At 47.2% G+C, this 240990-nt stretch overlaps 2 protein-coding genes across 3 annotated transcripts; one reads left to right on the forward strand and one right to left on the reverse strand.

Moving 5' to 3' along the window:
- The first annotated feature begins 36580 nt into the window (after positions 1 to 36580).
- RALY (RALY heterogeneous nuclear ribonucleoprotein) lies at positions 36581 to 196298 on the forward strand. Of its 2 annotated transcripts, XM_067307498.1 has the most exons (10): positions 36581 to 36622; positions 94587 to 94677; positions 171873 to 172137; positions 178576 to 178648; positions 187114 to 187161; positions 187310 to 187470; positions 187948 to 188061; positions 189027 to 189172; positions 194122 to 194170; positions 194413 to 196298. In XM_067307498.1, exons 3-9 carry the CDS (start codon positions 171873 to 171875, stop codon positions 194164 to 194166), a joined length of 852 nt encoding a protein of 283 aa, XP_067163599.1. In that variant the 5' UTR covers positions 36581 to 36622; positions 94587 to 94677; the 3' UTR covers positions 194167 to 194170; positions 194413 to 196298. The 2 variants fall into 2 exon arrangements, with proteins under 2 accessions (XP_067163599.1, XP_067163600.1); XM_067307499.1 differs by lacking the exons at positions 36581 to 36622; positions 94587 to 94677 and adding an exon at positions 151095 to 151173.
- A 10171-nt stretch (positions 196299 to 206469) lies between these two features.
- Positions 206470 to 219295, reverse strand: EIF2S2 (eukaryotic translation initiation factor 2 subunit beta). Its single transcript, XM_067308009.1, has 9 exons — positions 219131 to 219295; positions 214411 to 214591; positions 213323 to 213426; positions 212010 to 212145; positions 211588 to 211688; positions 211010 to 211158; positions 210005 to 210061; positions 208892 to 208977; positions 206470 to 208124 (listed from the first exon to the last, which is right to left on the reverse strand). Exons 1-9 carry the CDS (start codon positions 219143 to 219145, stop codon positions 207949 to 207951), a joined length of 1005 nt encoding a protein of 334 aa, XP_067164110.1. The 5' UTR covers positions 219146 to 219295; the 3' UTR covers positions 206470 to 207948.
- Positions 219296 to 240990: the final 21695 nt, after the last annotated feature.

The following is a 240990-nucleotide window of genomic DNA, read 5'->3' on the forward strand; positions in this document are numbered from 1 at the left end:
AACACAGCTCACCACAACACGGCTCACCACAGCACGGCTCACCACGGCACGGCTCACCATGGCACAGCTCACCACGGCACGGCTCACCACGGCACGGCTCACCACGGCACAGCTCACCACGGCACAGCTCACCACAGCACAGCTCACCACGGCACGGCTCACCACGGCACGGCTCACCACAGCACAGCTCACCACAGCACTGCTCACCATGGCACAGCTCACCACGGCACAGCTAACCACAGCACGGGTCACCATGGCACAGCTCACCACGGCACAGCTAACCACAGCACTGCTCACCACAGCACATCTCACCACGGCACAGCTCACCAAAGCACAGCTCACCACAGCACAGCTCACCACGGCACGGCTCACCACGGCACAGCTCACCACAGCACAGCTCACCACAACACAGCTCACCACAACACGGCTCACCACAGCACGGCTCACCACGGCACAGCTCACCACAGCACGGCTCACCACGGCACGGCTCACCACGGCACAGCTCACCACAACACGGCTCACCACGGCACGGCTCACCACGGCACAGCTCACCGTGGCTGCTCCCACCACGATGGCAGCGGCCTGAGCAGCCTCCCCCACCTCGCGCCCTGTCGCGGAGAGGACCGGGAACCATGGGCACCCCCGAGCGGGGCCGGGGTGGGGATAGCGACGGGGTTGGTCCCAGGCATGGCAGGGACACGGGGCAGGGCCGGGACAGTGGGGACAGGGACAGGGAGGCCGCTTGGTGGGCCAGGACAGCAGGGACAGGAACAGGGTGGCCGCTTAGCAGGCCGGAACAGCGGGGACAGGGTCGGGGACACAGAGTCCGGTCAGCAGGTCAGGACAGGCCTGGGGGCAGCACAGGCCTGAGGTCCATGGAGGACAGCTGGGGACAGGGACAGGACTGCATCTCTCAGGGAACAGTCGGGAACAGGGACAGGCTGAGTCTCTCAGGGGACAGTCGGGGACGGGGCTGGCACAGGGGCACCACAGCCCAGGCCAGGCCTGGTGCTGGGGCTGAACTGACATGGGGCCCCGGGCAGAGGGGCCCTGCGGAGGCCGCCCAGGGCCGCTAAGGCCTGCGGGTGCCCTCGGGCTGCTCTGCAAAACCTAACTGGTCACTGTTACTGACTGCAGACCGTCCGTGAACAAGAGAAATTCCCCTCCCTTGCTCCCAGCTGGTCTGAAAAGGAAAATAAAAGGCACCACCTGCCTGCCCCCCCAGGACTGCAGTCGGACACGGCAACATGTGTGTATTCAGGACACTTTTGCTTTGGCTAACCCTTGTTGCAAACAAAAAATCTCATCTTCCACATATGATTGGAAAGTAAGTGGAAAAGCTGTGAAGGGCAGCTCTAAGAATATGCAGGTTTTGTTGAAAAGAATATTCGTGAGTATTTCATTTTCTTTGTACCTCAGACATCCAGCTCTAGAACTTAAAGTGAAATTCAGCCGAGTATAGTTCTGTTTGGCGAGGAGAAGAAGCAAAAGCTTTTGTGCTTCCTGACCTCAGGTGGACTGGTGGGGGGTCACAAATTCTGAAACACTGAAAATTAAATTCTAAAACCCATCAAGCTAAAATAAAATTCCTTGCAGGGGTGTTGGAAAGCTTATAACAAGCAAAGATCAGAACAGTGTAGTTTGCCATTTCCCCTACAACTGCACTAACAATAGATCAGGCAAGAAGGAAATAACTTTTGGCTCCTATTCCATAATATTTGGATTTGTCACTCTGAATATCCTCAGGCTTCTGATCTTGAACTCAACTTGGGAACTTCTCAGGGCTGCTCAGGCTTGTTTTTAGCTGCACCAGCAAGTGCCGAGGCAGAGAGCTCAAACCTCCCTTCAGAAGAGACTTCCCCACACATAGCCAAGAGAAAGAGGACAAAGCAGCCACTGAGTGGGACAGAGCTGTACCTGTCATGTGCTCTGGAAGAAGACTGAAAAGATTAAAGTTCTTGTGCCTAATCTCCACTGAGCAAGTGGTAGTTCTTTATTTACTAGGAAATATGCTGATTGCATTGAAGTTTCTCAATATATGCAAAAGGTTTGTTCAGCTGTGACTCTGCTAAAGGCAAGTATGTAAGAACAAAACATACGTATCAGAGATACTTTCCATACATACTTGCCCAAATAAAACTGTGCCTCTCGGCCCATTCTTTACTGCCATTCAAGGAATGTTAGAGTATGAAGGGGTCAGGTGGTATGATGCAGGGATAAGGGCATGGCTATGGAGAGGAACTCTGCCAAGGAAGCAGAGATACCAAAACTGGTACCATGCAAAATCTGCATGGATCTGAAAGGACTTGGTAGGTCAAGTGTCATGCTGTACATTGACAATAATATTAATTCAGGCCACATAACAGTGCATTTTCACAGGCTGCGTCTAATCTAACAAGCCCTTTTGGACTTCAACTTATTCTGAGTAGATTCACATGGGAAGCCCACCATTTCTTGGCTTGTTTTCCTTGGTGCAGGGCTGGACTCTGTGAGCTGCACATGTCTATCCTGCAACTATGAAAAGAGACAGATTCACTGCTCTGAGCTGTCTGCCTTCCAGCATACCTAGTTGCAGAAAGCACAATCCCCTGGGACTCTCCCTCAGCCCAGAGAAGCCACTTCACCATCATCTTGCCCCATCTGTGCTGTAAGGGACCTGATTTATGTGCTTTCAGTCCCCAAGTTCCGGGAATTTCCTCACCTGACCTACTGTTAGCGCAGACTGGCTGCCCCCAATCCTCGCCAGCACCTCCCTGCTCTGATCGGATCAGATGTGGCCTTAAACACAGAAGCCTGCAGCGAGGCAGCCAGGCTACTCAGGGCAGAAATGGACAGAGGCAAGGGCAGGACATGACTGTCTCAGGTTCACCCTCCAAATGGTGGCTTTGCCACCCAGAAGCCTCATATAGATTAAAAATCTAGCAAGGGAGCAGAACCAAACTTTACAGCTTGCTTTCAGAGGAGCATGTGTGCAAAGGGAAAGAAGTGACAAATTTCTGCAGAAGACAGAGACACATTCCTCCGGCAGTCTGTTCTTAAAAAATGGAGGTGACTCAAACCAGGTGAAAGGAGATAAATTGATGGTCAGAGTCCAGAGGAGACTGCCAAAGGAGCTTGATAAATATAACTCATCATAACATCAGGGGCATATGAGTGAAGGACATAAAAGCATGTGTCTAAAATTCAGCCATCTCGAACACAGCAGGAGCACTGGCTGCAGCTCTTGCACTCTGTTTTCCACCTTCTCTGTTTCCTAGGTTGCCCAGTCCTGAAGCCCATGTAACTGGAGGAAGGAAAGCAGTTTTCTCCTCAGATATTTCACACGTCCCTGTAAGTCCCTTTTCAGGCATCATCTGTTCTCCAGCTCTTTCTAAGGAGTGAGATGGGTTAGTTTTATTCTCTGTGTTTCTGGTTTCCTGATAGGGACCTTCACTGAGAAAGGCCCTCTGTGTCCAAAAGGATCCTCAATAATTTGCCAGCCTCCTTCTGGGCTAAGGATTGTCACTAATGTCATCTGATGCCAATAACTAACAGTGCCCTGTGTCAGAAAGCCCTCTAGCTGGCACCTCTACATAACCTGAGATAGTCCCAGTAAGAAGAGAGGGCCTGTGTGCATCTCTGCAGGGGACAGATGTTAGAACTATTTGCTCATAGTCCCTGGACAGAGACATCCTGCCAAAATGGTGCTGTGGCTGGACAGGAAGGCAAAGGCTATCTGATTACTTTGTCCTTGCTACTCATGCATGGGGTGGAGACTGCTCATCCTCTGAGAGCACATTTGGCTTGGAGTTTCTGCTGAAAGCCAGAGAGCAGGTGAAGGACACAAAAAGTCTTCAGCATGGCTAGGAGATGCTTGGGGAAGTTCCTGGCCTGCAGCAGGGAGCAACTCACAGCCCAGATGCAGAGGTGATAGACAGAGGAAGACTCACAAAGAACTTGTTTCAACCCAGAACGTTGGGTTTAACCTGAAAGGAAGCAGACTTGGTTTTGCGACTGTAGTTAATCTATCTTTTCTAGTTTATTATTTTTGTGTTCTAATAAAATGCAGCCTCAGCAGTCAGGAGCCATCAGTATTTCTTGTTACATTCATTTCAAAAAAACCAAACAGGAACACAAAGGTTCCAGTCCAAGGCTTCGGTATGGTTGCAGCTTGTTTTGTCAGATGACCACTGTCAGGCTGCTACTTGGTAACTAGCATTGAGTGTGAGATCAGAGTCAGGCTAGTGGTTAATTTATCCCAGTACTCCAACCTGTAAATGCTTTATGTTAGCCCAATCTGTGCAAACTTTAAGCTGCATGTATTCGAGCAGCCCCCAGCTTCTTTTCTTCTGAGGAAAGACTTTAACATCTAGCTTGTTGAAATGTACTCCTCAGTAAAGAAAAGAGATGACTTTCTGTCCCAGGGGAGCATTAGCTGTAGCACTCCTGACTATATTTTCCCTAGATCTGATGGGCTTACCTGCTCAATGCACATTCCACACAGGAGATCTTGGCATTGCAGAAAGTGGTATTAACACTGCAACGTGAGGTGCTCTCTTTGTGAATTAGCACTGATATAACACCTGCTCAGTGCAAGGACCAGAACAGTTTTGAGGAAGCTGTTTTTCAAAGGAGTTCTCATGCAATGGCCAGTGTTCAAAATGTTAGCAAGAGGCTGCTGTCCACCTCCTGCCGGCCCTGCATACACACTTGTCGCTGGTCAGCGTTCCCTTGTTCACTTCTAAGCTCCTGATAGACAGGTTCTCTGGGTGCTCCTACAGAAATGACTTCATTAGTGAACAATGTCTCTTTTTGCCTGGGAATAGGAGATGCTATAGGTGTGCATAGCATTACACAAACTCTTATAACCCCAACTGCATTTTCAGCCCCCTCTGTACACACCTACCTCAGATTGTGTATCTGAAGTCTTCTGTATGGGTTGGATAGGAGAACTTGCTCAAAACCATTGACTTAATTGGAGCTCAATAAGCTGAAAATGGAACTATCAGTTTCTGCAAAGTGTGACATACAGTGACATTTAAGGTAGAGCTAAGTAGAGTGGCTTCAGTTGCATTGTACAGAATATTAACAGGAATTGATTTCACCCTGCAAAGGCCAGAGTTTGTTTATTTGATGGTTTTGAGGTGGTTTGGGTGGTTGCTTCTGATTTTGAATGCTTTGCCTTACTCCACTCACATCTTACTCCACTCACACTCACAGAAGTCTAGAGTTACTCCAACAGTTAGACTAATTCCAGCCTTCCCAAAGTCAGAAGGGGAACCAGGCACTGAGTGGCCTGGGTAGCATAGCTCTGCTATCAACAGTCAGGAAGAAAGGAAATATTCCACTCCATTGATTACATCCCTAAAAAGATGCATGGCAATATTTTGCAATAATTACAGTTCTTGCTCAAAGTATTTTCCACAGACATTTACTCTAGAATGAGCTGCTCTGCTGACTCAGTTGCTGTCAAAAATTTCCCTAGCTCATCTCCACAAAAGAAGAGAGACATTAATGTCAATGTTGAAAAATTCATAAAGATTCACTGCTTTAGCTTATTGAGGTTTTTAAGACCAAAATGGACCATTGTGATTATCTAGCCTGATCTTTCTTATAACCCAGGCAAGCAAAGTTCACACCATGATGTCTACATCAAAGCCAATGACTGGCAGTAGAACGAGGTGTTTGAAAAGAGCATTGGACCTCAGCTCAGAGACTTCATATCCATCCCTCAGTAGCCTGACTCATTGGTTTAACTACCGTCCCTGACCAAATGTGAACCTTATTTCTATTTGAATATATCTAACCAAATTCCTATTATTTACAGATTTTATGGGGTGTCTTCTATTAAACTACATTATCTTCTGCAATAATAAATGAACCTACTGTTTAGCAGTTATGGATCACACCTGCTTGTCAAAAAATAAGCTCAAAGGAAATCAAAAGGCACCAGACAAAACCTGACAAAAGATAAGCTCAGAAATGTCATGTCTCCAGTGACAAGTACAAGGACATTGACACTTAAAGCAGTGTGGAAAGTGTAAGAACAATGCTTTTGTGGTTGTTGTGAAGATCATGATTAATACAGGTGTAATCCAGTGAACAAAGAAATGATTGATATGTTTATTATTTGAAGTTCAGTTTCAAGCCATTTTGACCGAGCCTTAAACGCATTAGGCTTAAGAAAGATGCTGCTTAGCTAATTGTGCCTGGGGACCACAGACTCTGACTCTGAATTCAGAGATGTCTGGCTCTGAGAAGCGTTGAGTACTTCCCACTAAGAAATGAGAGTCAGGCTTTACAGCATCACAATTCCTTTTGTAATGAATAATGTCAAGGAACATACAGCAGCAGTTTACTTCTAAATGGGATAGTGTTTCAAGGAAAATTGAAATCGAAAAATGAAATCTCTTTTTCTACATTTGTAAGGGCTTTTATGCAAGCAATCCACCACAATCAATATGAAACATTTTGTCAGACCAAATCTGAGTTTTTCATGTCTGCAAAAAGTGTTTGGGGTAAAAAAAATTGCCTAGCAAGGGTTAAATACCCTTTTAATTTCTCACTGATGCGCTCTCTAGGCCACTAATAATGCACAGTTACCAGTTGACCTTCCCAGTTTTTTAAGGCAGTCATTTAGGAATTCAAGATTAATGCATAATCTTCTTCATGAAGAAGTTCCTGCTGCAACTCCAACATACTCACAAAGGTTAGTCAACTAATGGGACTTCATCACAAAGCCTGTGAATGAAAGGGCGAGAGATGATTTATTTAGGTGGGTAAATGGCTGTAAACAAAAGAAGGCATCTTCAGCAATTCCTTAATTTACTTACTTTCTGAAGAAAAAAAATGTTCATTCCTCTTTAAGGATGACATATCTATGACAGCATTTCTTTTTAAATGCCATTTTGTTTAATAAATCATGTAAATTCCTGCATGTAAACTAGAGCATTACAGACAGGCTGGTAAATAATTAACTGCTCATTTGCATGAAGGGGGAGAAAATACCCAATTCAGCAAATCAGGCAGGAAGCTGATTGTTTAACCTCGTAAGAAATAAAAGGTTGGATCCTAAAATGACTGTGGGTTTGCTGGAGTGAGGGAAGAGGTGGCTTTGTGTTCGGGATGCCCATCTGAGAAGGGGAGCCTGGGGTGTTTTGAGCTGCTGCAGACTTAGCAGTGGAGCTAGTAAATTAGTAAGTCCTCCTTTGTGTCTCAGCTCTACAAGAGGGGGGTGCAAGTAAAACTTCTTCCATACTCAGGGGTTTTTAAGTTGTTTCCTGGCACCCTTTAACATAACTTTCTCCTTTGAGAAAGATGGGGTATGACAGACAAGCAGCAGGATGATGGGGGAAGATGTCAAGCTCAGCGCTTTGCTCTGCTGCAGCCTGGGAGGATTTGGCTATGGCCTTGGAAGGATCTTGTATAGAGGGGAATAACACCCCATTTCTCCATCTGTAATTAAAGCTGCTTCTCTGCATCCCCTGCTGTGCTTTGTGCTGTTGGTAAATAGTCATGTCTGCTGGCTCAGCCCTCTGCTAAGAGAGAGGGGCAGAGCCCTAGTTTGAGGCCTCTGGGATGGGTCACAGAGTGATAGTTCTGGGGTGCGTGGTAAACACACCTGGGGGTTACACTGTGAAACTAAAGATGCTTTCAGACCCTGAGTGTGGTTCAGGAATCAGGATCTTCTACTTAGGCTTAGATAGCCCAGTCTTCTGTAGAAGCTTCTGTACTTCTGAGGAATTTGTAAGCCAAGCTCTTCATCCTCTTTTAAAAACAGACTTGATAGCATAATTTTTGTTTTGTTGTTAGTTTCTTCTAATAAAACGTATACAATTCTCTTCAATCCCAAGAGGAGCTGGGTACAGAAAGGAAAAGGTCATGTAAGCTTTTGGCAGAGCCAAAAGCAAAGCCAGCTCTCCTGAGTCTCACACAAGTATTCTGCTCTGGTTAATCTTCAGAATTACTCCATCGCATGTTGTAGCATCGCTCTTAAGGAACTAAAAATGCAGTACTTGGTAGAATAATCCTGAATACTTTGGGAAGGCTCTCAGAGATCCTCTCACTCATGCTCTAGTGCTTTTGGACAATCCTCACTGCTCAATGTAGGCCTATGGTGGCCTATATAAGGTGAAGCTTAAGTCCTTTCTGCAAGCACCTGGCAATGCCAGAGGAAGGCAGTCTGATCAGACACCACTGACATCAGCAAGCTTTCATGCTATGGACTCTTCCCTCAGCGGGAACATAGAAAATCTGTATGTCCTAGTGGGCTTGCCCATAGGTTAGGAAAATAAGCATTTGAACTCAGTATCCTGTGTCTCCAGGTGCATTAGCTGTGCCCAGCTGCTGTTCATAGCATGTTTTCATGCACAGTGCAGCCATGTTCTTGCTGGAGCTTCCTCTAGGTATGCTTCTGCTGATGCTTCTCGTAAGTGGACACTGGTGGTAGCAAGAACAAGACTGAGTATATCCAGGACTCCTTAAACAAATAAACAAGCTAGCTTGGGCATCCCTATTCAAATCATAGAACTTGTACATGCCCATCCTGAGCATCCTTTACCTGCTTTAGTAGAGAAATGGAAACAGCAATAATTCTCACAAATGTTGCCATTAGAAATAAAAGTGTGCAGCTCTTTAGGGCAATCTGTGGAGGAAAAGCTCTTCCACGCATTTGTCAGTATCTCAGAAACCACTGAGACCATTATTAAACTTGAATTTTAGGGAAGGTAGCTTTCGGGTGTTCTTGAATCAAGTCAGCTTACAACAAAAGCTTAAGATACTGAAATTTTCTCTGATGCTGGCTATTGTTCTCTCTTCCCCTGAATCTTCTAGTCTTTGAAACCATTATAACAATAGCCTCTTATCTGGACCATAAAAACAACTAAACAGGCTGCTGCATGAACTGGAGGAAATGGTCTGCCTTCTGAAAGCATCTGCTTTGCCTGTGAAGGCCTTCCTGCGTGAATGCCTCTAGACGCATTAAAATGAAATATGCCAGTCAAAGGTGCTACCTTTGCAGTTAAATTGCAGTGATGTGATTTAACAGTCAGAATCACAAGGTCCTAGCAAGCCACTTACTGTAACAGCTCAGTGAAAATATTAAAATTATCAGGAAGCAAAACACATTATAAAGAAACTCACGATTTCCTAAAAACTCATTGGCTGCCCCAGGCTATTCTGACCAAGCACAGTTATTGCCCTGATGAAGCAGTTGTTGGCTATGTAATGCATGTGCATATTACTTTTACTGATGGGAAACTGGATGTGGGAATGAATCGTATTGTGCGAGGCTGCTTGTAAAATGGGTTGTTCTTAGGAAAAACAGCATCTGCAGGCCCAGGAATGGATCTAGCACAGTTGTATCTATCAGCACGACAAAGTATTGCATTTCTGCAGTGCCAGGTAACTAGGGATTTAAAGACAAAAATCTAAGCATTGATTAGTCTGTGGCTAATTATGGAATTGCCTTGTAGGTCAGTGTTACTAGCCACTGCCTTTGGAGGAGGGAAATAGGATAGCAAGGTGATTTGGGGACTGAGCAAATCTCTGGCAAGGCCATGAAGATCTTACACTTTAGCACACCTCTAACTGGAGGGATGGAATACCCAAAAGTGCTTCTCAACCTGCGAGGTACCTGTAAGAGGAAAACCCTTTATACAGGAAAGGTGTCATAGCAAAGGAGGGCAGTGTCAGGATTCCTGTGCTGTGCCTGGGCAAATCAAGGTAAGGAGATGTGACGTACGCAGAATCTGTCTCCTCAATCCCAGTCTGATGCACTAGCATCATCCTCTGCACGGTTTTTCACGCTGAATCCCCTTTTATTGGGAGCTTTGACAAACAGAAGCCTGGTAAGGATATTTACGTACGCAGAGTACCTGCTTCTCTATAGCATTTTGTGTGGCGTTATGCTTACTGTATTCCCTCCTTCCACCTGCTCTTCCAAGGGGACCACAGTCCTGCTAGCGAGATCAGTCTGTTGCTATGGAAATCTTTGTCACAAATGAAGACTTCACAGCAAGGCGATGGTATTAAAACCAGACATTTACATATGCCTCTGGCTCTGGGGGGATTTGGGTCTAGTCACTGAGTGCAGTGAAAGATGCAGCTGCTTTTCTATTTCTTCTAGGGTTGTATTGGCAAGGGAGACACTGGGCGGTGGAGGGACCCTGCAGAGGCTGCCGGGGGAACCTCCCCCCGCTGCACTACGGTTGCTTTTGCATCTGTCTGCTGGAATGTGGGTCAACAACCAGTCCTGCAGCATTACTGCCTCTTCCTCAAAATACACTTGAGCTTTTCCTCTGAAGTGCTGTATTGTGGAGCGATAACGTCAGCAGCTGGCAGAGCGAAGTCAGGGAAGAGCATTTGAAACAGATATGTGGGGAGGGCTGTTGCTGAACCCACACAGGCTGTGGTGGCATGCTGCCTCCTGCGTCAGTGTGTGGAGTTGAAACTGGCCTGGGGAAAGGGTTTAGGGGTAGCAGGAGTAATCCAAATATGCCATCTTCATGTTACTGCCCCCTAAGCATTGCTAAGTTTAGCTGTATCACTTCCAACAAGAACTGCTCATCTAAATCCCAGGACCTGGCTTTGAAAATTTCAGCCCATCTCCTGTACTGCAGAATCAAAGCTTCTTCCCTGCTGAATATACCTTTGATCAGAACTGTGAGAATATTTGCAACCATGTGAAACTTGAATGATTTGGGGTTTCATTACACGCTTGAAACTCAGGCCATTTTCATCAAAGGCATTGCTAAAGTTCACCAACCTTCTAACAGAGCCTTTGATGGTTTACGGCTTTGCATTTTGTGTGAAACTCACAGGTTTGCTAGACTTTTTTTTATACATGAAACTAGCTGGAAGTGGCTTTGACTGCATTTTGAGAACTTAGAATCATAGGAAACTCAGTCAGCCAGATTTTGTTGCATTTATGGCTTCTGTATGCTGTAATTTGGACATAAAGGATAACTCTGCTGGGAACAAGGTTTCTAGGTTTGCAGTCATATCTGGGTGAAAGGGTGGCAAAGAATACTGGTATGGCTGTCCTCTGCTCTTGTCCCCTCTGTGTTGGAGACCCCATGCAAGCAACAGAGTTTGAGATTTCCGTGTTGCAGGGCTGAGAAGCAACTTGTCCTATTTCAACCCGGGGAGCTGTACCTAACCCTCCCATCGGAGCATATGCTGACATCTCAGTTTCTGGTAACATGGGACTTGCTGGAGTCCAGCCTATCCTTGTCCTGGTTTTTCATCCCTAGCAGAATCATTCTCAGCTCTTATTGTTTCAACCCCTACAGATAGCATCCAGTCTCCAGCCCCTTTCCTCGCTGTTCGTTGGGCCCCCTCTCACGGTCTGCTGCAGCCACATTCCCATGGCCTGTGAGTAGTCACCTGCTGTTGCTTGTACTGGACTGTGCTCTCGCTCTGGCAGTGAGATTCCTTCCCAGGTCTGGAGCCAGGACTATTCTTCATCCTGTCTATCCCATAAACACTCGGGTTTAGGCAGAGCAGGTTTTCCATGCTGCTTTTGATCACTGGGGAGAAAAGGGGGGTCTAACACTAAACAGAAATGTGCTTTGCTGTCATCTTTGCTAACTTTCTGTCACTAGCAGTGAGGATTATAACAGTATCTGGCTCGTAATAAAGGACTGGAGTAGATGGATGTATGTTAAATTGACCATTTGCACGGGTATTTACCATGTGTGTATAATACTTGCAAGTGTGCGTTCTCTTCTAAAAATCAAGGCATTGCATGCTCAAAGCAGTGTTTTCTATCTGAGACTATTTGTAAAACCTTTGGAAGTCAGAGCAGCCAGAGACTCTGCTACATGTTTCTGTTTCAGCTTTTGTATTTATGGATCTAACTTTCATCCGGAAGGGTGGGAGCTGGTTTTAGATTTACTCTTTGCCCAAAGAGATGTTGCTCCTCTCTTCTGGGTTGGAATAGAGCAGGGAGAGTTGCATATCTCTCCCAGAGAAGCCTTTGCATGTTTGGATGAAAACTTGTTTTGATTTGACTGAAATGTAAGCCTTTGAAAATCATGCATGTAACTGCCATACAGCAATGCTGGTACCTTGCTGCCTGGGGCTAGCGCTGCTGCGAGTGCCCCAAGGGATGCCAGATATGTCCAGCCCATTGTGCTTTCTGCAATATGGAGTTCTTATGCCATGAAACTTGACCCTTGCCAAGATTTCCTTATCTTCTACAAGGGAAGCACCAGTGTTTTATTTAATTGGAGGTGGGCTTAGGTTGAATCAAAGCAACTGGGTCTGAACTGCAGCATTTGGTTTCAAGTCTGACCTGAAATGGCACCTTCTCTGGTTATGACCGTTCTGTGGGGACACTGTTTGCCTGTTGCTCTACCTTGTTCTCTAAATCTTTGGCCACCCCATCTCCCCAAAACAGCTGCCTCCTGTCTCAGTGAAAGCCACAATGCATTATGGCAGAGTCCAGAGCAATTGTCTGTGGCGAAGAGCAAATCTATAAATAGAAACCATGGTAAACATGAGAGCAGACTGGATCACAAAAGAGAGGATCCTTTGGCTTTGATGGGCTCCCCAGGATGCTCTCCTTTCCTAGGGGGAAAAGGGAGAAAAGGCAGCTGTGCAATGAACACCATGCAGTGCACCTCTGACACAGAGCGGATCACCGCTGAGCTATCACCCCAGCATCGCCCCAACATGCAGGCTCCAGCAGAAAAGGGAACTATTGTGTTTCAGCCTGCTTGCTTCTTGCTGTGGGTAGGATGAGCTGAAAAACTTGCACTTGCTCATGGCTTTCATATGCCCCACTGTTTAGGAGTGATCAGAGCCTGTTGCTAAACCTGTCTTCCTTAGACATGTCCGAGTGCAGTGAAGCAGGTAATCAGATCGCGCAGGGCTGGTGGCACTCCCTTTAATGCAGGTGTTAGGGATGTGACCTCCCTGTTGCTGCTGTTTATGTACAACGCAGACAGGAGCAAACCTTATTTGCATCAGCTGAACTGAAGTGACATGAGAGCGAAGCAAAGTCACATGTTCTCATTAGGAAGCTCAACAGATAGAGATGAAAGTCACAAAGGACAGTAAACTCTGCAGGGCTTGTTTAGTTAACATGGTTACAGACAGCCTTTACATATCCTTTGTGAATGTCCTTTTCTCCCATTACAAGAATGTTTTTCTGCTTTATACCTCTTCCTTGTTTGATACATCAGAAGGAAAGCTACACTGGTTTACTCCATCTAATCCTCTTAGACTGTCTGCTGTCAGCACTGTATGTGTGCTGTGAGTGGCCATTGCATTGCATAATAGCCAAATATAATGAGTAAATAACAGGTCAGTGGCTGGGGATAATCCAGGTCTTGTAATAAAGTAAATTCAAGGCTGAATTTGTCGAGTCTGCGTTAGAGCAGGCAGTTAGGAATTGCCATTTGTATCTCCATCCAGCCAGGGCATTGCTTGCCTGGTGGACCCAGAGCTTTCTCCACCTCCACAGAAGCCAGACGCAGATGGTGCCTGGCAGCAGGGAAGCCAGGTCAATACTATGCAATATAGACATGGCCAAAAATTACCTCTCTGGCATCCCAATGAGATAAAAACAGGCAAAATCAAGTTGTGATTCTTTGACTGTGTCTGAATAAACCCTGTTGCTCACTTCCAGCTAACATCTTGAAGAACTCTGAAGTGAGGTTTTCAGGTGTTGCCTGTCCCCAGCAGGTCTGCAAAGTTGCACGTACCCAAAGCTAGAAGACTGTGGAGGTTCAGCAGCTTGTGAGGGCTCTCAAATCTGTGTGCACAACACCTTGTCTTCACACATGATGCTTGTCAAGTGCAGGCTTTGAGAGGTGCAGCCTTTGCAACTGAGGGCTGGCTGCATGAATGTGCTCCTGGCTCACTACAGTAGCACTTTACTACCTTATAGATGTCCCTTCGAGAATGAGGATTTGTAGCAAGCGTCTACACACACACACACACACACACACACACAAGCAGTGCACAAATATTGTTGTGGAGATGCCTTTTTATGTGCAGAAGTAGGAGTCACACTGGGATAAATTGTTCTGCAAATGTAAGAGCACAGTCAAGTACTCAGATACAACTGCCTGACACAGTTGCTGCCTAAAGACAAAACTCAGCAGAGCAAGGGCTGAGGGAGTAAGGAAGGAGAGGAGAGCTGGGGAGCTGCAGAGGAAGGAGGTCAGGCAAGCGGGAAGTAGCTGGTGATACCAAAGATGATACCTAGACAGCTGGAGTGCTAGGAAGGGTGTTAAGATCAATGAGAATCATGACCTGAAAATCAGGGTTAGGGGAGAATTTGTGAGGAAAAATAACTAGAAAAAACTAATATCATTCACTACTAAGGCTGTGTCCTAGAATAACAATGTATATCTTTATAAGCAACAGCAAAAGTCAGTGAAAGCATACCACACAGTATTGCATACATGTGAGCTGGAAAAGTGGAAGAGGATGGTGAAGCATCTTTCATCTGCTGCTCAGACAGTGCAGTGTAATCCCATATGCGACAGTTCAGGGAAAGGCCACCCTGCCTGAAGAGCGGAGCTTATAGCTGCACCAGCTTTTGTGGGGGTGTGTACACATGACGTGCGTCCAGATTAGCCACAATGCGTATGTATGGTTACTAACTATTGCATGCAAACCATATGGCATGTGAGAGTAAGTCAGCACATACACTGTGGAGAGGACAGTCAGAGAAAGCAATCCTCCCCTCCCAGTGTGAAGAATTTGTCTCCTACCTCATGTCAGAGGAGAGAAATTCAGAAGGATTTAAGAGCAAAGAAGCGGCTTCATTGGGAAATGAGAGCCTGTCAGACTTAGAGATTAAATGGAAGCACAACAAATCTGGATTGTTTGTGCCAAAACCAACTTTGATTACTTTGTAATTCAACATGTGTTACCAGCTCCTATTATTAGAAATCCAAACTTCCTCCACTGTGGGAAGAGACTGAGGTGGAGCTTTCTAGCCTTGTGTAAGTTAATTACAGTACACATGTTAAAAGCTGCATCTGTCTTAGTCAATCTAGTTGATTATTGCCGCACTTTATTTTTAGTTCTCATCAAGGTGAAGGATGACACTAATATAAACGGAGAGCTTTCCGCAGATCTTGCTCAACTAAGTACTCCCCAGAAGCAGCCATGCCAGATCTGGTGAGACTTTCTCTCCATGAGCTGCATGGCCTGGAAGCTGCTCCGCGTGAAGCCCTTGATGGATTTGTAGGAAAAAAATCTTTGTAGCATGCTTTGACTAAAGAGTTGCAACAAAGTGAGACCTGGGCTATAAAATTAGGCAGTGGCAACACTAGGGCTGTTAGATTTTATGGTACTCCAGTGGTCAAAATTTCTGATGCTCCACATCTATTCTGAACTTCTGATTCAAAATTTTCAGGCCTCATGACTGAAGGCTTTCATTTATCACGATATCACTGGACTCTTCTTTTGCTTGTACCTAATTCTGCTGCCTAGTGTTATTTCAGTTTCTGAACCAGATCTACCATGTGTGAGCATCAGTGTGACTGATAAAGCTGACAAAGTTCTGCCAGGTGAGGTTTCCTCACAAATCAGGAAGCTGTTCCTGAACAAGCAAGAGGTCTCAGAATCTGGCCTTTGCTAAAAGAGAAGGGACTATAGCTCAAAACACGGCAACAACCTGTCCCTCCAGCTTTGGGGTTGGTGGGCTGGTTTGATGCTGGTCCCATGCAGGAGGTATGGAGCTGACATTCATTGTACATTAGAGCACTCTTCATTGCCACAGCTGCCCAAGGAGCTGGGAGGCCAGCACTAATGCAGCTCCCCATGAGCCCCAGACCTGGGGGAACCTCATTCTGGTTTCTAGTCAGAGCACAAATCAAAAGGATCTGTCTCCTTCCCAAATTAAAATGAACAGGTAAACAAGCAACAAAAAATCTTGAGCAGAAAAAGAGCCTTCCTTTTGGCTTTAAAATAGCAGCCAGGGAGACTAGCAGCCCTCTGAAAGCACAGTTAATGAACAGCCTGGACAAACGGCAATTTGATGGCAAAGACTGTCTCTGGGGATGTTCCTCCTGGACCAGCTGTTCTTGCTGTGCGATTTTGTGATGGGGAAACTTAATCAGGTGGTGATGGAGAATGGCAAGAGCATTATTAGATCCTCATCTGATCTAAACCATCAATACTCTGTGAACTTGTGTTTGTTCTCATAAGAACATATCTCAGATGTTTTGGCTTTCTGAGCTTGTATGTTTATGCACCTAACTGCTTGCAACGTACTATCTGTGCATGTTCAGCTGTGATATCACAGGTGCCAGCCATGCTTTTTGTGACAGAAATGCGTGTGACACCTTGTGCAGCTATCTGGTATCTGTTTGATGGATGAAACATCTGAACATGAGGAAAAACTTTTTCACTGTGAGGGTGACAGAGCACTGGAACAGGTTGCCCAGAGAGGTGGTGGAGTCTCCTTCTCTGGAGATATTCAAAACGCGCCTGGATGCAATCCTGTGCAATGTGCTCTAGGTGACCCTGCTTGAGCAGGGGGGTTGGACTAGATGATCTCCAGAGGTCCCTTCCAACCTCAGTGATTCTGTGATTCTGTGATTCTGTGAAAGGGAAATCCCAAGAGGCTGCTGACTGATGTTGTGCCCTGTAGCAGCACGGTAGGATGATGCTATCTGATAACAGAGATTGAACTGCCCTGGTTCTTGTGCAAGGACTATTTGCAGTGTGAGTTTGCCATTCTTCTGATTCCTGTCTCTTCTTTGCTGCTTGTTTTGTTCTGTCAGCTCTGGAAAGATGGAGCTAGAAAAGTGATGCCTATGATTCTTACAATCCAGCCTAATCCATTATGGTACAATGTCCAGCAAGGGTGATGAGAAGGTAGCTGTGATTCACGATGGTTCATCCCTACCTCATCAGAAGAAAAATCCCACCTTCACCACTTCTCTGGATCAGGAGACTGAAACAGGCAGACCTGGGTTCAATGGCCAAGGGCTTCTTGCTTCTCCAGGCTCCCGGATGGGGGCTGAAGTGAGGACAGTGCCATGCTGCAGTATAGTTTTGGTATACACTGGGATGCAGCAACTCTCTGCTCACTTTCTTCTAGTTATGAATCCAATATCGGCTTGTGGTTGTGCCTGTGATAGGAGATAGTTTGCATTTACTAAAAAGTGACACCACTGACTATACCATAACTGAGCATGGTCTCCAGGTTCTTCTGCAAAGATGAGAAGTGTGAACACACCCAAAGAGCTGCTCTTAATACCTGAGTTGTATTTCTGATCCAGACAGAGCATGAGCTCTTGAAATATTTCGAGAAGTATTTTCAGCCTTCTGTTTAAAGTGGGCCTTGGTGATGGCTGGCCTCCTGCTGGGCCCTACGCAGAGGGTGTCTCTGGGATCAGTACCACAGGAACAGCTGGAGCAGAGCAATCTTTATAAGCAGTGGAGCCACTGTGTCCAACTCCCACTGACGACTGCAGGAATGTGTTTATTGTGAAACAATTAATGGTTGTGTGATTAGAGAGAACTATTACTCAGTGGAAGATGAGCTTCAAAAGGTCACAGTTGCTGTATGTTTACTCCCAGGAGGTCTGCGAAGCCACTCTGGTATGAGGGATGGAGAACACCACGTCCTCGCTCGCTGGGGGGGGACAGCTCATGTCATGTGTCTGTGCAAGGCTTGTCTTACCGCATCTCCTCACCCAGCTCTGCCTATCACTCCAGCCAGGGGGGTGTTGGAGCCTTGTGTGGGGATGACCTGAGCACAAGGTAAATTTTGTTCTCCCAGGCCCCGCGGCTCAGCCCTTCTGCTGTGAGTGGCCACGGTGGCCAGGGCTCCCACTGCTGCTAGGAACGCCAGCCATCCCAGGAAGCCAGGCACACAGCTGCTGTTGGCACCGTGCGTGTGTGCGCGCCCGCGCACAGCGGGGATGTTATACTTGACTTTGCTGTTCCTGTAAGCCGGGAGGAGTGACTGACATGGTGAAAATGCCTCTGCTCAGCGTGAGTCTTTGTACTGCTGCAGCTCAGGGATAAAGTGTTCAAATGCGCACCCTGAGGGAGCCTTCTCCCATCTGACACAAGCTGGAGTCATTTGCAGAAACTCCTCACCTGTGAACGATGCCTCCCCTCCGCCTCCGCTCTCCACTGCAGTGTAGCGGAGCCAGGTGAAAGCAGATGAAAGATTGCTTCTCATTTGGTAACAAATAACTTCCAAGCCCATCCAAGAGACTTTCAGCTTAACTGCTCTCTTTGCTCCTTTCATGTCTTCTCTTTGTTTGGGGAGCACACTAATGCAGGCTCCGAATAAGCATCTGTACTCATAGGGCACGAACAAATAGGGAAAGGATAATAATATCGAAGGGTTTTACAGGAGAGGTTAAAAAGTGAGCCAGACTACAGACAGACTGCTGGATAGTGGTTTGCTTGACTGATATTACAAAGACAAAAGACAGAAAAATCCTTGGAAAATGCCTCTAAGCAATGATTACTTTCTCAGAAAGCCTTGCAATTACACATGAAAGGAGTCCTTCCAAGCTTCTAAGATGCATTAAAAATGTCATTATAAAATAATTAAGGAACATGGAATAACTTGAGACCACTCCTTCCCCTACGCCCTCCATTTGTTGAGATCATTATACAGAAGGCCATGTAACAGTTCTCAGCAACCTTTGGACCATTCTGGTAGTCCTGGCTTCTTGCAGACCTGTGCTATACCAGCTGTCAGCAGTACATGCTACCTTACAGTGGACAGGAAAGGTGAAATGAGCTTTGTGTGTTAACAGTGTCATCCTATGGTATGTCCTGCACAGCCAGAGCCCTCATAGCAGCTATACTTGCAAGTATCTCTGACTCCAGGACACACCAGAGCTGCTTTCCCTTGCACAACAAGTTAGTCTCATTGTGTGTGTAGAAGTGCGCACCTGATGACAGGTGATGGCCAGGATCTCCTTGCTTCTGCGGGGAGTCTTTTGTGTAAACTGAGCATTGCTGAACTCAGAAATGAGAAGAATGGATTAACTAATTCTAAAATCCTTTTAGTAGCTGATTGGTATCCTCTCTTCATGTTTTCCATGTTTACTCTGCTGCTGAGAGCTAGAAGCCAATGCTTTTTCAAGAAAAAGCTATATAAGATCATGCATTTCTGGGATCTCGTTAGCTAAAAAAGATTCAGTAGCTTGAAAACTCACAATGCTGTCAGTGCTGAATTTGAAGTATTTATCAGAATAGGTCTCTTTCCTTTTTTCCCCCCCCTTTACTCCACACTCTGTGGAGACTTACTGTCCATGCCTCCCAGTGAGGCACAAGCGGGTTTGGAGTAGCTCTGCACGCCCACAAGATGCGAGCCAGTTGCAGGTGGCGATGCAGTAGCTGTGTCCCTGTTGGAAGGCTGTCCTGAGAGTCAGGACTTCTAAGCATGGACATAGCTGCCTGTATAGCAATATATGGGATTGTTCCTGCTTCCGCCGGCCACCTGACCTGTCCCCCATTATGTGTCCCCTCACACCAAGGGGACGTGATGGGGTCAGGCAGTATGTGGCCCATTGGCAGGCCAGCCTGGGCTCCCGGCCGGCCATGGGTGTGCATGTGGCTCAGGGGTGGCCTCTAGCCTGGACTGGTGGGTGCTCTTTCAGAGGCTGCCCACTGACCCGACAGTTCATTTCTCTCTGGATCTCTTTAGGACTGAGCAAGGGGCTGTGCTCCCCATGGCTCCGTTATGAGTGCTAGGTGATGAAACCGTGCCAGAGAACTTACCTACAGATGTAGGACAAGGAATACCCTGTCACTGGTTTATGGAGCCTACGTAATCTTTCTCATTGTCCTGAAATCCAGTCAACTTTTAAACCCTGCACAGCCAAGCCAGGAACTCTATAAATGGACTGATTTGCTAACAGAAAGAATGAGCAATATAATCACACAATACAGCTTTAAACTGAATTATTTAACCTACAGAAGCACCAGAAAAATGAATAAAATAGCAATTAATAATATTTGTCTCCTAATCTCACCCAGGAACAGAAGTACACAGGACACAGTCCTGCTTACTGCAAAAGGCAAAGGGCAGTGCTGTTCATCCCAGAGTCCAGGCTCCAAGACTGCACTTGTGACTGCTGCCATTTCTTAAGTCTTCTACCTATTACATCCACTCTTTCCTCTTTCTCCTCCAAGCAAAGTGCTGAGATGTTGTTATGCTCAGCCCAGTCTATTACAAATCACCAGAGCTCAACAGAGCTTTCCATCCATTTCTAGAGATGCCTGTCTAGTGGAAGACTTAGTGAAGATCATCAGTATTTACAATGAGTGTTAGTTAGTGGGCACAGCTCCCATGATCGTGCTATTAGAGTAGCTGTAGCACCTACTGTAACAAGCTAGATTAAAACAAGCGGAGGCCCTTAGTTTCATCTCACACTGTAGCCTCCCTGCACCTTCCTTTGCTGTGAATCTGCTTTTTCTTGGAGGCTGGGGTAGTAATGGAGCCAGTTCCATAAGACCTATTTTCTGTTTGGAAGCTGTCCTGTTTGGTGACCGGAAGGTCTCTCCAGCCCATCCATTCCCCCAGCTGTGCTAGAGTTCCTCCCAAGGACAAGGGACTCTGCCCTGCACAGAGTCCTGTGCTATTGCCACAAAAAGTATGAGATGCCAGCGTCAACACCCAAGCTAAAGATCTGGAACTCGGTCTACCAGCCCTCAGCGCTACGTCTCCACCATGCACTGGCTGCAGGTGGACCCGCCTTATGCTTGTGCCAGCCAGGTATCTGAACACATCTGCTCTGTGTTTGAGGAAGCACTTCTTCATTTCCTCACTCTGCACTCAAATATACTGCATCCCTGCCAAGAACTGCACTGGGAGCAAGGCCTTTTCCAACCAAATTCCTACTAAAGGTAATGGTCTAGAACCTGGAGTTCTTACACAGGATTTTCACTCTCACAGGTTCAGTGGTCTGAGTAAAAAAGCAGGGTATGGTCCAGGGGACTTTATTTGAGGAAAAAAATGAAGTTTCTTTCTGGGATTTGCTTTTAAGGAGAAGTGTTATGGACCAAAGGAGATGTGTAGGTTTCTATTTCTGATATTTTCTTTCACATCATGAACTCAGCTGAACTGTGTGTATTGCCAAGCATTTCTTGTGTAAATGCATGAATTAATTAGTTTCAGGACATAATATATGTCCTGAGAAAAGCACTTTACTCTTTCTGATGCTCCCTTTAATGTAAAGTGTCTTTGACAGGTTTTCAGGAATGTTCTTCCAGTGACTCATCTAAAGCACAGGGGAGAGTCTGAATCTCCAGCATGACTACCTCGATGGAAAATGACACTCCCACGTCAGTGTGCGAGTAGTATTTGATGGATCCATTTCTTTGCATGGGAAATTCACCATTCTAGATGATTCTGGATATTTAGGGAGAACTTAGTATTCTGTGCTGGGTCAAGCCCTGTTGGCTGAAAGGAATTGCAGGTAGGACCTCATGCATTTGTGAAGCAGCAGGGTAGTATCAGTACCATTACTCGCATGCTTGGCACGCTACATCCTGCACTGAGCCACTCAGCACTGCTGTACCACCAGCAGGACTCCCCAGGCCTTGTTGAAACAGCTGCCCCATACAAACCATCCTCTAGGACAGTTCTGCACAGTCTCAAGGGACCTCCTTCTGCAGCCTGTAGGAGCAAAAGTCCTGTCCTGCTCTGTGACTAGGCTGCTTGGGATGGAGATAGTGATGGAGGTGCTCTGCATCCCCTTCCTCCTCACTCCAGAACATAAAGAGCTGAAAGCTAATGCTGCAGAGCTCCTTGGCTATTCTGCTTTGGGCTGGGAAATGTCATGAGGCACTGGGAGCACTGGCAGGCTCTCTCTGGTGAGATCAGCAGGGAGGGCTGGTGTCCAGCCTCAGCAGCTTGTTATTCCAAGGTCCCAGCATCACCAAGACGAGAAAGTCCATTTCAGCACGAATGGCTCAGGGTGGCTTGGTATCAGTTTAGCTGCAGAAAGTTAGTATCAAGATCAGAAGGGCAAGAAACTTTTCTTTTTTAAAATGTAAGCCTCAAGTCTGAAGCAAAGAATAAAATCCATGGGGATACCCTAAATCCCCTGAATTTGTGGATTTCTCCATGCTTGAACATTTTGTTTGCCTCTGCCTGTGTGAAATGAATTAGAGGTTTCAGTCCAGCTCCTGGTGGAAAAGTGCTCACATCACAGCTGGCACTAATTGGCTCCCTTGTTAGCAGCCTCAGAGAGAGGCAAGGAGCAACTCTGCCACGTAACCTGAATCTCCTGCAAAAACCAGCAGGGCCCATCCTGCCCCAACAACTCCTAAGGCAGGCCACAAAATAGGGGACGCATGTCCTGACGTTTGACCCCTTCCAAGGAACAGAATGTTAGACTTCACTTTCCAGGCCTGCCAATCTAGCCTTAAATTCTCTTAAAAGATTTTGTTTGTGATGGAAATGTCACCCTGACAGATTAATTGAGCTATAACATATGCAAAGTAATGTGAAAAAAGAATGCAGTTGCATTATCCGGTGTTAATGCCACGAATAGGCGCTGCTACCTGCAGTGATGACTGTCTTGAATGCTAAAGGATCACAATCCTGGGTGCACCAAACGAGGTATTTTTGTCAGGAAAAGCATCATTTCAGACTCACTCATAGTTGAAGGAAAGGGAAACATATCTGCGAAGTGGTACTGGGGTGAGTAAAGTGGTTCATCTATCAATATTAATAATAACACATAAAACTGTGGCTTGCGTATTATCTCCCAATGAACAGAAGACAGAGACCGAGTTCCATGTAATTTAATTTCAATTAGTGCATTGGAGCTTTTTGAAGAATGGACTATATATTTTTCTACAGTTACTCACAGACTATTAAACACAATGCAGAAAAATTATTATGTAAATGAGAATTATCTTACTAGCTTTAGTATCTTTCTCCCTCTTCCTTTCCCAGGTAATTGGGTAGGTAGACTTTGGGAAAAAACAGATGATGGGAAGTGTGAATAATGAAATCTCTGCATCACTCTCTCCCCTTAGATGGAGAAGCCCAAAGTATATGTGTGTGTCAGTTTAATTTAATTTGCTGTTAATTAGCTTAAATAGTAGTCTTTCCTTCCTTTGCTTTCACTGCATTTCTGTCCGGGCTTTCATTAGGCACTGTGATAAAGCAGGTGCTTATTAAAAATACCATAAGTGTCTATTTACATTACAAAGCTATTCCTACCGCTCGTGGCAAAGGAAATTGAAGTCTTGGCCCCAGATGCAGCCTGGGCGAGAAGGGAAGCAGCACCCTGTTTCCATGTGTTAAAACCCCAGAGCACTAAATCACAATACTAATAGAACTTGGATTTAAAACACACAGTGCGGAAGATTCCAACAAATAAGTTGTTGATGGGCTTTCTGCAGAGCAAGGTGAACAGTAGGTCCTCTGAGGTCTGTCTGGAGGACCTGGATGTTCAATTGCCATCATTTTCTAATATTTGTAAAGGACTAGTACCTATACAGTGATATGAAGATCTCCTTTTTCATGAACATCATTCAGAAAGGAAGATCCCAATTATTTTATTCAGACCAACAAAGGAAAAATAAGATCTAGGGTTGATTTTATGTGTAGATGGCACTCAGTGCTGATAGACCTGGGGGAAGGGGGTTTGTGAACAGACAGGGAAAAGAAAGGAGAGATGGAAAAGGGGCAGGAAGGAGGGAGGGAAAAGGGAATAGAGAAAGAATTCTGTGTAGTGCAGTGTGCTCTCAAATATTGATATGAAAAAGGTATAAATAGAAACAAGCACATGCTTGTGGAGCTAATAAGGGCCTTGTTTACAAGTGAACAGAGTGATTCATTAGGAAAGGGAACAAGTGACTGCTCTGAAAATATGCGAAATACTAGTGAAAGAGCTGAGAGAATAAAAAAATTGGTAAGGTATAAGTATGCTTAAGAGAGAGAGAAGCTGAACATCTCTCATTGGTCATCTCCAGTGTGTGTCTTCAGCATATCCCGCAGTGTGCAGAGGCTCATAGGAAAGCAGGGTCTGGCACATACCAGTGTAGGAAGATACTAGTAACTCAGGAATGAGGATGTCTGGTTCTCGGTTCTTTTACTCCAACCACTATAAAATCCAAGCAAAAAAATCTCGGCTCCTTTCTCATTTTCAATTCAGTAGCCTCTTCAGTTCCTTCTTTTCATTTTACTTATCTCCACCTAGAAAAAAATACAGGCATGGAACAATGGCTGAACTGTTAAATATCCTGGTTCTGCTTGCGTGCCAGACATATCCAGCTCCAGCTCTGTGGGTGTGGGGGGTTAGTTTGTGGTGCTGTCGGATTAAATGGTTCCCTCCCTTCATCCTCAGTCCTCAGGTGGGCCCAGCTCATTGGATGTGCCCATGACCCGGCTTTTAGGGGGGCAGGTAGCGCAGTGTTTGATAAGGCTGTGAGACCTCAACATTGGCTAAAAAGGAAAGAAGATGATCAAATAACTTCAGAAGTAAAGTGTAGTGGTGAATATGGAGGGTAGTAAGAGAGAATGGTTGACTCTTTCCTGACCACTCTCAGGAAGAGCTCTCTGGAGCTGCGGCAGCAGGCAGCTGCATTTACCCCTCAGAGCTCTGACATAACCTGGATACCTGGGCCTGGCTGAGTGGCAGCGCAATGTACGGGCTCTTGACCAACTCACCCATGACGTAACATTTGGGGTGATGTTAATCATGCCCCATACCTCAAAGTAACTGCTGCTGTGCTCACGAAATGTGGCCAGGTCAACAGTGATGGCACAGGAAGAGAAAGGACCAAAGAGGTGGCTGGGCACATATGCGCTCTTGGGCTTGACCCTTCCCTAGTGCAAATATCCCCAACCAGACAAGCACACAGCAGCAGTGCAACCAGCTCCTTCCCCACTCATTTTTTCCTGAGTTTGCCAGGACCATTATGAGGGCTACTGCCTGCTTACATTTGGCACTGGGTATCCATGCGTAGGGCCAAGAGGGTCTCGTGCAAAAGCTCTGTCCAGCATCTAGCACAAAGCATCCCTGGTGTCCATGACAAGCAATCACTCCGTGTCTGCTCAGCAAAGGGACCATGTTGTCACAGTCCACTAGGAGGCAAAGGAATTGGTTTTGTTACACACTACCTTCACAGGTGGGTTTGTAGGGCAGATGGAGACCAAGCTGCCCTGGTCTCTCCTAACAGCCTGGTTGTGAGGATAATGTGTAATGAGTCCATTTGTTGGGTCTGCTGATGTGATCTGATTTCATACTGTGTGTTTAGCAGAGAAGCTCTTTCCCCTTGAGCAGCAGTATGCACTTTGCTGTTACTTCTTTAAAATGAGTTAGTTATACACTTGCTACATGTTATTTTGAATTCTCTTGAAGATCAAGGACGCTACAAAGCCAGCAAGATAAAATTAGCATCTGAGCTGTAGCCTCTGCCTGGTATAAGAAATGCAGATCAGCTTCACTTGCAGTGAATGCTGGAAGGTGAATTTCATTTAAGTCTTCCTTTCAGCAGACCTAGTTCTGCCATCCTTATTTGTTTTGAATGGAGCCATAGCCCGTAAGCTGTCCCAACAGTTTCTATATGGCTGCTTCCAGAGACAATAGCATGGGTGTTGAATTGGACCTCAAACTGATAAGAAATCAGTTTGTTCAAAATCAGTTCTTATTATCTACTCTCAACGTGATCACTGGATTTTTCAACAGGGAAAAAGGGGAAACAGTCAGGTTATTTTACATTTGTATACAGCTCTCAGAAAACCAGCACAAAGTACAACACCAAGTTTCAGCATCTGAGATTTTAAAAGGCTGTTAAAAATGAGAATACAGACAGAGAAGAGCCACTGAAATAACTTAAATATTGGGAAAGTGCCTTTAGGTGGGAGACTGTAAGGCCCATCTGTTCAGGTTATGTCAGAGGAAGAAAATGATGGGTATTGAAGGCCACTTCAGTACAGCAGAGGTAAGCCTGACAATCACTTGAAGAAACAAGTCACAAGTAGTGAGATTAACCATCAGAAGGGATGACCCATCAGAAGGGGTGACCAGCATGGTGGCCTAAAGACTGTCTCTCAATACCTTTTCCTCCTGGCAAGTTTCTTGGTCAGGTGCTTTTCAAGGAGATAAGATTAACCCTATATGAGTTCTCAGCATTGCAATGCCTGAGAAAAAACCTGTGTCCTGTACCAGAGATCAGATTAGACAACCTATGGCCCCTTCTACCTTCAAGATGTCAGAGGCACTGGCTTTCAGACTCAATAAATGAGTTTACACTGTGAGGGCAGGTTCTCCATGGAGTCAAGGGCAGGGGCAAAGTCAAATGCTCCTTCTTGCTTCTCTCACCCGATTCAGTTCTACTGCTTGCATCTGCTAGCACACCTCACCATACCACAAGCACAGGCGTGGGGCCAAACTCAAGTCCTACCTTGTTTCATGCCACGTGACTGCAAACCACCCATGGACAAACTTCAGGAGGAAAGGCCAGGTGTGCATCCCTGACCCCAGCACTTCTCTGGCACAAACCGAGCCCTTCCTTGCATACAAGTGCAGGACTAGAGCAGACTGGGCCAAGAAATGCTGGGCAGAAACTTCAAAGCTTAGATCCTTAAACTTTTCTTTAACCATCATTTGAGTCATCACATAATTCATCCTCCTATGTATTTGATGGTGAAGTACCTCTTGTCTGCTTGAGGTCAGGCCTAAAACCGACTGTCTTGATAGCCTTGCCTAGGCCCCATCAGGGCTCAGAGATGCAGCATTGTCTGTTTGACCTGGTCCAGGAGGCAGCTTCAGGCACACCTACGTGACAGAGACCTGAACAGAACCCTTTGGGCTGCTGCAGCCCTTCTACCCAATGTTTCAGGAGCTGGAGTGTTCATCCCAGAAGCAAAGGCTGTGACTGAATCTTAGACACGCATGTCCCACCACCAAGGTCTGAGGAACTCTTGCAATCCCTCCTGCCAGAGTTGTTCCACTTTGCATGGAGTAATTAAATATTCTTTGGGCACAAAGCTAGAGTGAGTGTGACTGTAACCTGGAGGTAAAGGCACTTACCTGGAAAACCTAGAGTCTGGCCCATGCTCCAATGAGTATTGAAGTATTCCAGATTTACTGTGCATAAGAGTAGAGTCCAGCACTTGGACTCCCCTCTTCCTGCAGAGGACCTAAGCAAGTAAGCTATACATCCACATATGCACTCTACACTGCTGCTGCTCTGCTCCTGTGAACAGGCAGAGAGGGAGCAATACTGAGCAACTAAGATACTGATGATAAAAAAAAGTAGATACTCCTACATCTGCTATATCTTAATCTTTCTTTTGAGATGGGTCATCATGTGACAAACAGTCAAAGGGGGAGAAGGAAGGTTGGAAGAACAGCAGCAGAGCTGCCTGGAGGTGTAGATGGGTTGCCTTCTGAGAGGGGAAAGTCAGGATTAAACAACCTCATTTCAAAACTGGTAAACAGTTGCAGATGCTTTACATTTACAAAGGGCCCTTATTTTCAGCTGCTGGTGAGCTATCACCTTCTGAACTCTCTTTTTACACTCTCTCAGACTGGGCATCCAGAAGCTAAGGAACCGCGTATTTCCAGTGAATCAATTCCCACTAAAATAAGGGGCATATTTGCCATCTCTTTCTTTGGACTTCTTTCAGAACAGTTCTGAGTATCTCCACAATGTCTGAGCTGATTTACTGAGTAAGATCTAAGTTAGGTTGTCAACTAGCATAAATGGGTGTCAGTCCCTTGATCCCAGTGGATTTATATCCATTTATGCCAACGAAGGATTATTCTTGCAAGAAGTTGGCTACGAGTATCCAAGCTTTAAAGCCTAAGCTGTTTTAATTGGACTCAGAGGTAAAGGGTTTCATGTTTCCAAAGCAAATACTCAGTAGGATGAATTCAAAGACACTTTCACAAAGTTATTGATACGCACTTAAAAGTAGGTGTTTCTGGGAAAATTACTGTAATTTATGCTCATGTATTTACAGCAAGCCAACAAGAAATAGTGCAGATGCAGTCCGTCTGGAACCACTGGCACTAACATCCATTCAATAACAACAACCAGCCAGGTCTGGATTATTAAAAGTAATAGTATTTTATGCAACTGCTTTCTGCTCTAATAAAGGTAATGTTGGGCATTGAAGTAAAATGCCACAAACTTCATACCTGACCCAGACTTCAGGATCTGAGTCTTCAGACCCAGATTTTATTTGTGCCCTTAAAGAAATAAGATTGCCAGTGAATTTTAGATCCGGAGCCAACTTGCACAAAGTCTGAAGGAGGTGGGATGCTGGATTCAGGCTGTCTGTCTGCTTTGCTGAGTACCCCGAAACCTTTGCCCTCATCCAGGAATCCCCAGAGGGATTCTCTCAAAGGAGATGCTCTGCTTGGGAAACAGTCCTGCGTTGCCTCGGGCCACGGGACAGTAAAACATTAAAATGAGGGCCCAAAGGAGCAGCAAAGCAGGATGCTGCTCATGGCCCACCAGCTGTCACAGCGAGAACTCACTATCCCAGCACAGCAGGGACTGGGAAAGCTGACTGACTGCTAATATTTTAATGATTTATTTTAGTATATTCAAGTATTTCTTTCCTAGGGAAAAGGAGAAAGTCCTTAAGGACAACGGATGACTGGGGTTCCCAATAGAGTGGAAAATACTAAGCAAGGTTTATGTCTTACTGTTTTATGACAAAGCTAACATACACAAATAAAAGACAACCATGGGAGAGGCAGGTCCTCTCAGCTTCCGTTGCTCAGGATCTTCATTTGTGAAATGCATAGAAAAATAAGGAGCTACCAGTTCTGGCAGGTAACTAGTTTGCTGGCTTGCTTGCTTGCTCTCTCCCCCTCCCTTAAAATCTATTGGATTAGCAAAAATAATTTACTCCTACTGTTTATTCTTGCTACTCTGGTTTCATCAAAAGACAGTCACTGTTGTGCTAAGCACTGAAATGCATATGAAATAGATAGGTCCTGTCCCCAGAAGATGAGTAAATACAGGAGATTACAGAAACAACTGGAAGAGCATAAGGGAACAGGGAAATGACCATGATTAGAAATTTTTAAAAAGAAAGACTGTGAAGAGAGGGATTGTATTTCACCTCCCCGACATCTGTCTAAAACATCACTGAAATTCTTTGCTTGATCCCCAAGCCACCATCGTTTGAAGCTTCACACTTTTCTTTCCGCTGTTATTTTACATTTCATTATCTCAGTGTTTTCAGGTGAAAATATTTCTATTCCAGTAAATTACTGGAAGTGTCTTTTTTTCCTCTGTTGCAAACAGATTGTTTCCCCGCTCTTCCTCAACACGCAGAGCGCAGCAGCAGCAGCAACGCGCCTTCATTAGGGGACTAGGAGCACCCCGCACGCTCCGTTGCGGTTTCCTCCTCAGGCGTCGGGACTGATGGGATGGCGATTTCTGTGAGTTTTCTTACCTGTCCTGACACAAAATGCATACATGTGTGGATACACCCACACACTGTTTTTTACTCCCTGCTTCCAAGCTGCTGTGGAAGCTGTAGGGAAAAGGAGATGAGTGTTATTTGACAGTTAGGTCAGCTAATTACAGGACGTGGGTTTTTCTTTACAAAAAAATATTGTTTTCACTTACAGTCTTTCCAATCTGCTTTGAATTAGGAGAGACTCAGGATTAGAAAGTGTTTTCTCATTAGAACAAATGTCACAGATTTAAAAACCTCCTCATTTAAACTCCTCCTAATGTTCTTTGGCTTGAACAAGTGAGCTCTTAATGTCCATTTTAATTAAAGCGTTTCAATGGGATTTCAGCTGGGCACCTAATGACAGCAGGTCCTGGAGAAGTGGACACAGTCCAGCTAAGGAGGAGAATGCCGGGGTGGGAACTTCAGCAGAAGTTGCCCTTTCGTTGTTTTTTAGGGAGAAGTACTAAGGGAAACACACATTAAGATCTGTCTAGAAAAAGGATCCCCCACTCAGAGCATGCACAACTGCATGTTTGCGAGACGCTGGTTAGGAGGGCTGCGTTTTGCAGAGGGGCTGACACACATTTCCTGGAGCCGCTGTGATCTTCCCTCTTCTTGCTGCCGTACCAGTGGATCGGCCACCAGCACAGTCTCTGGCAGCTAAGCAGTGCTGCTGGCCGCAGGCTTTCGGCACCCTTCCTCCACTGTCAGATTCCCCCTCTCTTCCATCCACTGCCCCAAAATTTCTCACTTCTCTTCAGGCAAAAGTTTGGTCCTTCCCCCACCTCCCCAGGCAGCTCCCGCGATGCTGGGCGCATTCACCAGCGCACACCCCTAGGAGCCACGGGGAACAGGACGGCGCGTTGGCTTTCCCAGGATATCCCAGGAACTCCTTTGAGACACCGGGCGGTTCGGACAAGGGCTGCTGTGCGTCTGGCACGTTGCAGGAGGACAGTTACTGCTGTGCTGGAAAATAAAGCGTCCTCCAAGCACACTCACATCCTAGAGCATGGAAAAGGCAGAGGGAAGCACGCTGATGGAAAATTGGGCTGTCCTGCCCCCTCAATGCCATTTTTTTCCAGCTGTTGCCTCGGCAGCACCAGTGCCTCCGCTTCTCTCCTGTCCTCAGGAGCAGGCCCCTGCCTCCTCCTCGCCACGTGGTGCCGTCCCAGGTGGAGCCAGTGCAGGAGAGGGCCCAGAAAGCCCGGTGCTGGCGGGCAGCGAGAGCAGCGCGCAGGCAGCATTTCTCCGCAGGCAGCGTACGTGCTGAAAGAGAAACAAATTGCAGGGTCAGATGCTCGCCAGTGGAAATCAGACAGCTCCAGTACAGGCAGAAACTGCTCCTGGGTTCACACCAACACAGCGTCTGGCTCACCCTCTCCTTCCCTGAGTGATGAATAAATCCGGAGGCACTTAGTAATGACAGACTATTAAGATAAGATTTAGTCTTTATTGTTCTTGTGATTCCGTGCCCTGTCGTTTGTCAGGCGCTGGAGCCAGCGGAGGAGCTGTCCGTCTCCCAAACGCTCCCGATGCCTGTGCCGGTGGCCGACTTCTCGGCGTCGGCGCCCGGGCACCGTCAGAGGGAGGCGGCGCGCTCCCCGGGCAGGTGCGTTTCCCAGGTGCGATCAGCATTTCCGCTCTCTTCCCCTCCCGACAGCCGTTCAAAGCAGTCGTCTTCGCTTTATAGCTCTTGAGTAGCAGCACTGTCAGAGCTGGGCAGCATTTCTGGGCCAGAAAGCATTTTGACAGACAACGTGGTATGTTTTCGGGAAGAAAATGTCAGCTTGAGTGTCCAGCCTGAAAAATCCCAGCAAAGTGGTTCATTCTGAATGATCCTTCAAAGCGGTATTCTTCTTTATTTGCCTCCCTCCCCCTCTCCCTGCCATTTTTGTTGTTTTTCTTTCTATTTTTTTAGAGAGCATCCTTCTTCTGCCCGCTCAAATTCTCAGCTTATGAGTTGCTGTGTATCTTGGGTGAGGTGGAGCGAGTGTTTAAGAGCATATCTTTGCTTTCCTCACTTCGACAACAGGAAGAAAACATGTGAAAACAAGCGCAGGTTTTGTTTTCAGGTCGTCTTCAGCAGCATGTAGTGTGCAGATCCCGGAAGGAAAGGCACCTGTACATATACAGGATATATACAGGCACAAAAAAATAATGCCAGTATTAATTTTCACACTCATCGCAGCAGCCGTATGCAGGAGCCCGACGCGCAACATGCACCCCCTGCCCCAGGAGGGCAGTAGTATGTATGGAGCAGGGTCTTGTAAGCGGCACCTGCTTTTTGAGATTGTGTTCACTGAGTTTTCTCTTTGAATGTAAAGTTGCATGAGCCCCAGATACCCCCTTCCATCGTCCTTTTAGTGCTTTTAGAGTGACTTGGAGATGGGGAGGAAAAAGAAAGCTGGCAAAGATAAATTCTGAGGTCAGTGCGGTTCACCTTTCTCTGTCATCCCACTGAGCTCATAAATTGGTGTTATCACCTCCCGGAAAAATAAAAAATAAAATAAAATAAAAAGAAAACCTTGTTTGTACTTGGAAACCGCTAAGGCAGATGCTGTGGCGCCTGAGTCCAGCAGGACTGCAAGTGTGGACAAGGTCCGAGGCACGCTCAGCACTGCGCTCTCCAGCTCTGGTCCCCGGCCACCGCAAGCGTCCTGCTGTTTCCTAGAGCAGCAGGGAAGAGCTGCTTTTTCAGGCAACCTTTTTTCCTTAAGCATCATAAAGCACCTATATATTTTTGATCCCTTTTTATTAAAAATCCCTTTTTGCAGAGGATCATTTTTGCCCGTTCTTTAAATAGCTGCTTATGACAGGTGAGGAGGGCACAAATAACTTCGGAGCCTTTGAGATGAACCCCACACGCACGCACACACTAACAGTTCTCTTTAGCAGGATTCATAAAATCTATTATTGTTGCTGCGGTTTTGCCACGGTGTGACTTTGGAGAAAATGCCTTCAGTGTTGACACTGTTGCTTCGTTGTTATTCTTTCTGTACCCATGGAGCAAAATGAAAAATTCATTAAAAAGTGAGACGAAAGGGAAAGCAAGCAAGCCACCAGCATTTCTCTATCTCCCAGCACAGAAGCATCAAACGTAGAAAATTGAAACCAGAGCTATGGGGAGAGAGGGGTGAGAGGGTTAAATGTTTGAAGGGTTCGTAGCTGCACGTTTGACGTCCGGCAAAACGACCCTGCTGATAACAGGCAACTGTCCTCTCCTTAACAGGGCCCCGCTACCAAGTGAGGAGTCCAGCAGGGTGCTACAGGGGATCTCGCCTTCTCCAGGCCGTTCCAGCAGCCTGAAGGTGGGCAGAACCCACCTCTCCAGTGTCCCGTCTCGGTTCCCCAGGAGTTGCCCCTGTTTTCCAAGGAGGCAGCCGAAGGCAGGGAGCGGCAGGAAGAAGAGGGACCCGGGGGCCTGCCGAGGAGGCCGTGCTCGGGCGCGGGAAGCCCGAGGCACGGAGATGCTCTGCTTCCTCGTGGGTGCAGCCTGCGATCAGACCGCACACCAGCTCTCCCGGCACACCGAAGCTGCTCGCCTGCCCCCGGCACCTCCTTTTCTGGCCTTCGGTGGCGGTAATCAGGACACTGCAGACACCCGTGTGCGGCCCCATGCGGACATCCTCCAGGGCCCAGCTGCATTTCACCAGCTGCGCTCCCAAGGACACTTCTTAGGGCAGCGGGGACAGACCACACCCCAAGGCAGACCCTGAGGAGCTGTGCCATGCCTGCAGGCCTCCCCCATCAGTGTGACAACAGCAGAAGTACTCTACGCTAGTCCTTCAGAGGATTTTGCCATGGTCTCCCCCAGCATCCTGGCATCCAGACTGGGGCATTGCAGTCCGGATGGGTGGCCTCGAGCAGTGCAAAAGCGGCTGGCTGGCTGGATCATTGCTGGTTGGTTGGATGGTTGGGCTTGAGGCCAGAGACAGCAGACCAGGTGGTACGAGCAGTAGCGAGGCTGGGGATGGAGGACAGTTCCCCCCTCCTCAGCGTGCACCAGCAGCATCTGAAGCAGCGTGGGCAGCTGTGGCTCCCCCAGGACAAGAGACGTGGTGCTAAACCACAGCAAGGTGGCTGGCACGGGGCTCAGAGACACTGTGGGGCCTCGCGCTGGGTGGTTTTCAAGACCTGCCTGCAGCAAGCCCTGAGCAGCTTGGTCTGAACTCGGTGTCAGCCTTGCTCGGAGGAGGAGGCTGGATGAGACCACCAGGGTCCCTTCCCACCTGAACTCGCTGGGTTTTCTGTGGGTCTTCGACCCTCTACCCAAACCTGCTGCAGGTTTGCTCTGCTGCTGTAGACACGTAGCTTTTTATTCTTATGACAGGTCCCGATTTCCATGACGACCTCAATGTTACTTCTCTATCCCACAGGGGGGACACCCCCAAAAGCAAGCACCTACATCTTTTTAAAAAATAAAAATGAAAAAAAACCACCCCAGACATTTTCCAGGATCTCTGCTTGGGCGTGTCATAGGGGAAGGATAACGCTTTTTGTGATCAAGAGACTTAACTTCAAAAGCATCCAAACTGCATCTCTCAGCAGGGCACCTTTCTGTAGGGTTATTAATAAGGAATAACTGTTTTAGGTGCAGAAAAGTATGTGTACTTTCTATTCCCTTCCAAAACTCCTGCATTATTTGTCCTTAATGAATAATGAAAGATCCTTTTGTGCTTCCCACCCATAGACTTTAAAGTGATTGTTAAGCAGTAATAAATAGGACTTTAAAGAAAATCAGGTAAAGCTGTTTTTGATGAAAACTTAATTCTGGAGTAATGTGAAAATCATCTGTTTTTTGCAGAACTTTACAGATGTTACTGGCTTTTTTCTAGTGGGGTGTAGAATTTTGGTCAAAAAGTGGAATGCCCCAACCTTGGAAAATTATTGCTAAATTATTCTGAAATGCCACTGCACAGCTCCATGGAAACTGTCGTGCGGTGCCCCATGGTCCTCCTTCTGGCAGGAAATTAGCTTTCCCAAGATAAGCACTTTGATTCTCTGAGTATAGGACCGTTGGGATTCGCTTTCTCCCCTCACCCAGAGGGCATGATTTATCACGGGCGTTGCAACCCAAGAAGGAGACTCCGTTTACTGAGGATAGAGGGAACACAACGTCCCGTGACAGACTGGGGTATTTTGATTTCAGTTGAAAGTTAATGTATTCCACTGGGACGCTGATGTGGTTTTTTTTCAAGCCTTTTTTGGGAAGCCAACTCTGCAGATGAAAAATGGAAGCTTGAAGAGATAGGAGAGTTGGCCAAGAAAAATGAAGCTGAAAGCACAGTTAATTTGTCATGTTTGGGCTGGTAGGGACCTGGAGATTTTGTCTCCAGCCTGCCAAGTCTTGATGTTGGCAAGGGAGTTCTCTTCAAGGGGTCTACTGTTGAACAACCCTACCACTTACCCACCTGTACCTTGGAGGTATCCCAGAAATGTTTGTTCTGGAACACCCCAAAGGATTGCAGTAAACACGAACGTGAGGCATCATTACTGCAGATGTGCTCTTGCACTTAAATAACACGCTGCAGACAGCTGTTGCCTGAAATCATTTGTGCTAAATACCCCAGTGACCTGAACGAGCTTCTCACAGGAGTCAGGACCACACCGTGCACGAGTCCGCGGAAGGTGGGTACAGCTTGTGAATTGAGACCGCGCGCGGGGCTGCTTATATTGCTATTATACTTCTCTCGATGTGTATGTTCCTCCGCCGTCAAGGCACCCAGTGCGGACCTCCCACACTTATATTCAGTGATCAAACGCCTGACATTAGTTGTGCTAAGAAAACTTCTGAATCCTACGAGAAATAATTTTTCGTCCTTGTTGTGAGCGTCAGAAGTAATCAAAGGCAGAATAAAGAAGCCAAGCTGAGAGCAGGTCATTCAGGGCAGCGCTTCAGGAAGAGCCGCAGAGCTGGCGTTTCAGCTCTGGATCGCGGCATGCTAATCCGCCAGCTGGATTACCTCCTTTGGGTCCTGGCTCACCAGGGGACTCTCCCGTTCGGTACAGACAGGCAAATGCGATCTGGGGATGTAAATTTTGGCTACAATCAAATGAATCTGGTTCAAATGAAGAGCAAGTGGCACTTTCAGAGAGTTGGTGAATTTTATGTGCGCTTGGGCATTTGTTTGCAGCTCCTGCGTGCACCCGAGCTGGAAGGGAGCAGATCTCCGCAGGGGGGTCCGGAGAAGGAGGCCACGGTGGCACCGTGCAGGGACAGCAGTGCCCCAGCCCCGGCCAGGCCATGGGCTCCAGCCCACCAAGGGGACGTGACACGAGTTTTCTGCCTCTCAGAGTGTGCCCGGGCCCTGCCGAGCCCTTAAGCATCAAACACCGGTTGCTGCCGGTTGGAACATCTCTCCCTTCTCCTTCTTCCCAGCCCGCTGGGAACCGATCGGCATCATAGATTACCCCCCGAAATGGGGAACGCCGTGCCTGGCTTACGGCCCGGCAGGGATCGAGAAGAGACGTCCCACCCGGGACACGGCCCGTCAGGGATCAGACCCCCCACCCAGGACACGATCGTGCAGGGCTCAGACCCCACTCGGGACATGGTCCGGCAGGGATCAGATCTCCCTAACACGGGACACGGCCCGGCAGGATCAGACCCCCCCACCCAGGACACGGTCGTGCAGGGCTCAGACCCCCACCCAAGACACGGCCCGGCAGGATCAGACCCCCACCTGGGACACGGCCCAGCAGGGATCAGACCCCCCCACCCGGGACACGGTCCGGCAGGGATCAGATCTCCCTAACACGGGACACGGCCCGGCAGGATCAGACCACCCCACCCGGGACACGGTCGTGCAGGATCAGACCCCACCCGGGACACGGCCGCCCGCTCCCGGACACACGACACCTCCCCGCGCTCCGCTCCCCCCCCCCCCCCCGCTGGACCTTCCCATCGCGGCGGCCGCGGAGCAGCGGGGGGAGGAAGGGGCCGGCGGCGGCGGCGCCCCGCGGCCCCTCGGCGGCCCCCCGGCGCGGCCCCCGGCGCGGGGGGCGGCGGGCGCGGCGGCGGCGCCGTCCCCGTCCCCGTCCCCGTCCCCGTCCCCCCCCGCCGCGCGGCGCCGCCGTGGTACGGTCGGCGGGAAGGCGTCGGGGCGGCGGCGCGGCGCGCGCCACTGCGCCCGCGGCTCCCGAGAGGCGAGGGCGGGCCGGGCTGGCGGGCGGCCCGCTGCTCCGCGCCTCCTCCCTGCCTCCCTGCCGCCCTGCCGCCCGCGCCCGGCGCTCGCCCCTCCGGCGCTCCCCGGCTCGGTGAGTACCGCCGCCCCGCCGCCGCCCCCGCGAGCCGAGCGCCCCGTCCGGGCGCCGCCGTGGGCGGCCGCGCACGGGCTCGCTGCGGCTTCTCGTCAGGCTGCTTTCCCCGCCGTTCGCGGGGTTTGTTTCAGTTCGTTTTTTCCACGTGAGCTTTTCTCCGCTCGGGTGTCTTCCACTTGCTCGGCGCTGTGAGGAGGCGGGAAGGGGGGAGAAACTTTCCTGGTTGGAAGCAGCTCCTGGGGGGCGTCCTGGCCCCCCCGAGGCGCCGCGCGCGGGCGGCCCGCGTTCGGCCCCGGTGACCCGCAGCCCGGCGGGCGGCGCGGCGGCTCCGCGCCCGGCTCCGGCGGCGCCTCGGCGGGGGCTGCGCAGGGGGCTCGGCCGGGGGGGAGGCGTCCGCGAAGCCTCAAGATGCCCGCGAGCGGCTTATTCCTCTCGCAGAGCGCGACCCCCGCGGCCGTTAGGAGACGGTCGCTGTTGCGCGTGTTGGGAGCTGCTGAAAAGGCTTCGCGCTGATAAAAGAGGCCGGAGAAAGAGGCTGCGAGAATCCCGCGTCGCCCCAACCGCGCCTGCACGGCAGCACTTGCTTTGTACCGAAGGGGCTGCAAAGTGCACTCTGCTGCATGTTCCTGTCGAGCCCCCTGGTCTTTTAAAAGGTCATCTTCTAACATTTAGGGGCGTTGTCTGCCCCTAATGTGTTTGGGCTAGTGATTTCTCTAAGTGTTTGAGATGAGGTATGAAACTCCAGTTCTTTTGCTCCAGATTGCTGTGCAAATAGCTTTAGTTATCCTTACAACAACCGGTAAGCCTCAGCTGGGGTTCAGTGCTTAGAAAGGTGGTCCTATGGCTAATCTCTTTTATGCTGAGAGAGCCAAAAAGATTTAGGACATAATTCACCTGTATGGCGAACAGTATGAACGTGCATCTTTATCTTCCTGACTGTGCCTCTAATTCTCTGCTTTTTGTTATGGGGAAAATGTTAGCTGGCTCAGTCGTACAGCTCAGAAGGTTGCGCTGGGCTGCAGGCTCCCGGGGCTTTCCCACGGTCCCGGAGCTGCTCCGTTGCTGGTAGCTCTCCTGCTCGGGCTTCAACTGAGATAGAAGTCAACAGCTTCAGGATTGAATTTAGCTCCCTTCTGAGGAAGGGAGTTATTGTTGTCTCCCCCCTGCAGATAGACACCATAAGCTAATAAATAGCTGATGCCAGTGTTTCCCCGGGTGGGGAGGAAGCTGGTGTGGGTAGCATATGTCTGTCATTAGTGGCAGCTTCTCCTGAACTGGCAAGGACAGCGCAAGCATTTGGGCTGGTATTTGCTGTGGGCTTCAGCCTCCAGGCTGAGCCTGTTTTCTTTGGCCTTGTGTGCCGCTGGCTGTGTCTCTCGGAGGGACAGTCCTGGGGTGGAGGGTTTAGGTGGTGTTGCAGGACCTCCGGATGATGCTCTGCTGCAAAGAGGAAGCCTCCCCTCTTCTCCAAGTGCTTTGGCTGTTGGTCTCCCCCTCCCAGTGGGCAGAGGGAGGAGGTGGTACTTTCGCTTGCATTTTGTCCAGTCCTTTATTCTGCGATTTATTCCGATTCAGGCTCCTCTCTCTATTTTCCCCTAAGGGGAAGGGGAGGGAAGGAGGGAGGGAGGGAAGAAGTTTTGTATCTTCTAACCGAAGTCGGCTGAGCTTCTGGGCGACACGGAGCCCACGTTTGCCGTGTGTAAAGCGAAGGACCGCGTTGCTCTCGTTTTCATAGATGATCAGGGTGGGGAGGCAGGTAAGGAGCTGGTGTCGTGAGTAAAACCTCGGGTCGAACCACAGCAATACGGCTCTGTCGCATCTTTTATAGCCTACGTACTCTCAGTGACAACTTGTCACAGGGTTTATTGCTTGCATTCCTGGAAGGTTTTTTTATGGCTCCTGTTTTCAGCAAGCAGTGTTAAGCTTGGCTGCGTGCGATACCTTTCTTCATGAGGTGCATATGTTAAGACGGATACTCATTTAGTTCCCCATGCTGTGCCGGTGAAGGATTGCCTGTATTTTAGTTCTGCCAAGATAATGTTGTAGATGGATTTCAGGGGAATGCCAAAGCAAAGAAGGTGGGTCTCTTAAGAACCACTTTCCTTAGAAAAAGCAGATAATAGGCAGTGAGGTTTTGGAGAATGCTTTATTTAGGGACTGTAAAGAGAGGATTAGAGCTCTTGACAGAGAGCAGTTTATCTGGAGTAAGTGATGGGCCTCGGTCCTTCTGAAAAATAAGAATCTCACTCATTCCCAGCACCAAGAGAGCTTTCAGCTGCCCTCATGCCAAATTGGTCAATAAAAGTGACAGAACTTCTTTTGATTTGTGTTCTTTATTGATGGCTGCATCTGGAGTTTTCAGACCTGGAAGTAAATTTGCATCTACTCAAAGAAAATGGCCTCTGGATATAAAAATTTTTGATATACTAAAGGTACTGTAGAATTATCCAAGATGTTAGTTATATGTATTAGGAATAGCTGTGTTTTTTTGGAGAATAGTAGCTTTTCCTTCCTTCCCCTCTTTCCATTAAGCTACTCTCTTGTGTGGCACACAGTTACGTTCCTGGAGTTGAAGAAACACAAAGGAATTTATTTCCGAACTATAAAAGTGAAGAGTGTCTGTGGAGGGGGAGAAGAAGCAAGGAATCAAATCTTGGGCTCAAGTTTTGATTTTAATACAACTTGCTTATTCTTTTCCTGGTTCTAGATTTTGTGATGGAAGAGTTGGAAACGTCTAGTAAGAAATACATGCTAGAAGAAAACATGAAATAATGAGCCGAACAGAACTAACTTCAGGATAAACCGTCATCAGAGATTGTTTATAAATTCACAGACCTACTGGAGAAAAGGGAGGGAGGAATTGTTCAGATCAATAACAAGCTCTTCTTGTATAACTGTAAAGCTTTAATCATGTCACTTAAAAATATATAAAATGTAATCCTAAGTGTATACTTTTTCTACCTGTATTCACAGTGGAAGCTGAATTTGTAGCATTCATGGTGATTTGGGTAATCTGAATGAAGCTGAATAGCAAAGAGGCTCTTAGGAGAATCTGAAACCCGGTAGGCATTTTTCAGACCTGAGTTATGTCACTTTTTTTAGAAGTGCCTCAGGCAATTGCATTTTAAGAAGAAAAAGCTTTTGTTTTCAAGCTGGCCTAGAAAAATGCCAAGGATATATCCAAAGTAAAGGCTTTCAGAAATTGTCATTTGTGATTAAGTTGATTTTGCTGTTGTGCACAAGAATGCTGCTGCATTCCTTGGAGTAGTGTGAACTGTGTCTTTTTTTTCTTCCACCACCAGCACTAGTTTAAGAGTAATAGCATCTAGTGCTTCTCACTTGGAAGTGTATACTTAATTAGAAGGTCAGATTTCTGCTAGCTGCATCTCTGATGTAAACTGAATTATATATACTTTACAAAAGGCAGGATTGAGGTGACACCAGTGCAGAGACTGACTCCAAAGTGCTGTTCTGGAGAACTAACACCTGCGTATGAGGATCTAGTTTTGCAGTGAAGATACTGATATTTTCAAGGCAAAAGCTGGTAGGAATTGGCAAAGACTGCTCTCCTGTGCATGTTCTGGGAGATCCTTAATTTATATGGAAACAGTAAGTCTGTGTGCTAGTAGCAAATCTTAAGCCTTTTTTTGTGACTTCTAGTGTTTCTTGCAGCTTGAAACAATGAAAATTAGGATCCTGTTGTTGCCAGGCTGTGAGCAAACAACAGAAGCTACTTCTGTGAATCCCAGAGCCTGAGCCGGTGGGGAATGTGGAGGATGTAGCAGACCCTGCTCAAGCACAAATGTGGAAAAGTACATCTCCTGCAATCCATAGTTTTGCAAGCTCTTAATGAGGTCCTTTGTTTAAGAAAGGTGAAGTACTGGGAGTATTGGCAATGCCTTTTTATTCTTTAAAAAAACCCAAACAACTGTTCTTGACTTAAGAAAATTACCCGGTATGTTCACTTTGCTAACAGTGTTAAAGTGTTATTAACAGCTTCCAAAACTGTATCGCTCGGGAAGGAGGTAGCTCGGAAATTAACCTTGTGCTCTGAGAAAACTGCTTTTCTGTTGCTGGATTGGGCTTTGTTCTGGATATCCAGGGAAAGGCTAAAGGGCCGCGTGAGTCATCTCTTTGGCTCTTGTATAACGTTGTTTAACACAAACAACCCTGTTTGCTCTACTTATTGAGGCCGCTTGCACCTTCCAACACGAAAAGGCTTGGGAGTGGATGCATCCTCCCCAGTGGAAAAGCTAATGAGCTGCTTCTGCTGTTTTCACGGACGAGGGTGGGTCCCGCATCTGTCACTCTGAGCACATAACAATCAGGTTTTTTTTCTTTTTTTCTTTTTTCCAAAACAAACCTGTGGTATATGTTGAAACCGAGTACTGACTTGAAACAGGTCTGCCAAGGAGAAGCTCCTGAAGCAAGACTTGGGCTCGCCTTTGCAGGGAGAGTTCCCGCTGGCGTAAGGAGCTGCGAGGCTCTGCTCTTACCCTGATGCTGGAGATGAGAGCTGCGATGCCAGACTCCTGTTCTGAAAGCCTTGCGGTGCTGGCAACAGAGTGTTTCCTGCGCCTAATGTATCCATCTCAAGACTTCACCAGCAGTGTTGTGCAGCTGTCCTTTGTTCCAATAAGTCTGTTTTTGAAATGGAAAACAGTGCCAGCTTGTTTTTCAGAAACAGCAATGAGGTAAATGGCATGGGCACCTCTGGGCTGCGTCTGCCAAGAATTCAGCAGTTCCCTGGTGAAGTCTGCTGCATCGTCTGCACATGGTGTGTGATGGTACTGAAGAGCAGAGGCTAAAGAGTGGCACAGCTTTGTTATCTGATGCTTTTGCAAGCAGCTTATGTTGCAACAAACATAGTCGCAGTAGAAATGAATACGAACTCTTTTTCCGATTGCTACTACAAGCAGAAAAAAGAATGCACAGGTTAAATGCACAGGCAAGAGCAGTGACTGAGCCAGTTCAGCTCCATCTCCTATAGTGTCAAGATCTAAGTGGCTCTTTTGCTGTGTCCTGCCATCTTTAAAAGGAGAACATCCTTCCATGTGGGGGTCTACCTTCTAGTGAAAGTATTTAAATGTGGAAATAAGGGTGGCAATTTCTGCCAGAGAAGATACTTGAGCTTATATGAAAATGATGGCAATGGCCACCTGTTTTGGAAACTGGGAATAGATCAACACTACTGTCTGTTTTAGTTCCTGAATTCAGGCCTATACTGTCAAAGGACGCAAGGTGGAGGGGGGAAGTGGTTGCTGATGATCCTCACCTGGGCTCTTGATGTCTTTGTCAGACAGTCTAAATTTCATGCTTTCTATCTGTCTTTAGCAAAACCTTCTGGAAAGTTATCTTGGGAACATTTGTCAGAAGAATGCTTCCTTTATGAAGACGCAGGAAATGCCAGTTCTGTCAGCTGTTTCCTCCAGAAGGAGCAGATACTTTGGCTTGGAGATGAGAGGTCTGGTAGAACTTAACTTGTGGATGAAGCCTAATGACATTGTAAAGTAAAGATAATCTTGTGCTCCAGCAAAGAGGTTTGGACCTCGACCGTATGGGGCTATGTTATAGCAATTGATTCCATGGATATCGTATGACAGTCGACTGGCAGCTAGTGCTGTCAGTGTTCGTGTTACCATCTGTTCCCCCTCGTTCACCTGGCCTCCACTTGCTCATCTCAGTTGCATCCTAGACTTGCCAGAACTTCAAGGTGACTCCTAGTTTGAGATATGGCCCCCACATAAGAGATTGCAGATGATGGGAGCTTGGCTTATGGATAGTTTCACCAAGGAGCAATGCTCCCTTTAGTCTCCAACATAACTATATATATATAGTTATATATATTAAAAAATACATATATATAAATATATATATTTTTTTAACTTCACAAATTTGAGAAACACTGTGGGTCCTTTTGAATGTGATGTTGCAGAGCTCATGGTGCTGCGCACCTGAATGAGCATTGCTGGAAGGACAGTGTTGCAGTGGTTTTGGATTCAATAGTTGCTGCTTTCTGTCCCTGGAGCTGCATCTGCTTGTATAGGAGTATTTGCTTGTGACTGTTGTTTCTGCGGCAGCGTACACATTGCAGAAGAAATACTGTTTCTGCGCCTCTTTCAGAAGTTTGAGTGCTATGATCACTGCAAAAATCCTCTTGATTCATCTTCAAGAGCTTCATCGTTAGCTCTTGCTGCTAATACTTAGATCTCGTGTGCCACTCTTAACAGCCTGTTGGAATGAGTAAGGGTGATTAAAACTTTGCCTCGTACACGTACTGCCCACGTCTGTGATGGGCTTGAAAGGTCCAGGTCATTCTTTCCCCCTCGCTCCTGGTACCCCTCTCCAAGGACAGACCTATCCATATTGCTGTAGGCAGTGCATTTCTGTGCAGGCACAGGAACAAGAAGGGGGATGTAGATCATGGAACTGGTCCTGAAAACTACTGAAAAAGCTTCTGGTAGAGCTAATCTCATAGAGCTGGTATCCTTTATCTCCAGAAACTCTCTCTGCACCCCCAAGGTGCAGGAGATAGTGAAGAGAAGCATGAGATGGTAGACTCCACTGTGAGAGTGCCCGGTGAATCTAATGCTGTTGAAGAGCTTCATAAGCACATGGGGAATGATCGCTGCCACTGACAAACATCAAAAGTGGGCTTTGTTTTTTCCTCTTAATTAGGAATGGAGTGCTTTCCTGCAGATGGACTCCCCAGCCATTTTACTGCGATATAAACAGCATTTTCAGGGAGGGCACATTAATAAGCCAGAGTTGGCTAATACCTCCTGCGAGCAGCACCATGCCTCGTGGCAGGAGAGGGACAGGAAGGGCTTAGGTGGTTTTAATTAAAGTTGTTGTGAAGAAGAAATTAAATTTGGTCTCTTGCCCTGCTTGTATTACGAGGGGAGAGGACTCTACCTCTCTGAACTGAGCTATTAGCAGCTTTCTGTTTGCTTAGGAAAAAAAGCAATTTCTCTGTCAGCTTTTACGCTGGCTCCTGGGCCATGATTGCTTGTTTATTTTCAGCAGCTCTGCAAATCACTTTGAAGATGGGCTAAACATTGATCATCTCTTATAGTCCTTCATCTTTGTTCTGTCGGCAAACATTGCAAAATGTATCTTAAATTACCTCTTTTTCCCCAAATGAACGGGCTCAAAGAGAATGGAGCTCTTCCAGCCAGGGTTTAAATCAGTCTGTCTTTGCTTATAGGTTTTGCTCCAGACCCTCCTGGATTACCCTTCCAGTGCAGCCAGGCCCCTTTGACCCTGTAAATCTGAAAAGCAGCAGGGGTCAAAGGGGAAAAGAGGGGGAGGAAAAAAAAAAAGAGGCCAACATGCTACTTAATTTCAAAGCCAAAGCTAAAAGTGCTGCATTCAGTGAGCTGGATCCATTTACAAACCACCTGCTGTCTTCTTATTGCAACAGTGGGACTTTTCCTTTCCTTGCTGCTGGTGTCTGACAAGCAGGCGAAGGGCTCCGCTGTGCAGTGCTGCGTAGCCTGTGGGATGCAGCAACGAGCTGATGCCCAGCGCTGGTAGTTGCTGGCAGTACAGCTTAATTTCATAATAAAGTGAAGGAGCTTCTATCTCTGCCTTCCTTTGCCTTTTGAGTGCTGAGACTTGCAGGGTGGGCTCGGGCCGGGAGACGATACCCCACGGTGGCAAGACATTGCTTCTATATAAAATAGGTAGGAGACAACGGTCGTGGCTATTTCAGTGTGGAAAAGTGTGGAAGCTGCAGTTAAACTGAAAGCACGACTTAATAAATCGTTATGTAGCATGCTTCTGATGGCTAGCTTACGTATGCAGGTATTTTTTTCATAGCACATAAATGATATCAGTTCATACCTGACCTCTTGCTGAGTTCAGCTGGAAGGGAATGCATTACAGACGTCATTATTTAGATGCCTGCTTGTATTTGTTCCCATAGCATGTGTTTCAAAATCCTGGATCCTGCACGTGTGAGAGGAGCTCCTGGACCTCTTAGACTGCAGTGGTGGTTATCCCACTGAAGGACGCTGAGTGCATGGGTGGATTCAGCACCTGTACGGTGAAGGAAGGCTGCTTTAAGACTGCTTGTGTGCTTGTGAGACAGGCTTTCCTTTGCATTCGTTGATTCTGTTATCGTTTCCTTCTGCAGATGGAGATGATTCCTTCTATCAACTTGCAAATGTTGTATTGACATCCCATTTCGTGTGCTTCTAGTACATGATGTGCGTCTGTTCAAATACTGATTTGTAAAAGGGAAAAACACAGTGCTCGTAGCCTCATAATTAATAGCTTTATGTAGCATAAACAGATATCTGTGTTTTGTGGTTTGTTGGGGAGGGTACGTCTTAGGAAGTTATAGACTCCTGCCTTCTGAGTCATGCGCATGACTTTTAGCTAACCCAGGTCTCCTGCCTGCCTGCACACCTGGGTTGCTCATCTTCTGCACGTGTGGGGAATAAATATTGTGTGTTCACATACAGCCTTTTCTGCAAAAGTTCCAAAAAGAGGAATGAACTCTGTGCCCCAGCTTGCTGTTCAGGTTGGAAAGTCACTATGTCTTGGGGTGAAATGCAGGTGGGCGTACAGCCCACGACTATGTAATGAAAATGTAGAGACTCTTTTACTCCTTCCTTCGTTGCAACAGACGAGGAGCATTAGCAGGTGTCTGTAGCCTGCAGTGATGGGACAGTGATGTGAATAGGAAAACGTTTGTGTGATGATAGAAAGCAGTGTTTAGATCTACCAAGTTACTCTTTTTGAAAAGAAAATACTTTTGGAAGTTCAGGGCCTTGACTGTGCTGGACTGCAGTCCTTTCCCATAAGCAACAGACTGATGCTGAAGAGATGCTTGTCCCCTTTTGCAGTGAGCAAGAGCTTCTTGCTTCTGGTGGCTGGTTTTCACATTTCTAGCTAAATGTACACAATAAGGCAAGAGTTTGGGTTCTTCTCTTAAAGTTGGTATCTTTTTATTTCAACCCAGGGTGTCACTGCTGTGGATGGGGGGAGTGTCTAGCAAGCAGACTGAAGACCATCTGATAAGATAGGTGCAAACTGATTAGGCTGCTTGTTTTTATTTATTCCTTGAACTTTATTTCTGTTTGAGGTTTTTCAAGCAGGCAGTAATGGATAAGGCTTTCCATCCTCTAGACTCGCTGCTGTCCTGGTTCTTTTCCCCTCCCTGGAGAAAATGATTTTTAAACACATACAGAAAATCTGGAGGTTTTACTAGCCGATCCTTGGTATCCTTCCCTTGAGTACAGTAGTATCAGATCTGTGCGTGTACCTAGTGAAGTAGCCATGGCTCCAGAGAGTTTATGCTCTAAATAGATAAAAGGTAGGAGGGCATGTGACTTGGCCTGACCTTGGGTGGCAGCAGAGCTGGGAATAAAGCCAGTTCTCCTTGCTCCCAGTTCACTGTCTTAGTCATTAGTTATAGTGCTCTGTCATGTCATTCCTGCCTCAACCCTGCCTGCAAAAACCTGACTTACAACCAAAGCAGTAGTCGCAGAGTCTTTTGGGACCCTCATGCCAGCCTTCCACATCGCACGCAGGCCCCTTTGATTCCTCTCCCCGGTGGCTTCACTCTGTCACCATTCATTTCTTCGTGGAGAGGGTGGGAGTCTCGGAAACGTGGGGCATGTGAGATGTTGCTTGATGCGTGAGCAGAGCAACCGTTTTTGCAAGGCGCGGGGAGGTTGCCCGCTGCCCCAAAGTGGGCACGCTGCGGGACTCCCGTGCTGGGAGCGTGGCAGGTGCAGCTGGGTCTGGCTGGCGGGCAGGGGAATATGTTTTGTTTCCTATGACTGCATCCGCTTATTTCTTCCACTCTTTGTCTCTTTAGATTAAGCTCTGTGGGGTTCTCTTGCAGACTAGCCGTGTAAAACTAGCACCTAATGAAATGAGGCTTCAGGTGGGACTTCTAGATGCTGCAGCAGTCTGCAGCGCGGGCAGGGGAGAGGCTGTTTGCAGTGGAGTGCTGGGGGTGGCTTGGGTCTCCTGCGAGGCGGCAGATACTGCTCGCTCTTGTGCTTCTCATGTTACCTAGTCATGCAAAACCGTAACAGCTTCTGTTTGACGGATGTTGATCCTTCAAATTACTTCCCAAAGTCTCGAGTTTTGGAGCACTTCAAAGCCGCGTGCAGCCGTGACCAGCTGGTCGCGCAATGCTGCACCCTCGCCAGCTGGGTGGCTTTGCTCCTCCCGGATTAAATGGCTTGAACAGAGACTCGGGGCTGGACAGACCTGGAAGACCTTGGACAACTGAAATGTGCACTTTCTTATGTAAAAGTGATAAGGGGGGTGGGGGGCATTACAACAAAAATGTCTGGGTTCGTGCCTGGCTAGAGGGGGGGAAAGGGAAGGTGTGCCAGGCTTTTCAGCTGTCCTGGGAATGCCTCGGCGCGTAGCCTAATGTATATGCAGCGTTCCACATGGCTGATTTGCTTACTGATGCGTTCAGTCTTGGTAACAAGTTACATGTTAAATATTTTTGTAGATCAGGGAAAACAGCCATTGAAAAGTGGGTTTAAAAAAAAAAAAAGAGGGATCTGATGATACTATGTTTCAGTCTAAAACCTGGTGAAGCAATCCTGTACACAGCTGGTTTTTGTTCATGCACATTTTCAGGCAAAGCCAGGTGGTGTTTAATTTTTTGCATAGAAATCTATGTGGTGCTATGTCAGGCTACTCACATCTGTGCACTCTGTGTAGGTCAGATGTGTCTTCATGTCTTTATGAAGACTAAACTTGACAGCGTTTCCTGTTTGCAACCAGGGAAAGAAAATCACAAAATTAGCATGCTGACTCCATAAGGAGTGTTCCTAAGGGGAGAGCCCTAAAGGGGGAAGTGCACGCAGGTGAAGTACGTTAGCTTTACCATGAACTTCAGGTTTGTGACAATGAGCTTTATTGATGAAAGATTTATCTAAGCTGTGTGTCTGGGATTGATGGAGTGTCATATCAGATTAGCCTTACAGTTCAAAATATTAAATGCTTCTATGCCATGCTTCTAGCAGATGCCTCTTGCTTTGCTTGGAATAAAAAGCCTGTTCTCTAATCTTTGAAGCTTGTTTCTACTGCTGTATTTTTTTAAAATGCAAATCACTTGCCCCCTTCTCCCCCTTTTCTCCCCCTTTCACTCCCTGCCTGACTTCTCATTCTGGCAGTGTTGGTAGAGGATAAAATGAGTTGAAAACAGCCACTGTCTTCATCAGAAGCGTGTTGGGAACCTGATCTAGCACCCTTTAAAATGGTTGAAAGTCTCCCATATCCTTTGTCAGAAACGCATCAGATCTAGATATGTTGGTCTTGTAGCAGATATTATTACAAGGTAAAATTAGTGGGGTTGAAAGATATGTTTACTACTGATGTCCCCAGTTGATCTTCATCTTGTGATCTCTGTAGTTTGACACCAGTCCATCCAGTAGTGGACATAAACCAATCTAGCTGATTTCAACAGTTCTACAATTTTTGCTTCATCTTGAGTCCTGAAGTCATGTGATGCTGCAAGGATTTTGTTTCTCACAGAAGGAAATTTATAGCTTTGTGGAAGGAAAACCTTGAAAGTGTGACCCAATGGAACCCTAAACATCCAGAAAAACAGGAGAAAAAATAAACCCAGAGTTCTTTATTTAAAGCTGAAGAGGGAGCTGAAGATGTCAGAACTGGCTCTGCTACCTGAATTTGTTTCCCTCAGCTGAGATGACTTTGTGAGCAACCATGACTGAAACAGTGGCAGACAAGGGTCAGAGTAGATGAACAGGGATAGATGAATGTCTTCACAAAATACAATGCAGTGTGGAAGACATATCAAGTGTTAAAGCTGACCTGCTCTACCAGACTATCAAGAAACATTTGAAGTGAAAGGACTGCACCCGTCATCTCTTCCTTCAGCAAACCACTAGCATCTACAAGCACTAGCAGCCTCCTGACATCCTCAGAATTAGAAGTGAGGTTCAGTATTCTGAAGCAGCTGGATTTTGGGAGCTCTCAGCAATGAGCAGATGCTAGTGATTTCAGCAGTAAATTCAGCGTAGTCAACACTAAGCTGACTTGGCTCTCAGTGGTTTATGGATTTAGGAGCACTGGTCTTGGAAACTGGCTAGGGATTGCAACAGGCCCCCAGTGGGGAAATGAACTCTGGGCTTTGTAGAGTTGCTCAAAGTTCCTTGGAAAAAAAGGAGCGATAGGAACATTTTAGTGGAAGCTGGAGTAAGAACCTTCTGTACCTCCTGTTCTCCTCCATGACAACCAGGGTTCCAGCTAGAAGCCTGTGTGTAAATGTGACTTGAACATGTGGTGAAGTCTCAGGACAGATGCTTCTGCTGGAGAGACCACCTTGCTAATTGCTCTTTTGCTGTACCCTGTAGAAAATCAAGAGACTGGATGTTTGCTAGGACCGTTCTTTTCCTTTCCCTAAATAAGATGAAAGATGTATTGTTAGGGAAAGTCTTGAGAGCAACCAATCTTTATCTGTTAAGTCCCTGCTGACCAAGTGAAACTAAGAGGAAACTAATGAAATCCCTATTGTCACTACATATTTTTTGACCTTTAAAAGGAAAATGTGCTGGTGAGTCAGGAGACCCACTGGGAAATCTGTTCAATTTGTTTTGGGCAGAAGGTGAACCAAGATGCAGCAGTGATGGTGGCAGCTTAAAATGAAGGCAGAGAGATCAGAGCAGTGTACAAATCTCGCCATGCTGTTGTCTCTCTGGTTTATGCATAAACACAGAACTTGAGTCCCTAGAGCTGTCAGGCATCTTTCAGCTATTCTGGTTACAAAGCAAATAGAGAAGCTGAAGTGTTTTGCAATTTTCTCCTAGCTTGATGCTAAACACAGAGTGTGAAAATCCTTACTTTCTGAGAATAAAAAAAGGGAGGGAGGGAGGAAGAATGCTGTTCCCTACTCTGCATTTACATAAGAAAACTGAAATGACTGTTTTCATCAAAACAAGTTAGCCTGAACATTTTTATGGTGATAAGTGCCCTTTGAGAATGATTTGGATGATGTTAACACTTAAGGGGAGTGAGCCCGGCTGAGCCTTCCAGCAGCTCAGCAAAGCCTTTATTACTTTTATGTGAATTCAGAGTTGGGCTGGAGATGATGTGTTAAGACTGAATTCAGGTACTGCTAATAGCCTCAAAGTTTGGAGAGGAAAATGGATTTTTGCACAGTCTGATTCTTTTACCAGGACTTCTAATCATGAATAACAGTGACTCATTGTTCTATCTGGTTTGGAGAGCAAGTTGATTCTTCCCAAACGCTGGGGGTTAGATTTCTCTAACAAAGACCTTTGGCTTGAAGGCCTTAATTGCCAAAAGTACTAAAGCTCAGGTGTCTGAAAGAACCTGATTCTTTTTGTACTGACATTTTCAAGAAATCTAGCCCTTGCTGTCATAGTGCTCATGGTTGCCTCTGGCACTTTTGAAACTCTGGTTCCAGCTAAGTGGTTGAAACCCAGCTTTCTACTGTTTTCAGTACTGTTGTGGCGCACACACAAGCCACAGCTGTCCTTTGGGTGGTGGATGCTAACTCAGTCAGAGGAACTCAGTAATTGGAGAATCTCTTCCAGCCTAAAAATTGGGCACTGCTGCTCTAAGCAACCAGCTCAGCAACATCAGGAAGGTGGTACCGCTGAAGCAGGACCTGTGTGACAAAAAGGTGGCATCACCCTTGGCAGGCAGCTCTGTACCAAACATACTTGTAATTACCGAGTGGGTTGGACTTCAGGGCCAGGCTGCTTGAGAAGCAGCCTGTTTGCTCTCGCTCTGACGCCTTATAATTGAAAAGAAATAGCAGTCCTGTGCCTGAGCTGTCAGAATAATTTCCCCAACAACTGAGCGTGATGTCTCGGAGCAGCAAGGGCCCTCGAAGTCCTAGGGCTGTGAAACATCTGCCAAAACTCTGCCCCTGTGCTCTCTTGGGTCATGCCAGTCCCACCATCCATGCTACATGCCTCCAGCCCTCCTTTTTGAGAGAAATCTATTAACCTTTACAGTTATTTTTCTGCCGGCCACTCCTTGTCCAAAATAGCTGAGCTGGTGCAAGGCCCTCGGTTGGTTGTACAGGAATCTGGGAGAAATTACAGCCCCTGCCCTTGAGGCTTTCTTTGGGACTGAGTGTGTTCTACCCTGCCTACCAACAGAGCCTTTCCACGTGTGGCTTCTCGACTGGAGTCGAGAGTAAGTAAACATTGCCTAATCCCAGAGAAAGCTGTGAGAGCTGGTTACCCTGTATTGCATATGTGCCTTTGGAGAGACTTAGTGGCCAGATTTCTGCTGTGGAGGTGCATGGTGTTTTCTTCAAAATGCAGAGCTGGACCTTGGTGTAGCACTGGGGCAAGAAGTTTGTTTGTTTGTTTTCTTTAAGGGAGGGGGAGCTGCATTCTGTTTTGGGGCTCAAAAGCCAACTCTGGGGGACCTGCTCCAAATCCTTGAAGTTCCCTACAGCTCCTCCATTCTGAGCGCATCTTAATTTTTATTTTGGTGATGTGTGCATGATCATTTGCTGTTGTACCAGCTGTAAAGCAGTAACAGCTATGATCTTGGGAAAGCAGTGTAAGAAAATGATTATGACAGATGCTACTTCAAAAGGTTCATAACCATAGTCTGGGGAGCTTTGCTGGGGTGTCAGGGGAAGAAGTATATTCAGCCTTGTTCTTTGTAGGGACAACATGTATCCGTGCTTCAGTATGAAGTGTCCCTTCACACTTTATGGGTACTCCTTATATCCCTGCTTCCCATTCAATTTAGTTGCATACTGTCTGGGAGAGAATTGATGACTTCGCTGGTACTCTAATATGTTGTTGTGCAGATGGAATTGGAGTCTAACAGTTGAATTTCCCAGCTGAGCTGGTGAACAAGCCCCTCTGGCACTGGGTGTGCAAGGTGCCTGCTCTGACTCTAGTGCTCTGTTCTGATTCCTGCCATTGCTTGTGTGGATGTAATAAATGACTTGAATTGACAGAAGCAAGCCCATTTGCAAAGAGAGCGAATCGAGTGCTGTAGGCCTGATGTAAAGCTTTCTCCTCTCTCTTTGCATGGGGCTTTGCCTGGCAGTGCAGGAGCAGCATACCAGAAAATGAGGCCATAGCTTGATGTTAGGAAAACCGTTCTCACTTCAGGACGGCATTTGGACAGAAGCTGCATGGAGTAGGGTGGATAGCTGGAGAGCATGATGACTTTGATCCAGCCTGAACCACTGCTCATTGTATGGTCTCTGGCAGCACAGCTGACCTTGTTCCACTGCTGCTAATAAGGCAGATGAGCTGGTAAAAAGCCTGGGTGACTCTATGTGATGGCTTTATAGCTTTGACTCTCTCCTCTTTCAGAAAACATGTCAATGAACCTCTTGTCTAATGCTCATCCTAGTTCATGCTGTAGCCAAAGGGCTTGAATGATTTTGGGATTTTTGTACAGGTGTGGTTGCTTGGATGTTAGGCACCTAGACTCTCCTCCTGAACCACACCATGCATCGGCTGGGTTAGGATCCTGCCTCGTGGGGGCCAGCACAGAAATGGCCTTTTTGTGAAGGATAGCCAGAGTAGTTGCCTTTATCTCTCTTAACTGCCCAGTCTGCCTTCAAAGTTTCCCAAATTCTTGGTCTTCATGGCAGCTCTGACTGTACTTCTTCAGAAGAGTGGTCTCTAGGCCAAATTTGTCACTTGTCTGCATTATTTATGTGCTGGAGTACATAACTGGTGTGGGCAAACCTGTTAGTATTCCAAGGGAAGTCTTAGCAGTCCCCAGCTGCCTGTCTGCCTCTGGGACAGCCTGTGATCAGCTGCACTGCTGGGCCATGCCCATCTTTTTCATTTGCCCTGGGTTTGCATTAGGTGTTGGGCAGCTTTGGTGGCCCAGGGCTCTTCCTCAAAGGGCTGTGACCACCTGCTGCAGAGGAGGCTCACTGGCTGGCCAAAACCCAGCTGATCTCTGGCTGCCTGCAGAGGCAGTGTTGACATGTGGAGCTAGGTACGTTATACAAAAAGCAGTATTTCATTTTATCAGGAATATTTTATTCACTGTATAGCTTTTTCATCCCAAAACACTGTTACAGATGATGAGCCAAATCTAGCTCTCCGGCATGAATTGGGAGTAATTCTTCTGATTGCACTAGAACTGCTTTGATTTACATAGCATAACAGAAGAATGGAGCCCTACAGTAAATAGGGCTCCAGTGGGGGAAGAAGAGCAACAGCCAACAGATCTGTATCACACTGCACAAAAAACCTTCTGACCTCATGAAGTAGCCTTAGCATTTTATTATCCTTAAAAAACAAACAAACAAAAAAACCCACTTTTTTCCTTCCTCTAGAGGCCTGCTCAAAAGTATCACCCCCTCTTTGCTTTATGCAAGTTGGACCTCATTTCTGGAGGGTAGCATTCTGCACTTCTGGGGTGATCTGTGTGCCCTGTGTCTTTGGGGAATCAGCTTTGTCGCTTCACTGAACTGCGAGAGGTTGATGCCAGTTGAGTAACAGTGTAAATGAGCTCAAAGAGAGGATTGGGCAAGGTGGGCATCCAAGCCCTGCAACCAGGGCTGCAGATAGGCTCTTCCACAGGGCTGATCCAGCACAGCCCTAGCTGGCTTGCATGCATGTACCATTGCAAGAGCTGTTTGTTATTACACTGCCTCTTGGTCTGCGCTCAGACGGGCTCATCGCATTTGGTGTAGAGGCAAAAGCACTTCCCAGGCCTTTATTTCGGAGTAATCTATGAATTGCTTAATTCATTGTTTTGAATGCATTGGAAATATATGGATCTATCTGATCCAAAGCTATTGAAATCTTTGGAAAGTCCCTCACTAGTTTACTAGATTTGTATGTGACTGTAGCTGTATATGGAAAATTTGAGTGTGGTCTGCTAAGGCAATGCAGATTGGCCCAGTGTCCAGTAAGTGTTCTCAGTTCCCCTTAAGCTTCTCCCACCATCATCGATGAAAAAGGCAGGAAGAACCAGTGGGGTTGGAAATGTGCTGTGTTTTCCAGGTGCTTCCTCTTGGCATCTTGGACTCTTTCCATAGTAAAGAGGGTCTACCCTTAGAGACAGCAGCTCTTTGAGCAGAATCTCTGCCATGTGAAATTTGGGAATTAAATCCATGCACGTTCACAGAAGCTCCTGTGTTCCATCCGGAAGGTCAGCTTTGGTCGCAGCAGTGTCACTTCTGTTCTTCTTAATGTATAATGCAGAAAATTCTGAGCTATTTGTGCTGCTACAATTAATCAAGGCAGATGACTTGATTATTTTTTAATACAATATTCACCAGTGTCTTTAGGGAGGAAAGAGGTTAGTGAAACTTCATTTCCCTGTGTGTCTTTGTTCTGTGGTTGATAATTATTTTTAAACTGCCCGTGATATTGTGAGTTCAGGTTGTTGTGCTTTTTTTCATAGTTGTCAAAATGTCAATTCTAATGAAAGTCTCTACAGACATGCTGTACCTAAATGATTTAAGCCTTTAGGCTAAGCAGGCTGCTATAGCATTTTCAGATGAGTCAGAAAGGCTTGTGTTTCTCTTTCTCTCTTTTTTTCTTTTTTAATATTTTTGTTTGGTTGGAATGTCTTCATCAAAATTAGTTATTGAAGGGCTTCCCCCCCCCCCGCCCCGCTAAGCTGTTGCTTGTCAGCTCACCACAGCTGTTTGGAATTCAGCTTCTTACATTGTGGTCACATTGGGGAAAAAGGAAGTTTCTGTGTAATAACAATAATTGAAAATTAATAGTAGATTAAATTAATACATAATTAGAAAACACTAATGCTCCTTGCGAACAAAGGCTGATCCCTATAGGAGCTTTATGAATTGAAGAGGAAAAGTATATGACGCTTTCCATGAGCCCTGTCTTTATTCCAGCCCGCAGATCATTAAAGCAATTATAATTTCACAGAGGTTTGATCTGGAATTGATTTCTTTGTGATAATTCAATTTAGAAGCTTGCTTCCTCCAGGGTGGAAAATGACAGATGATGAAGTATATAAATCCCTGGTACTGTCCGCAGGCACACATGAAAGCTGGCACCTAGCCAGCGAGGATTCACTCCAAAGAATAGTCTTCCTTTGACCTTATGGCTGGAGTGTGAGGTATTTTAGTGCTTAATCAGAAAATGATCAATATCAGCTTTCTGCCAGACTGTGTTGGAACAGAACATGGGCAGGGCGCAGCGCTGTGGATCGGATGCTGCTCTCTCATGAGCAAGGGGTGTTGGCAGTATGAATTTTGCAGAGAATTGCATTAGCGTGAAGGCTCTCTGGGTGCTGCTCTTGACAAAGCCATCCTTTCTGCAGGTCAAGTTTTCCACCTTGGTGGAGGGTGGCCTGTTGGGAAGGGCCGGCAGCTGGAAGGGAGAGGGATGCTAGTGGAGATGCCCCAGGTGGAGCAGGACGGCGGTAGTGTGGAGTTTCTCATCGGGGAGCTGTCTGAAGATGTGAATGGAAGAGGGACCACCTTTGAGTCACCCTCCTGTCCTGTGGGTGGACCTGTGGGTGCTCATTGCTCCTCCTCGGTTAGCAGTATGCCCAGTGTTGCTCTGAAGCTTTCCTTGGGAAAATCAAAATAGCTCCAGAGTGAGGCTTAGTAAAAACCCATGCAATCAGGCAGTTCCTGGGGAAGGACCTGAGCTCTCCTCAGATGAGCGTTCACCCTGCTCCAAGCTGTCAATTCAGAAACCTCTCTGGGGAGGGCTGCGTGGTGTGATGTGCTGTGTAAGCGATGCTCAGGATGGTTCTTGTCTACCCTTTTCTAATCCCTTTTCCCCAGCAGCACCCTCCTCTACCCACCTCTCGTGTCCCCTTGTGATCCTACACAGGTCACAGATTCCTCATTCCTACTGTGTGTCTGTCCTGTTCAAGGTGAGAATAGCCAGTGGGCATATTTGATGGCTGACTGCAGCCATGGGCAGGGTAGGTGAGTACAGGGGATGTAACGGGATGTATAGGGGAAATAGCACTGTGCTCAGGTGCCTTTTTTACCTCCTTGCTAGGCAAGTGTATCAGAAGAATCTTTGGCTCTCTGTTCCACAGCCCGTGGTAAAAACTTAGAAGCAAATTCATGAGGGTGTTTTACTGCATGAGCCAAACTTAGAGTTTTCCAGCCTGCCAACTGCCGTGGGCTCAATCCTGATCAGTAAAACACAGTAAAAGCCAATATAACCCTGTAATCTGTAGCAAGGAAAAGCAAGACACTCAGCACTGAGGATGCAGGGACATCTTTGCCCATACACGAGGGTGATCTCATGCTTTGGACTACTCCAGAATCAGGGCCACCACTTCAGCCTGGTTCCCCTTGCTTGTCAGGGCTGAACAGGTTTGTGTCCACTGGGTCTAGCAGGAACTTTCTTCTGCTGGGTGTCTTCAGAGCAGCCATTGGCTTGGGTGGGATGGGCATGCTGCACTGTCCTTTCCTGGAGCAGTGAATCATGGTGGTGCCACCATGCTCCCTGCATCCTCACAGGAGGCTCTGTAGCCAAGGCCATTTTAGTCCTGCTCTTTGTGGGCTCTGCAGAGAGACTCCCCGTCTGCTGCTTCCAGGTGTCTTCTTATGGGATTGCCAAAGTGAAGATGCCTGGTGTTTTTATCCACAGGAGGAGGGATTCCTTGACTGAGTCTGCTCTGGGGCTGGCAGATTGTCCTGGGCAGTTCAATGCCAGATTGTTCCCATGAGATGTGTGTGATGGAACAAGAGAAGCCATACCAGAAATTAAACGTTGTGTGTTATGTTAACTGTGTGTTGGAGTGCCATTTCCCCGTGTATATGAGCTCTCTGACTGCCTTGCCACCCACCGCACCCTCCTACCATCGTATGTCTGTGCCTATGCTTGGGGTATGCATTGATGCAGATATAGTCTAGTCAGATGAATAATGCAAATATTTTATGGCTTAAGCTTTTGCTTGACTCTTACCTCCACCATCTTTAGATCATCTGCTCTTGCCATAAAACAAAGGCATGTGTAGGATGTGTCTCTCCACGTAGGTGAAGCTGACTGCTCTGCGATCACCAGTACGTGCTTGGTAGAGTAGAGGGATTATGGAGGAGAGAGAAAAGGGGCTGCCTGAGACTGATGGGTACAGCCGTCATTTACGACTGATGGAGCATAACTGGCCTAGGAGGCAGCGTAGCAGCACTATATTTGAAAAGCACTTGGCGGTTGCTGCCGCCGTCCTCTGGCAGCGTCCCAGGTAATGGGCAGGGAAATAAAACCCCATAGACGGATTCCCGTGTGTGGCGGAGCAGCCGTGCTGGGATGCCACGATATATGCCTTGCTGCTTTACCTGGGGCAGGGCAATCGACTTTTTACTGCCCAGTCGTAATGTGCTTTTAAAGGCCTTTCTGGTAGGCAGACCCGTAAGTCGTAATAAAATATGAGTAGAGATGAGGAAGGGAGGAAGGGAAATACAGCAGGGGGAAAATAAAGCAGGATGCAATGAATCCAGTGCAGCAGGGAAAATTGGGACCTCATGAAAAGTAATGATAAAGTTTGCTAGGCAACTGCTCTGCTACATGCCTCCCCTCCCAATTAGACTGCATTAGTGGCTTGCAGGAAGTAACACAGCCGGCTGAAACTGGTACCTGCAGAAAGAAATATCCTCTTGTTAATTTGCTTTCTTCTTGGCCCCACACAACATTTAATTTTTATTTTGTAGCTGTGTGCACGAAGACCCTCCCTTTCCCTGATCTCCGAGGCTGTGTGTTTGGGAATCCTGCTGGAACAGGCTGGGTTTTGTTCCTCCATATCAAAATCTATTTGTTAAAGTTTTGACTTCAGTCACTGCTGCATTTCAGGGCTTTTTAAAAAAAGAAAAAAATACAATGGAACCTCTTCAAAAGAAGGGAAAGAAATTGAGAGACTTTTAGCTTTAATTGCATTCATTAGGCTTGGCAGTTATAAGAAGAGAATGTCAGGGAAAGATAAATTAAAAAATAAAAGGGATGCATGATTTCAATCAGAGGGAGGCAGGACGGGTTCACGGCTGGGTTATGCAACACTTCTTCCCCGCAGCGAGCCCTTGTTCAACGAGGGCATTTGTTTAGCTCTGACGCTGCTCGGGTGAGGCAAAGCGCCGTCTTGGCGCAGACCGCCCAGCTCCGACTCGGCCCTTCAGCCTTCTCCTGCCTTTTTTATGGACGTGTTGCAATGTGGAGAGGGGAGGGGGATCTCCATCAGGTCCCGCGTGGTAGGTGCCCTCGTGCGAGGGGGGTCCCATGGCGGGGCGAGGGGCTTTGGTCGGCCGGCGGTGAGCGGAGGCGCGAGGAGGGACCCGTGGCATCCCACGGGGAGGCCGTGGTGGCGTCCCGCGGCCCTGGGGAGCGATGCTGCTCCTGGTCGGTGTTCAGCTGTGCCGGGGAGCGGGCCAGGGCTGGTCCCGGCTCCGTCCTTGGCGGTCGGCACCTCGGGGACGCCCTGGGCGCCACGGCCTCCCCTGCCCTCGCTGCTCCATGGGGATGGGATTTCTGCCCCTGGGACAGCGGGGGGTAACGCTCGATGGGCACGTGTCTGCGCAGTGGGCTGCTAATCCCACGCGTGGCCATCTCGGAGGACATCCTCCACAGACATGGGACGTGCCATGGCTGAACGTAGCTGGCCCTGCCCGAGGTGGGGTTGGAGATCGCCGGCTGTCCCTCCCAACCCCATCTAAGGCCACGTGACGTCCTGTGGCGCAAGGGGCCCTGCAGGTGGTGATCTTCTCCTGGGGCGCACAGCTCGAATCTGCAGCTTGTGCTTGGTGGGTCAGAGAAGTGCCGTGTGTCCTAGCCATCGAGAAACCAAACGGTGGCTGGAGCTGCACCAGGAAGCTTGGGGACTCAGCTGAGTCTCTTCTAACACAGAGGTGGAGCTGTATTTCTCATCTTTTTTGGATGCATTTGAAGGAATCTCCCCTCCCTCCCTCCGTGTCACCCACTGGGTGTAGCTGCCCAGCACCCAGAGCTGCTGCTGCTGGACCATCTGATGAGCTGCCCACTGCCATCATCTCCAGAGCTGCTTTGGAAATAGGAGTTTGTCTGCAAGGTATTCTAGCACTTCAACATATGACATTTTGACAAGAGCATCTGAAATATTGAACATAGTCACAGAAGAAAAACAAATGCAGAGAACATGTTTTCTATGTCAGTGTTTTATTTTGAAGTAATGTTTTGGAATGAGTTGCTGAGATTCAGTGAAACAACACAACCAAATGGGGATTATTGTGATATTTGGAAATACTGGTTCCAAACCCCTTTTTCTTTGCTTTCATATTTCCCACTGAAACAGAATTCACATTTTCTCAGGAAAATGGAAATTGTTTTGTTGAGGATTTTTTTCATTTTTGTCAAAAAAGGAGGAAAAAAAAAACCTCCATTGCTGGGAGCCTTGGTGATGTGAATTGGTCTCTTTACAGCTGAACTGACTCAGATCACAGTTGTGACTTCTTATTTGACAGAATTGGCATCAACATTTAGTGCTCTGTGCTTGTTGCTCTTTCACGAGAAATATCTTCGCTGTTCTTTGTTTGCTCCCTGCCCATTAATCTTCCTTTACTTCTGGGATATGCTTAATCTTTTAAGAGCTGCTTTTTTTAAAGAGAAGAGTTTCAGATGTTAGCTGCATCGTGTTAAACTTAAGCAACTGAATGTTTTTCTTATTGGTGACTCATATTAGAGTTGTTGGGCTCTGAAAGAGTATGTTCAGGTCTACTGTTCCAGCTGTAGACACTGTCGCCCTATCTAACCAGTTATCCCTTGATATTGGAAAAACTATTTCATCTTTACTGGCATTTTCTTACGCTCCTTTGCAATAGCTTTCCCTGTTTCTCCTTCCTTCCACTCTTTCACCATAAATGAAGAGAGCAGACGTTATTTCTTTGTGCAGTTGAAGTGTGTCTGGAAAAGGAACTGTTTGCAAATCCCAGTACATTGCTGGGTTGAAGTTTGGTATCTGGGTAATGGTAGCTCTGTGGCTGCCTCTGCTAAAGTTAGGGTCCCAGTGTGCAACGGGCACCTTTAAACTCAGGTTACGTCCTGAACAAGTTACATTGGAAATGAGCAGGATAGAAAGAAGTGCTCAGCATCCATACATTTTTGATCAGCAAGCAGTGGAGATCCTGAGGTTTTTAGTTGCCAGAGGATCTACTGAGTCTGAGGCCTGTGCTCTAAACACAAGACGTTTTTTTCTCCTCCTTAGGTGTTCACATCTGTGCACATAGTCACCCATATAAAGGATGAAGATGCCTCCCGAAGGGTCAAAGAGGCACTCCTGGAGAAGCTGCTCTGAGACAGATAATTTTTTTTACATGGTGCCAAGATGAACTTGTAGGATAATGAGCTCCAATATATTAGAAAAATGTTGCTTAAAGCATCTGGGTCAAATCGAGCTAATTGGATCTAACCTCACTGATTCAATACCCCAATTAATTCATCATGCTCTGAGAAATCTGCAGGAGGGCTGTACTTTGCCATTCTCTGGTGTGATGCGCAGCCCAGCATCTGATTGCGGAAAGCAGCCACACATTTGTCTGGCAAGGAATTTGGGACCAAAATGAGTGATGGCCTTATACATGTAGCTTACTAGGACTGTGAAGTACTTTCATCAAAATACGCTCTTGTGAAAATCAAAATGTTTGGCCATCTTTTATATCTAATTTAGGGAGCCTGTTTGTGTAGAAAATGCTTGAGAGCTTGGTGCTCTCATCAGATGTTAACCAAGAGAGATTGGAACCTCCCCCGTCTGGGGAGGAGATAAGCTCAATACTGTCCCAAATACTGCCTTGAGCTATTCCAAATTTTGCACTTTGGAAAGTTGGTACAGAAAGAAACTGTCGTCATATGGAGGAATACTTCTAACTCTGTGGGGGTGGGGAGGTGTTACATTTGCTAGGATCAGTGCCCCAAAGTAGAATTTCCCAGACTTTTCTTGGAAATTCAGGTGTTTGGGTGCAGTCTCTTGCTTTTGAGGCTCAAGAGTCTCAACTTCCTTCCTTCCTTCCTTCTTTCCTTCCTTCCTTCCTTCCATGCGTTAGCCATAAACAGAAAGTCTGAAACAACATGAAGATGAGTGGCATGAAATAAAAGGGGCGAGGCTTGTTGGGCTTATAGCAAAGGCATTGTATGGGGGCCAAAGAGCTGAGTTCTCTTCCTTCTCCCATAGATCTTGGGCAAAGTAATTTATCTGTCATCCGCCTATATTTTTCATATCTAAACCATAAGTAATGTCCTCCTCAAGGCACCACAGTGTTGGCACAAAGAGTTTGTGAGTTCACATCAGATTGAAGGTACCTACATCACCATTGAGTTTGAAGGACAAAGTAACCCAAGAGCTTAATTTCTCCACATACAACTCAATAGCTGCTGCTTTCCTAGGTAGTTCTCCAAGGGCTTTACACAGAAGGCCAGTTTCCTTATTCTGGTGTCACAGATAAGAAAGCTGAGGCACTACAGATGGGTCTGGCCTACAGTTGCCAGAGTATGAATCTCTGAGCTGAGCAGTAATATGAAAGGACTCAGAGCCAGATTAGTTCTGCAAACACAATATTAACAGCATTAATACAAGAATATTGCAGCTGAAACTAGCAGCCTAGCCATGTGCACACAGACTGTCTTTCTGATGCCTCCTTAAGCCCTGTGAGTCTCGTGCCTCTCTTTCCTCCTATGGCTGCTTGCATGCGCATTGCTATATCGACCAAAGATTAAGTTGGTAGGGATATGCTCTGTACTATTTTATTCCCAAGCTTTGCTTGTTACCTGCTCTGTCTGTGCTGGGGTCATAGCAAGATACTCTGCCAGAGACGAGGTTTAAACTTAATTTCTTTACCGTATAGTAAAATTAGAGCAGTGTGTTTGGTGAGAGATCACCATGGGAATGTCCCATACCCAGCATTCTTGGGGGAGTAGATGTGACATCTACAGTCTTACAGACATACTTGTCTTGCTTTGACCCCTTGGTATGGCTATGTGTGATTAGATTTGTGATCTGAAGTGCCGAGCTACTTTCTAAAATAGACTTTAACAAGGAGAATTGAAAGACTGTAGGTTTAATATGTGAATCCTGTCTCCTCTGGCTGGTTTGAAGGCAGCTGAGCTCAGAGTTTGGGATGGGATTAAAGGCAGCAACCCCCAGGATCTCACAAGCATAGTCAGGTCTCTGCTTGTCACAAGCACTGAGTTGGTGGAGGGAGAGCTCATGGTAGAGCCCATGGATCCTGGGAGCAGAAATCTCAGCTGCCACCTGTGCCCCAATAAGGGGAGATGAAAGTCTTGGCCACTTCCCTTCTCTGTGCAGATCTGTCCTCCTGGACTAGTTTGGCTCACTTTAACAAAACCCCTCCTCCCAGTTTGCTATGATCTTGTATTAAAGCATTTTCTTTAGAAAGATGCTCATTGTAAGAGAAGCAGCCCCATGGGATACTGTACATGCCCTGCCTCTGCAATGCAAGGAACTTAGATGCATGTGTGGAGCAGGTGAGCACTTGCATTTGCTCCGTCTTCTCTGTTCATCTTCTCTCCAACTTTCTGTTGCCTTCTATGTACAGTTTGCCTCTACCTCTCTCTGCCAGGCTTTTCTGCCCAACAAGAGCTTCTGTTTCTTGGTGAATCAGTGCTGTCTTCTTGCTTTATAGTGGGCACTTTTATTTTGCTGTCTTGCTCTCAGGGGTGAAATATTGCTGTGTCACACTGCAGCCTACCATTGACAGGCAGAGCTATTAAACAGAGGGGGAATGCTTGGATTTGTGATCAGCTGGGTGTTGCTGTGGCTGTGCTCCCCCTTGGGGTGGATGTGGTTGAATGTTTGCTGCCCTCTTTGCCTTCAGTGCTGCCCACGACGCCCTGTTGGAGTTGGTGAGGTCGCCTTCTGCCCAGAGAAGAACATGTGCCCTCCAAACCTAGGAGCCAAAGGCAGGGAGCTGTTTCTCTAATTGCAATGCATTCCACTTCATTTCCACTAGTATCTCCCTGGATCATGGGACAGATATATTGGAAATGCCACAGGCGAGAAAGGGGGGTTCACCTTGAGGTTGTGGTGAATGTAGCAGTGATACCTCTTTCTGTGCTGTCCAGCTCTCCTTTTATCACTGATTTGTACGTAATCCGGAGGAAGAGAGAGACTCATTTAGTCTGGATTGTCTAAGAAAAAACAGCCAGAGAGATGGCTTTGCCAGTCACAGGGGTTTCTGGCTTAAATTTTGGGTACAAATTCATCTGCTGCTCAGCAAGACATTGCCTCATTATCTGCCAGTGATCCGTATGAGCCCCAAAGCCTTTTACTGGTGTCACAGAAGATTTTCTGACTCCTGGTTTAAGGGAAATGTCTTGTTATTGCTCATCTGCGCAACTTGCTTTCTGGTATGGTGGGAAAATACACATTTGAGACTGCTGAGCTAATAGACTGGAGTGACAATGATACAGATATGTCTGGCATCTCTGTAGTGTTTCTGCGTCAGTGATGAGACAGAGACAAAAGATCACAGGAAGATATAAACTAGCCTGGCACAAAATTTCCTAAGAAGCAACTGCTCTGTCGTTGCAGTTTTTAAGGAGGCATCCTGTCCAGAGTTTGGGTGAAAAGGAAGCTTAATATGGAGGAACTCTAAGGTCCAGGGCAAGTTTATCAACATCTTCCCTGTTGCAAAGGGGTAAGGTGAAAAGCATCTTTCCTATGATTGGGAAGAAATAAGAAAGGAAAATAATTTCCAGGTGTTAGGAAGCTAATAGAGTTGCTACGGACATCTCTGGGTCCCAAAGAAGACATGGGGGACCTCAAGTCTATGTCTGATCTTTCCAGCTCCTTCAAGCCCAGGACTCCATGGCTGGGCTTCCAGTGCTTGTCCACGCAGCATGGTCCCAATCAATTAATGATCTCTTCTACACATCACTCTTCAATCTTTGCAGCAAACCAGCACAGAATTTTTAATAAATTTTGATTATGGCTAATTTTGAAACTGGCATCACAGTTTATAAAGAGAATAAGGTGTTTTTTGTTGTTTTTTGGTTTTTTAGTGTGAGAGAAAGGAAGACAGATGAAAATCTTTCAGATCCTTATGCCAGGATGGATACCAATGCCAAAGAACCTCCATGTTTTATATCATATTGCTTGAATCCAGCCAGTAATCTGATATTTTAAACATAAAAGATGAATGTGGCACTAGTAATATTAAATACTTTCCTATCCCAGTTCCGCTTCTTTAAATGGCTAAGTGATACTTATACCAACGTGTACTAGAAACACCTTAGGTTTCAGATTTTCTTTTGTTTGTTTGTGTTTATTCACAGTAGGATATAGCTAAATGTCCATAGTTGTTAGTCCCCCTGTCCATGTGCCCCAGGAAGGAAGCCAGCCTTGAACTTCTCTGGGTGGCCTCTGCAGAGCTGAAGTGCATGGTGGTTGCGAGTTGGAGAAGAGACTTTGGCCTAGTAAGCAGATGGGTGGAGAAATTTGGCTGAGCATAATTTTTTATGGAAACCTTTCTTTCACTGAAAGATGACACTTTTTTTTGCAAGAGGTGAGGAGAAGCCTGGCAGACAGGGTAGGGGGAGACTGAGATGTGCTGTCATGTGGGCACCTTTTTGGTGGCTCTGGAGGAAGGTCCATTCTGAGGTTCTATGGGGATGTTGAACAACAGCCACTGTCCAGTCCAGATATGTCTCAGCAGGTGAAGAGAAGACAACATGCATCATGCTTGCAAAGTATTTTGGGCTCCCTTGATATGCAAGGCATAGTATGAAGGCAGGCCCGTATTAAATATACCGTGTTTAATGGCATGGCTTTCAAAGGAGCCCAAGTAGTCACATCTAACAGACTTCCAAGGGTATTTGTTTCCTACCTTCCCTAGGTACTTTTGAAAAGCCAAGCTTAACTGCAGAAGGAGGGAAGGCAGAAAGTTAAGCCATGTGTAATGCCAGCAATAAAGATAGGTGCTAAACCTTGTATATAGATATTTATCATATAAAGATAGATGGCTCTGTCTCTCTCATAATGTATTCTGCAGTAAATCTCAAATGATCAAGCTTTAGTACCAATAAAGTTTGCTTTAAATTGGATGCTGGGAGTATGGGCAGAAGGGCAAACACAGCTAGAGTCTGCCTTTGCTAACTAGCGATGTCCTGTCCTGACTGGGAGGAGACAGGTCAGTAACTCTAGCCCGTGGTTAAAACAAGCCTGTGGTCCTGCCTTCTTCCTGAAAGCATGTGAACATTGGAGAAAACTGAACTGTATCCTCCCCATACACAGAAGGAGAAATCCCAGGTTGATATTCCTGCTTCATATCTCTGAAACAAAACAAGACCTTTACCTTTTCTAAACTGTCTGGATCAGAAATACTCCTTCAATCTATTTTCCTCTTCCTTTAAGCTAGTGGGAATGGGAAATCAATTTTGAACAAATCAGGCCAAATCCAGGAGTTGGAGTACCTGTCTCTGAAATCAAACCAGGGGCGATGCTCTTTGAAGTCAGGGAAGTGCGTATTTGAACCAGGCTGCTGAGGGCTCCCATCAAATTGACGCGGCTGGTGCGTGCTGGGGGGCGGCTGTGGGACGTGAGTGGTTTGGGGACGTTACTTTGCAAGAGGATGTTCAGGAGCAAGGTGTTGCCTGTGCTACCAGCACTTCCCTCCTCCCTTCCCTGGCATACAGCCCTCTGCCTTCACAGCCTGCGAGCAGGGTAACAAATATCCATTACTGCTTGTGTAGGCATCGGTAGCAGTACTAGGTGGGATCAGCTGCGTTTCTCCTTAGATATGGCCACGCTCCAGGCCAGACACAAGCTAGTACAGTCGGTCTGCAGGGCACTGAGCCTCAGCTGGTGAGCCCTTGTGACAGACAGAATATGTTAGTGCGAGGCCAGCACCTCCCTCCACTTCCTCGGCCTCTGCTCCGGCATCTGTTTGCAAAGGGCTGTGAGAAATCCTAGTGTATCTGACAATGCGGCTGTGGTCTCCATGGAGGTTTTGTGATGGGGATGCTGCTGTGGGTGAGGGGGGAAAAAGGTGCCGTGAAGAATTGGGTGCACTCACTGATGACTTCCCTGTGCTGTTGGCCAAGGAGTTGGGGGCTCTGGTTTCTCTGGCTCCCACATGTCCAGAGCAAGCAAAAGAAGTGTGGCTCCAAATTGAGGAGAGAATAGTTAAACATCTGCTGTAAATCACTGCCCCCTGCTACTGCTTTTTGCCAGTAGTTGGTTTAACATCTGCTTTGCTTGCAGTAGAGAGCCCTTAAAGACCGCTTCTGAGCAGCGTGGGGTCGTTTCCCACACGATGAGTAAATTCAGTGCAAAACATGTATCCTGTCCTCTTTTGCCAGTCTGCCCATCTGCTTAGAAGCGTTGGGAGATGGATGCTTGGGCGTTAGTGGCGTTACAATGCTGCTGAAGCCTGAGCTGCACAGAGCAGAATAGCCCTGTGGGTAAAGCTTCATGCGAAGGTGGAGGAGACCTGGATTCTTCTCGCTTTATCACTGATGTTTGGCAGCTTAATCCCCAGTGCGTGGCTGGGGTTTTCCTCCCTGAAGCTGGATCAGAAGAGCACTGGGTTGTGTCCTGTTCTGTGCAGGTGAGGTAGGAAATGTGGTGCATGCCAAGAGGGTCCCCAGCATGGACTTTTGGGGGACCTGGTGTGGGCAGCATCCCAGAAGACACCTTTGCCATCATGCAGGTGAAGCCTGTTGGAGGTTTGACTGTTTCTTGGCAGCAAATCCTGGCATCCTTTGAAAAACACCTCAAGTTCTGTTGGTGACCAGCCTGCATTGCTGATGTGTTTGCACAGCACAACAGTAAAAACACTCAGCCCCTGAAGACCTCATGATGTAAATATGGGAGGCAACAGGAGAACGCAAGTCTGGCACAGGACTGTGGACAGAGAGCCACTAACTGCGTGCTGGGATGCAGAGCCTGCTCTTGCTCTGCCTTCCACTTTTTGTAGCCATTAGTTGTCTTCCCGAAGGGGAGGGAGGTGTGGGGAGGGCTTGCCTGCACCGAGTGGGGAACGTAAGTGTGCGTCCCTGGCTGCCGGGCAGCAGACCCGCAGCATTGTCAGCTACTGGGTCAGATGGGCACGTGTGCTCGCTCTCTCTCCTTTTTATTTTTATTTATTTATTCCTCCTAAGGTGAATAAGTGGTAGCTGGTATGAGAATGCACATTTCTGCGCTAGAGGAAGACAGGTCTTCAACTGCTCTGTACTACCTGCTGTGCCGAAGGAGGAAAAGGCTTTCTGGAGTTGACAGGTTTTCTAAGCTGTCCTTTATTTGTCAAATATAACAACTGGGAGTTAAGAAAGCAGCAAAGATTGGGCAGCTGCGTGTCTTCAACTGTATGGCAAGAGAAGCAGTGTAAGCAGGGCTGGTTCCTGGGGGTAGGTCCTGCTGAAGGAGCAGAGTTATGGGTCCTGCTCGGAGTTGCACTCAACTCCTCTGCCAAGTGGAAGACACATCTGTGGATCTCTGTGTGGTTAAGGAGTCCTGAACTTCCTTTTAGACTCTTGGTGAGACAGAGAGATGCAGTGCTAGTCAGAATGGCCTTTCCTCTTGCCCAGCCCCAACAGTCTTCCATCCATGACCATCTGGAGAAAGATTTAGAGTAAATGGTGCTGCAAGCTTACAAGTCCCTTTTCCTGCCCCTTTGCTCAGCTGAGAGTCTCAGTCTCTTTCAGCAGATCCCTGAAGCCTGTACTGGCTTATTTTTCTTAGCTGTTTTTCCACTTATGTTGCCTCAGAGACCCTCATTCAAGAAACGCTCTCCGTGGGCAAAGTGTTTCTGGTATGTGTATTGATCTGGCAAGTAAACAGAAATGACTGGGAATGAATGAAAGTCCCTGTGTTATGGTGGTTTGAATTTTTTATTATTTTTATTTTCTTCTTGGAAGATAAAACCCACTATTCTTTCACACAGATGCACTTTCCATCTAACAGGGCACCCTGCCTCATGCAAATGCTTCTCCTCTTCTACTTGTTGTCTTTTGTTCCAAGATCATAACTAAGATTTTTGTCAAAGGATCAAATGTCCTACAGCTGCTTTTATGGGCCTCACACAGCACGTATCTGGGAGCCTGCTCTGTGGTGTGTTTAGAATATAAGTGATTAGGACAGCTGCTTTTCCCACAGAGGGTCTTGAGGAGCCTATGGAGGGTTCACAGAAACAGTCTTCATCCTTGGGAATGTCTGTGTTCACCTCTCAGGTTTGCAGTGGCTCCTTCTGGGATATTTCTAGGCTATTGGCTGCATGCTATGCAACACAATTTGGGGAACAGGCTCATCTTATAATCAAATTGTTGTGGAGAGCAGCAAGGAGAAGAAAACAGTTTTAGTGACTGCACCAATTTGGAGGTCCAGAATTTTTTGCGAAGGTGGCTTGATTTCCAAGGCTTCTTACTGTCTTAAGAAACAAGCAAGGGACAGATATCCTTGTCAGAGGATGAGTTTTTATTCTTGCATGTGCTTTAGAGAGTTAAATCCTCCTTGTGTTAGTTTCTAATATTCAGTGTTGGAGAAGACAGAAGCATGAAGAGGATGCCGCAAATCCCACTGAAGTCAAGGAGCTGAAGGCACTTCAAGCTTCTCTCTGAAGATGTACGCAATCCCTGGTAGCAAATAGCACATTTTCTCTCGTGAGACAGGACTCTAGGGAAAATGGAGTTAATGGGAGGCACAGTTTTGTTGCCATAGCCTAGCGGGCACAGGTAAGCCCGGAGTGGATTTCAGCTGGCACTGTTGTGCTTTAGCTAACCATGGGTGCACCACACGCTTCCTTCAGTAAGCAAATGACCATACTGTCATGCTTTCTCCTCTTGCCATGACTCTTACGTCTGGCTGTGGAGATCCGTACTTGGCGTCCTTTCCATTTCCTGAAGACAAAACAGTGGCAGAGTCACTCTCCTTGGGAGTACGTGGGGAACGGGAGGCAAATGTCGGGACCCCTATGGAGCAGGCCTTTCACATCTGCTGCGTGCAGAAACAGAGATCAGCAGGTGGTGACATGTTCCCATTAATCCTTAGCACCTCCACCTTCACTTAAGGACGCAGCAAGAGTGCCGTTGCAAAGATGACAGCGGGGGTGCCTCTGCCTGCCCACTCTCCGAGACAGTATTTCCTGGATCCAAGCGGTTATCTGAGCCTGGGGTTGCATAGCCTTGTGCGAAGTGCCACAGTGTGCCGGCACACTCGCTGAGAGCGGTGTGGGCGGGCATGGAGACGCCCATCGCTCACCCCTCTCAGGAGTCGGGAGAGCAGGTGTGTCAAAAGCAGGGGATTTTTAGGGAACTGGAGTGTTGGCAAAGCGAGCTAGGCTGGGATCAAGAGCTGCTTTGGCAAAGGAGAGAGCTCGGGACCTGAACTAGATCTTTCTAAGTCTTGGTGGATGTTTGGTAGAGGAGAGATGCTTGCTGGGGTGCTGCCCCTGCAGGATCCTCCCCAAAATGTTGGGATATGTGCTTCGGGTGTCCCCCTGTGGGCACACAGCTGCCTCCATCTATCTTGGCAAGGCTGGAAGGTTTGTGTGTGTCAGTAAAGTGAGCCAGCCCAACCCAGGAGAAGCCAGCTGCGAATGCTGAGCAAGCAGGGGACGGTTTTAGTGGCCTTACTACTTTCCTGACCTCAGTTGAACTGTTCCCTCTCCTCATACACCGTTTTCTCGCAGGGGAGAGCATTTCACTGGTGGGACAGCCCTGGTGCAGGGCTGAGTTCAGAGCAACTAGCAAGAGTTCTCTTTGACTGTGACTGTAAGATGGAGAATTCGCACCAGGTCCTTGAATTTTAACCATCTGCAAAATCTGCCATTAGTTAATCAGCTTTATAAGCAATTTGTGTTTTGGATTTTGTGAACGTTTTGAGTTGCTTCTTAGGCCGTGCACCATGCAGAAACCATGGTGGGGGGGGGAAGGGAGGGTGTAATCTCTATAGTAGGGATTGTATTACAGATAACACATATAGTATGCTGAACGGGGGGCTGACATTTCCTTAAGGGGTCTATTATTCCCCATTTGCATTCATCAGAAGGATATTCTGGTGGCAGGGGGCCTTTTGTAGCCCTTCTGGAAAAGTCATTCACATTCATCTACGAACAGTTAAAAAGTCACTGCTCATTTGCCTGATGTTGTATAGGCTAGGAAATGTCTTTGTCCAGGCAGCTCATGGCTGAGTGGAAAGTCCTGCCATCCTAATACAGTTTTGACCTGGAATCACAGAGTAATTTAGGTAGAAATGGACTTCTGGAGGTTCCTAGTCCAACCGCTTCTCAAAGCAGGGCCAGACCTTGTCTAATCAAGATCTGAAAATGTCCTACGATAGAAAACCCACCACCTCTGTGGGCCCCTGCTCCAACAGTTGACCACCCTCATGGTAAAAATATTTTTCCTTATGCCTCACTGCAATTTCCACTGTTCCAGCCTGAGCTCGTTGCCTCCTGCTCTGTCCCTGTGCACCTCTGAGAAGAGTCTAGCTCCATCTTCTCTGCACGCTCCCACTAGGCAGTTAAAGACAGCAGTAAGCTCCCCCCCCCCCCTTTGCCTTCCCCAGACTGAGCTAAAGCAGCTCTCTCCAAGCAACCAGCATGATTTCTTGTAGGTAATTATGCAGGTTGTGGTGACCCTTAAGGCCTGGATTTAGATTCAGGGCCAGGGTAGTGCAGGGTGCTGAGCAGACACGAAAATCAGCCTCTGCCAATATGGACTTCATATCTCATTTGAAGGAGATTTAAAAGTTTTGGGTTTTTTTCCCTCTAATAGACCCATCAGGAGTGTGTGACACCATTTGCGTGTGTATATACCTTGTGTGTATATCACTAGCAGATCAGTAAGTCAGGCCTTGCCTTGCTGTCCCAAATATCTCTACTTTCCAGGAGTCAGTTCTTTTGAGTTTATTTCTCCTTCTTCCAAATTCTGTTTAGAATAGAAAAATCTTCCACATTCAAACTTGTGTGTGCCCCCCAAGCCCCACAGTCTAGGAGGCTTTAAAATGCATGTGTTGTGGAGGGGAGATATCTCTTTACTAATCCTGATTTACGGTCTAAAACAGGGGTGGAAGTTTTTAGCTTCCCTCTGCTGAACGCTTCGTTGCTATCCCAGGGTCGTAGCCTTGCACTTGGTTACATCTGCTTAAGAGTGTACAGACCTCCAAATTGCCAGGGCAGTCACCTTATTTGACCCCCTGCTGGTGCCAGGGTGCCTTAGCAGCACATTTCTGTCCTTCTTGGCAGGAACAGGCAAATAGGGAGCCCAAGGCTGAAACGAGACGGCACAGACAGGTGGTGCCAGGCAGCAGCGGTGCTTTTGTGGGGATGGTGGGGCTGGGGTCCGTGGGACTGCGGTCGATTCTCAGTGGGAGGCATAGCAAGGCCCTAAGTGAGACGTTCAGCTGCGCAGATGGATAGGTGAGGCCAACCTGAGAGGTGCTGAGCAGAGACGAAATGGAAGACTGAAACTCAGGAGGGAGGCAGCGCTCAGAGGAGCGAGCCAAGCCAGGGACTGTGTCATGGGGATGCTGTGTGCAGTGCTGGAGAAAAGAGAGAAGACTGATCTAGCTATGTTGAACCTGAGGTGGTGATGGAGCGTTCACAGAAATGTTGGAGAGAGAGGCCAAAACAGAAGGAGACGTGTCTGGAATTGGGAGGGATCTGGGAATGGTGGTGTAGGTCAGTCTTCCTAGCTTGGACAGTTGTTTTTTTCTGCAAACTAGCCGAGGGTTGACTCATGCTTGACCCAAGTGGTTCCCATTAGTCAGGCTTCCCCACATCTGTCCCAGAGGGTGGCTAACCAGCTCCAGCCTGGTGGTCCTCCTCTAAGGGTCTGTCCCAAAGCCTCCTGCTGGGCTCTTCTCCCCTTGCCTCATCACCCTTCTCCTGTGCGTTTCAAGTGCTCTTCCCATGCTCTAGGGGAACCAGATGGTTTGGAGATGCCCTTGGCTTCCTCTGGCTGCAGGCGCCCCTGAAGGACTCTTCCTTGTTAGGTCCCTGCTCTGACACAGTATTACCGCAGCTGCAAGGCAGCCTGGACAAGTGCTTTCTGCTCCCTGTTCCCACCCCTTCTGGTAGCTCTGCGCAGAGGGGTGGCACAGACATGCGGGAGTAATAACACCCCAAAGCATCCCCGCAGGCTGGCACAGCTCATCTGAGAGCTCTGAGACTCTTCGTCATCCACAACTGCAGCATTTCTCTCCGTGTAACGTCGGAAAACGACACTGAATTTGCTCATCCTGCTTGGATGATGTTCAGCAGCTCCATTATTCGGAAGCTACTGCTAGCATGCTCTGCTTGTGCGCCTGAATGGAGCGGGGAGGGAGCAGGCCACTTTTGACTAAGTGCACAGATGAGGCTTTCACACCATTTAGGTCCTGTAATTGGAAAAAGACAGAGGCAAATCCGAGAAACACAAGGCTGTTTTGTGTCACCTTAGAGTGGTGAACGTTCCCCCAAAGGCCACAGGAATCGCCGATGATAGTCTGTTTCCACTGCTTTTAGCAATGAAAAAAAGAAAAAAACACAAAAACAAACAAAAAAAACAGAAAAAAAATGACTTTCTAAGTGCACTAAAGTAGTAAGTAAAAGATTACCTTACCAGGCAAAGATTTTTGGCAGACCTATTCTGGTGCCCCTGTGGAGCTGTCGAAGTGTACCTTGTGGGATGTGGTGTTCGGAGCACGTATTTCTTTGAGTTGAGTGCCCCGTTCCAATCACCGCTCATTCCTTACCGTCAGGTGAATCAAACCTAGTCATCACTGTACCCAGTCAGTCAAAAAGCGATCCTGAATGAGAAGATCTTTTTGATAAATGCTTTTGTCATCAATTTGAAATGTTTGGAAAAATATAGATTATTTCACTGCCAGTTTCCTGCCAGAAAAACACTGAACAGGAAAGAAAAAGAAAAAAAAGTTCTGCTGAAAGTCTGTTTTGTAAATTCAGCTTCTTTGTTTCAAATTGCCGCTTGTACTGAAGTTTTTTTGTTTTTCTGTTTCTATCGTTATGACAGCATGGTGAATCTAAGCAATTTTGGATGTCCTCGGGTAAAAGTTTGGAGTTCTTAAATAGTTTCCCCAAATCATGACTTCTTAATATTTTCAGTTTGCAGGAAATTCGGAAAATGCTTTTCATTTGATTTTTCATATGCCTTAAATTCCAATCAGGCAGAAAGCATAGTATGTTGAAACGTGAAGAGTTTTTGCAAACTAGAAATTCTCTTCCCGGGCTGGAGTAGAGAGGGACTCGACGAGGAATCCTTGGCTTCATGTCCCAAGGCCTAAAGCGCCCTGCGCAGGTAGGGAGGCTCCAGGAGATGCAATGTAAGAGCCACAAGTGGATTCAAATTGGGGCGCAGCAACTGAAATGGCGAAGTTCAGCTTCCTTTGTGTAGTGACATTGGTTCCAGAGACCTAACTGTTGCGGGCAGTCTGTCCAAAATTCGGAGAAGATTAGGTAATGCAATGATAGAAAGCCAGTCTTTTATGAAAATGACCCTTTTTTTTTTTTTTCCAATCCTTCTGATCAGATGAAAACTGTAGTTTATACTGGAGCAAAAGTAGGAGATAGGCTAAACACCAGAGAGACACAGACTGCCTGAGTTTTGGGAGTTCGAACAGCTGAATCTTCAATATTCATTTTTAGATGTGAAACAAAAGTTCAAGGTCTCTCTCAGGTGCGTGGATCAGATTTCTGTGGGGACTGACTGATTACTCAGTGATGATTTTTCACAAACCAATTTGCACCTTCCTCATTTCAAAACCAGTCACCTCACTCATATTTTGTAAAGACTGTTTTGGTGAGTAGTTTTGTACTACCAGGACAATATTTCTGCTTTTAAGTAAAGTGCAAACGAACTTCTGTCCTAAATTGCAGTTTGCTATCCAAATACCTTTCATACCTGTACTTTCTTTATTATAAGAGTATCTTCCTCACATTATTTGTCTGTATGAGGTGTCATATCATCCGGGGTTCAGGGCAAATGAGGCAGCTGCTCTCCCCATCAGAAAATATAAGCTCCTCAGGACATCATCTCCCACTCACCTCCCTCATATCCTTCACTCAAGCTGCTGTGACTCATCCATGTAGCTCTGAAGGTCAGCAGTCCCATCGCGTCGTGCCCAAACAGGGAGATGGGGTCCCCTCCAAGGAGCTGGTACCTGGGAGGAGCTGTCAGGGTTTAGACTGCGGTGTTTGCTAGTGTCTGCTAGGGCACTGGGCAGGAGGTTCAGAAACCCGAGTTTGTTACTGCCTGTTGGGTGATGCTAGATGTCTCCAGTCCCCATCTCTGAGCGGGGATAAAGAAAAAAGAGGGAGCAGCTGTCATTCTTGCTTTGTGGAATGCACTGCACAAGAGGCGAGCGTTATTATTATTATTTGAAAGAAGGCAGATGGACTTGGAAACAATCACTCGTCTCATTAATTGCTTCCGAAAATATTTGATATTGCCCTAAAGCTCAGCAAAGAGCACTATGTTTTTTTCATTCCCACTGTGCTTTATTTGTTATTCGTTACCCCTTTTGGGGAGGGAGACAGGGTATACTGTATGTAATGCTGGGAGAAGCAACTATGCTCCATGCTCAGGACCTGTAGCTCCAATGGATGTTGCTGCACTGGCCACATCTTCAGAGGTGAGGTTTCTCCCAAGCTTGTTGCTGAAGTGGTTTTGATGAAGAGCTCTCAGAGTTGTTCAGTTTCAGAAAATGTTTGAAATTCAAGCTGTGCTGCTTGTTTGTGATTGGCCTGGTAAGTTAGAGGGTCTGAGAGTCGCTCTCTCCTTTGTGATTGCAATGAGCAAATGAGCACTTCCAGCTTGAAAGCTTGCAGGTGGGAGGGAAAAGTTGGATTCCCACAAACAGGGACTGCAGAAGTTTGAGTAGCAAGGACTGTGTCCCTAAGGGAAAGTTTTAGAAGAGGAAGAAAACAAGACTTTGCTTCATAATTTGACTCTCACCTGGTTGTCCAAATAAACATTTTGTTTAAATTAGTTCCAGATATGACTCCAAACATATATTGCAGTTCCTTCAAATCTTTGTTAAGGAATTTCTTTAAAGTGCTCCTTAACCGAATGCTCTTATCCATGTGTCATTAGTGAGCTGTTTGTGTAATTGGCTCCCCCTTTCGCTGCCTCCCCAGCACTGCTGTTTGAGAGGCAATTTAATGGGAAAACTAAAGGGGAATGCTACAATTTCTGGGGCTTTATCTTCTCCACAGGTTAGAGTTGCAGTTTTCCATCTCTTCCAGCTTCTTTCATATCCTGTCATACCTCAGCACAGCTGGAGCCAAACCAGAGTTTAGATTTTTGTCTTCTCTGAAGCTCAGGGCGATTTGGTTTGGAGATATCCATGGAGGCCCATGGGTAGCCCCACTGGGAGAAGGTGTGGGACATCTCCTCTGGCTGGCCATCCCATCGCTTAGCAAAGCCCACCACTGTTGCTGTGCTGCACTGTTCCTACTTATGTGGGAGAAGTTATTGAAGGTGCAAATGTTGCACAGTAGTTGCACAGGGTTGTAAGGCAGCCAGGTATAAATCCAATAGCAAGTCTGGCCGTCCTCTTGCCAGTTGCTGACTCTGTGGCTGTTGGTCGTTCCTCTCTTGTCTCTGCTTCATTTCCCCAGCTGTAAAAATAGTCTCATGGGAAAACCTCAGACTGAAAACTCACAGGAGAGCATTTTTCTGTTGCTTTTTTTAGGCTGTGAAATCTTCATGCTTTTCATGTTTTCTTCTAGTGTGTAGAGAGCACTCAGCCCATTACAGGTGCCTGGGTACAGAAGTATGCCAACAGCTACGGTGGGAGAAAGCTCAGGGGCCTTTTGTAGTTGTGATGCTAGCAGGAAGGTCCAGATCCCTGTGGCTCTGCCACGAGCTTTTTTCTTACCTCGCGTCAATTAAAACAGCTTTGGATTTCATTGTCCCTGTCTGTTCCTGTCTGGAGGGCTACAAGCATCTGTGTTACAGAGCTTATGAAGATGCCTAGGAGGATCATGTGCTTGCATTGAAAAATGAACTCATGGCACCTTGTGAACTGGAGCGGTGGTGCCAAGCACATAATAGCAGTGACAGGTTTGCATGGACAGGTCTGTCACCAGAGGTATAATTGGTATATCCCAATTGCTACTACTCTTTATGGGTGATGCAAACAGTCCTGAGGCAGGAGAGCGTTGGTGTTTTTCTCCTAGACTGTCAGCACTGTCTGTAGTTTTCTCTGGGAAAAAGACACAGAGAGAGCTCCTGACACGATGGTGGGTCCACGAAGGGTATGTGAAGCTGCTTCTTGCTGCTGTTATATACAGCAACGTGGCTGCAGCCTTTTGCATGTGCTACACCGTGGACGGTGTTGTTGGCCTCAGTTGTTTCCCTCCTTGGCATGGCTATGTGTCCTTCTGCTTTTCTCACCAGGTAGCAGCTGTCCGGTCAGAAAAAGTTGAAAATATTCTCCCATGTACTTGAAATTGGGATACTCCCTCCTCTGCCTGGAAGGGAGCAGTTGGGCTTAGGCAGTTGTCAAACCTGTGGTGGATTCGGTAGGAGAGAGTGAGCACCTGGGGTGTGACTGCGCCTTGGGCTTGGAGGTGTCACTTGTTTCAAGGGCGCAGGGTGCCCAGGTAGGGATATTAGGCTGTCCTGAGACTCCGAGCCAGCTGAAGTATCAATGATCACTTTAAGAGTATTTAAGCAAATACTGGGTCCAGTCCTTTATAAGCATATCTGTGGGGAAGTATGAGGTTGGTGTTGCTCACGACAGCACTGTTAGAAGATAAACACTGAAGTGGGGAAAGAAGTGTTTAATTTATGGTTTCTCATGTCCTCTAGCTGATTGCTTTTCCTGGTACTCCATCGCAAGGTCCCTTGGCATGTATACTACACCAGTTGTGAGCCAGTTAAGCCCCTTTTGAGGACCAGCAGGGCATTTTTAGTGTGGGTGGGTGAGACTGCAAAAGATGTGTTTGCCAGAGGGTCTCCATGTCTGCTTATGGAACAGATTGACAGGGCACAAACCCAACAGCAGGTGACACCAGCTTGGGCTTCCCGCCGTGTTTTGGCCAAGCACGGTGGCTGATGACAATGAGATACCATTTCTCTAGCGGTGGTCGACTGAGGCTCTCTTGGTTGAAATTCAGAAGGTGACTTGTAGTACCAACACGGGCTTTTCTCCTGCAAGTGAAACTCTGTCTACATCTTTACATCAGAAGATGTGGGGGCAAATAATATGGCAAGTGAGTTATGCAGCATTTCTGTTGCTACAAGGCTAGATGAAATCGATTTCAAATTTAGAAATACTCCTTCAAGAAAGAGTGGATTTAGGGAATAGCTCTATATTCAGATATGTGCAAAGAAGAATAATCAAATAATTTTTTTTGTATTATCATTGTTTTATGTTACAGGGCTTTTTCTTCCCCCAAGGTTTATCTTGGAATTAATAAACTCATCTCCTACAAAGCCTGTGGTACCTGGGGATCCATGAGAAAGAGGGAGGCTATTGCTGTAAAGAGAAGTGCTTGTTTCAGAAAGGACAGTGCTGAGATGAAGTGTAATAAGATGTTTTTGACAGGAGGTCATGAGGGAACTCTGTTTCTCTCGCATGTACACGTACACACAGGCTCCAAGATGTTTATTTTTATATATATATATAGCTATTCACTCTTTATCTGGACCGTCAGCAAATACCAAGTCTGTTGGGGGGGAAAAAAGAAGAAAAAAAAAGTCCTCTCTCCTCTGTCTTGCTGATAGTATTTGATGGAAGGATGAAGGTACTTTTCTGGAAATGACCTTGGCGTAAGAAATGTTTTTCTGAAGCTTTTTCTGTTTACTAATGCCAGAAGACAGTAAGAAACAAAACAAATCTATTTTTTCCATCTTTTTGAAACCTCTGGCTGGCAGGGTTAACTTACTTGTATATCAGTAGGAATGCCAGTGGCTACTTCTTTTAAGCCTGATCCTTTCCAGGACACCTGCATATTTCTCTCCTAAGGTCAAACCTAAAGAAATAAGTGAAAGCATTTCTGCTCCTCCGGCAGCTTAGTGCCTGAGGCAGCTGTTCTGCTGCATCTCCTGGTCAGGACAAGTGTGCTGGCACTTAAACCCCAAACGGTTTTCCTCCTCATAGGTGTTCGTGGTGGCAGGAGGAGTTAGACATAAGGTCTGAGCACTGAAGCCACTAATGAAGAAGAGTGTGCCTGGATCTGCCCTTGCACCGGCGCGTGTTGGGCGCTGGCTCGACAGATTGCAAGGGAGCACCCGACTCAGGGAGTTGGGTCCCTGTCTTTCACAGCCGCCCATGGACAACCCCAAACAGCAGCTTTCAGGCCTTTTCCTGCAAGCGGTTTTGTCCCATTATTTGGGAGGAGGAAGGGGGAACCAATCCAGCCCTCCTGCTCTGGTAGTTAACTTTCTCTCATGAGTCTGGCCATAAGCAGGCTATGACCATTTCTCCCTGTGTCAATTTGTCCTTTAACTCAAATAGTTTTCCTTCTGCCCTGATGCTTACCGCTGTGGAGAGCAGCCGTATCACCTCTCAGCCTGTATTTGTTAGGCTGGGCAAGCCAAAACCAGGCAACCACTTTCTGGATGAAATTGGCTTTTTGGTTCTGGAATATGGAGCTGCTACTTGTCCCTTCCCAGCTGGTGCAGCACTGCTGCTCTCCAGGGCAGCTGGGTCAGAATCGCTGTAGTCTGCACACTCATCTGCTGCTTGGCTCTTTTGTGAAAGCCTCCTAATCCATTAAGCTTGACCCAAATGATTTTCACTGCATTTTCAGAGAAACAGCAAAGTGGTATGTCGATGCCCCCTTCATGTGTCCAAACCAGATGCAAGGTTGAACCAGCCTAATTTAAAACCCAGCCTAAATCTTGAGGAGACAATTCCCCAGGGCATCGCCCTGGAACAGTTCTCTGGGGAGGGAGATATTAGCTGTGCTTGTCTCTTTATGCCGAGGAGGTATCTCAGCCCAGTCGGTAACTTGTGGTCATTTGTGTTCAGCCAAGGAAGACGTGCTCAAGCAGCGACTGCAAACTGCTGCTGGCACCGTCCCACCGCAGCGAGCCTGCCTGGGGCCAAGGCCGCCGGGGCTGGGGCCTCCTGTACGGCATGTGAAGTCACTAGATCAAATTCCCTGGTTGCCCAAGTTGGCCAAAGTGGGTATCTTAGTAGCAGAAGAAAATACCAATAGGAACAGATGTGATATTTTCCACCTGATCCTCATGATTTCTGCCTCTTAGCCATGCAAAAATCATGCAAAAGTTAAGAATTATGCACACCATGTAAAGGTCTCAAAATCCGAGATGCCTTTTGTTTTAGATTATCAGTCAGTTCTGGAAGCGACAGAGAAACCTGTCACAACATGATATAACCCCAGCCAAGCAATATTATTTTCTACTGTGTGAAATAATTCAACAAATTTCTAATTACAGAAATCTAATTAAAGGCTGAATGTAACGACTATGCCTAATCATAATGATACACCCATTTCATTAAAAAAAGAAATTGCTTGTGTACAACAAGCCATCCAATTTAGTACCGAATTAATATACGCCTCTCTGGCTGGAACTGTGCAAGCACCAGCTCATGCGCCCCTCCCCAGGAGGTCTGCGTGCCCCAGCTGATGCAAGCAGCAGTGCACGCCTGGTCTTATGCATCCGCGTTTCAATATCTGGCTCTTCTACAAGTAAGTTTTCAAGAGGTATCTGTGTAAGGTGGCAGGTGAGAAGAGGTCCTCCCAAGTGGCCAAAGGTCAGTCAGCTTTGAGGGACTGTGAGGTATGGTGCTGCAAACAGCATGCCCAAGCATCGGGCTGCCACTGGGCTGGGGTCTAGCAGAGTATTTTCTTTCTGAAGTCCATGAGTGGAAGAGCAGCAGATGTGCCTTTGCTTAATTGTCATTTCAATTCAACTTGATGTTTTGGTTGGCTCTCACAGACAGAAGTAGCACAAAAAAGTATTTCCCCCAACTCCAGGGTCTGGTCTTCCAAGTTGTGGTTTTCAGCAAGCTGCAACAAAACCTAGAATGGACAGCATCTGTCTGATTAAAGTGTGTTTTGTAAAACTCCTCCGATCAGCTTTTCCATAGAGGTGTGTCTGACATCAGCAGCAAGATAAAAGTGAATAACCACAGCATCAGGCAACATGCAGTAAACTAATACCAATCATGCTGTCCATGTGCCAGATAGCTTGTCAGGGCTCTGCTAACTGATGCAATGGTCTATTGATTCTTGCTATCAGCCCTGATACAGTACCCACTTTTATAAGAGCCCTAGGAGCATTCATCTCAGGAGGAGACAGTTTCTTACAGCAAGACATGATCCTTAATCCATGCAGTAGAGTATAAGTTGTAGAGGGAATGGATGTGCTTGTAGGCCTGAGTGGAGTTTTCTGTTAATATTTTTGCAGTAGTTTATTGCTGAAATCACTCTTGCAAAAGCAACTTCGGCTTTATCTTTCCCGTAACTTTGCTCATGCATCTGAAAGTTTATCCTACAGCATGGAGACTGAGCCCAAATTTCTGGCAGGCCTACAGTCCTTAGCTGGCACGAATTCAAATGTCAGATGGGGAGCCAAATATGGGACAGAGGGAATAATATCAGGGCAATGAGGTTAAATAGATATATAATTGATTTTTTCAGCATGGGTCTCGTGTGTAAATCCATTAAGGTTAATGAAGGAAGGCAAATTAAATTGCGCAGCCCTTTATGGCAAGCTTAGCCTGGCATACAGCCTGCCTCACAGCCTCCTCTTGGTGCTCCCCCAGTGTTTGTGATGGCTACATCTTGTTGTCAGCTTTTTGCTTGTTTACTCCGGCTAAAAGGAGCTGATCTCTGTTTGCCACAACCGTTTTAACTTAAAAGAAAGCTACAAGTTATAAGCAAACCTCCCATCTTGTTTCTTTACTTAACGTACTTGGAAACGTAGGCTCATCTGGGCTTGTTTCTGATCTACCTGTAGCTGCTTCATGGACCTGTGAAACATCTGCTCTGGTTATCTTGCAAAGCCCCAGAGACTAGAAGTTGGACAGCCCTGAGCTAGATGACTTTTTCACCCCTGCATTTCTCCGATTCCTTAAGAAGCCCTGCAGGGCGTTGCTATAAGTAGTGTCTTTTGGGTGAGGTGTCAAATCCTTGTCACAGAAGTACTCGTGGCATTTTGGCAAGTGTCGGCTCTGGTGCCTGAATTAAATTCTGATGTGGATAATTATATCCTGCCTACCTTCCCCTGATTTCAACTGGTAACGTTTGATTTGACTCCTTGTTTTGAGCAGGTGGGAAGCAGATGGGTGCTGATAGCAGCTGTGTTTCTCAGGTGGCATGGGAGACTTATCCACTGGGTTTATTAAAATGCTGTGGAACACATGGTAATATTTTGGTGGGGATCGTTCTCCATGCACTGGAACGTGCTTGGGTAATGCAGCCCACTCTGAGTCCTTAAGTATTAATGTAACGCAATAATATGCCAGGGAGCTCGGAGAAGTGCCCACACAGTAACGAGCAATTCTTGCCTTGAAGTTCATCACGCAGCTGCAAGAGAGAAGGGGCTCAGCTCCGAGCTGTGGGGTCTTTTGTCCTTGTGGCTGTGGCTAAAGGCGGGGAGAAGGGAGGCTTACGGGGCGCTGGACACCGGAGCAGAGGAACCCAACAGGGTTTGCGTGGGAGGCTGGACTTGATATTAAGGTGTACAAGGTGGGTTTGCTAGAGATGGAGAGCGCCCGGGACAGGCTGTGCCCTTCTCCCCCAGCACAAGCCAGCGCAGCCTGCTCTGCCCGCACAGTGGGCTCATGTCCAGCCCAAGATCAAACTGCCTCAGGGTCCCTCGGAGGAAGAGGAAACACGTTCCCTGCTGGGACACATGGTGTCCGTGCTCGCGGGCACCTGCGTCATGCTCTCATCTCCTGCCTCTCCTCTTGCTCAAAGCCCAGCCCCGGCGCTGGCACGCGGGTAGAGGTGAGCTGTGATCTCTCGTGCCAGAGATGCATTTCCAAGCCCCACGCTCACCCGTCACCTTATGTCCAGACTGTATGTCATCCCGGCACAGCCTGACTCGCTGCATGCCAAAACACTAACGGCATCCTGCAGAGGACACCTCCCTGCTCGGCCAGCATGGGTCTGGTGCAGAGATGGCCAGGAGAAAGCCTTGACATCTTCTCAAGTGGTAGGGATGCTTCACTGGTTTCTCTCCTGCTGGCCTCAAAGCTTGTGGGAAGGACACGTGTCTCATTACACAAACGGGTCCAAAGGTTCAGTCACCAACAGAAAGTCATTTGTCCTTTGAATCAGTTATGCCTAGCGCTGTTAAATCATAGATGTCTGTCATGGATAATAGATCATATCCTGTCCGTCCCCTGGCTGCTGATATATTGCTCCATACAGCTAATTCAGCAGTCCCGTTTGCTGCTCATTTTCATGCCTTCAAGTGACCAGACTTCCAGGAGCTTCCTGAGTTCACTTATTTCAGTGTTTGCTTTTATAAATGGGCAGACAGCGAACCGGGATGCCTCGTGTTCCCTGCCATGCCACAGCTGCTGCTTCCTGACACCTGCAGGCATCTGGCCTGTGGCATGGCGCTATTTAACCTTGTTAAATAAAACTTAGCAGATGTTACTGGAGGGAAGTGCTCAGCCAAAAGCCGCTCCCCTGGGTCTCATCTGAGCTTCTGTGCTCAGGCTTTCCTTGTGCTTGCTCAGGCTCCCTCTAAGAGCAAGACAGGAACAAAATTAGGCTGGGAAAGCTGTAACTTATTGCGGCCTTTTGCAATACCTTCTCTCAGACTGGGGGACCTTTGGGAAAAACACACACAGCTCTGCGACCCACAACTTTCAACCCAGTTTGACTTCAGTGTGGCCAGCCCAGCTACCCCTGAATTGTACTGGCGTACGCTGGTATGCGTGTAGCAGCTACTGCAGTCAGGTGGGGGAGACCAAATTAAACCGGAGAAGTCCGGAAAAGGTTTTTGAAATGTGAGATGCCTAAAGGGTCAGAGCAGCAGGGAGAAAGAGCCCCGAGGAGCTGGTGGGAGTGAAGTGGCCCAGAGGGGGAACAGCCCCAGGGAAGCAGCAGAGCCCTGAGGAGAGCAGAGCCTCAGAGGAATGGAGGTTTCAGCTCAGCGCTGGGCACAGGATGTGACCAGAGGGCCGAAGGATCAGTCAGAGACCCGTCACTGAAAGCTGCTGTCCCGCACAGGCTCTCCAGACAAGTTGCTTTCCGCTCTGTGCCAAACGCAGCAAAATATTGCTTCGGGCATCTTTGAGTCTTCCTGCTCTTTTGCAGCAAGGAGAGAGCTCAGTGAAGACAGCTCCCAGGGGCACGGAAAGGCATAGGGCAAGGTGCAAGGCTAATGTCCGAGCGGCCTGGGTGGTCCCTGGCTGCTATCTTGGGGGACTTTTCCTGTATTGTTGAAGCTTGCTTCTGCCCCACCGTGGTCATCCAGAAGCAGGTTAAGCTACCTGGGACACGGCCATTTCAGAGCTGGCTCAAGTACCATCCCCTTCCCTTAGCGCTGACACCTGCCATCCCTGCTCGTTTTAGCTTGGATTCTGGTGCTATATTGCTTTTGGGCCGTGGATTATCTTTCTTCTGGACATCTGGCCTCTTGGGCTGGTGAATAACCGAAAAACAAGTGCAGCAGATGCACAGTGCCAGTCTTGCACATGGGAGGCATACGGCATGTGTATGGCACACGGGGCAGTGACTGAGCCTCCAGGATAGATTTTCCGCTTGGATGCCGCAAACTCCCTGCAGATCTGTGAACAGACCCTGAGCTCAGTTACAGCGGAGGCAATTGGGAAAGGCTTTTCCACCAGCCGGGCTGACCAGCGGCTCATGGGGTTAATGCACCCAGTGAGAACTGTGCCTTGTAATGAAGTCCCTGGTGTCAAATCAGTGCAACCCCCAACCAGAAGCGGCGATTTTCATGCCTTGCCATTTCACTGTGTTCCTGCACGTTATCATGCTTCGTGCAACAGCTAAAAATAATTAAAAGAAGGGCTTTGAGCCTGCACCCAGGGAAGGGGAAAGGGAACCCTGTGCCTGGACGAGAGAAATTGGACTCCTACAGCTGGCAGGAGCCTGTCAGTCACGCAAGCAGCATGTGTGAGAAGGTTTCAGTCTCTTGCTGGACAGTCACTGGCTCAGTAAACAAACAGGCTCTGTTTTTGTCTTCAGTCACCCTACCAATGCCTCTTGCTAGCCTTGACTTTTTGCTTGTCTCTGTATTTTTAGCTGCAGGACACCCTGTCCCCGACCTTGGAGAGGACCTGACTTTTCTCATACCTTTCTAAACGTGTAAAGCCACCTCTCACCCTTTACCGTGTCCACGTTAAAAGAAAGGGAGGGTGTCAATACAGTTTTTTCCACCTTTGCGCCATTGTAACTAAACCGAGGCCCCAAAGCATGAATCTCTGTTTGCCTGAGAGTTTATTTTACTTAGTTGTGTTGAATAAAAGTATCTGAGGAAGGATGGGGGAAGATTTTGTCCTCTCTGCGAGATACGACTAAGTAATGGTGGAGGAGCCCTTGTGTGCAACCAGCTTAGTGGTTAAAAGGCAGGACCTTGAGGATGCTGAAGGTCAGGTATAGACTGATGCTACTGAATTAATTATTGTGCCTAAACCTGAGAGGTTCGGGGTGGAGCAGAGCCTTCACGTCCATGCCCCGTGACAGAGCGCTCTTCCCTGCTATCTCTCATGAACCAGCCCTGGTTCTGATCTCACGTTTTGCTCCTTGTCACTGATTTTAGTGGTGTCACTTTGGATATACAGTGGCTCTGTTGAAGGCAACGTCTGCCTGCTGCCTGCCTTGGAAGTCTGCAGCCCTAGATGTCCCGTGTATTTGTGCCGTTTGCTCTCCGCATGTTCAGGAACTGTGGAGAAACCTCTGTTTGCTTTGTTGTTTTGGGAATGGGGAACTCGGCTGAACAACAACGTGATTTGGTTTAAAGCATCCAGGCTTTTTTTTGCATCCTCCTAGTCTTCAAGTCCCTGCCTTTGAACTGCTTTTCATGCACTCGGGCTCTCTTTTCTTCTTCAATGCTAGGCAAACATCTCTGCGGAGAGCTGAGAGGTGCAAAATGTTTTACCCTTCTATCTTCTACCTCATTCATATACAGAGCAGAGGAGAAAAAAAATTGAATACATTCAGTAAAATGCAGTATTTCCTTGTATTTTCCTGAGAGAGGGAGGGAGTTTGGGAGTTTGTTGTCTTTATTTTGAGGTATAAAGCAATTTAGCCCAGTGCAAAATTAAATGTCATTTTGAGTAAATGATTCAGTGTTTTTCATTTTGCCAGTGCTGAAACGAGCATGTGTTATATTGCGCTGTGGTTTCCGTCGGGACGCTTCACTGTTGCGGGCAGGGCTCGGAAGGGGAATGGGCATTTTTTGCAAGTTAAATCCTTGCGTTTACGCAGCCTCGCAAGTGCTCCCCGTCCGAGCGCGGCCACGCTCTCGCTCCCCGATCCTTGTCACCAGCCTCCGGGGGCCGTAGAGCTCCCGACCATCCTTCTCACTCGCTCTTTTTGCACGAAGTCCTGATTCAGACCCTCGCTGAGGCGTGGACTTCCATTTAAGTGTCTGAACAGTTTCCATCGGCCGTTGCCCGTCCCGTGGTCCATGCTCGTGCTGCGCTGGCGCGCGTCCCTGTGGGACCGCACGATGCCTCGTCCCCCGGGAGAGCGGCTCGAGGTCGCGGCTCGAGGTGTCGCGCGGCAGCCACGGCTCCCTCCGCCTCCCCGGGCCACCACCGCGGCCACCACCGCGGCGAGCGACCCACGGGCACGGCGGGGTGTAGGGGCCGGAGCAGCGGTGCGATGGGGCAGACGCGGGCCTGTTCTGCGCAGCGCGAGCAGGAGGCCTCCGTCCCCGCGCAGACGGATCAGCGCTGCCGCGTGCGGCCGCTCGGGCGCGTTTGGTGGCGACGGCGTGACTCTGCCCTCCCTGTCCTCTGCCAAGGGAAAGGGGCTCTGCCGCTGCTGCTATCCCACTGCGGATCGTCCTGGGAGAAGGCCCTGGGCGCCAGCCGAGTGACGAAGCTTAGCCATCATCATGCCAGACGTAGCCGACTTTCAATTATAGGAGAAAAACGTATGTATTTGGGGGGCAGCCATACAGTTCCTTAATGAGAAACTGCTGCTAGATTTGCTCGGGCCATGTTATCTGACCTTCCTGTGCAACTGGTGCTACCCAAGCCGATAATTCCCTATCCAAGCGCCAATCTGAGCAGCCGAGGTATTTTGTGTTTTCCAGTGTCTATCTGCTGTGCCTGAATTAATGGAAAAACGGAGTGAAACTAAGACGAGGGTACTGAAGGCAGGGAGCGACAAATCGGCTTGAGCGCGCGGCAGCAGCAAGCGCTGTCGTGGGTTCGCACGTTGACCTTTGTCTGAACAGAACTGTATGTAACAGATAAGAATATTTAACAATAATTAATGTCACATCAGCACAGAGAACAAAATGACTCCATCAAACCGGCAAGATTTCCCCTGCAAATTATTCAAAGGAGAAATGTCAGCTTCTTCGTATCTGCAACCTGCCTCGTGCTGGCGGTGCTGGAATTAGAAGGGAGGGCGTGTGAGTAAAGATGCTATTAAAATTGATATAGGGACGGGGTAATATATATAGATGAGCGAGAGAGACAGAATCAAGCCGGGGCTAATTGGAAGCATAAATATGCATAAAACTATTATCTCCACCGTTGAAGTTTTGATAGGCGGCTCAGGGTGTTTTCCCTTTCGCCTCTGTGCCGTCCCGGCATGCTGTGTTTCAGCAGACAGCTCTTGCCCTGGCAGGTTAGTCCGTGCTTGGATTTTATAGACGGGGAGAATCATTGCTGGCAGCGGGGGATGAAATGGTTCTCGTTCTGGCTCCGAACCGGGGTCGTCTCCCTGCTTCCGCGGGCTGCTGCGCCCGGCTGCCGCGGAGGAACGTGCGGAGCCCGGTGCGGAGTCACGCTAAGCTGATGGGGATCTGCTGGGCTTGGTTGCCAGCCACCACTGCAGCAGGCAGCATTGGTGTCGGGCGAGTGCTTTAAAGCGCGTGGTGCAAGCTCCGCGGGATGTTTTTGTTCCTAGCGCAGACCGGGGAGAGCCTGCAGTCCCTAATTTAATTTAAAGAACAATTCCGTTCCATGGCAGCCATTCCCTGGCAGTGGATTTCGTCAGTCCGAATGACAAAACGAACTGCCTGAAAAGGACTTAACCCCGTCCTGCCCTGCCTCCTCTACCGGGATGCACCCCCAGCCCCGGAGCATGAGGTCCAGGACTGCCCAGAGTGCCCTGGGAGCCAGCGCCCTGTGCCCGGAGCGATCCCTGCCGGAGGCACGGCACGGAGCGCCCTGGGGCTCTCTGCGTGCCTGGGAGCCGTGTGTGCTTCACACTGTTATCGTCCCGCCAGGAGATGCTGCACCGCAGCCTGAGGACTTTGAATTAAGCGATTTGGTGAAGTCCCAGGGGAGAGGGGTGGTGCCCAGCAGCCCCTGAGTGCCATCCCATGCTGTGGGTCCAGCCTGTCCACCTGGGAATGTCTCGCCGTGTGCAGTGTGTTGGAGATGCACTGAGTGCACTCTGCTTGCCAGGACCGCGCAGGGGCATGGATGTTGTTTGCCAGGCGATGATGCCTCTGGCTCTGTTTCCTGTAAGACGGACGAGGTGCCGCGGTTGCACGGAGCAGCCCACTGCCTCATCTGTCGTGCTTCCCTTCCCTGCGCTCGCACCAGGAAGCCCCTGGCTACAGTCCTGAGGGACCGGCTGCTCCTGGGTTTCAAAGAAAGACAAAAAGTGCAGTAATGAAGCTTTGTGGGTGGGGGGTGCAAGAGCTTATGAAGGCCAGTGGAGCAACTGGGGGCAGCAGGCCTCGTCTCTCCATGCTGGTGAGACTGCTCTCCTCCTGCTCTCCTCCTGCCCTGCCGTCCCCATCACTTCCCCTCCTGGGGCGTCGTCCCCCCATCCCACGGTGCCACGATCAAGGGCATAAAGCCAGCTCCCGGATAACAGAGCATGTCCTGAGCTGCTCCAGCAAGTCTTCGACCCATGGTGCTGAGGAAGGTTTGAAGTTGTACTGCTTTAAAAAAAAGTAAAACAATCAGAGGATGGTGTATTGTTTTCCTGAGGACCAGGTCCTGCATTTCAATCTCAGATCATGTTCCACTGATGCCGCTGAGGGTGGTGAGGCATTTAACTTACGTTAGGAAGCCTAGGCATGAGTGTCTGGCCCAGATGTGGACTCCTCTGCAGCATGAGACAGGCAGAGGAGGCGTTTTCAAGCTGGGGTTTAGCATGTAGCCCTATGCAGATTTCATAACTGGATTTTGGTTTCTTTCAAAGAAAAAAAAGAAAGGGTGTTTTGGTGTTAGACTTTGGTTTGCTGGTTTGATGTTTGGGGCAAGTGCTGTCCCCTGATGTACAGCATCTAGCATGGTCAAGTCCTGAAGCATTTCATATTGGAGTTATTTCTGCAGCATGTTGCTGCACTTTGTTATCAAAAGGATGACAGAAGAAATCTGAACTCGTCAGGTATGGTCCATCCTCCTTGACTGAAACTGGCTCTGCTGCCACCTGCTAGCCAAGACAGAGATGAGTGCCTCTCCGAGCCGGTTAGCTCAGAGCCTTCTGTTAAACTCCAACACAAACAATCGGTATAATTCATTTAGCCTGGACTGTGGGAAATTACTCAGAAAATTCACAAATTGATAAAAAGCTCAGCCCTGCACATAATGGGTTTCAGTCATCCTTGGCTTATTCCCCTAAAGCCAGTGGTGATGCAAGGAAGCAAATATCTAGTTTTTTTTTCTAATTGGGCCCTTGTGTCCATCATAATAGATATTTCTTAAACATAAATTAATTTATCCACATGACTAACTGTGGGAAGCGTTATTAGCCTCAGTTAGTAGGGATGAGAGTGAGGCACAGAGCTGGAGCCCAAGATCATGAAGGGAGTCTGGGAAAGAGCTAGGAACTGATCTGGCTTCTCTTGAATTTCTGACTGGTACCTTAAAGGCCAGTGCTCTTTGCAATCCCTTAACCCAACCTGCTGACCTGCTGGTCACCAATTAGTGAAGTGCAGCTCCACTGATGCAATAAGTAAGTGTCTGATATGCTCAGCCCCTAAACAAACCTAGCCCAAGGTTGGGTGAGCAACTGGAGTATCTGAATGTTGATTCACTGAAGAGAAAATCTGACATTAAAAGGTCCCTGGAAGACTAAAGCCAAAGTGAAGTGTTGCTTTAAAATAACAAATTATGTTCTGAGATGGTGACTTTGCATCAGAATATAGAGGCAGGACTTTGACAACAAAATGCGCAGCTACTGATTAAAGTGTGTCAGTTAACACATAGTTCCTCTGTGTTTTATCTGCCATGGCTTGAGGTGTAGAAATGTCCACTTGTTAGAAAACTAAGCAGTATTTAAATCCAGGGTGTTACTGATAGCATCGAGAGAAGCACAAAGACTAGAGTTCTCTGCTCTGACTCAAGTTTCAGTCCTCTCTTTTTCAGGAGAAATATAGAGTCATGTAAGACCGACCAAGCAAAAAAACCTGACAGCCTGGAAATGCTCACCCTCTACATTTCATCTCTGAGCTGACCCAATCTAAGTTTATTTTGAAGTCAAATTGTTTAGCTTATTCACATTTTTTGTCCATCTCTCTTAGCATGTGAGTGTGACATTTTCACCCACAGACCTCAAAGTGCCCTGGAAAGTAGCTGAGTGCCATCACCGCCATTGGGCAGAGGAGACCTGAGCCCCTGGCACTCATGGACAGCCCATGCCCAAGGAAATCCCAGTGCAGAGGGGAACCTGTGATGGGTCTGGCATTGGGCTTCCCCACATTGAAAGCCTCAGTGATGGAAACCAGTTTATAAAGATTTGAGCCAACTGACCTGCCCTAAATCCCATGGAGAATCTCTAACAGCACAAAAGATGGATCCCAGGTCCTGGTTCCCTTATAACTACCCTATGTTAGCAAACAACTCCAAATAAGCAGCTTAAACCATCTGCAGAGTTCCCCTTGCTCTTCCTTGGTCCTGCTCTCTGCAGAGGATGCATTTAGGTTGACTTGGATTCTCAACATTAACCTGACAGAAGTATTTCATCATTTTGTTCCATTCCCTGGGCTCTGGATCACGGAGAAAGGAGCTGGGTGACCTGAGGGAAAGCATAAACCTTTTCCCACCCAACTGGTTTCCCAGTGCAAACTCTCAGCGCCTTGAGGTCACTTCCATAGTTGCTCACTCCCATCTCCCCTGTGAGCACAAGGGGATGCATCAAATGGAGCCAGACGTTTTATCCAGGAGGGCAAGAGGAAGTGAAGTGATAAGCAGAGAGGAAGAAGCAGGAGCAGCAGTTTTAGCACTACCATCTTGGTGTCATGAAGGCAAGTGGCTGGGCTGATGTACTCCCACTTGCATGTCCTCACCACCATCAGCACTGTGAGAAAAGCAAAATACTCATGCAAGGACTGTTGCTGCCTCAGCATATGATGCTGAAATTACCTTCTCTTCTTTTCAAACCACTTGGTTTCCCCAGAATGCCATTTCTTCTATCCCAGCTCAAAAGGAAATTTTTCTGAGAAGTTTGAGGGCACAAAACAAGGAGACCAAATAGAAGATGAATTTTCAAGCTGCACTTTCAGATTTTTGCTGAGACATATTGCTGGTGTCAACCTTTTATATGTGCATCCTGAGCTGGTGCTATTTCACGCCAGCTCCACACTTGTTTTTAAATGGCAAGTAATCAAGATAGGCAGTGTAAAGATGAAGCTTCTTCCCCAGTTAAATTGCATTTTCTGCCCCAGCTGGGGAGGAAACCACTGGAGAGCAAGATCTTTAGGTTTAATGAAGTAGGAGGTTCCTGCAAAATTAAAGGTGATCTTGTTTGTCAGAAAAATTCAAAGCTGGTGTGTTTTTTCCAGAATATTGTGCTTCTCTGTAATGCCCCAAGGACTGTTTCAGGTTGTCAGAAATCCAAAATAGAAAGATCTCAAGTCAGCTCAGGTGAGAGAGTATCCAATTCACGATAGGTGCTCTTTGGAAATGCATATTTCCCTGCTGCAGCACTGGACTTTTCCCTCTCTACTTTTTCTGGAGTCCTTGATTCATCTCGCTACCAGTGTCAGTGCGGTGGGTTGCATTTGGCACATGGGTCACGGGGAGAAGGTGGGGCAGCACACGATGCTGCAGACACATCAGGTGCAGGCCTCTTCATGCAAGTGAGAAGAGCACGTCTCATGTTCTGCATATGACACAGGGCAGGTCCAGGTTTACCTCATCTCGTGCACAAATGGTGCCAAAATGTGTCAAACCTCCCAAAACGGACACAGACCTTCTGTTTGCAGACCTTCTAACTTTGGCGAATAGTAACAGGGATAGATTTGTTGTTTTGGGGAAATTAAAAGATGGCATTTTTTCAAAATGCTTGAGTCAATGTTAGTTCTGGCTGTGATTTCTGACTGGCCGGAAACGCTTGCTGACTTTGGCCACCTAAGCAAGGGACAGACCTTTAAAAGAATAGCATGCCCGGCACAGTGAAGCGTGCATTAGAGAAGTATCCATTAGACCAGCGGTGCACTGGCAGCCCTGGGGTACAGCCAGGATATCTGAAGTCTGCTGGGATGGAAGGACTTTCTGGAAAACTCTGGCATTCGCAAGTAAGTGTGTTTCCACAACAGTTTTCTGTGCATGATCTTGGACTTGCTGTGTGCAGAGCCTCGTCTTCCCTGCACGAGGTGGGAGGGTGAGCATGGTGCTGTGGTGGGACTCCCTAGTCTCTGAGCCCTTCAGTGCTGAGAGCACGAGGTACCAACCTCACCAGTTCCCTTGGCTTCTTTATCAAAATTCAGCCCTTAGTGGCTAGTCCCCTGCCCTGAGGACGAGTTGTTGGGTTGTTAAGGGCCTATGATATATCTTAGTCAGTATCTACACTGTTTCATCCTTTATTCCTTCCCCCAACTTCCTCTGAATGCCGTCCACTCCCAGTGATTTATTACCCTTCAGTGCGTTTTGCTTTTTGTTGGAGAATTTATATTTAATTTTTATACCCGTTATCATTCAGGGAGAGGAGGGAAATGCTTTGGGGGCCCAGAGTGAAAATAAAACAGCACACTTTAGTGCATTTCCTTTGTCTGAGAGATTTTGTTGAGTTTTATCTGTAGTTTGGCAGGATATTTACCTCCCTCCTCCTTAATTTTTGAATTGCTCAGAATTGGTTGAAGTGATTCTAGAAAAATCGCAGGGTGGTAAACTACACCGATTAACTCCAGCCTTGCAAGGGCTGGAACCTGCTGCTCCTGCTGCCTCGCTGGCTCATGCAGTAAAGAGCTCAGCAGAAGAGCAGGGCAATTGGCCTTTAGTGCAGCTGTACCTTTGGGAAATGGGGAATTATGGAGCAGCAGAGGTGGACTTGCTTTTCTTATCCCCCTTGGTCTTGCTAGTGGTGAGTTCTGTCTATGCCACCACCTCTTGTACACCTTCCATGTGAGGTTATGAGTCCATTTTATAGACCCCATCTGCATCTAACTTCACATCCTAAGGGGCACAAAGAGATGCAGTAATTTGGCCCTTGGTCTCAAAGAGGCATTAGCGCGTGGTGGAGCCGAGAACAGAACTCAGAGCTTTTGATGCTCTTTTCTGCTGTGTGCATCTTTTCCTCTCATACATCCCCTCCTCTCTCACACTTTTGGGTTGTTTTTATCAACAAGGAAAGGAAGGCTTTAGGAGCAAGGTAAGCCCTTTTGCCTCTGTCAAGGGGGCTAGGTGAGAGTGCTGTAGTGCAGGGACCGAGGGCAGGGGAAGGCATTCAGAAGCCCATCCAAAACTCAAGCAAAGCCTCTGCCCCTCCTTCCTTGGTGGGACCTCCTGTAATTCTCCATTTGCCCCTGTTCTGTCCAAGTAACAGCAAAGAAGGGACCCTCAGGGCTCTGGCAGGTGTGGTCACAGCAGACCCGATACCCAGGCCACAAGCCATTTGTTTTCCAGGTCCCCAGTGTAACTAAGGGGTGCCAAGTTCAGTGCTCTGTTCAGACACGATTTGGCCTCAAGCTTCTCTTACTCCCCTCTTCTTCCACTTCTCTTCTGCATGAAAGCCTGTTCTCACGGCATTTCTGCACTCATGTTGTCGATTCCAGCCCTTTACATATTTAGTTGAACTTCTAGCAGATCTACCAGATCTCTGGAGGACTGTTAACCTGGAATGATGGGTCTGTTGAAATGGAAGGGAACAGGAAACAGCATTGGGAAGTTCATCTCCTCTGAACTCCTTCCTGGGTTCTTGGGTGACAGCAAATGTGGCCACATGGCAGAGTCACGTGTTTTAGCCGTTGTCACTGTGGTGGTTTTATTGTGCAGAGCTTTGAACCCCTGTGCAGGAAGGATTGTTCCCTCAGCACACTGCCAAATGTGCAGAGACTTCTGCTGTGACGGCCAGTATGTGACCTCTGATCAGCTCATTAGATATGTTTGTCTTCTCTGTTGGTTAAGGCTCAGTGGTTCATTTCTCTGTCTCTTTGATCCTTTCTCTGTTTTAATTAAAGCTTCATTTCAGTCTGACCTTCTGCAGTGCAATGCTGTGGTATAATTTAGGCTGAACTGAGCCTCTAATTATGGAGGGTCTATCCTGGCAGGATGGACAGATGGACTAACCCTTCACCTTAACATTTATTATGACCGACAGAGCCCTGACTGCTCCTCGTGTTCTGTCCGTTGAATCAGGCAACCTGGGTATCCAAGTGTCTCACAAAGCAGGGTGAAAACGTGTTGCTCTTTCAATAAAAAAAGCCTTGGTTACTCAGGAAACATTAGTTGGAAGGCAAAAGGTGGTAATAATTTACCGATTGAAGAGGATGGAAAAGGAATAGCAGGAATCTTGCACTGATTTATTGTCTGTTTTGTACATCTTCTCTAGTCCAAGAGAGTTGATTTGAGGGAATGGCAGATGGGTTTAAATCTCTGGATCTTGTTAATGGTTTAGGCACTGGGTTGGGAGTGTGGAGACTGGATCTAGTTCCTGTAAACTCTGGTCTGTTTAGACTCTGCACTCTTAGAGACAGTCCTTATCGCAGACCCTGGGGCTGGAGAGCACAGAGCACACAGGAGGTCTCAGCTACATCCTGTCTGCTTGAGCACCAGCTCCTTGCCCCAGAGTTCTTGGCCTGAGGGAGGATTTGGTGTGAATTTGGTTGTAGAGGAGTGAGGATTTGATGAGATGTAGATCCCACTTTTAAAGAAGCAGTTAGCCCAGTTCTTAGGAGGTGTGCATATGTGCTCTACTCTGTCTCAGTCAAAGACTTCCTTGGAAGGAGGACAGCTTGCAATCCTGGTTGTGCAGCTGCTGCTGCACAGGAGCTTGCTCAGTAGGCACTTGCATGTTGCCCAACATAAAAATTGCCATCGAAAGTCCTTTAGCTGCCGTTTCTGAACTGGAACTCCCTGGTTTAGTTCCTACCTGGCAGGCCTCTCAAAATGGTAAATCAGTGCGTTGTGTGTAGTGCAACCAGGAATCTCAGCCCATAGGAGGGAAGGGGAAGCACCTTAATGTAAAGTCCCAGGAGGAATCCTGACAGTTCAGAGGGGACCCAGATGAACACTGAACTGACTTAAAGAAAAACATGGCAATTCAGTCAACAAAATGTTTCAATTCAAGTCGGCCTGACCCAAAGCAAAATTTTCATTTTCAACTTTTCACCATGAAAACTGAAAACCATAGCAAAGCTTCTGTTTTACTATGGAATATTTCAGTTTTCCCTCAACAAATCCCAGCCATTGTGACCAAAAATTGCTGTCCACCTCTGTCTATCAGTAACCTTGTCTTCTCTGCAAGCGTGAGTAGTATTTTTCATGGGATTTCCTTAGTCTGAGCCAATCTGACCCAACACCCCAGCAGCTATTCCAAGTATTCAGTCCTGCTAACAGAGCTGACTGTGTCTTCTGGTTTGAGCTACTCGCTAAGCAGCTCAGAGTCTTAGATCTGAAAGTCCTAGGTCTGATCCTTGCAGAGAACCAGCCAGAGGCTCTTATTTCCAATACAGCATACCCGTCTCTGCTGAGGATTAGAAAGTACTGGATTATCTGCTTGTCACAACTGGTGGAAAACTCTGTGTCCTGATTCTTGTAGGGTGAAGCTGAGATCGTAGAGGGGTGCTACATCTGCTCCCCGACTGGTGACGGGAAGGACTCACAAACGCCAAGTGCCCACACCATTGCAGGTAAGTAACTGATTTTATCTTGTTTTACATTTAGAAATGATAAATGGTAGTGAGAGGTCTCTGTATTTCCCTGCTGTTGTGGCTCTGCTGTGCATGGAAAGACTAGACAGTGAGATTTGGGACAAGAAGGACACCTTGCTTGAGATGCGGAAGGGTATGAGTGAGTTTCATTTTGGATTCAGGCTGCAGGCTTTCCCACTGAGCCTGCTGCAAGTGGTCTACACTGGCCTGGGGTGAGCGTTGGCAGAGCCAAAGGTTGATGGATAGGCTGCAAATCTACCATTCCCTTACGAGCTGTGGGCTATAGAAGTTGGTGTACCTTAATCACGCCCTGATGGGCAGATCTGTGGTCTTTTTGGATGTGGCAGGATTCAGCACATTTTAATTTCTGATTCATTGTTTATGCTTATTGTACCCTGTATGTTTGCAACGTGTAGTAAGTGCATGTGAATATGCTCATGGCTTCTGGGTAGTTTAGGGGGCAGATTCTGGTTTTGACTTTCATGGTGCGCACCCCAGATAACCAACTCAGCAATACCCGCCAGAAAGGGTGCTTCCAGGGCACCAGCTGTGGGGGCAATGGTTTATGCGGTGTCCACTGCAGAGCTGGCTGGGGAATGATGGCCCGGCGCAGCACTCAGGCAGTTCAGCTCGTGTTCCCCTGGCAAACTGGGAAGGGCACTTGTCCAAGGGCAGTCAGACCATGCGCTTTACCTTCCCCCTTCCCCAGCTTGGCCAGATAGGCTGAGCCAAAAGCACCTCTTTGAAGAAGAGCTTTCTGTGGAGGGTAGAAGAGGTTTTGGGGGTCAGTTTGAGTGACACTGTGGCCCGCGTATTAGGAAATGCTGGTCCAGGGATCCTTGTTGCTATTAGAAACTTGCCGTGCTTCCTGAGCAATGAAGGGGATGAAGTCATGAGCTGGAGCTCAAGTTGAATAAAACCTGGAGTCTGCGTCAATGGAGAAGAAGATTTCAGGACTTGATAGAAGTTGCTGGACTACGCACAATGCATGATATGAATGTGGAGCAGTGTAATGTTTTCAGCAGTGGTCTTTCCCCTCCAGTTTCCCAGACAGATGAATAAAAGCAGGTCCTGACTGACAGTTCTGCTGGGTTTATGGTCATGGTGTAACATGTTTGTTTTAATTGGTATTGTGGTTGAGCTTTTCCCTTGGGACTTAAGTAGGAGAGAGAAAAAATAGATGTGACGAGGTGAAACTGCTTATTGTATGGATAGGAGCTGTGCTGTTGGTTGGTGCACCTCAGCAGATGCCGTGTTCGGTAAATAAAGATTGGAGAGATTTATACTTTTCATCTTATTCGGAACCCTTATCCATGAAACTCCAACATAACAGAGGGGTGAAGATTCATCTGAACTTTTTCAAAGCCGGATTAGGAAATTGAAGGAGAATAGGAATTTGGGTTTGTTTATGATTTATCTAAAAACATTTCCCCCCTCTTGTTTGTGTACCATCCCTTAGTAGCAATGAAAATATCTTTATGTGAAGTAGGACTAAAAAATTCTGACACAGTTTAAGCAAATGTGCTGGCTAAAACCCTTCTTCTTCATGAATAAGAGAAATAGTGTACCCTAATTCCATAGATCAGGATTTAAGTCACCCAGTGAAATTATAGGATTCAGCAGCATAGAAGAAATATTTTATTTTTTGAATGTTCAAGATATTTTCCAAAAGAACACTGCCAGCAGTTTTTTAAAGTTTTGTTTCGGCCACTGCATGTTAAACACGGCTGTAAACTATGGAGCCTTCTTTTCATGTAGGGCATTTATTGTACCTAGGTACCGCTGCGCTGTCCCCTAACAGGAGGAAAGTGTCTTGTATCCTGTGTGCCAGGACTGTAGGGCTTGAACTAGCTATTCCTTCGATTGGTGAGTTCTTTCCTTTCATGGGACTTTTGAACTCTTGAACTCTGCTGGTTGATTCTTACTTTTTCATTTTTCACTCTTCCCCTCAAATTACTGGGAGCTCACAGAGCGGGAGCTGATTCCAGAGGGGGCTGTGGAACTACCAATTTCTTGCGGGATACTGAAAAAGCTGTGAAAATATCTATTATTCAGGCAATTCAAGAAGGACATTGAAGGTAACTTTGGAGAACTAGGAAGGCTGATGGAAATGCCCATTATTCCAGCAATGCAGGAAAGGTGACAGAAATACCTGTTATTGGGTTGACCCATACAAGGCTGGAAGTGTTCCATAGTGGGAGAACATAGAGCATACTGCAAGGATTTAGGTAGCTCAGTAAAAACTGGATGGATGAGATCTTGTGTCTGTCTTCTTAGAAGCAGCCAGTGTCGCTGACTGCCATCACTGTGTCTAATCACATATAAATCCAGACTTTAATCACTTGTTCAGGTCATTTATCAGCCGTGGCCATTCCTGTCCTTCCAGGATTAGGACAGTACTCGGTAGCACAGTAAGCTGCGGTCTGGTAGTGACCTTCTTAGCATCTCCATGGGCCAAGGAAGGAAGCGATGTAACAGGTTTCTTAATTTAGAAAAGACTGTGCAGGTCAAAAGGAAGTTGCAGGTGTCAGTGCTGAGAACAGCCACGGGAGAGGCACCGTGCACTCCCCCGTGCCGGCGTGGAGGTGTTCGAAGTTGATGACAGCGGTATCCGGTACAGTGGAGGTAGCAAGATATAAGCATTTCCTTGATAGAGTTGCGTGGTCAAATCTAAAAAAGAACTTAACTGTAGGACCGAATTATGCTCCTTGCCTATGATACTTTTGTCAAGGAAATGAATGTGCAGTAGGGTAACAGATGCATCTGGAGTGACTACAAAGCTGTAATTCTTTCCAGGGCTCTACAGGTGTCATAAACCATGAGAAAACAACTTCAGCACTTTAGGAACAGAAATACTGTGCAAAGCCTTGAGAGTGAATTTAACCTTCAGTTGGCTCCTGGGGCTGTTATTTATAACATGCGTGTTGCAACTCTAATGCTTCGACAAGACTGGGCAAGTGCATCGTACGTTGTCCATCTGGCTGTCTCTAGGCAGAGACTGACCTCAGCTTTTGTGGGTTGTTTGCTTTCATTTTATTTTTATTTCTCTGGAGGCAATTATAATCAGATTAGGTGATTTCTGCAGTGTGGATACTGATGTGTGCATGCACAAGTTCTTTTTATAATTTAAGGAAATTATTGAATGTGATTACCTCATCAGCAACGTCACTTCCCAGTGTAGGGATTTAGATGGAGGAGCTGTGCAGGTGAAGATGAATTGTCGAGTAGTTCAGAGCAGGGTGCGGGGTGCTTGGCGTACTGAGCTCCATGAGTTCCTGACCATGGACAAAGAGTCTTCTCTGTGAGATGCAGGTGTTTGCAGTGAACCTCAGTTGTCCCCAGTGGTTTGTGTGTTGTTGAAAACCTCAAAGGAAGGGAGAAGAAATCCAAATAATTAAAACTACCCTTAGAAAATTCCCAGTAGATAAAACCAAGTGTGCGGTTTTGTTTAGCAAGGAAAGAGAAAAAAGGCTTCACACCTATCGTTGCTATCTCTTGCATGGACCTAGCAGCAAGACTGATTGCCAGCGATTGAAATGGAGGTGCAGAATTTATGGTATGGCACTGATTCATACCATCCCCTCTGCAGATGGCTGTGCTGGGACATGCATGCTGTCATCTGCTTAAGATGCAAACTGTTTAGTCAAAATAGATCTGTGTAAAATACAGAAAAAAGAGACCCCATCTAGGCAAACATAAGAAGCGGAGGAAGGGTTAACTGGTTAAAAAGCTGCTGGGGAGCTGAACTTAGGGTCTGTCACACATGTATTGTCTCCTCATGGACCTAACAACCCCAGTCTGCCCCGCAAAATGAGAGGGGACTATGAGGATAACTAGATTCAAGCGTACACACTCCCGGTGTGCTACACCACTCGCAGCCTCGAGACCGCCCAAGCAGGGAAAATCTCAACGCTTCTTCCCGATGCCCTGGGAATCTTGGCTAATCTACAAAGTTTTTCTTTTGCTAGGCTGTAGGCTCGGTGCAGTGAGGTACCCTGTGAAATAAGAACACGATTAACATTTTAGCGCTGAAAAAAATTCTGTTTAAGCTTATGTTTTCTCTCCTCTCCCATTATTTATATTACCCAAGTCCAGATTTCCTGCTGGCTTGTGGGAGATGTCATTCTAAGTATGTATGATTCTGATGAGACAGTATGGGGAATTTAAACATGGATAATCTGAATGACAAGAAAAGGAGGGTGGGAGGTGATTTGTGAGATTCATGCTGGCTCATTCCCATACCACATATTCCACTCACCAAATTCATAAGAAACAGGAGTTTTCAGAAGGGGCCTGCTGCTATCCGTGCCCTGCTGCCTGGGAAGCTGGAGGTGAGGAATGCTTTGGGAAATCCCCCTCCAGGTGCATCATTGCAGGTTGCAGTCCTTGTATCACCTCATTTACATCTCCCGAGTTTGAAGTTCCCCAGAACAATTCCTTGCCTCCAAATTTTTTGGGTTGTTCATAGGAATGAGAGAGCAACATCTGTGCAGACTCCTGCCGGCGCTCCTGGGTCTCAGCGCGGTGATGAGGCTGACGGCAAGCTGGCCAGAGGAGGCTGAAATGAGGTCAATCCGTGTGCTTCCACCTCTGATAAAAAGCATGAGCAGTGCTCCTCAGGCCCAGCTAGTACAAGGAACTCAGTCCCATTCCAAAGGCTTTCCAAAGCGGGCCTCAAATTAAGTGGCTTTGGCCTTTTTCCCTTTTTCTTCCTTCTTTTCTAGTTTCTGCAGGATGTAAACATGCATATTTCATTTCAGCACTCAAGACCCCCAAAACTGTCAGGTAGGTGTTGAGAGACCCACTCATGCTCTGCAGAGTGGCTTGGGTTTACTCTTCAATGCCTCAAAATGCAGTCTTGGTGTTCAGCCAGTTACTCCTCTAGGACTCCCAGAAATGAGCCCAGATTGACTTTTCTGCACGTTTCTGCCTCTTTCTGCCCTGCAAGCCGTGAGCAGGCAGTGTGTGGGCTGGGGCAGGCTGAGCGGCTGTGAGACGTGCGTCGAGGGGGCGCAGGGAGGCAGTCAGGGCTGTGGAGAACGGGAATAAATTCCCTGGAAAGCTAAAGCCCCCTAATCTTTATCTATAATAAATAAATGCGAAGGCCCAGGTAAAATCCTTTCTAAGTAGACACTCTGGAGTGATTGCCCGCATATCTGTGCTGGAAATAATCTAATGAAAAGAGCAATATTTCTCAGCAATTGGCTGGAGGATGTTCCCAGGCAGCTAGTTCGTTTGGAACATGTTTTCACCTTGAGTAGATTCGCGCTCATGTGGTGAAACTGGGCTGTGGAGCCTGCCTGGTGAACGCAAAAGCGAGAGGAGCGCTCTCGTAGCTCAGGGGCTCTGGTCCGTGACCGCTCTCTGTGCCGAAACACACAAGTTGTAAGCTAGAAAAGGCATGTTCTTGGCACCGAACCTGTCTTTAATTTGTTTCTTTGTCGTGAAAGCAGAGCATATTGGAGGTTGTTTTGCAGAAAGATGATTAGGAGTCGCTTAGCACATTGCAAGCACAAGGAGCGCTGCCTGCAAAGCTCAGACCCCGGTCTCAGTGAGCTTGGAAATGCTCCAAGGCGAAGCTGGTCCCTCCTTTTGCCCCCACAGGTATTCTACCTATGCAGAGCTGAGCTCAGCTGGCTTTGGGTGGGAACCTAAGCAGTTCCGTTAAAGAATCAAGTTTTCCAATGAGAGCCAAATCCTGACATGTTAAGCCGCCATTCTTCATGCCAGAGCCTTGCAGAGGTGGACGAGCGCTCACCCATGCCAGCAGAGCTATGGACACAGGGCACTGACCTTAACTGAGAAGCTGCTTCCTTGCTTCTGTCAGAGCCAAGCTTGCAGGGCTCTGCTCAGGGTGCGTTGGTGGAAGATGAGTGGAGGAAGATGCCAATTAACCCTTCGTAAATGGCCTCACTGCTCTGTCTAGGTTGTTACCTGCCCAGCCGGAGTTAAAAATATCACAAGGAATCCAGCACCTAACCTGCCACTTGCAAAAGGATCTGCAGAAAGGCATTTGCACTCTGAATCTATTTAGCATAGATAAATAATTGTCAGTTTTAGCTGTGCTTTTAAATAAACACAGTAGCTTGAGGTTCTCCTCTGCTCTAGACACCAGGAAAGCATTGTTTCCAGATGTATATGAAAAAAGCAGGTCATTTGATGTTATCTAAGGAAAGTAAGGTTGAACAGAAAATGGGAAATGTCTTCATGTAGCATACATGATCCAGGGGATTGCACTGTACATACTTTGAGCTTTAAAACCCTGACAAACCAAAGCACTTAAGCATATGTCTATTTTAAACTTATAAATTCAGTCAAAACACTTGTGCTCACAGTAAGCCATGGGTTAAAATAGCTTCCTGAGTCAACAATAAAATTCTGAACTTCTTTCCTATGATCAAACAAAATGTTTAAATCTTTTGAGAGCTTAGTAAGTGATTCATAATGAATACTGTATCTGAGAATTAAGTTTTCTGCAAATCTTGATCTTATCAAAATAACATGTCAATTTAAATTATCTGATTTGGGGGGTTTGTTTTTTAATTCCTGGATTTGTGTTTTGAAATTATCTGTGTTTCTCAGAGCTTCTCAACACCTGAAGGTTAATTCAGATTACAGTAGTGCATGAATTGAAAATGTAAAATCTTTTTCCAAATAACTCCACGTGTAAGCACCAGCTGACAGATGATCACACAAGTCACTTCTACTCATAGGGGCGTAGAAGACACCCACGCTCAAGCTTCAGGTGCAGATGTTTGCAGAATGAAACCTAAAAAACATTCCTAAATTTTTCCAGAGGGAATTTAAAAATTCCTGCTGGCAGGATGCATTCCTAGTGCCTACCAGTTGTGTATATGCATTCATTGAGTGGGAACTCAGCTGGAGTGAAGTTGTGAAGAACCTCAATGAGCGCTCTCAGACTTAAGTGGGTTGTGTTTATTGACAGCTTAGCTCCTTCTTAAAGAAAAAAGCTGATGGCCAGAAGGACTGGGGACAGGTTCTTGTCACCGCTCTCTGAACCACCAGGTCCTCGCCACTGTTGGCTTGTTTCCCCCTCACCGACAAGGCATTTTCTGCCTTCGCAGTCCAGAACCAGTTGCTGACCACTCAAATTTGCACGGTATTGGAGAGAAAGGCAAGGGGGCAGGATTTAGTGCTAGATGAAGACAGGCTCAAATGTGTGTCACAAGGTTCAAGTTCTCTACCGTATTTTTCCCAGATTCCCTGTCAAGTCAGCTGGGCTTCAGCCATCAAATGTGTCCAGGCAGCTTTGAGGATCCGGGCCTGAGTTTGTCAGTCCTCAGTCTTCAGAAGGGAACAGTGTTGCTGCCATCTTTAACTGATGTTATGACTATGAAAACATTAGCCCATGAGGTGCCCAGACACTTGGGACAGGAGACAAGTGAGTACCTCAGCACTGCTCACTCACTATGTCCTCTCCTAACCAGAGAACCAGCTTTCTGCTGCTGCTGTGAGTCCCAGGGCGGGAAAGCTCATCAGAACGCAGAAGTCAAGGGGATGCCTTAAAATAAAAACCTGAAAATAAATCTCACTTTGCACATTTTTTCTTGGCTTCCCTTTGCAAGGCTGCATTGGCATGTGCTTGATGGGATATGATGGATCTGACCTTGTCAGATGCATCAAATATGACATGTGAGCATGGATTTTTTTAAGGAGAGAAATAAGAGTTAGCAAAAAGTGCAGAAAGGACAAGCAAGCAGATGGCCACATTGCTTCATCAATAGAAATCCAGGTCTGAGATTTGCTTCCAGCTAGGTTTGAACTGGGGGTTTTAGGGAATTAGCCAAGAAGTTGCTTATTTTACCTTCCTGCTTCTCTAGCATTTCACTATTATGTATGATTCCTCTGTCAGGCACTGACCTTTCAGACGCTCTGGTGTGACATAAGGAAGTGGTACGTGTGTAAGGAACCTGGTGCTGCCTGGAGGTTTTGGGCTGGATTCCTTTCCCCTGTGTATTGGAATGCCCAGAGGATGTTAGATGCCACACACCTCCTGGTTTACGATGAGCCGTGTGGGGCAGGATATTTTTTTGTCTTCTAAAATGCTGTCTTTTTGTTTTCATCCTGAGGGTGAACTCTGTGTGAAAAACGAGGGTCAGAGAATCAGTAAGGGTGACCTGAGGACATCTCTTGTAACCTTGGAGGGCTGATCTGGGTCTCCAGCTTTCCTCCGGCAGGGGGGCTCAGCAGGGACAAGTTCTCCATCACAGGCTCTTCTTACCCCCTTCAAAGGAGAGGGACGAACAGGGAACAAGCAACAGGGACTGTGGCAGCCTTGGTATTCTGCTTGCCCAGTGCTTTTTTGCATGCTCAGGGAAAGTCTTATAATCAAACTGCCTTTTGTTCTTTTCCATCGCTCCCTAAAAATTTGTCTTTGCTGTGCTGTCTGCGAGCCAAAATGTGTCAAACCAGGCAGCAGCGGGAACTTGTACCTCCGTCCTGTTGACCTCCTGCAGGTTATCTCATCCTCCAAATCCCCCTTGTCTCATTTGCCTTGTTATGCCCTATCTCACCTGCATGCTGGGACGAAGCTTTAACACGTGCCGGTGCTCGCATCTAGCACAAAGAGAGTCTGGTTCCTCTTTGGGATTCCCCAAACAGTGGCAGAATAGTTTGTAGCAATTGCGTTGGGAAGGGCTTAGCTGAAAGAAGTTGTTGGTACCCCAGGTGAAGTTTATCTTCTCCGCAGTGCATACATTTATCCCCCATGAATACTGCAGACTGCTTATGTCCTCCCCTCTGCCCTTAGCGTGGTGCTCGCTGTTAATCGCCTCTGAATCATTGCAGGGCATGAACAAAGCGTGACTTGCTCCTTCTTCTTCCAGTGTGGGCAGAGCGACTGCAGGTGCGGGCAGTGCCAGATGGGGCTCCAGCTCCATGCTGTGGGGGCGGTGGCAGTGGGCTCCACGTTGCCCACCTTAGTACGTGTGGCCACAGGGTGGATGTATGCATTATACTCAAATTTCTTCCAGTGGAGCAGGAAACAGGAGATACCAAAGATCTCACATGAATCATCTTGAATAAAAGATTTCTCCTTCGAAGGGGCTGCAGGTGAGCAGCAGGTCAGGAAGGCAATCTCATGGCTTTCTGAAGTCGGATTAACACCCGTGCAACAAAGTCTGAATTGGAGGTGTCATTAATGCCGGACTGTTGAACTCTTTGTGAGTGACTCCTTGTAGTTAAAAGGGTTGGTAATTAAAGGAATTACTATATTACATGGCAAAGTTTCAGAAGTAGTTCTAGTCAGAGAAGTAACTTCAAGAGGGAATATTGTCTTCCTCAACAGATCTGCCTCCCTTGTGACTGCAGGGGAATGCAGCTTATTGTAAGGGGAGGGAGAAACATTCGTAGCAGTGTCCGTGTGCACAGGGGAGAAAGCCCATCTCATCGCAGCTTCACAAGCTACCACTTAGCAGGTGAACTGCAGTGACGGACGCTGCGTGACACCTAGCCGGCACCAGCTGTGGACTCTGTTGTGTTCGTGTGCACCACCCTGGAGTCAGTTGCCAGCTGCTGGGCTGTAAAAGGTGACCTGGGGGGTGGTAAACCATCACCCCACAGTACGGCAAGGGCTTTCAATCATCTACCCATGTCCCAGCATAACAGAATATGATGGCTTTTGTCCCTGTTGTGCACCAAAAGTCCCACTGAACCTCAGTAGCAGCATCTAGGGGGAGCGATACAAGAGGTGGGGAATGACTCCGGGGCTGTGTTCGCAGGCTGAATTTGTGAGTTTTAAAAAATGCACACAAAATGAGGAAAGGCAGTCTCTCAGAGGAGACAGAGAGGAGTCTGGAGAGTGCTGTGCTCAGATCTGGGTCCATCGCCAGCTCCCTTCGTGATCGCGCTCAGCACAACACTGGCATGTGCTTACACTTGAATTGGTATTTCATTAGCTTGAGCCCTAATTCCTTTGCGGCTCTGCTCTGATACATTAAAAAAGGGGTGGAAATACACCCTTTGCCTTGTCTATTTAGGTTATAACATCCCTGAGACATTACCTGCTTCCTATTACATGTAAGGTAAAATAAACCGCCACTTAGAGAGCTATTTATAATCTGGTTTGAACAGAAGTCAAAGAGAAGTTTGTTAGGGCAGGGAAAGGTTAGGGAGCCCATTCAGCTCTCTTTGATGGTATTAATTATCCTTTTGTTGAAGTGCCGGATGGAGTCCCCTGAGGCTCATGGAAGTCCTTGTACTGTCTTCTGCGCTGTGCAGGTCAGAGCCGTGGTGCTGCTCTGAACCTGCTCCTTGCTGGGCTCTGGCTGCTGCTGTCAGCGTATTCATCTGGCATGTGCCCCTCTTGGTGTTTGAAAAACTTCTACTTTATTTTTATTTTTTTTCCTGACATAGTTTTGAATGCCTTTACTATTTCTTCTTCTCTCCTCTGGCATATGTATCTTTTGCTTACCATATTCTTAGCCTTGTTTTCTTGGAGCACTGAGACAGGCTGTTCATTTCAAAGGATGCTGATTTAAAGGCAGATGAGGTCCAAATTTGTCCAATCCTTCCTTTTCATCTATGACTTGAAGGGCCTGCAAATATTAATGTAAATATTCCCCCCACACACATGCCCTAAAACCCTCTAGGGCTCTTCTTCTAAAAATTGCATCCCTGTTCCTCATGAGAAATCCTACAGTAGCAAAGCAACACATGGACTGCAGCATCAGTTAACAGCCCTCAAGTAAAATATCGATTTAGGGAGCTCTGCAGTGATGAGCAGTAACAGTTCTCAAGGTTTGTTGTTCTCAGTAACATGAGAAACTAAGAAGACTCCTATGGTCTTGGCAGCCCTGTAAATGCACTAGTGTCTGGGGCCAAAGAGACTGAGAGTTTGGAGGAAGGAGCAGGGCTGCCTTTCCCTAGTCAGCAGTGTGTCCCATCCAGCCTGCCTGAGTCCTGGTTCCTGCAGAGCTGAGACAGATCCCAAACTGCAAGCAGAAAATTTGTCAGGGCAAAAATGCTGGCTTTGGGAAACTCTCATCCTGCTCTCTGCAAAGCTAATGAGCTGCTTCTTATCTGGCAAACAGTGAGAAGTCCTGTGAAAGCCACCACCGTACCTGCATGGCCCCTCCATGCCTGCCGCTGCAGGCAGTGCCTGTGTGGTCTCCATCGAGGGCAGAGCAGTACGTGGAAGGAGACCATTTGCAGGCGGATGAGGGGAGTTAATCCCATGATGAACTTGGCTGCAAAAGCTAAGGGCTGTAGCTTTGTACAACCGTGCCATTGCTTCTCTCCCAACAACGCCCCGTCTTTTGGTGAGGGGCTTACTTGCTTCTACAGTGGTCTCATGCTTCTCATATTCTTGCAAACACATCGGCCTTGTTTATCTGACCCTCACATGTGGTCACAGGCTTTTCCAGCCTCTACCTTGGCCCCCTATTACACTTTTCAAAGCTTCTTCATTCCCTGGGTTCTCTAATCTTTCCGCCAGCACCCATAGTTTATGCCTTGGTTATGCCTCCCTTCCTTTTAATTAATTTTTCACGCTACCTTGCTTGTCCCTGTTGCCCTCTTTTATTTAATTTATTGCTCACTAGCCATCATAACCCTTGGGCAAGCCTTTAATTTATCTCTTCCCGCTTCCCGTCGACCCCCTCTGTCCTTTCCCTTTATTGATTTCTCCAGTTTGATTTCACCCTGTGCTTGCCAGCATCGTCTCCTTCTCTTCCCTCCCCCTTAAAATTGCTCTGCTGAGTTTATCCCCCCGCATTAGTGACCTTGCTTCCTTGTAATTACTGGCCCAGGTGGTCTGAGCTTGCTGTCGGTTGGGTCCCCACATCGCTCTCACTCACTTTCCATCTCAAAATTAACGACAGTCGTTCCCATCCAAGCTGCCGTAAGGAGGAAACGGGCCTTTTCCCATGAGCTTCTTGCACACTGAGGAAGGTTGGTGGCTGTAATCCTACACAGGAGCTCCATAGGGTCTCTGCTGAGCTGCCCACAGTTGGGTAGTTGCTCCTGGGGTAGAGAGATGGACTCATGTGGACAGACTCCCCCAAGTGTCAACGCTGGCTAGGGGAGAAGTTTTTTGCTCTGAACAGCTCTTTACTCCTGCTATTTCCCGAGAAATGAGTACGTCCAGCTATTCCTGCCCTGGAGAAACCTTGGCTGCCCACAGCCCAACCCTCTTTCTGGTTTGGAGCCATTTCCAGCCGGCATTAAAGTGAGCAGGACGTTGTGGAAGGGGAGAGGATGTAAATGCCTCTTCTTTGTCTTTGCAGCTGCCCCCCTGCCAGTCACAGCCTAATGCACAAGAACCGAGTGTCCATCAGCTCAGACAGAGAGGGAACCTTTAGCTTTGGTCTACGGTCATGAAAAATTGAATGCTCTTATTTATGATCCGTAAATAAATGGTCCATTTACTTACAGACCAGTTCCTGCCATTACCACGATGGATTTAGAAAACACATTACTGCAGATGCACAGGTTATTTTGTTATCTCTAACTGCGTGATTTGCAGTCTGAGCACCAACATGGGAGGGGGGTTACTGGTAGGAACCATTCGTTTTAGAAAACACACAACAAGGCAAGATCTAGAGCTGTATTACCTGCATGTCAGGCTGACTTAAAAACAAAGCAAGCAATATGGGAACACCCCACCCACACAACCCTGTCTAACCTTGGATGAAATGTGAACTGTGATTGCCAGAGATACTGTTCAGAGTGAGACCTAGAAAAAAATGTTAAAATAATGGCACAGGAAGGCTGGGGCCACCTACAGTCAGTTTAACTTTTTTTCCATACTAGCTCAGCTCAGGTGTGATTTATATCTACCAGGATAATGACTTCTAAAGTGTCAGAAAAAAATGCATTAAAACTATATGAAAATTGGTTAGAGATTGAAAAATGCAAGAAAGCAATGAGGAATGTTTCCTACTGGCCTCATATGAACAACATCTTCGCAGAAGCTGATCTGAGGCTTGTAATATGCCAGAAATACAGGCAAAATCAAGCCAGAGGTATGCTATTGGCACAGGAAAAATCAGCTCCCTTGTAGACTAGGCATAGCGTATCAGCCTGTGGTGGCTCAGAACTGTTATCTCCCCTCAGTTCCCTGAGCTATCCACGCTTGAAAATACTCTGATCAGATACGTGTTCGTATCCATGGCGTCCGTTTTCGCGGGACATCATGTAACTGATACGGTAACATCTGGCCACCACGGCGTAAGGATGCATTGATGCCGTTGGTAGCCAAGAATGTGTTTGGATCTATCAGCTCCAGTCTCCCAGGCTGTCAAACTGGTAAGAGCAGAGGTCAAAGTAATAAAGTGCCTACCGAAAGGCTGCAGGGTTAGACTCTAATCCGTGTTTAACACTTATATTGCACAGCAGCAGCAGTGTCGCATGGGTTTTTTACCTGCTCACATTTTGTTAAGACTTAAGGCTGCTTAAAAGATCTCAGGTAAGCAACAACCCCGGCAGAGGAGACGGCCAAGCGCCAGGGCACGACATATCCACAACCAACGGACCTACCCAGCTTGGTGAGAGTGGGACCATGTCTGAGGAGGATCCCGCAGGTCCCCCCAAAGCTCTCTCCCCATAGAGACTAATTGCACATTGTTGATTTAACTGGTAGATTGGTTATAAATACTTACAGTTCTGCAGTAAGTTAATGCCATTGTTGCATTTGGCTAGGAAATAAAATATGGGAACTAGACCATTAAAATAGCCTATCTGTGCCCCAGGTGGAACCAGCTGAGGTTTGTATTATTTGTGTTGTATTCCAGGTGGAATTCAGCAGAGGTTTGTTTCAGTGGGCCCTGAAAGTGAGAATTCGGCTCCTGCGTATGGTAGACCTTCCTCACTCTGATGTGGTCTGAACTTAAACATCACACTTCCTTGTTGGACTCTTTTATGTTCTTCTTTTGTGTTACAGAATTTTTTGGTTCTTCCAATTTTCCATTCTCTCTTCTTCACTCAAATTAGACATTGTAGATGGGGATCATCCTATAAACTCTGGAGACAGGTCATTTTCCTGATGTTTTCAAGGACAAATCCATAGCAGTCTATGAAATTTTGACCTTCTTCCCAAATTAATATTCTCTCCCTGTCCATCTTATGGCAATTTTTATTGCTGTACGGGAAAAGGAAACCAGTTTTCTGCTGCCTCTGTAGCTTTATTTCTACAGATGCATGAATACCCCTTTTTTAATGTAGGAAGGGACTTCACCCTCACCCTACCTCCTCCATACAAAAAAGGAGACAACTCCTTTTGTGTTTGCAGGTCGGGTAAGCTTAAACAGTGCAAAACAGAAATCTGTACCTTCCTGTTAGAGCCAGAAGAAGGACTTTTGCTATATCTTTGCCAAGTTTGTTTTGAGACAGCAACTCACAGGGAAGGACATATAAGGTTTTGGATAGTTTATCTTCTTTTGTGAATTGTGGTCCTAAGGTTCTGTTGCAAAATTCTCCAGGACCATCTGCACAGTGATCGGTTCAATATATCTGCCTTCCCAAAGAAGTGACATTTCTTCTTGTCCCTATAGGTTCTCTGCAAATAAGGAACTATAAATAAACAACAATATCTGCATTTGCAGGGGGTAGAAAGCTGTATTTGAGCTTTTCCTTATCATGTTGTAAACAAAATGGACAATTAAGGGATACTCCAAGTCAAAGCTGTACTGAAATTCAGAACACACGCAGATGCTGCTTTATGGCATATAAAACCAACAATATTGAAAAAGCACATCATATTATCTTGTATTTTGACAAAAAAGCGTTTAGCGGTGTAGAGAATTTATAATGAGGAACAGCCAAGCCTTTCAGTGAATTTTTCCTTTTCCTTGCCCACAAGCAGAGTATAAATGATGGGATTCATATTCTTGGAGGTTCGAGACTCCGTGGACTGGCAAAAGTGGTGCATCGAATGGTGGGGGCAAAAGCCACTTTGGCTTGGGGAAAGAGTGTGTTGTAGGGGGCTCAGGGTTGTGAGCTGAAGATGAAGGCCTTGGTAAAGCCCCCTGTATATTCTGCTTTTTGCAGTGATAAAGGAGGGAATGACGGGTTACACATAATGTAGCAACATTAACAGAAACCATTAGAAAGTTCTGTTGAGTAATTTTAAATTTGGGTTCTTTCCTGATTTTTGGCTTTAGGACTCTGTGATGAGCCTCTTTCTGCAAATACAGCTCTTGGGCACACTTAGGATGGGAAGGTGATTTCAGCGATCACGGCCTGGCTCATGTGGCTTACCCGGTGCAATTTGGGCAGGATACAGGACTTGCAAACCCTGGTGTGGCAGTTCCCAGAGCCTTTAAAAGGATTTGCCAACCTATGGGTTATGAGAAGTGCCTAATCTTGTGTAAAAAGAGAACCTGCTTTAATGTTTGACCTACAGCTTTTCCACTGTGATTTTTCAAATCAAGCTCAGACAACGTTACTAGCTGCTTTGCGATTACCTGCTTGACTTTTCAAGAGTATTACTGATTTTGCACTGCAGTCACAGATTTTGAATAGGAGATGCTTGTGACTATGGTTAAGTCCATAGTAAATGTTTTAATCAGAGGAGGAGGCTAATCTTCTGTCAGCTTGGGTATCTGACATGTGGCTTTTTATTCTTTTGAGCATTTGCCTAAATTAATTTAAAAGCTTGAGGTCAGAGGTATGCCAGGCTGTTCAAAAGGTGCTGGAATAATCTGTGACACAAGCCCTGAAATAGGGGCCATCTGTCTACTCTTAGTGGACCTCAGAAATAAACCCATGTAGCATAGCTTTTATTCCTTTGGAAAAACAATGGAAAGAAAGCTTCACTCCTACTTGCATCAAGCCAAGTGATCGTGAAGATGTGTGAGCAGGCTTGGACAATGAATGTTGCAGAGCAAATCCAGATGAGTTGTTCTAGCCTGTCCCACTTTGAGCCAGACGGGGAGTCCCTGGTGCTCAGTAAGAGTCTTTCCATGCTCAGCAGTGGGTTTTGGATGTGACTTTGTAGGGCTGGTCTTCCAAGAGCAATGACCATACAAAAATGGTTGCCTGAGTTTTTCATTAGAACAGTGGCATTTCTTCCTTAAAAGCATTCGTCCGCAGAGCTGTTTCCTTGGTAAACTGTAATCCGTAGACCAGAGACTCCATCACAGAGCAGCATGTGGCAAGAAAATCCTTCACCATCTCTTATCAGAACCTAATTCAATTGCAAGAGAAAACAAAGCCACAGGATGGGCTCTGCCATCAGCTCCCTGCTCTCCTGTTCACCCTTTATCTGTCCTTTCAGTCTTGTATTTTAAACTCCTAATGGTGGCGTTCAGAGAGAAAAAATGTGACACCCTAAAGGAAAGGAGGAACTGCAGGCAGGGACATGCCCAGTATCTGCTGCACCTGCAAACCTGCAAAGCTCTCCTCGAGACGGCTCTGCTTTGTAGCTGAGCAGACCAGACACAGCGCCTCAAATGTAAGTACTTGAGATGTAGTGACCAATATAGTGGTGTCTGTATGTGAAATCTTTTGTGAAGGCAAGACCTTTGAGTCCAAAAGCATAGGCCTTGACTGACTGAGTTAAGGGAAGGGCTCCTCTGCCTTAGAAGCTTAATTTACAGACTCAGACTGCCAGATGGGGTCTGTCCAAAAGAGAGGGACAGAGATGTGAGGAACCTCCCCTTGTGTCTCACCAGTCCATGCAGCTCTCTGTATTCACTCGTGCCGCTGGCCTGCTGGCAATAAGAGTTTGCACTTCTGACGCCAAGGCTTGGGGCCTGTGGATGATGGATCCTGTAGTGTATGGCTTAAGTTCACGGTGGTGTTGGGGCCTGCCTGCTGGGAGCTGCAAACGGACCAGTCCCTTCCTTCCTGCATGGTTGAAGGTGGGAGGTGTCTTTCCTTCCTGTCGTGCCAGTGTTGGCACTTAAATTCCTGCTGAGAGAAAGGGACCAGAGTTGTAGCTCCTACCTCTGGCACTTCTTGTGGGCTCTAGAATTGAGGAGAGGGACTTACACGCCCACACATGTTGCAGAAGCACTGGCTGAGCCGTGAGGGAGCAGGGGTGCTCTGATGGCTAATCACAAGGTCTTTCCGCCCTGCAAGCCTTAGCTGAGACCGATGCTGCAGCAGCCCCCAGGGATGGCAGTCAGGCTGGAGCAGTGCTTGAGGTCCACGATCATGACACAACACTGTCTCTGTGCTATGGAAATAGGTTGCTTCCCAAGGCATCGCAAACCTGCATGTGGTCTGGTCAGTGAGACTATCTCAGGTATGCATCCTTTCTCCGTTCCTTGATCCCTGGGATCTGCCTAGGCTCATCTCACAGTAATATTTCTGTAGTGCCTGCGATAGTGCATCAGTCCCTAGGGCATGCTTTGGGCTGCTTTGCTTTCATCTTCCGTAGCATCTGTGTCCGCTAGCACAATGCCAGTCCTGCCTTATTAGTGCAGTGAAGCTCATTCTCGGGCAATAGCGTTGCCAAACTAGAAGAACATCCGTCTGTATTCAGCTGACTTGTACTTTCTTCTTAAGCCTTGATATTAATATCAAACTTGTAAAATTGCAAAGTATTAGGTTTTTACAGAGACTCTGCTCTTTGCCTGTGTGACGAGAAGGCTGATGGAAGTCTTAATACTGCAGGTGGTGTGCTGCCAATCCATATAATGCTGTCCTGTATTAGCACTCTGATATCAGAAATATCCCTCCAACAGAGAGCTTTGGAAAGCAGAGTGCATCGCCTTTATTTCTGGGCCTGTGTACGCATGCTGCTTTTTTGGCTTCATGTTTGAATTTGCAAAGAATCTGTCACATCAATAATGCCTCCTATGAATTTGGATATTAGTGTGAAAAAAAGCATGACATCCCATCTCTGAAAATGTCAGGTTGCAAGACAGCCACAAAGGTGTGAGGGGGAGGCCTCAGAGATGGGGACACAGGCAAGGTGGCTGTTAGAAGCTCTGTTTCCCTTTCACTGTTTCTGCAGAATCAGGGGCGCTCAGTAACAACCCCCTTCTGATGAAGACGCTTACTTATTTTTCTTCCACCCTCTTCCGTATTCTTCATCCATATTCCTTTTCTCCCTTGCTTTGTGCTGGACAGGACCATGCGCGTGTATGGCTGTAGCCAGCTATGGCCATCTTGTAACCAAGTGCGTGTTCCTGCTCCCCAGGACCGCTCTTGACCCTGGTGAGACACAGCAGAGGAGAGGCGGCTGCATCACCATGGCTGTACCATTCCCAGAGAACCTCCATCACCCAGGAGAAGGGAGGATGAGCTGAATCATCTCCGGGATGCAGTCCTGGTCTGCTCTGACATTTCACGGAGGTGAAATGCTGCAGGCCCTGGGAAAACCTTCTCAGCCCTCCTCCAAACCTTCCAGGGTTGAAGTCCCCTTGGCCAGCAGAGCTGCCTTTCAGCTCACACAGGGGTTGAGTTTGGCCTAGCTGTATGGAAAGACATAGGAGGCAGCAGAAGGGATGCAAAGACGTTGGCTCAAATTGTTCTGAAGTGAAGTTTGGGCTGTTGAAGAGACTATGGTCTAGTATCTGCTTTCTGTTGGACCGCTTTTATTTTTCAGTTCTAAAAATAACGCAGCACAGTAGACAGAAAACAAGATGTGTGGTTTATAAAATGGAAGTATTTGGATTTCAAAAGGCTGCTCCTGCACCTCCTGGGAGCTGGGGCTCTCCAGCTGGACTGTGGTTCCCAGCACGTGCTCTGGCCCACGGGGCCCAGCTCCCCTCTCCAACTGAGACAGATGCATCAAACCAAACACTACCTCAGTGGGAGCCAGGCTCGAGAGGAAAATGTGACTTTGGCACCCCAAAATACAAAGCCCCTCAGGCAAGACGTGTTTTCCTATATGATAACATTTTTGGAAAGTTCTTCTTTTCTCACTAAAATTGTATATAGGGAACAGACTGGATTTTTTTGTTCCTCGTTCCAATCAGCAAACCTAGCCTAGTTCAAGGCAAGTACTGCTCATCCCACTGCGATTCATTGTACCTTCTCCCCGAACCAGATCCATCACTTATCTCACAGCATTTAAAGCCCAGAGCATGGGATGAAGGACTGGAGAGAGAGAGATGTGCTTCTCTGAAAAATGTATTTGCAACGTTTAGTATGGTGTTACAGTTAGAGCAAAGCATACAAGTGGATAAATATGCAACATGTTATATGAAGTAACTTGGTGATTCTCAATTGGCACCCTAATTGCCCCTTTCTTTTGGTATTGACTCCAAAATTACCAAGCTGAGTTGCAAATGTTATGGAATATAAAAACGAAAGACTCTTTATTGACATTTTGGAATTACAAATTATGTTTGTCATGAAAAATGAGAAACTGGCTGTTTAATTGGTTGTAGGTTGCAATTTGTGTGCGCTTAGGTAAGAAAAGTACAGCTATCTAGGGTATTGTTAAAGATCACTTTTCTTAGAGTCAGCAAGGTTCATTGCTGGGAGGGAAACAGATCTATATTCTATAAAACTTCAAACTAACAAGTATTTCAGTCCAAGGGATTACTCTTTGCAGAACGAGAGATGCGCTGACTCAGACGGGTTAGCGATGGGATGGACAAAGAGAGAAAGATGGAGCATTTGAGGTTTCAGACCTCAAGAAGAAAAAGCTAAGGTGGCCTGAGCAGCCTCCATATTACCTTGTATAAGTGTGGGGTGAGCCCCTCGGATCAGAAGAAGCTGTAGGTTTCTGGCTGCAAAGAAAATTTTGGTCGTCCATTTTTATAGTAAGAAGAGGATTCATCTGTCCTAAAAACTAGGTGTCAAAGGATGACCTGCTCATCCAGGATGGCTTTCTGGTCTGCAGAGAAAAATCAGGCACCTCTTAACAGTGATTCATCCCGTCTCGCTTGGATTTCCCATTAGAAGGGAAATCTAAAATGTCTCTGCCCAAAGCAGCTCGTTTCCTCTACTGATGGAGGAAAGTAAAGCCAGCAACAGAGAACGAAACTGCAGCACCCGCTGCAGGCATCAGAAGGAAGATGAGATCTCCAGAGCAGAAATGCCTCGGTCCAAGTATCCCAAAGCAAAAAGGAACAGCCATGCCTCTAAACGCAAAGCCAGGGTCTTCCATAACCAAAATAGGCTCACCAAGCTGTTGCACTGCAGAGGGAAAGGAGGGTAACGTGACACTGCTACCTCTTCCTGACAAAGCCCCTGGAAAAATACCACTGAAAGCTTGTTAGTGGAGAAACATTCATTAACGCCATTAATTAGAAGTGAAGCTTATACTCAGGGCAGCAGAAGCCTCTGGAGATTAAGGGGCTCCACTCTTACTAATTTGGTGAATCATAATATTTAGGGCAGGATTTCTTTTTGGAGAAAAGAAATAGGAATTATCCTACTTAAACATGTTCAGCTGATGAGGGAGATGCTGAATGGATGGATGTAAGAGCGGGGCAGTGATCTGAAAGGATGTTGGGAAGAGAGCAGGGAGAGCTAGACAAGGGAGAGGAAAAGGGGTATGTGAATAAAACACCTGAGTCTCTTGGCCGCTTTCGCCTCTACAGCACATTGCCTCCATGTGTTTCTGTAGTAAGTGTCCTCCGCATGCCATGCTGGTAGGGTGGGACCCTGCCTGCATCTCCTGCCTGGGTTGTATCTCACTGCAGTGGGGTTGTTCTCTCCTTAAATGATCTGTGCAGTCAGCCAGGTGCAGGATGAGAGCGGGTGTCTGCAGAGCAGGGTGGGGGAGAGGAGGTACCAAAACCGCCAGAATCAATGGGTGGTCAAGGCAGCAGGAAGGGGCATCTGCACTTTCTGGAGAGCCAGCCACACGGAGAGGGGTCACGCTCATGCACAAACAGGAGATGATCAGAAGCTTGTCTGAAAATGCAGAAAAATAAAACACACTTTCTTAATCTCATGATTGGGGGAAGACAATGTCATGATTTCTTGGGTGTCATGGTTCTAGGACCCTTTGGGCTTGGCCATACCTGAGAAATGACTGCAAAGCTGCCAGAGTACGGTACCACCTTGTCCCAAAGTGTCTGAGGGCTCCCAGTGAGGGCCAGCTGGCTGTGCTGCTGGGATTGTGTTAATGATATACTGTTTGTGGCAAATATATGCAGCATAATCACTGCGGTCTTGTATTCAGCTCCAGCTCTTTATTTCCCAGCGCTCCTGCAGGTCTGTCATGATGCCTGCAATGAGCAGTAGTCGTTCGGAAGGGTGCTTCATCCAAACCGCTGAGCGTTCCCAGAAAGTGTCTGTTGTGAATTGGAAGGACTTGCTATTACTTTTGTGCTTCTCCTCCAGTCTTTCCAAAAGCCAAATCGAAGACCTGTCATCCCCCTTTCCCCATAGTAAAGCGTACAGAAAGTCAGCTGAGCCCCGGGGCTGCCCAGCCTGCCTGCAGCAAGAGCACCTTGGGCTGATGCCCTCGCCTCTCAACAGCTCCTCTGCAGAGGGAGGTTTTAGGGGTGACCCATGGGGTCTGTATGGAGCCAGTCATGGGACTGGTGCGCTGTGGTGCTGGAGAAGGTCTGAAGCTGAACTCCGAAATGCCACGGCTGCAGCCGCTTCTGGTGGATGATCTTGTTTTCTGCAGTGCTCTTGCAGTTTAGGAGCTGCCTTTCTGCTGGAGGCCGCTGCCCTTTCGCGTTCAGTTCAAATGTTGCCTGTTTTAAAGAACACGGGAAATGGGCCTCTTCCTTAGACAGCTCAGGAGTAACTCCTGGACTGAGCGCGTTGGCTTGACCCGAAGCGAAGGCAGCACGACTGCGGCAGCTGTGCTCTCCTGCGGAGACGTGCTGCCCTTCCCTGCTCCCTTGCTCTCTTCGTGACTGTCGTTTTATTTACGTGGAGGCTAAAAGATGGACTGCTCGCTGCGGGCAGGTAGCCAGGGCTGCTCCCGGTGGGGTGCAGTCCACCCCCAAAAGTGTTTAAAGCCTAGGAAGAAGAGGCTGCCAGGCTGCGGCTGGGCAAAGCGAGAGTGGAAGGGTTGAGCTGCATGAACAGGGACCCTGGTGTGGAGCCCGCAGAGACCGATGTCCCTCCCCTGCAGTCAGCATCCGTGTCCCGTCCTGACGAAAATCAGCGTGACCCCGTAGCAAACGGAGCGCGTGTTCAGCTGCCGTGAGCTGCCGTAGGTCTGGCAGCGCGAGCAAGACAGGTCCGCGCAGCCGCAGCCCCTGCAGGCATCCTGGTGTCGGCAGAGCGACGTCCCTGCCGCACAGGCCCGGCTCTTCTGCGGTTTTAGGGGCTTTAGCGACTTGCGAGTTCAAAGTGAATGGAGTTACGGGACAGTTATAGGAAAGGTCCAAACCGCAGCCCTGCAAAGCGGAGCTGTCCCGCGGGCAGCGCGAGGACAGGCTGTCTGGCGCTCTGCAAAGGTGTGGAAATTGTTACGGAAAGAGGAGCTGCTAAAAGCAGGGACCATGCTCTGCCGGCTCCCCTCCGGTGCCCGATTCGCTTTACGAGCTTGCAGAGTGGTTTGTTTCTTCGGACTCCCCGTTTGCAGATCCGTCAGGCCTGGGAGGCGGGTGATCAAGGCGGGGTGTAACTGCGCCAGACTTGGGGATCGCCGTCGTCACTGAACCTCTCCTCCTGCACCCGTAGAGGCAAAGGGGGCTTTGCCAAGTGCCGTCAGCGTGTGCAGCACCAAGCCTCGGCTGGAGAGTATTAAATCTTTGCCATCCCCGTGCAACTGTCTGTGAAATGCTGTGATTAACAGTAGTACCTCCTGCCCGAGGCAGAGCTCTAGTTGACTGGTGACTGTAGTTCCTCCTGTGGGTTTTTTTTTTCCTATTTATTTGTTTTAACCAGATCTAATCAATGGTATAAAGGGCAAAGTAGTAGCAGTAGTTATTTACTGTGAGAGGAGCACAGCAAACAGTCTATCACTTTGCGGTTTGCTGACCAACACTATAGAAAATCAGCGGTTTTCACTCTCTTTAAGGGAAGTCCTACAGAGTGTGTACGTCAGTCATGCCCTATATAATACACCAGCAATGGCTGTAAGCATTTAATGGGCAATATACACTTTCATAGATTTCTGTGCTCTTTCACCACTCTCCATAGCAGTAATGTTGGGGGTTTTGTTCTATAGAATGATCCTAAGAAATAAATAGGGTGTTTTTTTAGTTCAACTTCTTAAAATTGAAAATTCCTTTTTCAGTGCAAATTGGCATAGAAAATATTTTCTTTCAAAGCTGTCATGTTTTTAATAAGGAAAACGAAAGCCATAATATCTTGGAAAAGCAGTGTATTGTGACTTGGGTTTTTAATCTGAAAAAAAAAAGGACATTTGAAAGGATATGTTTTTCCACAGGCTTTGCGGTTTCATTTCAAATATTTCATGGAAAGCGCTTTCCACTTCCTGAGCAGCTGCTCTCGGGAAGTGTCAAGCAGGGGATAATTTTCTAATAGATTTGAGTGGACTCCTGTGCAAGGCCACGCTCGGTGCCGTGGCCGTTTGTCCCGACCCCGGGCAGGGTTTCGCTCTCTCCGGAGACTGCCGCTTTCACCCCGGCGAACACTTGTGCATCTCATTTGCAGGGATCTCTTTTCACCGTGCACACTTATTTTCAAGGGCAAAATTTGCTTTCGAGCCCAGCCAGAGCCGCGTGGGCTGCCAAAGATAAGGGCGACCCGTTGGCACACGGGGAATAAACTGGGTCCTTGAACTCCGTCATTGGACCTCGGCCTTTCCACGGATCAAACGCAGACGGGGCAGGGGGCATTCGCAGATCGCAGCTGATTAAATGCCTTCCTTACGACGCTGTCTCCTTTGGAAATATTTGCCTTGTTTCCGTAACAGGATTCTCCCTGTGCCCCCGACGTCTGCCGTCCTCCTGCTCCGGCCGGTGCAGGATCGCGGCCTCGCAGCCCTTCTCCTCCGGCCGGTTCCTACCTGTCGCCCTCCGCGCTGGGAGCGATCGCTCGTGTCCCCGCACGCAGCCGAGCTGGAGACGCCGCTGCACCAGAGCCCGGCCGTCGTGCCCTGCCGCGGCGGCGGCACCCGCGAGGGGCAGCCCGCGGCGCCGGGTCCGCCGGCTCCGGAGCCCCGCGGCGGCTCCCCTGTGCGGGCGCAGCACCGCTCCGGCCAGCGGCTCGCCGGGGCGAGAGGGAGCGGGGCCCAGCAGCCCCCTCCGCGTTTCGCAGGGGTTCAGTGGAGACCGCTCCAAAACCTCCCGTCCGACAGCAGGAAGGAGCCTTTCCCCAGAGGTTTCATGGATCGCACCTGCAGAAAGGCTTTTAAGCCTCTCGCTTTCAGCAGGGCTCTTCCAGAAGGGAGATAGTAGCAATTAGTTGCATCTTCTCTGATCAGTGCTGGATTTGGGGGGAATCCCGGGATCGTCCTTTCATCCGAGTGCAGCACTGGGGCGGCAAGAAGCAGGATTTAGCCACATCCGAACTCCCCCAGGGAGCTCTCCCTGGACATGCCCCCGGCCACATCCCCCTGCCCTGGTACCCGCCGTGAGCAGCGGTCCCCAAAAGAGCGTTTGGCGAAGGCGCTGCTGCAGGCTGTGACCTGAGTTTGCGGCCGACGGGTCCCCAAGGGCTTGTGCGACAGACCTGCCGCTCCGCCGGGGCAGCTGGAAAAAGGAGCGATGAGACAAAACGCGGCGATCGGCGTATAGGAGGTTTCTGAAGGTGGTTAAGGGTTCGTACGACGGAAGAAGAGGGACTGCAGCAGTGTTGCGTCCAGGCTGAGAACGGCTGTGACGCGCACCAGCGCTGCAGCGGGGCTCTTCTCGTGCAGGGCGAGCTCAGGCTTTGGGCGTTTCGGCTGCGTGTCGATCGCTGTGCCGGCGACGCTCTTCAGCCTTGGTGAGACGGGCAGAGGGGCAACACACAAACATTTGCTCCGTGGCGGAGCGCTCGGCAGCCAGCGAGTAAATATTGTTAGAGCAGCGTGTACCAGCGGCTCCGTTAATAGAGTCCCGGAGATGTGGAGCCGCCCTCCGCCGGCGCAGCTGAGCCCCGGGATGAGCGGAGCAGCCTGGGTTCACACCAGCTGAGGATGGGGCTCTCCCCGAGCGCGGCGTGGGGCAGCCCGCAGCACCCGCCTTGCTGTCTGCCCTCGGCGTGGCTGCCCATGGGGCTGCCCCAGAGCCGAGCGCTGCTGCGAGGAGGCAGCTGGGCCTCCGGGGTGATGCTGCGCTGGCTCCCCCGAGAGCGTGGGTTGCCTGTGATGAATAATGCCGGCAGTTAGCATTATTTTAATCCAGATGTGGTTGCAGAGGTGCTCACATTGCTCACCCTGATGCAGAACGGGGTGCTGGTGGCGCTCTGAGAGTTAGCCAAGAGGAGACGCTCGGAAAAGGGATCTTTCTTGCCTCTCCAGCCCCTCAGGAAGTAACCGCACGGGCTCTGCATTGCTCCTGGAAACCATCGGAAGGGGCGATAATCCTGGGAACTGTAGTGGCTACGGGAAGCAGAGTAACCCACCGAATCCAGCTGGGGCTCCTAAAGTGTGCAGAGCCGCCTATCTGTGCCGTTACGTGGCTTTCCTGGTAATTCCCTGGGGCGGAGGGCTGCGTGCTCCTGCCCCAGCTTAGCACGTGGTGGGGATGCTGGAGGGCAATGCTTTGAGTGCAGAGAGCGGAGGGTGTACGTCATGGACTAACCTCGGTTAGGCACCGGGCCTGCCCTGAAGCCCGGCTGGAAGAGACCTGGCAGCTTCCTTGGTAGAGGCGAGCGGAGGAGCAGCAGCGAAGGGCTAGCGCACATCGCACGCCGTAGCTGCTGCAGCTCGGAGGAGGAAACCTGGATTTCAGCGACAGGGCGCGAGACGTCTCTGTAACGCGCCGATCGATAACGTGATACACAGCAGCTGCTGTCGGTAAAATGGGTCGACAAACCTCATTAACACTGGTTTATGAATGCAGTTGAGTGTAATTGTTCGCTGTATTTGAAAACCAGAACCATGAGAAAATTGCTGGAATGTATCCTGTGCGCGTGTAATGCTGGAAATGATGGAGCGAAGGGGTAGGCATTCGTGTTTAGAGCAGCGTAAAAAAGGCAGGGCTGTGATTCAAGGATGCCAGCGAGACGTTTCACCTAGTGCTGTGGGTTTACACAGACTGTCAAGCACCTACAGCTGCTTTTGCTGTCCTCCGAAGCGCGCGGGAGAGCCTGGTGTCAGATTAGATGGACTATGTCTTTGGGCTGGGGTTCCCAAATCTCTCCAAACTCTCTCCCCATTAACATCCCAGAGCAGCGTAGCATCTTCCACGAGTGCAAAGTTAACGTTATCTATGAGTGACAGGAAGGTGTCCCTGGAAAGGGATTTCATTAAGAAAAAACCTAGAGGGATTTCTAGGGAATCAATGTCAGCACGTCACCGTAACTCTGTCACTGCCTCTGAGTCCTGTTGGGCTCTATATGTCCCCACAGCTGTGGCCAGGATGGAGCCTGGGAACTTGTGCTTGATTAAAGTATCCCTTTCGGAAATGAATCCGGTTAAGATGTCAACAGTCAAAGTCTCCCACACCCCCTTTGTAACTTGTTCCAGTGGTTAATCATCTCCCTGTTAAAATTTGTGCCTTTTATCTCATTTGAATTTGTCTGGCTTCAGCTTCCAGCCATTTATTCTTTTCTGTCTTTACCCCTTGATTACCCTGTATTGTCTGCATGTGAAAATTCCTATAGGCTGTAATCAAATCACCTTCCAATCTTCTTTCTGATCAGCTAAACAGACTGAGGTCTTTAATTTTCTCTTTGTCGAGCATTTCCTTCAATCCTTGAATCATATTCATAGCTCTATTCTCCGCTTTCTCCCCCCCTCCCCTTTTTTTTAATCGATAAAACATGTATATTAAATTTGGCATTTTTGTTTTGAAACCTAAAGTGCAACGCTCCCGCCTCAGGCCCTGAATTGCCTGAACGGAGAGGTGCCTCCGGCGCCGATTCCTGGGGTTGCGGGAGGAAGCTGCGGCACAGGGCTGAGCGGGGTCCCCGTTTCCCAGCCCGCCTCGCCAGGAGCTCCCCTCCGCCCCGGAGCTGCAGCCTTGCTCCGTGGCCTTCGCGCCGCGGCGCTGGACGTGGGCCCTTCGCCACCTCCGGCTGCAAGCGCCGAGCCCGTCCGGACTCTGGCAACCTGGCCTGGCACCGTCCCGTGCTTGGGCATGGAGGATATTGGAAGAGAAGTGGCCGGGGTTTTGCTGGGTATCCACTCAAAGCGCTGCTGCTCTCCAGGCTGCCGCTGAGCAGGGGGATCGCTGCTGCCTGGCTGCAAAGCCACGGCAAGGGCCGGTGAGAGCTGCGTTATTCTCGCTTTTGCCGAGGTTGGGATCTGATCCCATCCGCCTGCACTGAGCCATCAGCGTTGTTACCTGTCATGCCATCGCCCACGTCGACCCTGTCGCGTCAGGAGTCACCACACGTAGCAAGGGGTGTTCGTTGCAATACGCATTCGGAGCCTGGATTAACAGCTCGGCACTGGCCTAACTCTGCTTCCGCTGATGGTGGAATCCCAGCCGGCAGGGTGCACGAGGAGGGCAATATCCCCCATGGACGCGGCTCCCACGGTGTATGGCTCCTGGGTGCTGGGGGGGCAACAGCCAGTTCCCCAAATGCTCCGTAGATCGGGCTACGTGCAGAACTGGTGCTTTGAGGATCTTTTTCAAAGAGAAATGAACAGAACTGTCAACGTTACTGCTGAAACCATTCATTTGCTTCCACAGCCATTTTCACCTGACCATTTACGCGAGATACCCTGCCGGTAATGAACAATATAAAGGTGATTTACACGGTGCCGTTCACCGTTTGCTGTGTGCTAACACTCAAGATTCGCTGAACTATTTTGAGTAACAGCCGCAAGCACAAAAGCCAAAAGTGCTCCAGAGTTTGAGAAAAGGGCATGTTTGCCGGTAAGGGCCCCCTCCCAGCAGGCATCTCCCCACTGCTTTCATCAAGCAGCTGGATCAAGCCTTTAAGTACTATTTTTTGCATGTTTCTGATTCAGTAGTCACTAGAGTCCCAAAGACACTTTGACCTTGTTTAGATCTGGCTAGTTGTGCCTGAAATGTCCTGCAGATTTAAAAGTGAGTGCCGTAGCCTGGGACTGGATTCAGATGGCTGATTTCAGAGAAGTGCTGCCAGCAGCATCCCGTGCCCCGGTGGGACAGGCCACCTCCATTGCCCTCCCCGTGCAAGCACTGGGGAGCAGCTGTTGCAGTCCCAAAGTCAGGCGGCCTGAGCAGGACCTGAAGCATCATCAGTTGCTTCTCTGGGCTTCAAGCAGGTCAACTGGTTGTGACGTAGTGGCACTTTCTTTTGAAGCTGTGTGCCCTCTCCCCGGTAAAGGTGAGAGGTAGAATGAGTATCAACTTGAAGTAATGTCAAGTTATCAATGCTTTTGTGAATAAGCCCCCGGAGGTGACTGTGGCTCAACACCCGGTTCAGTTTTGGCAGTCTTATTTTGAGTTAATTTGAGTTCTTTTTAAACTAAATCGACATGAGTTATTCACCAACTGATATAAGACCTTTTGCCCAAGTTGAGCTCCAAGGATTTAAAGCCACAAGTTCAGCTGGTGCAAGTTCCTCACGTAGCTGTGCCCAAAGCTGCCATGACTTTTGTCACTGTTGAAGCTCTGCTTGTGCCAGAATTGCTAAATGCAAGTTCACAAAGACGTTTGGGTCGCTCTGAAGTTCATTTCTCCCAGCCTTGGTTTCTGGTGCTTTCATGACATTCCTGCTTTCCTTTGGTTGCTCTGGGGACATGCCTGCAGGGTAGAGGAGGATGAATTCAGACCAACAAGGCCAGCGCTGAGACGTTTACCCAAAAATAGATGGAGCCAGCGCTGCCAGGCTGGGACTGCCGTGACAGGCTCCCTGGGCAGAGTGACGGTCCCAAGGGTGGAGTGAGGGCTTTTTTTTCCTTTCTCATACAGCTATCAGAAAATACAGGGAAGAAAAGGAGAGCCAGGGAAGTGACCCAAACTTTTCTGAGATTTTCCTGAAGTTGCTAAAATGACTCTTGGTCGCTTACTGGCTTCTCCAACCTGATTCACCCGAAAGGAGCATTTTCCTGCCTGTGAACATACCCAGGGAAAGTGAACTGCAGCAATCACTGCTTTGGTACTGTAGGCATTATGGCAGATGGAAATCTAGGGTATCCTCTTGAAATCAAAGAAGCTGTGGGACTCTGCGGCAGGCCCCTTAATAAATACTCCTACCACAATATCAAAGCAGTTGCAGGGATGCTGCATCCTCATTTCTTTTCAGCAAACCTTACAGTGGACCCAAAGAGGGGTTATATTTGCATAATCTTCACTATTTTATCACCCTCTCATGATTTTTGAAAGCTTAAATATCTGAAGCACTTAGCTCTGTGTGGAGTGTCTCATTAAATTTCAGAACTATGCTTTCCTAGGCTCCGTTAATTAGGCACTTGATTGAAAGTGTAAATCTGAAGGCTTGGATATTGACTACATCTTTGCTAACCTAAGGTGATGTGTTCAGTGTAGTTAAAGCTTGCCCAGCCAATTTCTTTTCTTAACATCCTTCCCCCTGCTATTAAACAGGCATCACAGATTGCTGGAGAACCCTTGTGTTTCTACTGCGTTGGCTAGAGAGAGAGTCTAAGATTTATTTCAGCTCTTGGGTTCCCTTGTCACTTGGGTTTCCTACTGCAGTTGTCCGTTAATAAAGACTGCCTGTTCATTTAGCAGGCAGCAATTAATGACCAGCAAGAATATTGTCTTGAATGCTCTAGCAGCCTGTTTGGCTTTTTTTTTTTTAAATACTGCAGAGTCTCTTATGGTTTCTCGTAACAAACAGAAAGCCCACTTTCAGATGCCAGTGTGCTTTTCATATCTGCAGTTAAGGTTTCAGCATTTACACATGCCTGACATGGAGATATTTAGAGCTGAATTCAGAGGAGTATCTAGGTGCTAGGTGCCTAGGTGGGAGTTAGGTATGACGGCATGATGGACCTGCCACCGTGGGTCACACACACCAGTGCTTCTTTGTCCAAGCAGTTATAGGATGTGTAGTAAGGACATGGGGCAGCCAAAACCAGACAGCCTGGCTCTCTGGCATGTGCTGCTCCTCCGCCCTGCATTGCTTTCCCATCAGCCGCAGAAAGAAACCAGCCAAGCTAGGAGAGCAGATGGAGGGGAGCAGAGGACAGGAGGCCTGAGATGTCTGCGTTCCAAGCTGAGCCTGCATTGCCAGGCTGCGAGGAGGAGGCAGACCAGTCCTCTCAGAATGAGCTTTCCTAGTTGCACAGCTTGGACTGGAGAAAAGCAGATTTGGGATTAGAAGTCCAGGGTACAGAGCTCCTGGGAGAGAGCTGGGTTGGGTGATGGGAGACCTCCAAGGCAGTGAATTCCAGCAAGGCATTTGCAGGTGGGTCACTCATTTGTGCTCACATGCCCTTCCACTCCCCCTATCAGCCACATCCCGTCAATACACTGGGACATCCCCCAACTTTCCATGGTGGTGACCAGCCTCTTAAGGAAGTGTGATTTCAGGGGCAGGTATAGCCACTAACTCTCCAGCTTTCTGCTTCCCAGTGCTGCTCTAATCAAGCTGCAATCTCCCTGTGACCTGCTGGGTTTGGTTGTGCTAACCTGGAAGGCCTGTCTCCAGCTCAGTTTGGGAAGGGATGACTTTCTGGGCCTTTGTCGTTCAAGGCTGTCCATATCTATCTCAAAATCCTCTCCTTTAAATTGTCTCCGGCAACTGGTAAGTTCCAGCTGCTCCACCAACAGTGTCTTGAGCGGCATCCTTTTTCCTTCACCCTCTTCTCCCCCACAACCTGCACCATCTCAGTTCAATTAATTGCCCCAGAATGGCCTTCCCTCGCATGCCCATTCTGTCCTGACAAAGGTGGCAATCAAGATAGACCACAGCTGAATTTAATTTTCTTTTGAGACTTTAAATGGGATAATGCTAAAGCTTAACCTTGCCTCTGAGTCACAACTAGTGGCCTTGCTCACTTGTGGAGGGATGTTTTGAGTTACGTGATCTGCTCTTTGCCTCTCATTCCTCCCTCTCTCTTTGCTCCTGATAAATTTTTCTGACCTGTTTGTAGGCAGAGTTTTGCTGAGTCTGCACAGCTGCATGTCTGAACAATCCTGTGCACGTGTGTGTGTGGCCAGGAGGACTACAAATGGGTTCTGAAGTGAAAAATGGACTGCTTCTCCAAGCAAATGAAGCATTTTTATCTTCTGAAGGAAATGGACATTTTCTGCTTTTCTCTACCCAAGCTGAGAGGTTTTTTAAGGGACAGTGGTGTGAATGTGTTGCAAAATGCAAGTCTCCACAGACCTGGGACCAATGAAAAAAAATGAACCAAGCAGCCCTTTATGGGCTTTGCTGTTCACGTGATGAGCTTTCTCTCTTAATGTTACCACCGGACCCCTTTGCCAAAGGGTGGTGGTGACGTGCAGTCATAAATGGTTAATGAATTAGCAGTGGACATGTGAGACATAGCTGTATTAGGTCCATTTATAGATAGGAATTGAGGCCCGCGAAAGGTTAAGTAGTTGTCTAGGGTTGCACATGAAACCTGTGGCTGAATGAGGACCTGAGTGCAGATGCCCAGTTTCTCCTCTGACAGGGTCTCCTGAGAGCCAGCTCTGCTGCCAGACCTCTGGTCCTGACTTGGGGGGCAATGAAGCAGGAGCCCTGTTTCTCCAGTACCACTAGGACTCTTATGTGGGCCTGGCAGTTAGGAAGGGGCATGTTAGCAGAGGTGAAATGATGGAGAAGGTGGCTTGGGGTGAATGAAGAACTGGGATACAAGTGAATTCAAAGGAGCAAATGCGGTGAAGCACCGTGATATTTATGTGCATAAGCTTGTACTTAGCGACGATTAGTCATAGCGAAAGTGTGTTCAAAACAGGCAGGACTGTGACTTTGCAATTGGCGGTGTCCCTTTAAACTGTTGATCAAAAAAAAGTCACTGAAGTGTGAGGTTGAGACATGCAGTAGGAAGCTGCGAACTTGTGGAAGCTAAAATGCTGATAGCTGCCAACGCAACAGAGAGCTCTCACCCCTGCCTTTGGGGTGCTCTTTGGTTTGGGGTCTTCTTCTTCATCTTGAAATCAAGCGCCGCTCTCTGTGGCTTGATCTTTGGGGAGTTTGCTTTTCTTTGGACACAGGGTTTGTTCGGGTTCTCGACAAGGCCCAGGTTCTTTTGGTCGGTATAAGGTAGTGCTGTGCGCCCAGCCGGGACATGCCCTCGGGGATGGTGCAGACCTTTTCCTCCCCTGCAGCACTACCAACACGGTCATGTTGCAGAACACTAGCCAGCGTCAAAGAGGGCAACAAATGCAGCAAAGGGAAAAGGCCCGGGGGGTTGCGCTTCGTTTTCTATCATGCTGACAGATGGTGATTACCAGGTTACTATGATAACTGAATCTTTTCTGATCTGCAGTCTGAGTGAAAGATGAATAGTTATCTTGGTCATTAGAAGCGTGTAGCAAGGAATGGAGTCAGTTCTGCCTGCCCAAAATTTCAGGGTGTTGATTCACGTGGAGTTTTTTTGCAGCACCTTCAAAATGTGCAGAAAGCCTTGTTCATCTTTAATTAAGACTACGCACATGCAGCAAGTACCCCTGGTGCTTCACTGAGTTGCAAGTGAGGTTTCTAATGGACCTGGCAGTGGTTAAGCTCAGTGGGACTAGTGCTCAGCGATCTGCCAGAGTTGCTTCTGGTAGCCAGCAGCTCAGGACCAGCTTTCCACAGGGGTGTATCTGTCCTTCGAGGCACCTGAAATCAATAGGAAAGCCTTAGTCACACAGTCCCATCGCTCCTTTGATGAAGTACTGAATCTGAATTCTTCAGCTTTTTCTTTTCAACTGAAAAGATGAGACAAGGCTGATTCCTCTTTAAATTTCGTGTCAACACTGCGTGGGGGGACACCATGGGCAATGCAAATCTCTCCTTCTGTACTTAAAACTATAGCTTGCAGCTTTTTGGAAGATAAACTGTAAACCAAGGAGGGCACCGAATAAAGGGTACATTTCTCCCTGCCTCCCGCCACGTCAGAAGAATTTAATCAGAATCCCTCTGTATTCTGCACAGAGCACCTGGCTTTATACGTTATATCAGGGACCCAGTGCAGCAAAACACTTAAGCTGAAGGGGTGTCCTGTTGCATGTAATTAGGCTACTCATGTGCATAGATTTAAGCAAATAATTATCTCTTTTCCTAGATCAGCATCAGGGTAGTAAGCACCTTGCAAAGTGACCCTTCATATTTTGGAGCAGAGTATTTCACATGTATCTATTTAAACCGTATGGCCTCTGTTCTACACACGTAGTGTCCGTGACCAGGTTAAATATTCTTTCCTGGTAAACACCTGTTTGAAGTCCTTAATCCACCAAGTGCTTCTGAATATCTGGAATGAGCATTGCTTTGTTGAGTAGGTAAGTCACACATCGACTCTGCTTTCTGATTAGTCACCAGAATTATCACTTCCAGTGAAGATGCTCTTTCACTGGGGCTTGTGAGAGCACCGGAGCATATAACTTTAGTAATTTACTTTCTGCAGACATGTTCGCTCAAGCACCTCTCTCTGGAGATAGCAAAAGGGGAGTGAGCTTGGAGAAAGAGAATTTGTTGAAAAGTTCATACTCATATTTGGAGGAAATGTTTTGCTTTGCTCAACCAGCTCCTTTCTCAGCTCATGCTGTTGTACTGCAGAATATGATATCAAAGATCACAGCTTGACTCCACGCGCAGTACCTAGACACAGCGCGCTAATGGAAGGCTTAGTTTGCAGCCAGCCCAGGTCAGAAGGGCTTGAATTTCATTATCACCAGGTGGTGGATGTTCAGAGACCTATGTCAAGTGAACGGCACAGTTGCAATAAACTTGTAAATGTGTGTTGATCTGTATTTGTAAAACCGAGTTAGTTAATATACTCAGTTTCTGTGTTCCATGAGGTTTTCGCTCTTTAGGAGATATGGAAAGTGCCGTAAATGGAGGTTTTATTGATTTCAGAGAAGTCTTTGTGGAAACATTTTCAAAAATGTTGATGCTTTGGGGAATAAGCCAATTGAACAACATATTTCCTGGGTGGAAAGCCTTCAAAAAAGTATGTTAGTCTCAGAAATTGTACACACTGATGGGAAAGCGAGCATGCCTGCGGTACAGCTGGACTATGGAACTCATTGCTGAATGGTGTGGATGAGACTAAACACTCAGCAAGATTCAAAAGGGCCATCAGGATTATTATGTGGATCTCAAGAAGAGTCAGCTGTAAGGGTTATTGCCAATAAATATTTTGTAAGAGTTAGGATCCCATCCTCTTTATTATTCCCGCTGAAGGAATAGAGAGGGGTCAGGGGACTTGCACCTGGGAAGATACTTACTCACAGAATATTTTGAGGATAAAATTAAGATGCAGCCTTCTTGTAGGACAAGCTCATTGCTACAGTGCCAGGGTTGTGCCTGTTAGATGCTGCAACCAGAATTGCAATGCAAATGGATCAGACTTCAGTTAACTTCAACTGGGCTCTCCTAGCTTTTCCTGGGACCTCACCATGGTGTTTTACATATATCCTCTGCAGCCAGTTTAGCGCACAGAAATAAGAGGGTTAGAGCTTCATTCACTCACGGTTTGCATGGCTATCTTCTCTGTCACTGTCTGCCATTGGGAACTCTCTGTAGTATTGCAATCACATGTTCTGTCTTTTCTGCCATGTTTCTTCTGTTACTCTATTAAATTAATCAATATGCTGATGTCATCCTGTACACATGCTGTCTCTCATATTCTTCTCCAAGCCTGCCTTGGAGGCATGCTGGAGGGATCTTTGGTTTGACCCAGTTCAGCAGTTTGGATATTCTTGTGGTTGTTGGTGTTAGCAGGAGATTTCATGTTTCTGTAACTGGTTTTGAAACTGTTTGATGACTTTCTGGTGGGTTTTCATGGGGCTGAAGGCAGTCTCACAACAGACATCCAATGGCAACTTCAAGTTGCTGTTGAAAGCCAATGCAGTGGATGTTCACATGTACGCTATCATTGTGGCCACCTTCTCTGATCATCCTCACTGTGAATATTTGGCTTATACAGATATTCTTGGGCCTAAAACATGGTAATGTTCTTCTCTGTGCTTTGGCTCCACTGCTTTCTTCATACTATGTGATACCATATCACACTGTAAAAGGCAGATTTGTGACTTGTGTCAGGGAGACCTCTCTCTTTAGGTATTCTAGCAATGATCCCATACCTTTGTTGCCTGAGAAAGATCTCCTTTTACCCAGATTTCGTTGAATGGCTCTGTCTACATTATGCGACTTCAAAAATCCCTGGACATTTTCACAAATCAGTGGAAAGTATGCACTGAGCAGGACATTTATCTTTTTTTTTGTAAGAAATAGCCCCAAAATATGTGTTATAAGCCAGAAAGAGAAAGCTGCTCCCCAGAGCTTTCTGCTGTGGCATTCGGCATCTTATCTGCGTAAGCGAAATCACTGCTAAACAAACAGCGCCAGGGTCAGGCAGTATATGGAGCAGCTGGGAGCTGGAGAACAAAAGGCTCTTTGCACTCCCAATAAATTGGTCCCATAGGAATTTGGCTTTGAAATTATAATTGACCCAGGGAAGAAAATTATTTTGTAGACTTTGAACTCATTAAAAAACTCCATCATTCATCTACAGTTTATTCCTGACACTTAATCAAAAGAAATTTAATGATCTCTCTAACGAACTTAATTTAATGTTGCTGGGAATGTATATACTCCAGAGTGCACAGTAGTGATTGTAGGAGTGGAAGGCGTTTGTTAGCTAATGTCTCTGTCTGTCACAGTCACTAAGCACCTCTCAGGAATTTCAGAAGTTTCTACAACTAGGAGCAACTGTTTTGATTTCTTTTTTTAATCACAGATTTTTGTGAAAATTTGTAACTTTAAAAGCTTCTTTAAAAAATACTAAAAAAAAAACAGTATAGAGGTGAACCCCAGATCAAGAAATTTTTAGAAGAGATTTTTTAAATCAAAGTTTGAGTCGGGGGGGAAATAATCTAGTTAAAAAGCAGCTCAGATTACAAGCCCAAAGGAACTACCTTTGGGCCCAAATGTAGATTCTTGCTTATGTCCAGGAAGGAGGACTGGGTAGCACACTGTGGGTTTGTCCCAGCAGTTGCCCTCCTCTCTCCTCCAGGAGTGGTGCACATGGTGCACAATTACCGGACATTCACAGCACAGCAGAATCTGGCCCCAGCCAGCAAACTCTCAAATATGGCCTTCGTTTAGGAGAACATCTCTATGCAAGAGAGCATTTCCATATGTAGCTAAACTAAAAGTAGTAAGTACTTTCTCGTAAAGAACTACCTGAATTTTATCGACTTGTAGTTATGAAAACACTGTGTGTCCTGCCTGGTTAAGGGGCTAGAGTGACTCCAGGCACAGTCACAACCAGCGTGGGTGTCATGGACTCATTGGACATGCCAAGCCCAAGCCCAAAAACTGAGTGTAGGTGTGCATGCATGCTGGGTCTTGGAGGCATCCTTCTAGGACAGGGTGAGAGCTTGGAGCCGGTCACCAGATTTGTCCTATGTATACTAATTTTCCCCTTCATACAAATTCTTGTCAAAGTTCAGATTGCAGCCTTTACTTCCAGCAGGCAAGGAAGAGATTTGTTTCCCAAAGTACTTTGTGAATGTGGAGTAGTGGCAGGTCCACATGTTCATTCCCTGCCAGAGCCCCAGAGCAGCTATGGGCTGCAGCCGGCTGGATAATAGCTGCTGTGTAAGAAGGATCAAGCCTGTGTTCCTTCTGGCTGTGCCTTGGCATCAATATTGTGCCTACATTTCTGGATCTATTTTCTTTTGTCGTTCAGCAGATTTTGATCAATTCTTTTTCACCCTCAGTGAAAATCAAAAATTCAGTAAAAAATAGCATGGAAACAGCTGGTTGAGCTACAGGCGTTCGAGGGCCCAGTCCTTAAGCAAGGTTTTTTCCCCATTTATTTTTCTTGGCATTTAGCTCAAGGCACTTCAATGTGAGAGAAGATGGTTTCACTCTGGATGCTCCTCAGGGAGATATGATTTTAGGAAAAAAATTACACTTCCTACTTAAACCAATCCTCAAAACATTCATAAGACCTCCTCTGTAATTGCCTTTTAGGTGGTGGGTTGTCTTCCTGAACAAGTGATGTCAAACTCATTCAATATACAGCTATGATGTTTGCTAAATTTTACAATATCCTGGACTTTCAAGAACCAGTATTATCTAATCTAACCTTCTGTAAGCCGCAGTTTGTAGTGTTTCAACCCAAATACTGTTATTACACTAACCTTGAGATTAGAAGACACTTTGGAGAAGGTGGCTAAAATAGTTGCATGTTGGTTTGACTCATCCTGAAAATCGAAGTGTTTGTAAATACTCTACTTTGACTACTAATAATTGTGTAGCAGTTTTTAAGGCTGATTTATTCTGAGGTGAACATTCTGTGCTGTGATTTTAAGTAGGCATTGTCACTTGGCGGTGCTTTCCAGAGGATGACTGATACCAAATCAAGTCTTCCTGATATTTCATTTGGCACTAATCCTGCTGCACTGCCATTAATGGAACTGTTAATTGGCTTCCATGAGCGCAGGTCAGAATCAGAAGTTTGATGAGTGACTGGTGCTACCAAAGCTGGTGCAGAACAGATTTGGATCTCATGGTGGATTGACTTTTTGACTGCCTTGTACCAAGCATTCAACACGAGCTCAGTTCTTTGTAGATACATGAATGCCCCAATGGTAGGAAAAGTTTCAAACCTTGCGCATTGCTAGACACCAGAGAATCTGGTGGAAGGGAGGAAAGGTCTGGCTGAGGCATTAGTTCTCTCATGTATAATAAAGTACGAACTCTGGCTGAAAGGTTTTCTACAGGTGGTCATTCAGAACCTTTCAGTCCTCTTTGCAAGTTCTCTGATATCTAATGAGGATTGTGCTCATGTTACTGTCTTACCCAAGAAGGCCTCTGAGACCTTCTAAGAGGTCTTCTCTACCTGGCCACTGATTTTTGTGAAACTTGTAAGAACTTTCATCTATAATGCAGTAGTGTGAAGCAGCCATCAGAACAGGTTCAGAATACACATACCGTCCCAGTCTCGCCCTTTTGTCCTGAATTTCATCTCGGACAGGAGGTTTTCCCTCAGTCTATCCTCTGAAGCCATGATCTAGAGAACCACCATGCTGTACCCTAGGAAGAGACGCAAAGAAGAGAAGTGGTCCAAGAAACCCCCCTGCATTAAGACACACAGCCCATGGACAGGCATGGCCCCATCATGTGAGCCAGGGCGTTTCACAAAGTCTGGTCACCCTCCAAGCACACATGGATCAACACTCCCACCTCCTCATGCCCACTGAGCGTGCGCCGAACGGCAGGCTGCAGACCATGCCACACTGCCCCGTGCCCCGCGGAGGGAGGAGCTGTGAGCAGAGATGGCACCTTTAAGAGGGGCTGGAGTCAGAAGCATGGTAGCTCCGAGCCATATGTTGGATTTCCTACACGTGACCACTCTTGGTCTCCCACTTTCGCTCATGAGATCTGCCCGGTCACGAAAGGTGCTCTCGGTTCTGTTCAGCGCGCAGCGCTGCCAGCTGGCTGCAGAGCTGCTGTTCCTAAATGCACACGCCAAAAGTCCCCGTGATGCAACTGGCCCAAGAAAAACACGGGGCCCTGACAGAAATGTTTCGCTGGACTGCACCAGAGAGAGGCCTGTCTTTATGCTTAGCACTTATAAAAAAAAAAAAAGGTGCACTGCCTGCTTGCCGTTAATCCACAAGCTGAGCGCCTGCGAGTGCGCATGCAGAAATGAGTCTGGAAACCAGGTCAGTAAATAGAAAGTGACACTTTTTAAGTAAAAATATATAAATCTCATAAGGTTTCCTTCCACCACCGCTGCCTTTAAATCCTGCCTGCGCTGGAAAGCAGCGGGGCTCCACTCGCTTTTCTGAGCATCTCAGAATGATGAAAATCCCTCGCTGGCAAATCCTAAAATTACAGGGGGGAAGTGTGAACTACTAATCAGATCTGGGTTGTCGTAGGCAGAATCGGGAAGTACCATGGGTTTATTCTGGCCGATGCGGGGGATGATTAGACAGATGGACTAACCTGCTCCTGAGCCTTCCTGAAAGCGAGGAGGACAAGCCGGCTTTCGCCGTACAGGCCATGAAGTGCCTGATCCCGAAAATGCCCGCACAGCCTTCGTAGTGCCGGGGATGGGGAAGCGGCAGCCTCCCGGCCTTGCCATTTCTGGTTGCACTTGCAGCTGCTTGAAGTTATTTAGCATCTCAAAGCTGGTGGCAGCGGTGGCTCCTGGGTTTAATTGCCATGTGCTCGTAGGGCGCTGGACACGGAGGAGGGGGTCTGGTCCTTCGGGTCTGGTCAGTTCCTGATGTGTGTGCGGAGGTGGCACAGGTGGAAAACAGCCCCCTGCGCCTGTTGGCTCTTTCATCACCTGTCAAGCGCCCACACGGAGAGCGGAGCTCTCTTCTTATCCCGGCTGAGGAGCATCAAGGTGGGATTATCCCTACATTGAGAGGGCTCTTGATCCGGCTGCGTGCCTGGCGGAGATGGTGTGTCGTCTCCCTCAGCTCGCGGCAGCGATTTCTCCTGGTTTCCTCGCGCTGCCGGCGAGGAGGGACATTTTCCTGCCTTCCCACGCTACCGTGCTCCCAACCATGGAAACCTGGGGAGCTGCTGAGCTTGTCTCCTTGGGCTCTCCCTTCCCAACCTGGAGCTGGGTCTATGCCAAGGGCGTGCGGGGAGGAGAGGGAGGCAGGAGGGACCCATCGGAGGTGACGGATGCTTTTCTCCTCCTCCGTTGCGGTGCCGTCCAGGAGCGGGCGGCCTCCCCAGGCCCTGGCATCGGAGCCGCTGTCACGGGTCCCACTGCACCCTGCGCAGCACCCTGGACGTAGACGCTGAGATAGGATTTAGCTGAGGAATGTCTTTTGAGGGGTTGTTTACTCTCCTTTGGAAAGTTGATGCCTGATTTTGTTCAGATTTCTTGTCTGGATATCTTTACCCAGACAAATTTATTCATTTTTCTCCTTTGCAATGGTAAGACTGATTCAGCCGTGGAAGATAGCACAGCACAGATGAACATCAGATCAGATTTAGGCTGGTGTTGACTATCTTCAGCAGCTGATACCAATCTGTGCATCGCCAACCTATTTTCCCTGTGAGGGAGATTGTCCCCAGAATAAATAGGTACACTATTGTATGTAAAAAAATCCCTTCTTCTGATCCCACTCATCCTGTCGAATCCCTGACCCACTTAGATTTGCTTTGAATGGAGCCATTTCTCATATACATTCGTCCCAGTGCAAAGAAACGTAATTATCTATGTGCTGCTTGTGCACAAAACTCTCTGACATGTTTTGGATGTTGAAAAATTTCCGAGAATAAACAATAGGACAGTTTTGAAATGTTCACAAACTTTTCCTTCCCACCTCATAACCTCCAGAGAGCAAATAGAAAATATTCAGTGCTATCAAATGTTAATGAAATTTCACATTTGGAAAGAAAAAAAATGGGAAAATACCCTCCAGATACCGTTGCTGACTCTTTCCCTTTGTTCTGCCCTCTCTAGTGGCTTTGTTCCTTCAGCTCTTCGAGAAGTTTGTCCTTTTGTCACACTTCACTCTTTCTGCTAGTGGGTTGAGTAGCTGAACTGCTTTAAGCAGAATGTAATGAAGTTTATCCCAGTCTTGGCAGGGCAGAGCCAGTCCACGGTGGAGGCGCGCAAGTGTGTCGCTGGTCCAAGGAGCGCAGGTCTCAGCTGCAAGACAGGGACTGTCATCTCCTGTGTCCTTGGGCATCATTTGCCATGTTGCAGTCATGTCCCCTTATTCTGGCTCCCACGAGCAAAGCCACCATAGACAACCACCAACCATAATCTGGAATGGGGTATTTTTAATTAAAAAAAAAAAAATTGGTTAGGCACAGGCAGCTGCCTCCTGCCTCTCTTTAGCAGAAACATTATTTGTATCAAGACCAGTTTCATATCTGCTATATCTGCTCCAGTCCTCTGTTTAGAGAGGGGCTCTTTTGACAGCAGTTTGTGCTGCAAGATACTGGAAAGGGTCACTGCCGCCTTCTTGGCGGTTTCTGATGCCACAGCTTCAGAACTGCGGAGCAGGCAAACACGTCCCGGCGCCCGCAGCATCCCGCGTCCCGCTCCGTGTTGGCTCCGATGGTGGGACCGGCAGCCCGGGGAGCGTTGTGCAATGTGGCATCCTCAGTGCAAGCCTTTGTAAGGCATAGTGTAAGCTGTGGGGTTGCATGTCGGAGCGGGAATAGGGCATAGATGAGTTTCCAGCCCAGCTGATTGCAATGTTGAAAATTGATAGGACTTTTGCCCAAAGATTGGGCCCATAGCCCCTGCCCTGGAAAATGACACAAATGTGCAGAGAACACGGGTGACGTCCAGGCTCACAGGGGGACCTGGGGTCTCCACCTCTCTTAGTCCACCGGTGTTTCATTTTCTCACAAACACAAATGCAAGTGAAACCTAAACACCTTTCGTCTTCATCAAATCAAGACAGGTCGCAGGTACTTGTGCAGATCGTAGTGGTTGTGCTTCTGTACTTTTTAACGGTACAATCTGGGCTGTTGCCATGGTTTCGGCACTAACGGACCAGGGTGTAGGAAACAGAGCAACCCCTTGGAGGAGGAAAACCAGTGTTACTCTGGGAAGGGATTATTACGTATTATTTTGGTATTATTATTGCTCCTTGTTCATTTTTTCAGCTGCTGGGTGTTAGCAGGAACAGTAATTAAAGCAGCCCAGTCCCCGAGTGCAGTGCAGGCATTTTGTGCCATGCTGCCATCAGTCCTGCCCACAGTCCCTGTAACCCCTCTCGAGAAAAGCCTGGGGCTAACTGAGGTCCTACCTTGATAACAGTCTCTTGTGGCAAAATCCCAGTGACATCCCAGTCCTTCTCCAGCACCTAACATGAGTGTATCTGCAGGTATTACCCTGCAGAACAACAACGTCTCCACCCCATTTTGCAGATGGGAAAACTGAAGCACAGAGCTGCAAAGTGACTCACCAAGGTCTCCAGCAGGCCAGAGGGAGAAGCAGGAATAAACTCCAGGTCTTCTGAATTGCAAGTCAGTGTTTGACTCATTGCATTACACTAAGCATCTCTCTAGTCTCCTGCATCAGCCCCTGTACTTGGGTATAATTCAAAGCCTTGGAATAGTTTTGTACAACCCCCTCTGAGATGTCCTGTTCTCTTTTGGCACAGATCTTGCTGCCGATCTGGGCTAGTATTTCTAAGTGGGAGCCTTTAATCGTGCAGTAAATGTCTTGGTGCATTGCTGGTGCAGCCTCTCGCTAACCCATTAGAAAAGCACCTTCTCGCTGTTTATTTACCCGTGTGTGTGCTTAAGAAATAAAAATAAATGCTAGGGGATTACTCTCCTAATGAATAGATCTTTGTGTGCATGCATGTAGTGCAGCATCTTACAAGTCCATCTCAGTGGTTTTTAGGTCTGAGAATGAAAGTTATAATGAGTAAAATATTGATTTCCCATAAAAGGGTTTTAATCAAATGCCCTGACACCCCAAGGGGGACAGAACTCTGCTGCAACACCAAATTGCACTTCATACACCATCTATTTTTCAAACACCGTATAAATGAGCCTGCCCACTGGATGTATATGAGTGTTCCCAGATGTCATACATCACAGGAAATAAGAAACGCAGTGTATCTGGTAGGGAAGGGAGAGGTCTGGCAAACCTGTCGCGGGGAGCTATGGGGAAATCAAGACTTGTTATTCCCTTTGCCAGGACTTGCAGCCCATGTAAAGGTCTGACATGCAGTGCTTCCTCAAGCATTTAAAATCCCCATGGCTCTGTTTCTCCTGAAGCACTGTGAGGGTATTTGGGTTTTCTTTGTTGGAGGCCAGCTGAGCTGCCAGGTAGGCAGGTTGCAGGAGCAGGAGCTCATCGGGGGACAGGACCACATACTGCTCTGAAGGACTTCTTTCTTTCATGGTGCATTTGGAAGAGATCTCAGGATGTATTTTGCAAATCCTGGGCACAGTTGGTGAAGGTAGGAGAAGCTCCATGGTGCAGATCAGAGAAAAGATGGTTGCCCTTAATTACTGTCGTTGCCGTTAGATCCAGTTGGCCTTTGGCATCAGCTCAGGGATGCGTTTTTGCACCTGTTCCTTTTCTCCATTCATCCTTTGCCTGCCTGAGTCTGGCTCTTTACGTTCCTTTTGAGCTCTCTGTCCAGACATCTCCTTAGACCTTTGGACAGGAAGCATGTGCTCAGGGAGAGATTTCCTGCCTGCTGAAAGCGATGCCAGCTTGTCACAAGTTATTCCTTTATGCTTCGGGCAAGGGGTGAACCTTGAACAAGGATTAAAACAACAGAAAACAGCAAAACCCAACTAGTATAAAGAAAAAGAGAGAGAGAAAGAGGATTAAGTGAGCAGTCCAGCATCTCCTGGTAATAGCATCAGGTAGGACAAGCTGCTGGGCTTGCAGGGCCCACAGTGGTTGGTAATGATGAAGCTCTGCTTGGACTCAAGTACAACACCATGTACAAGGATTTGGCAACCCCGAGCAGGGAGGCGCAGGCCCTCCTCTTCTGCACTGATTCGCTGCAGGGTGCTGGATTTGTCACTGGTCTTCCTGAGGGCCTCAAGGCTCACCAAAGTCTGTGGAGATAGCTCCTTTGTTTCAGCATGCTTCGGATAGGAGTTGAGTCTCTGAAAAACAGGACTACCAAGAACGTGCTGACAGTCTAGCCACACTATCTCATATGTTACAAAAGCTAGCTTTCTCTGGAGATGAAGTGTGAGATTTGCCCCCTCCTGGGTATTAGCTGATTAGTGGCAGTAATGTCTGTTGCTCCCACTCCAGGCCTCCTAAAGCCAGGGCAAGGGCAGCAGGTACCAGAATGGCAGAGTGGTAGTGCTGAAAAATGCTCACTTTCCCCCTTTCTTCTCTCAAACTGAACGTCTGCTGCTATTTCACTACATCATCATAAGCTCCCTGCCTGTGAGATCTGGCTATCCCATCAGGCTGAAGATATCTAGAGGGAGGATGGCAGGAGAAGCAGCAGCTTATGAGTCTCCTTTAGAAGAAGAGAGGTCTTGCCGCTGGAGGGAAAAGCGGGTTGCAGTGGGGAATCTGCCCGGAGGGGCTGGATCTCCCATCCAGCCAAGGGAGCACTCCAGGAGAGACACCTCCGGACACATTGTACCGTTTCTCCTGCAGCGACCACAGGTCCCGCGAGCTCCCTCTTCCGCACCACTCACACAACGGATGGCAGCATGTGCTCAGCCAGTGTGTGAGTGCTATAGAGTCTTAATTGTGCACTGGGGCAGATGGCCAAAATGGGAATATAGCCGGGCTTCTTTCTACTGTGCAGGAGGAGGAACACCAGGACTTAATTACAGACAGCAAACACTGATTTCTTTAATTAAAAGAACTCAAGTGACTCCAAAACAGATGGCCAATCTCTCCCAGTATGAAGACTAAGAGCATCTTTAACATCTGAAGAGATGTGTGAAAGATAAGGAGAATGACTTTATTGTCTTTTTTTCTGGCAATTCTGTAAATAAATCAACCACTCTGCTCTGCGTGGGCCAGGCTCTCTCCAGGCACCACTGTGCCAGGGACTTCAAATGGGCTATGCTTATTTACACCTGATGAAGTGCTGGCTCTTCATTAACTTTGCAGTTGCTCCAACCAAGGTGGGCACCAGTTGTGTGGTTTGTGCCCATGGTGCCCAGAACCATACCCAAATTGTGGTGACCTTGGTGGCGTTCGGGTGACTTCAGGGGGTCTTTTGAGCATAACTGACTTCCAAGCCTGACCTCTAGTCTCACTGAGATTGTTCTTTAATAGCAAAGAGCAAAGGTTACCGATTTGTTTAAAGGCTGCACTAGGCAAAATACACAAGTGGCATGAACAGCTCTGCAGCTCATGTATGGGATGTACACTTTAGGGCTGGCCTCTTGAGCACCTGTCTCGTTACCCAAGCACCACCATTAGGATAAGTGCTTCTCTTCCGATATTTGTCACCTTTCTGCCTGCTGTTGCTGGCAGCAGCTGCTGCTGGATTTGAATGCCTAGGGTTCCTTCTCCAGGTTAAGAGTGATGTGAGTCTTCTTCTAGAAACCCAGGAAAAGACTAACACCTTCCTGAGGCATGTAAAAAGGCCATGCCTTTGCACTCATAAGCACTGACTTTGTACATAAATGAAAGCAAGCTGTGTTAAGAGGCAAAGAAAGGCTGCACCAAATTGAGTAATGAACCGTGATACAGTGAAGTGAATGGTAAAATGAAGCATGCTGTTGTGATACTGGTGGCCACAGTGCTTTTATTCAGCTTTCTATGCCTTGTGAAGCAGCATCTTTCCCTCCATTATACCCTGCCCCAGTCTGACGTCGGGTCTCCCAGCTGGATGGGCTGTTTCTATCCCATGAGAGGAGTGCGGCCATATCCTGTTTTAAAGTTGAATAAAGAGTTTTCTTTCTGAATTTTCTGCTCTCCAGACCCTGGCTGAGACATCCAAATACCACCACATCTTGCCACTGCACTGTTTCATCTCTCTTTCTTTTAACACCTTCCCAGGGGAACACTGAAAGCCTTCTTCTTCCTTCATCCCAGCTTCTCTCATTTCAGTCTTTCTCTGCCATCTCTCCAGATATGATTCTCCAAGCTGCCACTTGGGAAATCTTGAGTAGAAAATATATAAATGAGCTCTCTCTGAACTCTTATTTTCCACTAGTCAGCAGTTGAGAGCTTCTTCCCAGCATGTCACTCCTGTCTGTCACACGGAAGGCAGGGTGGGCGCCTGCACCCCAGGCCCTGTGTGCACTTGCAGCAAGTCCAACAAACCAAATCCGCTGCCCGTGCACGGAAGTTTCTGAAAGCTGTGCATGATGCATTTGACCTCAGCCGCAGACCCCAAAGCTTGCCTCATCTTTACAGTGAACTCTAAGAGCCCATTTCTTTCAAATTTGATAAGAATTCTCCAAGACAAAGCTCTATCACTGGGACTCCAAAACAATGTTTTGGAAATCATCTGGTAGGCTTCTTGACTAATATAAATCCAGCATGGCTCTACTGACATCAGCTTATACCACTGGAAATCTGCTTGCCAATCTGCACCTAATATTATACAATGCAGCAGCGATGGCCAAATCTTCTCCCAAGGTAAAATGGTATCACGCCATTAAAGTCACAAGCGCTCTGTCAGTTTGCATCGGTAAAGCATCTGATCCAGAGGTTTTGACATTTAGATTGCCAGGACTAGGTGTCCGTTTCTCGTATCATCAGTATTTTCATATTTTTATTAGAATTGTAGTCATGAGAATTGTATGTTTGAGGGGATTTTTAATAATAAAGTTCTACCTAGAGGTAACCTTTGTTTTATGAATGATTTCAGTCTAGAATAAATTACCTAAAGGAAGGAAGAGTGCTATGCTGCAGTCTCATGCAGGTTTGCCAACCCTTGCAATTTTACCATGGGCCTCAGTCTGTTTTCTTAAAACTCCAGTTCTTAAAGCAATATCGTTTGCGAACCTCTTCACTTTCAAAAAAATAGTAGTGTGTTTCTAACCTAATGTGATGAAAAGCTTAAAAATTCATTCTGAAAATGTCTTACAGATTAAAAAAAAAAAACAGAAGGCAAATGAAAGCAACTCAAAGATATGTTTCGAAGAATGTCAGGAATGTAAATTCATCATGGGATTTTGGTGTGTGGAAGGAACTGAGAGATGGTGTGGGATGGCTGAAATGGTAAAACACCCACATTACACAAATGGGATGGAAGAGGATGTTCAGCTCTGTGTCACGCTTCCTGGCAGACCAAATATGGGATCTAGGTTTTAAAAGGAAGGGGATTGTTCACAGTACGCTCTTGTCTAGATTTCAGCCCACCACACTGTGAAGTTTGAAGGCTGGCAGCATGAGAGGACTGGGCTGGATCCCACTCCTAGCTCGAGAAGGTGAGCTCCTCTGGTTTCAGGAGACCAGCACAGACCTGAGTGAGCATATCTGCTGTGAGGGACCCACAAACCAAAGAAAGTTAGGAAATCACTATATGCCAGTGTGATCGTTTGCAGAGCACAGGACAGGGAGGAACGATGCCTGCTGGTTGACTTAGAGTGGGTTTTCTAGCAAAACAACCAAACTTGGTTTGGCCTTTGGAGGATGGTCCAGCGCTCAGAGTCCCAATGTGCTGTTTGCATGGTGCGCAGTCTGTCCTCTTCCACAGCCTGACTGCACAGGCTTGGTCAAGTCATGTAAGGCTAAGATGACAAAAGAATATAGGTGCCCAACTCCAGGTTTTGTACCTTGTCAAGGACAAAGGCAAAGCATCAAGGAGTCTTCACTATAGGAAAACCTCTCTCTTTCTAAAGCGTGATCTGCTTGGTTCTTCTCTTTCTGCAGGGGAAATGAAATAAGCTTAAGTCCCAGATGGTTTCTGGAATAGCTGGGACTGAACAGACTCAAAACATAAAGACGAATTACAGCATGGAAATCACTGTGACCTTTCCAAAGGCTCTGAATTAGACTCAGGTGGTGCCTAAGCCTTTATTGTCTGATCTGGATGAAGATCTGGACTTTTCTCTAGTTGAGTATTCATCTCCTAGATGAATTCATCTCTCCAACATATCCTCACCTATCCAGGGTTCTCCATCCACCACAAAAAAGTAGAAGTCTCTCTGGGTCTGGGGTTTGGTCATTGCTAAATCAATGACAGAAAGCAGTTTACTGCTTAGGAGTCAGCTAACTTGAGAGGAGCTTGAATGTAATGCTCTTGACCCCAAGGTTCACATTGCACTTGAGCAAAATAAACAGTGAATTGGGGAACCAGATGAAAGCTTTGCCTTCAGGAATGATTTAAAGGATTTCTGGGAGCCAGTCATTCTCAGTGGCTTGCATTATTATCTTTTGTTTTCATTGCTTTCATATTTCCTCCCCACTCTCTTCTTCTGCCTCACCTCTCTCTAGAATTGGAAAGTTCTCAGTTGTTCATTTATTAAGCTGTGCCTTGAATCAAGTTGACCTGGCTTTGTATGAGGGATCCAGAAAATCTGAACACTGCAGGCTCAGTATATCTGGGGTGCTCCCCTGCCTGGTCCTGCATTGCTTTCTTTTTGCATACTTTTTTATCTAACCTGGAGGAGGTGAGAGTGGGCTGTGCCACTGTCTAGACCCTGCTGTCTTGCAAGGAGCATCCTCCTGGCCCAATATTGCCCTCCAAATGGGGTCGGGTGCCTGTGGCTGAGTTCTTCCAGGAGTTATCTGAGCTGCTGTTGTTTTGATTAGAATGGTTTGTCCTTCCCTGTCACACATAATTTCTGTTACGATGGCTCATTTTTCTTGGCTGTAAGTGGAATTGCAGAAAACAGATAAGCTGTCTTGCTCTTCCTCACTGATGAATCATGCTGCCTTCCTTTTCACATCGTACACTCTCTAGGTTCACTGCTGCCTCTGCTCCACAATAAATACTTCCCAAACCCAGTGCTCGGTAAATCTCACCCAAAGCCTGGAAAGTTTTAAAGGTGCTCTATCAAGTCACACCCCTATTGCTATTACAACCATCAGAGATTGTGCCGAGTATGAGCATCTGAGCCTTTTACATAGTTTTTGCAAACAAGTGGAAAAGGTAATAACGAGAATAAACCAGCGCTGCCTGAACTGGCAGGAGTGAAGGAAGCTGATGTGGGGGCCAACGCATCTCCATAGCCATAGTGCGAGCTAGGAGGACAGCACTGCATGGCACAGACATGCCTGTTGGCTCACTTCAGCCACTAGCTGGTTACCAAAGCATCGCTGGGCAGCACAGAGCGTGGTGCAGCTGCCAGACCTGCCCGCCGAGCACCGCAGGCGCTTGGAGGTTAGTCCTTGGTGCGCTCTGTTCTGCTGCAGCTGTGCTGCAACCAGCACCTGAGCTAGGAGAGTCAGTGCCCGCGCAGATGTCTCTGTCCTGTCTCGCGCTTTCCTGTAGATTTGCCCCAGGTTTGAGTCCATGGTTGGCCCCCAGCGTGCTGCATAGCTCAGCCAGCGTGGCCCTTCCCACAGTCCTGTCTGAAGGACGACTTCTGTGAAGCAAGTCCTCGAGTGCGAACAGCAGGCTTGGAGCTTCTCCTGGCCGTGCTGGTCTTACTGAGGCAAGTCTCCTCTCTGAATCAGTGCAGTTTCTCTGTTCAGGGCCAGACCGGCTCCCGACACAGAGCAGGGCTGAGCACTGCTGGGAGCGAGCGCAAGCCGTGCAGCGCCCAGGGCACACCTAGCTTTGGAGAGGCAGGAGGGCCACCCCAGGGCTTGGGCCATGCCAGCAGGGCTGGCCCAAACCGTGGGTGAAGGGGATCTCTCCCCCCACGATCTGCCAGCGACAGTCGCTACCCACACCCAGCCCTCCCTGGCTGGTCACTGGAAGCAGTGACACCCGTATTTGTCTCCCTTGAAATGTAGTAGAGAGGTGCTGCCCCTCTGCCTGACGTATTCCTCGGTGAGATTTCACGTGAGGGGCATACAATTTGCTCCAAGAGGAAACTTCTGTTTTACACAATGGCTTTAACAAATGCCGTATTAGCCGCATGAGCAGGGAAGTTGGATGGGGTTCAGATCAGATAAGTTGAGGATGTGGAGATTTTCTGATCAAAATCTGACTGTGTCTGCATTAAAATATATACCCCGTATCAGTTAGTTAAACAAACATTTCTATAAATCTCAGTTTGTCAGTCAGTCATGCAGAAATATTCCTAAATTAGTTATGGAGAACCACATCCTTCTCTCTTGCTAACTTGCATCATTATCCCTTCCCTTTGCTTACTCTGCACCAAAGTATCTCGATCCTGGATGTGTTTTACTAGAAGCAGAAGCAACGTGACTCCAATTCTCTTCTGCTCTGGGGGAGGGAAGTTGCTTACAGCTTATGGGCACAAATCAGAAAATGTTCAGAAAGGATTTTTGTCTGGCTGTAAAACATCACCTCTCCTCCTGATCCAGGCCTTGGTGTCACCCAGAGGAGCTCCAGGGCTCTTAGGTGGTCTTGGTGCCATTACCCCAATGCTCTGCCCTCGGACCATCTGCCCAGCCTAGTGTGCCTGGCAGTGGGGACACAGCGGGCCTGCCCGGCCCGGGCTCAGTTTTACTAACTTCCTATCACTCAGGGAATTGCCTGATTTAGGGGGCTGCCAATCATCCTGCTAAGTCAGGTTTCCAGCTACTTTGCATCTCACAGGAGGGAATTATACTCTCTAATGTATGTCAGCATCACGTTTCCGCTCTGCCTTGTCGACTTGAAAGGGCAAGAGTGAGAAACCTGTAGTAAATCAAGTACCCGTAGCTCTGTGTATATTAATCCCCCTCTTATAGTCTTCATTTTTCTTGTCAAAAGTGTAGCAAACTGCGTGCTCCTTGGTTCTGTGCCCATGTGTGACAGCGGACACAGCAAACACCAAGCGGCCCCCCCTTTTCCAGTGCTCAGGTGCCTGCACAGCCCTAAGAGGTGCAGGGCTGTCACCCTTAGGACCTGGGCATAAATGCTACCCAAGCAGAGCAGACCCCTGCAGAGGTGGGTGCCTCGTCAGACTGGCTCAGCAGTAAAGCATACAGGGTTCGAGCTGTGAGTCCCTTTTTTGCACTGGGGTCACAAGTTTTGGGGATTCTTCTATGAGTGCTATAGCTGTGCACCATCTCTGCAGAGTGTTGGAGACAGTGTCTACAAACCCATGAGGAAAAAGCTTTCATTGGAGGGACACGCTGCATGGCTGCCTTGTCCTGACAAAAGTCTCTGTGGAGCACAAGACGGGAAAAAGAAAGAAAAGAAAACTGTGCTTGAAACAGCCAGCAGGGAAAGACACCTACGCTGGAAATATCTTGTCCTGCAAGAGCTGCATTCAGGGCCAAGGAGACACCTGCAGAATCAGGCCTTTGGAGGACATTTCCCAGAAACCTATAGCCAAGGCAGGGATTTTCCAATCTCTACAGTCCGCTCAATATTACCTATTCCTGCCCATTCCACTTTTTTTCCCAGATCCGTGGCTGGGGAGAATGAAAATAGAAGAACATATTTTTGACTTGTAAAACCCACTTTGTAGAGCCTTCAGTGGCTCTTTGCTCCCATTGTTTTTACAGGCGCAGTTAAATTTTATTTTAACCAGGGCTGGATATTAAACTGGCCCAAGCAGCCAGTTACATACAGGTACCTCGGAGTGGGAAATAGCACAAACTCACCTAGGGGCACTGATGCAGAGGGAGGGTGATGGAAAGGAAAGAGTTTGGTGTGGTGCCATGGATGGTGAAGTGAGATGCTGTCTATAAGCCTGCAGAAAACAAGATTTCTACATTTCTATTGCTTCTGTAAGTGCTTGTTTTTCGATGGGATTTTTTGCATGCTTTGGGAGTAGTTTTCAGCCTACCCCAAAATATAATTTGTAGTCCATGGATTACTCAGCTGGAAACTGCTTCCCAGCTTTACTCTAGCAGTGTTTTATTCAGATGTGTTCTTAAAACCGTATTCTCTTCTCATCCTAAAAACTCCATTCACTCTTTTCACCTAATTTGTAGAGGAGCATGTGAGAGGTGTCTTTGTCTCTGCACCATATAAAATATACATTAGTGCTTTCACAGGGGATGAGCAAACCATTTTACTGGTCAAATAACCTTGCTTCTGAGTAAATTCTCTCATTTTCCTTTGGGAAAAAATCCTCAGTCCATTCATTTTTTAAATGTCTCATGTAAATTAAGACGACTTTGGTATTTTCTAAAGCCTTTCACCTCACTGCTTCATCATTTGTAAGCTTCTAATCCCTTTAATCTTCCCAGTCAGGAGATGTCCAGGCAGCAGGGAGCTGTGTAAAGGTGTGGAAAGCTCACCAAATTCCTCTGTAATGCCCTCTTGCTCCATGCTCCTGGGAGCTCTGCAGTGACACATTAGCCGATCATTGAATGCCTGATGGAGGAACAGCAATGCCGAATGCTTGCGATAATTATTTCTTGAGTTGGAAGCCAGTTAAGAAGAGAGGGATCACTTTCTCAACCTGCTGCTAGCATGCTGGTGAAGTTGTACAGGTCACTGAACCCCACTCTGGGAGTCCCTTTCCTCTCCCACCTTCTGGGAGTTTCACCCATCTCCATCACCGCACGTTCAAGTGTATTGCCCACCTTGTCATTGCACGACGCCAAGGGGCCAAGTACGGTGCTGCCGTGCTGCTGCTAATAGATACCAAATCACATAGAAAGAGCTCAAGGCACAAGCTGCACACAGTCCCAAACTGGCCAAATTTGGGGGTGGCTGTAATTTTTATATCTGTACCAATTTAGTACCTTTATTTTCCCATCTGCTTCTCATTCAGCTATAGTGCAGTCCCCTGAAGCTTGAACTGGTGCATTAAATAGAGTGGATGGTGGAATTTCAGAGATGTTTTGTTGAATAATTTTTATCACTTTACCTAGACCCCTATAATCTACAAGAATGTGCCTTTGGGTGTTAAATATCACTTTGAGGCAAAGCATCCCCATTTAAAGGATGTTCAGATCCTACTTTCAACTGTCTTTGAAACTAAATCCACATTTTCATTCATTTTTTAAGATAGTCACCTTTACCAGACAAATCCTACTTTCAGTCCAGAACCAGGGATGCCATTGGCATCACTAAAACTGATTGCCAGAGGAGAGGAGAGATGCTCTTGTGCCGTGTTAGGGGTCTAGAGCAGAACTCTAAGGTCTCATCTTTAACCGTAGGCTGCAGTAGGTTTTTATCTGGGTATCACAATGTTTCCAAGCCCAGTTAGCACATTTTGGGTGATTTCCATTGACTGAGAAAAGTCACATTTGGAAAGAGAGGTGTTTGAAGGGAGCCTATGTTTTCTTGGGAATACCTCAATATTCAGTGATGCAAACTGCTTTAGTGTTAGATCTGAGATATGTGATCAAGTTGCCTCATCTTTTCGTGGTATTACTTGTATAAATGAAGGCACACTTGAAAAGCAGATGTAGAGATGTAAGAAATCATTGCTGCTAGGTGTTCGTTACTGCCTGGCATGTAGGACATCTACGTGAATGCTGAGTCCATTTCCTTGTGAGGTCAATAGGGCTGGTTTAGAGCTCATCCCAAGTGATTCAAACTACTCTGGTGTGCTTTGTGCTGTGAGCAAAAACCCATTAGTTTAAACTTCAGGTGGTCAGCTATGTGAATGGAGGTGGCTGCTTCAGAGTGCTCCTTTCCTGGCTTACAAGCTATTACCGTTTTGCATGCCCACACAGAGACTGTTCCCCGATGCAGCTGAAGTGCCACTGCTCCACTGAGATCACTAGCAAAAATGTAGTAGGAATATGTGAGTGCTAGTGGGATCCAACTTAATTTTACAGATATGATTTTTTGCTGCCTGAAACCTTGCACGATGCCATTTCTTTCTGTGCTCTACAATCCCTTATTGAGATCTATTCAGCTGCAGTTTCTTGTGGCTCTGCTCAGGGCACAGAGCAGGAGAAGATCAGGTGCTGAGTGTGGAGACACCAAACTGCATGAAATCGCAGCCATGCTTCTGGAAGGCAGCATGTGAAGCGCCTGCAGCCCTGCACTGAAATTTCATACATGACTCTTCTTTGGGACTGGAAGGGACTGCAATAAATGGCAAAGGTCTCTCGTATGCTGCATGAGCAAGAGCAGACGGTGCCTGCTCCACCTGCAAATCTGCTTTTACAGAACTGATGTAGTGCCCTGGTAGCAGGTCAAGAGGAGAAGACCCCAAGGGGAGACACGGGAGCCAGCTGAGCCTGAACCAAGCACTGGCAGCAGGATGAAGCTGGGGGTAATAGTCACTGGAGACACCCTCCTGGAGACAGCAGACCCCATCTGCTGATGTAACTTGATGTCTCCAGAGGTCTGTTTCTTGCCTGGGGAGGGGGGGGACCTGGATCAGGGAGGTTGTGGAGAGACTGCTGAGGGTCACCTGGCAGAAAAGGAGAGATGAACTGTTGGACCTGTTATTCATGAACAAGGAAGAACTGGTTGAAGATGGAAGATGATTGAGGGATATGGTTGAGGGAAGCCTTGGCTGCAGCAACCATGAGTTAGTCAAAAGCTCAAAAAGCACAGGAACCGCCCATTCTGATGTGGAAAAAGTCAAGCAGGCATGTCAGGAGGCCAGCATGGAGGAACAACAAAGCCCCAGCTGAGCTTTTTTCTATACCAAAAGGTAGTACCCAGAGTGTGGAAGCAGGTCAGGCTACCCAGGAGGATTATGAAAACACTGCCCCGATGTGCAAGCCTGCTGCTCTCCTCTGCTGCCATTTCACTTCCATGTTTGTTTTCCTCTGGGACCTCACAACTGGCCAGCTTTCATAGCTGACAGGGCATGAAGGATGGCTCCCTGCTGGAGAAAATATGTCAGGCAGGCTGCAGTTTGTAACCTGCCCAGCAGCTTACAGTGATGGATGGCCACGTCCCCATCATGGCATCCATTCCTCATCCCCCCGTCGGCACTCTTGCGTTTCCTTGTCATCCTTGTTTCCTTGGCATGTCACCTGCAACCTTCCAGCATCGTAGCCAGTCAGGACAGATCTGATGAAGGGAATCTCCCAAGCCAACCCACTTGGCAAACTCTCAGCAGTGCTGTTGAGAACCAGAGTGCCGAATCTGCAATTCTTGCTCCAGCAGAATTCCCTGGAGGCCAGGACTGAGCTTTGCCAGAACAAAGCTGACCACTGCTAAACCAAGGGGCTGAGTGGACTTCGGCAGTGGCCACATGACTAAGCCATGGACTGGGCAATACATGCTTCCAATGCATTTCTGGTCTGCTCTTTCGAGTTAGATCCAATTAACAGGGCAACCTGATTGTCTCCAGCTTCTGTCAGCATGTCCTGGTGGTGGCAAAGAGAGGAGAATCCCTCCGGCAGTGAAGTCCTGGAGGGAAACAAATGCAAGATAATGAGCAGTCATGTGTATAATAAGGTGCTGAATAAATTTATTAAAACAAATTATCCTTTAATCTGACCACCTACATAAATCAGGCCCTGGGACTGCCCTGAATTCCATATTTAACTAACACTTAAATCATAGCAGTTCCTTTAAGAACTGCTTGCCAATCCATCTTGCTTAAAAAATGTTAGAGAATCTATCAAAACAAGCAATCTGCCAGGCTAGTTACCCTCAATGTTAAGCATTTGTACCTTATTTATAATCTGAGTTTGTCTAGCTTCAACTTCCAGCTGTTGGATGCTGTCACGTTTTTGTCCAGCAGATAGATAAATTCCCTTATCAATTTCCACTTAATGGCACTTACAGGCCACGATCAAGTCACCATGTAACTTCCTCTTTGTCAAGCTACAAAGATTTTGCTCCTGGGATCTCTCAGTAAAAAAAAAACAACATGTTTTCTAGTCCTTGAATAGTTCTTATGACTGTACTCTGAGCTGTCTCCAATCTGTCTATGTTTTCTTTAAGTTGTCAACCCTGAATTTTGGCCAGGAATAGATCTATCAGGGCCAAAGGCAGCATTCTTCACGCCTCCTCTCACCATTGCCTGATCCAAACAAGCCAGAACTTCATAAGCCATTTTGGGTCCAGTTAATTTCCCACAATAACCTCAAAGCCTTTCCAAAGTTTCTGCTTCCTGAGATGGGGTGTGTCACCTGGGAGCCTAGCCCACATGGTTTGTTCTGGCTATCAGACCTTGCATTTGGCCTTACTACCAAAGTCCAGATCTCCTGTATCTGTGATCCATCTCTTCATTATTCTCTGCTTCCCCCAACTTTGTGTCATCAGCAGATAGCTCCAGTGATGGTTTAATGTCTTCCTCCAGGCCATTAATAGAGACAGAAAGCAGCATGGGGACAAACCCAAGTCTGATGGGATGCCGGGAGCATCTGCGGGGCGATGGTTCCTCCTTGCAGTTCCATTTTGAGACCTCTCAGTTCAGCTGGGTTTTAATCCAAGCTGATTTTTTACTCAACAGATTTCTTAATCAAAACATGTGCCCCAAGTCAAACATCTTAAAGAGGTCTAAGTGCATCACATCAATACTATTATTACCTCTGTGCAACAAACTTGTGATCTTATCGTAGAACGATCTTGCTTTACTTTGACGATCCCAGTTTTCCATAGATGTGTGTTGATTGGCATTAATTATTTTACAGCCATTATATATAGCAGGTATCACTGTCATCATTTGCATTTGCAGATTGCCTTTCGTCAAGGTGATTTGCAACCATGAACAGATCTTCATGACATGATATTGGACCAGAAAAGCATTCACTTTTATGCAGATGTGGACTATGGCACAGAGAAGTTACATAAGTTAGTGAAAGAAAGAGGAATCCTCCCTGCTTTCCACGTAAGGTGTTTTCATGGATGCTTCAAAGGATGCAGTTTTCCTTCTCACAGTGAGGGTGCTCAGCACCCTAAACACAGAGCCCTGCATGCCCTGAATGTCCATCTCTTCCCAACTTCATCTGGTCTCGCAGACAGGCAGCTGGTTGAAGAGAAAAGGAGCATCTGAGCCATATGGACAAATTAAGAAATTAAATACCTTCAGGGGAAGAGACTGCTTGATATTTACTTCCCTGTGCTCAGGAGCACGGGTCAACTGGCGAGGTGGTGCTTTGGAAAAAAGCCCTGCAAAGCCCGAAAGGTAAAACACTGCTGCTTATGAATTCTTCCTGTGGAAAAAAAAAATGTTTTGGATAATCTGATGTGATAAAAGCTGACTTGAAGCCCCATAAAGTGCAGGTATCAGAGAGCAAGCCATCTTTTTATTCGTCACATCTCTAGTCCAGCTCTGCTAACATTGAATTCATTGCAAAGGATTGTGGCAGGGGGGTCAGCGAGAGTAGGACGGGGCCTGCTGTGGTTTCACTGGTGGTGTTCTCCTGCCACCTCAAAACATAGCATGGTTGGGGCTGTCCTCCAGTATCACTGGACTGAAAGCCCACTGCAGACCCCCAAGGGCAGGCTCTTTCAGTACGTGACCTTCCTGAGTCCATCCTGCTTGCTCCAGAAACCCAGAAATTTTGTCCGAGCTCATAGAAATCACCTTCCTCACAGCAGCTAATCAAGAGGGTTCTTGCCCACGCCACATGCTCAGGTGCCATTCTTTCTTCCCTCACCCTCTTCCACAGTGTGGCTTTGAAAGATTAGATTTTTTTAAGTGAATACTAAAGTTCTTTTCTCTTTTTCCTTGCCAAAGTGTTTAGGGTGCATTTGCTGTTCTCCAAAGCAAAGGAGTAGGGGGTAAGGGAGTTTCTTTTGCAAGAAGCAGAAGCAAAATCACTGGATACCAGGAGAAAACGCTGGCTGTCAGTGGGTTCACAATACAGACATTGAATGTGAATAGCAAGTACTGCCTTTTTGCCACTACCCGTTCCATTTGCAAATAAAACAGCTTTCACTTTGACCTGTCGAAATTAAAGTCTTGGGGATGGATGGGGTTCTGGAAAACACTTAAAGAATAGAACTTTCTTGATTTCTCCATCCCTCATTAAGTCACTGATGGTATTCTGCACTAGTAAGTTCTCAAGAAATGACGGCATGCTGTAGAGAGGTGTTGACATGTTTTGGCCTCTTCAATAAAATATAAATGCATAAAAATATAAAGCCTTCTTCTTGCATTTCCAGAATCAGACTCTCACAAGACTGTTTGGTGTATCATGAGGGTTCAGCTGTGTCATGGGTGTGGGTGTCTTAGTGTGTCTTTGTGTTCTCAACCAGCAAAGCGGAAGCTGAAGGGAGTGACTGAAACTCTGCCATGTTATACCATGAAGGTTTCATAAACCAGCTTGAATTTCCCATTTAGCTTTGTAAACTTAAGTTCATCAAAGAGCTGGTGCTTGGCTCTGGGCTGTGCTCTGCAGCCTGCTGGCAGAGTGATGGCACGAACTCCGTTGTTATTGCAAGATGCCCAGTGGAGCAGAGCACCACAATTTGCACCCAGCTCATTTAGCATTTCCAGATGAACGCTAACCGGCGTGTTAATCAGAGTGTAGTCCAGATGAACCACACCAAAGTGTGGGTCAGTCACCCAGGGGTTATCTCTTAGGATCACTAGCATTTTACTTAGGGGGTTTTCATGCGCCATCAGACTGGAACAAGCCCTGGATGCTAAGACCAAATCTTCAGCACATGTGGAAGAAGCATGAGTGCTCTGTAGTAGGAGCGATGTGGAGGCTGTGTTCCTGGGATGTGAAAATAATGCAGGCAAACTCGTCCAAGCAGGGCAGGGGGAACTCAAGGTTATGAAAATGAAATCATTCTTCTTCTCTTGCTTTTCCAATGACTGCTACTGTTAAAATGAGTAATTGTGGAGCAGTCATGTCCAGACAGATCTGTTTCTGCTGAGAGTTCTTGGTGATAGTCAAACATGCCCTGCACAGCAAGGAAAGCAAACAGCAGCTGAAAGTCATGCTGACTCGAGTGAGTCTCCAAAGGTCTGTGGAATCAGTGCTGTCCAGCTCCCTAGCAGACACAGCCCCAAGCAGCCAGTTTTGCTCATAAAAGATCTGCTTTATTGGGGTTTTAGAGAAGGCAGGATGAACACCTGCCTGCTACTGTGTGTAGTTGTGGCGAGTAAAAGAAAGATAAACAAACTTCTTGGATGAGGATGTCAGCCAGTCACTTCAGGGGACACAAAGATGGATCATTGCACAAACCAAGCATGTTAGACCTCTCTGCTGTCAGGTACTGGCCACTGCCAGACACTGGCTACAGAGCTCCTGACACAGTAGCCTGACACGGCAGCCACATGACTGTGATTCATGACTGCGATGCCACTTTCCTGCTCTGGTGGCACTGCTCCAGGACACATCTGACAGACTCTGATGGACCGAAGCTCAGGGAGCATCTCATCCCGTAGATGTCAGTGATGCTGGATGGACTGAGTGATGTTGAATTGGAGGAGCTCAGCACTTCCTTCCCCCCTGCCCCACATGTCTAGTGCAGTGTCCTGGTAAGTTCCATAAGGAATGAGGTGGTCTCATTCTGACTTAGGTGCTCTGATATTAAGGGAGATACTCCATACCAACGACAGGGGCCCAGCTGCCTGGTCACCAGCGCTGTGTCCCCTCCAGCTGTGAGCACTTCCTTACTTGTGCGGAGGGAGCCATGTGTGACAGCTTGGCCTTGACCCAGGAGCCAGGCAGCAGCACTTGCCTGCTAGCACTGTATGGACAGCCAAGCAGTTCTTCCCTTCTTCTCAAGGCCAGAGAGAGATTTTGTTGCCTGGGAGAACAAGTTTTGCCATTGTGAGTACTCCCTCCACCATGCCCAACAAATTAAAGCCAAATAGGCAGTAAACTTCCATGGTCCATTACCCCTCTCATGGAGGAGGTTAAGTGTGATGAGGGCCAAATTGGCATTAAATGTGATTTAATTGACTCAATAAGCTGTTGTGTTAACAGGAATCTTTACAGTGTTCCCCCTACATCACGCAGACAGTTTGGTAACATCTGGTGCATGCCCTTCCTGGACTTGTTGGACCATGACTTTGGGAGGAGTAGCATGGTCCTGACTTCCCTGGGATATTTAGGAGCCATAACTGGGCTGGGGGCAGAAAGGTGCCAAGGTGGTACAGGGAAGCTGTTCCCACCTGCGTGGCTGCATCTTGTGGGAGGAACAAGGTGAGCAGCCGTTGTTGGTGAGGAGCTGCAGGCCCTTGGAGCAGGGCTCCCACAGAGCCATGGGGTGCTGGGTGCCAGCCCTGGCCCCTGCCCCAGCAGGAAAATTTCTCTTGAGCTGACTGTCTCCATCAGGATGAGATATGGGGAGCAATTACCCATCCTAGAGTAGGGAAGATAGGCCATGCCAGGCTCTGCTAAGCAAGTCAAGAAAGGTGGCCCTGTGTTCTACCCCCAGATAAATCCCCTGCACCTTGTATATCAGCGGTGGCTGCTCTCCCAGCAATCAGGGGCTGCTCCGTCCTTTCCCCGCAGAGGCAGGGCTCAGCATTTTGTGCTGGGGCACACACGCTCAGCATGTTCCGATTCCTCCTCCTTGTGTCCTCCGGACACACAGGTGGGCTTCAGCCAGGCTCGTGCTCCAGGTCCCCTCATACTGCCACAACTGCTCACACTTCTACAAAGCTACGTGCCGGTATTTTTATGGATAGGTGCAAGCACAGCCCATGGTAACGGGTATACAAACACGTCAGGCAGTCACGAGCTATTGGCGTGGGTGCACCTTCCCTGTACAGCATCCCTGGTTTAGGTCCCTTGTAAGGTACCATGGGGGGTGCTCACAGCCCTGGTCTGACATGGGAAGGGACTGCTTCCCTGGGCTGTAGCACCTTACACAGGGACACACACCCCACGGGCTTGGGCCTTGCATCTCCTTAGCCCACTTGCAAGCCTGTGCCCATCTGCTGTAGCAGAGGATGCCTGTGGGCAGCAGTTTTCCTGCTGCAGCTGGTAGATAGCTGCCCTTGGGACCACAGCAGATGTTCATAACCATGTCTGTGCAGGCTGTGAGCCGCTCCCCATCCTGGTGCCAGTGAGGGCTTCGTTGTTTAAGTGAAACAGGGCAAGATGAACACAAGAAGCTGAAGCAGCCTCTGCCCAGCCCACAAAGAAATGGTGATGGAGATGCTTCCCAGAGCAAGGTGCAGCAAGGTGAGCCTGGCTCTCCGGGGCTGGTGGGCCCCCAGGGCAGTGCACCGAGCCCTGCCACCTCTTTGGTAGTTCACGGCTGCTCCAGAGTTTACGCTGTGTCGAAGTGGCAGGCAGCACAGCACCGCCCTTGGCACCACCTGTATTCTTTGTTACTGTTCTGTCCCATGCAAGCAAGAAAAGTGAGCAAGCTGCTTTTTTGTGTGTGGTTTTTTGTTGTTTTTGACTGGGCTGCAGAGCTCTTCCCCTAGGCCTGGCCTGCCATGTGATGCTGGTCATGTCCCAGTGGCCCCAACCCTCAGATCCTTCAGCGCCGTCTCCTGCTTGGTGCACCAGGAACTCCTCCACCTCCTCAGAGGAGGACACGAGGCCTAATGAATGTTGATAAGCCAGCGTGCGGGAGCCAGCGATGCCCTGCGCGCAAGCAGAGTGTTATTTATTACTGACTCACCCTCAGCCTGATGCTGTGCGCCAGTGAAACCCGCCAGCTCTGACTAATGGTCGCAGCAGCTGTGTAGGATATTTGAGTTGCTTTTCCTTTACAGGTTCTGTGGGTCCCCGGTAATTGGAACACTGCGACTTCTAACACATAACAGATGATACAGCGGTGGAGGGAATTTGTCATTGCTTCACTTCCCTCTGGCGAGAAGGGCTCATAAGTCACAGCTGACAAATCTTTTAATGACTTTTAAACTTCATTTACAGAAAAGAATGACCATAATCAACAAACAATGATGGGTTACTAATCTTTCTGTATTCTTAAGAAAGGGGCCTGTGTCTTTAACCCCCTCTATGGAAGCTTAATACTGCAAAGGGAAAGGGGATGCTCTCCACGGAGAAGGGGTGGCAGAGTATGAAGGATGAAACAGCATATGCAGGAAGCTGAGAGAGTCCACGAAGTCCTAAATCATCGCACAGTCACAGTATAAAGGAGAGAATCTACCAACAGCAGGACATTCTTAACGGAGAATTAGAGCAACAGACACTGTACCTTCATCTCAAGCTTGACCCAAAGTCTGCTGAAGTCTGGGGGGAGATTGCCAGGCCCTCAGACACCTCGGGGCTCCGGGCAGGCGGATGCAGAGATTGGAGCATGGCACGCAGGAGCACGTTTGCCCTCCTGAAAAGCAGGCCTTCTTGTGCTCTGTGCAGCTGCATAGAACTGGAGAGGCAAAGACCAGTAGGGAAACAGGATTTAATATTTTTATGGAGAAAAATAATACACAATAACACACTGCCTAACACCCCCCATCCTGTGCTCTGCCCCACACTGTAAGGACAGTCTCCAGTGAGCAAGTGCCTGGATCCAGTGGTCCCAGCTGACCTTAATTCCCGTAGTCTGTGGGGTGACGGATCAGCTGTCCCTCTTTGCAGCAGTGCGTGGCAAGCATTTTGGAGGAATAGTCTGGCCTGGCTCCCAGAGAGGACTGGAGCTTCTCCTTTGATCTGCGGGTGGCGACTGCATTCGTAGTACCCTCCTCAGCTTGTGGTTTTGCCAACTCTCGTGGCATTTGATGCTCTGCTAAAATCCCCGGGGACAGGAAGCACATGGTCACATGAAATCCCTGTCTTCTGTTCATTCATTGAAAAAAGCAGCCGTAGCCTCCCTGGCTGCAGAGGGAAGACCTGGAGGAATGAGAGTCTGGAAGCCAGCAGCAAAGCTCATGAGACCCCAGGGTGCTAGGCAAGGTCCATGAGGGAAGGTAGTATCTCTTATCTCAGACAAGCCTTCGGACACTCGAAGCTGCCTTTAACCTCAGAATGTGTGGCAAAGTGGAGTTGTGGCTTTTTGGCCCTCGGGGAGGTAGGGCTGAGCCCGTGGCTGGATGTGGCACTGTGGGGAGGGGAACCAGCAGTGCCAAACCCAGCACCCAGGTGCTGTGGCCGCAGGTGAGGTGTCTCTGCTCCAGCCCGCGCCCAGCAACGGGGCTTCAGAAGAGAAGAACCAGAGGAATGAGGTTGCACGAGGAGTCTGGGGTGCAGGGACAGCCGTCCGGCACGGCCACCATCTGCCACTGCCACCGCAAGCGCAGCACAGGCCCAGGGGACGAGCTGGATCAGTTTAGCTGGGAACAGCAGGCAGCATTTGCATATTAAAGAAGCCATAACATTGAGATACAGCACTTCTGCTGGGAAAACAAAAACAGGGATGAATAAGGACAGGTTCGGCGGTGAGGCGCTATCCGCGGCAGCTCCCCTCTGGGAGCCGTGTGGCCATACCAGGTAATTAAATTAGGTGCTGGTGGTTGTCAGACAGCCCAGAGTCCTGGAAGCAGGCTCCTGCGCGCAGCCCCGTTTTCCGCTCTAGTTCGACGTTGCTCTGCGGGCAGGGAGAGGCCTGGGACAGGGCTCAGAGCTGCTGAGCGCTGACACCAACACTTGAAAATTGTTCTTGAGCTGCTTTTTTCAAAGCAGGGATGGAGGGAAAGGCCCTGTCCTCTTCTCGGGCTACGGGCTGTGTCAACACACAGGCTGGAGCCACCATGGGCAAGCGCAGACACCACTGTAAGAGCAAAGGGTTGAGCTGAAGCCCCCTGAGGACAACGCCCCGAGGCTGAGACGTGTCCGGGACCAAGGTGGGGTCCTCAGGACAAAGAAGGACCAGGCGCAATGGGTGCTCGCCCACCACAGCAGGGCCCATTGCAGGCAGCGATGCTTTGGCTGCCTTCAGCCAAACCTTGCTGCCTGCAACACTGGCAGCTGCCCCATTGCACAGACCATGCGCTGAGCGCAGGGGAGTCATTAGACGGAGCCAGCCTGGCCCATCCCAAGCACAACTGCCGTCTCTCTATACGCCTGTATTGCCTTCCCACGTAACCAACAGCAGCACCCCGGGTCTATTTAGGGCAGGACATGGTCTACCTAGGGCAACAGCGGAGCTTGGACATGCTGCTGAGGCCACCCTGAGGCGTGGCCAGAGGGTCTGAGGCCTCTGCCACGGGTGCCTATGGAGCAGGCATGTGTCATCCTGAACTACTGCTCCCTCTCACGCCCGAGCCGTGGTCCCCCATCTGGAGCAGAAAGACTCATCTTTGGGAAGCAAGCCTGAGACTCATGGACCTGACCAGGGCTTTTGCACAGCCAGTCTGGGAGGCCCTTTCATCATCCACTCCATTTCCTCACTCCTGCATTCAGGGAGATAGAAGAACCGACAGCCAAGATGCCAGCTCATTAAAAAGCTGTGAAAGTTGCCAGAAAGTTCACTTGCTAAAGATCCCACTTTCCTCATAAATAAATCATTTGCTGCTAAAACAACGTTTGAGCTTGTGGGGGGGTTGTTCATTAAAGTCAAGTCAATAGGCAGCTGATGAGAACCCGTCTCCACTCTGTGAGAGTGGGAGAGTGGGGAACGGAAAACATCATGTTTTCCTATTAGAATGTGAATGATAAAGAATTAACGAATAATTCTCAAGAAATTAGTCATGGCCAGCCATTAATGAGCATCTCGGTAACACACTAATGAGCTAGCTTCAGACACCTCTAACAAAGGCCTTTAATTAGATTAATACATGTAGCGTTGTCCGTAGCCCAGTAGGTAATCATCAGGTTTTGCACCAATGGGATTACAGATGACATTCTATTTAATTGCTGTTTCCTTTTCATTTTCTTTCTTTTTTTTTTCTTTTAAAGATTCTTTCCTCCAAAGAATTTTGTTTCTGTTCTCTAACATAACCTAAATGTTATCCTTGGAATTCTGCATCTGAAAGTGCTGCCAGCCAGGGCTTATCTGATTCCATTGACCTTTAAAATTTATTTTGCTGCTGTCAAAAAGAATGTTAGTCCATTCGCAAGAGATTTCCAAGACGATTAGAAGCAGAGACTCCTGAAAAGTCTATTGTTGCATATTCTACAATCAAAGGATGATCCTAACTTTTTTAGGAGAAAAATGCCTTAATTTAAAAAAATATTTTAATGGAATAAGCAGGGCTCAGGAAAGATCGGTGTGAATGGGTAGTCCATTTGCAGTATCCATGTTCAGTTAGATAGTCAGCTGCTTTGGAGCTCCCTCTCACAGATCTAGCCCCAGAAAACAGATCCCCTTCGGCTTCAGAAGACGCCCCAATTCTTGCACTAACATAAGGTTGATAATGGGCCCATACGCCACAAGGATTCTTCTCATGTTTTAAATGCAATGTTGCTAGCATGGAAGTTGAAGCCCCAATTTAACCCTGCAAGGCTGATAGCTGCCGTAATCCAGCCTCAATTCTGCTTTGGGGAAAACCCTGTTCAGTGCATCGCAGGCATCCTTTTTTTAACAGGAGTCCAGCTCTACCAGCACACCAGAGGGGAACTGCAGGGATGGAAAGGCAGGGCTGAGTGTCAGGGAGAGTTTGGGTGCTCCTTGCTGTCACTTTACTCCTGGTAGGAGCCTGGAGCGGTTTTTTTACATCTTGGAGTCCTTGGGCCAAAGAGAGACCTCGGCTTTATCAAGCAGATGGGGCAATTAGGACAGCGCTGTAAAACGCTACCTCTGCAGCTGACGTAGATCAGCAGCCTTTGGCGCGAAGGCAGGGCGCTGTGAGCCCACGGGGAGCAGCGTGTGTCTGTGCTTAGCTCCCAAAACTCTTCCTCCCAGGAAGCGGCGCCCTGCTCCACGAGCAGCCGTGACAGCTTCAGCGTGGCCGCTCGCAGATGAGCGTACAGTTTGCTGCGCAGCGTTTGGCCCTCGGGCAGGATGAGGAGCAGTGCTGATGCTAGGGCTGAAGTTCCGCTTGGATCGGATCTCCAAGTTTTGAGCCATAGGTCATCTTTTTATCACACTTAATGAGAAGGATTTAAGACTATAACTAATAGATTTTTAAGCATTCTATGGACATGAATAATATGTAGGACAAATGGTTATGAGCCACAGCTATAAACTATGCGCTGACCGGATAGACTTTGTAACCACTATACCTTTAACAGCTGATTAAATACTTATTAAAACAGCTATTGATTATTTATTGTTCCCTTATGAAGTATTTATCAGCTACACAGCAATTTAAATCAGGGTCAGGTTTTCAAAGGGTTGGCAGGATTTCTCCAATTCAAAATGACTTGTTGTTTTAATTAAAAATTAAAAAAGGAATCTGTGACGCTATTTGCATAGTAAGATGGACAGTTGAAGGAAGATTATAGAGGAGCTCATTCTGTTAATGCTGCTGAGCACTTCTTTCTGCCCGAAACCGCTGCTTGAGCGCAGGCTCTCCATTCAAGGCTCCCCGACCTTGCTCTCGGCTGGCAGCCCCCAGGGTCGTTCAGTGACCGCCACCAGCCAGGGCTGGAGCTGAGGATGGATAGAGGCATCTGTCCTGGGACCCTGCAGACACCCCCACACTTACTGTCCCCGGCATTTCAGCAAGACATGACATGAGCAAGGGTGTAATTATTGCAGCGTGCTGCAGCTATGACAAGCCTGGAGGGCTGTGCGAGACCAATGTAAAAATTTGCAAGGCATCAAACTTGCCGTAAAGTAAAATAGATCAACAGGACAGAGTCAACTCTCCTGCCAGAGCCCAGCATAATGCAAAGCACAGGATCTTCCCCCAGCTGATTATTTTCAATGCTGATTATTTTCTCTCTTCCTGCAGCAAATGTGCTTTAGTGAACCAGACTTGGCTGACGTTTTCTTTCCTTGCTGCCCGATAGCTTTACTTCTTTCTCTCTGTTTTACAAGTGCCCAGGATGGGTGCAACCTCCATCTAAATAGGGAGAAGGAGACTAAGTGCAGGAAGCAACTAACTTCCCTTTAACCCACCTGGTAGATTGAGGCCTGAGTGGTTGGCGGAGAGCGGGCAATAAGGGCAGGTTAGAAATACGTCTGTGACCCTGAGCTCCCCGATAGTTTCCACTGTGCTAGGAAAGGCAGTAATTTCCTGCTGATTGCTGGGTGTTACACTGTGGCTGGATGTTCTCCCGCAACCCTGGCTGATGGAGATGCATCACCAAGCATGTCATTACAGGCCGGTACCCTTTCATAGTGGTGTTATAGCACAACGCTGTTGTCTCATGTAACACTGGGTCTTAACACTACTTCATTCTAAGGAAAATATAATGTGCAGGATCGAAACTGGCCTGAATCCATCCATGCCCCCTCTGACTGAGCCTGCAGAGCCTGCACGCTCAGGAGGAGAAAGCAAAGTCCCCAAGCAGATAGTGTTTCCCCAGCAGCAGCCGTGAAGTTTCAAAAAGGTCACCGGGCCCCAGGACAGCAGAGCGGGTCCCCTTTCGTCTTGCAAATGCTCGTGGTGCCTTCCAGCAGCTCGGCAGTGACCTGACTGAATACCCACCCCTGGAGGCACCGCTGCAGGGGAATGGGAGCCCCCTCAGCTATGACCACGGACGCAGCAGAGCAGTCTGGGCTGACCAGTCTGCCAGAAGGATCCCTGGGAAGTAGTGAGAAAAATTTGCACACCCTGTGCAAGGAGCTTTTGTTTGATGGCCTGGAAAATGAGGCAGCCCAAAACATCACTTGAGAGACCCAAGGAGCGGTTGGACTGCTGAGAAAAGGCCAGTCTGCAGCAGAAAGCGTCCTTCCTTGCCTAGCCATGCTTAGGTGCACTTGACGGGGTGAAAAAGGTTTGCAAAGGAACCCACAGCTTCACAACAAAGTAGTCAGGAACCCAGTCTGCTGAGCTGAACTCCACTTTTCCTTCCAGCTTGCTCAGTATAGTGGAGCTTCCCCAGAAGGCAACCCTGCTCTCTCAGAACTAATTTAATAATTGTGACATCTTTGTTTACCCCTGTCTTTTTTTAATAACTTTCTGATCCCCTAACAATCCCTCCACGGGATGTTTGGGAGAATCAACGCCATTTTCCCCAGAAAACCCCAGGACGAGTTTACCTCCGGTTTATTCTATTTATTGAACCACACAGCAGTGAAAAGGGTCTTTCCGCTGTCTGGAAAAAAAGCCTGAGACCCTCCAGGTTTCTGTAGAGGAACTGTTGGAGACTCAGAAGTTATTAAAAAGATTTCAGGGTTTGTGCTGGTTATTAAACTAATGCTTTGGAACTTGGCGCTGGTGTTTGGGGACTTACTAGCAAATTACTCACAGCTCTCTTGGGAGGAATGATTGGCACCTGAGGTAGCAGGGATTCTAGTTTTAAATGTGTATGCATTTCTGTGTTGTTGATGGTGCTGTGGCGCTACAATCAGCAAAGTCCCTGTGTCTTGTAGCTGACCATGTTTCTTTTTAGAACCGTTTTTTTTTCCTTTTTTCCCCAATAAAAGGATGGTTTTATTCAGAAATCACTCAGAGCCGAGAGCCTGCACGTTGACTGGCGAGCGTTGCCCGAAGCGAGGCCCTCACTGTGCGACAGCCGCATCGGCTTGTTTGTGCTAGGACAGGTTACAGGCCCAGTTCCTCCCACAAAATCCTATCGCAGTGGCCTAGCGCAAGCAAACGGCAAGAGGGATGCACAGATGTTTGGGACAAAAGGACAGAGGTGGGGACGTGGTGCAGAGCTGGGTTTTGTCCTGTGCAGGAATGTATGAGATGGATAAAGGAGGTGCAAACCGTGCTATGTAGTTCAGTCTTTCTTCAGAGAATGAGCAGAGGGATAGACCTCCTGGCAGCGTTACGTGCGGTAACCTCCGTCACGAGCGCTGGCCTGGGAAGAGGTGGCCATGTGTGTCTGAACAGCAGCACTTGCAAAATACCGTTTTCTAGGTGCTGTGGGAAGGAGCCTAAGGGGACATCAGGAAACGGGTGAGTGAGTCACCGTGTTTTGGGCTATACTCATGGGCACGCTGGCAGCCTCATGTCCACCTGGACCAGCGCTGGTACTTGCACAGCTTCTCAGGGTCCATCTGGAGCTGACCCTTTTCTTGAAATACTTCCTCTTAAGAGTGGAGCTTCCTGGTGGAAAGGGGTGTCCGTGGCGCAGCGATAGGGGTAGCTGTGAAAGCGCAGCGCCAGAGGTGGGAAAGACTCACCAATCTCCTGGGCTACTGGTGATGAAAACTGTAACACTGGCGGACAAAAGTTTTGGGGCGGGAGAGGGTTAGATGGTCAGTCTAGGGCTCTGCGGATGCCCCCATCACCACCACCCAGGAGAGCTCTGCCACACACGGTCATTTTTAATCCAACTCCGGGTGTAAATTCTCCAAGTCACCAAGTTGGGAAAACTTGTTATTGAACGGAGCCAGATACAGGATGAAAAACCATGTTTGCCATTTGTGAACAACCATGATAAGAGGAAAATAACAGCCAGGCCACATGCTGCCTTCGCACTGAAATAAAGAGCGCTTTCTGCAAAGACAAAGTGGTGGGGGTTGGTGGTTTTTTCTTTTCCTTCTTCTTTGACAGTTCATCACTAAGACTAAGGCCTCTGGGGTTTTTAGACACCTGGCTTTCAATTAAACAGCTAATCTGTGAAGCAAGGCACTTAAAGCAGGAAGGAAAAATAGCTTATCAAGTCAACCAGCTCTGGCCTTAGGCTCTTACTGAATTGAATATCAATATTTTTTAAGGGATTCCTGAACATTAGCGACAGCAGTGACCATGACATTGTTCCCAGCGATGCTGCTCTCGTCTGGAAGAGAGGAGGAGCGCCGGTGGGGAAGTGCCGTCGGCAGGGGACGTCGGCGCATCCCTGAGCGCCGTGCCCCCGGAGCCGGCGGCGCGCGCAGGCTGCCGCCTCGCCTTGCCTCGAGCACGGCAGCGTCATGGGAGAGCTCAAAGTGACGGCTCATTGCCTCTCATCACTTTGGCAGCATCTCCAAACCGGAGAAGCACTGGGCCTCCTTGAGTTTTAGGGATACAAAGCTCAATTAGCCTCACGTTATTTGTATCTTGGCCTAGCCGTGGCGAGCAAGTTCCCTTACGACATGCTTAACTGGGCATTAAATCCACAGGGAGCTGCAGCCCTGTTTTAGGACTGGATTGCAGGAAGGGGAAGGGAGGGTGTTTGGAGAGCCCCGGGGCAGTGCAGCACCGGGCAGAAACCCCATCCCACATTAATGGGTCACCATTAATGGTGTGGCTCGCCGGGCGTCCCTTCCAGAGCTCGCAGGGTCCCTGCAAGCACGGAGACCCCGTGTTGCTCTGAGCAGCAGGGACACGGGATACATCCTCTCCCCTAGAGGAGCAAGAGCACCCAGCTGCATTAAGGGGCTCTGTCTTTGAGGAGCAAATGGAAATACAGGAAAGGCATGCAGCCATCAGGAGGAAGGACAGTCTTGTCCGGCAGAGAGCATCTCTCCAGCAAGCCAGGTCAGGCACGACAGGGACTGAACACCACCATACCCCTCACCTTGCAATCCTCTGTGCACCTCTGCCCACCTCTGCGCAGCCAGTGCAAAACGGTGCCAGGCAGTAGTTTATAGGATGGGTTTGTCACCAAAACTGCACCCTGTTTTACTGAGCCCCACAGATCTGCTGTTAGCGCACGTTCACTTCCAGCAGTGTGCAGTGGTCCGTACGATGGGCTGGGTGAGAGCTGAGGATTTCACGCCGTCGCGTGAAGCCAGGAGCTGAAGCTTTAAGCAGAAAGGAATTCCCAATGAAATCGCAAGAGCCACCGGCACTGCCATCTCTTCTCAGGACCTCTCAAAAGAGGAATGAGGAAATGGGCATGGAAATTATTAAGCTTTCCATGAACAAAATTGCTGTTTTTTTAACCAGCATTGGCAATGACGCAAAGTGGCTCTCACCGGGGCCCTATATCGGTGTGGTTCCAGACTAACCCTACTGCCTCAACTGAGTTACCCCTTATTTATACCAGCCAAGCCCAAGTGCTGACTCTGATCTCGTACTGCCTAAGCTGATGATGGATGATGCCTGCGTTTAATGCAAGATGTATGAAAATAGGCCACAGTGCTTGTGCCAGTGCTAAATGCAGTGTGCCATGACATGTTAGCAAACAGGCATTTACAAAAGCATTAAAGAAATTCAGCTCTTCTGCTGGAATTAAAAAAAAATCTTCACTGTGGTGACAAAATACGGCGCAGGTGTTTCCAACAGGCACTTCCTTTTAATTCAATATCATCACTCAAGAAAAGTAAATTGACTTTGTTATTAACCATCTCCCATGCAGGAACTTTGTTAACTTGATTATAGAGTTTGCAGTTTAGGAAGGCCAATAAATACCTGCACATGTGCCCATGTTAATTTTTTTTCTTCCTGGGATCTCGAGGTGTAGCATGCGAGAAGGCGTTAGCAAGCTTGCACGGCTGCAGGAGCTGAGAGATGTCACCCACCACATCCTGCTGGGACAGGATGAATTTAATTAACAGTGGGATCACAGTAACCTAGTGACAGCGTTAGGATGAGTAGTGGAGTCGATGCTGCAGGGAGGGCACCCAGCAGCGTGGGTGGGGAGAGCAAGGTGCGCTAGGCGACACCGCCACGACTGGTGCTTCCCCCTACTCTTGTTGAGAACGTGATGAAGGATTTGCCCCAGCGCCGCCTGCTCCAGCTCACCTCCCGGGGTCTCAGTGCAAATCCTCCTTTATGTCTGTCTGAATCTCTCCCTAGAAAGACTTTCCCATGTTTCAACCATGCCCTGAAGATGCAAACAAGGGGAGGAGGGAAGGGAGCAAGCAAGAAAGGGAGGAAGGAAGGAGGGGAGGGAGGGAAAGAGAGAGAGAAAAGAAAGGGAAGGAAGGAAGGCAGGAAGGAAAAGGAAAGAGAAAGAAAGATAAAAGAGAGAAAGAGAGAAAGAGAGAGAAAGAAAGAAAGAAAGAAAAAGGAAAGAAAGGAAAGAGAAAGAGGAAGGAAGAAAGAATGAGAAAGGAAGGAAGAAAGGGAGGGAAAGAAAGAGAAAGAGGAAATGAAATAGGAAAGGAAAGGAAGGAAGGAAGAGAAAAGTGTATTAACTTCTGAAAATCTCATCATGTTATTTTGGGGATTATTTGGGGGTGGCTGATTTCGGGCACGTTCACCACTGGCAGGGACTCAGTACCAGATGGGTAGAAGGGGGCTTTCAGCTCAGCAGCAGTCCGGGCCATGGCTTTGGCTGCAGGTGGGCATCTCCCATCTGGACCTCCGTTTCCCTTCCAGAAAGTAGGGATAGTCATACTAATCTCTCTTTTATGCTCTTTGAGGTCAACAGATGAAAGACCCCTTTTATACGTTCATCTGTCTATGTCCAAGTGACAAGTCTTACTACTAGTTGCATTTTGTATTTTTTTTTCCCCTTTTCGAACCCAAGCCCAGCTTGTTGCAGTCCTCGGTTGGGTGTTGAAAGGTAAAATAATAGCTGTGAAAATGCATCCGATGAAGACAGTTATAGTTATTAGAATAACCAGTGGTATGTCTCTGCTGTATATATTTTTCTAATCAGACATATCACCAAGATTTCCTGCTCCGACTCAAGCCAGGACTCCCACTGGCTTTTACATGGCATATGAAAGAGAAGAGTGGCTTGGGAAGACGCTGTACTTTGTAAAAATATACTGGAGAGCTGTATTTTTTCACATGGAAGGAACAATAAGCTGACATGGTTGATACCATGCTGGATTTAATCTGCGTACTGTGTGAAGTGCTCTGCTGGAATGCAATTAGGTGAAGTATGAAATATTAATATGTGATGATTAAAATGTCCCCTTTTCGGTTGTTACAGTAAAGGGTCCACTAAGTGATGTGAAGTGAATACTGTGTGTAGGAAGGAACAGCGATGAATTGGACAGAAGAGGCAAAGAGATTGTTTTCTCTAGGGAGCGGCGGGGTTGTATGGGGATAGCTGAAGAGTGCTTTGCACGGGCTTTTTGAACACCCGGTGCCAAGTGTTTTATAAGCTGCTGAACGAGACCCATGCGGGCCACTGTTGTCAAATGGAGGAGGTCCCTGATGCTACCCCAAATCTCACGGTGCCAGTGGCCAACGCTCCTGCCAAAGCCCCGCTCCTGGGTTGTCCTTGGGCTGCGACTGTGGCTCTTCATCTGCCTGGGCAGTGACAGAAATCAGTGGGCAGATGGCACTCAGAGAGCATCTCATCTGCAGAGACAGTGGGACCCTGTTGGCCTCCTCCCAAGCCTTTCCCAGTGGCATGCCCATCATCTGGCCTGACCTGGAGGTTGCCATCTGGTGCCTATTGCTTGTCTGCCGTGGGCATGGCTTGTTCTGCGATGGGGGCCCGACCTGGGTGGCCCCGGCGCTGAGACCCACCTCTGTGGGCCACGTCGGGGCTGGGGGGACGGTCAGCGCCGGGCAGGGTGATGACAGTCCTTGAGGAATTTGCCCATGAGGTTGCGGTCTGGGGGAGCAGGAGCACAGGGGTGGCCTCCCTTCTGGGGACATCTGCGCGGAGAAGGGAGCGGGGCACTCCCGGGGCAGCTCTGCCGGGATTTCCGCCCCTGCTGCCAGTTTTCCAGCTGTAAAAGAGGGATTTCATGGCTCATCTTCGTAAAAAGCTTTGGGAGACCGAAGTGATGAGTGCAAAGTGATCACCATTTCACTGCTGCTCTCGCAGCTGAGAAACAGGGTGCCTGGCAAGACGAGGACGAGGGTGGTTTGAGTGTCTGGTACGTTCTCCACTCTCAAGTGAAGATTCATCTGCTGCCTGAATTACCTAAGCGAGAAGTGCTTTGCCTTCATACATTTCTTTTATTCTTAAAGTAAACGTGCAGCGTGGGCCAGATCCATTGACATCAGCAGAGCTGGGTCATGGTGTACCGACCGAGAGGAACTGGTCCACTTAATTTGGGGGGAAAATGCACTGATTTACACCCCACACTCCCTTCCTACCAGAATCCTCTGGTCAGACCTCTGTTCTCACTCCATGCTCTGTGCAGCTTAACCCCCATTCCTCCTACGCAGGCTTAAGGAGCTTGGCTTGCTGATGTAATTGGTGTTTACAGATGTAAACAGCTGGTCAGCGATTCAAACGTTTGCAGATATCGCTGTTTCCAGCTCGTCAGAACTGGGGAAGTGTTTGGGCTAACAGCAGGCTGAGGTTTCCCTAAGCCAGCACTTGAGATAGCAACAGTAAAATTCTTCAGGGGTGGGGGGTGAAAGGAAGGACAGGCTGAGAGACAGGATTATATTTTATTTTATTTGGTGCTGCAGCTTGAAAATCAAAATGCCTGTCCTTTCCCAGATGAAGGTGCCTAAGGAGATACTATTGTGGTGAAATCAGGCCAGAGACAGAGTGAGCCAGATGTTAACAACGTGTCCTAAAGATGCCTAGAGTTTCTGCCATAGAGACGTACTGGTAGGTGCTCTCGATGCCAGGCCAAGTCCTACAGTGGGAGGCAAAGTTATCCCTGCCATGCAGACGTGTTTCGGCTTCCCACTCCAGATTGCAGCTCTAACCCCAGTACATACCTGGCTGCATGCTCAGGGATTATGTGCATGGCCTAACACACAAGACCAGCTGGTGCTTTCCAACTGCACTAATGCTGTGGGCACCCTGCAGGTCCGGAGGCAACTCAAGCCAGCTCTGCCCACGCCGGCTCCAGCGCCAAGGCTGTGAGAGGAGAGCATTCCTCTTGGCTGTGTGCAGCCAGACCAGTTTTGGAAATGGTACAGCCCAATTTGACCAACCTGATTGCTTCCTGTGATGAAGTGGTGAGATCTGTGGATGAGAGAGCAGAGGGGGGCATCTATCTTGACTTCAGGAAGGCTTTTGACATGGTCTCCAAGAGTATCCTGGCATCCGAGTCAGGAAGTCCCAGTCTGGATGGGTGGCCTCGTAGAGCAGTGAAAAATTGGCTGGACGGTTGGGTAGTGGTCTGGTACTCCAGGGGTAGTGGTTTTGGGCTCATAGTCTACTCAGAAGCCAGATACAAGGAGATTTCCTCAGAGGATCTGGGGTGGGGGTGAGCGGGGATCAAGCAGGGGTAGCAAAAGAGATTGGGGATTTGAATAAACTCTGGCAGATAAGCAAAGATGTAAAGACTAGGCATGCATCTCCTAAAGGGGAAGCAGCTAAATGGGGTCAAGGACGTCTATGTGAAATGGCCTCGTGTGGGCTTGAGGCATCTAGAAACCATGTGCCAGGGCACATCTACCCTGAAACAAAAACCACAGGAGGCAGTCAGTGTGATCAGGAACTGGAGTCTCTAGGTGTAAAGTCACCTGGCATCATCACTGCCCTGTGAAATCACTGAGACCATGGGATAGGGACAGCCACGGATGCAAAATGGGTCAAGTCCAGGGGCTACCTTGATACAAGTACCCTCAATACAGTTTGCGGGCCCTCCAGAAGTCCCCCACACCTCCAGCTCATCCTTGAGCCTTGGGGGTTTAGGAGGGAGATTTCCTGGGGATTAGCCATCCTGGACCAGCCTCCAGCAGAGCTTTGTGCAGATACTGAGGCTTTCTGAGAAACAAGTCCTTGAAAGCTCCAGTTGGGTATTCAAAATGACTAAACGACTGGAAATCTTCAGCCTGGACTTTTTCTCCATTTCTCCACCTCTGCAACAGGAATGGAGATTGTTTCCTGTGTGAATCTCTTCCAGATTACCTTGTGTTCATTAGCAGAACTGTGCTTAGAGGACAGGTCCCCACTGAACAAAGCACTGCAAAAAATATATTAAAAATAAATAGTTTTATGTGGGTATTATTATACAGATTGGGATTTCAAGCAACCTGAAGAAGTTAGGCACCCATTTGCCAAGGATTCGAGGATTCAGTTCACCTTAGGTTACTTCAAAAATCTTATCCTTCAGTTATTTTTTACAATGTTTTTAAGAAGACTCGCTCTGCCAAAAACTGTTTTAATAACAATAAAATAAAAATATCTGACTACTTTAATCTGTAGGAGTGAAAAGAAAAATGTAACAAACCAGACTCAGACAAGGCCTAACTTTTCTCCAATTGAATTTAGCAGGAAGATTGTGTCCAGTCTCAGTGGTAGGTTAATAGAATCAGAGAGGCTAGAGATGGATAAGATTTATTGTGCCATTGCATCCTGCCCCTGCTCCTTGTGGAGGATCATCCTTGCCATATATTTCCAATGCTCTGTATAGTCTGGCTTTAAAAGATTAAAGGAACTGAGAGTCCAGTTCTTTGTGCTCTGAAAATTAAAAAGGCCGGGGTCTGGCAGTCGCAGCTTGTCTGTTTGGAGCTCACTGATTGCAATCAGTGTTAAAGCTCTCCATATCTCCCCAGGTCGGGTTGCAAACGCCATCTGCATGCAGGGCTTGATGGGACTCCTCTGCTGTCTCTTTACCTCTGTGCTGGACTGATATTTCAAATCCTGGAGATACAGAGCTAGCAGCGGTGAGCCCTGAAACATTGGTGCTTGTCGGTATACAGAGAAGCACCCTCAGGCAAAAATCGGACTACGCAAAGAACCAGCCAGCCTGGGTGCCCCTACGGGCCAGTAGCTAATCAATAGCCTTCAGAAGGACATCCATCACCTGAGGAGCCAACGAGGGCTCACCTTGCAAAGGGGAGCTAGATATTAATGAACTTTCCTCCCCTCAAACAATTTTAGGGGAAGAGAGACACAACCAGAGAGTTTTCACATCCTGTGGGGGAAGCCTTGTGCGGGAGAAGGACTTTGGTTCTTTAAAGGTCTCAGGTGCAACCCCAAAGAGCACAGCAGAAAATGTTACTCTTTTTCCCTGGCCTGCATCTGTCTAGCGATGACTGGAGTAAAGAGGAACTGTGAGCTTTGGGGCTTGGGCAAGGCCATGGGCAGGTGTAGCATGGGCAGGCTGGGCTGCAGGCAAGCAGAGCCCACCGGGACGTGGGGATGGGCCGGAGCGAGCAGGGCCTCTGCAGGAGCTGCACCGACACAACCCAGGCAGCACCGCTGCCATCCCTGCCTCGGGCAGAGCTGCTGAAAATGCCTGCTGCAGCTCTGAGCTGACTTTTCCCAGGGAAATATCATGCAGGGCACAATAAAGTGATCCCAAAACATCCCCTGTGCTTCTGGAAAGAGGGTGAGAAATCAAACTGGTATCTTTGGACAACTGTAATTTTTGCTGCAGCCACAATAGCCAACAGCCTGATAGACAGCAAGACTAGATTTAATTTCACACGGTTACCACCTCTGTCCCTTCCCATCCCTCGTCTTCTGAGGCAAAGCAAGGATCGCACCTTGTGGCTCTGGAAAATGGATCATAGTGGCTCGCTACTGCATCTCTGGCTGACAGTCTGTAGATTCCAAGGCTAACAGTGACACCTCCTGTTTGTACAAAATTCAGCTAGGAGCCAGCTCCCCCAGGCCCCCGGCGGAAATGCGAGAGCAAGCAGGGAACAGTACAAACATCAAGCAGCCTTCCTGTGCACAAAAGGTACTTCGCTACCTAAATCTCATTTGCATCCAAAACAAATCAAGCCCTCTTCCAGCTGCAAGTGCAGATCCGCAGGGACAAGCCTGTGCTTGTGTCCAGTGAGAGGTGACCTGTGCTGAGAGGTGCTTAGGAGCGAAAAGCCCAGAAAGATGAGCATGGACTAAGGTGCTGCGTGGAGACTGCTTTAAAAAAAAAAGTGGTCTTTGAATTGCAATTAATTATGGACTGGTAAAAGTTTTCCTTTAATTGTATCAAAGCTTTTATTTAGAAGTAAAATTGATTTAAATAGCATTTTGTTACCCAAGAGCAACTGGATTATACCCAGGACATCAGAGAACCTGATAAATACAGCATTTCTGGCAAGTTGTGCCCTGGCTAGGAGAGAGTCCCCCTCCCCAACACTCATGGGCTCTCCAGAGATGGGATCCCCCAGCTGTGCCTGGCTAGGTTGAGGGGTTAGTTCACTTGCTCCAGGCTTGTTGGGAGTGACCATCTCTCCATCCCTTTTTGTAAGACTCTGGTAATTCCCTTGTGCAGTTTCCTGACTCTCTCAACTTTTTCATTCAGATGTTCAAGATGTCATTGAAGGTGCAGACAAGTAACATCACAAACAAGAATGACCCCAAGTCCATCAACTCCAGAGTCTTCATTGGCAACCTCAACACAGCCGTGGTCAAGAAGTCGGATGTGGAGACCATTTTCTCCAAGTACGGCCGAGTGGTGGGCTGCTCCGTTCACAAGGGCTATGCCTTCGTACAGTACTCCAACGAGAGGCATGCGCGTGCTGCTGTCCTGGGCGAGAATGGGCGCGTGCTTGCTGGCCAGACCCTGGGTAAGTCTTTCTGCTAGCCATTTTAGGTGTCAGGGAGCAGCAAGGGCTGGCTGCTCCCTAAGGGACGTTGAATTGGGAGTCAGAAGCTGAGCGTGATAACATGGCCAGGATGGCAGGAGTCTCACCAGCCAGGGCCCAAACGAGGCAAGCGGGGCTGACCCAAAGACGGTAACTGGGTTCAACCAAGAGCTCAGATCATCAGGCAAGTTCATGGCAGGTCTGAGGTCAAGCTGGGAGGTCAGTCCTCAAGTCAGGGTCAGACACAGTCCAGTGATTGCTGGGCAGGTGCATAGTGACAACACAGGTCTGAAGTCAAGCCAGAAAGTCAGTTTGCAGGTCAGGGTCCAGATCTGGATTGATAGGGTCCATGGCTGGGCATGGGTACAGGTGATGGGTACAACAGAGCTGGAGACCAGCACACCTGCAGCATAGCTTAGGCAGGGGCTGAATGCCCAGGCCAGAGCTTCAGTGGGGCTCCTGAGCCCGTGGGCAGGGGTCCCAAGTAAGGCTGGTCACAACCAGAAAGGCCTATTAGTGCCCTGACATTAGGCCCCCAAAACTCACATTATGGACTGAGATTGTAGGAGCTAAAACACAGAGTCCTGAATGATCCCATTTTCTTGTCCTTAGAGCTTTGCTCTGGTAGGGATGGAAAAGGCTGGGAAAAAACATTTCCTGGTTCCCTTTCTGGACAGGGCCATGAGTTTCTGAGGTCTGGGGTCGCTGGGCACACCCATTTGATTAGTTACTGATCATATTGCTCCTGGCGTGGTCTTAGCCTCTGCATGACATGCCAGCATAAACAGTCTAGCAGGGAGTTTGCATGGAGAAAAACAGATGTGCCTAAATTAACCATGTGTCATTAGTATTCATACATGTTAGCTACAATGGCTGGATTATGGCATTTAAAAGTCACTGGAGCTTGAAGATATGTTAATATTATTGATATTATTGCAACACTAAAGGCCCCACTGCATTTTGGGCACCTTTAGACTCTGCACATGGATAGCAAGAGATGTTCACTGCTATGAATCTTAGAGTCTAAACAGCAAAGTGCAGGGCAGCTTCTAGTCTCCTATGCTTCTCCTTTCTGCTTCTAGTCATAAAGAAGATCATGAGGATAGCCTGAAAAGAGAGCATTGGTTTCTTTTTTCCCATGCCAGTGCCCTGCAGGGTGGACCACAGCTCTGTCTGGACTTTGTAGAGACAGTGGGAGCTTAAGATAAGAATCCTGCATTGAAGATACTGTCAGGCACTGATGTTGCACCCTTCATTTCGAGGTGCCTGGACTAAAATGACATCAGCTCATCACCTGTAGGGCTTCCCCTAGCACTAGAAAGTAGACTTCACCCCACCTTTTTTTCACCATTCAAAAATCAAGTGTCCAGTTATGACAGATCATGCAGACATCCTCTACAGTCAGCAGAGCCAGGCACCTCTGGGAGTGAGTGCTCAGCTTGGGATGGAGGTGCCCAATTTACCCTTTACCTGTCAAGAGAGGCTGTAGTCTAACTCAGATTACCTCTGACTAACTTTACTCAACTGATGTTAGATGTGATGACTTCCTCCTCCTCCCTCCAGATACACGAAAGTCTCTGGTCTACCACTGCTGTGTGATAAAAAATAACAAACAAAAACACCCCAGCTGCTCCCAGCTGCATCCTTATTTTGCAGATTGCTCTGAAGGGTCACATGCTGAGAAGCTCTTGTCACCAGCTCTGAGCTGAGAATTGGAATTGAAGACAGCATTTTTAATGAAAAATTGTTATTTCTGAGCCTGCTGCAGGCAATGGTCATTGGACACCCAGGGAAGAGATTTGCAGCCCATTCCCACTCTGCTTCTGGCACAACAGTCTGAAATAAGAAGTTGAATGCTAGATCCGGTCTTTAAGACAGTGTGCTGTTTCCATCGATGGTTTATTCAAACACCAGAAACTTTTTTACACTTCTCTTTCCTTCAGCACAAAGTGAAGTTGAAGGCAAAGGGTGAAGTGCACTGCGCCAGTGTTGCTTCCAGTCCAGATGTTGCCCACATGTTCACAGAGTCCATAGACATGATGAACAAGGCCTTGGGGAAGAAAGGCGGTCATGCAGACACTGCAGTAAGATACTACAGATTCAACTAAGAAACAGGCAACGCTTGCCCACTTTGCTGAAGAGAGATGACTAGGAAAGGGTACCCTGATAGGAACCTCTGATACTCTCCTCAGTGCTCGGCCCAAAGGTCTGGTTTGCCGACCAGGCAAAGGGACCGTTTGTGGCTGCAAGTCCTGCGCACATACTAGAGGAGGTGCAAATGCAGCTCCCTTTCGTTTGCCTTCTTTTCATGAACCAGTCCTGCCACAGAAGAGCTCAGCAGGCTTTTCTGTGCTATTGGTGACATAAGGACCAGAAAAAACACTGTCGTGTTCCCCTTACAGGAGAATCCAGCAGAGAAGAGGAGATGAAAATATCATACAAGGTGGTTAGAAAACATCTTTGCACAAAACAAGTGGTCAGGGAACTGCTGGTGGAAAGCCATCCCCAAAAGGGGAGGTCACAGCCACACAGGCTGTGCTAATGGGGAGAGGAAGGATGGGATCAGACAAGCAGGGGACGTGGTAGACACGTTGCTGAAGAGGATATGACTGTCTCTGTTCAAAAGCAGAGTTCAGGGAGGTGGGGGACTCTAAGCTGATGACAAAACTTCCCTCCCCAGACGGGCAGTCGGAAAGTAGCCTGCTTTCCTGCCTGGCAGGAATGTTTTCATCTTCAACGTAGAACCTGCAGGTACAATCAAAAATGTCAAGCTTCCAAAACAGGTTCTGAATTTGGGTCTCATCTGCAGGTTGCAAATATTTGATCCTCTAGGCTCCCTGAAAGTGCTGGCCAGAGCAAATATCCATTTCCAGCTCCATACAGTAACTTAAGCAGGGCAGGATGCAACCACGTATTCCTTTAGAATAGCAGCAAACCATCACTCCTTCGGACAAACGGCTGCACCCAGCGTGGCAGGGCTAGCAGGAGCTCATTGGGAATCACTGCCCACACAGCACTAACGCACAGCTCATCTGCTGAGGCGTGCTGAGCTCCTGCAGACATGCTGTGGGGCAGCATGGCTCTAGGCAGTGCCCGGTGTAGGGACAAAGCACCCCCAACCTGGTGAGGGGCAGTCACTTGCGATAGTGCAAGGTAGCCTGTTCCCCAGTGCCAGCAGGAGGTCGCTAAGCAAGAGCGCATCCCTGTCCGAATCCAGAACCACTCCTGCCCGTTAAGCGCTCGCTATAATGACTCAGTTGTCGCACCTCTGCATGGCGCAGTTTGAACGAAATAGCCCTTCCTGGGAAGGCAGGCTCCTTCCTGCTTCAGTTGTTCAGGGAATGAGAATTTACACCAAACTTTAAGAATTGCTTAAGAAAGCTTCAAAGCTGTGCATGTCGTGTCAGCACGGTGCCTGTCACTCTTGCCTGAGCTGCCATGTAACCTGCGGAGCGCTTGTCTTCCCCAGCATCCTTCAAGGCTCTTGCAACTCCTTCCAAGAGATCTTATTTCAGAAAAGCAGGGCCTTGCAGAAACCCTTATCTAAATAATTCCAGCTCTCAGTGGGACTTGCCCACTCCAGTAATACAGCTGGCAGTGCTGCCATGATAGACACCTACACCAGCCTCGCGGTGGTATGAGGATTCAGCCTTCTGTCTGCCTCCAAGAGTGAATGATGATTTGCAAGCAGCATTTTGCAGTACATACCAGAACGAATGAGCAAAGCTGCAGCTTTTGTTTCTAGCTGGCATCTCCCAGCTAAGGTCAGTTCTCAAGTTAGGTGGTCTAATATCATTTCCTCCATCTTTTCTTTTTTCTTCTTCTTCCTTTACCACCAGATAGGCAAACACTTGGACTTGCATTTTAATTGATCAGCAAGCTACTGAATGCTTTGTGAAAAGAAGGTGTTTGAAACCATAGCTGTAGCACATCTTGTGCAGGGACACTATCTGCTTTGCAAAGTATAGCTGGTCCTGGCTACTCCTGCGCTTTCTCCAGAGGCTCCCAGATACACCAGACTTTGCAGGAGGCTTCCAGTGCTCTTCACTGGTCGCTAGATCAAACCAGTAAGTTGGCCCTGCCGTTTCTGCTAGCAATGGGCATTTTCCTGATTTCATGTGGGCAAAGATGCCTGGACATGAGGGACAGATACTGCCATGGGGTGGGCAGATGGATTCAGTGACAGCTACAGAGGGGACAGATGAAAAGGAGTTGATGGAGCGCAGTGATGCAGAGGAGGGAGCCAGATTGGGAATGAGATGCAAAATCTTTTCAGGCTGATATGCGTGCTGAGCTCTTGTCCTTATTCAGTATCAAGGGAATCCTGAGGGAATCTAACTGCTCATCACCGTTATAGGTTGAAAGTACAAATTTCTGGTCTGACTGCATGCACCGATGAAGGCTCTGCTGTGCTATTTCTAGCAGTGCATACCAACAAATTGAGCTAATTGGTGTTGTTATACCCCATTGGGCTTTCATTGCATCTCCCTTGAAGGGTGTTAATCAGCGTGGTGCTGCCATTAGCTCTCCATTTTTCAAGAAAAGTGACTGGCAGCTTGTGAGATGCCCCTGACAGCCAAAAGGGTTCACAACAGGGAAACTGGAGCTGAACAAGGATGTGTTCTGGAGTGCACCAAGGAAGAGTTTGCTCCCTTCTTCCCTTACAGCAAACGGTCATTGCCAAAAGCATTGCATTGCTCCAGCAGACTCAGAAAGGCACCCACATGCTTAATAGACCCACTGGCAGCAGTTGTCCACAGACCTGCCCTGTCCCATAGCTGTGCATGTCCGTGCTACCCCTGAGGCCAGACACTTCTTCCCTTTAGCAGTTGAGTATGGGTGGATGGAGGGTGAATGGCAGCAAAGAATTTGGCCAGTTTGGTCTGAATGTGCCTCCCCAGCTGGCGTAGCAGCGCACAGTGTGGCCACCACCAGCAATTCATCCCTTGCTCATGAGGAACACGTTGCCAGGGCATCGCAATACATGCACATGGGCTTGTGGCTAGGACTTGTGCCTGGCAGCAGGAGGGAAGCATGGCCATTAAGCAAATAAATACAGTACATTTCCATCTCCATGGGCAAAATGGTAGTGCATGCTCTGCATGGCTGTCCTGCTACTCTCCTTTCCTGTTCCAGACAGAAGAAACCCCCCAGGGCCTTAGGCTAAGGGCACACTGATGTCTGCGTGGCAGCCTGCTATCACACTCACTGCACAAGCTTATAAATAGGATAAGCTGCAAATTCAGCAGAATGACATCTCTTGGTGGAGTGAGGCGCCTCTAGGCTCTAAAGAGGAGTCAGAGGAATGCCACAGGAAGACATTTGGGCAGCACAAGCTTGTCTGTGCTCCAGGAGCTCAATGTATGCACCTCCCTGAGCCCAGAATGGAGAACCTCAAATTCACCTGTGCTTTAGAGGCTGAAATTTGTTGCACAGACAGCTTAGCAGAAGGACCTGCACCAGCACTGCAGGGCAGCCCATGCCCAGCCCTATACAAAAGGTACTTTTCAGGCTGCATGAGGAAATCCTATCCAGTGTGGCTCGGATCTGCCATGTCCATTGGTATGACATTTCTTTACATGGAAAGAGCCTGAAGAGTGGAAGAAGTTTGGGGGTGATCAGAGAAGCCGGGTGGGACTTGCTCACTCCCAGGCCAAGAAACTAGGAGGAAGTGAGCCCTCATGCCCCTCCGCTCGTCTCTGTGCAGTTCTGGGGTCATGCTCAGCATTAGGTTGCCAGGCTCTCTGCAGACATCATTAAATTGGCCATACCACTTTATTCTCACATCAAAAGCACGTTTGGCACTGAGGCTGCAGAGACGATTTCCTCTGCAGATTAGAATAGCTTGCTCTCACCTTCCCTAGCACAAGATCTGCCTCCAAGATCAATAGGGGTGACTGCAGGCGTGTGTCTGCACCCTGTGCAGGTTTTAACACAGCCCAATCCACAGCGATGCCCAGGTGGCTTATACATAAAATCCATTTCATTCTAGAAGGAACAAGGGATAAATTGTAACTACCAGTTAGCAGCATGCAGCAGTTTTATATATTATTGGTGCCTTATCTTAACCACATTGAATTCTCTTGAGAAGCCAGTCCTGAAGCAGTCGAGCTCGTGTGCATGGATTAGGCCATGTGCAGGGCATTCGGCTTTGAAAACAAATGGTTACTAGCTATATAAAGGGAAAGGAAGAGGCTTTCCAAGGGTAAGAACGCATTCGCCCTCTGGTGAAGGTCCAGTGGAGCCTCTGACATGCTAAAAGATGATGGAAATGCAGCAATGTTAGCTTGGCCTGATGGGTCCATCCCAGTTAGGTCTGGAGGGGAGTTTGTCTCTGCAGGCAGGAGGGCTGGGCACATTCGGGTACAGCTCCCCATGAGCCCAGAGCTATAACGATATCTGCACTTTCATTCATTGCAGATATCAACATGGCCGGGGAACCTAAACCTAACAGACCTAAAGGGCTGAAGAGAGCAGCCTCCGCGTTGTACAGGTAGGTCTTCACCATGTCACCTCCTTGCAGCAATGTCTCAGGGCTGATGTTTCCCACTCCACAAGCTGGTGCTCCCAGCTCCTGGCACTTCCCCCAGAAACCCCTGGGCTGCTGCTGCACATTGAGATCTCCTTCCACTGGCTTTTCTGAGCCTGGCTTTTTTAACATGCTAGACTGAGGGGAGAAGAGCCAGTGAAGGGTGTCAGCTTGCAGAGCCAGGGTTTGGCCAGGGCTTGGGGTGATGTGGGTCTCCTCCTGGGTGCAGCCTGGCCTGTGGACAGGGCTGGACCAGGGGCCCATTGAAGGAACACAGTCAGTACCTGCTTTAAACCACATCAGAGATGTTGAAATAGGTCTGAAAAAAAGAAGTCCTCCCCTCCAGCACCAGCTTCTTCTCTCTGCACCTACAGCCAGGAAGTAGGAGTGGGGCATAATGGTACATACCACACCTTGGAGGAGAACAGGGATGAGTTAGGCAAAGAAGCTGGAGAACAGGGCAAGAAAAGAATGACAGGGAAAGGGAGATAAGAAAGGAAGAAGGAAGGAAGCCCTTGGAGCAACCAGTTGAGGTAGACCAAGGAGGTGGCAAGGAGAAGCCCTGAGGGAGCCCATGCTGCAGAGTGGTGAGGAGGACAGAGACCAAGGGAATGGAAGGGACAAGTGGGACATGGGGTCAGTCTGTGGGAGATGTAGGGTGTTAGAGGTGTCAGAGCGAGCCTTCACTGCAACTGTTCCCAACTCTAGAGGCTTTATCATGATTCTCACAAGAACTGAAGATTTTCATTAAGCCCAGAGTCTGAAGTCATATGATTATGAGAGGAACACTGCTCTCATTAAGTTCAAGCTCTGAAGGTCGTAGAACGGATAACTTGAAAAGGTATCGTGAGAGTACCTTCCAGGTTCAAGAACCCAAAAGCAAATAACAAGATTGCAAAATGTGTTTAATTAATAATTCTTACGATCTTTATGCCAGTCTCCTGGTTGGAGATGGGGGCACTGAGTCAGGATTTAGAAGGTGTGATGTTAGGAAGACAGGAATAAAATCTGTATCATTGTTATTGGCGGTATTATAATAATAGGAAATCAAGGGAGAACGGCAGATTTTTCTACAAAAAGAAAAAAGTGAGAGGAACGAAGAGAAATTAAAAAAATATGAAAAGAGTCAAGACGAAGGAAGGAAAGGATGTGGAGAGGGAGAGGAGAAAAGAGAGGAAAAGAACAGTAATGAAAAAGAAAAATGGAAGACCGAGAAATAAATCATAGCTGCTGGTTATGGGAAGGGAAGCCCAGCAGCAGTGTTCAAGCGCAGGCCCAGAGGCCGCCCCGAGGAGCCGTGCCCGTGCTAACTGCCTCCCCTTCCTGCCTCTGCCTGGTAGCGCCCCGCTGCCCTGCGGGTGCCGACGGCAAGAGCCGAGTGTTTACAGGGTGGCTGCCAGGGTCGGCTAGACGCTGGGTTCTTGTTTTTAATGACATGGGCAAAGTAAGGGATAAGGGATTTCTTCCGGGCTCGCGACTCGCACTCGGGACTTCGCGAGCGCCCTTTCTGCGTGGCAGCTGTGCTCGTCCTCCGCGCGCCCCGGCCGCGTGCCGTCGTCTCGGCGTCCCCGGGCAGGTTCAGCCGCGCGGTCCCGCCGCAGCACAACCTGGGCTGGCGAGCGGCCGACCCTGGTGGCCGTGGCGCACCCCCGACTTGGGCGACCCAACCAAACCTCCCGAAACGCCCCGTCCGTCACCCTCGAGCGGTGTGGCAGGACCTTCCCCAGGCCTCTCGGCCGAGCGCCTTCTTCACAGCCCTCACCAGGGCGATTTGCCCTCCCCCCCCAGGGCAGCGTGTCCCTCCCAGCTCTTCTGGCCACCTCGGCTCATGGGACCCCTTGGCCTTCGCGGCCTGGCCCTGCCGTCCCCGCGGCGTAGCCCCGGCCGGCGGCTGAGAGGACGTGGGTGCCCCCAGGCCGCGGCGCCACGCGGACACTCCGGCAGCCCCGGCAGCTCGGCCCCTCTCGTCGTGGGGGCCCCAGGGCGACCAGGGCCACCCGCAGCAGATTACAGGCGTCCCCTTAGGCTTGTGTTGGCTCAGACTTGCCCTGTCTTCTCCCACTAACCGCTGGGAAGGGAAGACTGGGAGTGCAGCCGGCACTGCCACAGCGCCTGCAGTTTTCCCGGGGCGCCTGACTGCCAGCCAAGGTCTTTCACCTGCAGAAAAAAACCCGAGACGAGGGAAATCTCACATTCCCAGCTGCCTCTTCTTTCAAGCATCTCCCTGAGTGGCTGAGTTTAAAAGGAAAATTAGCAAAAAGGAAAATCAGCAAAGCAAAGGCAGCGGGCTCCCGCGCTGCGCTTCGCGCGTGGCTCCAGCCGCCGAGGCCGTCCGCGGCGCACCGGGTCTCTGCGGCCGCCCGCAGCCCTTCCAACTGCGCAGCGCGGTGCGGAGGGCACGGGGAGAGCCACCCGCCTCTTCCAAATCGTTTTGCCCTTAATAGATAGGAAATGCGATCCCGGCAAGCCGGGTGGACAGGGAGGGACAGGTGGGAGGGCAGGGAGTGCTCGGAGTTACGGCACATCGATTTCCAAGACATAAACCTCGGCATTCAGGGAAAGATTACGGCTCTGAGTGATGGAGAAGCATTTCTTACCTTGTTACCAAGGAAGTAACAGTTTATTGCTTGGCTCTTATCGCTTTACGGGTACTAGATTTATGAGCCGGTGTGTGTAAACATGTTCCCAAGACAAGCACCTATGTGTGTGTCTGCTGTGCACCTCTGTGCGGCACCTATAAATAAACAGGGATCACTCCGGCGAGCTCTGCCAATAGCCCAAGACCATCTTGTCCTGAGCTGCACAGGCACAGCTCTGGGAGCCAGATCTCACGCTTCGCACTAGTTACAAATTGCTCGAAGAGGCTTATGCAAGATTTAATCCAGAGTTTGGCCCTCTGGATTTGCATGGGATGCAAGTCGAGGGGAAATGGACTCTCTGTGTATTATCCACACCGATATATGGAAACAGAGATGACAGAAATCTTTTCATTTAAATATACGCATACTATTTACGTGGTGCTGGCAGCCATAATACAAATCAATTCGTTCCATACAACCGGGCAATAAAGACTCTTCCTTTGTCAGCATTTACTCCTTGTCCCTGCCTTCACCACTAATCCATTTCTGTTGTAATGACTAATATTTCAGACCTCCAGACTGCCATGCAGTTGAGGAGAGAGAGAGAACGAAACATTTGCTTCCTCCCACAAATACAGTTATGTTAAAATATGGGCCAGAGAATTATACTGCTCTGAGCTTCAGCAATATTTCATCCTGGACTGGTGACAGATTTAAATTTTGCCATCTGGACTAGCAAAACTCACGATAGCTCGCTGGAAAGCAGGGAGACCAGGTTTGCAGTGAGCTGTGGTTATAGCTTCTTCTAACTATAATAATTTTTTCTAAATGTTAGACTTCCAAATTGCAGCGCTGTAATTTATAGAAATGCTTTGTTAAACACATCAGATTATATCTTCAGTGGCTGGGTTTTATTTTGTCTCTGCACGGGAGAGTCGCACACTAGTGTATTGAAGGGAAGGGATATCTCATTCTGGATGTAGAAGAATCAAAAATCCTGACAGTTTGCCTTGATCCAGCAGCCCAGGTGTGTATTTGGGTGTTTGAAGTTTAATAGAAATCCCTTGGGATTTGGCCTCCCCTCTGCCTCCAGTAGGTAAAACATGCACAGGCTTATGCCATCATAAATTTTCTCGGGTCTCTCTGCAGAAGCCAGACCTTCAGTTGTTAGTGTAAATCCTTGCTGTGCCGGCCCCGATCTGTCCAGGACCTCAGGGCCTCCCTCCCTCTGCCTGCAGCATTTGCCCGAGCATCTCTTTGCCCGCGGGATGTCCTCGCACTGCTCCCCACCAGCTGCGAGCGGGGCCGAGGGGGGCCCAGGCCACGTTGCTGCGTGCAGACATCCCTGGAAATGCCGCAAATGAGTTAGTGAGGCCGGCTGGAAAATGAACCTGTTCCAATGGCCCTGTCTCCCAGGTATTTGTGTGCCGTGTCTCAAAACCTTTTGCCTTCTGGCAGTATTTTTTTGCCTGCACGGGGAATGTCCAGGCAGACTTTCCTGGGCCCTCAGGGCTGTAGTCCCGTCGGTCCCTGTGGCCCTGCCGTGCGCGGCTGGGCTGTTAGTTGCTCTGGGCTGTGAAGAGGAGTCAGCTCTGCCGCAGGAGATGCTGCAGTGCTGTGGAGTCAGCTACTGCTGTATTTGACCTTTGGAGGCAAAAATCTCTGCTCTTCCCAGCAACGTTGGGGCTGGTAAGGACAGCTCTAAGGACAGTGCTCTGCAGCTGTAAGAACAGTGCCTTCATCGGGTTTTGGGACAACCTAAGCTAAATCTGCAAGATCAACCGAGTGCCTGGCAGCTCAGAGACCTGAGGAGCCATCTCCAAAATGGTGATGGATGCAAACTACCACTGGCTTATTTTCACAGCCTGCAGACACGGGAGGGTGGTTTCTTTCTGGCGCTGCTGGCATTCGCATCCCTTGTTATACCCATTGCATTCACCACCAGGAGCTGGTGTCGAGCCTCCTCCAAACAGCAGCTCCGCTCCTCCCATGGCTGCATGGCAGTGCTAGGAGCAACGAAACCCCCGCGAGTCCGGTGCCAAATCCACACTGATGGGGCTGAGAAACAGCCACGGGGCAGAGCAGCAGCGGGGCAATGGTACCAACGGTGGTGGACCCACCACCAGCAGTAAGGATTTGGGCACATTCTCCCAGCCTGCAGCCTCTATGCAGCCATGGCTTCTTGGAAGTGCCAGTGTCCCTTCCCACACTTCTCTCCCAGCTTCCAGCTACTTTGGCTATTTGCAGAAGGAAAGAATTTCACACCAGATGTGCAAGATTTTTAAGAGCTCCCTGTTTAATCAGTGCCAGACATTGCAAGTAGCTTTCCAGCTGATATTATTTCTACTGCTGCAATAATTAAGATTGTGCAACCATTAATAGAAGGACGCAATCTGAGAACAACCTGTCACTTGTGATTATCAGTACAGGGCTATCAGCCAGGTAATTAAAAGCATAGCCACTCAGATTTACATCTGCTGTTCAGGTACGTGCTCCGAAATGGCACCATCCTTTCTGCAAATGTAACCTAAAAGTGCACCACATTGAAACAATTTGCCCTTCAATTCCTAATGTGTTGGTTTTGAACTTTTGTGAGTCATTAAAAAATGTTGTTTAATTACTAAAGAAAAATGGCACAGCAGAGACATCAGGAGCTGGAAGCATCATGCTGCTTGACACAGCCTTACAGACGCACGCTGGCTCACTCTCTAATTGTCCCTGTTTTATTTTTAAAGGCCACAATGTCACCAACCGATTGAAAAATTGCAAAAATTACTCCTCTACACAAAGGAAGCCCTGCCAGGTCGCTGAAAAATGGTCCATCAGTTTCGGTGAGGTTTATCCTGCATGCAGTGAAATTACCAGGCGCACAATTTCCAGATAAATCACTGGAAGCTAAGGCGCTCACTTTCTACTAGCATTTTTCTCTACTCGGAAGACCTGCCTTTTGCTCTAACTGTTCAAGGATGCCAGTAAAAGCATCCAGCCACTGTCCCCCCCCTTTCAAAGCCTCTTGGAGGCCTGGCATCACATGTTAAGCAATGACCCGACTGGCGTGTAGCAGGGTCCCACAGTCGCAGACCTCAGAAAATCCCTTGTTTAAGCCAGCTGCCTTCCTTGAGGGCTCTGTCAGGGTTTGCAGGTATCGAAAGTGGTGCTGCCAGAGGCTGAGATGAGAGTGTTTGCCATCCCGCACCACACTTTGAGTCTAAGGGTGGGATTCATCTCACACAAGTTCAGACCACTATGTTATGGAGGTTTTCATGTGGACTAGCTTGTTTGGCCTCCCTTTATGCTTGGTGGATTAAAAAAAATAATAATAAGTAAATCACCTCTTCAGTGCAGCTCCCCCGACTTATTTTAGATGTCTGTCTTTGGATGTGATGACTCCTGACCTGGATCTGCCTCTTTCTCTCCATAAAGAGAGCTTGGCTTGGATATATCTGTTTACACTCTCCGTGTCTGAAGATACATGAGATGAATCCCACTGCATTTGGAAAGTCAGGTCCAGGTCCCCAGGATAATTAAGCACCTACTTCCATTTGAAAAGGGGTGTTAAGTGTCTCTAATCCCCTGAGGCTCCAGGGCTAGGGCTGGAGCATCCCCCCACCCCCCACCCCCTTGCTTTTCACCTACAAAATTTTGCAGATGTTCTGGTACCCAACCGTCCTGCAGATCAGACACGTTGTAACCTAACTCTCTGCTGTGTCTGTAAATAACAAGTGGCAAAATTGTGCCGATGGTAATTTGCATCAGCAAAATGCAAGGCTTTCCGGCATTGCTCAGCCATTCCCTAGGTGGCCCCTGCTGCAAATAGTGTAACAACATTTACTGGGTTTATTGGCCACTTAAAATACCAAACTGGTGTTTCAGCAAGTCTTAAAAAAGCCTAGGACCTCACAAATGTATCTTAGCTTTTGGTTAACACGCACACATACCCACACATCCACCCATCCGAGCCAGGCTGGCTCCAGCAGGGTGACTAGGGCAAGAAGAAAGGAGTGAGAGCGTTTCAGAGTTTGGCAGATGCCTTCAAGCCATAGCAAGCTTCCCCAGCAGGGAACAGCGACCAGCGACAGCCCAGGGAATGAATTTCTGCGGTGAATAAAGACACTGCTTTTTCCCAGGCAGTGTCCTTAAGCTGTGCAGAGAGGTTACCGCTGCCTTCCCCTGCCTCTGGACCCAGGAAAACCTTCATTCCATGGCAGCCAGCCAGAAGCATTTCACCAGAGCCTGTCAGAACTAAAAAATATTACAAAATTGTAGCAATTTCATTTAAGTTGCATCTAAGGGAAAAAAAAGAGAAAAGGGAGAGTCTGACAATGTAGAAGCAGCCTATTTCAATTTTCTTTTCAAGTGACTTCCTATTTTGATTGTGTTCTGTGTTTATTGGATTCGAATAGAATTGGAGTCAAACATCCTTGGTGATCAGAATAGATTGGAGGGCTGAGGGGAGTTATTCTTCTTGGATATTTTCCATATTTCCAAGTTTCCTACCAGGTCAGAATGAAAATCAAGTTATCAGTCTTGAAAATCTCCTTGAAAATTTTCCACTTTCCGTACTGCCCATCTCTTAAGCCAGATGAACATTGTAGTTTTAAATTCCAGCAAGCGCTGCTGTGGTAGGAAAGGCACATAGGGAAATAAATACAGATCACGCTACGGTTGGGGTAGAAGGCTATGGAATATTCATTTCTCATCTCTGAGGCCAGCAGACACCTTGTCTAAAGTCAGATAAGGATGGGAGGACTCCAAGGCTGAGCAGAGGAAAACCCGTATCAGAAAGCAGCAAGTTGCTGGACTTAAAATATATGGTGGGAAGCGCAGTACCAGCATAGGCAGGATAAGCGTCTTGGGTGAAAACGTGAATGTCTGGTCAAAACCACACTTCCCATCTGCCGCCCTGGCCAGACACCTTTCCTTTTTGTCACTGCTTGCTTAAGCTGCAGGACACCAAATTCAGGTCGCTCTTTTTCCTGATTCAGGCTCCATACTTGAGCGCTCATCCTGCGACACTGTGCTGCTAACGGCAGCGTGCTGGGGCGCCAGCCAGCGCCCGGGCGGTCGTACTTCGACTGCCCGCTGTAATCGTGCCTTTTCTCTTGCCTTGCAAGAAACCAGCTGCAGCAAGGGCAAAAGCATGGGTGAATCTCCAGGGCGTGTTAGAGGCAAGAAATGCGTTACTGCGACTTGGGGTTGAAACGTGATTCAAGCCTAAAAAAACAGACCATGGGCAGGGTTTCAGGGGGAGAAGAGAGGTGCTAAACATCTTCGACACCAAAGCTATTAAATTAATGAACATCCTCTTCCTCCTGGCTTCTCCCCCAACAATTACACGTGATAAGGAGGAAAAAAAAAGACTCAAGCCCTCACACCCCGGGTGGGCTGACCTGTGACCCGCGGTGGACATAGAGCAAACGTTAAGGGGGGGTTGAGAAAAGGTGGGCTGAGGGCTCCTGCTCCCGACCTGCAGAGCGGCGGATGGTGGGAGACGTCGGAAGAAGCACTCCAGACACGGCCCTATGGCCAGGTCGGGGCCAGGGAGGAGAAGTGTGTGTGTGCGCGTGGGTGTGTGCGTGCGCGTGGGTGTGCGTGTGTGCGCGGGGCACCGCCGCAGCCGTGGGTGCGCGAGACCTGCCCGCCCCGTGCCACACGCGCCGCCTCAGCAAGCCCCCGCCGCCCCAGGACGGCGTTTCTCTGGTTCAGCGCGCTGCTCGCCGCTCTCCGTCCCGCGGGAGGGCGCGGGGCGCACGGGAGCGCGCGGAGCGGCGGCAGACTCGCCGCGGGGCGGGCGGCGACGCCAAACCGTCCGTGCTCGCTAACCAGCCCGCGCTGACTGTGTCTCCGCAGCGGTTACGACTTCGACTACGACTACTACAGAGACGACTTCTACGACAGGTAGGCGGCGGCGGCGGCGGCCCGCGGGGCTCCGCTTTGGGGCGCGCTGCGGCCCGCGATGGGGGTCGCCCGCGATGGGGGCGCGGGGCGGCCGGCGGGGCTCGGCGCGGCCCCGCGGTCGCTTCATCCCGGCCCCGGCCCCGCACAGGCTCTTCGAGTACCGGGGCCGAGTGTCGCCGGTGCCGCGCGTGGTGCCCGTGAAGCGGCCCCGGGTCACCATCCCCCTCGTGCGGCGCGTGAAGGCGACGCTGCCCGTCAAGCTCTTCGCCAGGTCGGCCGCCATCGCCAGCAGCTCGGCCAAGCTGAAGCGTGAGTATGTGCGCGCGGGCGCCCCTGCCCTGAGCCGCGCGTGGGGTTCCCTGCCGGCTTTTACCTGCTCAGCGGCGGGGACTCGGCCAGGCAGAAGGAGGGAGGCAGGCTCATCGGGGCACCTCCGGTGCAATAAATGCAACGAGCCCCGTCCACCGCCCCGACACCTTTCTTCTGGTAGCCGTGTCCCCCGGGAAGCTTTTGCACCTGCCCGATGCGCAATGTGAACGCAGGTTCTGCTGCTCCCACGTTTCTTTCCTGCCACGGTATTTACCTTGCCACCGCAGCTCTCCTCAGCGTGTCCAGGTCAAAATCCCACCCATCCCCAGCTCGGGTGGGTCTGCAGCACAGCCACGGCCGTGAGGGCTGAGCGTTACGGTGGCGATGACGAATGCCGTGTCTTGCTTGCAGAATCATCCCAAATACGTGAAATGGCCGAGTAGAGTAAGTGCCTTTCTTTCCTTCTTCCGTTCCAAGTGAAATGCAGTGAGCTGCAAACAATCAAAACCGAACTGACGCAGATCAAATCCAACATCGATGCTCTTCTGGGCAGATTGGAGCAGATAGCTGAAGAACAGAAATTGTCCACAGGTTGGTTGGCGGCGTCTGAAAGCCTCAGGGCTGGCCCTGGGAGAGGGCAAAGGGCCCAGGTGCAGAGAAGTGCGCTTCAGAGCTGCTCGTTCAGGCGGGCAGGGCGGTCTCTAAGGCTTTGCGGCTTATCACGGCCTCAGGGCTCCGACTTTGCCGCATCCACACCACGTTCTGCTGGGGAACCCCCTCAGACACAGGACGAGACACTTCTGTAGCACCAAAAAGGATAAAGTACTTCACTAACAGACATGAAGACGCAAGTCCCTGCCCTGAGGAGTTCAAAACCTGTAATGCTGCTCAATAGCAGATTCTCAGCTACAAGCCCTCAGTCATTTTTTTGGGGGGGAGGGAGAGGGAGGTTGCCTCTTTCTAAGGGAATTTCATTCTTTTTCTGAAATGGAAATTCAGAGCTGAAAACTTTTCTGGGTTTTATACATCAGCAGTGGACCACATTTCAGTGAATACACAATTCATTTTCTGTCAATGTTGGGATTTAAGCAGAAGGGGAAAATGGGCTACAAGTATTAGACTAACCAGAAACATCACTGCAAAAAAAGTGAAAAATCTAGATTCTGGAAACATCTGTGTTGCCAGGTAGATAGGCTGCCAAAATTGCATGCTGTATTCCCCTCCCCAAGTTATGGAAATGGGTTTAAAATCATGAGTTTTCTTTTTCCTTTGGTGATATAGTTTGTATTTTTTTCATTTCTCTGGTTTGGGTTGCAGCTGCCTCCCATACCCCCCCCCCCCCCCGAGGGCTGGCAGAATGAAGGGTTCTGATTTGCCCTTTCCAGTGTTTCTTTCAGTCAGCTCCCTCAAAATCAACATTGTAGGAAAAAAAAACTATATCCGTTATGAATATAACAGCTCCTGAGTACGGGGGCCCACTGCATTAGTCTCGTCAGACTTCAAGCACTCCCCCCCGCCACCCTCTGATCCTGGTGTCTTGGCTCTTGGTCTCGCAGAGGTACGGAAGAAGGCTGACGGAAGCAAAAGTGAGATCTCCCAGGAAGACACAGCATCAGAGGCAGAGATCAACACAGAGGAGCCGCTGAATGGGGATGAGGGTGAGGAAGAGGGTCTCACACGGGATGAGTGTGAAGATGAACTGGTAAGAGGGTTTGGGTAACATATCCCTCCAGACAAGGGAATTTAATAACGCACTACAATTTTACTGGAATTTTTTTAAGTCCTCAGGAAAATACAGTTCTGTATTTAATCCCATGATTGTTCACAGCTTGTTCTTCCAAACTGCTCTGCTTGCAAAAGCTTTGAGCTAGCGAATGCACATGGAGATGCTGAAGAAACATGGTTGGCTCTTGAAATTCAGACCACATTTATCCTTGATTTCATAACAATTAATCAATGGTTAAAATAAGTTGCTTTGTTCCAGAGTGATTCTTAGATGGATTAAAACATATGGCAAAGACACGCCATATTATATTGACTGCACTTTTCTAACAACTTGCATTTGCAATGACCTTTCTTCTGGACGGACACCAAATTGCATAAATCTAGTTACACAGTTTGAGCAAGCAGCTACTGCTGTGCATGAAGCTGTATATCCTTACTGAGGGCAGCACTTGTCTGAGCCTGATTAGCCTGATTTCATATATATTGGCTTTAGTCTTTCCCTGAGTAAGGATATTTTCTAGGCAGGGACTGCAAGGAGGCCCAGTGAGCCCAGCAGGCAACTTCTGTGCCTAAAATTAAGCATCTGCTTATGCAGTTTGCAGGATGAGAAGCCTGTGTTTGCTTACTATGGTGATACAGGGTAATATATTACTATTGGTAGCATTGTCATTTCTCCAGAATTAAGGTTCCTCTGAGAACAGGATCAGCTCCAGATGAAGGCAAAATGGGCAGCTGCAAAGGGCAGTAGGGTGGTGGGTGGAGAGCTAGCCCTGTGCTGCTGCGTGCTTTACCGCGCCTCGACCCTGGCAAGTCAGGCTAGCTGGTGCTGCTGGTGCCCAGGGCGCCTTGGTCAGGATGGATGAGGGAGCTGAACAGAATTTTTCAACTGTTTCAGCTTCCGGGGCCTCAGCTGAAGCCCATGACCCCTGCTGAATCTAAAGAAACGATTAAGAGAAGACATCATAACAGACTGCTATAAAGAAGAAAGGCAAAAGCTGGCCTTCATCTCTATGTTGATTAGGACAAGGAAGCACAGGTTTAAATTACCTCAAGGGAAACAGATGGTAGAAATTAGGGGGGAAACTTGCTGATGCTAATGATGATAAAGCACTATGCAGACCGTCAACAGCAAATGTGGACTTCTCCGGCATTGGTGGGATATGAAAACAGAGTGGACAGACATCTGCTGGGAATGATTTAGTATGAGCTGGTCCTCATTAGGAGTAGGAAATGAACAAGATGACTATTTCAGGTCCCTACAATCTCTATATTCTGTAATTCTCTGGTCCTAAAGTGGCATTGAGATCAGAAATCTTTTGCTGCCAGTATCAGACAGGCTCAGGTATGCTCAGCATGGGGCAGTTTAATGTGTGCAGTTCATCCGCAAGGGTGTTTTCTTAAAAACTGCAAGGCAAATCACAAAAGCCATCCTTTATATTTTGAACCTGACCTTGCAGCACTGAACAACTCATAAATCTTTCCAGTTCTTGGGGAGTGACTTCATCCCCTGTCTCTTTGACCTACACACATCAGCATAGCCTTCACCTCCTGCTATCTGCGGACACTGTGTCTGCATTTGTCAGTAAGAACGTTATCTACCTTTGTTCGGAGGGACAGTGGGAAGGATGGTTGATGCAAGGCAGGAAGCAAACCTCCCTACACTTGGGCAGTACCCAGCACAGAAAGGCTTCCCTGCAGTGAGCCTTTTCCCCACGGTAGTATGGGGTAAATATGCCTTAATGGGACTTGGATCTAGGCCCCAGCTGTGTCCTTTAGAAGACAATTGCAGGACATCTCCTGGGGGAACAGCTGGCCTGAGCAGCCTTGTTCCTAGGGGAGTTTCACTGAATCAAAATTAATGTGAAAATACTATGGCTAAGCAGGGTGGTGCAAGCTACATCAGTAACACAGAAGTGTTAAAGTATATAGAGATATTTCGCAGTGGTATTAGTCCCAGCTGGATGAAGGGGAGCTTTTCCGCATCCAAGGGAATCAGGCACACAGCTTTCATTGAAGGTCAGTGGGAGCTGTGCACATACTTCCTTTCAGCCCCACTTCCAGGCTGAAGTTGGCTGCCCTGGTTCTGTGCACAAATCTCTGTTTGACCATGGTGAGGGTACCCAACACTGGTAGGGGCAGGGGAGTCAAGTCCAAAATGTACGTCCAGCCCACAGACGTGGGAAGGGACCTGCTCTCAGTGTGAGTTTGTGCCCTTCTCAGAGAGGGTGGGTAGGACAGGAGCTCAGCAGCAGCTGCTGAGTCCTAAGATCACAGAATTGTAAAATAATTTAGGTTGGAAGGGCCTTCTGGAGGTCTCTAAACCAACCGCTTGCTCCAAGCAGGGCCAGTCTGATCAGGTGCCTCAAGGCCTTGTTTTGAATATCTCCAAGGGTGCAAGTCCCACAGCCTTTCTGCATCCCTGATTCAGTGTTTGACTATGTGCACGATAAAAATGTTTTCCTTAAGTCAGAATTTCCCTTGTTGCAGCCTGTGCCTGTTGCCTCTCATCCTGTCCCTGGGCACCTCTGAGAAAACTCTTGCCCCATCTTCTCTAAACTCTCCCATCAGGTAGCTGTGGGCAGTGGTAAGATCCCTTTTTACCTTTTCTTCTTCAGACTGAATTAATCCAGCTCTCGGCTTCTTCGTACATCCCATGCTCCAGCCCCTTGACCACCTTGGTGGCCTCCGCTGGACTTGCTCCAGTATTTCAGTGTCTTGCTGGGCACACTGCTGACTTCTGCTCAGCTTGTTTTTCAGCACCATCTCCAAGTCTTTTTTTGCAAAGTTGCTTTCTAGCCCCTCACCCGCAATGTGTCCTGCTGCATGGGGTCATTCCTACTACAGAGAAAGATCAGGTAGGTAATACTTCATTCACACAGATTCTGTCACAGGCTCAGGGGTCTGGGAGGCCAGAAGGCAGACCTGACCTGACCGGTGAAAACCAAGGCAAAGAAAACATTGAATATCTTGGCCTTTTCCATGTCCTTTGTCACTAGGTTCCCTGCCCCACTGAGCAGTGGGTCTACATTTCCCTTAGCCTTCCTTTTGCTGCCAGTGTACCTACAGAAGCCCTTCTTGTTGCCCTTCGCATCCCTCACTAGTTCCAACTTTAGCTGAGCTTTGTCTTTCCTAACTCCATCATTGCACACTGCAGTGGTAGCTCTGTGTTCCTCCTGGGTAGTCCAGCCCTGCTTCCACCTTCTAGGTACTGCCTTTGTGTAGGAAAAAGCTTATCTGGAAGTTTGCTGTTCATCCGTGCTGGCCTTCTGCCATGCCTGCTCCACTAGTTCTCCACATCAGAATGGGCCATCCCTGTGCTTTGAGGCAGGTGTCCTTGAAGATCACCCAGCTGCCCAGGGCCCCTTTGCTAACCACGGCAGTCTCCCTTGGGATCCTGCCAGACAGATCCCCAAGCAAACTGAAATTCGCTCTCTTGAAGTCCGTGATTTCTGCTATTTGTCTTGCTCACTTCTCTCAGAATATTCAACTTGACAGTCTCACAGTCGCTGCAGCCAATATTTCTCTCAACCTTCACATCTTCAGTCAGTTCTGCCTTGTTTGTCAGTAACAGATGCAGAAGAGCATTTCCCCTAATCAGCTTGTCAGTCAGCTGTGTCAAGAAATTGTCCTCGATGCTCTCCAGAAACCTCCTGGATTGCTTGTACCCAGCCCTATTGCCCTTCTAGGAGATACCAGGGTCGTTGGAGTCCCCTATGAGTAGCAGGGCCTGCGATCGTGAAGCTTCCTCTAGCTCCCCAAAAAAGGCTTCATACATTTATCAGTCTGTAGCAGATGCCCACCATGCTGTTACCTGTGTTGATCTGTCCTCTGGTCCTTACCCACAAGCTCTCACCTGAGTCATTGCTTGTTCCAAGGCAAAGCTGTGTTCATTTGAGCTATTTGTTTGCACAGAGCGCAATGCTGCCTCCTCGCCTTCCCCCCGGCTTCCTGAAGAGCCTGTTCCCAGGGCACTACACCAGTTTTGTAACTGCAGCTCTGCAGGCAGAGAAGGAGCCTTTGTCCCGTTGTCGGAAGTCACAAGGCTCCAGACTTCCCCATCTTGATAGTCTCCATTCACAGCTCCTTTGAGCACAGTCTCTAGCTGCCCCTCCTTCCTTGCATTGCTGCACTGAGGCTTTTGCCTCTGCAGGATCTCCACAAAGACCCTTTCTTGGAGGTTGGCTGAGCTGCAAGGGAAGCAGCAAGATGATGGACAGCTGAATTCCTTGTGCCTAATTCCCTGAACCTTTTCCCACAAGGAACCTGGTCCACAGTTATGTCAGGTAGACTAGAGGTGCTCCAGGGAGTCAGGGGTTAAAATCCTCCACCTGGTTTAAGCAGGCAGAGAAGAAGAGCAGATTCAGAACTGAAATCAGATTGGGGCCCCCATGCCTTATGAAGCAGCCTGCCGCTAGCAAGGTTTGGACTGGGTTCCCTTGCCTTTCCTTTCAGATTAGCTAGTATCACCTGCAGAGGTCCCCTGGCTCCATTTCCATCTGTAAAATATTCACACACAAAATTTGGCCTCTGACACCTGACTTTACACTGCTATGGTGCAGTGGGCTCACTTTCATCCTGGTCCTTTTGGGGTTTAGCAGGAGCCAGACCTCAAAATCCAGCAGGGAATGACACTTCCCAGAGTCTGTTCTGGGCAGAGCACTGCCAGAATAAGTACCCAGAACAAACTTCTGCTTTTGTTCTGGGACTGATTCAGCCAAAAACCACAGCCACTACACACAGCAGCCACATCAGGTGTGTCTGTAGTTGATCCCGCACTACCGAGCAGCCCAACACTGTTCCCACTGTGGGAGCTCTCCCGCAAGCCATGGTACAAGCTGATCTCTGTATGTGACGTGTCACAGCGTCTCAGGCAGGACAGGAGGAACAAATGGTGATTTCCTGTTTCTGGTTCCTTTTTCCCTTCAGGAGAACAGCCATTACACAGATGTGGAGGATGCCAGACTACAGTAACCAGGTACAGCTCACACACTGCTTTCTTGGAGGCTGGATTTGGAGCAAAAGCTTTCACCCCCATACTTTTTTTTTTGCTGCTTCAGAAGATACTCTTTTACACTGATCCTCTGTGTTTTCCTGGCACTGAGCCTGGCTGCTCATCTGAGCCGCTGATTAGCCCCTCTCTCCATTTCCTAAGTCACTGCCTCGCTGAAGTTCGGGGGAAATGATGCACCTTTTTTTCTCTCTCCTCTCTCCTTGCAGCCCATTCAGAACAGCAGTGAGCAACAGCGTGTGGAAAGCACGAGGCTAAACCCTGTCCTGGCACGTTGAGCAAGACAAGCTAAACTGAAGGGCTGCTGTCATCTCTACCTGGCATTCAAAAGGAGAAATATGGCCCAACATCTTCCACCCATCTGTAAAGCAAAGACAAAGAAAATTAATCATCCCAGCAGATCCCCACTACCCCTTCCAGTGGATTCAGAGCTCTGTTGCCAGCACAGGCAGCAACCAAACCCCGCACAGTCCATAACCTTCACTGACTGGAGATGAGAGAGCAGTTGTGTTACCAAATGAATCAGAGATGCTATAGAGCATTTTGTAGGAGAGGACGGTCAACTAATTATAATCCAATAAAGAGGGGTTTTTTTCCCCCATGCTAGGTGAGGACAAGAGCATTTGCTAACTGGAGGAAAAGTTTGGACAATTCATGGTCTCACACTAAAGATCATGTCAAGTAAGAGGGTGTGGGGTGAGCTCCCCTACCAGAACGGTCACCTCGTTTCATGTCTCTCTCTCGTCCCCTGAGCTGTCGCAGGTACGTGGTCGCTTCCGAGTGGAAAGGAGTCTGTGCTGGTTTATTGCTGTGCTTTTTGCAACTGCTGGAAGAGAGGGGATGAGAAAAGGAAGCTGCCTGCAGGAAAGCAAGTGAACCCCAGCAGGAGAAACAAAGCACATGTCATCTGCGGTTGTTTGGTTTCCTTGTGCTCTATTGGGAAACCACTACGTAAAGGCTAAGCAAGCCTTTGCAGAAGGAGAGGGTGCAGGAACGCGTGAACTGGGTGGAGGAGACCCCTTTCTTGGACCAGCAGCTCCCTGAAAGGGAGGTGATCCCCCCACTCCCTCTCCAGCACAGTGCCAGATAAGTCAGGCCCTTCCCTGGATGTTCACATCTCCTCTCGCTCCAGCCTCACTGGCTCTTCACGCTCACCTGGGGCTCCAGGAGAGGGGTGAGGCAGCTCCTGCTCCTAACTGCAAAGGTTGTGCTCCAGCATCAGTTTGACAGATCTGAGCAATGTGACAACTTGCCTGAGCTTAACAAGACTGGTAACAAGGAATACTCTGAGCACGATGCATGTGGGCGTTCAAGCACTTCCCCTTCATCCCCAAATTCAAACTGCTTTTGACCTATTCTAAGCCCTGAAATTGGAGGGTTGCAGCAGCCAGCATGTGGCTTGTCATGGGAACCCTTTTACATGGCAACATCTGTCTCTCTGCCTTTTTCTTCTTGTTCTTTCCTCTTTCATGAGTTTACCCAATTTTTCTGAGTTCAGAGGTTGATGGGACTGAGACTTATGCAGCACTTTATTCAGATCGGATGTGTCCTGCCCATCTCCCCTCTGGCCCCCACTTCCCCTCCAAAACACACACGCACATCAGTACTTTGAATCCAGAATGGTGTCCACACCTTCTCCTCCCTCAAACTCCCACAAACAGAGCAGACCCCCCCCCGAGTCTATGGAGGGCTGTGAAAGGGGACTCTTGCTTTCTACTCCAGCGCTCAAAGCCAGACCTCTTCTGCAGCATCTCTCTTTGAAGGGTGGAGGGAAAAACAGGTCGTGGGGGGGCAACACTTCCCTGCCCAAAGGGCCATCCTGGAGCAAGCATGGCTCTTGAAGCACAATGTTGTATTTGCATTTCTTAGTTTAAAGTAATTCATGAGGGATTAAAGGGATAACCGTGCTTTCCCCTACCTTTTTCCGGTTCCTGTACAATTTATCCATTGTGTTGTACTGAGCCGTTGTAGAGCTGTTTTCTAGGCTTTGAGAGATGAGCTGCAGTTTTTTGCTATGAACTGGCTGCGATGCTGATGTTTGGGAGAAAGGTGACCTTGTACATACAATCCTGTATAATAAAAGAAAGAAATCTAATTTGCTTTTGCTGTCTTCTTTCTCGCTCTCTCTCCCATACATACACAAACATACACACTTTTTCCTGCATTTGAGACGACCTCTATTCCCTTTCCCAGTTTCAGCTCTGCCAGCAGGATTTGCTTTACCTTACACGGGGTCTATTCCGTTAGGCTGAACAAAACTTCTGGATCCACATGGACTTTAAGACTTTACTTCTGTAGACTTAGCAACTCATTTGGTGCAGGAGAGTGGGGGACAAATCCAGGCCTTTAATCTCTTGGACTGTTTGCACTAGTCTAGATCATAACAGACTGGAAAAACATGGATGCTGTTCCAGTTTGCACAAGCCAATGGGAGTAATAAATGCCTCCTGGCCATCTCCTCAATACCTTCTTCAGCAGAGCAAAACACACGACCGCACAGTGAGCTGTGCACTTGTTCACTGCTCACAGAGTAAACAGCCAAATCCAAGCACATTCGGCATCTCTGCTGTGCCTGGAGGTCACGCAGGGACCACACTCAAGTGAATCCAGCCACTACCTCCCTTCTGCGTCTTTTTGAAGTTCCTGGTTCCAGAAACCTGGCTTGATCTGTCATCCAGCACTGAAGGGCAAAGCTGGCTATTGCAGATGTTCAAGTTCACGTCGAGTCTGGGGATGCCTTGAACGTCCGGACTAGGTGTCCTCCTGCTGGGGTTGGGTTGCTTCAGAGCACTGCAGCTGAGCAGTTTGAGCCCATATAGGCATGGCTGAGGTCTCTTAGCACAAAACTAGTTTGAATTTGGTAATAACTTTTTATTGGGGGGGGGGGGGGAGGAAAGGTGCTTCAGAGCTCCTGTGCAGTCTCCTCTCTGGTAATTATCTTTACTGTTAGCTGTAGTCCATATATCCACAGTGAAACAAGTCTGGGTTATTTTGGTTTTCAAGCTAATTGAGTTCTGCATGTGACCATCCAGAAAGCCTTCTCGTCAGGAGCAGAGCCGGGGCAGTGGGTGCCGACACGGGCACAAGGCACGGTGGGCAGAGGTCTGGAGACACACAGGTGAGAGCACATGAGCAAAAAAAGCAGCTTGGGTGGTAGAGGCTTAAATACACCCAGTACGTACAGTTCAAACGCACACACATACAGCACAGACGAAGCCACCAGGGTTTTATAAGCATGCACCTGATGCCAGCCTGCTTCTCCTCCCCTTGCTCTCCCATCCCATCCTCCCTGGTGGACTGCAGTGAGGAGCAGACCCCACATCGCTGTGTTTGTCCTGGTCAACAGAAAGACGTGTGGTCCCCCCCTCCCTAAGCGTCTTAAATATCCACAAGGCAAAAAGATCAAGCAGATGTCATCAGCTCCTGCATAAATGGAAAAGGGACCCCCTGCACACAGCCAATCACCTTGTGAACATCTTTTCCCTGATTCAGAGTCGCTCCCTGCGAATTGTCCCTGCCCAGCTGCTACGTGCCAAGACGAGGGTTGGGCCGGTTCATTCTCCCCAGTATTTCCCCTGGGTAACAGTTAATTCAGCATCTGGGCATGCTGAAGAAAAGCCACCACCATAAGTTGAACAACTCACACTGAACCTGTGTCTGGTTTCTGTCTCATGGGCTGGAAAAAAATGCTTTTGTTTAAGTCTTTCCCCACCACCACACGATCTCATTGCGAATTTCCCCGGACCTGACTCAGTTTCTCACATTTGCTGCCAGGCTTGTCGCAGCCACAAGCTGTGTTTGGCGGTGTCCTTGCTGGAAACAAAACCAAACGGCTCGATTTCCCACTGCCTTGCCCACACCTCTGCGAAGGAGATGTGAAACGTATGAGCTTGTCGAGACACTTTGGGCTTCAGTGTGTTGCGATGTGGTGGGAATAGCAGATGCGCATGAATTTTGGGCTCTCTGCTTTGTTATACGTTGGCTCCTGGTTGCTTCCACATCACTCAGGGCCAGAACAGAACTGCAGGCAGGGTTTTCATTAAAGATCCCCCAAAATGCTTCAGATGGGGTCACGACGCCTGGCCCAGGGCTGCACTGCAATCAGCCCTGTGGCAGTTTTGGGTTCGTGCAGTGCAGTGTGGAGAGCCATCACGCTTCCCCCAGTTCCAGCTTTAACAAAGTGGGGCACCTACGGATATGATAGACATTCCAGCCGGGAAAATCCTGGCTGAAGAGGTTTCAAGGTCCATGCAGCTTTGCAGACAGGCAGGGGAGCTACTCTCCTGCTCCATCATCTTGTAGGGCCTGCAAACCCTGTGCGGAGGGGTGCTGCGGTGTTAGACAGCAGCAACAAGGTGCCCTCTCAGCAGCACAGTAGCTTACACCCTCACACCTTGCATGTCCTAATGCTTCTGCTTTTTAAATGCTATTTCTTGCATCTGGATTCTCTAACTTTGCTCCTGCAGTTTGAGTCAGGAGATGCAGCAGAAGGTCCCATTGACTTTAATAAATCTTATTAATAGCCATCACACAGTTAAATTCCATGCAGCACTTAGGAACTATTCAGGTTATTGCAGTTTTAATAGGGCCCATTCTTTGGGGAATTTGTAAAAGCTACTTGCAGCCTTGATGAGGGTTGTCATATCCCTCCTGCCTTGTCTTCTATTACCTGCAACAGATGTTAATTACTTTTTTTTTTTTTCCTCCTTCAAAAATATTTGTGCAAATGTTTGGAGATGGGGTCAAGAACCCCAGCAGCTCCCAGTGCAAGGACATCCATGCATCTCCAGGAAACATTCCCAAACCATGGATCAGATGCAAAGCGACGGTCTCCCCATGCTGGCTAAGAGCACAGCAGGGCAGGAGAAAATATGTGCCCCTGGAAACGATACCGGAGACCCAGCTGATCCGTGAAAACCCCATGCACTGCGGAGGCTGGGCAGGCCCCAGGAGAAGAGCGACCCAGCCCAGCCAAAGCCCTCAGCCCACCAGAGCAAGCAAACGCAGTGACGCGAGGGCCACGCGGCTGCCGCCAGCTGCCCTGGCCTCTGGGACTCCCACCCTACAAAGGCAGAGGTGTGCTCCACAAGGCCACATCAGAGAGGTCCGCTTTATAAGGTCCCAGCTGGCTTCTTTGGGTGGAAACCGCCTTGCAGCAAGCCAAGGCCAGGCTTCAGTACTGCCCGAGCCCCAGGGTGAAGCTCAAAGCGGGACGTACATGCCCAGCCCGTTCCCCTGCACCAGAGGGAATTGCACCCACCTGAGCTAGACCAGGGCTTAGAGAAACTCACGGGAAATCACACCAGGGTAAGGGCAAGCTTCAACAGCATCGTGATGACCATGAACTAATTAATTTGCAGGAGCTGGTCCCCATGCAGGGGGCAGATTTGCAGGTGCCGCAGAGGCACCCCGAGACCCGCTGCGCATCGCCCCCGCCGCAGCACTGCTGGATACCCAGACTGGCACAGAGCGAGCACCCTGCAAAAGGAGACCTACAGGCATCCAATCCCAGTGATTCCTGAGGCAGGCATGGGACATCTGCTAGCATCTCCCGACGCTTACTCCCCGGGGAGGAGCAAGCCCATTTGCCAGCAGCACCTTCTCTCCTGTTCCTGGGACGCTGAGTGCTGGGATGTTCCTACCTGCAAGCTGCATGTGCTGCCTCCAGGCTCCCCATCTTCAGGAAAATGGAAGCAGATCAGTGGCCTCATGCTCCTATTCACATTAGGTTCAGTTAGTACCAGAAACAAGCTTTGCTCTAGCAAAGCAGAGTCTTGATTAGCACCTTGAAATAGATAGCAAAGGGTAAAAACAAGGAAATGTAGACTTAAAAAACACCTGCCAGCATTCAGGGTTTCTACAAGCCCTTCTGGCTGGAAAAGCCCAGGGATCAGCTCAGCGATGATACGGCTCCAGCACCAGCCTCTTCAAAGTCTTGCTCGGCGGCCACGGCTGAGACCTCATTTCCCCACGGAAAGGCTGCGTTGCAGGTACAGCTGCAACGTTACCTTGGGGCTGGCATCTCTACGCCTGCTCCCACGCTCCATGAGTAGCGGGAGCTGTGTTCCTGTGCTGCCGTTGTCAGCCTGGCCCCGGGAGGCAGCAGTGGGGTCCTTCACCCGCACGTGCACCAGGACGGCTTGCAGCCTGCCTTGCCCCGTTCAGGAGCAATCAACGCACCTTCCCTCCTTCGGGTCATGTATGGAACAGGGCTCCTGCCTCTTCTTGGGGGCTGCTCTGCATTTTACCATCTCATCATGTTCCTTACTCAGTGAGGTCCTTCAAGCTGAAACAGCCTTCCAGGTAATGCCAGCGTTTCAGAACTACCTCAGACCTTGCACACCAGGAGAAGCAGCCACTGCACATATATCTTATTGAACACAAACGCAAGCTGAGCTTAGAGCTTTGCAGAGATCCCAGCTGGTCTATGAGCAAGCACATGAGAGACTGAGCAGCAGCGAGCTCCAGCTCTCTCCCCTGCGACCCGCAATGGCACTTCGCAGCGCCCGTCATCACACCGTTTTTCATCATCTCAGAAGAGCAATTCTTCTATTTTAGCTTTAAGTTTGTATTTCCAGCATTTCTAAACCATCAGTCCTGAAGGGACTCAATGCCTTAACAAGCTAATCAAGAAGGAGTTGTTAAAATACTGTCAATACTATTCACATTTTAAAAGCACTGCAGGCATCTAAAATAACATGTATTTTAATGTGGAGAGCTTGGCTGGCAGGGGTGGCGTGAGAGGAAAAATTCAGGAAACACTATCCAGTAAACAAGTGCTCATTTAGCAACGAATGCAGGGCCAGGAGCTGGTGGGAAAGAGATGGAGCCTGCCAAGACGTTTGCCTGGCAGCAGCCAGGCAGACTTTAGCCCTCACTTAACCAAGCTGGTGGTAGCTTGTGGCCCAAACTACAAGGCTATATATCTTTCCACAGTTTCTTTAAATCCCGTCTCCAGGATGGTTTTATTGTTCATGTATCATGTATTGGTTTGAAATTTGTTACTTCTCAGCGTCAGCTCTCACAACAAGGAAACCCAAGGACGAGCCTGGAGCCCAGGTCATCCCGCTCGGGGACCAGCCCCGCACCACCAGCCCCTGAGGCCGGCTTGCACGCGAAGGGATGCTCCAACGCAGCAGGACGGCAGCGCAGCCGCGATCCTTTGCAGTGTCGGATCTGGTCATGTCGGGGACAGAGATGAGAGGAGGGATGGAGGCCAGGAGGGGCCCAGCCGCCCCCTGTGGTGCTCCCCAGCACCTCCTCCCCCCGAGGTGGTGGGCACTTGGCTGTAGACTTGGCCGCGAGCTGCTGGACCAGGATGCTTTCAGCAGCTCTGGAGCGCAGACTCACTGTGCTTCAATCACAGCGTAAGCAGCTCCTCGAGGCCAAAGCAGGGTAGTTTCTTGCATTAGCAACACCACTGAGAGCTGGGATGCCTTCTTCCTTGAAGGTGTTTTAGGAGCTTTTTTTTGTCTTTGACTTTTGGTGAACTGCTTTGGGTGCTACAAGGTGCAAGCCACACTTAAACGTAGCAGACTAAACTTTTTAGAAACAGGTCTGGCTGCTGAATCGAGGAAACCGAACACGACACGAGTGAGCATCCTCCCCCACTGCAGTGCAGGAGCCCCGTCGGCATGAGAGATCAGTCCTCCCAGGCAGCTCCAGCCCCGAGCTCGGACCTGTGCCATCGCCTGAGCAGGCACGGAGAGCGGCAGCACCGCGTCTCCAGAGGCAAAGAGCAGCAGCTTCAAAATGTTATCAAAGCTGCCTATTAATACTGTATCACAGAGAGAGAGAGCACGCACTCTAGACCGCTGTTAACACACAAGAAATTAGGAGCTTGTTTGCTTATCAATGTTTTATAATTCAATGAATGCATTGAGATCTCTATGTGAAGAGAGAGGCTCAGACTGGGCAGGAAGCAGGCAGCCAGCAGCAGGAGTAAGGACAAAATGAGAATAATCTTAAACATGCTATAAAGAACCAACTTAGTGCCTAAACACTTCTAAAACAATTCACGTGTCCCTGGCTGCTTGGGTATGAACAAGGAGTCAGAAATCATTTTTATATGCTCCCAGCACTTACTGCTGACACAGCCACCCAGGACACGTGTATTTGCATTCAAAAGCCTAGACTTCAAGAGACACCAGGGAGATGAAAGGAGACCCAGAGGCTGCGTTAGCTGCAATGTGGGAAGGCAACTTCAGACTAGATGGCCAGACAGAAAGAAAAAAAAGACCTTAAGTAACAGCACAGGTGCCCAATCATCTAGGACACCTACATTCACAACCTGAACGTTACCCAGAAGGCAAGTATCCTTGGGGACTTTCATTCCCAGTCATCATGGCTCGGACACATGAAGGACCCTAGAAACAAGCAGCACAGCATCTAGAAAGGTATCCAGGGATTACACTGAAGCAAAAATGTAATTCATACCAGTTTTATTTGTAATCATTTGCTTTTAATCTTTTACAAAAAAGCCTGACTTTAAACCTCCAGCAACGGCTGGATCGCTCATGCACGGCAACGTCTGATGTTTCTCTTGCTCTTGTCCTCCTCTCCCAAGAAGGAGCAGGTGATTAAGTGATGCACCGTGGCCCCAGACTTGCTGTAAACTGCCACATTCATGTACCTGCACACATGGTGTAGCTCTCCCAACAAGACTATCATAAACATTTCTCTTCAAAAAATTAGAACACAACATGTGTTCTGAAGGTCAGCCTAAAGCAGCCTCTCTTTAATATGGAAACCTCTCCAATGGCAACCACAGCCTCCAACCTAAATAATCACTTCAAGAGAACCCCAGAGATCTTGGCACTGTTCCTTCAGAAGAAAAATTTTTTATATATATATATATATATATATATATATAAAATCATCCCTGCTGGATGGAACTTCAGAGGAGAGTAGCCCATTGTCAAAAAGTGTAGAGAAAATGTAGTGAAGAAAATGCTTTAAGCTTGAGATGAGCTCAGATTTCCCAGAACTGATTTTTTCACGTTCATGTTGGAAAAGGCTATTTTGGTGCGGAACAAACAAACTTAATATACTTAAGGCCTGCAGCAGGCTCTGAGGGCCAGGAACAATTGAGAAAGATAATTCAGTCCACAAAACAAAACAAAAAAAAAAACACAAAAAATTATTTTTACATGTCTTTTGTGCCTTGATTTCAAACTGGATCACACCTTCTAGCTTTTCTCTCTGTAATGAGGGCACTAAAACTTCATTTTCTTTTTTCTTTTTAAAGAAAATGAATACTATCAGAAAAGGCCTGTAAAACAACATTAGAAGCACCAAGAACCAGCCATGTCACCTAATGCTGCTGTTTTACTGGACAGTATGTATTAAGTGCATTTTGCCATCAAAGTGATATGGCCATGCTCCACACAATGTGAAATGAAATGTTTCCACAGAGAAGAAAGAAATACAGGCAAACTATGAGATAATTACACAAAGCAGTAAGTGAGACCAGAGGGGAAAAAAAGGTTAAAACTAGCTTGCTTTAATACAGAATTAAGTAAGGCCTCAAAGGAGAAAGGACTTTGAAAAAATACAGATTTTCTGCTGCTTCCAACCTGACGTAGAAACTATATGTCACAGCTATCAAAATCAGCATTAGTTTTCTTTGGTTACAGAAACTTTTTTCTCCTCTCCTACATCAGAGTTGACAGACCTTCAAAAGAGTCTGAAAAAGAGTCCACAAGTCTTTGTGATTCAGTTTTTAGAGCCAATACAAGCTAATTCAGTGCAAGAGAAAGTTAAAAACATTCAAGGAAGCTGATTTTGGGCTAGAAAATCCAAAGTGTCTCAGACCCTATATGCTCTCACTATGGAAGACGCAACAGGCTGAAGAGGGAAGCAACCACACATTTCTGCTGGATAAACAACAGAAAAATGATTAATAACACAGATGTGAAGTTAGTATTGTTGGATTTTAGAAATACGCAGTTGTTTACAATATGCAAAAAGGAAAAAGGATGAACAGCAAGCTTACACAGCAACAAATGAGCCTGATACTGCACTCTAAGTAGAAAGGAAACAACAAAGTATTTTCATCCTGCAAAGAAAAGCAGATTCCTCAAGTCTACGCGGCAGCAACATTTTTCCAGGGCAAGCGTAAATATCTACTTCTATATAAAGCAGTGTATTTGCTACCTTGGGCTTGAGACAGAGACTACAGATCTAACAGCCCAGGTTCATCCATATTCTCATATACAGAATATATAAGAATACACATATATATGTATATACATACTCATATATATTCACATATGTATCACATATAAATATATGTACGTAGGTATGTACCTCATCTACAATAATCTGTGGTGAAGCCCATATAACAGAAGCACAGTTTCCCTAGGCTATAAAGTGGAAGAGGTTGGCTGAATTGCCTCTGGAGGCATTTCCCTGTCTTTATTGACTATAGAAAGAGCTGAAAAAAACGGATCTCTTAGCTGAGAGACTAGAATCGGGTGGGGTCACTTCAAGGCAAAAGGCTTTTACAGATGGGATAGGGCACGTGAAAGACCAGCAAGACACCTAGAACCTGTTTCTCCTTAGGACTCCTGCGATTTCAGTAATGCCTTTCTTCAAAAGCCTTTTTCCTTCTCCTGTCAGAAAGACCTTTCTTCTCTCACCTTACTGCATTTGATGATATACTGAGGGAAAGGACACGGGGAGTTGTGCTCCCTTCTCTGCCATATAATCTGATGGTTTATCCAAAATCATTTTAGGCATTAGCCCAAAGTGGAGCCATTTGAGAAGAGTCTTTCCTAAGGGCGACAGATGGGCACCTGGAATTGGAACAAGGTTCTTCGGGAAAGTATTTGCACTGGAGTAGCTGGAATGCAAACATATTGAGAAGACAGCTGTTTGTCAAAACTTCACAGTCAAACAGGAAGCTACAGAAAATTATACTCAGCATGAGCCATGACCTGCTACTCCAACAACACAGGACTAACCTTTACCACGGTGAAAATAATTTAAAAATAGAAAAACAAGCAATTATTTTGGAAGCCAGTGTGGCTTTGCAGTTTGTTGTCCTAACAGGCGGAAACTGAACTGATAATTCCTGCATAGCTTCTGTTTTCTGCTAAACATCTGCTTTCAATTCATTCTCATGAGCTAGGCCTCCCTCTTTCTTGGATGCTCTTCTATTAGTCTCATAAGCTGGAGTAAGTCTCTGGAGAAAAAAACTGAGGAGACAGGCTCAGTTAGCTCAGATAGCTGGAGAAATGTTATCTAAACACTACAGACAAGTTCTAACGAATCTAGCTGTCTGCATCATACTCGACTTCATATTCTCTCGACTTTCAGAGCTTTCCTGCTGCTGCTATTTCCCTACCCCTCCACCATGTATTATCATACACACTTTCACTTGCCAGCAGCAGCAATCTTAAAAGCCCATTTTCTTCTCCTTGCTTACCATCTTAGATAACCAAGTTACCCTGTCAAGCAGGCTCATAACTGACACAAACTAGGGGTTTTATGATAGAGTATATATGACTTGAGAACAAGGCATGGTGACCTATCCACAATACTAATGAGAAGTCTCCCACTCTCAATGGAAACTTTTATATAAATGCTTCTCCCTCACCCTTCTTTATACCAATTCAGGTTTAAAAAAATATTACTGCTTTGATTAAATCCTTGCTCTGGCCAGAAGCTCCCATGAAGTGTTTAGTCCCACTAACTTTCATCATAGTAATGTAAATAGTCATTTCTGCAGAACAGAGCCATGACCACCCCTAAGGTAGCTGACCCCACTGCTAGAGTGGACCAGGGAACTAGATCTCTTTTTGGTGTACTTAATATTTAGGTGACTCAAGCAAGGTCACTTAATACTTGTGTTCCAATGCCCCATCTATGAAATGGAGATAAAAGCATTTACCTGGCTGAGGTGAGTTAGAGAGCTTATTATTCTTACAAGGATATCAGTATATTATAAGTTGATTGACAAGAAGACTCCTCCTTTACAGCTCTTGGGGCCTCCAGTGACACGCATCTCTCAAGCGTCTCTTCTGTGGGGGCTGGGCTGAAAGATGTGTCGTACCTTTACTGCTGGAAAGGAGCAGACCTGCAATAGCTAAGAACACTTAAGATGCAAGAAAACTGCCTCACACATGGCGAGAGATGCAACAGAGAAAATCAATGTCTGTATCACTGTGCTCTTTGTCAGCTCCCAGACTCAACTAGCACTTCTTTCACTTCCAACAGGAGAATGCCTTGCTCTATTTGCTAGAGAAAAAACAAGGATGCAACAATAATGTTACAAGAGGCACTGATCCTGGCTTTATTCACTTCAAAGATACATCCAACATTTGTTATAGCTCACATGAAATTCAAAATGCTTTAAAGAAACCAACTGTAAAACTTTGACTTTAAACTTACAGTGCTGTCAAGTTTTCAAATAGCAAGTAAGTGACTTCCCAGGAAAACCATGTTATGTATTAACATACATACAAATAGAGATTAAAATTCAATAGAAACCCTTCAGTTTCTGATATCAGATGAGTCAAACTCAGAACGACCACCAGTTTCTCCCGGGAGTAGGCTACTCTGGTTACCTGCAGGGATGGGTGCCAGGGTTCCTGAGCTATTACACCTTATGCTGACCCTGTGCCGTTACAGAGACTGATTAAATGAAAACTTTCTTCTATTCCTCGATATAGTACTCCAGAGGGAGTACACTCCCCATGCCCATTTTGTACTCTGCAGCTGTAACAAAAGTTCTACAGCACTTCAAAAGCTAGTTAGGACAGCACTGTGTGCGTCCCCTAGAGACTATCAATACTGACCGCTAGTGGAAAGAAGTGCAGGTTTTGTACCAAGAAGCATCAATGTGTTGATTTGGAACTCAAACTACTTGGCAATATCTTCTGTAAATTCAAGATTGATATAAGACAGTGTATTAGAGCCACCACATGATATTACCTGTATCCTTTTTATTTTTTGCTGCATTTAATTAATTCTTTTTAAAAGTGGTGAAGAGTGCAGGACTTAAGAAAAATTTCTCTATAAGAAACTGCAAAATTTAGTACTATGATGCTATGCAAGCTTACAATACGGTTTATTAATTCTATGTTAAAATTCAGCATCAGTATGGTGTCTGAACTACCCCGAAGTTACGTTCTCCGTAATTAAGCAGTGTCAGTATGTCCTGATGCCACTTTCTGTGCAAAATGCTTTCTTATACTAATGTGGCTAAAGAAGCATGAGCAGTTCTCATGTTGGTATGACATCCCTGTTCTGTAACCGATTTCTCCGTTCAGTGATAACCTCCCTAAAATAAGCTTGTTATGCAAAAGCAAAATAACCTTTATCTTAAACTTTATTCTGGGTCTTTGGACGTAGTTCAATTGCATGATCTGTAGAACAACACACCAACCATTCCCATGAACTGTTTAAAGAGGAAACTGAAGGAAAAATCCAAATCAAAAGAAACTCACTGTTATAGTATCTTTAATTTATCTCGTGTTTTACAGAAGTCTGAACGGATTAAAAAGCACCTCCTTTCCCATCACGTTCCTTATAGTTGGTAAAACATATTCAATGAGCAAATGTATGTGAACAGCTTGAGGATCTGCATCTTGCAAGGATTTCACAGACCAATCAATCAAAAGCCAAATTTCTTGTAGTTTTTACAATCTTGTTTTAATATAATGGTAAATCCATTCCGATTGTAAACCTGTCCAGTCACATCTCCCCAGAACACTTTGCAAAATCCAGTGTTGATTAGCAAACTAGTTAGCTTTGGCACGGAGCTGTGCTCTCTTGCCTGTGACAGCCTGGAAACCAGTTTTGATGCTGGCGACGGAGCAGCGAGAGTGGCAGGTCTCACACTGCAAGAAATATAATCTGGTGTCCTTCTGTAGAATTGTGTCTGGTGACCGACACGTATGACAGGTGACATACTCCTCTGCAGAAAAGGAATTAAGTAGTAATTAAAAGATAATGCATTATCAGTGAACAAATCACCACTTCTTCAGCCTTTAATGTAACAGCTATCCTGAAAGTCTGTTCGAATGCATCTAATAATTTTTTAAGTGGCTTACCATGAAAAACACAGAGGTCAAGGAAACCTAAAAACTCCCCCTAGCTCGCAAAGGTTTTGCCTGGTACTTTGTGCGCTTACACTAATGTTTTAAAACTAATAATCTGTTAAGACTTCTCACTGGCTTCCCATGTCTTTCTCTGCTGAAATAGCAAAAATGGCATTCTCGGATGTCAGCAACTCCTGTACAGCCACAGCACTGTCTAAAGCATCGCTTTTTGTTACTTTAAGTTGCAGAAGATTCAGAATCCTTTGACTAGCAGCACACACACTGTGTTTGTTAATTAATAAGCACAACAAACTTGAAAAGTCACAGTTACTGTTATTTTCAATATTCTTCCCCAAAGCAATGAAATGAAAGTCAGATGAAAACAAGCAATGCTCAAACACACTCACTAGCTTCCTTGGTACGTCTCAGTTCCAGGACAGAGCAAGTCTTGTTTGCTTATTATAACAATGATAAGGCAGCCTGTACTTCTATTATTCCATTATAAAACAGTAGCAAAGTCATAGCTATTCAGCACAGAGCTTCCACAAAATGCCCACAGCGGGGCACGTGGGCCAAATGTGGCCCACGCTTCATTGGAAAGGGCCTGGGAAAAATCTATAGTGGAAAACAGAATTATACTTACTGATATATCTTCTCAAGACATTTTCTATCTGTTTTTGCTGGAATCTTCCTTTGATTACAAGTTGGTTGTTACCATCTATTGAGCCACTAATTTAAAAGAGAAATGAATTAAGTATTTGATTTGCAGGAGACATCAAGTTGTTTAAAAAAAAAAAAAAAAGTCAGGAACATGAAGCAAGTTAACTGATGCAATCTTCAAGGTAAGAATAAGCCAAAATTACTTTGTGGAAAAAAACCTGCAGAATTCTGAAGACACTTGAAAACCTACACAAAGTTTTGCCCAAACATTATCCTTAGTACTGTAATACCAAATACCAGCACAGAACATCAGCCTCACAGTTAAGCTGACAATCAGAAGAACTTTACAGAATGGGGAATTTACATCAGTTTCTCTCACAAAAGGGACTAAGACAACTCTCTAGTAAGGTGTACTATGACTAATAAGACCCTTTTCTAGCCATTCTGATATAAGAAAGAGAAGATGAAAACTTTCTCAGATTACGGTTTGTAAATTTTTAACTTGTCTGGAGCTGAAGCGATTTCAATGCCCAAACAAATGGGCACTCCTTTTATTCACGTTGCCATTAGGCAGTGAATGAGAAACGAACAGACAATGAAATAACACGTTATGAAATCTATGGTTAAAGCCATATAAAAGCAGCCGAACGTTTCTGCTAAGACCGACAGATTTCACTGCAGCATCAGACAGAATAACCAGCTACAGGCCCTCAGACTTGCCATTAGGCAGTCAGGCATTCCCTCCCCCTCAGCCATCACATGGCTTCTTAGGATGATACAAGCCCCAGAGCCATCCTCATCCGACTGGGACTAGCAGCTCTGCTAGCAGAGCATATTTGGGAAAGGTCTCAGATATGGAACTCACAACCTTATCCAGACTGCTCCCAGGCACTTTATAGTTTGCATCTGTACCTCTTCCCTGATATGCTGTCTCTTCAATTACGCAGCACAGCAGCTGTGTGCAAGGAAGATGAAACTGCTGTTCAAGCACATATATAGGGATCTAAAACCAGGAATCTTCTTTTTGATTAGGCAATGTCAACTACGTTGCTATTGCTTCCTACACACATTCACGCAGGACTCCCAAGTGCCTTACCTTGTACCCAATTCTGCCAACAAAAATGCCAGGAGATGTTTTGGCTGACGATGTAATCTAAAAATAAAGTAAAGATATCTTTAACCTTCCCCCTTCAGAGAAATCTGATATTTATACAGGAATGGCAGGCTAAAATGATCTTTAATTACCAAGTTTGTAAGGAAGCAGCCCAAAAGGGTCTGCACCAGAGAGCACAGGCAGATATTACCGAGGACACAAGAAGGTGAAACAGCTCACAAAAAATAAATAACAATCACAGTAATTATTGAAAGTTTTATATTTGAGATTTTCCTATTCTTACTAGACATACACACCCTATCCTGTGCAAAAGGGTTACTAGCTACCATTAAATATTTGCTTTAGTAAGCTACTCGGATCCTCAGTACAATTTTATCAGGACTGTTTTCTGACACACTTATGAAACAAATCAGATGCTGCATTCTCAGAAGTGCCCACAAAGAACAAAACTGCTTGCACTAGAAATAATTAAGATAGAGATTAAATAATTTTTAGAGAAAGTGCTGCAGCAAGCAATAGAAAAGAAACAGTGAAATCCATACCACTTACCAAAAGAACAGTAGTATAGGAGCATTTGCAGTCTGAAAGCTCGAGATTAAAAAGAGCATTCCCTCCCCCTCCGCCCCAAGACTTGCAAGCAAATACCACTGGTGACCCAGCTGTGCAGACTTGCTGGAAATCAGTGAACTCACAGTAGCAACAGATTTAATTTCAATCCATGAAGTCCACGATTTTCACAATTCAAGTGCAAACTAAGAAGCCATCCCAATTACCACTTTTGAAAGCTAAAGTGGTACAGCTTCATAGTTATCTTAACACAGAAAAATGCAGAAGAAAAGGAGTAGTAAGATTGGAATAGCTTTTAGTTTACTTCCAGTTCACCATAGCCTTTTTTTGCCAAAAAGATGCATTCAACAGAACAGCCAAAAGAACAGAAGAAGGTGGATCCATTCCCTATTCCTTGGGAATCATAAGAGTAAAACTTACAATTTGCAGATATCTGTAAAGTTGACAAAAGATGTTTTCTTGGTCCCTACTCTTACAACCTGCGGAGGCTTCATGACAAATTTTCTTTTTTCTCCAGCTACCATATCTGGATTCTTTTCCCGCATGATGTTAAATACTCTATTGAGCAACTGCAAAAACAGGCGTTCATATCAGTATCTCATGTCTCTCAAATGAAGTACAATCACTTCCAACAACTCGAAACAGCATTCACAAGGAACATTAGACCCTCTTTGCCCATTAGCTTTTCCCCACATACTTTTGAACACGCACCAAAAAAAAAAAGAGTTCTGCAAAAGGTAAAAGCTGTTTTCCCAGTGTTTACTACTTAACGTACAAGTATCTCAGTCTGTTTACAGAGCTGTTTTAACTATCACTAACATTTCCCTATAGGAAAATTAACCATGATAAAAGATGTACTTCCTCTTATTTTTCTATTCATGAGTTTCTGTCTACAAGCCTTTTAATCTTAAGTTAGAAATAGGGCATACAGGCATAAGGCCTATCACTGCTGGCGCACATCAACATGGAAAATATTTTGAAAGCCTTCTGAACATTACCTCATCGTATGTGTAGTCCCTTTCCGAGCCCGCCCACGCAGGTCCTGACTGAAGGCTAAAAGAAATTCCATCATCTTTTTTGCTATCTTCATCTTCAAAGGCTGTAAAAAAGTTGTTTGGGACTCATTAAAAAAATATATATTTTTTTTTCTTTAATTTTGTGCTTATGCTATTTCTGAAATGTACACTACAGAAGATTCCACTAAGACATGGACACAAGTTTTCCCTGTTTGTCTGCCTACACAGGTCATGACCACTCACAGGGAATTCATACAGTGCTTCTATAGAACCTTTTCCTGATAAATACGATAACGGATAACAAAATGAATTTTGAAACAAAGGCGCTCAAACAGAAATCATTCACCTACAACACAGACTACATTTCGTTTCAACATTCCCACTGAGCGAGGTTATAATTTTACCTTCATCCTTCTCCATTATTTCATCTTCATCTGGAAACTTTACATTCTTCTTCTTCTTCTTTTTATTGCCCAGCATGATATCAAGGTCATCTTCAGGTTCTACTGCCTCTGGTACATCTCCCTCAATTTTTAAGTCCTGCAAAGAAAAATAATAAGAATATAGTTTGCAATTTTGCATGAAACACAAATCTCCATGGCAAAGCATTAGGAATAATTCTAGTAGCATATTATACTAGATGAATACTAATAGTACTCACCATGATCCTGAAATGTAACAGATTTAACTGGAAACTAAATTACATTGAAGAGACAGCTACACTACTACGCATGAAATAGGGCTAGATTTTTAAACGCCAAGCTCTCTAGATGCAATGAGGCTAGCATGTGACTAACACGTAACAGAGCAGTCCTGTATTAAAACTTATTTTATACTATTTCCTTTAGATTACATGATTTCCTATTAGGTAATCCACGGAGATAAGAATCTTCTGGTCTAACTTTTGACTGGTCAAGTACAAGGTCACACTCTACTTGCCTAAAGGCATCAACCAAACTAAGGCATAAAAGAACAAAACATCCTATATGCCAGAAACACTAAGGTAAAGCAAAGCTGTTCTATGTGCAGCCGGTCCAATTTGTTATCATAGTTCTTTCCTGGATGAAAGCATGTTTCTGCACATGTAAAGAACACAGAGCAAACATTTAGGCAGATCAGAGGGACATCTTCTTCCCCAAAAGGCACAATCTAAAGAACAGGCTTACCCATAACATTTCTCTGTTTACTTGCTTTCTGGGCTTGCCAGTTACACTGACAACATGATACAAAAACATGAGTTGGAATAAAATTTGAGAAGACTAAAAATATCTTGTATACCTTCTGGAACACAGAGAACAGTAGCCAATCATTTTTAAAGCAAAAACAATAGTAAAAATAGATTTCTTAGCAAATATATACCCGTCATTTGAAGAGCTGGCCTTTAGAGGATAATTTTGCACATGGCTTCTGACATCATCCATTTACTTCTCTCACCCCAAAAGACGATTAATCCGATGCTAGTAGACCCTTATTACAAACTACAGAATTACTCGCTCATTTTACATATTAGTTAGATTTCTGGGCAAAAAGCCTGCAGTAGCAACATATTAAGCAGAACCTACTACATATGAAAGACGCAGTGAATCATTAGTTTAACTATTAATTGAATCAAGACATAATGACAGACTCCAAACAACTCCTGCACAGCCAGTCCCCAGAAAACAAAAGCAAGAAAGTTTTCAGCAACAGACAGGATGGCCCAGCTTTGTAAACAGACCTTTACACCTTCTTCTGCTTCATCTATATCAAATATCTTTTTTGTTTTTTTCTTCTTTTTCTTTTGATTGAAGAAGTTTAAATCATCCAGGTCATCTGTTGCATCTAAAAAACAAAGCATTGGCAAATGAAGTATGGATATTTATAACTGCAGTAACAGTTTAGATATTCAAGTTTTTAATTCACATCTGAAGTCTGCAATGAAAACATTACAGTAAGACACAGCAGTGATCTCTAACCCCTACAGAAATTCTTCAAGTTTTAAAGAGGTCATTCCCCTCTACCCCAAAATACCCCAGTACTATTTTACAGTCTCTGCATCTTCTAATCATATTTTCTTATTTTAAAGTGCTTAATCTTTCTTGCTACTGTACAAGGGAAACTAGCTACTTTCATCTCTATGGTAAAGATGCTTGGAAAAAATGAAAACAAAACTGAAGGAGGAAAGTTTAGTTTCTTTGGTCTACGGTAGTAGCCAATTTTATCAGCAAACTGGATTTAAGTTAACAGCACTCCCTTAATCAGGTCATCTTGAGATGGCATTGGCCTCAATTAAAAGCAAAGTCATACACATGCTTATTTATTATTATTTTTATGCTTATTTATTACTTATTTTATTATTAATATAAGCATTACACATGCTTATATACACAATAAAAGCTTATTTCTTGAAAGATTTTGAAGAACACTCTAGTGATTATGGCACTCACAATTGTCCAAAAACTAAACACTCTTTCAACCACGTTTCTGACTATTATTGCAACAATTGTATCTGGAAGATTTAAAACCTCATGCTAACTGTTTTAGAGATCCCCTTTCTATTGTCTCATGCAAAAGATTCCATTTGAGTTAGGAAAACAGAATTTACATAAGCTAATGGTAGTGTGCTATATGTTTGTGAACATGTTTTCAAGCAGGAGAAGGAAAATATGCCCTTCATATGTTCAACAGAGTTCCTAAACACAAGTCCCTAAATGAATTAGGATGCCAGCATTATACATTACAATGCCAAATTCTTGAAATGGGGCTTCTGGTCTCAGAATACAGAAGGACTGCTTTGGGCAGTTTACCTACAGGGATTTACTTTACCTTTCTTCCTGCTGTCTTCTTCATCTGCTTCCACATCTTTGTCCTCTGCTGGCTCTGGTTCAACTTCTTTTGTTTCTGACTGCTGAGTTTCTTCCGCTTGTGTATCCCCTCCTTCTTCATCCAGCATGAAGGGCTTCTTCTTTTTCTTCTTCTTCTTGCTCATAGTAGGATCGAAAATCATCTGTAAAAGTCAAATATTCATTAGCAGCATAATAATCACCTACCATTTAATACTTAGAATGCCTTTAAATTTCTCTCCACATTTCTTCAGTTACCAGAATTGTTCTTTGGCTTCAATCTCAACTATGTGTTTTCTAGACCTGTGACAACATAATACAAGCTAGTTGACTCTACTCAAAACAGTGATTACATACGCTTCTTTAAAAACATCACAAACTTTGGTCCAAGGCATAACTAATGTGACAAATTACAAGATAAAGGTTTGAATACTGCTTGATAGTTTAGAGCTTCTGCTGCTTTTCCCACAATAGTCAAGACTTCTTCAAGTTTCCTGCCATCTAATCACTAGTTCATGTGAAAATATATTAGAGCTGCAAGTCTCTGACAGACTAGCCACCAGCTGCTTCCTCCTTTTTGTTATCATTATGAACTCAGCTTTTGAAGTACGTCTATAAGATGCAATTGCTGACCCTCTCAGCATCACAAAAAAATTTAACAACACTTATATCACAAAATCTAATTACATGCTAGTTACATTTGGTACTTCCATTTGTAAGGGCCATTATTTTCCAGTTTTATTAAAGGGGGGCAAGATTTACAAACTGCTGTTGACAAGAACATTCTGGACTAGGGAAGCCTAGAAGCAGCTGGTGACACAGCCGGACTGGTATCAGCTCTCAACACTATGAAGTAGCAAAGGTCCTTTTTTCCAGGGAAAATGAAGCTCAGAGACCAAGTGACTCAGCTGAAGTTGTTATGGATTTCTTTAGCCAACAAAGAAGCTTAATTCACCTAGTCTAACTGTGAAGAAGGCATTAGCCCCAAGAGTCATTTTTAACCTCTTCATCATCTGAAGACTTGAGAAAATTAACACAGGAGTTCTGTTTTCTAACATAGTACCACTTTTTGCTATTTTTATTTAACATGCAAGTTTGACCAATAGCCTTCCTCTGATGTCAGTTTGCTACATTCATCTGGCATATTTTCACACCATAATATACATTTAATACATCAATTTTAGATACTTAATGAGACTCTTCTTCCATTCATCACTTACTAGATAAGAAAAACTGTTCCCACTGGGAGTTAAAATTCAGCATCATGAATACCCTCACCCATGAAAATATCACCATTCCATCAAAGGAGCAGCTCTCCAAATTTTGGTTTTCTTAAACCCTGAAAGTTTGGGGGTTTTTTTTCCCATGAAGCAATCTTTTCCTCGGACTTAACACTCTCCTGTGTGCGATTTTCTTGCAATATTCTGGAATGCACATATTTAATAAAGGGTCTAAACTAAGCCACTGAAAGGCAGTAAATTGCATATATGGGTATTTGAAGCACAGCATCCTAAAAATGTCTGCATGTATGTTTCAAGTATGTGATACCGAAGTCCAAGGTTTTCAAACTGCTGAAGTGTGTCTTCAGTTATACAACCTGTGCTAGGATGGCTTTCAAAAAAGTTCTGTCAGCTGGCTTCTCTCTAATGCTTAGTTAGACACTTGCATGAATCATGCTCTCATAATACACATTAATCAAAGAACGTGCGCAACTGGTTATACTGGCTTCTGGCTTCCTCTTGTAACTTCCACAGTCTGATGAAAGAGATGGAAAGCTGCTGCACAGGCAACAGTCCACAGCTTTGGAAACGAGCCTGAGAACACCAGTTTCAAAGTTATGACTCACTTCAACAAGGAAGCTTTGCAAGACTCCAACAAGCTACCTCTTACATCTTCACATGTTTAAACACAAGATGACATTTAGATCAGGTGTAATACCTTCCAAGAAAGAACCACCGCCTGCCCTAAATCACTCTTCTCTCTACAAGGAAAAAGACATCCTTCATCCTAAACTGTCATAAAGCACTTCTTGTGTTTACAACAGACAGACTATGTCTTCAGCAATAACACATTAAATTGAAGTTAACACTCAAGGAGGACTTCTGAACTCTGGAGGTAGTTTTAATGCTTTAACTACCAACTCCAAAACCACTGCAACCACTGGCCTTGTACTCCAGTGGCCTACTCAACTCTTTAATAGGTGCCATACCCATCCAGTCAGGTCAAGCCAAGCTTCTAAAATGCTAACTGCCCTTATGAAATGGAATATGAAAGTTCTGCAGCCCCAGCGGGAGGTTGCAGAACTATGCCTAGACTGTCTTGCCTAAACTGTTTTGTTCATCAAGAGCTTCAAGGAAAACTAAGCAGGAGTCTTAAGTCACACAGTTTAACAAATCATGACATTAACTAACTAACCTGATAACCAGCCTATTCTGAGTTTTGTCTTTCTCAGGGAGACTCTTAAGAAATTTCATCATTCCTTTTCTCCATTCAGTATAACATTTGATTAATGGAAACATTATGACATCATTTAAGCACAGAAAAACTCTAGAAAAATTGCCAGCCCTCTGCTGAAGGGACTATAGCCCACAGGCCAAATAATCGAACCCTGTGGCTCTCTTGCACAGAAGTGATAATACATTTAGGGAAATCAAATGAGTGAAAGACAACAGGAAAAGAGAGGAAAAAAAGAAAAAAAGAAAAAACACACAAAGCTTCACAGTCCAAACGCAACTCCCAAGACAGAAGACAATACTACTCTAAATGCTGGGATAGTGGCATAGGCTGGGCATTCTAGCAGAGATCACAAATTAATCACATTTCACTAGCCTGGATAAACACAGGCTTGTCTACTAAGGACATAACTCTGCACTGATAAAGTCAGTTCAGGTATCCTTACACTACACTGCACTGTTGTCTACAGGTACAGTGCAAGATTTTTAAGATTAGTCTACACCTAGACCTTCTGCTCACTCAGAATATAGAGTCATCCACTACTATTTCCTTGGAGCTTCATAAAACGACAGGGCTGGAAGAATTTTCGTGTATCTAGTCGGATTTTAAACTAATACAGCAAATACATTTTAATGGTCTGCTTCTCGCTTCCAGTTTTCAAATTCACCTCCCTTGCAAATAGGATCAGTGTTGTCTCTGCTGTGTCACCTCGCTGCTGTGCAACAACCGACAGTAGATGTTTCTACCAGGGAATTTCATTCTGTACAAAGCTATGAAAATGTCAAGCTACAGTCAAGTCAATGCAACTGCCAATACTTAGAATAAACTCTTTGCATGTAAACTGAAAAAAATTTGGTAACATCTGCCGGTAGCAGTTTTGTAAGCAGTTTTGTGCAAATTTGTCACTTGAGATTCACCTGCATTCATCCTCCCCAACTTACACGATCATTGTTTTAAAAATAGCACCAATTTAACATCAATAAGAGACTATCTGGCTCCTAACAGAAGTCTTGGAAGGCATGTGCACTCAGCCCCATGCACACACGTCTCCAGGATATTTAATAGGGACACTTCAGAAGTCCTATCTGCTACCATTTTTGTTCTCTGTCAGTCTGCCTGATAAAACAAGCCAGAGATAACTTTGATACTACATAATACTACATAATTTCTAGAAGCAGCATACACTCCTGCTATTACAACTGCAGCTCTATGCAGACCAATTAGGCATGCAGATGCACTACATTCCTTCCAGGAGTTAAAGTGCCTGAAAAGTTAAGTCTCAGCTACACTTGGAATAATTAGTTGATCACACTATTTCTCATCTCATTTACTATGTAGGAAAAATTATGACTTGTTGTCTCCAAGGATAAAATGATCGGGCTTTGGTCAGAAGGAAAAGTTAAGAATCACACAGGTATTTTAAGCAACACCAGAAAAAAGATACAAGACCAAAAGCAGCCATCTCATGGATTTCAGCCAGCACAGCTTCCCACAGGCTATACAGTCATCTGTCAAAGGTTCCTCACATATGCAGTACTTTCCTTCCCCTCATAAAAGCAGCTGAAATGAGGTTAGTAAAAGTGGCAACACACGACATTGTTCTACAACACTTGGAAAATTTCTCAGAGACGGATGTATCTACTTCCCTAGAACTGCCCCCAGGCTAACACCACCGGATCTGGAAAATGTGAAGTTCTCATTTGTTAAGATGTAGCTATTTAGCTCTTGAGATTAAGAGAAGAGATCCTGAAACTCCCAAAAGAGACAGCGATAAGAAAACAGACTAAACGCTAGACATCGTTACAGAGCACGAAACACGGCATGGGGGGAATCCGCCTTCCTCCCCGGCTTCCCGAGGCCGGGAGGCGGCCGCCGGCAGCACACGGGGAGCCGCAGGCCAGCTTCAGGCCTCCAGCGAGGCGCGGTGCAAGACCGCGGCCCCGGGCGAGGTGGGACCCTGCGCCACGGCCGGGCCGCCCCGGAGCGGCGCCAGCGCCCGGCCCGGCCTCCGCCCCGCGCGCGAGGGGCGGCCGCAGCCCGCTGCCCCAGGCCCGCGGGAGCCGCCCCGGCGGGGGCCGCGGAGGCCGGGCGCCGCCACCCGCCCGCCGAGGCGCCGGCTCGGCCCCCAGCGCAGGCCGCGCCCGGCGCAGGCCTCAGGCCCGGCTCTCCCGCATGGCGGCGGCCCCAGCCCCGGCGCGGGCCTCGGGCCCCGCTCCCCGACGGCGGCGGCGGCGGCGGCCGGGTCTCACCTCGTCGCCCGACATGGCTGCGGCCGGGCGCGGGGCGGAGCGGCGGGGGGGCGAAGCGGAGCGCGCGGGGTCTCGAGTCAGCCGTTGCCCGCGACCGCCGCGCTCGGCTCTTGCATCAGCGCCCAGCGCTCCCCTCCCCCGCTGCGCCGCGCCGTGCTCCCCCGCGTGTGCGCAGCCGCCGGCGCCGCCTTGCGCATGCGCCGCCAGCCGCAGGGCCTCTCGGGAGCTGTAGTTTGCGGCGCTGCGCCTGCGCCGCTTGGCGGCGGCGGGTGAGGGCTCGTCCTTGCCGCCGGCGGGCGGGCTGCGGCCCGGGCTGGCGCCCGGCGAGCAGCTCCCTGCCCCGGCACCGCAGTGCCGGCGCCGGCGGCTCCGGCGGGTACGGCTGTCTGCCCAGGCGCGCCGGCGCGACGCCGGCTCCGGGCGGGCGTGCGGGGGAGGCGGGCGGCGGGACCCCGCGAGCCCGGGCCGCGCCGGGGCGGGCTGCTTGCCCCGAAATGGCCTCGGCGGCCCAGCGCGCCTCTTCCCGGCACTTACTGGGCCCGGGAAAGCAGCCTTTCTTTCCCAGGTTTACTGTGGCCAAAAGCGTGAAGGGGATGGGAGCAATAAATACCGGAAAACGCTAGGGCTGAGGCAAAGGGGAGGGAGGGAGCTGGGTGATCGCTCTGAACAAAGCAGGAGTGAAACGCAACACTGGTTTGTCCATCATTAAAAGAGGAGACCTTTCCTTCCTCTCGCAGAACCGCTGGGGTGGGAAGGCAGCTCCGGAGAGCGTCTGGTTGTGCAGGGTCAGCTAGAGCAGGTTGCTCGGGACCATGTCCCCATGGGTTTTGAACATCTCCAAGGATGGAGACTCCACAACTCCTCTGGGCAACCTGTTTGATCACTTCCACAGTAAGAGTTTCCTGTGTTTAAGTGGAATTTCCTGTATTTCAGCTTGTGCCCACTGCCCCTTGTCCTGTCACTGGGCACCACTGTGAAGAGTCTGGCTCAGTCCTCTTTACTCCCCACCCCCATCAAGGTATATACATATACATATATATACATATAATGGTATGATAACCCCTGAGTTGTCTCTTCCCAAGGCTAAATAATCCCAGCTCTCTCAGCCTCTTTTCATTTATCAGATGCTCCAATTCCTTAAAACCTCTTCCTCATTCCGTTTCTTTTATAATAGTTAATAAAAGAATTTGGTACTAATAAATGACAGAATTACTTATCACAAAATACATTTTAAAAATCTGTCCTCCAACCAGCTCTGTTTGAATTTAAAAGCCCATCAATTTCATACAAGATTTAATGTTAACAAAGAAGAAAGTATTCAGCCCAAACATGTTACAGGGTGTTTTACATTTTAATATTCCCAGACTGTTTACATTCTTGGAGTCACATTAAGTGGTGTAAATTTGCACTATTCTTTTTTACACCAGCAGGAGGCTATTCCCACTATAGTATTTAATTCATTTTAAACGAGTACATGAAAAGATTGGTCATTTTGTTTATCTTTGGTCTTCTTTTCATCTACCTTTCTTGCTTGCCTCAGTTGAAATTGAGGACCTCCAGCACATTACACGTGCAAAAATCATCAGCTTGGAGACATACCTACCAGGATAGGGGCAGCTTTAGCTATCCCCAGCATGTCTATATTATTTTTCTGTAAAACCTCAAAATCCTAACTTAAAAAGTTTACTTCTCTTTTATGCTTAAATACCACCACCTCTCTGGGCATTTTCAGCATTTGTGTCTTTGTCACTTGCTGTTCGTATGCCACAGGGATGGCGTGGATTTTCAGGTAGTGCAGGCAGTTGCTACTTTAACGTGGTTGGTAAGCTGAGCGGCCTCGTTCAGTGTTGCTGTACCACTGAAGATGGTATCCCACCAAGTATTTCTTCATTCTTTTGCTGTAATTGTTTGCTTCAGCACCCCTGTTGTATTAGGCTGTCAACACTGAAATGCTTTTCGTTGGCATGAAGCCAGAGTGCAGGTATTGCTAATGACGGCAACTACCTTTGCTTACCTTCAGCCCTACACCCACACCACTTCAAAGAGCTCATCTAGATGAACCTCCTGTCCTGAGACAGGAGAATTATATTTTTATATCATCGCAAATTATGTTTGTCTGCGCTGTTCTTGAAAACCACCATGGACAGAGATTCTCTGTGCAGCCTGTTCGAGTGCCTAACAGTCCTTACAAAAAACTTTCATCTTCATCGCCGCCAGTTAATCCAATTCCTGTTGCAGTGACCCCTGAAGACACAAGGTTTCATTTGTTCTGATTATGACAACCCACCGTCCTTTGGAGCAACGCTGTGTCCTTTCCTGTCTTATCCCGACAGCCTTCCCTTTTCAAAAGATTCAAATGCAGCCCCTCCCACCTTTCTCAGAGGTCATTTTTCTGGTTTCTTTTCATTTTTGTTGCTGTCTTCTGCACCTTACTTAGTGTCCATATACTTAAGTGCAGTGCTCACATCTGGAGATAGTACTTCATCTGATAACTTGGAGATGCCCAATAGAGCAGTATAATTATCCCCAGTGCCTCATACATAACATTTCTGTTAATATCCTAGAATAAGATTCACCATATTCTGCAACAGCATTGCTTTGGTAGTAACACTTGGTGACCAATTACAACTATGAACTTTCCTCCAGTCAGGCAGCCTAATGAGTAATACATAACGTAACGTTATGTACATACATAATACTTGGAAAATGTCAGAAGAAAAGCTGGTGAGAGACACTAAAAATGCTATGTTGGAATTACAGCCTGATCTTCAGGTAGAAAACAGTGCTCAGTAATATGGTCTCAAAAGACAGGTGGAGATGCTGCCTTTGAAGCTCTTGGGTGCAGACATTGAAACATCAAAGGAATGCCTGGGAGATCAACTTATATTGATTTTTTCCCCTCCTCTGCTGAAAGACTATCCAGGCTGCAGCATTTTCCAGTTCTATTCTCCTTTTTGCTTTCCTTGTGAAATAAATATGTTCCAGAAACTTAGCGTACTGGCTGCTACATTGTAATTAGTTGTTGCCAATGACAACAGTTGTACAAGAATAGTTGGAACGAGTATCTTTGATCTGATACTGGGGGGAAAAAAGTCCTATGTGATTTTTGGTAAGGAAAGCATAGTCTGGGTTAAAGAGGTTGCATAAACACACAGATAAAAAGAGGGTTTCTTTTTCTTTTTTTATTTTGTTGATAAGTAACAATCCTGGAAGATTAAAAACAAGGTGTATGATGCAGCATGTCAAGTAAAATTGTAACTTCAATAACTAAAATTCAACAACTTAAACTTGGAAACTGAGTGCACTGGAAGTGTTATGCAGTTACAAAAGTTAGTCTGAAAGCTATGGGCATTCAGAATCTGGGATGATTAAACTTCACATGCCACCACTGAATTGAGGGGACGGCACAATGACGATGATAACTGTGAAATACACTTCTGGAGGGTGTGGGTGTGTCTTCTCACTGAGTCTTACCCAGCCCTCCAGAAAAGGACCTTGCCAATTTGTCCTACTAAATTTGGAGCCCCTGCTCTAGAGTTCCCTGTGATAAGGCCATACTTTCATACAGTGCCAAAAACTGAAGATGTCAGATATCTGTTGTAAGTAGCTATTCTCATGTACAGAAAATGAGATTATTGGATAGCACATGGCTTTTTCGAACTTAGCAGTGAGTGTTTGTACAATTGCCCTGGGAGCAAAAGGAAGAATATCACACTGGGTACTGTTAGGTGATGGCCAGACTTCTACTTCTGAACAGGATGAAGTCTATTCCTACACAATATTGGTGTAAGTCTAAGCAAAATTTGAAACTTACAGGAGCATTGAGTTTTTAAGTTGATTTTGTTTAAGTTTTCTGTAAGTCTGATTTTTTTTTTTTTACTGAGTCTATGCATAGCATGGAATTCTGCTCTCAGTAAATAACTTCATTTTAAAATGCGTAGTCTAAAGATTGCAGTGGAATGAGCCTTGTTAACAGCTGGGCTTAAACTCATTGACACAGGCAGGCTCAACTACTGCCTTTCACTGAAGATAATTGTAAAATATAATTGTACCCCTATTTCCACCCAAAAGAGAGAAAAGTGCAAGGGGTTTCTTAGGATTTCAGATATTCTGATGCATCAGAGCTCAATGAAGCAGGGAGAGGAAGGATCCTAGAGGGAAATCTGGACAAAACAGGTCTGTGACCTTAGGAGATGCCCAGAGAATGGGTGGAGTAGGTTTGGAGAAGAAAATAGCCATACAGAAAAAGGTTTTCTAATGAGGCATCAGAGACAAAAAGGACCTATCTGAGGAACCGTCAGACAGAGGAAGCCTGCAAGACTTAATTACAGCCTGATGGTGAGGACATAGGGAGAGATCTGAGTCACAGCTGAAGCCCCAGTTGATAGGTCCAGCGGTGAAATTGTTCTGGTGGTGGAGAAAGGGAACAGCCAAAAAGTCTTGAGGAGAGGATTCCAACCACTTCTTGTGGGTTTGATGTTAAAACAGACATTTTTTAAAGTCAAATTTGCATTTCAATAAGTGTGTTTATACAGTGAGGAAAGTTCTTCCCAGAGGGATCCAGCATTTGGTCCAAATGCCTATTGTCTGGGCTTCTCCCAACCCACAGTCTAGCACCACTCAGGCTGAGCACAAGTTTTTCCTGTCTTTCACCATGCTTTTATCCACCCAGTATCTGAAACCCTCGGTAACTTCACAACCAGCCTCCAAATCTATCCTTACTCCTCTTTGTTGTTATGATACTTAAAAAACCATGGCAGCACTAAGGCTGCTAGCCTGCTAGATTCACTGGCAATCTTTTCTTCCTCATCCCTCTGCTGTTTCTTGTCTTTTTCTTGTTTTCAGTTACGAAATAAAAATAAAATTGATTCTATACTTGCTCTCTTTTAAGGCAGAGTGTCCAACAGTGTTTTGGAAAACTGGGAACTCGAAAATAATTTCCAGAGCATGATTAAATTGTTTATGAGACAGTGGACTGTGCCATAATTAGCCATAACAAAATCCATCTTCTACTCCGCAAATGACTCTGCATTGCTGCCAACTGGAGTAAAGAGTAGAATCATTCTCAAACAACCTAAAACAATTAAGGGAATATTACATTGGACTACAGTTGCATGAGAATGCAAACAAAGTTATACGTTTGAATCTCTCAGTGAAATTTTAAGCAGATTAGATAGTCACTTTTAGACTGTTTCAGACAGAGACGCAGACAGCATACAAAAAGGGTGAAAGTTATTGTCCAAGGTTTAACTTCATGGTAGCTGACACACTCAGCAAAACACAAGCCAAAGTCTGGTGTCCTAAAGGGGAAATACATTAGTTACAGTGTCAGTTATCTTTAATGCAATTCTACTTACAAGAATGTACAATGTTGGCTTTCTTGAACTCAACAGATAGTCCAGCTACAAGGACAGTTTCCTCCTGCCAGTCCATCTTTGACTTGCTTTACCCCTCAAAACCTTTCATTCTCTGTTGTCTTTGGTTTTCTGTACACAGAACATTTCTCTTCAAATGCTTTCTCAGGTGAGGAAAAGAACTATGCATCTTCTCACTACCAGAGATTATTTTCCAAAACCTATCCATATGAAGTTATGGCCTTTTCCTGACAGGCGTACTCCCATGACCAGCGGGTGTATTTACTTTCTTTTCCAGCTGGAGCAATCACATGTTAAGGTACACCTAGCGGCTATTTCTGGCCATCATCCTCTAGAAGATGCCTTCCCAGTTTTCTCCCACTCTATAGTCCTGAAGATCTTTAAGAGCTTGGTGAAAGTGTCTTCCACCAGGAAAGGTACTGTTCCTAAAACAGGGTCTAACCCTGGCACTCATGATCTCAGTGACATGGCTCTTTAAGCTCCTGACAGCTTGTTTGCCACTTCTCCATAGCAGTGCTCCTGGGGGTGATGGCTGTCTCCTCAGAGAAGAGTAATAGAGATTATGGCGATAATCACTCCCACTGGTACCATCTTCTTCCTGGATGGGGTTATTCTCTGAACCTTTTACAATATCCAACACTAAATCATGTGTGAGTCAGGAAACATTGTTTTCTTCCCCCGGCCCTCATACCCCTAGGGCTGGGAAATCCCATCACGCCCGAGATTTGAATGCCAAATGCCCAGTGGGCATCATCCTTCTAGTTGCATTAGGATGAAGCTTTTCAGACAGTCTGCTCAACTGTTTGTATCATTAGCTGAGAGATCGAACAATAAAATGATCTCCACACAGAGACTATCTAAATAATAGGTTGCATCAAGATTTATCGTGAGGCAGACAAGATTGATTGGCCTGAAGTAACTGGAGCACATGCTACCGGCGTTCAAGCTACATCACCTGTCTCACAAAAATGCATCTCCTGCAGAGCTGCCTAAAGCTCTATTCATCAAGCAGTCTGCCCCCACTGAAGCTCCCAGAAACAACGCTGTGCTCAGCAGAGCATCTGTGCCGAGGAAAGGCTACTGCTGGGAGCCAACTGCCCTGTACACGGGCAAGCACTTGAAGAGGAAAAACCTGTTACTTACCAATGTAATTGGATTTCAAGATTTGTCCTTCATGTGCGCATTCATTTCTCACCATCCTTCGCCTCTTCATCTTTTATCCTTGCATCCTGCATCCTTTGGGATTCTGCAGTTATGAGGAGCTGCTTAACATATGGTGCATAAGGAAGAGTGAAGCATGAGCACAACCATGGGACACCACTTAAGCGTCTGGCCCTGTCGGCCAGAGACACGTGCATACCTCAGCTTGTCAGAGAAACACATTCACAGGTTTGAAGCTTATTTTGAAGGAACTATTCTGATCTGTTACCTCTATTAAAATCTGAAGTTGTTCAGTAGCACGGAGCCAAAGAATCACTGTTTTCCACAGACGCAGGTGAGAGCATAGCTGTTCCCGGTGTCCTGCTGCATCCTGGAAACACTCCCGAGAGCAGCTCTGCCGATATTATCCTACATTTACTGAGAGCTGCTTTCCCTTTATCTCTGGCCTGCCGGCCAGACTGCCTCCATTTGGTGATGGTTAGTGTCTGCAAAGCGATTAAAACATAACGCGCGGTCATTTAGGAAGGCCGGAGACAGACGTCGCCCCTCTGCCCGCTCCGAGGGCTGCCGCGGGCGCCCCGCGCTGCTGCGGGAGCCCTTGGCCGCCGCCGCGCCGCGTGTGGCGCCCGCGCCGGCCGCCAGAGGCCGCTCGCGCAAAGGCTGTGCGGCGCCGCGGCGGCCCCACGCGACCCCAACGGCCGCCTCACGCGACCCCAACGGCTGCGTCACGCGACCCCAGCGGCCGCCTCACGCGACCCCAACGGCCGCGTCACGCGACCCCAACGGCTGCAGTGGTGGCCTCACCTGCCCCCCCCCCCCGAGCCACGCTGCGGGGCGGCTCCACCCGTCCCCAGGGGCCACCGCCCCCCGCAGCCCCCGCCGCCCCCCCCCCCCACACACACCCCGGGGGCGCTGGGAAAGGAGCTCTCGAGGCGCCCGCTGGGCCTCGTGGTCTGCCCTGGCACGAAGGGCCACCACGCAAAAAGCCAGTATGTAATTTTGTTCCCCTGGGCAGAGTCGCAAAGGCTGAAAATGTGCAAGCCAACAGAAATGACTGATCTAATAAAAGCTTTTTTTTTTTTTTTTAACTCCATTCAGTTTAGATTAAACAAATACATAAAGAAGCGAGACGATTGGCCTGGCCAGGACCCCTACAGCTAGTCTGGGTGCTTGCTTTCACGAGGCCTCGGGCCGCTTGTGCGCAGCAGGATGATGCAGCGTCCCGCAGGAGCGCCCTGCTGTTTCTCTCACCCCTCTTTTGGGACGGGGGTAGCAAGGGATGATGTTGGCTCGCAGGAGAGCTCAGACCCTTTTTTCCAGATGGTTTTATCCAGCCATATCTCACCCATAAAAACTCCTACTGCAGAGGTTTACCTTGAGACTGGCTGTTCATTACTTGCAAAGCAAATTTTAAACACACCATTCGCTATTTTAGAGGAAGGCAGGGAAGGCAGGACTCAGTTCTTTTAACTGTCTGCAACTCTTTGCTGTTTTGAAAATGGTGTTTGCAGAGATTGTCAGCAAGTGCCAAACAAAGTAAGTCCTTGAAATCCACTGAAAACGATGTATATACAGATCCTAACTGTTGTATGTCACAACTTAGTTTTGTAAACTTTCTGCCTGGACAGCTGCACAGATGGTCCTTTAAAATAAACATTTTATTCAGTGTATGGGAATTTCTCAGCTTGTGAATCCTAGTCCTTCTAATGTAGCTTTTATGGAAAGATTACTGCATACCTGGTTTGACAGCTATAGTCTAGATCCTGTCTAGGAGCTCCTGATTGACCAGGGAATCTTAAATCATATATCGCCCCTGCTATTGCTTTACGTGACCAAGTCACAGACAAATCCACTCAGGAATGAGGTAATACGCAGTGAGAGGTTTTGTTGTGTACTGTTTTCAATACAGCTGGAAAATGGGAAGAAAAAGAGGAGAAATATCTTTGCATATTAAAAAGGCAGCTAGAAGACTGAACACAGCCTGGATAAGCTCTAAACATGGCTGAGACAGAGCAAGCTAGACAAGGCTTGGTCCTGTGAGGCAAGAAACTGGTTCATATTTAATTCCTCCTGTAGGCATAGAAGCAGGACTTCGTGCCTTTTTTATACATAAGCAAAACTGTTATCACTCCCTTTTTCCAGAAGAAACAGGCAGTCTTCTGTTTCTTGACCAAATTCATGACTTCTGTTACTACAGCTGTGAATAAACTGAACTGCAGCAACTGGTAACGATTAGTAAAGAATGACAAAGATATATGCAGCCCACATACAGAAGTCACATTTAGCTCATCAGATCACTGGTAACTTATGGCATTTCTTTTGTCTCTGACTGTTGCTTTTTCCCTTGCATGTCTTTCTCTTTTAAACACAAACTGCAACTTTACTTGTTTTTCCTCCCTGCAGAGATATGCAAGGAAGATGCACCACTTTAACTTCTTCACTTAGCCTTATGGTTTAGCAAATACAGGTGAGGCTGAGTATTGGAACACCTACAGGTAGGAAGGTGAGGCACAGGACTGGGGGACAACAGTGCATTCATGGCTGCATCTACTACAGGATCTGGCCCTTGCAGAACTCAGGGTCCCATCAAGAATTAACTACAATTCAGCTTCCAGAGAGGAGTGGGAGATTAAGAAGCTTTCTTAGATCCCAGGCCTGGCCTGTAAGAAATAAGCCCAAAAGATATTCTGACTTACCACCTGAGCGTGTGCTGTTCAATGAGATCCCCAAGGACAAACACAGTCAGGGCATGAAAAGTCCAGTTTCCCAGGATTTTGGCTGCAGGTACTTTTTGGTGCTCCCCTCACTCCTTCAAGTGCCAATGAAGGCCATGGCAGTGCCCAAGACTGCATCCAAACACACTGTCCCACAGGGTAATTCATTAGAGACCCTTGATTCCCCCATTGTCATGGCTCTACCGCAACGTGGTCTCTGCAAACATGTAGAAAGGCACAGTTCCTGTACTGAGAGCTGTAGGAACAAAACAATAGAGTCATTATGATCATTTGCTCCCTGGGGATGTGTTCAGAGCGAATTTCAGCTGTGTGCCTTGTTCAGGTCTGATCCAGAGGCATAAACCCTTGAGTGTGGCAGTTGCTTGTAAGCTGAAATGATTGGTGCAATGTTGGGTATTGGCTGGAGCTCAAACTAGCACAGCTTCTCAGAAGCCGAAACAGTCATTCTGCTAATACAGCCCTCAGTAGTTACTGGGGCTCTGAGCACCACTGCTCCAGCTTCTGTTCCGTCCAAGTGCTGTCCTTCTGCCTGGCTGCTCTAGCTGAAGTGACGTTAATAGGAAAAGAATTTAGAGAGTTGTTGTGTTTTTGCAATACACAGTGAAGTTAAGAAAACCCAGATCGACAGTTATGTTCTGTTTGAACAGGCAACAATGGAAATACTATTCCTGGAGAATCTAGAACAAAGTCTTCTGGCATCATAAAATAAAAATCTTCTTTTACAGAGGTAATGTAAACCATCTTGCTGCAGGAAACTTGAACCTGAAATGAAAGTGGAAATAACATCCTGATCACATACTTTCCTGGAGAACATTAATTTGCAGGCAGAAAATAAATGATTTCTACAATTTAAACTGATAACAGCTTTTCTTAGAAGCATAACTCCCTCCCACACACTTGCCGCCAATTTTAATTTTTAAACCTCAGTGTGAAAAATTCCAGTTCCTCAATATAACCTTACAGGAGATCTGAGAATTCCCAGTAGGTGGTATTTGTCATCTGGTAATGAAATCAATACTTGATTCATTTCAAAGAAACATTTTCACTTCCTTTTGTTACCATCTTTGGCCACCCACAATAATGTCTCCCTATATCTTTAGTGCATCCATCATGTAATTTTAATGAGGTTTTGGTGCTACTCAGAGTCCTTACATTAAAAACAAACAAACAAACAAACAAAAAAAACCAGTCTCTATAAAAGAGCCTAGTTGTTAGGGCAAATTGAAGATACATTGCCCTTAGCCAGTATTATTTCAGTATTCTGAAACTACTAACACTAGACAGAGTCTTGGCCTATTTCCAGAGTAGTATTTTTGCCCACAGTAGGATCAAATCAGTGCAACATTCTTCTTCATCTGTTGTCTTATGAAGGGGGCAATTCTAACAGGGTACCTTTAATAACAAGTTCTTCTGAAGAGCTGTAACAAATATCACGCTAATGAACAGCTAAGTTCAATAACCATCCCTGCATTCCTTGGCCACTAATGGAGTATTACCTAGTTCTGCCTCAGTGTTTTCTCTTTTCACTCTGCTTTGTCACCAGTAAGCTACTGTTCAACAGACCACATCTGCTAAATTGCAGCAACTCTCTGGGTGTAAGAGTTAGCCAATGGTAAATACAAAGTAATGCATTTTAGCTGGACACTCTTTAATGGGGGACGAAGAGATGCAGTATTTGTCATGAGCAAAGAGCATGCCCATTACAGTCATTGCAGCTTAGTGATGCACAGTTTGGAATAGCCTGCTTGCCAAAGTTAACTGCTTAAATGAATTCTTCAGGGAAAACAAGCCCTGAGACAAAATGTCACAATGACTTTCTCATTCCTTCCCCATTTTGTGTATAGTAGCTGCCATAGAAGTGACTTACTAAGCCCCAGGAGCTTGATCATACATGTTAGTCTTGGAACTACTCATTTTTTTCTTGATTTCCTAGAACCTTATTTTCGTTTTCTGGCCAAAATCTCTTCATAGTTTTCCATAATGGGAAAGCCATTAGGCTGCTGAACATTAACCTGCCTGGAAGGTATTCCCCACAAAGACGCCTGGCCACAGTAACCTACCTAAACACTATGGCTGTGCCAACATCGTGCAAGCTATAAGCACTGTAGTGTGGAGCTGGCTGAGGGAAGTTTAGGAGAACAAGTCTGTGTATTAGGATTTCCAGCCACAGAGATGTGGGGTTACAAGCAGGCTAGTGGATTGCTGTGCCTCTGCCAGAGTGCTTCTGCACTGAAGCTAGCTCAGAAATATCTACCCCATTCTGTTGCATGCACTGGAGAGAGTCTTTGGGACAGGGTCTATCTCAAGAGCTCATATTATCTCTTCAGAGCTATGTAGGCCTTCTGCATTCCTACCACACATGAAGGAAGTAAAGGAAGTAAGAAGGATGCTTACCTTAGTTAAAGCAAGAACTATATCTTTGCAAACTCTTTACATCTCTAGGGTTTTTTTAGGACTTTCTCTCAGTTATTAGCATGTCGCCCAATTATTAGATTTATCAAATGCATTCACTCCCTGCAGGTTTTGATCCAGGACCCTTTGAAATACAATAAATTGTATGGCTACTCCACAGGGTAACTTTTCAAATCAAAATAGGCATGTTCATTGTCATTTCAGATAGGTATTCTTGGAGGGAATATAGTTTGGGAAACACCATTCTCCTTGACCGTTTTATATATATATATATATTTGTTTACTTAGGAACTGATCCCCTTTGAGTTGGCAGATGTACAGTTTCTCCTTTGCATTTCTCTTTTGGGAACAAACCTAAATGGTGCAACTAGATCAAATTCTGCAGGTCTCACTATCTCCTGTCTCTGCAGTTTAGACAGATGTTTTCCCACAGGCTCTCCCCCATACAAGAGAGACTTTTTGACCTTATGGAAATTCATGGTGGCCTTGCCAGTAATAGAGGATGCTGCTACTTTGCTTTTTACTACTTCTTTATCTCTGTGTTAAATGCAGGGCAGTATTTTTCTTTTAATTTCTAAATCTGTCTGACATGAAGTCTGCCACTCTTTAAGGTATTTAAAGCTTAAGAAGACAGCTTCTGACCATCAATTTGTAGACAGGGATGGAGAAAAACACCCTGCAACAGAGCCTGACTTCTCACAGTCACAAAGCAATTCAGTTTATCCATACCAATAGCTTCTTCCCAGCTCATACCTTGCAGTGACCCTTTTTACTGCATGTTCTAGTGCTGGTTTATCTGGTACATATTATCTGTCAGCATTTTTCTTTTTTAAGAATTCAATTCAAAACAAAACTGCATCTTTACAAATAAAGAAAAAAAGAGAAGAACAGCAAGAAGCAGTTAATTTAAACTTGCCAAAAATTCAGAGGTACCTTCTTCTTCAAGCTTGTTTTGAGATGAAACTCATGTTATATTGGTAAGATGTTGTGGTAGGACCTAATCATTTTTATAAATTCTGCTGTGTCTTTACATTATACTTCACCAGATTCTTGTGAGCAAGCCCAAGCTTTTAAGCACTGAAATAATGTTGTTGTTGTTTTTTCAAACAGTAACAGGAAAACAGACCACTGTTAAGCTGTGTTTTCAACAGAATTTTCACAGAAGTAACATTCAAGCTTCAGTATATTTTGCACAATCTCTGTGCCTTTTAATTGGAAACTGTGCATATTGCCACATGTAGCCATTTAATCTTTTTTTCTTATTTTATATTGCCATCCTTGACACCAATTTTCTCTGTTATGATTGTTAGCAAGGGGTAAAAGGACAGCAAAACAAACAATAGCGATGCTTTTCCCAGAAAGGCGCCAGAGCGCAGAACAATACCTTTCAACACCCACTAAACAAAGAGACACTCACAGAATGTCAGCTTCAACCTTAACCCCAACCTAAATCAAAAGCAAAGCTCAAGAGAGTCTCATCCCTCAGTCTCTCCCGCCCCAGGAGGCCCCTCGCCTGCAGGCCATAAAAAGGGGAAAACAAGAAGCAGCAATTTGAAATTTAAAGAAATGTCACAACTCCCTCGCTTTAGAATTGAACTGGGTACGAAGTCACAGGCTCATGGATTAGTCACAGAAGCTCACAGCTGAGTTAGCCATTACGAGCTGTCTCCTTTGCTAAGGCTGTCCTGCCGGCCTCCTGCCTGGCTGCAGAGCGCAGCAGAGCTGGAAACCAACTGTCCTTGGCAATCAAGTGTAATGGCCTAGTGCAGCTGCAGTGTTTGTGCTTCCCAAAGGAAAATGGAAGGAACTGCTCCATGCTTAGATGTTCTGTGTAGCTATTAAGCCTAAAAGGATGTTGTCTACCTAGACTTCAGCAAGGCTTTTGACACTGTCTCCCATAGCATCCTCATAGACAAGCTCAGGAAGTGTGGGTTAGATGAGTGGACAGTGAGGTAGATTGAGAACTGGCTGAATGGCAGAGCTCAGAGAGTTGTGATCAGTGGTACAGAGTCTAGTTGGAGGCCTGTAGCTAGCGGTGTCCCCCAGGGGTCAGTCCTGGGTCCAGTCTTGTTCAACTTCTTCATCAATGACCTGGATGAAGGGACAGAGTGCACCCTCAGCAAGTTTGCTGACGATACAAAACTGGGAGGAGTGGCTGATACGCCAGAGGGCTGTGCTGCCATTCAGAGGGACCTGGACAGGCTGGAGAGGTGGGCGGAGAGGAACCTCATGAAGTTCAACAAAGGCAAGTGCAGGGTGCTGCACCTGGGGAGGAATAACGCCATGCACCAGTACAGGTTGGGGGTTGACCTGCTGGAAAGCAGCTCTGCGGAGAAGGACCTGGGAGTGCTGGTGGACACCAAGTTGACCAAGAGACAGCAATGTGCCCTTGTGGCCAAGAAGGCCAATGGTATGCTGGGGTGCATCAGGAAGAGTGTTGCCAGCAGGTTGAGGGAGGTGATTCTCCCCCTCTACTCAGCCCTGGTGAGGCCACATCTGGAGTACTGCGTCCAGTTCTGGGCTCCCCAGTACAAGAGGGATGTGGCACTACTGGAGCAAGTCCAGCGAAGGGCTACAAAGATGATTAGGGGACTGGAGCATCTCTCTTATGAGGAAAGGCTGAGAGAGCTGGGCCTGTTTAGCCTGGAGAAGAGAAGGCTGAGAGGAGATCTTATCAATGTGTACAAGTATCTGAAGGGAGGGTGTCGAGAGGATGGGGCCAGACTCTTTTCAGTGGTGCCGAGCGACAGGACGTGAGGCAACGGGCACAAACTGAAACACAGACACTTCCATCTGAACATGAGGAAAAACTTTTTCACTGTGAGGGTGCCAGAGCACTGGAGCAGGTTGCCCCGAGAGGTGGTGGAGTCTCCTTCTCTGGAGATATTCAAAACGCGCCTGGATGCGATCCTGTGCAATGTGCTCTAGGTGACCGTGCTTGAGCAGGGGGGTTGGACTAGATGATCTCCAGAGATCCCTTCCAACCTCAGCGATTCTGTGATTCTGCGATTCTGTGAGAGAGCCAAACAAATTCAAGAAACACTATTTGCCTTTTTGCCTCATGGGCTTTGCTTTTACCAAATATTCTCAGGCTTACGTGGAGTCCTCTTCGGAGCAGAATGGTAAATCAGTGTGCCCTGCTGGAAAAAATATGTTATTTATTATAGAATTGCTGTTGTCATGAGCATTCAAGGTATCAAAATTAAATATAATAAATTGCTTATATATTTAACATTCTATTATAGCCCCATAAAGTCTATGTCTTATATCTTCATATACAGAGCCACAATGCTTCATTAGAAAAATGCTAAGTAACTACCATCTTTCTTGATGAATCATGTATTTTCCCCAAGCTTTAGGAGATTTGTCTTTTTTATCCCCCAGCAGAGAACAAAGTCTTGTAGTTGATTTGGTACTAAGGCAGATGGGAATATCTTGTGGTGATAGGAAACAGCGTGATACTTATGATTGTGATTGGTGATTTAAAAATATTTTCTGAGGTCTGTTGCTTGCTTCTTGTTTTATTTGTCTTCCATGTCTCTCAAACCAAGTCTTAATTTAGTGCTATTCGTCATTTCACCATCCTTTACATTCATGGTTGGCCTGTATTCACAATGAGTACACGTATGTGGAGTTCTGGTGAAATATATGTCCGTTTACTACTGGTTTATGGCAAGGTTTATGTCTTTGATCCAAGGAATGTGTTTCTGTCTGTATACATCTTGAGGAAACAGTGTGACCGTAACAATATCTTTTCAGGGCTGTCAGTCACTGTAGATCCTGTCATTTTGCACCCCTCACGCCTGCCTTGACTGTTTGTCATTCCCCTGTAGCTGGGAATCCTTTTGCTGCAGCTTCAGGCACCAAAACACTAGTTTCCTGTAATCACAAATAATACTGTGCCCCTGGCAGATCTGTTTCTCCATTGAAGGATGCCCTTCCTCTTAATTTCTTTGCACTGTTTTATAAAACAGTCACATAAATTTTAGGAACTAGTTCAGCTTTACCATTGGAATGGCTGTAGCCGAACGATGTGATGAGGTGAACTGTTGTCTACAGGTAAAATGCAGGAACTGCTTTCCAGTGGACTGAGGTACATTGGGGTGCTCCCACTGCCTTTCGGTGGGCTTTAGATCAAAGCATGAAGGCAATCCTGCTAGATCACACACTGTCTGAAATTCCCAGTCATATTTGTTCCTGGTCTCACAATCCTTCTCATCAATGCCTGGATCTCAGGCACTTGCCAAATGACAGCACTCCCTGGGTCCTGAACCAGACTCACATGCCAGATTTAATTAAATCAGCTGAACTGGACAGGGAGTTGTGGGCTGAGATGGCAAGGTTGCACCGAAGGCAGGACAAGTCCCAGCAGCAAAATCTACAACTCCTGCTCTGCAAGCTAAATTCATACGCCTGTAGCTGCCAAACCGCATGCCTGGCACCTCATCCTAGCAGTGTGCTAACCCTACTAAAGTCATTTATTCATTGAAAAACAGCCGAGTTTCTCTAAGGTCTATGATTAAGTCACTAAACTTGAATTCACAAAAAAGCTTTGTTGTTGATTCCCTCTGGAAAACTGTCTAAATGAATTAGGATTAGATTCAAAGCAGCCAAGAGGAAATACTTCACAGCTTGCTGGAAGTCCAAAACCTGAGTCATGTGTCCCAGTGCAATGGATAGGTGCAGCCAAGTGGGTCAGAGCTTTGGAGCCTGAACAAGAAGTTTGGGAGCAGCACACTAAGGAGGGAGTGACAAATTAACCAGGGAAACAAAATGTACTTTTGTCAGTCTCTCCTCAGTTTGCTGTTTGTTTGACCTGTAAATGTGTGTTAATATATAGCTGCTGCATTTCAGGCAAATAGTTCACTTGTTCAGGAGAAAAGCCTAAATGCTGTGTTAAAAAACTGTAATATCACTCTCCACGAGCATACCAGAAAGAGTCCTAACTTGTACTTACCTACTGCAAACCTCTCCATCCTTCCATGTCAGGACAAGAGTCTGTGCAGTTTTTAGTACAAATGGCATCACATTTCACACTTTTATCACAGGAACACTGCTTTTTTGCATTTGGCTTGGTTTCGATACAGCGGTTTGTCCAGAGTTCTGGCACTCCCGGTGCTGTCCTCTTCTCCCCACCATCCACTCCATGGAAATCTGAAGTGCCTGCCTCCAAGAACATGCAGCAAAACATGTATGAAGTGCATGGGGAGTAAGCCACAGGCACCAACAGACTTCAGAAGTCCCTTCCTTTCTAGGCCACTTGAGTGGGTCACTTGGTAAGGTTGTGAGGATAAGGAGCCTGGCAGTGGCAGTGCCGGTCTTTGCTGAGCATACTCAGCAATCCCCAGAAGTGGCCCAATTTAGGAGAAGTATTACTCTTCTTTCCTTTATTTGACAAGGTGTTTTTCTGGTCGCAAGCTTCTGCTTGGGCCTGCTTTATTCTCTCTCATCCTGTTCAATTTCTGTAGGATTTCCTATTGAATTCGTGCCAGTTGTGTACATAATGCTCCATTAAGGCTATGTTCCTGGGAGGAAATTTTGAATGGTTCCAGATGCTTTACTTCATAAACTTTAACAACAACTGTAATGCTCCAGCAATCCTTCCATTTCCCTAGCTCGACCTAATCAGGGGTGTACTCTCAGCATATCCACATTTCTTGCCTGGAATCACCCAACCTGACCTTCCGTATGCTTTGATCTGAAGTAGAATATTGCAACAGAAGGAGAGAATAGCAAAGGACAGGGTGCTAATTGATTTGACAGCAGCAAATGCTGTATTTTAGCACACTGGTCTACAGTCAAAAATGGCAAAAGTAGTACTCAAGTGGGCTGCACAGCAAATAACAGTATGTGTAGAGTCAAGAATTGGTGCATTTGTAACTCTGCATTAATAAATGAAGATGCAGCAAATTTGGGTCTTCACCTTGTACTATTTTATCAGTACTCCCTAGATTCTGCTGATGTTAAAACTCCTAATTGGGCAGGGAGTAGATGATACTTTTCTTGGTCTGTTTTCACAGTTCTGACTTTTAGCTTATGTACTTCAGATTTTTTTTCTTTTTGCCTCATGATTAGTACTTTGAACACTCTTCCTCCTCCATGAACTTTACATCATTTAGACAAACTGGCATAAATGGTGTTTATGATTCTCTGCAATGCTAAGGAGGAACAAGCACTTTCCAGCTTGCAGCGGTAGCCCTGGCCCTGTTTTAAAGCACAGAAATGAGGGTGTCACCCTCTACCCATAGGGCAAGAGAGGTGGAGCAAGAGGATGCGTCTGTGCTGGACGAACTGTGTTGTTGTTCGTTGCCAAAGAACGCAGTCTTCAAAAGGAAGACTTCAGAAGAAAGATCTTGGAGGCAGAAAATTATGTGCTTAAGTAAACTCTAAATACAGTAAGAGGAAGTCAGAAACAGGAATGAGAGCATTTCAGAGAGCATGGGTCAGTAAGGCAGACAGCCGTTCTGTCTTGAAGTTTTTTGATACAGTGGATCACACCTGCAACACTCATTTGAAACTCCTTTCTTGTTATTCCTAGTGAAGTTTTGTCCCACTCTTAAGTGGTCTGTGATGTCTTACGCTCTTAAGTTCAAATGCCTGTTAAGGGGTCTTCAAAGCAAAGAGATGAGAAACCACTCTGCCCTAACCTGTCAGGCTGAAAACAAGTTTCTAATAGCCTATCAAGGAAAAACAAGCATGAATCAACTCTGGTGTATACATTTACTTCCAATATTTATATATGCAAACAGAATGGTATAATCGATCACAAATATTACTATAAAAAAAATTGTCTGTCTGCCCCATAGTTTCATACTGCCACTAGGAGCTGTAAAGTTTGGGTGTCTTCTCTGTAAAATCACAGAAAACTGCATGGAGTTTCTGGATAATTTTTCTTTTATGCTTAAAAGTATGCTCAAATCATTTTGGGGGATTTGAAGAAATAATTCCTTTTTTTTTTATGAAAGATTTCCAAAGAGACTGGTTCTTCAAACACTGACATCTTTTCTTCTAATGGGCAGACTTTTTAAATAGTATGAAAAAGTCTGCATGAGGTTTCTATAATGATGAAAGTATTCTGATTTATTGGCAGAATGGTTCCAAACAAGAAACTTGATTTTCAAGTTGAGCCAAAGCTAAATGGCCTCCATTTTCAATCCTTCTTTAACTGGGTTGTATTCTCCACAATTTGAACGATGCTATTTCTTTCAATACAATCCTAAACAAAGCTTTATTTATTAAGATTTCATGGAAACATGGAACCATTGGCAAAAAAATATTTGTGACTAAAAATACTTTCTTTGTGTTCAAAGAAATGTAAGTGTTTAGCCCAACAAATCATTAAAAAGATGAAAATAGTGAAGTTTTCCACAAGTTTAGTCTTGAGATGTCCTTTTCATGTTTGTTACATAAATTATAGTGATACAGCTATGCTTATTAATTATTGAATTCCAACAAGAATTTAAGTAAAAGAAGAGATAGAAACATGACAGGCATATATAGATTGTGCCTACTATTGTGAAAGTCAGGATATGTGTATCTACTTAATACAAGAAAAAGGAAAAATCCTAGAAATGGAAAGGCAACAAATTTGAAACAAGTAAAAAAGTATTACCTTGATAAAAAAAATTTTGAAACTCATAGTCACAAGGTAAAATTGAAATCAAGAGCTTAACAAGGTTCAGAAATGGACTAGAGATTTTTACGGCTAACCAGAATATTTGTATTTACCAGAAAGAGGACAGAAATTTGGAAGAGGACTGAACTCTTCTGCTTCAGGAACTAAGTCCTCTCACTAGGTTACCAGGAAATTTCTCCTGCCTGGTGGTGGGTGTCTAACTAGATGAGGCACTAGCCCGGTAGCATGTTCTATATACTTACATATTATCTGCCTTCTGACCTTTATGTATTTTTCAGTTTCTCTGGATAAGGAAACAGCATCACCTCAGTATCCGTGGTGTCTCCTGGGTGGTTCCTATCACAAGTACAGGCAAATTAACAAAACAAGACATTTGCAGAAGTATTATTTAACAGTCTGGAATTTTCAAAGGAGACTGCTACAGTTAGGGGCTTCATTAGGTACCCTCAGTCCCAGTCCAGTTATTCAAAGAAAAATAGGCAACGTTTAAAAGTGACTCCTGTCAATTAGTTATAGGTGTCGTAGAGAAAACAGCGAACTTTCTACTCCCGTTGCAGTGGCCAGAGAACTGAGGCATGTCACAAAATTTGAGCTCAGCTGAGAGTTTTCTCCTACAGTTCTAAATAGAACGGAAAAGGCAAAAGGCCAAGTCCGTGGCGCTAGACCCACTCAGGGCTGCGCCGAAGCCAGAGCCGGGCACCAACGGAGGGCTATACCCCAAAGAGCAGCCTGGAAACTGTTTGCTATTAACCGCTTGCTCATGCTTAAAAAGTAGATGAGTTTGCCTACGCCACAACCTTTAAATCCTGCAGTTCAGAAAAATGAAAAATGTGCAATTTTAATAGCTTTTAGGAGGGATCAAAGTCAAGATCTTATGAACCTTACACATGTTATTTACAAAGGACGTATCAACCTTACCTCCATGTTTATAAAACATCTTGTAATGTAATATACCTCTTATTTGATCTTTTTTTTTTTAATGAAATTGGCATGGCTTGAATAAGGCTCATCCCAGAATGTTTGCATTTTTATTCATGGACTATATGCGGGAAAAACACAGGAGAGGAGGAAAGCATCAGTTTTTACTGACCAGCACTGAATCTTAGATACAATTCATTCTTATTTACTAAGGTACAGCACCTTGACACACATCTTTATCCATAGCACAGAGCTGGCCTACAGCAAAGGTTCCAGCAATCACAGCTATCATATCTGAAAAATGACTAATTACTACTTAGCAGGTAGGTCACTGAGTCCAAATGACCCCAGTCAATCAGACCGTTATCTACTGACAACAAGAACCTCTGGGGAAGCTGAAGAGTCTACGACAAGCTGTACTGATATATTATGTCTGCACAGCTATACTGCTGTATTATGTCCATACAGATTTTTAAAATCTGGATCTATGCAGGACAAAAAATAGAAGAGAGAAGAAAACTAGTAAGAGAGAGTGCAAACAGAAACAGAAAAAAAGAATGGGAAGAAAAAAAGAATCAGAAAGAAAGAACAAGAAAAAATAAGAGACATCCTTCTCTAACGAATGTAAAACTGGGTAGATTAAGGAATCTAATGAATTCACTTGCAGGAAGGCGAGAAAGGTGGGGAGAGAGAAAGAGGGACAGAGAGAAAGTTTCTGTAACCTTTGAAACAAAGGCAGGGAAAAGCAAACCAGCTGCAAAGGTCTCTCTTCTCCCTTAATCCCCTGCAGGTTTTCCCATCTCCACACCTAATTTTCAAAGCTTGCCATCTGGTCCCTTCTCTGCCCCGGCTGCTTCATGTGTGTGAGATGTGAAAATGACATTCCTGTTTCCAATTTACATTACTTCCCGCCTGATTTGTGGTCCTATTACAAATCTGAAAAAAGCAACATCTAAAACTGGACCAGTGCACTCTTTGCCCGTTAGGGTTTTGTGAGAATGTCTTGGCGCGGTAGTTCGACTGAGCTAGTCCTGCTATCCATATGCTTCACCTACGAGAGGCTCAGGAACGAACCAGGGCAGATTCAAATCTCCTAAACAAAAGTCCGCTCCCCCCAGATATCTGTAATGTTAATAACCACCTTCCTCACCATTCTTTAACAGACTTCAAGTAAAAGCAGTGCTCAGAATAGCATCCAGTACAGTGTCAGGATGCACCAGGTCACCCCAGGCAGGGGAGGAAGCCTGTGTTGCTGCTGGAGAGCTCTGTAGGTTTGTAGCGGTTTAAGCATTGCGGTTCTGTTGGTTGCTGTTCCAGCTGGTACAAATGCTACAGTCTCTCTTTACCAGCTTTCCCTGTGTTAGGAATGAGATACTAGCTGGGTAAAGTTTTTGCCAGCCCCTGCTGAAATTTTAGCTGGGAAGAATTTCATGACTGAGATGCGGGACAGGAACCAAAAAAATTGTTTCAGATCTAGCAAATGTGCCTCTGGTTGTATGTATTTGAAATTGAGAAGAGAGAGAAAATAAGAAAATGATGTATGCAGCTTTATAGTTTAACCCGTGAGAATTCATTAAGCTAGACTGAATTTAAACCATTTGTTTTCTGAATCGACATCTATAC

The sequence above is a fragment of the Apteryx mantelli genome, chromosome 18, assembly GCF_036417845.1.
Source record: "Apteryx mantelli isolate bAptMan1 chromosome 18, bAptMan1.hap1, whole genome shotgun sequence".
Taxonomy (NCBI): Eukaryota; Metazoa; Chordata; class Aves; order Apterygiformes; family Apterygidae; genus Apteryx; species Apteryx mantelli.

Coding starts and splice junctions, on each gene's coding strand:
- RALY (XM_067307498.1), top strand. CDS start 171,873: ATGTTCAAGATGTCATTGAAGGTGCAGACAAGTAACATCACAAACAAG. Junction 172,138..178,575: donor GCTTGCTGGCCAGACCCTGG/GTAAGTCTTTCT, acceptor CATTCATTGCAG/ATATCAACATGGCCGGGGAA. Junction 187,162..187,309: donor AGAGACGACTTCTACGACAG/GTAGGCGGCGGC, acceptor GGCCCCGCACAG/GCTCTTCGAGTACCGGGGCC.
- EIF2S2 (XM_067308009.1), bottom strand. Junction 213,427..214,410: donor AGAAGACAGCAGGAAGAAAG/GTAAAGTAAATC, acceptor TTTGTTTTTTAG/ATGCAACAGATGACCTGGAT. Junction 210,062..211,009: donor TTTACAGATATCTGCAAATT/GTAAGTTTTACT, acceptor CTTTATTTTTAG/ATTACATCGTCAGCCAAAAC.